At 49.2% G+C, this 287,132-nt stretch overlaps 2 protein-coding genes and 1 long non-coding RNA gene across 15 annotated transcripts in view; 2 read left to right on the top strand and 1 right to left on the bottom strand.

Annotated features, from left to right (window-relative positions):
• Positions 1-63,841: 63,841 nt before the first annotated feature.
• PRDM11 (PR/SET domain 11) lies at positions 63,842-153,135 on the top strand. 6 transcript variants are annotated; one of them, XM_060303301.1, is made up of 8 exons: positions 63,842-63,884; positions 98,504-98,628; positions 98,983-99,086; positions 99,674-99,936; positions 123,329-123,396; positions 138,285-138,472; positions 142,434-143,060; positions 144,102-153,135. In XM_060303301.1, exons 2-8 carry the CDS (start codon positions 98,510-98,512, stop codon positions 146,264-146,266), a joined length of 3,534 nt encoding a protein of 1,177 aa, XP_060159284.1. In that variant the 5' UTR covers positions 63,842-63,884; positions 98,504-98,509; the 3' UTR covers positions 146,267-153,135. The 6 variants fall into 6 exon arrangements, with proteins under 6 accessions (XP_060159284.1, XP_060159285.1, XP_030720467.1 ...); XM_060303302.1 differs by lacking the exon at positions 63,842-63,884 and adding an exon at positions 96,841-96,954; XM_030864607.2 differs by lacking the exon at positions 63,842-63,884 and adding an exon at positions 97,657-97,907.
• Positions 153,136-158,060: 4,925 nt separating this feature from the next.
• On the bottom strand, positions 158,061-200,237 carry SYT13 (synaptotagmin 13). Its single transcript, XM_030864346.2, has 6 exons — positions 199,935-200,237; positions 172,551-172,776; positions 169,795-169,929; positions 168,026-168,327; positions 163,657-163,786; positions 158,061-161,606 (listed from the first exon to the last, which is right to left on the bottom strand). Exons 1-6 carry the CDS (start codon positions 200,112-200,114, stop codon positions 161,302-161,304), a joined length of 1,278 nt encoding a protein of 425 aa, XP_030720206.1. The 5' UTR covers positions 200,115-200,237; the 3' UTR covers positions 158,061-161,301.
• Positions 200,238-254,290: 54,053 nt separating this feature from the next.
• Positions 254,291-287,132, top strand: part of LOC115857508 (uncharacterized) — a 164,294-nt gene continuing 131,452 nt past the window's right edge. For 5 of the 8 annotated variants that reach the window (XR_009564861.1, XR_009564864.1, XR_009564860.1 and 2 more), the window contains exons 1-4: positions 254,291-254,429; positions 255,215-255,266; positions 258,707-258,958; positions 265,459-265,598. This is a non-coding gene — a long non-coding RNA (uncharacterized lncRNA). Of the gene's footprint in view, positions 254,430-255,214; positions 255,267-258,706; positions 258,959-265,458; positions 265,599-265,719; positions 266,642-287,132 lie in introns of those variants that run through there. The other 3 variants (XR_009564865.1, XR_009564862.1, XR_009564863.1) reach the window with 3 other exon arrangements.

Below are 287,132 nucleotides of genomic sequence, written 5' to 3'. Positions count from 1 at the left end.
ACATAGCTACTGTGAATAATGAGAATCGATTGTATTTGAAGGTGGAACCAACAAGACTTCCCCATTGAATTAGACGTGGAGGGAGGAGGAAGAACCAGAGAGAAGTCCCCATTCCTGTCCCGCCCTCCAGGGAGTGATGGTGCCCGCCAACATTTGGGGGATTGGATCAAGGTCCCCCACCCCCTTCTCTTCCCACCTCGTCCTCCATCTCTCACAGCAAGAAGCTCACACACATGCATATCCAAGCAATGTCTACACATCCCACCAGCAGACAGTAGCCCCGTGGCCACTGGGGACTAGGGGTGAGCACCAGAACATCTGTCTGGAGGGTGCACCTGGGGAAGAAGGCCTAGAAGCTTGGCAAGCCAGCTTGGGGCTGATGTACAGGGTATTCTGGGGTCTTATGTACCTAGAGTCTGGTCTAGAAACAGGGGGTATGAGCTCCAAGCAGGCATGTCATTTTGGTCCCATGGATTCCTCACTCCATGAGAGGGATGTAGCTGGACGAGAGCCAGAGCAGGACTCTCAGACACTAAGCTGTCCCGTTCAGTAGCCTCATGCCACACGTGGCCATTGAGCATCTCACATGTGACTGGTCCAATTCGAGATGGGCTGTAAGTGCAAGAAACATGCTAGGTTTTGAAGCTTTAGCATTTAAAAAACACACCTCAGCAATCACTTTTATATTGACTACTTGTTTAAATGATAATATTTTAGATATAAAGTTAAATAAAATAATATTTTTAAAATTAATTTCACCTGTCTCTTTTTATTTATCTTTTGAACATGGTCACTAGAAAATTTAAACTACATACACGGCTCACACTTGATTTCTATTGCATGGTACTGTTCTAGAGTATGGGGCACAGGGCAGGGGCCCCGGCTGTGCAGGAACTGGAGAAGACCCGGGTGGTGGGGTAAAGACATGGGTTACAGAGACTTCTACGATAATGCTGGACTCTGTGTTCACCAACTTGTTGACTGCTGCCTTTCCAGGTTCAACAATTATCAAGATTTTGTTGCATTTGCCTCATCTGGGATCCATTTATTTAACGATGGTTAAGGTTTTCCCAAGTAACCCTTAGAAGGGCAAAAATGGTCACAAAGTCTTTCCCTCCCATTGAGAAGTGGAGTTTACATCTACACTCCTTGCTTTGGCCAATGGAACTTTAACGAGCACGACTCAAACAGAGGCTTGCTCATTTTTGCTTCTTTTGGAACAGTGCTGCCTTGGGAGGAAGCACTGATGACCCCAACTAATAGCCTCCCTGTATCTACACCCCCTTGCGTGTGATTGTGAAGCTCCTCTCATCAAGAGATGGAGTCGATTTCTCCAGCCCTTGAACCTGAGCTGTCTTTATGACTTGCTTTGATCGATGGAATGTAGTAGAAGTGAAGTTGTGCCCATTCTAAGACTAGTCCTCAAGAGGCTTTGCAAGCTTCTGCTTTTTCCCTTGAGCTCTGCTGGCTGCCATGTCAATAGGCCCCAGCTAGCCTGCTGGAGTCTGATAGACCATAACAGGTAGCAGCCAGTCAAGGACAGCCATACCCCTGCTAAGCCACTGATGGCAGAATCATGAGCAAGCCCAGCAAAGATAAGTCGAGTCCAGAGCAGTAGGACTTCCCAGGCAATCTGCAGACTTGTGAGCTAAATGAATGCTTGTTGCTTTAAGTTATTAAACGTGGGCTTGTTTGTTATGCAGCAAGAGCTAATTGATACAGTGATATAGATACAGATGAGATTTGAACTCTGTCAGACCTGATTCCAAAGCCCAAGAGATTTTAACTACCACACTCTACCAGTTATGTTCAACTTCTGCTGACCCCCAAAGCTTTGAGGTGAAGTGGAAAAATCCCAGCCTAATGATGTGGGAGTCATCACCTTCCCTACAAGCGATAAGAATGGCCACCCCATGTTGTGCCCCCTTCAAAAGACACACCATCTGAACTTTTGGTCCCAGGATAAAACATTAATTAGGAGGCACTGCTGTCCTTGGGGGTGACAATTTCTCTTTGAGACACCAACATCAGCTATCTTCCTCATTAAGGATTATTGACCTCATTCTTTTATGTCTATTGTTAGGACCCAGGAAGAGGCTGCTTTGCAGATGCTATTCTGCCTCGATAATTACCCATCATAGGAACTGAGCACCTCTAATGGAAGCCTTCCTAATTTCCAGCACTTACCGAGCACTTTATGTTTCCCCCAAACCACTATTCATACAATTCATTAGAATTGCTCTTTGGATGCATTTTAAAACCTCTTTGATGACATAATCACTATACTCTGTATTAGTGCTTTTCTCCAGGATATTACAACAATTTACAGCTATTTATCCAATTCACCTCACTGTGTCCTGTGAGACCAGTGGGCAGGTGTCGTGAAGGAAAGAAAGAAGCCAAGTTTCTTACTCTCCCTACTTTACCAAAAGTGAAACTTACACAGACAGGCTATATGTTCTATTGCTGTATAAAAAATTACCACCAACGGAAAGTCTTAACACACAATTTCCTATCTCGCAGTTTCTGTAGATCAGAAGTCTGGACACAGCTTAGCTGACTTCTGTGCTTCAGGGTCTCAGCAGGCTGCAATCCAGGTGCCGGCCAGTGCTGCAGTCTCAACAGAGGCTTGACTGGGGAAAGACCTGCTTCAAGCTCATTCAGTTTGTTGGCAGAGTTCATCTCTTTGGAGTTCAAGGACTGAGGTCACCATTTCCTTGCTGGCTATCAGCAGGGGGCCACTTTCAGCTCCTATAGGCCACCCAGTGTTCCCTGCCATACGGCCCTTTCCTTAAGCCCTCTCACAATGTGGTAGATTACTTCTGTAAAGCCATCAAGAGTCTCTCCTTTTCTCTCTTCAGTCAACTAAGAGTTTTATACAGTAAGATATAATCACAGGAGTAACATCCAATCAATCACCTTTGCCATGTTCCACTGGTTAGAAGCAAATTATGGGTCCTGTCCACACTCAAGGAGAGGGGACTGTACAAACGTGTGGACGCCAGGAGGCAGGTTAACATCAGACATCACCTTAGGGTCTGACCATCACATTAAACAGAGGACCCAAGGTCACATAGCAGTCGGTAACTCAGTGCTCTGGCAAGAGCGCCCAGAATCTTAATAAACCTCTGTGCTCTCATGGCGGTGGCTTTTGTGTTGGTGCCCACGTGCATGCACACCCTCATCACTACTCACGCACCCATATTCCTGGCACCTGGCAAATCCACTAGTTCAGATCAGCTGAGGCAGGGTGTCCAGCTTGAAGAGTGACCCTCCCCCACCCAGGTAGACCTCACATTAAGCAATGGCTGTTGAGTTAGTACCAGTGGAACACTTAGAACAGAATCTGGCACTCTCCCAGAGCTTAACCACTCTCGCTAGTTTTGTTATTCCCAAAAAGGAGCTTGTAAGTCATATTTAGGACAACCTGACTTCAAATGCACAAGAGGTATATACACCAAAGGACTGTGTGCGTGGGATTGACTTTTCTTAAATATATATTTTTATAATGCAAAGCATCACTCCTGCATTTTTGTTTCTTCTGTATTTTCTTATTCAGGCACTGAGCTAAAGACTTTCATAGATTATTTTACTTAACCCTCACAGTGTTTTCTAGAGAATAAGTTTTATTTTCCACATTTTGCGAAGTAGGACCCAGGAGGTGACCCAGGAAGTTAAGTGACTTGCCAAGGCCACACAGCCTGCCGGTAGCAGACCATGAACCCCAGAGCTGTGCTGTGAAACACTCACCTGACCTGCCTCTTCCTTTCTTCACCCGCGATTTTTCAGATTTGGCCTCTAGTTCATCACGCTGGATTCTACGTTAACTCGATCAGCTTCTTCCACAGCCTTGGTCCATGACCCATGGTGCAAGGGTCGGGGGGTGGCAGGGGGCAACAACTACACACCTCTCGAGGAGAATTAGGACCCAGGCTCTCTGTCCCTCATACACACACACACTCATACACGTTCACGTTTGGCCTCTTTTAAAGAAGACAGACCCAAAAAAGTCAAACATAGTTTGTTTGCTCTATGGAACAGTGAACTAAGTACATGCAATCAGGAACCCGTTTTATTTTTCTCCCATCATTGCCCCAGGTCTGCTCTGTCTACTCTCCTTTTGACACTTTAATGGCATCCAGGCAGGTCTCTTAGTTTCCCAAGCACTTTGTGAAGGTATAAGACCCAATTCAGAGTGATACGGGTTCACACTTCAATGTCTACCTAAAGAACAGTCCAGCTTGGGCCTGGCCCAGGGCCTGCCCCAGGAGGAGGTGTGTAGGCAGACAGAAAAGTCACATCTTCCCCTTTCCCCTTATCCTGGGGAGGAAGCAGGAGACCTGGTTCACCTCTTCCCTGGGGCACCTCTTGCTTCGGGGACCCCTTCTTGGGCACCAGCCCTTTTGTAGACAGCTCAGCAGGATGGCTCAAGCCAAGGGCCCACCCCAAACACCTACATCCATGCTACACCAAGTGATGGGCACACATGCAGCCCCTGCCTCCAGGCCTAACACCTCTCTCCCTCTGCTCTCTCTCTAACTCTTGGCTTCTCGCCTTGCCCAGAACAGACTAGGCACCACACATGCCCAGAGGGGGCCAAGATGCTAAGGGCCTCTTCCAGGCACCCCTGTGTTCTATGAGGTCCTCTAGGACCTGCCTCACTAGATTTGGTGGAAGAACCACCAGTGGGAGGGGACGGGAACAGCCGTATCATGTCCTCCATTGGCTGGTGATTTGTTTCTCAGAATTCCCCCTGAATCCCAAGGCTTGATGGTGTCTGTATATATGTGTGGGCACATTAGAGGGGCTGTTTAGCCTCCTCTCAATAAGTCCGCAGCTCGCTCTTCTGATTGTGGGGCCACTCAGCACCCATCGTTTTCGTCCCTTGAGTGGCCATTCCGAGGCAACAGAAAAGCCTCAATCAACAGCCTGTTACCCATCACTGTATCCACCGCTCACAGGCCCCCAAGGAGCAGACCGAGCTCTTCTCTTCTCGCAGTGCAGGTGCTAAACACGGCTGATGATTGCATCTTTCCTTGGAAGAGGCTTGGTCTTGCTGTGCAAGAAGTTACTTGCACGCAAGACTGCAGCACCCTGCTGCTGGCCCGAGACCAGCCACTTCCAAAATAAATCCACCTGTGGCCCCTGGTGAGGGCAGAGCTGGGAAGTCGAGTGGAGCAGGGGAGCTGGGCTGGCTGCTTTGATCCACCAGGCTGGTGGGTAGGAGGAGTCTGGTATTGTTCCTGGGCAGCCCCCAGCCCTGCCATGGACCTCTGACAGTGTGTGGTTTTTTTTTTTAAATTAATTAATTAATTAATTTTTTTTTGGCTGTGTTGGGTCTTCGTTTCTGTGCGAGGGCTTTCTCCAGTTGCGGCAAGTGGGGGCCACTCTTCATCGCGGTACGCGGGCCTCTCACTGTCGCGGCCTCTCTTGCTGCGGAGCACAGGCTCCAGACGCGCAGGCTCAGTAGCTGTGGCTCACGGGCCTAGTTGCTGAGCAGCATGTGGGATCTTCCCGGACTGGGGCTCGAACCCGTGTCCGCTGCATTGGCAGGCAGACTCTCAACCACCGCGCCACCAGGGAAGCCCAGTTTTTTTTTTTTTTTTTTTTTTTTTTTCTGCGGTACGCAGGCCTCTCACTGTTGTGGCCTCTCCCGTTACGGAGCACAGGCTCCGGACGCGCAGGCTCAGCGGCCATGGCTCACGGGCCCAGCCGCTCCGCGGCACGTGGGATCTTCCCGGACCGGGGCACGAACCCGCGTCCCCTGCATCGGCAGGCGGACTCCCAACCACTGCGCCACCAGGGAAGCCCCTGACAGTGTGTTTTTAAGCCACCATTTATTTCCCTCTTACAAGGCTCTGGGCTGTACCAGCTACTCTGGTATGAACTGTCTTTTTGAGTCTCATTGACAGCTCTGTGAAGCTCACTTCTCCCTTTTATAGAAAAGGAGGCAGAAGTTCAGAGTAACTTTTCCAAAGTCAGACAGAGCAGGTAGTAATGATGAAGCTAGGCTCTGAAACAAGGCCGATTCTACAGTCTGCACCCACGAACACTCCGCTACGCGACTCCTTCCAAGGAGAGCACAGCACTGAAGACCTTGGTCTGGAGTTGAAGGTTTTAATCCCAACTTGGTCACAACCTCACTGTTTTGACATTGGACTTCTATTACACAATTTCTCTGAGCTGCCTCTTTTTCCTCATCTATAAAATAGTCCAATAACACTGCCCTCATAGGGGTATTGTGAGGAACAAAGGAGACAAAGTGGGCAAAGAGCTTATAAGACCGCCATGTACGAGCGTTCAAGCTGGGCACGGCACTACTGCAGGGGACTGAGCAGAGCACAGCTGCAGGTGTGCTTGACAGCCCTGCTCAGCACAGTGCCTGGGAAAAGATCACCGCGCAGTAAAAGCGAGCTCTCAGCTCCTGGGAAGCACCCACCACAGGCAGAGAAGGAGGTGATAGAAAATATCCTCTGGTCCTTCTTTTCCCCGGGCCCCCAGGCAGCCCAGAGGCCGGCTCCCTAGTAGTGTTCACTCCTGCAGCTTCCTGGGGCAGCACTGCCCTGGGAGTCTCCAGGGCAAAGCTGTGCAGAGAGGAAACAGAAGGGGACGATGAGGCCGTGGACGATGCTCAAAGTGTGCACGGGTCGCCCAGGTCGGCAGCAGAGGCGGTGGGTTCAAAGGTCTCCAGGCTCTGTCCTGTGGTCCTCAGCCCTCTCAGAGGAGTTGGGGAGGGGCTGATGGGCGCCCCGAGACCTTGGAAGAGGGAATGGCAGTCAGATGTTTCCTCTGGAGCCAGGAGCTCTCTTTGGCACAGTGGCCAGAAGCTGAGGTGTAGTCACCTGCTTGGGGATCCATGGGGGTAGCCTGAGACCGAGCAGGTGCTGAGCGCTTTGCATCTCTGAAAGGGCGGGAAGGCTTAGATGGTCCTCTGTGTGAGTTAGTGGGGGGCAAAGTTTAACTCACTGTAAGAAATACTTTCTAAGAGACAAGAGTTTTCCAGGTGATACACTGCCCTTAAAGGTGGTGAGTTCCCCATCCCTGCAGGTCTGCTAGCAGAGATGCTGCAGAGGGGATTGAAGCAACAGGTGGGCAGTTGGTCTCGGTGGTTTTCCAGACCTGAGGTGCGATCATCATTCTGAACTCTCCAGTCTCCAAAGCTACCAGTCAGTGGATACTCTGAGCAATGCCTGGGCAGCACCGGTCTAGGGCAAGGGACAGGTGTCTTGATTTCAGAAGCTGCATGGGGGAGGCCACAGAAGACTGCTTAGCAGGTGGGAGGAAGGGCAGGGAGGCAGGGGTGGCACTGGGCCCGGATGCACCCGGGCACGGGCAGTGCCAGCTCCCTCCCCAGGCGCCCGGAACCTTCCTGGGCTCGTGGCTTTACAAGCTTTGGCTCTAGCTGAGAAAGCACCAGCTTTGGCCAGAGGAGCAGGGTTTAAAAGCATCTGTTCCCATCCCCCAACTCCAGCACACAGGCCAGTGCAATCAGCTGCGCTGTGTCGTTCATGCATGCGTGCAGCCCCACAGCGGCTCCCAGCATTAAAAATAACACCAGAGCCTTGGTTGGCCTCCCAGACCCCTCATGACTTTATCTCAGACACCTCTCTGACCATCTCGTCTCCACTCTCTCCCCTCTTCCTTCACAGCACGCACATTCCCACCTCAGGATCTTCGCCGTGCTGTTCCCTCTGCCTGGAACATACTTTCCCAAGACAGCCACAGGCTGGTCTCCCTCACTTTATTCAGGTCTCTGCTCAAGTGTCAGCAACTCAGAGAGGCCTTTCCTGCCCATCCTGTCCCAGAACCCTTCCCCAGCTCTCTTGCCCCTTAACCAGCTCTACTTTTCCTCCTAGCATCTTTCACCACCAGACATGACTTGTCAATTTGCTCATTGTCTGGCCTCTACTAGGATGTACCCTTCAAGATGCCAGGAACCCACATTTCTTCACTGATGTTTCCCCAGCACCTGAAATAGGGCCTCTACTACACCTAATGGGTCTCATAAGTACTTGTTGAGGAAGGAAGGAAGGGAGGGAGGGAGGGAGGGAGGGAGGAAGGAAAGAAATATTTATTGAGTACCTTTCATATGGCCTGGTGGTTAAGAACACAGGTTCTGGAACTAGGCTGCCTGGGTTCAAATTCCTGTTCCGATTATTTCCTCATCTGTAGAATAATGATTATAGTGTTCTTCTCAAAGAGTTGTTTCTTAGATTAAATGAGTTAATTTATCTACAGTACTTTGAACAGTACTTGGCATATGGTAAGTGCTCAGTAAATGTTAGCTCTAGGGCTTCTTGCGGTGTTTAAAACAGATGCAGGTCCTGCAAGCTTGCAGTCTAGCAGGGGAGGTAGACAGGTAGCAAATAAAAGCCCAGGTATACAAACTGAATTATAGTAGGTGCTGTAAACAGTAGGAGTTTGGGGGTGTTCCTATAAACAATAGAGCTTGGGATGTTCCTGTAAACGACAGGAGTTTGCGGCGTTCTAAGAAGCAGACCTGATCTGCTTCATGGAGTCAGCAGTCTTCCCTAAAGAAGTGACATTTAATCCAATGAACCGGAGAAAACTAGGCAGAGATGAAGGAAGAGTGTCCTCACAGAGAGCATGGCATGAGCAAAGGCACTGAGGTGGTGGGAGCATAGTCCATTCTTACAGGGACTGAATAAGGCCAGTGGGCCTAGAGCCCTGGGAAGGGAGAGGGGACAAGACAAGAAGAGACTGAAGACAGAGGCCAAGACTTACAGAGATTCTGTTGCCCCCTTGGGGGGAGCCATTGATGTGTAGATGGCTCAGGAGATTCATGGGACCATGGATGCTACAATCTGAACCCTCACGTCAGTCTCTGCATTGAGAGATGGATTAGGCAGGGGAGGGATGGGGAAGTCATCCCCCCATCCCAGTACACAGTGAGGATCAAAAAATGATTACGGAAATGAGAGGGAAGGAAGAAAGGGAGGGAGGGAGGGGAGAAGGAAAGAAAGAATTTGCTTCCTCTTTTTGCCAAATGTCTACTCATTCCTCAAAATCTCAGTTAAGTGCCACCTCCTTCAGGAAGTCTTCTTTGACTGCACTGGTAGACTTGCTCCTCTCCTGTGTTTCCCAAAACTCAGTGCAAGAAACCCTATTAAATCACTCACTGTCAACAATGACAAGAACAGCTGCTATTTATGGAGCAGGTACTACGTGCTGCACTGTCCTCCCTACTTCACCTTTGCCCGCTTGACCTCCTCCTCCAGCTTCCACAGGCCCATCTCACCTGGTCTTCCTCTTACCCTCCTTCTGCTCTTTCTCAGCCTTCTCTGCTGCACACGCCTTCTCATCCCCACCTGAAGGTGGGCTGTGGGAAGTTCCAGCGTCCTGTGTCCGGCCCTCTACGCTCACTGCCGTGGTGATCTCAACCTGTCTGTATCTTTACGTGTCACCTATGCAGGCAACTCAGCACGTGCATTCCTGTGCCTGATTTCTCCCTGCTGCCCCTGATCTGAGGCCTCAGCTGCCTATCTGGCATCTCCACTTCGATGTCTAATGGGCATCTCATTCTCAGTTCTCTCAAAATCCTCTACTAGCCCCCAGGCCTCCCCCATCTACCTCGAAGATGGCTCCGTCCACCCAGTTCTCAGGTTAAAACAGAAACTCTCACTTTCCTCCATGTCAGTATTCAATCACAAGGCTAGTCCTGCTGGCTGAATAAATCTCGAAGCCTACCTTTCCTTGCCGGCTCCACTGCACATCACGGCTCAAGCTCCCGCCCTCCTGGGCCTGCATTGTTGAAGCAACCTCCCAGCTGGCCTCGTTGTCTCCACCCAGGCCCCCTGGAATTCATCCCCAAAACACCACCAAAGCGCTGCTTCTGAAGCTGAAAACTGATCTGACCACGCCTGCTGGCAGGCCTCCAGACGCTCGGCCGCACTGCGATCAGAATGAAATCCACATGTCCCATCGTGGTCAACAAGGTCCCATTCGACGGCCCCTGCCCCCTCTGCCAGGATGCTGCAAGCCCAGGGGCCCTCCTGACCTCGGACGAGCCAAGCTTGCTCACCTCCCAGGGCTCTGTCTGTGCCGCCATCCCCCTTCTCCATTGCCTGGCTGGACCCTGCTCATCCTTTAGGTCCCATCAAAGGCTGCTGCCTCTGAGAACACCTCCCTGCCACGGCTGCTAGGGCAGCACCTCCCTCTCACATCCGCCGCATCACCTGCTGGACCCTATGGTAGCGATTCGTACCTGAAACTGCATCCTTAACAGGCAAATCTATTCTGTCCACCCAGGATGTGAGCGTTCAGAGCCTGAGGTCTCCTTGCTGCTCACCTGTGCCTGCAGGTACACACCTGGCACGTCAAAGGTGCTCAGTGAAGATGTTGTGACTAGCTGAACAACTGACCTGTTACCTACATGCGGTATGTACCCCCACTGGACAGGTGAGAAAAGCCCAGGAGGGCTTCCTAACTTACCCTAACAGCTCAAAAGTGGCAGAGCTGGTGTGGCATCCCGGGCCGGTCTAACTTCAGTCTGTACCCTGCACCACCAGGTCATGACGCCCCTGCTGGATCTTATTTTTTATAAGCCCTCATCCCTCACTAGCTGGAGAGGAAGGAACCTGGTGCCCACTGCTCAGAAACGGAGCAATTCAGTCGAGTCTACTTCCTGGCGTCAGGCTGGCACGAGTATAGCAAAGTGCAGGAAGGAGTCTGCTGTGCAGGCCTCCGAGCAAGGAGCTCTTGTCTGATGGCTTCTGGGAGGGCCCTCCGGAAGCGCTGGGGCAGCGGAGGAGCGGAGAGTGTAGGATCAGCATTCCCAGGCACGAAGAGGCTAATCACAGACCATCATGGTCCCAAAGGTGGTTACAGCCCAATTATGGGCCAGAACAACTAATGACAGCTGGCTTAGAAGGGTGGCAGCCTCGACTGCAATGCTCACCCCACCCCAAGGCTCCCTGGGTTGGGCTGCTCCCCACAGTGGGGTGGAGACTTGGAAACCTCTTTGCACTCTGGGACTAGGGCCTCTCCAGCTGCAGAACACAGCCTGAAGCGTGGCTGGCAGAGTCCAAGCAGCCCATGCCCCAGAGCCAGCCAGCCAGGCAGACTCACCATGCAGCCCTGTGGGCCTCTCTCCCCTCTACACCCAGGCAGGGGAGCGGGAGGAAGAAACCAGCACTTCCTGAGCACTCAGGATGTGCCAAGAAACTCATCAGGTCCACAAGGATGCTAACCCCCAGGACGGTTCAACAAAGCTCCACATTTCAGATGAGGAAACAGAGGCTCAGAGAGGCTACGTGACTTGCCCAAAGTCACACAGCTAGAGAGTTCATGGGATCTGATTCAAACCCAGGTCTTTCTGACACCAAAGCCGTGTTCTTTTCAGGATCCTGGATTCTGCAGCAGCCTGAAGGATTAAGGAATGCTTATAGTACCCGATATGAACAAAGATGTCAAAGTGCAGAGTCTGAGCCCTATCCACATGGGTTAAGATGGCTCCATTCCTAATCAGACTCCAGAGGGTGTGGATGTTGTGGACAAAGTGACTTCTACTGTTGGGAAGTAACTGTCAGGATGGGCCATCACTACACTGGGTGAACTGCATGCACGAGAGACTGGAGGCAGGGGTCGCCCACCGTCAGTTCCCAGAGGCAGAGCCAGGTTCTGAGACAGAGGCGAGCATAGGTGGGAGAAAAGATGGGAGACAGACGGGGTGAGGGGGGAACCTGCTCCTTCTGCTGGAGGGGCATTGAGCACAAATAAACGGTCTGTTAACCCCCTTCCCTACAGCTCGCAGATAACGAGTTGCTGACAGAGCCATCTGACACCACTTCCCTCTGTTTTCCCACAAGGATCCTAACGACGAGCGTATTTCATATTACCTTTAAAAATTGTTCCCAAAATATCGCCCACTTCGGGCTCTCCTTCTCCCTCCCCACCCTTCCCAATATCTTGTAAGCTGTTTTCCTCCAAGTAACCATGGCTAGCGCCATGACCTTGATTGGCCAGCTGGGAAGAAAAGTAGAGCAGCAGATGGATGTGAAGACAATACCGCCTCCCTGCTCAGCTAGGGGGAAGGATGCCATTAGGACACCTGTGGTGTCAGAGTGGAGGGAGTCCTTGGGGGGCAGGTGCGGAGGGCTTCTCCAGGAAAGGCTGGTCCTGCTGCAGAGTCTGGAGTGTTCTGGAAGCTCCTGGGGCCCTGCGTGACCAGAGGTTTTGGTGGAGTGCGGGGAAGGGGGAACTTTATTGTTGGTATGGTCAGGGGGCTGCTGGAGTGACCTTGAGGGTTTAAACCAAAAAGGGACCTCTTCTCCAGGGCCCCAGTTTGAGCTTCTTTGCTGCTGTGAGAAGCTGAAAGTGGAAAAAAAGTCAGTGTCCTTTAAGGCTGAGCATGGGTCCCAGAGAGCTGAGTTATGATATGTATTTGATTGGCTTGTACTCAGTCTGGACCGAGAGAGCGCCACACTCAGGATGATTGAAAGGAAGGGAGGGAGGGAGAAGGAAGGAAGGAAGAAAGGAAGTGGAGTGGGGCAGGGAGGCATCTGCTAAACACCTTCTCTCTCCTTGTCAAAAGAGTCGTTTCCAAACGGACCTCCCAGGAGCACTTCCAAGAGAAGTCACTGACCCTTCAAGGCAACCTGGAGGCTGTCCCTGAAACGCACACCTATAGGTAGCAGGCTGTAGGATGTTGTCAGAGCAGGCACTTTGACATCAAGTATCGGAGAGGACAGAAGCATCCCACGGGAGCCCGCGGCTGTATTCTGAGTAGACCCACCTCACGCCCAAACTTCCAGGTCCTGGTGTGGGATTGGCCAGGGGTGAGGTCAAGACTTCCTGGGCAGGTTTTCACAGAGTCTGAGGGAGCTGAGCCCCAGACACCCCAATCCAGAGCTGGAGCAGATGACAGCCAGGGAGTGGGAGGATCAGGAACATCCTCACCCAAAGATATGTCTCCCAACTTGCTCCACGGCCTCCCGCCCCGACCCATCCACCTATGGCTCACCGCTGGGCTTCTCCACTAAACCAGTTGGGTCATTCACAAATATTGGACTCACTGCAGTAAACATCAATAACCTTTGTCAGGTAGAGGGAGGACAGGGCTCACGTTCTTCTCCTCCACAACCTGGCTACCAGGAGGTAAGTTACAATGAAAGCAAGTCTCACACCGAATTTGGCCACACACACACACACACACACACACACACACACACACACACACACACACACACACACACACACATTTATTAGCAAGCACACATCATATATCACCAAGTGGGCCACAGAACTTCTGCTCTGGAACTCCATAAAGCCCCAGGTCTCGTCCTGTTAGATGTTTCTTGTATGAACGATTTACCCAAGGCAGATGCAACAGTATTAGTGCAGAGTTCAGCTGAGATTCTAGAGGTAGGTCATGCACAAGAGCAGATGGACATTCTGAACCTTTAGGACCGGCTGGATTCTAAGACCTTGCTCTACAAGAGTGCCAGTGCCTGGATTGTATCCCCAGCCAATCAACACATGGCTGACACACTGCATTCACCAATGAAAAGTCACTCTACACCCATTATGCAAATGAACAACACCTCCGGTGCTGATTGGAGATAAAGACAACTGAAATGCTTGTAGTTGATCCTATGAATTGTGGCCTTCTGGTTGATCTTTCAAATACTAACCACTCATGCTGGGAGTATGTACTCCTATTTGCCTTAGCTGACTATCCTTGAGTCTAGATTAAAAGTAACAAAAAAGATATGTAACATTGTCTATCTGAAGCATTTTGAAGTAAATCATAGGCTAATGCCATTTAAAGTAGAGTGAGAGCTACAAAGACATGGCTTTGGAGGCAAGCCCCCGGAACTGGGGATGCGCTCTTCCCCTAAGGAAAGTACAGAGGCGTGATGTGTAATTTAAAGAAGAGTCCTTCAACACTTTGGACTATGACTCTGAACCAGACTTGACACATGTTCATTTACTTTTTGTGGTGATTTCACAAGTGGTGACTGTGCCCAGAAAAGACTACTGAGAAGTTTACTTTGAGTTTAAATAACTACAGTTCCATTTATTAAACTGCCAAGGGACTTCTCTGGTGGTGCAGTGGTTAGGAATCTGCCTGCCAATGCAGGGGACACGGGTTCGAGCCCTGGTCCGGGAAGATCCCACATGCTGTGGAGCAACTAAGCCCGTGCGCCACAGCTACTGAGCCCGCGCTTTAGAGCCCGCAAGCCACAACTGCTGAGCCTGAGTGCCACAACTACTGAAGCCCGTGCGCCTAGAGCCTGTGCTCCGCAACAAGGGAAGCCACCGCAATGAGAAGCCCGTGCACTGCAACAAAGAGTAGCCCCTGTTTGCCACAACTAGAGAAAGCCCGCATGCAGCAACGAAGACCCAACGCAGCCAATACATAAATAAATAATTAAAAATGTAAACTGCCAAGTTCTTAACCCTAGCTCTCTCTTAAGCTTTCAAATCTGCTTACAAATCTTTCTCTGTTTATACTGAGCAGATTTCAGCAACCGCTTCTAAGAAGCCTTTGAAGGATACTTGGTCCTGTTTATAACTGTAAGTAATTAATTAGACATGCCTCAAACAATTCATATCGTATTTATAAATGTTTTGAGTGAGTGGTTTCCCTTGGAGGGGGAGTGACTGGAGGAGACGTGGGATTGTGGGGAGAGGGGTGCTTCTGGGGTTCCAGCAATGTTCGATTTCTTGACCTGGTTCAGGCTCACCTTGTGACCTGGGCACTTTTCTGAGTGTATGGTCTATCTCAAAAGAATTCTTACAGTAATCTGTTAGATTTCTTTTTTAATTCATTTGCCTGTTTTTAACAAAATCTCCCTGGGTACTCAACTAATTCTTTTACATCTAGTCAATTAAACGTGTACGTGTGGTGAACCTAAAATTCTCTTAAATAGTCTATTTCTGAGCATAAGCTTCGTAAGATTTTAACTTAAACTCACACATTGAAGTTAACTGCTCAATTATATTTTTAAATTACGATGATTAGAGTCTCGCTTTAATAGGCCAAATTATCTTAGCATTACAAGTAAGCATATAACACAAAAATAAAATACTATGGTTCTGATTCCCATAAGCCCGTCTAAATGTGACCTCATATCCTTCTGGAGTTCAAAGATGTGCAGCCACGAAAGAAAACCATTATCCCAGTTCACTGGGGCTGCGTTCCCCAAAGGGGGAAGTCATGAGCTGGCTAATTGAGGTTGCTTAGGGTAGGAAATTTCTCCTGGGATACTGGTTAAGTTCTTGCTGTTGCCCTAGAAGCCTCCCTGAACCCTGTTTCCAGGTTCTCCGCCGTGGGCTTAAAAAAAAAACAAAAACCAAGGGCTTGTCTCCCCACTCCCTGGCCCAAGCTCTGGATTCTGGTAATATACACACTCCTTAATTCATGTGCGTACGCCTACAGGAGGTTGATTACATGCTTACATTTGATTATGTCTTCATGTGTTTACACTTTTAAATCAAGATTTTTGAAGTGGATGGAATCTTCTTTCTTTTGCACTCTTAGGATGTCACAACTCTTAAAGATATTTACGTAAAATACTATTGGATTGAATTTTCTCTTCTGCTTGATCATGATAAAATCATTTTTCTGAGAGGGGTGGGGAGAGGAGAGGGAAGGGGGAGGAGGGGGAAGAATTTTAACACTCCACAGCTCAGATCAGTTTCCTCCAGCCATCAGACAGCTTCTGCTCTTCCTCTCTCCTGGCTAGAGTCCAACTCGAGCTGCTATTCCTTGCTCAAGCCCTGTTCCTTTGAAGGAAACTTCTCAGTGGAACCCAGCCCCCAACAGGCTCACCAGACATGCCCCTGCAGCCCCAGGTCCTTATACACCGAAAACTGCTCAGCAAGCGTCAGCAGCTCATTCCATGGCAACTTGCAGGCCCACAACAGCTGAAGACATCCAGACAGGCTCTCCCTGGATGCCTCACCTCCTGCCTTTCCAGGGAAACTTCTATTTGACCACGTGCTCACATGGAGTCATCTCCTTACTCACTCCTCCAATTTCCAGCACGACTGGCAGGGAGACAGCTCCGTTAAAGTTAAGGAAACAGAAGGCATCCAATAGCCTGTGAGGCTCTAACCTGAAGAACAGCCAACATGTTGATCGAGCAGTTAGTAAGCGCTGTTCTACATGTACTTGCTCATTTCATCTTTACCAGAGCGCTGTGGTGTCATTTCATTAGTCCTTTTGATGGAGGAGGAAGCTGAAGCACAGAGATGCTAGGTAATTTGGCCCAGATCACACAGCCAGTGAACAGCAAACCAGAATTGGAACATGGGTCTCCACTTACAAACACGGCACACAGAACTCCTAAGCTACACGCTACTCAGTTAGGGGAGGGACCAGGCTTAGACCAGGACCAAATTGCTGAGGGGAGAGGCTCAGCTAGTTGCTGGACCGAATGGAGGGCTCCGACTGTCTTCAGGGAGCAGATATGGCCGAGAAGGGGAAAGGTGAGAAAAGAGTCAGTGGGAGATGTTAAGGAGAGGAACTGGGGAAAAGCCATGTCCTCTAAAAGCCACAGGAGCTTCCCACCTTCCGGGCGCTGCACTGGGCCCTTTCATTCTGAGATTCCTTAACCTCATACTTCATGCAGTCTTTCACAGCAGTAAGTCTCTCTCTGCACTTGTACTCTTTGCAACCCCCCAAAAAGTAAATATTGTGATTAACAATAATGAATAAAAGCAAAGGAGAAAGCCAGTGCTTAGTTTATGAACTACACATCCCCTGCCCCCTTCTTGAGTGCCCATCCGGGCAACCCCTCCCCTGGCCAGGATTATCTCATTCAATCCTCCTACCAGTGGTGCCTAAGATCTGCCCATTCTATAGATAGGGACATTGACATGGAAGTGATGCAGCTGGCTTTCCATGGAAGTCTATGAACCCAAATCACACGATCCCTAACAATTATCCTATATTACCTGTGGGAATGGTGTCAGACCTCCAGCTGAAAGTCTACGCGGGTGACCAAGGAGCCACGTCCCTTGCCCAGGGTCAGGCAAATTTGGTTTAAGTCTGCCATTTTCCAGGTAGTATCTATGGGGGAGAGCCCGTATGGGGGAGGGGAGGAGGACTGACTTGAGAGGGAAATCGACTTATCCAAGGCCACACAGCAAGTCCATGGTGGCCTCAGGTTGAGAACTCAAGTCCTGTTTGTCGCTGTCTCTCTCTTGCCCCCTCCACCCCAGCGCACACGCCACACTCCTGAGACAGCCTGGGGCCGGCTGAGCAACCGTGTGCAGATTGGATTTAGATGAGCACGTCTCACTCTGCCTGGCGTGCTGCTTAGCGATTGTTCTAAACCCATGTGTGGGCTTCTGCACTCCCCCAGTCTTCTATTTCTTTCTACGCCCCCAAATGATCTCCCTTCCCCCACTCACATCCCTCTAGCACCCAGCACAGCAAGCTACACTCAGCAGGTGTTCGAGGAACGCTTGCCGAGTGGATGAGGCATCAGACCATCTGCAGGGGCCGGAGTGGGTGTCAGGTTCCCCACCCCCATCCAGCGCCAGCTCCAGGGCCCAGCCTGGCCGTCCCTCCACAGGTGAGCCTCATGGGTCCCAGGCTGCTAAGGGGGCGGATGGAAAAGCCTGGGACTTCTAGAAGGAAGGGGCGAGGAGGCCTAGCTGTGTCCAGAAAGTCAGAGGATGCTCTAGGCCAGGAAACGCCCCACACCCAGCTCTGACCTCCAGCAGGGCCCTTGGGTGCCATCCTTGTCCCCTGCCTGAAAGCCCCAGAAGAATGGGAGCACAGACCCCTCCCCAGCGGGCAGACTCCTGAGGCACGCTGCCCAGGGGAAGGGAGTTGATACACAGCTAAAACTGCCCCATTTTGAATTTAGAAACTGCGGGGAACGTGTGAGCAGTGTGGGCAGCTGGGGAAAAAAGGAGAGAAGGCTCAGGCTCAGGCTTGCTCATCAGGACAAACGGACTCCCTGGCGTCCCTCAGGTCACATGGTGACCGGGCGCGGACGGTACTAAGGATTCCCAGCACTACGGGTTCCCCACCTCTGCTGTCCCTTGAGCCCGCGGTTCTCCCTCCTGGGTGTGCAGGATCACGTGGGGACCTGGCTCGCAGGCAGTTTCCTGGGCTCCAGCCCCCAGAGTCTCATCTAGTAGGTCTTGGGTAAGGCCCAGGGATTTGCATCGTCAATGAGGCTCCTTTACCCCCGTCAGGCGGGTGATTCTGGTGCCTGGTCTCTGAACCCCACCCTGGAAGCGCTTCCTTGGGTTTTGTCCCGAAAGGGTGGAAGCCCCGTGCTTATCTAGAAGAAGTTCTGCTTGCAAAGCTTGGAGGCCCCGTCCTCATGCCTGAGGCCACTCACACTCAGGTCACCTGGTCCCAGAGTGTCTCTGAAGGCTGCTGCTGGCTGCTGGCGTGAGCCCATCCAGGGCCTGAGCAGGGTGCCTGGCCCCTCCCCTCAAGGGCCGGCTAAGGGGACACACACTCTTCCCTGAGAGGCCCCAGACCCCAGGCTGGGGCTGGAGATGGAGATTCCTAGAAGGGACCAAAGAAAAGGGCCAGGAGAGCAAGCAGAGATCTGAGCTGCCCTCAGATGGGCAGGGGCGACCATGCAGGAGAGGAGGGGGAACCGGCCGTCCCTCACCCCCAGGGCTGCTCCTCTGGGCCAGCCCTGCGGGTGATGGTCACAGCTGGCAGACCTGGGAGGGCCTGGAGATCAGCTAGCTGCTTCCTAGACGGGAGACTAAGGTTCCAGAGTGTTCATCTTGAGCACTTACGGGATTTTTGTCTGTAAACACATCCCCATAACTCACTGCAATGCAACAAGCTCTGGTCTCGGGCTCAGGAAACCGTGAACTCCAGCTTTAATCACAGAGACCCCGGGCAGGGACTTCTCCTCACCTGGACTCACTTTTCCCACCAACAGTGAAGAGACGGATTGGGTCAAATCAGGTAAAGCCACAACTGATGGACAGTAGCCGCCTTGCGCACAGTCTGCAGGAACACAGGGGTGTGTGCGGGCTGAGAGGAGGCAATCACAACCTTGTGCAGTGTGTGCCTGGCACTGTCCTCAGCATTTAACATCTATTAGCTCGCTCAGTCCCCCACAGCACCAATGTGAAGTAGGTTTCCTTACTATCCCCACTTTACAGATGAGGAAGCGGAGGCACAGGAAGGTTAGGGACCTTGCCCCAGGATTCAGTGAGTGTGTGTAGCAGAGCTGGGATTGAATCCTACGTAGTCTGGTCCTGGAGCCCGCGCCCTTACCCACCACACTGTGCTTCCTCAAACTCGACGCACGTCAGCAATCTGCCCTTGGGCACGGCAAGGACGTCAGAGACCGCACTCATAGTCTTTGCAGCCACATTTCCTGTCTGCGGTCTGTCACCCATAAAAGCTCGCACCGACAGGAGGTGAACGGAACAAGGCCACACAGCACGTCAGGGAGGATTGGAGCCCGGGACTGGCACTAGGGCCTCACATTTGAGTTCACTGCACCATTCCATGCCTCCCTGGATTCACCAGCATTTGAGTTCAAAGTCACAGGGTGCTGCTGACTATTTTTTTAAAAATACCCGCCATTCCCACCTCTGGGCCTTTGCACAGGCTGATCTCTTCCTTGAAAACATCTTTCCTTCTTCAGAGCGCATCTCAAATATCACCTCCTCCGTGAAGCTCTTCCAGATTCTCCTCCAACCGAACAGAAGCTGCCCTTGCTCTGCAGCCCCGGGGGGGGCCTGAGTCACATCCTAGTCCCGTAACTTGCCCTGGGCCACAGCTTCCAGGCTCTGCGTGTGCGGCATGGATCCTGGTGCATAATAGGGGCTCAGTAAGAGACGGAGGCACCAAATGGAACTGCAGCCTTCATAATTCTGGCCTGTTTGCCATCTCATTCTCTCAAGCTTTTTTCTTAAATGGAAAAGTGAAAATGAATTCTAGGCCTGCCTATGAATAAGGATTTAAAATCACCTTAGTCACAAGAACCTGATCTTTTCTCTCCCAGAGTCTGGTCTGCTGACCAGCTTCCTTTGTCAACCAGTTTGGGGATTTTTGTCCACACTTGGCTGTAGAATTTGCAGGTCAGTCTAACCACAGGGGTTTGAACTTCCTGTCACCCCGGGCCTGTGCGTGGGGTGAGGAGGAGACTATGAAAAATGTTCCTCTGCCCTCCAGGAAGCGCCAGGCTGACAGATAGTCTGGGCACGTTCAAGTCCATGTCCACCGGTGCTCGGAGGCCGAGGGGCACGTGGCCGGGGCCCCTGTGGAAGGATGTGCCCGGAGCCTTCTCCATTTTCTCATCACTGGTTTTCTTCTCACTCTTCCCTAGTTAGAATAGTCCTCTTCTCTGCAGGGCCTTGCTGGGAGGGTGGACAGAGGGAGGGCGGCAGGGAGACAGCAAAGACGGGGATTCCAGCAAACCAGGCTGAGCTGGCATCTGGAGGAGAAGAGGGGTCCTCCAGGCAGGCAGCTCCAGGCAGAGGTCCACAGCTGACTTTGGCTGCCCAGGAAAGCCATCTCAGGCAAGACGATTGTCCCGGGGCTCAGTGGGATGGCGCCTCCTCTGGGAAGCCTGCTCTGGCCCCCCAACTGCATCAGGGCCCCTCCCTGGCGCTCCCACATCCCCTGTGTCCCTCTGTCGTGGTGCTGACTGCCCACTTCTGTAACTGTTTATTGCATACCTTTCCCCAGGAAACTGGGCGCTCCTAGAGGGAGGAGACTTGTCAGATCCTGAGCAACCAGCAGAGGGCCCAGCAGAGTCAGCATCAGTGAGTGAAGGAATGAATGAACAGTGTAGACCCTGGGCAGGGGCCTTACAGGGCATGTGGGTCTCTGCTGGGAAGAGCCATGTGTTCTTGCTCTTTGTACTTGGCGTGTGACAATCACAAGTTGTGTCTATTCTTCTCCCTCCTACTTCATCTTCCGAACTCTGATGCAACACCACATCTACATACACACATACAAAGCACACACTTCCACACAAACTACAGACACATATACAGTTATACACACACAGACTTACCCATAGACTCTAGACAAAGAACACTTACACACAGTAATACAATAATACCCATACACCACACAAACAAGAATACACACGCACACACAGCAAACAACACCTACATCCTTGCACACATAATCCCACAAATAATACCCACACACACATAGGCAGACATATACTCATGAACATGCAGACACGCCACCCCCTCGAGGACACACACTCTGAATGAAGTGCTTATATTGCTTCTCTTCCATCTAAGGATTTGTTTCTTTGTCTTTCTTTTCCCATAGATCTTGCTTTTCACCTGCCAACCCTTATTGAGAACCTGCTCTGTGCCAGGTACTACATATAAAGATGAACAGGGCTCAGACCTGCCTCCAGGAGCCTCCCAGTCTAGTGGAAGAAGCAGACACAGAAAGTGACAAACGTGAGCTGGTGTGATCATTCGATTCAGGAACTATTAGTCGAGTACTCACTGTGTGCTGGACTTGTTCTGGGCTTTGGGAGTCCAGAGGTAAGTAAGGTCTTACTTATCTTTGAGTCTTACTTACCTTTGAGTCTTACCTTACTTACCTTACTTACCTTTGAGTCTTCCTCGCTTCAAAGAAGTTCCAGGCTGGAGGGGAAAGAGATGGACAAAGATATAAGTATAATATCTCAGTATAATGTACACGGAACAGTGGGACCTCAGAGAGAGTGAATAACTCTGTCGAAAGAGAATCAGGGAGGGCTTCACAGAGAAGGTGGCACTGGACTTTGCAGGATGAAGAGGAGTTCACTGTGATGACCTGATTCTGGAGCAGGTTGGCATTTGATGCAGAACAAAGGCAGAGACCTCAGAGGAGTCGATCAACAGTTCTGTGGGTCTGGATTGTAATGAGGAGTGTGTGTGTTTGGGGATGGAGTGAGAGGGATTGGGGAGGTGTGAGGTTAAAGCTGAGGCTGAAAAGGTAAACAGAGGCAGAGGCAGAGACCAACATCTCCATCTTACAGTTGAGGAAACCTGAGCCTTGAGGAGGGAAAACTGGCCTCTGTTGGACTCTTTCCTGCTCTTAGGGCCTGCAGCAAAGCCCTCTGCCCACTCCCTCCCAATGAGACGAGGCTGCTTGCTCGTAGCTGAACAAGTTAAAAGCTCAGGGCAGGCAGGGGGCATTATTATTGGTTGTGATGATTATTTTCTAAAGTCCAGCTTGGCAGGGTTTCTGCCTCGAATAATTAGCAGCCCAGCAGGCCCCAGGCTGGGGTGATTTGGGCCTTTGAGGCTGAGCTGCCCCCAGCCCTGGCCCGGGCCCCCTGCCCCGCCGCTGATTGGTGGCTGTAGGCCTCAGTCGGTCAGCTGTGTCTAGCAGCTGGAACCCCTCCCCTTGGGGATCCTCATTCTCTCCCCCCGACCCCACTGTCACTTCCTACGGTTCTTACCATGATGTGTCCACCACTGCCGCCCTCTCGTTAGCTGACCTCCCCCCTTCCACCACCAATTCTTTATCCTCAGGCGATTAGCAGTTAGCTCCCTGCGCCTCTGAGGTTTCTCCTTCCCTCAGTCTGTGCTGGCAGAAGGGGCTGAGTCATTTTCCTGAAATGAACGTTGCCTGAGGATGTGGCCAGCGCCCTCTGCCCTCCCCCTCCCCCAGAGCTGGGTGATCTCAGGTAAGCCACTTCACCTCTCTGAGACTCAGTTTCCTCCCCTGTAAATGGGGGTGTTCATCCAACTGGACGGTGAGTGCAAGGAGCTCACACTTGGACAAGTCTCTCGCCCACTCTGGGCCTCAGTTTCCCCCTTTGTGAAACGGCGGGGAAGGGTGAAGTCAGAGGTCGAAAATTAGGGGTGCCTGAGCGACAAGTTCAACCAGCCACTTCTTCCGGCCAACATCTTGTTTTCCAAAAATTGCAACTCCAACGCGTACCCCAGTGTGGCCCAGCCGCGCCATCTCCTTCTGTCTCACTCCAGCTACCTTCCACGGCCTCTGAAGTCACCTGAGTTTGAGAGTCATGGATTAGCCGGTCTCAAAGCTGCCACGAAGCCCCGCTCTAGGTTTCTGTGGCCCTGGGGTCATGGGACAGGCCAGGGAGAGACAGCTGTGCTGGCACAAGAAGCCAAATACCGTCAGCCAGCTGCCCAGCGCAGAACTGCTCATCCATGGCCCTCCTTCCCCATCCAGACCCTCCTTCTCTCCCCGGGACCTTTGCCCCAGCCGCCTCACCCCCTTCCAGCCCAAGACCCCCCTGTTCCTATCCCAGCTTGTGTCAGTGGGATTTCTCTGAAAAGACCAGGATTTGACCATGCAGTCCTTTTGCTGGACCTCACCACCAATTTGCCCCCAAGTCCTTGCCTGGCATTCGATGCCCCCACGATCCAGCCCCACCTACCTTCCCAGACTCATCACCCTGACCTGCACCCTCACACTCCATTGCCTGGGTGCCCTCCTCCCCTTACATCCACATCTCTGCGCTTTGCATAGGCTGATCCCTCTATCTGGAACTCCTTCCCTGCCCTCGTCACTTGGGCAAGGCTTCAAAGCCTTCTCCGAGGTTGCCTTTTCTAGGAAGCTGTCCCTGCCTGCACCCAGGGGGAGGAAGGGAGTGCCCCCTCTGGACACCCCTCGGCTACAGCAAGTACCAGGAGGTAGTGAAGCCGTCAGTATCAGCCCCTCCTTATTACAATGTTTTCAACAAACTTTATAAACATCCACTCATCACCTAACGCAGCCCCACCTCGAGCAGGACAGCAGACCTGCCCCGCCCCAGTCACCTTGTACCTTCGGAGCCCAGAAAGGAGGCTGGAAACTGGCCGTAGATGATCAGCTAATGTTTGCTATAGGAACAAACAACAAATCAGTGTGGCCAGCACTGCCTGCCCGACCCTAACTCACATGAAATGCGAGAGGCACGAAGATGGACACTTGTAAAGCCCCCGCCTCAGAGTAACGATCCCCTCCCTCTCCCCATTTGTAAGGACCTTACCATTTACAAAACACTTTGACTTCCTTGCCAAGCGTCCCCTGCAGATAGCACAAATCTGTCATCCATCATCCCTGTGTCGCAATTAGGCCCAGAGAAGCAGGACGCTGCTGGAGCCCTCCGTGCCCCGCCCCACCTCGCCCAGCTGCCACCCTCCTCCTCAACGTAGCTGGCCATCTCTGTCTTGTTCTTGTTGCTTAGTATGAATATAAATCCGTTTCTGTATGTCTCTTTGTCTTTCTGTGTTTCTCTCTGCCTTGCCTCAATGTTTTACGTCTATCTTTATTTCTCCAGGCTCCCACCCACTCTTCTGTATTGCTGATGCCCCCCACTGCCCCGGTCTCTCTCAGTCTCTGTCTCTGGTTCTGTCCCTTTTCCTGAGCTGTCTGTCTCTGTCTGCCTTTCTCTCCATAATTAGCCTCATTCCTAGCTTTTACTCTCAGGCCCCATGGGGGGATGGGGGCGGGCAGCAGGACCATGGGGGAACCGGCTTTCCAGCACGCAGAAAATGGGCCAATTAAAGCCACAAGGCTGCTCAGGCAGCCGACAAGGAAGCAAAAATAGCCCCAGGCGGGTCTAGCTGGAAAGATAAACAGAGAAAAAGGGAAAAAGGGCAAAATGAAGGCGGAGTCCGAAGGTCCTTCTTGGCCAGACCTCGAGGGAGGCCAGACCCGGGGGATGGGGGGGTAGGGGTGGGGATGGGGGGGTGAGGGGTGGGGGGCTTGGATTCACGCTGCTGCTGGGCATCGCTGCCTCATCCTCCAGCCCCGCAGGAGCCTTCCTCCCACCTGGAGGCAGCCTTGGAGCTGCCAGACCTCCCAGGGCCTCCTCCCAAGTGCAACTGTCCCACTTCACACCTTCTGGGGGTGGTGGCAGCTGCCCCTCCAGCCTGTGGGGATGCAGGGAGCTGGGAGGGGGGAGGCGGAGGCCCATCTAAGGCCTTCTCACTCCTGCCCTTCCATCCCCAGGAAACCAGCGCCTGCTCCACCCGAGGCACTTCTGAGCTGGGGTTGGAATGGTGATAGAATGAGCACCACAGGGGCTCCCCTGGCGGTCCAGTGGTTGAGACTCCTTGCTTCCACTGCAGGGGGCTCGGGTTCCATCCCTGGTCAGGGAACTAAGATCCTTCATGCCCCCTGGCGCGGCCAGAAAAAAAGCACCGCAAATAGTCTCTCTTCCAAGGAGCTCACAGGTCAGTGGGGGAGCTGGGTAAACAAACAGGCAACAACATGTGTGGTCAGGCAGGGAGGGGCCCTTGACTCAGCCTGGGAAGTGGGGCAAGGGTCCCCAAGGAATTCATATCTGCCCCCAGCGGTCAGTAGGGGCTGGCGACTGTCTCAAACGGAGGAAAACACAGGGACATTCAAGGAAGTATACAAAACCCCATGAGGCCTGGGAGGAGTGAGGAGATGTCTGGGGGGGGGGGGGCGGTGCTTGTAGTCCAGGACAAGAAGCTTAGAATTTGTGCTCAGGGCACTAGGGAGCCATGATGGGCTATAGGCAGGGGAAGGGCACCATGACATGCTCCTTTACAGAGATTCTGCTGCCTGCAGGGGAGGGGAGGATGGACAAGGCCAGGCCAGGTCCACCAGGGAAGAGGCTCCAGGCCCTAAAGTGGCAATGTAAATGCTAAAATAAACATAAAACAAACAAACTTGTTAGATGAATGAGTTCCTCAATCTGTCATTCCTCAGCTGGCCTCCGAGGCTGGGGCTGTGGTCCTAAGCGCCCTCCCTAACCTTCTCCCTGCTTCTCCTCTTCCCACTGCCTTCCCACCAACCTGCTAGATTCCCTAGACCTGCCCAGATTTATCCCACCTTTGTGTCTCTGCTCATCTGATGGCTTCCTTCTAGAATGCTCTTCCTTCGCTCTCACCTATCCAAATCCTACCCCTCCATCAAGATCCAGTTTAAATGACCCCTCCTCCACGCAGCCTTCCCTCCTCAGGAAACATTATCTGGGCCTCTCTCAGGGCACAGGCCAGTTTGTAATTCTGTATCATTTCTTGCAGCCTGCACTGGGAAGTCAGAGCATCACCAAGGCTGAAATCTGGGTCTGATTCAACAGTCCTCAGGACTGGGCCTGGCCCGGAGAGAGGTCTCCGTGAAAGTTTAATGAAGGAAGGAAGGAGGGAAGGAGGGACGGAGGGAAGAAGGGAGGGGAGGAGAGAGTCAACATTTATTGGGTCACCATATGTGTGTGAGGCTTGAATTGCTTAGCTTCTTCGGGGTGATCCATTTCTCTGCTGTGTCTTTCACTCCCTGCTTAGTTTCTGACTTGCTGAGTCTGACCTATATTCTGATGTTCCCATCAGAGATCCTGATTTTTTTTCCTTCCCTAAAATTTACTACAATTTCAACCTCATAGTTTCTGCCTAGCTACAGAAATAGATGGATGGATGGATGGATGGACGGACAGATGGATGGATGGATGGATGGTTGGATATATAGATAATTGAGTGGATGGAGTGAATGATCAAATTAATGACTAAGAGGAAACCATTTAAGAACAATTAATTTTAAACTATAAGTGACATGATCCCAGCATTTGGTGGACATCCATCAAATTCTGGCCATGTAGTCATTTATTCACCTGACACTAAGCACCTCCTACGTGTCAAACGTCAACGGCAGACCCTAGGCATCCAGTAGTGAACAAATAAACGTGGTGCCTGCCGTCACAGAGCTTAGAGTCTAGCGAAGGAGGCAGACAGAGAAATTGCCAAGGTGACACAGCAGGATAAGCGTTGTGATGGAGAACACGTGGGAAGCTATCCAAGCAAAGAGAAGGGGCATGCATCCCTCACGCATTCAGGAGTATCAGGGAAGGCTTCCAGGACGAAGTGACATCCAAGCTGTGCAAGGGAAGACTGATGAGTAGAGGGTAGGAAGGGTAAATGAGCCTGGCAGAGGGAACGGCGTGTCTAAGGGGCCAGGAGGAAGAGAGTGCAGGGCAGATTTTGTTTGGGAAACTAGAGAAGGCCAATCAGACTGAAGCATAGAGCACTGGGGTGGCAGATGAGCAAAGAAGAAAGACAAGAGCCAGGTCTCTTCGGGCTGTGGGTTCTGGAGGACTTTGGTCTCTGTCCTAAGAACAGGGGACCCCCCCCCCTAAAAGTTCCAAGCAGGGAGACACCTGACCGGGGATTCACAAAGACTATTAACTGAATAACCTCTCTCGAAATTCCTTCTGTTGATGCAAAGAGATTATTTTCTTCCGATGTTTTCCTGTAAATAACGTTGTGCTATAAATCATCTGGGAAATTAAAAAGCAGGAAATCTTGTACTGTTTTTCTTGGCAATGAAAAATCAAGAAAACGAAAACAGAATTCACCTCTTACCCCCAAATTTGAAGTTTCTCATTGACCAAGCTGAAATTGCTCTATTTCCATTTTATCTAAAAATGACTTCATTTCATATTTCTAGCCCAAAAGTTTAAAAGTTCAGTAATTAAAGCTTATGCTTGTTAAAATAATATCAAGCTTCACTGAAGAAAAATAACCGGAATGCCAGCGTGTGTTCTTCTGGTTAAATAATATATTTTCTGGCTTGGATCCCTTTCAGGAACCGTTCATTCTCAAAGTGCTCACAATAGCTCTGATTAACCTACCGAGAGGAGTATAGTTCACATGCTACGTAAACGACTGCTTCAAATAGCTTAGGTAAATACAATCGTAAAAGTACCAATGGATTTTCAGCTGTAGCTGCAAAAGTCAACAGAAAACAGGAAAGAAATCGCTGTGTAAAAACACAGCAGATGCCTGTCAAAAGGAGACCTATGCCCATGCAGCCTGCAGTCAGCACCCTCCACTCACTCAGGGTAGTGTGGTAACCCAGGACCAGGTGCGTGCGATAGGTGGTACCTCCTACAGACGGCCATGGGTAGGGGAAGCTGTGTTCAGAAGGTCATTTTTAGACCTGAAGAAGGAAAAGGTGCTTGCCATTAGAAGCGTCAAAGAAAGGATGGTCCAGGCAGAAGGAACAGCAGGTACCAAGGCCCAGGGGCAGGAAAAGATTTAATGGAGATCAAAGCAGACGCTTTGGAATGCCCATGATGTCACTGCCTTGCTGGGGGAATGCCGGATCCTCACGCGCGCCCCACGTGCTCCTCCCATCCTTTCTGTGCCTTGTCTCTTCCTTCCTAAGTAGGAGAAGGGGGGATCCCAAGGATGTTCAGGAGCTGCCTCCTCCTGTTCTGGCCCTGCCATCCTCCCCCCACCTCCTCTCCATCTTGCCCTGTGGCTGAAGAAAGGAAGGAAGGAAGGAAAGAAAAGAAAGAAAGAGAGAGAGAGAGACAGAGACAGAGAGAGAGAGAGAGAGGGAGGGAGGGGGAGAGAGAGAGAGAGAGAGAGAAAGAAAGAAAGAAAGAAAGAAAGGAAGGAAGGAAGGAAGGAAGGAAGGAAGGAAGGAAGAAAGAAAGAAGGAAAGAAAGAAAGAAGGAAGGAAGGTAGGAAGGAAGGAAGGAATGAAGGAAGACAGAAAAAAACCCCAGCAGTTTAAGGACATCAGGTCTCTAAACAAACACTCAAATATTTCTTCTCCCCAAGGGAGGTGGCACCAGGGCTGGGGTCAGGGATGCGAGTGGGTGGGCAGGGTCCTGAATGGGGAGGGGGCAGTTCGCTTGCCCAGACTCCCTCCGTCCAGGGGGTCTTGCCCCCAGGCCCTAAGAGCCAGCCTTGAGGATGTTCTGCTGGTCTCAAGCCAAGTGGTACCTTGAATAAGTCTATTTATTCCCTGGGCCTTCAGCAGGGATATGACTTCTGTTTTCTTGTTATATTAACTTTTTTATTTGTACTTTTTATTGTGAAACATTATATACATGTAGGATAATTTATATAACATATGCATTTTTTAAAAGAATATTATGTTCCCACCGCCTCTGCGGCACCCATCCCCACTACTCTCCGCTCCACTCGGGTCCTTGTGCTCTGGTGCCCGCGTCACCCTCAGCGCCTGCGGAGGGGAGGGGAGCCCAGGGTGCACTGCAGGGCGCTGGGCAGGCGCGTGCTAGGGCTAACATATTGCATGTTTTAAACAATAATATGGGGCTTCCCTGGTGGCGCAGTGGTTGAGAGTCCGCCCGCCGATGCAGAGGACACGGGTTCGTGCCCCGGTCCGGGGGGATCCCACGTGCCGCGGAGCTGCTGGGCCGGTGAGCCATGGCCGCTGAGCCTGCGCGTCCGGAGCCTGTGCTCCGCAACGGGAGAGGCCACAACAGTGAGAGGCCCGCGTACCGCAAAAAAAAAAAAAGAATGATACGTTTACTTATAAAATAATAAACAAACAAATGGAGTCCTAATATTCACCACTAACCTAAGAAACACTGCCAGTGCCTTCTGAGCTCCCCGTGTGCCCTGCCCCTCTGCTCACCGCACCCCCCGACCCCGTTTGCCCCAGTTACCACTGGGCTGAATGCTGTGCTCTTGAAGCCAACCAGCCAGACTCAGGAACACACTTGTGGTAGGAAAATGTTAGGTTTCTTAAGCCCGTAGCTGCAAGGGAACACAGCCCAGGGAGAGCTCTGGGGTTTCTTGGTGAGGGGGGTTTGGAAAAGCCCCTTCGTGGTCTGGGCTCGCACTGGATGATCCCAAAGGAGGGCTGCGGAAGCAGGTCCAGTCTGGACTAAGTACTCTCCAAAACTCGGCATGTGATCACCTTGATCTAGGAGGCCGGAGGGTGAAAGCAGGGCTGGGGTTGTCCTGGTGAGAGCGCTGCACTAGCTCCGAAAGGCCGTGTAGAGGAGGGTGCCATGTCACTCGTGGGCTTGCAGAGTGGCCCGATCATGTCTTATGCTCAGCACAGCTTACGGTTCTTTGGAAATGTCATCCATTTGTCAGCACAGTTTCTCATTAATTAGTGTTAATCATATCCTTGCTTTTCTTTGTAGTATGTAGGTATATGTATATTATATATTTATGTATGGCTAAACAAGATGTTTATCACCATCGCGATCACAAGAACCACCATCACCAACACCACCATCATCACCACCTCCACCTCCATCACCACCACCATCACCACCATCATCACCTCCATCACCACCATCACCACCTCCATCACCATCTCCATCACCACCATCACCACCTCCATCACCACCATCACCACCTCCATCACCATCTCCATCATCACCATCACCACCTCCATCACCACCATCACCACCTCCATCATCACTATCATCACCACCTCCATCACCACTATCATCACCACCTCCATCACCACCATCACCACCTCCATCACCATCATCACCACTATCATCACCACCTCCATCACCACCTCCATCACCATCATCACCACCTCCATCACCACCATCACCACCTCCATCATCACTATCATCACCACCTCCATCACCACCATCACCACTATCATCACCATTTCCATCACCACTATCATCACCATCTCCATCACCACCATCACCACCTCCATCACCACTATCATCACCACCTCCATCACCTCCATCACCACTATCATCACCATTTCCATCACCACTATCATCACCACCTCCATCACCACCATCACCACCTCCATCACCACCACCATCACCACCTCCATCACCACTATCATCACCACCTCCAACACCACCATCACCACCACCATCACCACTATCATCACCATTTCCATCACCACCTCTGTCACCACCACCATCACCACCTCCATCACTATCACTACCAATATGTAAAAGCCCTCCAACCTACACAGGCAGCCTGAGTGGGAGGTCATATTTGTTCTGGATGTTTCATGTGTGTGGGTGTGGTTCTGTGTATATGATGGGATGATTGTTGGGGGTGAGATGGGGGAGGCTATTTAAAGAGTTTGAGGCTGAGCAGCCCTGACAGCCAAGAGGCTGGCTACAAAGACCTGGACTCTCCTCACTGAGCACCTACTGTGTTCCTCTCCTTGTCTTTCAACCTCTATGAAGGCTGAGGGACTGGGCTGCCAAACAGGTGTGGGGACTGAGAGTTGGACCAGGGCTGGGACTGGCAGGGGACCAACAGCAAGGCTCTGATCCACCATATTCTGGCTCCCAGAAGTTTACTGTCTGGCTTCTAACAACTCTGCCTTGGTGAGCCTCAGTTTTCTCATCTATAAAATGGGAATAACAGTAACCAGTCTGAATGGACTGTGGTGAGGATAAAGTGCTGTGCAAGTGGCTAGCATGTAGTTGGAGCTCAGTGAACTTGAGTCCCTTGTTCCCATCTGTGGAAGGTCACCACTCTCTCTCCTGACCCCTGATGCTGGACAGGAAACTGGAGGCTCCCGGAGAGCCCAGAGCGGATGTGACCTTCCACCCAGGCTGCTCTTCAGTGTCCTCTGATCCCGTCCTGTGCCCAGTGGCAAGGAGAACCCTTGGAGAGCAGGGTGTGGGCAGTGCGAAGGTGGGGAAGGCCAGGAGGCCAGGAGAGGGGAGGAGTCCTGACGAGGAAGAAAGAAAAAAGGCAGGAAGAAAGAAAATGTGGGAGGAAGGGAGGGAGAGAGGAATGAAGGGGAGGAAGAAAAGACGCTGGGGAAGAGGAGTAAATGACAGAGAGAGGAGGGGGGCAGGGAGAGAGCAGGGAAGAAAGGGAAGGAGGAGGGGGGAGGGAGAGAGCAGGGAAGAAGGGGGGGAGGAGGGGTGAAGAAGGGGGGAGGAGGGGGGAGGGAGAGAGCAGGGAAGAAGGGGGGGAGGAGGGGTGAAGAAGGGGGGAGGAGGGGGGAGGGAGAGAGCAGGGAAGAAGGGGGGAGGAGGCAGGAGGGAGAGAGCAGGGAAGAAGGGGGGAGGAGGGGTGAGGGAGAGAGCAGGGAAGAAGGGGAGGGAGGAGGGGGGAGGGAGAGAGCAGGGAAGAAGGGGGGAGGAGGGGTGAGGGAGAGAGCAGGGAAGAAGGGGAGGGAGGAGGGAGGAGGGAGAGAGCAGGGAAGAAGGGGGGGAGGAGGGGGGAGGGAGGGAGGGGAGGAAACTGAGCAGAAGGCACTCGGTGCTCAGCATCCCGAGAAGAGTCTCAGGCAAGGCCCCTAGGCCACCCAGTCCAGCCACCAACCCAGGCAAGGGGGAGGGCTGGGGGACCCTGGGTGTGGGGCTGGGCAGGCTGGCCTTACCAGCTGCCTAACGACCCCCTCCCCTCCACCTACTGCCCCAGTGGGATCCTATCAACTTACCATGTCGTCCACTGGGAACAATGGGGAGCTGTCAGGAGCTGTGTCATCAGCCGCCTCCCCCAAAGGAGGTGACAGCAACGTCTCCCCATCCTGGGCCGCAGGGCCAGCTGCCTGCCTAGTGGGGGAGGGCCCAGCAGCTGGGCCTCCCTCTGTCATGGCTCCTCCCTCTTGGTGCCCCTCCCCTCCCCTCTACATCCTCCAGGTCCCTCTCCCCAGGGGGTCCCCTACATTGGGCTGCTATTTGCTCATAATGGGGGAGGGGGCAGGCAGGGGAGGAGTAGTGCAGAGAGCAGGAGGGCGTCAGGACATGTGTGTTTCAGTCTTTGTCATTGTGGCAGAGATGACCAGCTGTCCCTCATTATCTGTTCTCCCCTTAGTCCTGATGAATTACCACCCCTAATTTTGGGCTGGGCACATGGCTGTCCTGAGTAAAGACCACAGTTCTCAGGCTGCTTTGCAGTTAGCTTTGGCCGCATGACTAAGTTCTGGCCATAATATAAGTGCAACACCTGGGCCACATCCTTTTTGGGAAGGGCATGTTCTTTTTCAACCCTCTGCTTTTCTGCTCTGGAATGCAGACATTATGACTGTAGATGGGGCAGCCATTTTGGGTCATGAGGTGAAAGTTGTATGTTGAGGACGGCAGAGCAAATTAGCAGGTACCTGGGTCCCCAACGATCGTGGAGCTGCTGTACCACACCAACCCTGTATGCTTACCTCTCTTAGTTTACTGGACAGAGAGATAAACTTATTTAAGCCATTGATTTGGGGGCCTTTCTGTCACAGATATACATAATCCTAATTGATAGAGTCTCTAACTTGTGATACGACCTTGGGCAAGTCACTTTCTGCCTCTGGGTCTCAGTTGATCTCTTTGAACAATGAGAGTTTTGGACTTATAGAGCATCTGCAAGGACCCACCCTGTTCTGTCATTTTAAGGTTCACTGCTGGGGTTAAAGGCCCTGCCTAGTGAACTGACTTTACAGAGTAATAGGAGACTCTGGAAAATAGAAAAGTCACCAAGAGCTGAAGGTCCATCAAGACTGGAGAAGGTAAAACAAGTAAGTGCTTCCCCAGAGCTCACGAGCCTTACCTAATCAGGCCCTGCCACCCCTCCCACCTCATCTCCTGTGACCCCCCTCTCTTACTGCCTACACCCCAGCCGCGCTGGCTTCCTTTCTAGGGCACCAAGCTTGCTTCCACCTCAGGACCTTTGCACGTGCTGTTCCCTCTGTCTGGAATGCTCTTCCCTCCAGATCTTTACTCAAGCCCCTGCTCATTGTCATCTCCTCAGAAAGGTCCAGCCCAATTCCCCTAACTTATATTGCCACCTTTCACTCCCTAGCACAACAAAGTTTAAAGATTTTATAGCACTTACTGACATCTAAAATTTTCTTGTTCATTATTTGCTTCTTTTTTCTGACTTTCTCCAGCAAAATATAAACTCATGAGAGAAAGTACCTGCCATGTTAACTGCTATATCACCAGGACTTGGAATAGGACCTGGCATACAGTAAGTGCTCAATAAGTACTCAAGGAATAAATACAGGTCATGCTGGAAGGACGAGGAGGGAATTGGCATTTACTGAGAACCTATGATGTGCCAGGCACTGTGCTCATGCTTCATGTGAGTCATCTCATTCACTTGTCTTAACACTCTCAGGTAGGACTTGTTATTCCCATTTTTCAAACCTGGAAACTGAGGTCCTCAGATGATGGTGACTCAATCTCAGGTCCCAGATCTCTAAGCACTAGGGCTGGGATTTGGGCCCAGGTTCCCTGGCTGGAGCCCAGTGGGTTTTCATGATTCTGGCCAGGCCTGGACATATGCTCTGGGACGAAATGGCATCCTCAGATGTCCCTACTGCCTCCCATGTGCCCCATCCTCTCACCCCGCTTGCTAAGCAGCTCCCTGTCACCTCCCAGGCAGCCACTTCACTGGCTTTGATTTTCAGCATCTTTTCCGTCATCTTCCGAGGAGACTGTGCTCTAAGCCTGCAGCATCACAGAGGCACTGGATTCCAGAGATGCTTCTTCCCACTCTGAAATGTGAGGACTGGTTCCTTCAGGAGGGAAAAAAGCACATTCTCTGCCAGGCCCGCTTCAGGAACTCCTGTCTGATCTTCATGGCCAACCCTGGCAGGGAAGCAGCTCTGTGGCCTTGCTCCGGTCTCCTCTGCCCTCCAAGCCTCAGTTTTCTCATCTGGAAAGTGGGGATAACGATGATACCAATCTGGCAGTGTGCTTGAGGGGTAAATGGGATGAAGGTGGGGCAAGGGGATTTGGTTTTAAGGTTTAAATCAAGGAGATTTCCTACATCTAAATAAAAACACCTGACCTCCATCCTGTGGGCAACCCCCATACCTCTGATTATGGCATCCTGGTGTTATAACACATCAACAGCTCACCAATTTAAAGACCACCCTCTATCCTGAGTCCTCCCCCTTCCTGACTATGTGGTCTTAAACAACTCCCTTCACCTAGCTGAGCCTCAGTTTCCTTATATGTAAACTGAATAGGTTGGACTAGAATCCACTCCAGCTCTGAAATTCTAAAGCTTCTTTATCAAAGGAAAGTCTGAGAGATAATAGCTATTAGTTAGTGAGCATTTATTATGTGCCAGGGACAACTGTCAGCCCTTTTACCTGTATTGTCTAATTTTGTCCTCACAATAACCCTTGAGGAAGGTATTATTATTTCCATTTAACAGCTGAGGAAACTGAGGCTCACGGACGAGAGAAATCACACAAGGTCCCACAAGAGTGGTGGGATTCTTACTCGGGCGTCTGTCCAAAAGTTTGTAATATTTTACTCCACTGTGTGCACGAGATTTGAATTTATTTTCACCCCCATTTTTTGACCAGTGTTTACCTGCTTTGTCTGCTGCTGAGGACAGGACTGTCAGGAGGTTGCCAGGGCTTGGGACCACCTGTAGATGAGACAAGCAGTTTGCAGAAAGTATGGAGCTGGCTGGCTGGCAAGTGGGGCCACAGCTTGTGTTCCAGTCTCTTTATTAGTCCAGGTATCTGGGTGATACATCCAATTTTGGAGGTGCCTGCGGTGGTGGCAGGGGATGGGGAAGGGGCGGATATGACAGTTCTCCAAGGAATCCTGAAAGCAGGGGAAAGAGCTACACAGGCAACATCACGTCATTTGCAAAGGTGCCAGGGAAATGTCAGAGTAAAATGTGCTGGCTGAGACCTGGGAATGAAAAATCCATTCCTGGCTTCCCTGAAGCAAATCCCTGCACTTCTCAACATCCACCTCAGACAGAGGAATTAGTCACTTGGCAGTTCTCTTCAGCACCATGGACAGTACCCCAGATCTGCCTTCCGGGTACCCACCCAGGCCTCAGTGTGCCAGGCACAATGACTGGCACCATGGCCAGTGGAAGGGACACTTTTGCTCCCACATCCCTGGGAGCCTACCATCTGGTTGCAAGGAGAAGACTTACATCGGGGAAAACCCATTCACACAGTGCTGGGCGTTCACTTGTGCTGCAAAAGGACCCTCCCAGCCAATGTTGCACTTGACTTCCATTCATGCATTTGGCTGTTACTGAGCAGCTGCTGTGTGCCTGGTTCTGCACCAGATACCGAGGAGGAAGACTGCAGATGAATAAAGATGGTACTTGCCCTTGAAAAGCTTGGGGCTAGTGGGGGAGACTGGAAACCAGCGATTACAGGACAGATAAACAAAATGCTTGCAAACAGCCGCACTAATGATGTGCCAGGCAGGGCCCTATGACACATGATGATGTAAATGAGCTAACTAGTGTTCTCAGTTCCATTGTACAGGTGGAGAAACAGGTCAGGGGACTTGCCCAAGGTCACATGGCGATGAAGAGGCAGAGCTGGGATTTGCACCCAGGTGGTCAGGCTCTAGAATCTGCGACTTAAACCACTACCACAGTCTGTAAGGTAGTAGCAGGGAAGCATTTGGATGAGCCTAGAAGGAGGCGGTGGAGAATTCCTGGAGGAGGTGACAGCTGGGCTGAATTTTCCTAGTTGAGGGGAAGTGAGGAAGCAGAAGAGAGAATAGCCCATGTGAAGCCACAGAAACATAGCATCCCATATTGGTTCCTGTGGCTACAGCAAAGAGGGTGGGAGCAGGGAGGTGTTGGAAGAAGAGGTTAGAGGGGTCCCCAAAGGTGGGACCCTGGAGAGCATTGTACTAAACTAGGGAGTTGGGCTTTATTCCGAAACTCTGTGGAGACAGCAAAAGGTTTCCAGTATTGAAGGCAGATGATCAGATTTGTCCTCTGGAAAATGGCTGGCAGTGCACGCAGGGGTGGACCGGACGGGGACCACTGGAAGGTGGGATGTCCAGCCAGGGAGCTGCTGCAGAACACCAGTTGTTCTGCAAGGGGGGACTGCGGTGGGGCAATGGAGTGGATGGTATGACCACACGAGCCCTTGAGGAGGACGATTCATGATTAAGACCACAGGCTCTGGCCCCACGTCTCCTGGTTCATAACCAAGACCAGGAGTGAGGAAGCAGCTGCTGAAGACAGCTCACCTTCAAGCTCATGCGCTTTGCTCACAAGTCCTTCTTGCTCAGGGCCCACTTACTCTTACTTTACATACAATTCCAACAGAGTTAAGGCTCTGATTCCCAAATCCACAGCAGATTAGAAGGAGAAAGTTCTCCAGGATGGGAGAAGAACTGTTAAGAGGCAGGTACACTGAGAGCAGGGAAGAATGATAGCCAACATTAAGAGACCAAAACTTTTTCTAAAAAGCACAATAAAGTGGCCTCATTTGGTAGATTTCAAAAGCAACAATACAACTTACATTAAAGGATACTCTATTTAATAACGTAAGGAAATAGATTATATATGTAAAAACATTTTCATCCAAAGGCGAAAATGAAATTTGAAAGTTTGAGTGATTAAAGGAGCAAACCCTTAGCTGTGCAGATTGGCCACTTGCTCCTAGGATCCAGGGGACTGAGTTTTGTGCCTTGCATGTTCAGGGTACCTTTCAGAACCCTATCCTATCCATGAGCTTACCTGGTCCTCACACCCATTCCATGAGGGAAATAGGCAGAGAGGCCATGCCCATGTCACAGAGGAAGAAACTCGTGCCTGTCTTTTCACAGTCTGTCCAAACAGCTCTTCATCTTTGCGCTCCGGCTTGGAGCGCAGGTCTCCAGACTGGTAGCCCAGAGCTCTCAATCAGTGCCCGCCCCCACCCCTGTCTGCCTCCCCTTTTCTCCCTCCCCTTCCAAGACAGACCACACCCCCAACCCCCAACTCCCCGCCCCCGCCCCCCCCCACCGCAGGTGCTTAACACATGCTGCTGCCGATTGGCTGGTGAGATGGCCCTGAGCAGTAGCCCTCTCCTCCATAGGTCTGTGTGTGGCGACGTCATATTCATTTGCATACCCATCAGCCAATCAGCATCCACCCTCCAGCAGGCAGTCCATCTCTGCACGGACCAAGCCCTCTCACTGAGACTGAGTTCCCCCCGCAACTTACAACCGTGACAGACCCACCTTTAATCCAATACTCACAGTGCCAGGCCTGCACTGTGAGTTTTGCGCGTGTTCCCTCACTGAATGTGCACAGCTGCGTGAGGTAGGAACTGTTCGTATTCCCATTTCTCAGATTAAGATACTTCCGAAGTTTAAGAATTTGGCCAAGGTCATGCACATGATAAATGATAGAGAAGGACTTTGAACCCGAGACGGTCTGACTCCAAATGCTGGGTTCTCAACAGCTCTAGTGTCTTCCAGCAGGGGTACAAGCGGGCATTCGCTAGGGCTTGGGTGGGGGCCCCACATGACTTCAGCCTGGGAAGGCAGCCTCTCCAGACCCCTTTCTCCACTGCCCCACAGATTCTTGCTGGGGGAGAGAAGTCCCTACTGAGTCTGCTCCATCCGAGGAAGGAACTGGAGAGGAACTTCCAGGTAGGGGAGGAGCGGGTAGTGAAGCCGGGTTTTTAGATCTGGGAGGATCCTGTAAGGCCTTCTGGGGAGCCCTAGCTGGGGGCTCAAGGCAGGGCAGAGCCAAGGTCTTGTTGCCAAGGTGCTGGGTGACCTGGGCCATTGTGTGAGTAATGAGCCCTGAGGACTTTCCAGGGACAGGAGATGGCAGATGCTAGCAGGACACAGATGAGGGAAGACACAAGCTCAGCCTCTCAGCATTCCCCCTTGTCTGGCACAGGCAAAGCACCCCAGCAGGGACCCAGGCACATCACCTGCCCTCCACAATCCAGCCACTCCCAGGAAGAGGGATAGAAGACCACCAAGAGCTTTGCGGTAAGTCTCCCTCTCACTGAGCCATTGCACAGGGGACAGCCAAGATAACCAATTCAATGACGACGCAGTCAGGGAAGCCTTCCTGGGGGTAGCGATAATTCAGCTAGACTTCTTAGGCCGGCTGATTGGATGGGCAGAATGTGGAGGGGAGAGCATGCCAGGTGCAGGGAATAACAAATACAAAAAAACAAGAGTTTACCTTGTAGAAGGAAAAGACCACCCCCTGAGGTCAAGGCAGGCAGGTGACTCAGAGAGTGTATGACAGGGGTAACACTACAACCTTGGTTTCTTCACTCCCAGCCCAGCGTTCATCTCTGTCTGAGCCCCAGCCTGCATTTCTATCCTCTTGTCTGTCTGGGTGTCAATGGACTGGGGCCTGGGTTAGGGTCATCTCCGCTATGTCTGCTGGGCAGGGCCCTGCTCCCCACCCCTGCCCCAAAACCCTGACTGGCCAGGCCCAACGCCTCCAGGCTCTTAAAGGCCAGCCTTGATTCTGCAGTTGGTCCTTTGGCTCCATCTGGTGGTAAAGCTCTGAAATGACAACAGGTGGCCCTTAAGAAGAGGCTGTGCGGGGAAGTGGTGGAAGAGGAAACGTTTGAGCCAGAGGAAGAGGAGAAAACCGAGAGAAGGGGTGAGAAGAGAAAGAAGAAGTAACTGCTTTGTAGCCCATATGGATCACCATGCACTTTGGTGAGAGGCTGACTGATCTTGGTCCCAACCCATAGCAGCTATACACAGACCCTCCCTGTTTACTCATCTATAAAATGGGTATAAACCCCCCAACTTTATAGTGTTACCTTTGGTGATGCATTGACTGAGGGGCTTGAAGGGGCCTTCAAGGGTGCTAGAAATGATCTCTATAATGGTGGTTGTTACACAGTTGTAAAAAGTCATAGAGCTGTACACGCAAGGCTGTGCCCTTTATATAAGTTGTATTTCAATAAAAATACAATATAAACAATAATATCAGCCTCACAGGGTTTTGGTGAGGACTAAGTGAGACCATATAGGAAAGGGGCTTAGCTTGGAGTCGGGCACACAGTAAGGATGCAGTGAGAGTTACTGCTGTTGTCACCAAGCGCTTTCAAATATAGCTATCCTTCCAGTTTTACAACAGTCCTGTACGTTGACTTACATCCTATAGCTGAAAAATTGAGGCTTGGTGAAAAAGTGCTCCAGATTGTCTAATTCCATTTCCTAGACTTTTTCTACTGGGCCCTCAAGCCAGCTTGGGCTGCACAGGACCCAGGTCATCATAGTTTTCTGGGCAGGCCCAAGGGCCACTATGCCCAGCAAAGCACCAGGTTAAGGTGTTGACTGCAAGTTCCCAGAAGACCTGGATCTTCTGGGTCACAGGGCACCAGAGATGTCCCTCTCAACAGAGCAGAAGAGAAAGAACCAAGCAGTCCACTGAAGGGACGGGGGAGGAGGGCAGCATGGGAGTGTGGGGTAGGGGAGAGATCCAGGTCGAAACCCGGGCTCTGCTGAGTGATGGGAGGTGAGTTGCTTCTCATCCATGGGGATCAGTTTCCTCCTCTGTAAAATGGGGATGAGAGTATGGGCCGTTCCTGCAGCTTGGGGTTACCGTGAGAGCTGAGTGACACTGTGCGGGTGAAGACACTCCGGTCCTCCCACTGACCTTGCAGGTGGGCAAGAGCCTCCCCATTTTACAAATGAAGAAACTTTGAGGCTTAGATGCTACAGACCCTACCCAGCTCCCACCTTAGACCTCAGCCCCAAGATAAGCCGTGGCATTAAAGCAGCCCAGGAAAGTGGAGCGAAGGCCTGGGAGTGTGGAGTCCTAAGGCCAGTCCAGAAACCTCAGTGCTGCAGATTAAATGGGATGATGTATGCGGCCAAAAGGATGGGTGGGGGCGGCGCCCTGGAACACGGGATAGCCCTTTGGTTAATTCAGATCAGGGTAACAGCCTTGGCCTCCACAGCTGCAGTTGACCCTGCTGCCCCTCCTCCCAGCCATGGTGACACCAGAGCCCCTGGAGGAAACTGGGCTTCCCAGTCCCGGGTCACCCTTAGGATGGCCAGTCCCAGCAGTCCCTTGTGGCCCTGGCCTGCCATCTGGTGGCCATGGTAAGAACTGCCAGGACAAAACGTCAGTCTCTGGTCCTGCCTCCCTCTCCCTCAGTGCTGTGCCAGCCTCTGCGTGAAGGGAGCCTGGGGGAGCTGGTGGCTCTCCTCAGTAGCCCTCCGCTCCGGCTTCCATGGTGGTGCGGTGGTTAAGAATCCACCTGCCAATGCAGTGGACACGGGTTCAAGCCCTGGTCCGGGAAGATCTCAATGCCACGGAGCAACTAAGCCTGTGCGCCACAACTACTGAGCCTGCACTCCAGACCCCGCGAGCCACAACTACTGAGCTCATGCGCCACATCTACTGAAGCCTCCGTGCTCTAGAGCCTGTGCTCTGCAACAAAAGAAGCCATGGCAATGAGAAGCCCGCGCACCGCAACGAAGAGCAGCCCCCACTCGCTGCAACTAGAGAAAGCCCGCACGAAGCAACGCAACTAGAGAAAAGACTCAATGCAGCCAAAAATAATAAATAAATAAAAATAAATAAATTTTAAAAAGCCATCCGCTCTGGTGGGCAGCATCTCTGAGTGCCTGTCACTAAGCCCCAAGGCTACAGAGTAAACAGGACAAAGGTCTCTTTTTGGGTCAGGGTCAAGCATCACAGACCATGAGGTCAGGTTAGTTTGGGGCAGAACATTCTAACATAATTTCCTTTGGACAAAACAGAGCCCATGGCCCTGGTCAGGCTTTTACTACACAAACTCAGGTGTGCAAGAAATCACCCATTTCAAGTTTCCTTCCAAAGTTTCTTCTGAGTTCCTCCTCCTCCTGGGCTTACCCATGATTGAATGTTCCCCACCTTGGATCACGAAGAACAGAGGTTTCTGCAGCCCCCCAAATGGGGACAGGGCCTCTGGGGGTTATCATAGGCCCAAGTGCTCCTGGTCCATGGAGGGAGGACGTCCCATGCTCCTGTGCTACCCAGGCTCAGGAGTTCCTACCCAGGTTGGCAGCCCCAGCTTGGGGTCCATCCTCTCTCAGTCTACCATGAAGTCATTCCCCTCGGAGGCCTTGGCATCTCTTGGGGTGCCCCAGGGTGCAGGGATTGGCTTCCAGCTCCTCTGTCCTGCCTCCTCTTACCCCTTAGCAGCCTGGGGCAAATTAATTCTCTTCTTTGTTGCTTCTTTCACTATCCACCTGATTTAGTTAGTATTGCTGTTACAGACCAACCCCAAACTGGGTGCATGGGACAGCCATCTAAGTATGATCATGAATTCTGCAGGTTAGACATTTGGACAGGGCACAGCGGAGACAGTGGGCTCTGCTCTATGGTGCCTGAGGCCTCGGCTGGAAGACCTGAAGGCCGAGGTGGGAATCATCAGAGGCGTCTTCACTCACAGATTTGGTGGCCAACACTGGCTGTTGGCTAGAACTTTGAGGTCTTTCTGCATGTATTAGATTGGGCTTCCCCACAACACGGTAGCTGGATTCCAAGAGTAAGTATCCCGAGAGATGGAGGCAGAAGTGCACGGCATCATTCAGATCTAGCCCTGGAAGTCACACAGCATCTTCTCCCATCTTCTACTAGTTGAAGCAGCCACCAAGGTCTGCCCTTGTCATAGGCCTCACCACTTGATGGCAGTGGTGTCAGGGTCACACTAAGAACACGTGGATGGGAGATATTGCTGTGGCCGTACTTAGGAAGTCCATCTGCCACGCCACCTCAACCAAAGCCAGCGCTTTTAGAGAAGAATCGCCGGCTTGTTCTTTCCAATACGCAACACTGAACTGCCAGAAACAAGGCAGCTCAGCGCTGGGCTGCCTGCTGATCCTGCGGAGGAGAACGTGTGAGGGAACTCTGAGTGGATGACTGCAAACAGGGAAGCCTGTCCAGAACAGAGTGCGTACTCTGGGAATGAGGTTCCAGGAGGAGAAATGGTTCAGGTCAGTTAAAAGCAAAAGCCAGAACAGTCTCTGTCTCAAAGCAGGAAAGCAGAGTCGCTGAGTGTGGCTGAGTGGTGGCTATACCTGGGCTTGTCGTTTAGGTAAGTGCAGCTGGCAGAACGTAGTCTGCCATGGGCACCCACCTGGGGTTAGGGGGCCTGGGAACCTCAGCTCAGCAGTGATACGTACGCACAAGCACCAGGTTAGAGATGCAGTGCTCTAGCGGGTCTGCGCCGGGGCCGCCAGGTCTGTCTGAATATCTCAGCAAATGATGGAACTCAAAGACCAGGCAATACTGAGATGGCTAGGCACAAGGTCATGGGGTCAGACACCCCTGGCTTGACACTGGTCTCCATCATCTGTGTCACCTTGGATGGATGACATCTCCAAGCTTCACTTTCTCATCTGCAAAATGGGGATAATTCTAGTCATAGAGCCATAGGCAATTTTAGGGCAAAGTTCTAAATTGGTAAGGCAAAAATCGAGTACAGACAAAACCACCCTTGAAAGCCCCTTAATTTCCCCCCCAACATGTATACACATGGTTTTGCAGGTACAACCGTGTGGAGTGATTCTAAAGAAAACTAAATTTGGAGAACTGATGAGCCAGAACAGAGAAGGGCAAAGGAGAAGCCAGGAACAGATGGCTTGGCTGTCACACCATCTGCCTTTGAGAAAATATCCAGCCCCTTGCTGAGTGGGGGACCTGGAGGGGTGAGGATGGGATTCTACCTGTCAGGTTCCCTGACTGACTTCTCTTCTGTTTTCATATTAATCCTCTATAATCTTAATATGTGTTGTGGATTTGTGTGCTCTCGTCAACATGAAACTAGGTAATACACACGAAGGCTCCCAGCACAGTCTGTGGCACATAACAGATGCTCAGTAAACATGGGCTGGATTTGAGTCTTAATTTTGCTGGACCAGACAAGGCTCGTTTGCAGCCAGGACAGCTGTCCAGGTTGTTAGGACATCAAAACATGTCCCTACCAGTTGATATAGAGCTGCTGTCCCAGTGCCCCCTGAGGGCTCCCCACTGCCCCAGTTGCCCTGGCCTCTCACCTGGGATCCCCAAATCCCCCCATGATCCAGCACCTTGAGGGGTGACCCTGGTCCAGGACCCTGCTCAGGCATAAGGCTGGAGTCTGTTCTGATTGGTTGATCCCTTGAGCTTCTAGAGTTAAATGTTTCAGGGGTCACCCTGCCCATGTTCCCAAGCCCCATGCAAAGCTGTCGGGAGGAGTCGGTACTGCTTCTTGCACTTCTCCACTGGCATGTCCTGCTGGGGCCCCAAGGATCCCTCACTCTGCCTGGGCTTTGGCTCCCGCACATCCAGGGGGCTGAGCAGGTGCGGGGCAGGAGCGTGGGGTAGTGCACAGCCAGGGCCCACCAGGGCGGCTGTCTGTGAAGTCCTTGAGCCCGTCTCCTCTCAGGCTAGCCCTGCAGCTGTGTGGAGACCCAGGGCCGGTGCCTCTGAGACTGTGCATCCTAGGACCTCTCCTCCAGCACTTTCTCAACTCCCCCCGGCATGCCTGATCATGCAAGAATGAACAAGTTGACCTGGTAGCCCAGGCGGCCAGCCCAAAGCAGCTGACACAAGTGTGAAATTTCTTCAAAGTCTTGGGTTTTGTTTCAAAATTACAGATTGTGCATTCTGCTCCACGATGTTTCCATTTTTGTGTACATCTAAAAATAGTGCTTTAAATTACCTCCACTGAAGAAAATTGACTCTCCAGGAAGATGGCAGGCTCATCCTGTGACCTCATAGATACCCGGGTTCACTGCCATGGACCTCTGGGCGCTCAAGGCTGGAAATCTGGAAAGGTTGGCCTCCACCCCTCAGGTAGACTAGATCTCTAACTTTTCGCCTCTGACCTGTGCACAGACACACTTTTTGAGCGACCTCTAATTTCGGTCTCTCTGAAACCGTAGTTAACCCTGACCACTGCCCTATGGCCCTATCAGGAGAGACTGTCTCTTTCTGCTTCGGGTAGGACAGAGTCTGGGCAGTGCCAGGGACCTGGTTCCCACCCTGCCTGGGAGTAAAAGCAGTATGGCCGGGAAAGGGGAAGCCCAGAGACAGAGCGTTCGCCCTCCTGGACCCAGCGGCATCTTGGCCATCCCAGGTGGTGCCCATAAATTCCTCTTGTTTTACCTAAGCTAGTATGAGCTGAGCCTCATCACTTGCTGCCGAAAGAGTCCTAATTAGTCAACATTCTGAGAGAGGAGACCACTCTGGGGGGACCTTCTCCGTCTCCTCAAATACTTGGAGACCTTCATGGAGAGGAGGGAACGTGGGCCAGAACCAAGACCGAGACATGGGAGATGGAGTGAGGCAGATGAAGGATGGGAGAAGGCAGTACTTTCTGAGTCAGATCCTTCCAGAGACAGCAGGGCCTGCCTCAACAGAGAGTGAGCTAAGGACCCCCTGGTAGGGAAGAGTAGGGGGATCCAGGCACTAGATGGGGCCGGGTGGGCTACTGGTCTCATGAAGTTGCTTCCCTTTCTGAGTCTCTGATTCCACGCTACTCTCTAAGCCCTGTCCAAGGATGGCATCTCCCTGCTCCAGTGCCCAGGCCTGCCTGAAGCCACCTCTCAGCTGCAAGCACTGGGAGGTGGGCAGGTGAGCGTGTTCTCAGCCCAGGCGTGGTAACTGGCTGTCCGCGTGTCAGGATTCTAGAACAGGAAAACTCAGTGACCCGAAGTGGCCCTTGTCTGAACCTCTCCATGACTGCTCTGGTTTATGCCCTTTGCCTGCAAACATCCCTGGAGGGCAGGGCATACAATCTTGGCAAGGCTGAGGTTTGCATGAAAACTTTCCTGTCCCCCTTTCTAGGGGCAGCTTCTCCCGCAGGAAAGATGAGCGCCTCTGAGACCAGAGCCAAGAAGTGGAGGCTAAGCATTGGAGCTAGAAAAGCACAGGCCTGAGTAAGATGTAGGTACTGGTGTCCCCTGCTCACAGTCCATCCCGGATTGGAATCACCGGGAAAACGTGCAATTGTGTGTGTGGCGGGGGGGGGGGGGGGGGGGGGGGCAGCGAGGGTTACAGGAGGATTCGAACAAGGAAAAGAGGTGCACACTCTGGATTTTGAGGAATTTCTACACATTGTAGATGAGGCCAATTTGGAAAAAGCCCCCAGGCTCGAGGTGCCACCCGACCCCAAACATCTGGCAGGCTGATACTGCCAAGGGGCTCTTCCCTGAACTGTGGGTGACAGCACCCAGACGGAGGACATGCCACGCTGCTCTGGCCGCCCAGGCACAACGATCTCACCGGCTTGTAGACAAAGGCCCGGTCAAAGTGTCCCAGATGGGCGGTGTGCACGATAGCACTTCCTAACCAGCGCACCGCATAACCCAGCGGGCACCTGCACGTCCGAGTCGCTGGCTGGTTTGCAGAGGTATTACTTCAGTTTTCCAGCAGAGGGCAAGGTGCTCCAAGGAAGAGGCGCCGTTTTCTGATTAGCACGGAAACCATTATGCACTTCGGGCAGCAGGAATCTTGGAAGTGACAACCCTCCAGACTCAAACCTGAGTCCGATCCCTTTTTCTATTTACATAACTCTAATTTTAATCAAAGTAATACCTCACCTTTTAAAAATGTCAAATGGTTCTCTGACTCAACAAAACCCAGCGGTCTCCTCTCCTCTCATCCACTCCCCAGGTGCAACCACTTCAAATGCTTTCGGTGTTTCTTCTGCTAATCTACAGATTTCTAAATAACCTGCTTATCGTTCTAGTTCCTGGTTTCCTAATTTTAGACATCACCTTTGACTTACTATGATGGAAGATGAAGATTTATCTTTCTTATAATCTACCCCAAGTTCTCCCCTCTCTCAAACACACACGCACGCACGCACGCACGCACGCACGCACACGTACTCTCTCTCTGTTGCCCGGCGTAATTATCTGTTTTTGTTAAGTCAATATTCCGGATATTTACTTGCCTACAATATTTCTGCCATCTCTGGACAGACGGAATGCCTATTTGCCGTCATGATTTTCCACCCAACATTGCTTCTAAGATACATGCAAAAGAGCGACCATGGACTTGGGCCCCGGGAAGTCACTAGTCTCACCATATACTCCATCATCCGAAAGCTGGGAGCCTAAGTGGAGAGTGGAAGGGCCTTCAGAAGACTCGGTTAGTGCTACTTGAGAGAGAGTATTCTAAATGCTTGAGGATCAGATGTGCTTTCACTCAGCGGTCGGTATGAGGTATTTCCCCACCCCTGTCCACGGTAACTGGGCCAGGAAACACGGAGGGGAAGTGGCTTTTCTCACTATTATACCTAATAACCACTTGCAGAATTTCTGCTTCTTGTCCCCACGACTTTGAACACTGCTGATTTGGAAATCTTTGTTCGCAAGGGAGAAACAAAGGGGGAAGAAACCCGCTTCCTTAGGGATTAGAGACCTAGCTGTATGAGGTGCCGTCAGCAGCCAGCCAGCACCCTCTCCCCAGAAGTCTCAGTGCCAGCTGTGCAGAGACCCTCCTTGGAGCTCTGGAAATGCCAGCACTGGCCGGGCAGCATCCCCTCCAAAGAGGTCTGAGTCCCAGTCCTGTGAGACACCTCCTCCAAAAAATCTCTTCCCCTCCTCCCCTACCCCGAGGCAGGTAGATGTTTCCCCAAGTTACCAGCTCTGTATTTCCTCAGAGCTTCTGCTCTGTCTTCCAGGACCTGATTAACCAATTCTCTCTGTATTTCTCATTGTCACAAACTAGCATGGTTTCTGTTTTCATGGCTGGATCCCAACTCATATAGCCATGAGCAAGTAAATATGGTAACTCCAACTTATAGTACTTGTTAAAAAAAGAAAAAAAGATTATGTGCCAATTCTTATAAAAACGTTTCTTTTGATTGCCAAATATCGATACCTAAATACTTTGTGATGAATTTTACAAAATGTGGGTAGGATCTAGATGAAGAAAACTACAAAATGTAGTTTTGTAGTGAGCAACAGAAAGTATGACCTGAACCAGTGGAGGCACATATCATTACAGGAAGGAAGTATCAATATTATAGATACCAATAATCACCCGTATAAATCTATAAACGTAATGAAATTCCAGTCGACATCCCATGGGGCTTTTTTTTTTTTTTGAAGTACAACAAAGTAAGTCTAAAGTTTACCTGGAGGAATAAATCATCAGCGCTCAATAAAATGTTGAAACAAAGGGAAACCTGCATGACGGTTATTAAAATGCATTACAAAAATGCAGCAATTAAAATAGTGTGGTTTGGCTCTATATCCAGTAACGGTGAAATGGTTTTCCTTGAATTAAACCTTCCTTCGGGTAATAATTATATACTCTGAACAAAGTATTTAAAAAAAAAACTATTTTAAAAATGATTTCACTAAAGAGTGAAAAAATAATGAATCCAGAATTGTATATCCAGAAAAAAGTGTCCTTTAAACGCGGGAAATAGATATTTCAAATAACTAAAAACTGGGAGAATTCACTGCGAGCAGAGCTTCTTGCTCTACTAGAAATACGAAAAGAAGTTCTTCAGGCTGAAGGGAAATTACACCTGAAGGAAACTTAGATTTACAGGAAGGAACGAGCTCCCCAAATGGTAAACATGTAAGTATTTATTAAAGAAAAAACATATTTTATTCTCTTAATTTATTTAAAAGGCATAAAATTGAGGCAAAAGTCATAACACTGTATTATGGAGTTTGTAATACATAGTTGTAATAGATGTGATAAAAGCAACACAGTCAGGAAATTGTTACAAAGTTCTTACCTTGATGTGTTACAATACTGCTGATAACCTAAGGCTGCATGTTGAAATCCCTAGAGCACATACTACAAAATAATGCAAAGATGCTTAGCTAAAAGGTCAATAGAGAAATTAAAAGGTTATTATTTTTTAATTTTTATACAATGATTTGGAATACTGTGCATTTTAAATTTACTTATTTATTTTTGGCTGTGTTGGGTCTTCGTTTCTGTGCGAGGGCTTTCTCTAGTTGCGGCTAGCGGGGGCCACTCTTCATCGCGGTGCGCGGGCCTCTCACTATCGCGGCCTCTCTTGTTGCGGAGCGCAGGCTCCAGACGCGCAGGCTCAGTAGTTGTGGCTCACGGGCCTAGTTGCTCCGCGGCATGTGGGATCCTCCCAGACCAGGACTCGAACCCGTGTCGCCTGCATTAGCAGGCAGATTCTCAACCACTGTGCCACCAGGGAAGTCCCAAAAGATTATTTTTTAAATATTTAACTCAAAAGAAGACAGGAAAGGAGAAACAGGAGCAAAAGATGCATGGGACAAATGGGAAATAAATAGCAAAATGGATAAACCTCCATTCGACTATATCAATAATTATGTTAAATGCAGATGGATTAAATACTCCAGTTAAAAAGCAGAGCTTATCAGACTGGCTAAAAGAGCGGAAGCAACTATATGCTACATATAAGAGGCAATTTTTCAATATAGAGATACAATTAGGTTGAAAGTAAAAGGGTGGGAAAAGATAAACCATGCAAGCATTGGAAAGCTGGAAGCAGTAATGTTAAATCAGGTCAAATATATTTCAAAACAAGCAATATCAGCTGAGATAAAGAACATATCAGTGCTTTTGTTAAAAGCACTGAATTATAGACATGTATATTCCTAGTTACACAGCTTCAATTAAAAAAAAAAAAAAGGCTGACAAGACTAAAGGGAGAAATAGCAAAGCCTGTGATCAGGTTTGAAGATGCTACACTCTTTTCTCAGAAATCAAACAGACCAAAACTCAGTTAAGATATAAAAAATATGAATAAGATTATAAAGTACTTTGATCTAATTGTCATTTATAGAATACTACACCAAACAACTACAAAAAAAAAAATACATGTTCTTTGCAAGGGCATTTAGAACACACACCAAGAGAGACCATATAGTAGACCGTTAAAAAAAACCTCAAAAAATTTCAAAAGATTGAAATCTTACAAAGTGTGTTCTCTGTCAACAATGGAATTAAATTGGATATTAGCAACAATAAGATATCTAAAAAAAATCCCCAAATAATTGGAAATTAAATAACACAATTTTAAATAATTCATTGGTCAAAGAAGAAATTATAGAAAAAAATAGAAAATATCTTAGACTGAATAATAAAAATACATCTCAAAATGTGTGGGATATAGCTAAAGCAGTGCTTAGAAAGAAATTTATGCCATTAACTGTTTATATTAGAAAAGAAGAACAATTCAATTTCAATGGCTTAAATTTCCACCTGATGAAACTAGGAAAAGATGACCAACTAAACTCTGAGTAACTATAGACTTTAGTGAGAAAGAAACTGTTAATACTGGCTCACTAACCGTAACAACTTTATCACAGTAACATAAGATGCTAATAAATAATATGGGAAATTGGGTGAGGCATACACAAGAACACTGTGTACTGTCTTCTCAATTTTTCTGTAAGTCTAAACCTCAAAATATAAAATCTATTAAAAAGTAAAAATATAGCAGATGTAATTCAGCAACATATAAAAATGATGATACCTCATGAGCAATTGAGGTTCTTCTCAGTAATGTGAGTTTGTTTTAACATTTCAGAAGCAATCAGTGTAACTCACCTGTTAATTGTTTATTCTGTTAACAGAATTTGGTAGAATTCAACACCCATTCATGGTAAATAAAAATTTCATCAAATTAGCAATAGGTGGGCACTTACTCCATCTGGTAAAGGAGATCTAGTTCCAGGTAGATAGAGATAGATGATATTTAGATAGATAAATAGATACATAGATAGATACATAGATAGATGGAAAACCTTTAGCTAATTTCATACTAATGAACAACTAGAGGTTTTTCCTCCAAAATCAGCAGTAAAACAAGAACAACTCCTGACACTTCTGTTCTACATTGTACTGATAGTTCTAGCTAGTGCAAGAAGGAAAACATTACTTACTATGCAAGAAAAAGTAAAAAATATTGTAGTCTGATATTCATGTTTTTAAAATGGAATTTTTAATTAAAAATCTTTCTGGAAAGAAACCTCTGGGACCAGATATCTTCCCCGGTGAATTCTTCCAAATATTTAAGGGAGAAACGATGCCAATATTATATAAATTCTTTCAGAAAATCGAGAAAGAGAAAACACTTCCAAGCTTGTTTTATAAAGCTGACATAACTGTGATAACGAAGACTAACATTTTATTATATATAGAGTCCCTGACTTACGATGGTTCGCCTTATGATTTGTTTTTTACTTTAGGATGGTGCAAAAGCAATACGAATTCATAGAAACTGTATTTTGAATTTTGATCTTTGCCTGGGCTAGTGACACATGGTACTATGCACTCTTGTAATGCTGGGCAGTGGCAGCCACAGCTCCCAGTCAGCCACGTGATAACGAGGGTAAACAACTGATGTACATAAAACCATTCTGTACCAGACAACCATTCTGTTTTTCACGTTCAGTACAGTATTCGATAAATTACATGAGATATTCAACACTTTATTCTAAAATAGGCTTTGTATTAGATGATTTTGCCCAACCATAAGCTAATGCAAGTGTTCTGAGCACATTTAAAGCAGGCGAGGCTAAGCTACGCTGTTCAGTAGGTTAAGTGTACTAAATGCATTTTCAACTTACGATATTTTCAACTTATGGTGGCTTTATTGAGCTGTGACCCCATTGTACGTTGGGGAAGATTTGTATATTACAAGAAAGAAAAAGAAAATCACAGGTCAGTATCTCTCTTAAATATAAATGTAAAAACCCTAAGTAAAATATTTGCAAATTAAATCTAGTGACATATAAAAGGGAACTAGATCACGACCGAGTGGTGTTTATTCCAAGAATGCAAAGTTACCTTAACATTCTTTCAGTGCAATTTACCACATTATCAGAATTAAAAAGAAAAATTATGTAATCATCACAATAGATACAGAAATATTATTTGACAAAATTCAATACTTGTTCATAATAAGCTACCAGAAAAATAGAAATAGAAAGGAACTTCCTTACTCTAAAGGAACTTCCTTACTCTAAACTAGAAAAACACTCAGCTAACATCTTTTAATGGTGAAATGGTGAATGCTTTCCCCTGATATTAGGAACAAGACAAGAAAGACTACCATCACTACTTCTATTCAGCATTGTACTGAAGATCCTAGCCAGTGAAATAAGGTAAGAAAAAGAATTAAAAGGTATAAGATTGGAAAAGTAAAACTACCATTTTTCACATATGACATAGGATGGTGTATGTCAAAAATTCAAAAGGATCTGTGAACAACCTATTAGAATTAATAAGCAAATTTGGAAAAGTTGTTTAAACAAGGTGACTTTTCATAAATTAATTATATCTCTACATAATATTTTAAAAAATGGAAATAGAACTTCAAAACCCACCATTAACAAGTGGATTTTAAAAATCAAATGCTTGGGACTTGGCACAGTGGTTAAGAATCTGCCTGCCAGTGCAGGGGACACAGGTTCAAGCCCTGGTCCAGGAGGATCCTACATGCTACGGAGCAGCTGGGCCCGTGCACCACAGCTACTGAGCCTGCGCTCTAGAGCCCATGAGCCACAACTGCGGAGCCCATGTGTCACAACTACTGAAGCCCACATGCCTCCCACAAAAAGGAAGCCCACCTCCATGAGAGGCCCATGCACTGCAATGAAGAGTGGCCCCCGTTCACTCCAACTAGAGAAAGCCTGTGCACAGCAATGAAGACCCAGTGCAGCCAAAAATGAATAAGTAAATAAATTTATTTTAGAAAATCAAATGCTTAAGAACAAAAACAATGAAAAATTGCAAGACATCTACACTGAAATCATTGTTGAGAGAAATTAAATAAGACATAAAAATGAATTGACATTCCATATTTATTGATTGGAAGACTCATACTGTTTCTCTCCAAATACCAATATCTCTCCTGATTTATAGATTCAGTGCCATTTCAATAAAAATCCCAGAAGGAAATTGAAAATTTCCTTCTAAAATATACATAGGAATGCAGAGAAACTAGAATAGCCAAAATGGTCTTGAAGAAGAACAAAATTGGAGGATTCACACCACTACATATTAATGCTTAAAATTTAAAGCTACAATGATTAAGAAGGTTATATGGTTTTGTTTGACACCATAAACAAATAGAAGAAGGAAGTAGGATAGAGTCAGCAATAGACCAACATTTATATGGTCAGTTGATATTTGACAATGGGTCACTGCATTTCAGGGGGTAAAGGATTCTTTTAAAATAAATGTTGTAATGTTCTTACATCATTTGGCTATCCCTATGGGTAAAAATGAACCGTGATCCGTACCTCATACCATGCAAAATTAATTTGAAATGGATAATGGATCTAAATGTGGAAGACAGAACAATAAGGCTCTTAGATGAAAACATAGAGGAATATCTTTATGACCTTGGGGTAGGCAAACAAATTCTTAAACAGAACTCAGAAAACATGAACCATAAAATAGACTTCATTAAAATTAAGAACTTCTGTTCATAAAAAGACATCAGGAGAGTGAAAAAGCAAGTTACCACGTATTGGGAGAAGATATTCACAACACATATATCTGAAAAATAAATAAAACAAAGCCCAAAACCCCAGTTAAACATTGGGCACAAAACTTAAGGACTTCACAAGACAGAATATCCAAATGGCCAGTAAACACATGAAAAGGTGCTCAACATCATTATTCATCAGGAAAAAGCCAATTAAAACCACAATGAGACACTACTATACATCCTCTAAAATGAATAAAAATAAAGCTTGACAATAGTAAGTGTAGGCAGTTATGTGGAACAGCTGGGACTCTCTCATACAGTATATTGTTTGGGGGAAAGTAAATTGATATGATTACTTTGGAGAACTCTTTGAAAATTTTGTATAAAGTTAAACATACACCTACCCCATCATCAAGCAATTTGAATCCTAGGTAACTACCCAAGAGATATTAATATACACATGTCCATCAAAAAATGTACAAAAATGTTTATAGCAACTTTGCTCAAAATAGCCATGAATTGGACAAAAGTTAAATGTCCATCAGCAGTAAAATAGATCACTGGTATATTCCTACAAGGGAACACTACACAGCAATGAAAGTGGCAAACTTCTGTATTCTAACAATATGGGTGAATCTCAGATATGATGATCAAAAGGAGTAGACATCGGGCTTCCCTGGTGGCGCAGTGGTTGAGAGTCCGCCTGCTGATGCAGGGGACACAGAAATTAAAGGAAGCAGATAATACACAGAATAAGGGGGAAGAAGATATTCCTAGAGAAGTGAAAACATTGTATCCATTAAAAATAAAAGAAGCTATAAGAAAAACAGAGAACAAGAAATCTTGTTTGTTGATGGAAATTTAAACTATGAGAGCTGAAATTATTTTTTTTAATTAATTTATTTTTGACTGCATTGGTTCTCCGTTGCTGCGTGCGGGCTCTCTCCAGATGTGGTGAGCAGGGGCCACTCCTCGCTGTGGTGCTCAGGCCTCTCACTGTGTGGCCTCTCCCATTGTGGAGCACAGGCTCTAGGCACTCAGGCTTCAGTAGCTGTGGCACATGGGCTCAGTAGTTGTGTCTTGAGGGCTCTATTGCACAGGCTCAGTAGTTGTGGCGCACAGGCCCAGTTGCCCCGCGGCATGTGGGATCTTCCCAGACCAGGGCTCAAACCCATGTCCCCTGCATTGGCAGGCAGATTCCCAACCACTGAACCACCAGCAAAGCCCTGAGAGCTGAAATTTTTTAAGAAAAAAGTCTAAATATTGAAAGATAAGGTCATGGAAGTCTCCCAGAAAGTACAATAAAAAATTGTGGTATATCAATGAAAGGAAATGCTACTCAATACTAAAAATGGACTAACTGCTGGTTTAAACAACAGCATGAATGAATCTCAAAACATGCTGAAAAAAGTGTTGTAGAAAAAACAAAACAAAAAAAACAAGAATATGTGACAGAGACTCCAGGGAGTTACAAAGCCTATAGCCTATCTGACTCTTTTCAGAAAGATTTCTGGTCCACTATACAAGAAAAAAAGTCTGTAGGGAAAAAATATTTCTGATAGATCATTTGAAAGTTCTGAGGATGTCAAAAATTGTAGTGAAAGGCATTCTATAGTGTTGGAGTAAAATCTTAGATGTTAAAAAAAACTTAGCAAATGAAAAAAGATGTCTATTATGAACCCTAGGAAAACCAAAAGGCTGTAATCAAGGTAATTTAATTACAGTGTGTCTCTGGCTTAGCAATTCGCAACATTCACACGGTCATTACAATGAACACACTGAGTAGGGACACACGCCAACACTGAGATGTGACCAGGTTGAGCCCAAGGTGGTAGTGGTGCGTGGGGCATCAGGGAAGAGGGAGTGTAAGTGAATGGAAGACTCATCTTCCATGTCAGAAAAATCAATGCATAACGTCTAAAACTGATTAATCAGAAGCTAGCAATGTAAACATACAATTTGGAATATGAAGGCAAATACCATCTAAGAGTTAAAATTTCTGCCTCTAGGAATTAGAACAAGTTAATTAAATTAAAAAGATAAGGCAAAGTGGGGGCTGTGCCCTGTCTAACTTTAAAATATACTGTAAACCTATAGTAACCTGAACAGTTTGGTACTGTGCAAATAGACAAATGATCAATGATACATAATAGAGAGACAAGAAGTAGGCATGTGTATGATATGGAAATTTAACACGGGATACAGATAGCACTGCAAAACAATGAGAAATGGGTGAATTATACAATAATTGGTGTTAGGACAACTAGCTATTCACTAAGGAAAAAAATAAAGTTAGATCCCTATGTTACACTCTGCACCAAAATAAATTCCAGGTGGATCAAATATTTTTTTCAAAATATTAAACAAAAAAAGAATCTAACAGCATGTTTTTATAATTATCTGAAGGAGAGGGTCTTTCTAACTCTGCCCACAAAACCATAAAGGAAAAACAAAACATTTAAATTTCCATATAGCAAAAAAAAATCATAAATACATTTATGAAAAATTTATGAATTGAGAAAATAAATTGTGTTATAGATTTCAAAGACTTTTTAACTTTCATATGTAAACTACATTTATGAGTCAATAAAAAGATACAAGATCCCAAATTTAAAGTGGACAAAGGATGTGATAAGCAATTCACAAAAGAAGCACAAAGATTAATAAACACATGAAACTATGCTGATGTTGCTAACAATATCAGTTTAAATATTGATCTGAAACAGCAATGAGATAGCTCACTTGCACATCAAATTACGGAAGATCAAGCAGATGGATGATGTTCAGCGTAAGGGTTTAGAGAAACAAACAGGCTCACACAAAGCCAATGAGAACTGATATTGGTACAACCTTTCTGGAGGGCGATTTGGCAAAACGTTTCAGGATGTGAAGCTGGGCATACATTTTGACCCTGAAACTTTTGGAACTTATTCCAATGGAATAATGAGAGAAGCACACAAAATATACATCTAAGGGTGTCTACTTCAGTATTTTTATGATAGGAAAATATGAACTACAGATGTCCATTTGTTTACATGTCTTTATGTTGGTCTCCCCAGGGACCCTCTTAGCTCCATGTGGGAAGTGGCTCTTTCTGGTATGTGAGAGGCCTTCAATAAATGTTTTAGGATTGGATGGACAGATGGGTGAGTTGATGAAAGAAGGGAGGGAAAGAGGGGGAAACAATGTTGGAGGTTGTTTGGAATCATCTAGTCTATTGATTCTCATATTTCTTAATTTCATGCACTAATATCCATTCCAAAATAATTGAGGGAACTATTATACGTTTGTCAACTCTTTATTTTGCCCAGTAAGGTCACTGGGGAAAAATCCCCCACAAAATTACCTCCAACTTGGGCTTCCCTGGTGGCGCAGTGGTTGAGAGTCCGCCTGCCGATGCAGGGGATGCAGGTTCGTGCCCTGGTCCGGGAAGATCCCACATGCCGCGGAGCGGCTGGGCCCGTGAGCCATGGCTGCTGAGCCTGTGCATCCGGAGCCTGTGCTCCGCAATGAGAGAGGCCACAACAGTGAGAGGCCCGCGTACCGCAAAAAAAAAAAAAAAAAGTTACCTCCAACTTTCACATATGCTATTAACATCCATTCATAAAAGAACATTTAAACACCAAAATAAGAGACCACATCAACACTCTGACTAAAAGATAATCCCTCAAGTTGAATGGATTTAGCTTTATAAAAACAATCTCTATTACTTTATGGTTTTCATCTTCTCGAGGACCAGGGAAAAGTTCTCTGACAGAGGTGGTTCCATGAACCAGCATGTGGAAATTGGTCCCTCATTTTACAGGTTGCGAGACTGAGGCTCTGAGCCGAGGTAGGACCTGACTGGAGTCCCCCAGAGACCAAATAGTAGGGGGAGCACCAGAACCCACATCTCTTGATTCCTGGCCCAGAGCTCCATCTTCAAGACAGTGCCCACCACCTAACAACATGGCCACATCCTTCCTAGAATCAAGAATACTCCCCTGTGGTAGGGACTTCGGAGCTCACCAAAGCTAACATCTGATCTGGGCATAAATTATCTCGAAAACCCCCCTCCGCCCCACCACCCTGGCTTACAGACCTCCACTACAGCAAGCTCACCATTTGCAGCTACAGCCCCTTTTGTTGTTGGCTGGCGGGGGAGGGCTCCATTTCTTAGGCAGTTCTCTTTTTCCCTGGAGCTAAAATGTGTTTTAATGCGGTTCCACCCCACATCCCTGAACCTGCTCCCCTATCTGCATGAGGTCCTGCAGGTTTAGGAATGTGTGGCATTCAGGGGTCTTATCCTAGAGTTTCCTGGAAGTTGAAAACAGCCTCTGTAACGCCTCAATCTTCATCCCTCCCTCCTTTCCAATCACTAACGCACAAGAAGAAAAGAACAACGCGTTGAATGCTGATTGAATCCAACATTCCCAACCCAATTTACAGATAAGGAGAATGAGACTTAGAGCAGAGATCTGGGGCTAACTGAGGTCCCCTGAAATGGAGGGAGTTGCCCAGACTCTCATGTTTGGAAGCAGAGCTCCAACAACTAGCACTCAGACCAATGTTTCCAACTTTGATTTTACCAGTCTACCAAGGAAGGCCCTGTCTAGGATGCAGAGAAGTTTGCAAGGCAAGCTCTGCAGTTGGCACTCACCTGAGAGCTGGGGGTGTCTTTGTTCTACTGTCCTGGCTATATATATGGTTAAGAATTGTGGAGAATAGCTTTGTGATTATCTACAAGTTACATCATTTCTTAGGTCGTAAATGTTGCAAAGCAATAGAAATTGCTCTGATGATTCTGGTCATTAGCCTCCAAGGTGGCCCCCAACAAGCCTTCCTCCCGGTATTCACACCCTTGTGCAGTCCCCCCAACACTGTACCAGGGTTGGTCTGTGTAGCCAATAGAATGTGGCAGAAGGGATAGTATGCCACTCTGAGATTAGGTTATAAAAGACTGTGGTTTTCTTCTCCTCTCTCTGTCTCTCTCTCTCTCTCTCTGATCATTCACTCCACGGGAGACCAGCTGCCATACCACGAACAGTCCTACTGACGTGCCCACTGCAAGAATCTAAGCCCTCTTTCCAACAACCACAGGAATAGGGTGACCAACCCACCCTGGTTTGCCTGGAGCCAAACTGGCTTCAAAGCTGAAATTCCCATATCCTGGGAATCCCCCCTCAGTCCCAGGCAAATGGATCATTGGTTGTCCGACATGTGAGGGAGTTTGGAAGTGGATTCACCAGCCCCTGGCAAGCCTTCAGATGACTGTAGCCCCAGCTGACAGCTTGACTGTAACCTCATGAGAGATTCTGATCCAGAACCACCCAGGTAAGCTGCTCCCAGGATTCTTGATTCTCAGAAACTGGGAGAGAATAGATGTTTATTGTCTTTAGCTGCTAAGTTTTGGGGTCATTTGTTATGTAGCAATTGATAACTCGTACATTGATTTAAGCAGAAGAGGAACATAGTGAAAGGAGCTCAGGTAGCTCATGACCCTCTGGAAGGTTGGAGAAGCAAGTGTGGGGTGCGCAGAAGCAGAGCCACGGCCAAGACCACACCACAGAACCAGTGCAGTGAGGACACCGCCCGATACTGCCCAACAGGTACTATAGCTTGCACCACAAGCCCTGCAGCTCTGCTGGACGCAGCTACAGGCACTCCTGCCCCTGAGAACTGACTGTACTGCACCCCTACTCTCACCAGAAAGGACTGTCCATGGTTCATGCCTCTACGTGTCACTAGCTTCCAACTCAAAGGTGGGGGAACTCATCCAATGGGCTGAGTCTCCATCATGTATCTGTGCCTTACCTTTGAGCTACTATATAACAGAGTACCACCGACTGGCAGCTTATAAAAAACAGAAAATTATGTCTCATGGCTCTGGAGGCTGGAAGTCCAAGATCAAGATGCCAGCAGATTGTGTCTGGAGGTAACCAATTTTCTGGTTCATGGACAGCTGTCTTCTCTCTGTGTCCTTCTATGGTGGGAGGGTTGAGTGAGCTCTCTGGAGTCTCTTTGGTAAGGGCACTAATCTCATTCATGAGGGCCCCACTTTCATGACCATTACACCTCCCTAAGTCCTCATCCAAATATTATCATGCTGGGGATTAGGTTTCAACACATGAATTTGGGGGGGGGGCGGTGCAGGGGCGGACACAAACATTCAGTCTATAGCACTGGGAAAGGGAATTTATGAGGTTTTCAGATTCTCTAGTGGGGATGGGGGAGGGCACACCCTGCTTCTCCCCAAGGCTTGGAAGGTGGGAATTTCTCCAGTCACTGGAAGGGAAGTCAGTTGCTGGGCAGCCAGAAAAAAGACAAGTCCACATCAACCTCATAATGGGGTGGGGGGTGGGGGGTGTGATAGTTAAATAAGATGGTTTGTGAACATACCTACCCACTTACCTGCCACTAGGTCAATGTTAGTAGCCACATGGCAGCCAAGGTGATTGTGTTAAAACATAAGTCAGGCCCTGAGTCTCCCCAGCTATAAATCATCAGTGGCTTCCACTGATGTTCAAATAAAACCAAACCAAGGAAAAACATGGCCAAGATTCAACCCCTTCTCCTTCTCCTTCTCGTCTCCTTCCCTGTCTCCCTTCCATACTATACTCTGCACACTGGCCATGGGCCACCCCATACAACAAGCCTGGCTAGCTCCTGCTTCAGGGCCTTTGCATGGGCTGTGTCCCCTGCTGAGGGGACTCGACTACTCCACTGTAGGAGAGGGTGACTCCTTTCCATTGATCAAGACTCCCATGAAATGCCATCTCCTCAGAGAGGCCTTCCCTGTCCTAGGTTCTGAAGTTGCTCCTTTACTCCCAACCTCCATCCTAATCACCTCACCTTGCTGGGCACGTGGTAAGCAGCCCATAAGTGGCAGTGGCTTCTTTAGAAAAGAGGAGGCTGTTCCCTGCCAAACCTCAACAGGAGGGACAAATGGGGGATATCTTGGGGGGGGGGGATGGGTAGGGGATAGTGGTCTATGCTTCCTGGGGAGTTGCCAGGAGAGAGGCACGCTATTTGTCAGTAGAACCAAAAAATAGCCATGATGATCTGATGCAGGGCATTTGATCTTAGCCGTCGTCAGCAGCTGAGTGAGGAATCCCTTGGTCTTAAGCCAGTCCCTCCTTCCTTCCAAGAGAGGAATCCCTCAGCTGTTGGGCGAGTGGACAAGACCAGAACAGAACGGTGCCTGGCTTAACACAAGGCCCATGGAATCCAGCTCCCTTCAGCAACTCTTCCAAATGTGGATTTATTTTAAATATTTATTTCTTGCCATTAAAAAGGGGGGGGGCATCTTTAATAAATGGCAGAGAAAACAAAGCTGAGTCAGTAGGATTAGAAGTGGGAAAGGAGGAATGAGGAGGAAGCAACTGCCAAAGTTGTTGGGAATGGGGGTAGAATTTGGCTCTGAGCTTCCTGGCAGCCTGTGTAAAAAGGGAAACCTGATCAGTTACGGAGCTCTTCTTATTAGCAAGGGAGATGCTTGCCAGTTCCTTGGGGGAAATGCAGTTGGTTTTTAGTTTGTTTTTTCCAGGCACTAAATCCTGAATGAAATTTCTCCCTCAAGGCCTTTGGAAGGGTTATTAATTGATGCAATAAACACTTGTCCTTGTTTTACAGCAAATGTGGAAGTGATCTGGGGGGCATTTAACTTGCAGCTCGTTGTATGTATGTTTTACCTGGGTGTCATTATTATTAGTAGGTGAGAAAGGCCTCAGGTTGACTTTTCCTTCCAAAGAGCTGACCTTCATTCACCTAGAGCATCTAAATGTCCTCCCAGGGACCTGCAAGTGACTGGGATTGTTGACACATGTTGTGTAGGGCAGGTCATGAAGTACCTGACCTCACATCACAAAGTTCTGGTCAGCTTCTATTGTGTGATATGCCCAAGGGAGAAACCAGGGAGATATATTTTACAAACCTTTAGGCTGAAAAGTTGCATTATGGAGAAGGACGATAAACCAGAAACCACCAAGAGTGGAAGGCATTGAACGATGGAGTCAGGCAGATGTAGATTTGAACCTTATCCTACCTCTAACTAGCTGTGTGGCCTCGGGCAAGTTTCTTAATCTCTCTGAGCATGGTTTCCCTGTCTGTAAAAATAATGATGATGAGGTCTGCCTTGGATTACTGAGAGAGTCAAATGGTAAGGTCCCTGAAAGTGTGTGTCATGTGCTCTATTCACTTCAATCCCCTTTGTACCACCCCTCCCCGCAACCAACTTGCTCTCAGAGAATTTGTGTGGAGCTCCCACTCCCATCCCTACTTCTGTGTTTCAGGCCCAACTCAGCCCACAGAGGGCAGCTGAGGCACAGCCTCACAAGACCTGCCTTGTCCAGACCACTTGTCTACGGTGATTACCTTCAGGCCCTGGGGCCAGTTGCTGCCCACTGACCCAGAGCACCTGTGCCAGCCCTTGGCTGCCTTGGGCTCCCAGCAACCCTCCCAGCCTTGTTCCAGATTCCTTCCTGCGCTCTGGTCTTGATTATGTGGTTACAGGGCAGCTTCTTGAGGGCAGAATGTAGGACCCCTGGTCCAAACTCTTTGTGTCACACAGGAAGAAGCTGGAGCCCAGACAGGCAGAGTCACGTGCCCCAGGTTTCACGGCATGGAGTGGCAGGCTGGACCTCAGACCTGGGTCTCTGAACCATGCAGTGTCTCTGTGCTCCCCAAGTGTGACACCAGAAGATTCCCGGCCTGCAATGCCTGAGGACCAGCCCCACTCCAGAGTTGCTGCCTGAAGGCCGATTGTCCCTGGCAAAGAGAAGCTAGACCAGGCCAAATGGATGGGGAGATTTAAATAGAAAACCAGCACCACATGGAAAAATTCCCTCTTTGCCTCACTCACCACCTCCTACTCTTAAAGATCTTTTTGCATTTTGGAGGCTGTGACCATGTTCTCTCTTTATCCACTTGGCTTTCTGGCCTCACCTCTGGTTCCTCTGCCCCACCCACTCTCTATTCCATTCACACCTGGCCACATGTCACACACCCTGGCCACTTTGAGACCTCCATGTCTTTGCCAGTGCCGTTTGCCTTCCTGGAATGCCATCCTAGCACTGGTGGAAATTGCAAACCCCCTCTTAGGGCCCACCTCTGACATCATTTCCTTGGTGAATCCTACTCCTCAAAAGGAACAAATGGCTCCCTCCTCAGTGTCCTTTCCCCTCCCTGCCCAAGCACCTGGCCTCCAGTATAAAGCTTAGCACAGTCGGGTGTGCATTAATTATTGAATCAATTTGAGTTAGCCATGAGTTCCTTCATCTCCTGGCCAGAACAAGACCTCCTGGAAGGACCAGATCTAACTAATCTTGGTACTCCCCAGTACCCAATACTCTGCCTGGCATGGAACAGACAGACACTAGGAAACTTTGATAGTAGTATTGAGTCATATAATTATGGTGTTAATTACCATTACTTGAGCATCTACTGTGAGCAATCTGGTGCTACGCTCCTGAAGTACTCTCACGGCTCCTCACACAGAGCCAGCAGCGTGGGTTACTGGTGTGCCCCACTTTGCAGATAAGGAAACTGAGACTCGGTTACTTACTCAAGATCACACAGCAAGTAAGAGATGGGGGATTCCAAGAAGCTGTGTTTGTGATGCCAAAGTCAAGGGAAACAAATGAAGTGGTGCATGAAGTGCTTCCCCCCACAAGCCCCAACATCCAAACTCCGGGAGCACGTCCTGGGGTCTGACCATGGACGCCATCTGGGGTCGAGGCTCCCTGCCGGCCAAGAAATTGACAGGGACCTCCATCCCCGAGAGGAGGTCATCACAGGGAGGTCCCCACCGGAGGCCTCCTGTGCCAGGCCTTTCAGGGCTTCCACGGATGTCTGGGGGGCGCCCCACCGCGGTCCTGGGGATAATTTCTACTGGAGGTTACGCCCCGGTTTTAGAGCCAGAGCAGCGCAGCCTCCCCTGACAGGAGACATCTCGCACTTCGGCCACTCGCAGACAACACCACCAGAATAAAACGGTTATTTGGGGAATGGTTGTCTCGGTTACGCCATCCCGCGGTGTCCTCTGCTCCATCCTAACCCGTCGGTTTTCTAAGCGCAGGAGAAAGACTTTCAAGCCTTTAAACACTTTGTCTTTATGAAAATTCTGCCCCATCTTTTCCTTGCTACCTTGTTACTCTGTGATGTTAAATCCCATTTCACAGATGGAGAAACTGAGGAACCGAGCAGGCGAGCGCAGTTTAAACATCTTTTCCAAGGCAGCCGGGGACCAGCCCGTCGGGTTCTCAGAATCTCAATCCCGGTGATAAATTTCGATTTGAAGAACACGCTCGGTTCGCGACTTTAAATCCGCAGCCCCACGTAAATAACATTTTAAACGAACTCCTCCCCCCCCCCACACACACACAAAGACCCTTTCCCTCAGCTTTCAGCGGGATGCCCCTGTTTTACAACTTTAGTTTGAATCTCCAAACAGCTGGGCATTCAAAGGGTTAAACTGGATCAGCAGGGGGCCAGCTGCGGGCGGCGAAGCCAAGAAAGGGTTAAAAATATCAACGCATTTATTCCCCAGACTGGTTCGAAAGGGGCAGCAATAGGATCGGGGAGCCAGGGAGCACCCCCCAAGGAATGACTTTTTAAAATTCTAGAACTTTTAATTCCGACCAAAAAAAAAAAAGTGTCCCAGCTCGAAAGTTCTTTTAACCTTTTCTTTTTTCATTTATTATTTTTTTTTCTAGATTTCTCCGCGGGCTGGTTTATAAAAGTCGCCCTCTCCTTTTGGGTTCGAGAAGCCAGGTTCCCCCCTCCGGGCAGGGCGCGGGGCGGGGGCCGAGGGGGCCCCGAGAGTTTTCTCCGGGGCCGGGTTGGGACGCGGCTGGTGAGTCCCGGCTCCGGCCCCTGAATTGGGGGGTCCGCGTCTGCCCCAAACGCCGCTTTCTTCCGTTTTCCATGTCATTTCCTGTACTAATAAGATGGTGGTCAAAGCAGGGGAGGAGAGCAGCAGCGAGTCGCCGCCGCCGCCGCGCCGAGGCTGGCGCTGAAACTTTGCCTCGCCGGGGACCAGCGCGCCCGCAGCGCGGCCGCTCCCGCCGCGGGGGCCGCCAGCCCGGGCCGCGCCGCCTCCGCCGAGCCGCCCGCCGGGCCGCCCGCGCCGCCCGGGCCCCGCGGCTGCCGCAGCATTCCCGGGAAGGTGAGTCAGCCCCGGTAGCCAATGTGGCCATTGAAAATGGCTTCGGAAAGCGCTCGGCAGTTTGCCAACGCGCGCGGGGGCCGCCGGTGCAGGGGCTGCGAGCGGCCTCGGGGGTGGCGGGCGGCCGGGGGAGCCATCGCGAGCAGTGCGGGGGGCCCGGGCGGCGCGGGCGCGGACCGGGGGGGCGCCTCGCCCCGGCCCCGAGGTGGGTTAACCCTCGGCAGGTAGGTGCCGCCGCCGCCGCCGCCGCCGCCGCCGCCGTGGGATTCGGGGGCCGCCCCTCCGCCTCCTTCCTCCCCGCTAGCTCCTAGCTCGCTCGCCTTGTTACAATGTAGCCTTTTCTCTGCGCCGACGTGCCGCCCGCTGACGGACGTGGCCGCCGACCAATGGGAGCGGCTTCCCGGGCCGAGCTTTCGGAATGAGAACGCGGTGACACGGGCGGGGCGGCGAAGGCTGGAGGGCTCGCCGCCGCTGCTGGCCTAGTTCTCGGGGGCACTTTGGGCTCGGCGCCCGGGGGCCGATTTGGGGGACACGGGTCCTGCCGCGGTGCAGTGGGGCCTCTTCCCACGCGCCGCACGATTTCCCGCTAAACGTGGCCGCGCCGGGGGCTGTTTCTTTAATACATTTTCCATCTTAGTTGCGGTGTAGACTCTTAGGGAAATGTCCGGAGTGTAGCCTCCATCCCCCACTCGCAATCCCCAAGGTGCTCTGCTCTGCAGGCACTTAGCGGCCGATGACCTTTCTCCGGTCAAGGCCAGCACGCCCTAGGCAAGTGACTGCAAGGAGAACACAAATGTCTCGAGCGCTGAGCAGTGCTGGCGGAAAAGTTGCTTGTGTCTTGTATGGGGTTGGGCGATAGGGGCTTAAGATCCCAGGGGTGGGCTGGGACTTCGGGGAGAAGAATGTTAAACCTCTCTTCTTAGACGTTTGCTTCATGTGGAGAAAGGCTGTGGTATATAATTTAGAGTGGTTGAAGGAAACACACCCAGTTCTTTGTCCGTGGGGACAGGAGGCAATAATGAGAGATTGCTCTCCATGCCTGGAAACCCTATAAAATGGGGGTTTTATCTGTGCTGGAGCAAAAGAATTTTCCATGGAGCATGATGCCTCTGGCACCCAAGCTGGCTTTGCCCACATTTCCCCTTGAGAGGAAGGAAGGGGTTAGGGTTGTGAGGTCCATGGGGCAAAAGTAACAGGCTGTGTTTCCTTCCAGGGGGAGCGGGGCATGATTTTCACCCACCAACGCTCCGAGAGGTGGGCAAGCAGATTTCTGTGTGGGCACGTGTCTGGGAATAGAGCCCAGGGCTGTTGCTTTAGTTTAATGAAAAGGGGCTTCTCCATTGGAGTCCTTCCTCCCCTTCATACTAATATGCGACTTTGGACTTGGCACGGTTACTTTTGACCTCTCTGGGCCTTGCTTCTCCATCCCTAAAGTGGGGCTAACATAGCCTGCCTGGCCAGTCAGCTGTGAGATTATATGAGATAGCACAGAGAAAATGCCTAGCCCGGGGGCCACACATGATGTAAGAAGTGTTGTTCTCTCTGCCTGGGATTATTGCAGAGCACTCTCTTGGGAATATCAGGATTGCCCAACAAGCCCCACCTCGGTCCATTCAGTCCCAAACTGACGGGGCCTCCAAGGAGCAGCTGGGGCAGGGTCTACTCTCCCTTCCCTAGTGACATATTCAAAGAGGAGGGGCTCCCCTCACTGGTCCCAGAAGCCCTGATCAGCCATCACAACCATCACTTATATACTACTCTGACCTGAGTTACAGTTCTGTCCTCCAGACCCTTTGGATTGATGTGTTTCATAAATTTGTTCTCCTTGGTGTCAAGTTAAGACTACAATCATCTGAATCTTTCCTCACCTGGACTTAAATTGGGTGGGGGAGGGGAGGCGAGGTTTCCCTGGTTCTAAGTTATTGGCAAGTATGAAGGAAGTAGAGACCACTGAACGAGGAGTCAGGAGTCATTCCTGTTTATTCAGCTGCCTCCTCGGTCTGTTCTCTTGACCATCTCACAGTTATGACCAACACACGGATTCCAAGGCTGTCCCATCATCTTCCTCCCTAAACCTCCTACAGGGCTCTCGTCTTGGCCACGGCTACCACCATTCTGCTAGTCCTTAAGGCAGAAACCTTTGTGTCTCCGTTCCCTCACCGCAATCCACTATGTCTCCAGATCTAGGTAACTTTAACCTATAAATTGAATCCGTACACTCCTCTCCGTCTTCTCTTCCCCAGTGTCTTGGTCAAGCCACCACTGTCTATCCCCAGGACAACAGCACTAGCCTCCCAACTGTCCACCTGTGACCTCCCCTCCACGCCAGTCTTAGGATGGCAGTAAGGGTGATCTGTTCCAAAGAAGATCACAGCAAGCTCCCCATTTTTGTGTAAAGCACTGAGAAGTCTTCCCAGTGCTTTTGGGATAAAGAACCAAATTGTTACCATAACCTAGAAGCCTCTGAGTAATCTGGCCCCTACCCTTTCCTTGGCCTCATCTCCCACCTACTCTAGATCTCTCTGTACTCCGTATTCTCGCCTGCACATGCTGGTCCCTCCTTCTGGAATACTGAAACACTTGTGATCTAATGAATGAGTTAAGGCTGGGGAAGGGCAAGATGGAGTGGGAGAGTGTCTGGTGGTCCTTAATGCTACCCCCTAAATATTTCCAGTTCATCCAAGCACATGTAGGATTGGATCTAGGTCCCCTTGTGTTGGGTGGGGCTGTGTGACTGGCCAGTGAGTTGTGAACTATGGTGACACATGCCACTTTTGGGCCAAAGCATCTAGTTGCTGGTGTGAGACCCTCATGAGTGCTCTTTTCCTGTGGTGTGGAAACTGGCAGAAGGTGGGATGGTGGCTGCTTCTGCTAGCCTGGGTCCCCGTGTTGCTCCCTGAGTGGAGTCCCTTAGTACCCCATGATGGACATGCAGCATGAGTGATAATTAAACCTTTGTTGTTTCAAACCACTTAGATTTGGGGGTTGTTTGTTACTGCAGCATAACCTAGCCTGTCCTGACTGATACAGAGAGTAGGGGAGCATTCCAGGCAGAGACAAGTATACACACACAGGAAAAGCTCATCCTCAGCAGCCAGGGTGAGCTTTTCTGACAAATAAATCTGAGTCTATCAACCTCTGCCTGAAAAACCTTCAGGGACTCCCACTGTATTTAGGAGAAAGACAGAAATCCTTAAGTTGCCCTCTAGATGCTATGGGGACACCATCTTGCCTCCCCCTGTTTACCATGTTTAGCCTAACATGGTGCTATCCTCATGTTGCCCCCTGTGCCCTGACCATGCGTTCCACTCCTCTCGTAGGCCTCCTCTTCATCTTTTAGCTTTAGCATCACCTCTTCAGGGAAGCCCTCCCAGATTAGGTTGAACTCCCTATTACGGCCTTTCATGGCCCCATGTACCTCGTATTTATAGCACTCGTCTTAGTAGCAGTTTTACATTTATTGTTGTAATGATTGCTTGCAGTCTCACTCTTTCATCAGACCGTAAGCTCTGCGAGGGCAGGGCCTGGGTTGGTGTGTGTGTGTCGCTGCACCTCCAGTGTCTGTGCGTGAGAGCTGCTCACGGAATGCCTTCTGATAAATCCCCGAGCATTGGCTGGGGGCTCACAATGTGCTGGGGGCTAAGGACAGGATTAATAAACACTGCTTCCTTGGAGTATGGGCAGGTGGGTCCAGCTGCAAGGAGGTGTCAGGCGTGGGAGGAAAACTGGCCCGTAGAGTTCAGATCCTAAGCTCCCGGTACTTACAGGTGTCCATGCCCTAGAAGGACCATGTTTCTAGAGTGTACGAGGGAAAATTCCAGAAAGGCCAAGAGGGTGAGATTTAACAGATCCTTGAGGTCTCTGATCTGTGGAGTATATGATTCAGTGAGGGGACCACACAGTAGGAGATCCAGGGCTGATGAAGATGAAGAGAATGATGATGAAGGCGGCTAATATTTACTGAGGGCTTCTTTTTTTTTTTTTTTTGCGGTTCGCGGGCCTCTCACTGCCGCGGGCGGAGCACAGGCTCCAGACGCGCAAGCCCGGCGGCCACGGCCCATGGGCCCAGCCGCCCCGCGGCATACGGGATCCCCCCAGACCGGGGCACGAACCCGCGCCCCCCGCATCGGCAGGCGGACCCCCAACCACTGCGCCACCAGGGAAGCCCTACTGAGGGCTTCTTGTGTGCCAGGTGTGGTCCTAAGCATGTCACATACCCTACACAGAAAACAAGGTAGGTATTATTATTTCCATTTCACAGATGGGGAAACTGAGGCCCCAAGAGATGATGGAAGGGATCCATGGTTACACAGCAGTGTGGCCAGGATTGGAACGCTGGCAGTCTGATGCCATCTCCCTCGGGATGCCCTCTTGGAGTGAGGGCAGGGAACCCCAGACCCACCAAGGAGAAGCCCCTTTGGAAATGTCACATGGCATTATAAAGTTTCCAGGAGGTAACATCCACCTAACATTGAGGTTTGAGCAAAGGGGTTCCTGGCTCAGAGGTGCCTGGTGGCCGGTGCCAGGGCATCTGGTGCCTTTCCACCCCTGTTCTGGCCCGGGAGTCCTTAGAGGCCCCAGAGCTCCATGTTCTTAGAGTGGGGCCTGGGAGGGACTTCCCTGCAGCTGGCCCCGGGGCTGCGCCGGAAAAATAAGCCGTGCAGAAAGAAAAAAAAAACAATGAAGAAAAAAGAAAAATGTGCTGTTATTTTTAAAAAGCCTGTTTCCTATTGCAGATTCGTATCTGCGTTGGAAAGGCCAGTGTTCACAGGGGCAGTCACACGCGTGGTGGCGTCGCTGGGGCTAAGGCTCTTTAAGAGGGAAGGCCTGGGGCATCCTTCAGTTCTTCCTTCATTCATCAGGTGGTCAGTGCACAGAGCGAGGCACTGTGCTGGGCTTAGGGGTGCAGTGTGGAACCCAGTCCTTGCCCCTCCAGAACTCACAGACCAGTGGGGAGGAGGTGGGCAGTTAACCAGGCAGTCACAGTTTATAGCAAAAGGATGCAAGGGAGACAGCCATCGACTCTAAGTCAAGGAAACTTCTCTGAGGAGGAGGCCTTTCAGCTGGGTTTTGAAGGATGAGTAGGAGTTGAAAAGAAAGGGGAGGGGCGTTCCAGCGTGGGACGAAGTTTGTACAAAGGCATGAGCACACGGAATGGCTTGGAGAGGCTTGGGTGGTTCATTTGGCTGGAGAGTGTGGGTAAGGGAGGAGGTGGAGGGAGATGAGGCTAGAAAGAGAATAACAGTGATGATAATAGTAATATGACTAACACACCAGTCCTGATCCTGCCTCAGGGCCTTTGCACTGGTTGTTCCTGCAGCTAGAACACTCTTACCCATTATCTCCATGGCAGGCTCCCTCATCTGCATCAGGATTTGCTCAAATGTCGCCTTCTTGTGGGCACTTTCTTCTTTAAAATAGCAACCCCTGCCCCCTTATCCTCCTCTGCTTGCCTGCTTTTTTTCTCCTTAGTGCATAGCACATATAACATGCCCTGTGTTTTACTTATTTATCAATATGTTGTCTTTGGCTGCCTCCTCTAATTATGCTGTGAGTTCCCGGAGAGCGGGGAGTTTTGTCAGCTTTGTTCAGTGCTGCATGAACAGTGCAGAGCACATAGTAAGGCCTCATATTTGTGGAATGAATGAATGAATTGAGCACTTACTATGTGCAAAGTGCTTCAGAACACATTTTCTATTTCATCTTCCCAGCAGTACCCTGATATTGGTACTATTATTTCCCCATTCTACTGACACTATTATTTCCCTTTGGGAAACCAAAGCTCAGAGAGGTGGAGTAACTTGCCCAGGTCTTCTGGCTCCTGAGCCCTCCCACCTAACCCTGATGCTCTATCCCAGCCAGACTGTGAAAGGTTATGACTGCTATGCTGAGGCGTTTGCACTCTGTCTGTGGGGCCTCTGGGAACCGCAGAGGGTTTTATGACGAGAAAGCTGACATGCAGAGCAGGTTCAGGTCCCGGAAATCAGCAGCAGCAGCAGCTTGGGTGTGAGGCTGGAGGCAGGGAGGCCGATTAGGAGGCTGTTACAGTAGTCAAGGTAGGAGAGGATGAGCATGGGCTTGGTGATGGCCATTCCAAAAGCGAAGGTGGAGGAAAGAGGTGAGGACTTGGTTCTCCACACTGAGGCTCAGTGCAGATGGTTTGGGGCACAGTTCTGGGGGCTGCAGGCTTCCTAGAGTGCGTCTGGCTTCATTTCTGAGTAGCCATGGCACCCCCAGAGAAGACGCAGCAAAGTGCCTTGGGCTGGCCTCTAGGTGGGGGCCCCTGAGAGGGAGCGTGTGGGCGGGGACAGCGCTCTGCCCTTGAGGCGGGTGTGGCCTCAGGTTCATTCCTGCCCCTGCGCCTGGCAGCTGGGAGATGTGGGTAAGAGGCTGCCTGTCTGGGGGTTGCCTGTCTCCGCGTCTGCACAGCAGGAGTGATAATGCTGCTGGCCTCGCAGGGGCTCCTGAGGAAGCAGCACCCGAGCACCAGTGTGGCGTGGGGACGGCTCTGGGGCCACCTCCTTGTGTGTGAGGTCGTGACCACAGGGGAGGCATGCCCTAGGGCACGGAAATAACCTTGCGCCCCTTTCTGGGGACAGCAGTGCCTGAATGTGAGAGAGTGGATGAGTCATGGGGGGTCTCTACTTGAAGGTGACTGGAACGCACCTTCAGACACTTACCCACCCCCGCAGGCTTGTGTTCAAGGCCAGCCGTGCTTGGGCCTCAGTCTCCCTTTCTGTACATGGAGACGGTAATGTCAGTCCTGCATTACCTTCTGTGGAAGAAAACTTTTTCCTCCCTGTTTTCAGGACCACGTGTTAAGAGGAACACGTATTGAGCGTCAGGGCACTTGACGTTGGCCCTGTGAGGTCTCTTCTACATCCATTTCTGGATGAGGAAACTTGGGTTCAGAGAGGATACGTGACTAACTTCAGATCCCACAGTCATAATCTAAGCTTTCCAATCACCTGGAGAAGCCCACATCGACAAAGGAGCCTTTAGGGGTTGCCTCCTGGTGTTACGTAACAATTCCCAGCAGGTCCCCTGGGCGCTTTCAAACCAGGATTTGATTTATAAGCTCTTGGTTTACACAGCCGGCTTCAGGACCCTCTCCCCACCCAGGACCCTCTCCCCACCCAGGGACCTCTCCCCACCCAGGACCCTCTCCCCACCCAGGGACCTCTCCCCACCCAGGACCCTCTCCCCACCCAGGACCCTCTCCCCACCCAGGGACCTCTCCCCACCCAGGACCCTCTCCCCACCCAGGACCCTCTCCCCACCCAGGGACCTCTCCCCACCCAGGAACCTCTCCCCACGCAGGACCCTCTCCCCAGCCAGGGACCTCCCCCACCCAGGGACCTCTCCCCACCCAGGACCCTCTCCCCACCCAGGACCCTCTCCCCACCCAGGGACCTCTCCCCACCCAGGGACCTCATGGATCAGGTCTTGCTGGCGCATCCGGACAAACTAAGAGCCTCCTGTGAACTGACTCTGGGCTGTGAGAGCAGAGGTGGAGAAGGACAGAGGGCTGCTGGCCACCCTGCACCCCAGCATCAGCCTCAGATCAGGGGTGGGTGCTGAGGGTGAGGACCCTGTTTGCAAAGTGAGGCGAACCTGGGCTTCTGGAGCCTTCAGTGCCTTCTAGGGCTTTCCCTTCCACCCCTATTTCTTCCCCATCCCACCTGATCCATAAGGGCAACCCAGGACTCTCTTCTTGACTTCAAACTCCTCCCAAATCCTTTATCATTAGTCTCTGAGGCAGGCAGAACAGCTCTCATGACCCCCATTTTATAGCTGAAAAAACTGAGGTCAGAGATGGGAAGTGACTTGCTGGAGGTCATACAATTTAGGGAGTGACCGAGCTAAAATTCTAACCCCACATCTAGCATTTCTTCCTCCGCACCCCAGGCCTCCACTTCCTGGAATTAGAGCAGAATGGGGGACCTCTGAGAGCGTTGGCCTAGTCTTCGTGCCCAGCCCTCCAAAAGGACAGGCTGCCCGGCCACTGCTTGAATACCTGTAGCGGCAGGAGCTCACCCCGTCCTGAGGGGACAGAGGCAGCAACCCTGGGTGATGTGCATGAAGGAGCTCGGGGTAGGAGGGGCTGGTGACCAGTGGGCTCCTTCTCCTGGGCAGGGCTGGGGGCGAGAGAGATCAGCAGGCAGGATATCAACTTGTCTCGGGCTAGGCTGCAGTGGACGTCACTGAGCAAGTAAATATGGAACCACGCCCACGATGTCAGCTTTCCCAGAGTGGCTTCTCCCACTATCTTGTACTTTCCCCAAGGAAAATTGCTGAGGACCAGGAAGGCATCCTGCTGCCCGATGCCCAGGGGTTGGAGATAGGCAGCTTGAGAGGCTCCAGGATGGCTGAGGGGCGTGGAGAGCAGCCCACCGGACCCTCAGCCCCAGCAGGGAGTGAGCCTCTTGTAGGGACAGCCGACCGGGACCCAGCCGGGGTGGACTCAGCCTTGTCGTGGCCCAAGGTACAGGGCAGGTGGGCTCTGGGTGGGTGAGGGTGGAGTTGCAGGCTGGGGCCCGACCCCACCTCACAGCCCGGCTCTTCACTGCTCTAACCCAACCCAACAGGGGGCATTTCCCGGGGTGGTGCAGGGCCCCTCCTCAGACCAGCTGTGTTCCAGAGGGGGCTGGTATTTGGAGAGGAGGTGAAGAGGATCAGAGGCTAAGGCGTCCCAGGGAGGGGGGCAGGGTGAGAAGGGAGAAGCCCCTTAGCCTGGGGTGGGGGGGGCAGGGCGGTGAGATCACCAAAGGAGATCAGCAAACTCAGCAGCCAGGAAGAATTTACTCCCAAGAGAAGATGTTGGGTCTTTCGGGGACGTGAGCAGAAAGGGAAGACCCGGGTCAAGAGTTCCAGACTGGGTAATTCCAGGTCTTTCATACACGTCAGTAACAGCCAGACCTGAACGGCGCTTATAGGTGTGTGTGGGCTCTGCCTGAAGCAGGGTGCTGCCTGCCTCATGCTATTAGCCTCAGTTTACAGAGGAAAGATGGAGGCCCAGAGAAGTGAAGTGACGTACCCAAGGCCACACAGCTCTGAAAGGCTGAGCCAGGATGTGAACCCAGGTCTGGTCTGATTCCGGAGGCTGAGCTCTTCACCACTGCACGGGGCTACCTCACTGTTACTGCAGTGGGAAATGCTGTCAGGAGCCTGTGCTGGGGGTGGGATGGTGGACTGGAGGGCGTGCAGGTTCCGAAAGTCTGCCCCTGTGATGCTGGGCAGTACAGAGAGGGTACAGTGTGGGCCAGCTTTATTCTGTTGCATGGCAGTGAATTCCACATTCTGTCTTCCAGCTCACTTATTGGTTCTTCGACCTCAGTCATTCTGCTATTGATTCCTTCTAGTGTAGTTTTCATTTCAGTTATTGTGTTGTTCATCTCTGTTTGTTCTTCAGTTCTTCTAGGTCTTTGTTAGACATTTCTTGTATCTTCTAGATCTGTCCCTCCATTTTTTTTCTGAGATCTTGGATCATCTTTACTGTCATTACTCTGAATTCTTTTTTGGGTAGATCCAGTGTGGGTCAGCTGTGACATCAGGCCAGTCACCCTCTGTGTGTTTCTACGTGCTCACCTGAGAAATGGGGATGCCTAGCACAGGTAATGCACCTGTTACAGGGTTGCTGGAACCTTGCCATGCAATATTCGAGACAGTAGATGTTCATGGAGCACCCCTTTGGGCTCTGGAGGTCCGAACATAGACATAATTTGATGGGCCCTGCACCGGGAGCCCAGAGCCCTGCCAGTGCCATGGAGAGGGTGGTCTGCAGACTACCGCCCATCCATGAGCTCTGTGTTACTGGTCTGCAGTGAGACAGGTACAGGCATTAGAGTAAGTGTTGAGAAACTCATATTGCAACTTGACACTGCCACGCCATTTTTTATTGTAATTTACAAAAGCATCAGTGGGCAGCAGATTGGAAAACTTAAAAAAAAAAAAAGTTTCTTTACCATAAATAGTTTGAGCAGCTCTGGCCCAGATCCTAACTGTGATTGAAGGTAGGAAGTGCCCTGCTGCTCAGAGACAGGGTGGGGAAGGGAGCAAGTATTCCGCCTTGGCAGTGGCGGGGGGAGAGCATGGGTAGGCTTCCCAGAAGTGATGTCAAGCTGGACCTTGAAGGAGGAGTAAGAGTTTGCCAGGTGGAGGAAGAGGGAAGGACATTGTCAGCACTGGGAACAGTATGTGCAAAGGCAGGCAACGTGAGGATCCCAGGGTTCAGGGAACGGCAGGTGAGCAGGGTGTTTGGACAAGAGGTGGCTGAATGGCGCTGGAGAGGCAGGTTAGGGCCAGCCCACGAAGGCCCTGAAGGCCAGGCTAAGGAGTTGAGACCTAAAGACTCAGGTGGGAGGTAAGATCCTGAGGTGGGAGGTAAGGTCAAGCTGAGTAGGCGCTTTGATGGACTGACGGGGCCATCAGGTGGAGTTTCCTTTTGGTCTTCACCCTTGAGGAAGGCTGCTTCTTGGTACCCAGTGGGGTAGGTTACTAGTAAGCAGACCCCATAGCTCTGCTGGTCCCTGGCTGCCCTGGGAGTCAGCCGTGGCTGGACAGGCAGGCTGTTCTCTGGCGTGAGCAGCGGGCCTTCCCAGGCTGTCCTGGCCAGTGGGGTGGCATCTGGTGGTTGGGTGGCCATGGCTGAACCCTCTTGTCCCCACTGCCCTAAGCTCCCAGCGCTGCGAGCTCACAGGGGCTGTGGCAGCCACCCCCTAGGAGTCAGTGTGGGCCGGAGGAGCGAGGCCTGAGGTCTGTAGCTGAGTTTGGGGGTTGGCCAGGCGCCAGGAGCCTGGTGTGTGATGGCTTGGGTCCGTTTAGGAGGTGAGCAGTGGATGGCAGCCTGAAGTGGCTTCCTGCATGAACACTCTGATGGGCCAGAGCTGAGCTGAGGCCTGCCTTTGAGACCTGAGGGGTGAACACTTGGTTGAGGTGACGAGAGAGAGTTGATGTCCCCACCTGGGCCAGCTGGCGGCAGCAGACGGCACAGTGTCAGGGCAGCGGAGTTGCTGCTATGGTCCTGAGCTCCGGCCCAGCCTCCTGTTCCGAGAGGAGGCCACCTGCCCTGTCCCGGGGCCCCTGGGAACAGACCAACGTGCACCTGGGCCTGCGTGTGGCCACAGGTCCACGGAGAGCGTGGTGGCCTGCCTAGGAGGGAGCTGTGCGGAGCGCCCCTCCCACCAGCCCCACCTACGCCCTCCTCCCTGGGGCCCTGTTCAAGGTGGCCCAGCCTCTGGCTCCCTCCCTGCAGCTCCCGTGGGCAGGCTGCCATTCAGCGGGGAGTCCAACTGCCTGGGATCCTGCCCGATGGGGCTGGGGAGGCGTTCGCAGGAGTCATTGGGGTGCTTTGGGGGGTTTTTTTGTAGATACTAATCCAACTATATATATACATATATTTTTTTAACATGTTTATTAGAGTATAATTGCTTTACAATGCTGTGTCAGTTTCTGCTTTATAACAAAGTGAATCAGTTGTACATACACATATGTCCCCATATCCCCTCCCTCGTGTCTCCCTCCCTCCCACCCTCCCTATCCCGCCCCTCCAGGCGGTCACAGAGCACCGAGCTGATCTCCCTGTGCTATGCGGCTGCTTCCCACTAGCTCTCTCTCTTTTACGTTTGGTGCTTTGGTTTTGACAGTGGCCTTGGTCATGCTTGGAGGCTTCTGTCCTCAGACCTCCCTGGCCCTCTGTGCCGTGGGCCGGGCCCACGCTGGACTCAGTATTGCCACAGCCCTGGGTCTCCCTGAGGCAGGAGGGGACAGCTCTGGGGCAGCTGGACCACCTCAGGCTTCGTCCTGCTGCCCCACCCTCCCCCAGAGCTGGTACTTTTCACTGTGAGTGCCAGGTGGCACCTTCTTGCCTCTCAGCAGCCCCTCTCCTCACAGGACCCCGAGCCAGTTCTGCGTGGCCCGTACTGCTTTGCCTCCCAGGTGGAATCCTCCAAGGCCGGCCCTTTGCTCGCCCCTTCTGGCAGTGACGGAGCTTTGCTCTTCCTGCCCTTGATTCCCATTGTGGGTCTGTCGCCCGCCCCTGCCCCAGCTCCCTGGGCTAGCGGTGAGGCGAGGACTCGCTGGCCTGGCTCCCAGGAGCCCCTTCCCCCAGTTTCAGGTAGAAACCAGACTCCTCCCTGGCACCTGTCGGTGGCTCCCTGCCCTCCCCGCAAGCACCCTGGCCCTCGGCCCAGGACGGTAGCCAAGAAAGGCTCCCCTGCCCTTTTGGACTCGCTGCTGTCTTGCAGCAAGTGTGGCTGCCTTTGGCGATAAGGTGCTGCCACCTCCTTTTCTGTCCGCGGCACGGATGAGGCCGTGTGTTTTGTGGGGGTCCGTATGGTTCACAGAGGGGCTGCACGGATGATATTTCATCTGCACAGCAGGCTTGGGAGGTGGATACTGTGAGCCCATTTTGCGGATGAGGGAGTTGAGGCTCCACAGGTTCAGTGACTGTTAAGGTCTTGTAGGAAGTCAGGGGCCGAGCTGGGACTCAGAGCTATATCGCCTGACTCTTTTCTTGACGCTGTAACTGTCTTGAAGGTAAGAGCTTCACTGCTCCTGGCTTGTTATAGTGCCTGACTAGGGCTAGGGGTCTGGCTGGCGCTAGGGATCAGCCTGTTGGGGACTAGGGCTCCTCTTGTGACCTGGGCTGTTGCCTGGGCTCAGTGTCACAGTCAGGGGCGCTCAGCCCTGTAAGCATTTCACATCCACTTCCCCCTTCCTTCCTGAACTCTTGTCCCCAAATGTGAGGTCTTCCCAAAGACATGGCCCCCGCCCTGGGAGTCTGAGACTGACGCCAGACATGCTGGCCAGGGGCTGGGGGCTGCTGGGACAGAGGGGCCAGGGCTGGGTGTTACTGGGAGAAGGGGAGGGGTGGAGCTGGACAGCTGGAGGTGGACTTGGTAGCTGGCCTGTGTGCCTCTGACTGTGTCACAGTGAGCGTCCACAACTCCTGGCCTCTCCCTCCTCCAAGATCTGATTCTCTGTGCTTCCTTAAAGGCACTCATGATGCGGGGACAGTAAGGGCTTTGCTCTACTCCCCTGATGAGGCTGTGAGGCCCAGAAGGACTGGACCCACCTATCCTTGTGGTAAATCCGTCCACCCCAATGCACAGGCTTGCACGCTTCCAGGGACCAGTAGCTCACTGTTTCCAAGACGGCTCGTTGAGTCTTTTTTATGTTGTTTTACTACGTTTTAATTATATTAGGGATATACGGATACATTTTTGCTATAAAAAAATCAAATAATATTTTAAAAGCGAAATATAGTCTCCTTGATAACCGTAGCATTCCAGCCTCCTCTGCAAGGTTAATCATCACTGTTATTACTTTGCTATATATCCATCTAGATCTTTGTCTATGCACTGCACACAGAACCTATAGGAATATGTACCATTATAGCATGTGCGTGTGTGTGTGCATGCATATGTGTGTTTAAACAAATGGTTTCATTCCTCAAATTGCTTTTCTCACTTAACATTGGATCTAGGAAATCTAGTCATAGTTTTACACAGTGAACTTACCATATTGTTTTTCTTCTTTTTTTTTTAAACTAATATACAGTAGTATATCAGTGGAGAGGATCGTCATTTATTTATCCATTCTCTTACTGCTGGACATTTAGGTTGATTCTGATTTTATTCTTGTGCCTCTTTGGTCATATCTGTAGCAGCTACTGCTGGGTTATAGGAGCCAGTTGCATTTTTTTTTGTTTTTGTTTTTTGCCGTACGCGGGCCTTTCACTGTCGTGGCCTCTCCCGTTGCGGAGCACAGGCTCCGGACGCGCAGGCTCAGCGGCCATGGCTCACGGGCCCAGCTGCTCTGCGGCATGTGGGATCTTCCCAGACTGGGGCACGAACCCGCGTCCCCTGCATCGGCAGGCGGACTCTCAACCACTGCGCCACCACGGAAGCCTGCCAGTTGCATTTTTAACAAATTATTGTGCAGTATCTAAAAATCTGTCCCCTGAGGCTTTGCACAGAACCAAATGTCTCCCTGTGGGTCTCCCACTATTCCTGAATCCCTTCTTTAGCCAGAGAGAAAATCTGCTCCTGTGCCCTCTGCCAGTCCCCAGAGAGCTGGAAACAATGGCCGTGGCCCCTGGAGTCTTTTCTCTTTCACACTTGGGTTTTTCTACCGTTACTCAAAAGGTGTGTTTTTGAATGACTCCTCTCTCAGGTGGCTGTTGTGATAAGTGAACTTTGGAATCCAGATGCCTTGGTTCAAATCCTGGTGTTTCTGGGAAATTGACTTAACCTCTCGGTGCCTAGTTTCGTCCTTTGTAAAATAGAGCTGACAATAGCGTGCATACCATTGTGCTTCTGTGAGGACCAAGTAAACTAACGTGTATAAGGTGCAAAATGCTCACAAAATCATAATAATATTATTATCCTGGGGTCTCTTGTCTGCGTTAGGTCCAGGCCCACCTTGGTGGGCAGAGGGCCCGTGTTCCCGTGGGCAGCCTGGGATGGCTCCGGTCTTTGCGACAGCTTCATCCCACTGTCCACTGATTTCCCAGAGGAGGCTGCTGCCTGGGAATGCAGTGGGTGATCCGATTTCTGCCTGGCTTGGTCCTGTAGGTTCTGGATCAGGGCCTACTGGGAGGGAAGGAGGTCAGCCTGACCCTTTGCTTAGTGGTGGTGGCCAGGAACCTGGTAACATAACCCCACACCTCGGGCAGATTTACCGACTCTCAATGGGGCCTGTTGTGGCCGGGGATTTGATCTCCCTTGGCCTGCAGGGTGGGCAGGAGAAGAAAGCAGCTTGGGGCCAAGCTCTCCCCTGAGAGCCCCGGGGCCCCTCTGGGCCACACTGGCCGGTCCAGGCCTGGGTTTACCTTTCAGCCCATGGGGCAAATCTCTGCAGGTGACTGTATATTTAGTGCTGGAAAGGATGGCCCCTTTGCTTTTTTCTCACACCTCCATCCCCCCGACCCCCTTTCAGGTTCAAAACCACCTTTATGCCACCAACTAACCAGCTCTGCACAGCCACCCTCTGAACTAGGCAGCCTGGTCAAGGCCATTTCACACATGTGGAATCAGAGGCCCAGAGACGTCAAGTGACTTTCCCAAAGCCACACAGCCGCTGGCAGGGTTGGGAATGTACCCAGGCCGTCTGGCTCCTTGTTCGGTTCTTTTTCACGAGGCCACCCAACGTGAGATCTTGGCGGAAGGTGCCCAGCAGGGCAGCCCTTCTTGACCTCTTGCCCTCTGGTCTGTGGCATGTGTGGTCAATGAGCACAGAGGCTTGGGATTATTTCCCGAGAGGTGAGAAGCACCGTCGGTGGCCCGGGGCCCAGCCCTTCCCCGGCACCAGCCACAAACCCTCTCAGTAGCCAGAGGTGGCAGGGGACAGTGCGGCTGTTTCAGCTGAGGCCACGTGCCCTGCTGGGGAGAAGGCTCGCTCTCTGGGCCTGTCCTGTGGTGCGCAGCAGCAACCCTGGGGACTCTGGGTACTTCCCCAGGGAGGCAGGAGGGCAGCCATCATGGGCTACGTTTTATTCTTGGCCCCAAGCTGCTTTCTTCTCCTGCCCACCCTGCAGGCCAAGACTGGGGGAAGCAAGGCTCAGAAAGGCCCAGGGGCTGCTCTGAGCTGGTGGCTGGCAGAGGGGAAACTTGAACCCACCTTCTGATTCTTACTGTAGCCCCTCACCAGTCATGCTGCTGGGTCACACCTCGGACATTGAGCCGGCCTAGCCTTGAGTTAAGAGCATGGCTGCTGGTGTCAGAGGGAGGTGGGCTTGCGTCCTGGCTCAACAGTAACTGTTCATGTTTATTGAGTGCTTACTAAGTGCCGGGTGCTATTCTAGGTCTTGACCCATAATATTTCACTTAATCTTCAGAATAACCTCATGAGGTAGACACCATTCTTATCCTCCATTTACTGAGGAAGCTGAGGTGCAGAGAGGTGACTTCTCAAGGACATATGGGGGTGAAGCTGGGACTGGAATCCCAGCAGAGTGGCTCGAGGTTGCCCGTGAACACCACAAGGCCTCTCATGGCCAGGAGGGCTACACATGCCTGTCTCATCCTGGCGCCGTGCGTGGCGCACGGTGGGCCTCGGCGTACACCTGTCGAGTGAATAATTGCATGAACGGATGTGAGGCTTTGGACGAGCGACTCAGCCTCTCTGAGTGTCAGTAAAGGGAGGACCCAGCCACCTTTTCTCCAGCGTTGATGGGAAGGGTCCAGTGCGGTGATGTTTGAAAGTGTTGTGCTCAGGGCTGGCCCACGGCAGCTGCGGTCACTCTGGGGAGACGGTGCCTCTGAGCTGCTCTGAACCGCCCTGGGAGTGGGGTGTGGCTCTGAGCTGTCTCACTGGCGTGCAGCTGCCCAGCCCCAGGGACAGAGGCAAGTTCCCTCTGCATGGGTGGCTGGGGGGTGTCACCCGTGGCTGGCCTTGGGCTTCCTCTGGGCAAAGCCGGGGGCCAGAGGGGCAGAGGGTGAGCGCCGTGACGGTGCTCGTGCGGGACCCCTGCATTCCGGTGGGACGCTCACAGCCTGCTAGGTGGTTCACACACACATTTTTCTTGTCAGTTCCCCGTGCCCGTCTTTCATCCAGGCTCAGGGAGGCGAGGTGACTCACCCAGGTTCCCACAGGTGTGGAGTCTCACCTACTGCCTTCTGAGGGGCCCTCTCCAGTTCCTCACTGTGGGTTCCAAAACTGGGGGCAGATGCCTGGGGAAGAACCAGATCAAGGGCCCCTGGAGGTCTCGGGTGACTCCCGCCTCAGCTGCCCCTGCATGCTGGGAACGCCCATTCAGATTTGCTCACTTTGTGAACAGCTCTGACAGTAGGCTCTCTGCAGTGGGACACAGGAGGTGCAGTTCCATCCCATCCTCTGCCATAGATCTCCTGTGTGGCCTTGAGTAAGTTCCTACCCCTCTCTGGGCCTTGGGGTCTGGCCCCAGGAAGTGGGACCATGGGGCTCACTGATACCTGCTGTTCTGTCCTTCCCTTTTAGGGGTAGGGGTATGATTCATGGCTCAGGGCCCAGCCTGGCATTTTCTCAACCCCTTTTGAAGATACTAGGATACTGGGGACTCTCCACCTTGCCAGTTGGGACAACTGGGCTTGGAGTCAAGGACCGGGTCCTCGTCCTAAATAGTCCTGAGACTGAGAAGCACAGGGCAGGATGAGGTGGGGCTTGCCAGGGAACCCCACCAGGTCCGTTCCCTCGCCCCACCCTGAGAAACTGGGGCTCGGCAGACAGCACCCCGCGTGGGGGGAAGCACTGATTCTGGGGTCCATGCGATCTGGGTTTGAATGTGAGCTTTGCCACACACCTTTGGCCACTCACCTGGCCTCTCTGAGCCTCAGTGTCCTCACCTGTGAGACAGGAGGTGAAACTTTTCCCCCAAGGCTGAGGTGAGGGTGAAACGCATGCGCGTCTCCGCAGCCGCCCGCTGACGCTCAGCAGGTCCCTAATGTCACGAGCAGATCTGTTGAGGGGGTGGAAGGGATCAGAGAAAGCTCCGGAAGCCTCGCCAACAGCCCTGGAGGCTGAGTCCAGAAATAGAAGACCCCAGAGGCAGAGGCTCCTGATGGCCAGGCTGGTGTCCGCCAGCCCCCAGGAGGCCACACTGAGCTGGCAGCGGGGGCCTTCCCTCCCTCCTGGGGCTGTTGGCTGTATAAATTACTCGGCAGCCTCTGGGCTAATTTTACCTTCTTGGTTTTCATGAATCATTTCCCATCCGGGGGCGTGTGAGAGAAATGGAAACGGCTCTGCCAACTGGATGACCGGGCGCCAGCCGCAGTGAAACGCCTGTGCCGAGAGCCCTGCTTGCAGGCTCAGAAGCAAGCACAGGACACCCTGGGGTCCCTGAAAGGGCCCCCGAGGGCCGGCTCCTTGCAGCTGTGTCCCTGTGCCTTTGGGTTATGATTTGGAATAAATGAGCCGCAGCAGGTCCTGGGGCTGGAACTTGGCTAAGTCTAAATGAATTTGGAATCAAACGGTTATACCATGATACCATGATGGACATTCAGGTGTGTTCTGACCTCAGTGGGGGAGTGGTTTAGCAGAGAGACCCCTGGGACCCGCTAGGGTGCTTCTTTGTGGCCCAGCTCTGGGAGTTTGCAGGAATGCTGAATTTTCATAGTCACGGAATACCAGAGCTGGTAAATTCAAGCCGAAAATCAAATCTAACCGCCTCGGGTAAACTGAGGCTCAGAGAGGGGAAGGCATTTATCTCAGGTCAGCGAATCACGGAAGAAGTCAGTTACTTACTGACTGCTTACCATTTTGCTCACGACAACCCTCTGATTATTATCATCTCCATTTTATGGAGGGGTAACTGAAGGCCCAGAAGGTGAAGATAACTTCCGCAGATGGCAGCTGTATGTGGTGGAGCCGCAGTTTGTGCCCACGCCAGAGCCCACGTTGCTCCTGACTTCTACGCCAAGGTGCCTCTTGGAGTTGGTTTGTAAGGTCGCTGTGAGGTGGTCCTGGAAGCTCCCAGCTCACACTCTCATTTTCTTCTTCCCTCCACCAAGGGTGCATTGAGCCCCTACCAGGGACCGTTCTGGGCCCTGGGGACTTGGGAGCAGCCAGAGCGGACAGAGGCGGGGGGCCCACCGTGGTCCCTCCCCAGCGCCCTCCTCTCACCTGAGGCTGGGTTCTCAGAGGACAGCGTCTGCACAGCACTCTGGTCTCTGCCATGCAGGCCACACACTCAGCAGCCCAGCCCAGGCAGGGGACGTCCCTGAATGACACGGGCTGGCCGGAGATCTGGAAAGTAAGTGCTTTGCCCATTTGGCCACCGTCACCCAACTCTGGCAAATTATTGCCACGTGAGACCCCCTACCTAGCGTCGCTAGTACTTCTGGTTCTCCAGAAAAGCTGAACATCCATGTTTTTACACGAAATCTTATGTTTCTTTAAAGTTGGCAACTAAAGCCAAAATAAAAACTGGAAAAAAACCACCAGCCACTAGCTTGTAAGCTGTGGATCCTTTCCTCTGCTGCCTCTCTACAGACCTGTCTCTGATTAGAGCAAGTCTTGTTCTAATCATCCCCCAGGGGCCACCTCTCCTAGGAGGTCCCTTCACTCCCTGACATGGAAGACCCTACCTCACGCTCAACTGCAGCTTATCTCCCTCTACACTGCCACCTTGGGGTAGTGGAAAGGGCATGGGCTTTAACTTGGAGAGTCTCCAGACAGTTACAGTGCATCCTTATCCAAGCCACTTAACCTCTCTGAGCCTCCGTTTTCTGTCTGAAAAACAAGTAAAGTAAAAGTGTACTCAGTAGATTGTTGAAAGGACTAAATACAATCAGACAGAATTTCAAGTCTAACAGGATTAGGCAAAAGTGGAATTTACGGGCTCCGCAAAGTGAGAAGTCCAGGAGCATCTACGGCTTCAGGCACAGTTGGATCCAGGGCTCACAGAGTGTCGCCGGGACTCGGCCTGTCTATCCTACTCTGCTTTATTCTGTACTGGCTCCACTCACAGGCAGGCTGCCGTGTGTGGTGGCACCGTGGCTGCCAGCCAGCAGATCCGTACTTACATTCTATTTTTTCAGAGTTCCTCTTCCCAGCAGATTCCTCCAAAACCCCCAAACTGCAGCTCTTGATTAACTGGGCCCTTTACCCTTCCCTACACCATTCCCTAGGATGGGCAGATATAAGCCCTGGTGGGTTGGCCTTTGGGCCAACCAATCAGAGTGAAGCATTTTGAAAAGGGGTCTCCCCAAGGACACCAGGGGGCTTGGTGCCAGAACGGGTAATGGATGCTAGTGGGGAAACCTACAGACATTCTCCCCAGGCTGCAAGCCTCACGAGGTCAGGGACCTAGTTCACCCCAGGTTCCCAGCACCTAGGACAGTACCTGGCACCCCATAGCATGGAAAAGCCAAGAGCGAATAAATGAGTATCCTCCACGGTACGTGTAGAACACCGGGCACAGAGCCTGGCATCAGCCACATCTGCGCCCCTTTTTCCTCCAGGACCAGGATGAAGGTCTTCTGTCCTTGGTCCTTGCCAGGTTCACCACCCCCCACCCGCCCCCGCACCCCGCTACAGAGTGTCACGGTTCCACAGTGTCTGCTCCGGGCGGAGCTTGTCAGCCCAGCCGGAGAAGCCCCAGGACACTGTTTGTTCGGTCCAGCTTGACACACAATCATTATAATAATTAGTGATCACAGCGCCTCGCATTCACAGGTATCCTCCGAAATCATCTCATTCTTTGTTTACTTCTTTATTGCCTGTGTCCAGATCATTTATGCTTGTTACTGTTTCAGGATTGAGCCGCTGGTAGAGCTTCAGTTTCCTCAAATATAAAACGGGGATAGACTCCACCCTGCAGGTTTGCGAAGAGGATTAAGTGAGATAATAAAGAAGTGGAGCACCTGGCCAAGACCTGGCACAAAGCAGGTGCTCAAGAAGGGCCAGGTTCCCTTTGACTCCCCTCAAATCGAGGTCCTCGTATAAACCCCCATGTGTGAGCCTTTCCATGAGTACCTGGGAAGATAATTAATTCTTCCTAAATGGCCACTCATGGTACACACACACAGACAGACACACCTCCACACACACACACACAGTGAGGAAAGAACCCCAATCTGGCGTGGATGCCACATGTGGCCAAGACTCCAGGGATCAGCAGGACAGCTTCTTACCCCCAGCACAGGAGGGAGACAGCAGGATCAAGCGCACGGTAGCCCCGGTTACTGTGCCTCCAAGTCCCGTCGGGTGACACGATGGACCCAGATGGTGACACGATGGACCCAGAGCTCTTACATTGCACTGGAAGAGCTCAGGGCAGAGGGCTCGGCACCTTTTGTAGCAAGCGGTAAAGAAGCTGGTTCCCCTTCCCCGGGGAGCGAGCAGTTGTATGGTAGTATTCATGCTGTGGTCACCGTGACCTACTTAGTTACCTATGTGACTAGCTACGGAAATGGCTCACAGTCAGAGGTCAGAGGATGGTGAGGGCTTGCAGTCTGATAAACTCAGCAGGGGACGCTCAGGACCCATGGCGGACCACCCCTTCCATCTCTCTCTCTCTCTCTCACACACACACACACACTCACACACACACACCCCTTACTTGTCCGAAGATGGGATGGTGGCCTGGCCGCCTGGTTCCCTGTTGGAGGTGTTCAAGCGCGCTCAGTGATGATAGACACCACGGCTTCCAGCCTCTTGCAGTTTAGACTAGCGTTTCTCAAACTCAACTCTGCATACAAATCACTGGGGGAATCTCCTGTTTTAAGGCACACTCTGATTCAGGGGGTCTGGGGTGGAGCTCGGGACTCTGCATTTCTAACAAGTGCCGTGTGATGGCCCTATTGCTGGTCTGTGGACCACGCCAGGAGAAGCAAAGATTTAGGTGACTTTTGAACTTTCTTTTCATTCTGAGATTCTGGGCAGGACTGGGCGAAAAAACAGCCAGTGAGAACGGCAGGGCTGGATGGAACAAGGAGGGGAGGGAGCTGAAGGAGACTGCAGGAGAGGTGAAGGCTGGCACCAGGCCCACGGGGCCCCCCGAGGGCCCTGCAGCCCCTCCCTGCACAGGCCTTTCCCTCTGGGAGTCATGGTACAGACAGTAGGACCCCTTTCCTTGTGGCCAAAACACCGCGTGGTGTTTCACCAGGGTCCCACCTGGCTAAATAGAGGCCCCAGCTCCGTGGGTGGGTGGGTCGGAAGGACTGTAGAGGCGAGGACGCTAAGAGCGCTGTGGAGAGGGGCAGGGAGAGCAGGGCGGGAGAGGGGCTGCGAGCACAGGCTGGAGGGCGGTGGGTTTGTATCTCCCAGAGTCTTCCTCTGGGAGGCCTTGTGCAAGTCACTGCCTCTGGGCCTCCCGTTTCCTCGTCTAGAGAGGAGGGGCCTGGGTGCGTCCTTCAGCTCTAACAGCCTGTAGGAGGCAGTAAGATGCGAGAGCACACCTTCCCCAGCCCTGCCCCTTAAGAGGCAGATTGCTTAAAGTCACACACTTGCAGGTGTGACTTGGGGGCAGATTGCTTAAAGACTGCGTGCCCTCTGCCTTAGCATCACAGTGGTAAGGAGCGGGGGACACCAGAGGACAAGTCTGGTCTCCCAACAGACCAGACTGCCTGCAAGCAATCAATGCAGGCCGTCTCTGATTGTCCTTCAATGAATGTACACGTCCAGGCCGTTTTCCATCAAGACCTTCCCTTCCTCCCGCTTTGGCGTCTGCAGGCGTGGCCTCCCTGAGCCCCTGGTAGCTCAGCCCAGAGACCCTACGCCACTTGCAGCCTGACCCAGCGCTCCCAGCACAGCCCTTCTCCCACAGCCTTGTGTGGATGACTTGGTGCTTGGGATCCTGGAGCCGGGTGGGACTCAGGGAATTTGTTTGGACTTCAGGGTCCCTCTCCGTGGGGACAGCAGGTGGCTGGAAGGAGCCCCGACCCCCACCCCTGCCCACCCTCCCTCCATCAGCAGATGCAGTCTTCCCTTCTGTTCCACTCGCTGGCATGCTGGGAGGGGAGGTGGCAGGGTAGCCTGGGACTTCTTTTTTAGACTATTAATACTGATACGTACTCTAAAACTTTTTTACTCTACAAAAAAATAGAAGAGTATAATAAACTTCCAGGTACCTATCACCCAGCCTCAACAATTGACAACTCCTAGGCATTGCTAATCTATTTTTTAAATTAGAAATGCATGGATCTGGTGTAAAATTCAGTGAGAAGTTTCCTCCCTCAGCTGGCAATCCCAGGAACAGCAGCTGTCGTAGCCTAGAGCTATTCTGTGCACACATGAGCACATATGCATGTGTATGTCCTTCTAATTTTATTAAAACGGGGTATGTTTATTTTATGTAACACCCATTTATATAGCCCACTCAGTTTGTGTCAGCCACCATTCTAGGTAGATAACAAATACTAACTCATTTAATCCTCATAACAGCCTTACCACGTAGGTGCTATGAATATCTCCAGGTACAGAGAGGTTAAGGAACTCCCCCGACAGCACACAGTGGTTGACGCAGTTGGGGGTTGAACGTAGTCAGCCTGGTCTCAGACCGCCATTTTCTGCTGCCTCTCAAATTATACAAAGTCTTCTTTACCAAGATTTTGTTTTCACCACGAATTATGTAATCCATTCAACATGTGTGTATTGTGTGCTTCACTTTGCACCAGGCATTCTTGTAGTGGCAGAGGATACAGCAATGAACAAAACAGATAAATATCTCTGCCTTCCTGGACTTTACATTCTTGTCGGGGAGACAGCCAGCCAGGAATATAAATAAGTACTGCATGTATTTGACAGTGACTAGTGCTCTGGAGGAAAATGAAGCAAGGAAGGAGGGGTAGAAAGCGTAAGGGGGCTGCAATTTTATATAGGTGGCCAGAGAATGTGATATTCAGCAAAGGGCTGAAGGGCGTGAAGGAGTGAGCCCTGTGGGTCCCTGGGGGAAGAGCATTCCGGGCAGAGGGAACAGCCAGTGCAAAGGCTCAAGACGAAGCGTGTCTTGTTGCAGGCTGTGCAAGGCAGCCTCTGGGGCTGTGGTGGGCGTGAAAGGGGAGTAGGAGGAGATGAGTTCCAGAGGGCGTGAGGGCAGCCTGGGTCCGGCTGGCACGCCGCTGAAGAGCTTTGCTCTTTGCTCTGCGTGAGGTGGGGCTCTGAGGAGGGTTTTGAGCTGGGGGCCATCCGATCTGACCTAGGTTGTAATGGGTTCACCCTGGCTGTGGGGTGGAGAATGGACAGTAGGGGCAGAGTGGAAGCAGGGGATGGAGTTTGTTCCGTCAGTTCCTTCTTTGAAACAGCTGCCTGTTGTATGGTTATGCTATCAGTTGTTTAACCAACCTCCAGATGGACACGCTGGTTGTTCCTTGCGCTTCCAGACAGTGCTGCAATGAATACCCTTACACATGTGTCTCGGAGAAACTCCTAGAAGTGGAATTGCAGGATCAAAGATTATGTGCATTTTTGAAAGGTTCCCAGTGCCAAACTGCTCTCCCTAGAGGTACCAGTTTTACACTCCCACCAGCAGTGCATGAGAGAGAGAGCTCAGGTTATAGCTGCAGGTCAGATCTTGGGCTTAGGGGAGAGGGGTGGCTGGGGGTGTAATGCTGCAGCCCCTCCCTTTGCCCCTTTGTAGTCCAAGGCTCCATCGGGGAGGATGCTTTACAGAGGCACAGCCCCAGTGGACCTGTGCGTAGGTGGAGCCTGCACCTTTGGCAGGGTAGGGTACCAGTGAGGATGGCTGGGGCTGCATGTAACAGAGACCCTGTCCTAGTCAGGCTTGAGTAAAAAGAAGTAACAGGAAGTGCAGAAGTAGGGCAGATATCAGGACCCGTTGATTTAATGCCTTAACCATGTCATTTAAAGTCCCCGTCTCTGGTGTGTTTTCCAGTACCGAACAAACCACGCTCTGATACTTCGACACCAACTGAAACTAACTATCCAGAATGAGCACAGATCCCACAGGTTGGCGGCCCACTCCCTCAAGATGGTTCCCACTTCAAACACCACTTGCAAGTCCTGGGCCACCCATACTTCTGACCAACATAAATCAGGGGTTTCCATGTCCCCCTCCCCAGGTTCTATAACTCCCTAGAACAATTCACAGAACTCAGGAAAGTGCTTTACTTACTAATTTTTGGTTTATTATAAAGGATACAACTCAGGAACAGCCAGATGGAAGAGATGCCTAGGGCAAGGTATGGGGAGAGGGGCGTGGAGCTTCCGTGCCCTTTCCAGGCGCGCTACTCTCCCAGCACCCGGACGTGTTCACCAACCACGAAGCTCTCTGAATCTTAAGAATTTTCATAGAGTTCAGTCTTTACCCCCACCCCCAAGTCAGTGGATGGGACTGAAAGTTCTAACTCTAATCTCTTGGTCTTTCTGGTGATCAGCCCCATCTTAAGTCTATCAAGGGGCCCCATCCTAAGTCACTTCATTAGCACCAACTCAGGTGTGACAGCAAGGGGCTCCTTGTGAATAACAGAAGACACTCCTATTGGGAAATGCCGAGGGCTTTAGGAGCTCTGCTCCAGGAGCTGGGGGCAAAGACCAGATATATTTATGACTACACCGCACCTTTCCGCTGCTTTGCCGTGCTAGATCATCCTAAGCCTGATTCCTGCTGGGGTCTTCCGCAGGACGTGGCGGCCATTTGCAACAAAGGCTGCGTGCTTCCCCCCCGCAGCGAGGGTAGGGCAGTAGGTCCGGTGAGGAAGGTGTAGCATCTGAACAGAGTCCAATTCCATTAGTGGGAGGAAAGGCGGAATGGGATCCCGGTAAGCCACTAGCAGCATCCGCTGTAAGAAGCAAACTCATGAAAGAAGGTGGCGTCCTTCGCCAGCTTCTCCATTTGCCTCACGAACCTTTACACTGTTTCTCCCAACTCCTTATCCAAGTCTTACCATCATGGAGTAAACATATTACCTCTAAAAGCTTCTGCAGGAGGAACCACCTTAGGAGAGTGTGTTCTGCAGGCCTCAGCCAGCTGTACCACCGATGCTCAGTGGAAACTGCCACGCAGGTAAAGGCCTGAAACCAGATCCGCCATGACTGGGGCAGGAGCCTCACCTGGCTGGACCGCAGTTCCCTCAGCTGCAAAATCAAGGGCTGGATGGGGTTGGAGGTCCCGCCACGGGAGTTCCTTGCCCTGAGGGCCCCTGCAGATTTTTTTCTTTGTTATTATTAACATACATATAAAAAATGCACATATTATAAGAGCATGGCTCAATATATTTTCACAAACTTAACACACCCAAGGGGCCAGTACCCAGATCCAGAAACAGAGCATGGCCAGCACCCTAGAACCCCCTTTTCTGCCCATTTCTATAATAATTCTTTGCAAGGATAACCAGTAACACCTGTAACCACCACAGTTTTGCCTATTTTTAACTCTATAAATTAAACCATACGGCATGTACTCTTTGGGGTCTCGTTTCTTTTCTCGGTATTATGACTCATCTATACTACAGCATGCAGTTGTGGTCGTCTCAATTCTGCATAGTATTCTATCCGCCGAGCTATGTTTTGAACATAGAGAAGTGTAATGAAAATCGCACGGCTCCCTGTAACCAGCAGGACACGTGAATGAATGTGCCAGATTTCTTTGCTTTTGCTTAGAATGACAGCAGAGAACCCATGTGTTCACCCTAGTTATCACATAACCTGTGTGTATTAGAAAAACTAGGAAAATGAATGAATTATCATACAATACATGCAGTATGTCTTTCAAATGGGAATCATAAAAGATTAAAACAGAGTTGTTTCATGGCTGAAATATTGGGGCCCTTATTGCTCAGTTGGTCGACTGATTGATTCCTTCATCCATCCAATGTGCATCAAGGGACAATATGCCTGGTGTTCAGTCTTTGGATCCTCCTTCCTCCCAAATAATTGGTTCGATCTCAGTGTCTAATGACAGGTGGGTAAGGATGGAAGAACCTTAGTTATTATCTTCTCTGGCGATTTCTCAACTAAATGAGTATGAAGAGTTCCTTTAGAAATTTTTTAAGTGACTTATTTTTCTCTTTAGCAAAAAGAAAGCAGAAACTCTCTTTAACGTAAGCCCCGCAACTAACCACTAGTGATATCCCAATACGTATCCTCCCAGATCTGTGTGTGCAAATCCATATAGCTAAATATACATTTTATATGGAATTATTTTGTATCTATCTTTGCAACTCTCGTTTAAAAAATAGACTTTATTATTATTTTTTTAAATAAATAAATTTATTTATTTGCTTTTTGGCTGCGTTTGGTCTTCGTTGCCGCACGCAGGCTTTCTCTCTATTTGCAGCAAGCGGGGGCTCGCTTCATTGTGGTGTGCGGGCTTATTACGGTGGCTTCTCTTCTTGCAGAGCACGGGCTCTAGGTGCACAGGCTTCAGTAGTTGTGGCACGCGGCCTCAGTAGTTGTGACTCGCAGGCTCTAGAGCTCAGGCTCAGTAGTTGTGGTGCACAGGCTTAGTTGTTCTGCGGTATGTGGGATCTTCCCGGACCAGGGCTCGAACCCGTGTCCCCTGCATTGGCAGGCAGATTCCCAATCACTGCACCACCAGGGAAGTCCCTAGACTTTATTTTTTAGAGCAGTTTTACGTTCACAGGAAAATCAAGCAGAAACTAGAGGGTTTCCCTATGCTTCCTGGCCCCCACCTCCAGAACCTCCCCCACTATGGACAGCAGCATTAGTCTGAGGACTAGCCCAGACTCCAAGAGCCGGAGGTATGCTTGGACCCATCATCAGTCCTCAGCTATGTGGCCAGTCCGGTGGCCACCCCAGCAGGCATTCAGCTGTTGGTTATACAGTTAAAACCAGAGGCAGGTACATTTGTTCCAAATGCTGAACCTACACTGACATCATTATCATCCCAAGGCCACAGCTTACATTAAGGCTCACTGGTGTTTTACATTCTGAGGGTTTGGACAAATGTATAATGACGTGTATCCACCATTATAGTATCATACAGAGTAGTTTCACTGCCCTAAAAATCCTCTGTGCTCTGCCCATTCACCCTTCCCACCCTCTTACCCCTGGCAACTACTGATCTTTTTACTCTCTCCATAGTTTTGCCTTTTCCAGAATGTCATAGAGTTGGAATCGCACAGGATGTAGCCTTTTCAGATTGGCTTCTTTCACTTCATAACTTTAAGTTTTTCTTTAACAGTATGTTGAGCCTGTTTCCGTGTCAATAAATATTCTTCTAAAGCACTGTTAATTGCTGTGTAATATTTCATTGTGTGTTATGTATTAACTTCTCCCCTGTTTTTGAGGTTTAAGTTGTTTCCTGTTTTTTGCTACTAAAAATAGTGTTGCAGAGGAAAGCCTTGTGGGTAAATCTTTGCACACAACTTAATTATGTCCTTAGGATAAATTCCTAGATTTGGGACTGCTCCTACAAAGGTTTTGCTCATTTTAAGACTTTTCATATGCATTGCCAAATCGCCCTGCAGAAAGATTACACCGATTTCTATTCTAACTAGTAGGGCATGTAGGGTATTCCCCCACACACTTGCCAACTCTGACTAGTATCAAGATTTTTAATCTTTGCCAGTTTCATAGAGGAGAAATGATATTTATTTGTTTTAACTTATATTTATTTGAGTATTAGCGTTTTGTGATTTTCCATAAAGCAGATTGGCCATTTGTCTCTTTTCTTTTGTAGATTGCTTTTTCACGTTCTTTTCCATTTTATTTTTCCATTGGGATAAGCATCTTTATAGTATAGATTTATTAAAAGTGTTTCTCTGTTAAGGGTATTGACTACTCGTGAAGGCCCTCTTTTATTATTATTATTTTTTATAAATTTATTTATTTTGGGCTGTGTTGGGTCTTTGTTGCTGCGCGCGGGCTTTCGCTAGTTGTGGCGAGCGGGGGTTACTCTTCGTTGTGGTGCGCAGGCTGCTCACTGCGGTGGCTTCTCTTGTTGTGGACCACAGGCTCTAGGTGCGCGGGCTTCAGTAGTTGTGGCACGTGGGCTCAGTAGTTGTGGCTGGAGGGCTCTAGAGCGCAGGCTCAGTAGTTGTGGCGCACGGGCTTAGTTGCTCCGTGGCATGTGGGATCTTCCCGGACCAGGGCTCGAACCCGTGTCCCCTGCACTGGCAGGCGGATTCTTAACCACTGAGCCACCAGGGAAGCCCAAGGCCCTCTTCTAATGTCAAAAAAATTTCACCAACAGGCTCACCTGATGTGTGCTACACGTTTAAAATAATAAATAAAATGGACGATAAGAAGAACTAATTTCTATAGAGTACCTATTATATGCCAGGCACTGTGCTCTGTAAAGCAGCCCTAGGAGGTAGGATCTGATATCTGTCCCATTGGACAGATGAGGAAACCGAGGTGGAGCAGATAGTGAATTTTCTCAAGGTTACACAGCTTATTGAGTGGCTGTGCTGGTATCAGTTGGTTAACAAAACACATGGTGCCGTAGGGCTTCTATGAATCAATAACACTGTTAAATAAATTTACCTTTAGTTCATCGCAGAAGTATCTACACACATTTGCAAGTCTGTCTTATGCATGAGTTCAAGGCATATAATCTGTGCTTTCCATAGGCAGAGCTTGCTGGACATATAAATCCAACAACTCCCTGTAATAATTCCATGCTTTCCCCCAATTATCCCCATGGTTTACTGTTAAGAACCACGTTGGAACTTTCATTTTTCAGGAAGGGGAAACTGAGGCTCAGGGCCAGGCAGGAACTTGCTCAGGATCACCTAAAAAGTTTATGGCACAGGGCCTTTCCTGGTGGCGCAGTGGTTAAGAATCTGCCTGCCAATGCAGGGGACACAGGTTCGAGCCCTGGTCCGGGAAGATCCCACATGTGGCCGAACAACCAAGCCCGTGAGCCACAACTACTGAGCCTGCGCTCTAGAGCCCGGGAGCCATAGCTGCTGAAGTCCGTGCGCCTAGAGCCCGTGATCCGCAACGGGGGAGAGGCCACCGCCATGAGAAGCCTGCACACCGCAAGGAAGAGTAGCCCCCGCTCGCTGCAACTAGAGAAAAGCCTGCACGCAGCAACGAAGACCCAACGCAGCCATGAATAAGCAAATAAATAAAAGTTTATGGCACAGTCAGGACTGAGAGCCAAGGCTTGGGATACCCAGCCCAGGTCACTGTGTAACTCGGGCCAGCCCCCTCACTGCGTGTCCCTTTGTCATCGGGGAGACAACACAGAATGCTGTGGGGGTACAAGAGCAGGCCTGCCAGGTTCTCCTGGCGCTAGCCTCTAGGGTACCCAAGTGGGTACAGGCCCCTGGTCCTCTGGCCACACTGGCTGCCGGGCATTCCAGGACCCTGGCAACCTGCCAAGAGTGAAAACAGAGCTGCAGGCTCCTGAGCCGCGTTCTGCCCCCTCCTCTTGGGTCTGCATCTCATTGCTGGGTTTGCAACATGCCTAATCTCTGCGGGTGCAGACTCAGAGGAGCCAGCTGAGAGGGAGCATTGCCAGCAGCTTGGAGTCCTCTACGAGGCCTGCTGACCCCCACCCCCACCCCGCCCTCCCCTAAGCCCCTCTCTGGGCAAGCAGGGCCAGAGCAGTCTGCGGAAACAGTTGCCGGAGCTTCACCTGGCTGGGGCCTTACCGTGCCCACTGAGCTGGACCTAATGAAGGACACAAGCCCGTGTTCTTCCTCTCTTCCCAAATGGAAGTTCATTCAGTCCTGCCACATCCCATCTTCTCCCTCCCTGCCCCCATGGCCTTCACTACAGACACAGAAAGGAGTTGTAATACACACCAGTTATGTAAGTGAGAGTTGATTCTGGTTCTCCAGGCAGCTGGACCCCTCCAAGAATGAAAAGAACTTAATTGTGCAGCCAGTCAATAAATAGGTATCAAATAATGAGTACTTTGTAACCCATCGTGTTTCCCTTTTTGCCTTAGCTGCCAGGAGGCTCAGAACTGAATGGAAAGCTAGATCACTAAACATCTTACCACAGATTCTGTGTATAATTGGCATCACTCCTCTCCATGAGGTCTCTGGTTGTTCAACTGTCCTGCTGAGTATGAGTTTATGTTATAAATCGTCACAATTTTTTTAATGGGATGAAGGTGGGATGTAAATGAAAAATAAGACATGAAAGTACGTGGCCCACAGACATCTCTACTTTGAGATTCAAATGAATGCTTTTTTTTATAAGGGGATGTTTTCCCCAGGACCATTTAAGACTTAGAAAAATGTCTGTGTGCCTCTTCCCTCTGTCTCTCTGAGTCTCCCTCTCCCTTTCCACCTTTTTTCTCCGATTTTCTCTCCTCTCCCTCTTCCCCTCCAGCCTTTATTCCCATACTATTGCCTACTTCTCCCTCCTTTCCTTCCCCCCGGTCTCTCTTCCCTCCATCCCCCCTCTCCTTTCTCTTCCTGCTCACCCCCTTGCCTCTGGCAGCCAGTTTAGAGCCAGTAAGGGATTAATATCCCTTACAAACCCTTAGCACTTGGCTCTTTCCAAGACCTTGACCCAGCCTTTGCCTCAGTGATTTCTCTGGGGCAATTTTGATTCTTTCCGTTTTACCAAGGAAGACACTAAGGCCTAGAGAGTTGAAGTCATATGCCCATGGTTGCACAGCTTATACTTTACACTTATTATCAAATTCAGGCTCCAGGCCTCAGGAGTCTAATCCCATCACACTCTCACTGTCCCTCACTGCCTCTCGATGCCAGCCTCCCCCACCTTGCCTGGCAGAGCTCACGAGAAAGTACCCCATGAAGAGGGTTCAAAACAATAACCCACCCACCCTATCTCCCCCTCTGAGGTCTCTTACAGAGTTGAGATACTCAAAGGGGCCAGAAGAACATATTGGTGGGAGACAGTGAGTTATGACGGGTCATTGGGTCATGAATTAACTTGGCAAACATTTATTGAGAATATGCTATGTGATAGGCAAGGCTGAGACCCGGGTAAGGCAAGCAAGGCACCTAGGGGTGCAAAATTGAAGGAGGCACTCAGTCTCAGGTGCCAGCCCTGCAAGCGCATGACCCTGAGAATGGATGCCTCCTTAAAGTTCATGCCCTAGCATATGGCTTGTCTTTCACTTGTTCTGCCCTGACGTCAGGCACTCACTGTTACAAGTGCTGGCCATTCAGTGGTGAGCAAAAAGGCCTGCCCTCTGCCCTTGGGGAGCTTCTAATCTATTATGGGAAACAGGTATTCATCAAATAATCATACTGACAGAAGACTGCTCTAAGAGTGACAAGTGTCATGAGGAAAGGGACATGGGGCTAGAGAGGGTATTATGGATGAGGGGGCAGTGAGGGCTGAAGAATAGGTAGGAGCTTTCCAGGTGTGTTCCAGGTGGAATACACAGCAAGTTCACAGGCCCCCCTGGCAGGGTGGAGCATGGCATACAGGTGAAGCCGGGGGAGGGCAGAGGGCCTAGAACAGGAGAGCTCAATGCAAAATGGTCCCGAGCGGTCAGTTCCTAGGATAGTGGCAGAGTCTGCAAATGACTGACTTAAAATAAATCCAATCCAAAGGAGAGAATTCAAAGCCACTCCTTAATGATGTCACACATACCCATCTTCCTGATGAGCTTTACTCAGTGGATGTATAGAGACGGTGCCTAGCTCCCTAGCTCCCTCCAAACACGTCTCTGTTTAATACAGCAACGTCTGTGATAGAATCTAATACTTGACACATTTTCCCGATGAAGAAATGGAAGCACAGAGAAGTTAGACAGCCTGCTGCCCAGGTCAGCTCGGGCTGTCATAACAAAATGCCATAAACTGGGTGGCTTACACACCAGACACTTATTTCTTACAGTTCAGGAGACTGGGAAGTCCAAGATCAAGGTGCTGGCTAATTTGGTTCCTGGTGAAGGCTCTCTTCCTGGCTTGCAGACTGTTGCCTTCCTACTGTCCTCACCTGGTGGAGAGAGAGGGGGCGCTCTGGTGTCTCTTCCCCTTCTTTAAGGGCACCAGCCTTATTAGATTAGGGCCCCATCCTTGTGACCTCATTTAACCTTTATCACCCCCTCGCAGGCCCTGTCTCCAAATAACAGGCACACTGCGGGTTAGGGCATCCAACATAGGGATTATGGATTTTTTTTTTTTTTTTCTGAGGGGGCACATACAAACATTCAGTCCTTAACACCTGCCCAGGGTCACAGAGCCAATAGCTGGCATTTGAACACAAGCAGTGGGCTCTAGGAGCAAGGCTCCTAAACTCTAGACCAGCTGCCTCAGGATGTGTTGCGTGTAAATGTTGTCCATGCGGTTGAGAAGTGCTCCTTAGGGCAGGGGTGTTGTGACTGTTTATAAATCCACTGGGTCCTGCCCCCACCTGGCAGCTGCACCTATGGGCTGAGTCCTGCACCCACCCCAGGGTGATTCGGGTGATACTTCTAGAAGAAGACTGGACTGAGGGTGTGGCGTGAAAGTGAACCAGTCCTGAAGCAAAACGCTTACATTTCGGGGTCCTGCTGTTTCCCATTTACTCAGAGGAGGCCCTAGGCTCCAGTGCAGACTTCGCCAGGAATGGGCTGCGTGACCTTGGGCGAGTCACTGGACGTCTTCCAGCTCTAGGTTCCTGCCTCGCTGACTCCCAACCCCTGCCCACCTCACGGGTGGCTTGGGGGCCATTTCGTGGGCTATGAGGTCAGCCAAGCACCAACCTTGGGGCCCCTCGCAGACGCCGGTCCCCACCCTAGGCCGCGCAGGTGGGGAAGGGGCGGGCTTGCGGTGCGTGGCCGGCGACTTGGGTGTCGCTGGTGCTCTGGCCGCGCCGCAGGCCGCGCTGCCGCCGTGCCGAGTGGGCTGCGGAGGCTGGGAGGGCGCGCGGTGGGCCGCGGGGCCCAGCCTCCCCGGCGCTATCATCCTCACCAGACGCCCGCGAGGCGCCCCCCGGCCCGCGTGGGGGCCGAGGCCCGCGGGAGGGGCTGGAATTCCTCCCAGGCGGGGCCCCCTCCCGGGCGCCTGCTTCCTTTCGCTCCCCGCGCGCCCCCCTCCCGGCCGCCAGCCAACTGCGTGCCCCCGGGGCCGGCAAGAAGCCACATGCCCCCGCAAGGAATGCCGGGCCTGGCGGGCGGGGGGCGGGCGCTGGGCAGGGCCGGGCTGGGCAGGGAGCGCCCCGCCGGGAAGGTTGGTGAGAGGGAGAGAGCGAGCCCGCGCCCTCCCCGGCCCACCGCGCCGCCCCTGCTCCCGGCCGGTGCGCAGTGCCGGCCGGATCTCGGGATCTCACACTTTCCCAGCCGGACACGCAGCCGGGATGACCCGCGGGCTTCAGGAGCTGGGGGTCCCAGGGGGGGCGGTGGGGGGCTGGGGCGGGGCTTCTCGGCCCGGCCCGGGCCTCCCCCGCCCCCCTCCGCGCGCCCCCGGTCCCCGCCGGCTCGGAGAAGGGGGCAGGCCGTCACGTTTCCCCACACCCCTCCCGCTGCCGGCGGCTTTGGGGCCCCGGTGGGGAGCAGGGGGCTGATTAGCCGAGGAGCAGGGGTGTGGCCAGCGGGGCCCCGGGTAGTGAGTCACACACGCTGCTCGCCCAGTCCGGGGGCCGAGCGCGCTCCCAGCCCGAGCTGAGCACTGTTCTGGCCAGAAGAGTGTCCCCGGGCTTGGCATGAGGACCCTGGGGTGCCAAGGGAGGGGCTGAAGCCCAGCGCGGTGGTGGAGGAGGGCGGTAAGCTGCGGGCTAGGGAGACTCCCCTAGAGAGAGCTGGGTGGGGCTTGGAGTCAGGGCCGGCCCACACGGGGACCCCCAGGCCCCGCCTGTACCTGCTCTGAGCTGGCGAAGCGAGCCTGGCTGCATTCCCTGGAAGCCCCTGGGTGAGGGGCTGTGCAGCCAGGCGCTCGGGGCCCATTTCATCTGCCTGCCCCCTTTGGCCCCAGCTGGACTTGAGTCGATCCCTCCCCTGCTCCCCATTGCAGGGTTTTGTGCAGAGGCTCCTGTGGGTCCCTCGTACCCTTTGCCCTTTGGTCTTGGGGTACAGGCTGTGCTTCTCAGCCCTGCCTCCTGGCCTGAGCTACTCCCGGCCCCTGACCCCATGGGGCTGGTGGCTCCAGTCGTCCCCAGGACCAGCCCGGGATAGAAATGGCATTTCCTCTTGGCTGGGCTACAGCTGTTTTTGTTGTCTGTGTTCTCAAGCGCTTCCTCTGGGGATGGCAGGGAGGGTAACCAGACTCCAGGAGACCCCCGCTTGCCCTCTCTGCCACTCACCCCTCTTCCCCTGTCTCTTTGATCCTCTTCCTGTGGTGGTCCCGCCTTCGCGTCCCCAGGACAGAATGACTGAGAACATGAAGGAGTGCTTGGCGCAGACCAAGGCAGCCGTGGGGGAGATGGTGACGGTGGTGAAGACAGAGGTCTGCTCACCGCTCCGCGACCAGGAGTATGGCCAACCCTGGTGAGGCCCCAATGTGGGGACAGGCGAGGGAGAAGGGGGGGAGCATTGCTGGGCTGGGTTGATGGGAGACCCTGGGAAGACATCCCATGCTTTACTCATCTTCCATACTCTGCTCTGGGCAACTCCTAGGACCAGGGGTGAGCACAGGCTCTAGAAAAACCCAAGTAGTGGCCCAAGAAAGCCTGAACCCAGGTCTCAGGACTCCTACCTTTCCACTACCCACTGCACTGAACAAGCAGGTGGGCTGGGGTTCCTCCACCTGCCTCACATCCGGTCACGTCCTCAGTTTCCCTGCCCAGCAGCCTCTCACTCTGATCGCTTTGTGCTTTCTCTACTGGCCCCTGTCCTGGCCAGCTCTAGGAGACCAGACCCCTCCGCCATGGAAGTGGAGCCCAGGAAACTGAAGGGGAAGCGTGACCTCATCATGCCCAAAAGCTTCCAGCAAGTGGACTTCTGGTGTAAGTGGAGCTTGGGGCTACTCTTGGCCACTCTGCGTGCCCTTCACCGCCCCCCCCACCCCCCCTCCATCCCATCTCTGCTTAGGGAATTTGCAGTGAGAATACTGAAGATAGACACTCACCTATTATGTACCAGACACAGGTCCAGGCCTCAGTTAATCCTCACCGTTAGCCACTGAGGTGTCCATTATTCGGTCCCATTTTCCAGGGGAGGACACTGAGACTGGGTGAGGGTTAAGTACCACCTGCGTCAGGTCCCACAGCTCACAGATGCACAGCTGCAATTCAAACCCAGGCCTATTTGACTCCAGTCATGATCTTTCTTCTATTTTTTCAAACTGGCTTCCTTGATGTTGGTGGGTGTGTCCTTTGAGTCCCCAGGGAGGGGAGTGAGTTATCACTACTGAAGACTCAGGGGCCTGTGACTGGCTGGGGTGGAGCCAGGGCTGGGACTCCCGAGTCCCAGGCTGTGTAATTTCCACTGGCTCACGCTGTCCTCAGGGTGGGCCTCCCATCAGCCCCTCAGCCACCTCCATGGGGGTCCTACCTCCCAACTGAGGCTCTCTTTCCTCTTTCCATCCCTCCAGTCTGCGAGTCCTGCCAGGAGTACTTTGTGGATGAGTGCCCGAACCATGGTCCCCCGGTGTTTGTGTCCGACACGCCGGTGCCTGTGGGCATCCCAGACCGGGCGGCCCTCACCATCCCCCAGGGCATGGAGGTGGTCAAGGAAGCCAGTGGGGAGAATGACGTGCGTTGCATAAATGAGGTCATCCCCAAGGGCCACATCTTCGGCCCCTATGAGGGGCAGATCTCCACCCAGGACAAATCAGCTGGCTTCTTCTCGTGGCTGGTGAGTGTCTCCTGGGCTGTGCCTCGGAAAAGGGTGCCACGAACATGGAAGGAAACCAGCAGGGGGAGCCATACGCTGGCCCAGCCTGGCCCAGAGCTTTTCTGCCATCACTCCTGGACACGTGGATGATGGATCTTGCTGTCCCCTTGCCCCTGTGACCCTTGGTAGCCAAGGGCCATGTGGAGGAGCCCCATCTGGCAGTAGTCAGCGGAATCAGTGGTGGGGCAATTTCTCCATGAATCCTCGTGCGTGTGTCTGGCGGGCCATTCTATGACATTTATGAAGGGTTTACCCCAGCCCTCCTCTGGAGTGGGTGACCTGGAGCATAGCATGACGTTCAGCTAAAAAAGCAGTGATATCCGATGCTAGAGGGAAAGCTTCCAACAAGACAGGCACGGCCCCTGCCTTCTGGGAGTGGACAGTCTGGTGGGGAGCACAGGCAGTGAACAAATACATGCGCATGTGACAAATTGCTACTGAAGGGGGAATACAGGACGCTCTGGGTACACAGGGAGATGGCAGCGTTCACAGAGCTCTGGGATTTGGGGCCTGGAGCCTGAGTTCATCATGTCAGCCAGGTTTGCTAATTACTATCTAATGTGACCTTGGATGAGTCATTGAACCTCTCTGTGCCAGGATAATCATAGCTGATGGTGAAGATGAAATGAGTTAATGCTGCAAAGTTCTTAGAATCGTGCTTGCCTTTAGTAAGCACGCAGTGACTGTCAGCTATTATTGTTGTTCTTGGCCTACTTGAGGGGTTTGGTCAAGACTTCCTCTGGTCTGAGACTTGAAGAATGAGTAGCAGTTAGTAGAAGGGGGATGGAAAAATGCTCCATGTAGGCAGAACAGCTGAGAGAGAGGAACCTAAGAAGTCCGGTGGGGCAGCAGCAGTGAGCCTGAGAGGCAGAGCGGCGAGAATTGGCAGGAGAGGGAGGTGGGAGCCAGATCATGCTGTGTTTCATAGGCCGTGACAAGTGCATCCTTCATCCTGTGGGTCAGGGGAAGCCATCGGAACGTTTCAAGCAGAGGTGTGACGTGGTAGGTTGCAGAATGGAGAATTGGGATTCTAGGTAAAAGGCTGGAGTGGGAGTTCGCATCTGGAAAGATGGTGGCTTAAACTCAAGTGCTAAAGGTGGGCACGTTTGAGAGATTTAGGGGGGAGAATCCCCAAGATTCGTTGATAGACAGGATGTGAAGGTGAGGAAGAGGGATTTTCAGATTCGAAAATTATCAGTGATGACTTTCAGGCACCAAACTTGACCACAGATAGGGGGACATGGGACAGTAGAGAGAGGCAGGCTGGGGGTAGGAAGATGATTCATTTATCTTTAAATAAACACCTCTTGAAGGTCTGCTTTGTGTCAAGCACTGGGCTGGCTCTGGGGACGCAATGGTGGACCAGATCAGACATCAGTCCTGCCCTCATAGAATTTACTATGGGGAAGATGGAAGAAATTAAAGAATAAGATAAGCATCAATAAATGTAACATTATGGGCTTCCCTGGTGGCGCAGTGGTTGAGAGTCCGCCTGCCGATGCAGGGGACATGGGTTCGTGCCCCGGTCCGGGAAGATCCCACATGCCGCGGAGCGGCTGGGCCCGTGAGCCATGGCCGCTGAGCCTGCGCATCCGGAGCCTGTGCTCCGCAAAGGGAGAGGCCACAACAGTGAGAGGCCCGCGTACCGCACAAATAAATAAATAAATAAAAATAAATGTAATATTATGGCTCTGAAAGGTAATGGAGCGACAGTGGGGCTAGGAGAAAAGTGCTCAACCAAGGGATTTGATGGGGCCAGGAGTCAGGGAAGGCTTCCTAACAGTTGAGCTGTGATTGAAGGAGGAGAATTCCCACCGGGTGATGCTTGGTGAGGGGCATCAAGATGGATGGAGCACCATGAGCAAAGGTCCTGTGGCAGAAGAGAACACGTTTGAGCAACTGGGCGGTCAGTGTGCCTGGAGTGCAGCAAACATGGGCCTGGAAGAGACAGCGGCTGGGTCACGTAGGGCCCAGTGGGCCAGACTGGGACTTCCGTTCTCCATTTTAAGAACAGCGAAAAGCTTTCATTTATGTTTTGAAAGGGTGACTTTGGCTGCAGGCTGGAGAACTGATGGGGTGGAGGCATTGGTCAAGAATGGACGTCTGCACCCCAGTCGGAGGACTGTGTTCGTTCTTGAAGTCGGTGACGGTGGAGGGTTGAGCTAGGGTGGGGCAGAGACATGGAGACAAGTGAACTGGTTTGTGAACTACTTCAGAGATGAAAGAGATTTGACTTGGGAAGAGACCTATTGGCCCAAGTAAGGGAGAGGGAAGTGTCATGAACAACTCCTGCAGTGTTCCTCTCCCTACAGGTCAGGAATGGTGAATTTCTGTGAGAAATAGGGAACGCCAGAAGGGGACTGGGTTGAGGGGAAGATCCTGATTTTGGTTTGGGGCTTGTTGAGTTTGGAGTGATGCCTTGGATATCTTGTTGAGTGATGCCAAGATATCCAAGTAGTGATATCAACTAGGCAGCTTTATATATATGGGTTCAGAGCTTGGAAAGGACGACTGGAGATGTTACTTCATGAGTCACCTGTGCATAGGTGATCCGTGGGGCCAGAGGGCTGGAGGGCAGCCCCCAGGGAGAACAGGCTGAGCGAGAGGTGCAGCAGCCTAAGGACTAAGCTTTGAGGAACTTCAACGGTGAGCGGTACAGCAGGGGAGCTCGATCCTGCAGGGGAGCCAGAGCAAGAGTGGCCTGGGGTGGGAAGGCCAGAGTGTCCAGCAATGTCCAGCTCTGCTGAGAAGCCAAGCAAGAGAAGGGCTCGAAAGCATTTACTGGATTTAGTGCCAGGGAAGTCACTGGTGACTTTAGCAAGAGCTGTTACTATAAGCCAGTGGTTGTCAACCTGGGGCAATTTATACCCCCCGCCCCCTTTCTGGGGTAGTTGGAAATGTCTGGATGGTTTTTTTTTTTTTGCCATCACAACTTAAGATGGAGACATGCTACTGGCATCTAGAAGTAGGAGGCCAGGGATGCTGCTAAACCTTTTATAATACATAGGACAACCTCCTACAACAAAGAATGATCTGGCCTCAGTTGTCAACAGTACCAGGGCTGAGAAATCCTGCAGAAGAGTAATGAGATGGAAACCTCATTAGAATAGAGGTGACTGGTGTAGTCACTTCTCAGAAGTTTGATTAGAAATACGTGGAGGAGAGAGACAGGAAGGGTGATGGCTGAGGGAAGACTGGGGTCAAGGGAGTTTGTTAATGAGACATTAACTTCCTTAAAAAACCCAGTGGAGGGAGTCCTGCTGAAGAAATGATTGAATATACAGTAGAGATAAGGCGTGATGGGTAAGCGGGTAAGCTTTTATATTACCTAAGAAGGTTCACATGGAGACACTGGCTGTAGAAAGGAGGTGGGCCAACGTTTTGTCTGTCCCTGGAGAGATATCCTGGAGATTTGGAGCAGGTGAAGGGAGGTGACTATAGTAGGCCAAACAATGGCTCTCCAAAGATGGCCATGTCCAGATCCCTGGAACTTGTGAATGTGTTATCTTACATGGTAAAAGGAACTTTGCACACGTGATCAAGTTAAGGACCTTGAGATGGAGAAATCATCTTGCCTTATCGGGGTGGGCCCACTGCAGTTACAAGCATCTTTATGAGAGGGAGGCAGGAGGGTTAGAGTCAGAGAGAAAAGATTGGAAGACCCTATGCTGCTGGCCTTGAAGATGGAGAAGGAGCTAAGGCCTGCAGAGTCTACAAAAGGCCAGGAAGCAGATTCTTCCCTCAAGCCACCTGAAAAAAACTCAGGCCTGCCAACACCTTGATTTTAGGATTCCTTACTTCCAGAAAAGGAAGACAATAAGTTTGTGTTGTTTTAAGCCACCGTGTTTGTGGCCGTTTGTTACAGCCGTAGTAGGGCACTAATCCGGTGGGCTTGTGTTTGGGGGGACGTCTGCTAAAATGTGCAGAGAGGTGGTGCCTGAGACTGAGGAGAAGGCGAGTTCAGGTTGGGATGGGTAGAGATGGAGATGCCCTCGAGATGCCCAGGTGGCGCTGTCCCGAGGCACGTCGGTGTGTGTGGGTCAGCAGCCGAGGGCAGATGCCTGGGTATGGAGGGAAAACCAAGCATATAAATATATGCAGCTGAGCCCTGGGAAGGGTCGAGCAGTGGGGTCAGTGCTGCAGAGGGCGAGAAGCTTGGGGATCGAGAGCCCATTGGCACACGGGTCTTGGTGTGCTTGACAGGGGCAGTTTCACGGGTGGAAGCCACATTGCCGTGGATCGAGATGTGAGTGGGAGGTGAGGAGGGGGAGCCAGCAAGGGTGATTGGCTTGTTTTCAAAGTCTGGCTGCTCATTGAGCAATTATTATATGCCAGGTGTATATCCCATTCTCCCTCAAAACAGTCCCACAGGTGGAGGTGGCTGCCCTTCTCGTTCAGATAAGGGAACCCGGGACTGAAGAGGTCAAGCAAGCAGCCCCAACTCCCGTAGCTGGTACCTGGCAGACCTTGGGTTCCTTCAAAGACAGCATCCCTCCGTGATGCCTGGGGCTTTAAGGAGTTCCATCATGGGGAGACATGCCTAAGGAGGGGGAGCAGTGAATGTGGTTATGTGTCCAAATTCAATCTGTCCTCACAGAGGCAGAGCAACTCCCATGCACTGGGCACTGAGCAGGAAGTTCTGGAGGTAACACAAATACAAGAAGTTTGCTCTCTGTTTTTTGGTTTTTTTTTTTTTGCGGTACGCGGGCCTCTCACCGCCGTGGCCTCTCCCATTGCGGAGCACAGGCTCTGGACACGCAGGCTCAGCGGCCATGGCTCACGGGCCCAGCATGTGGGATCCTCCCGGACCAGGGCACGAACCCCCGTCCCCTGCATCGGCAGGCGGACTCTCAACCACTGCGCCACCAGGGAAGTCCTGCTCTCTGTTTTTACAGAGCCTTTGGTTCAGCCACAGGGAGCGGGGACTGAGGTAGACGGGAAGGCAGGAGGCCTATTCCCGACCCAGAGTTTTACTGGTGATTGTGGTGCTGCAGTAGGCTGTAGGGGTAGGCAGAAGGGGAGTTGGTTTTGGCTGGGCAAATTGGGGATGGGTTTTGAAGGATGGCTAGGAGTTCAGCAGAGGAGGCTGATGCCTTCTCAGCCTGCAGGAAAATCTCAGGGGAGAAAAATCTAGCATCATGCCCAGGGAAGGGCTAGTAGGGTCCCCTTCTTTCCCATCAGAGTCTACCCTTTGGGACAGCCCAGCCAGGAAAGGTTGGAGTCTCTAAAGCAGATAGCTTCCCCAGGTTCGTGGCCTGGCATGGGTCCGGGTCCAGAGAAAAGGGATAATAGGAAGCTCTGGAGTTTGCAGCGTGATCATAGACCAGCTCCATCTGTTCGTGGCCTGTCGTTCAGGGGCAGGGCCAGAGGCAGCAATGTTGCTTCCTTGGAGGTTCCTTCCACGGGCCTCTGAGCTGCGGCATACGCATGGGTGCAGGGACAATATGGCTGGAGGTCGCAGGACCACGTGGAGGCTTTGACCTTTGTGATGCAGAGAAGTGAGAGGCGTTGAAGCCTGTGTGTGTGTCTGTGTGTCTGTCCTCAGTTGCGGCCTCAGCTGGGGAAAAGCAGGAATGAGGAACAGCTCTGCCTGCTCAGACGATGGGTTGGCTGAATGGTGCGAGGGGGGGAAAGGTGGGCTAAACCACGGCCCTGACTTTGGACCAGGATCCGGAAACTCCACATCCTAAATAAACTGCATTCATCTGTCAAATCCTGTCCCAAAGCTATACTTGTCTGTTCTTGACCTTCTGCCTGCCTTCCAAAGCTCTGGCCTCCATCCAACACAGCACATTTCCTTCCATAACTCAGTATATAGAGTCCCCTCCAGCAGAAACGATGGTGGTGCTGTAAGGATAAGCATAGCCGTTAATGTTTATTGAGCGCCTACTACGTGTCTGGGTCTGTACTCAGCACTTCACAGCATGGTCTCATTTGGTCCTAGCGATGCCCCTGTGAAGCAGGTATTGTTCTATCCATTGCACAGCTGAGAAAACTGAGGCCTGGAGAGAATGAGTCATTCTGCACAAAGCTAAACGGCTAGTGAGTAGCTGAGCTGGGGTTCAAACCTGGGCAGTGTGCCTCCAGAACCCACCTTCTCATTCGGCCTCCTGGTCCTCTCCACCTGCCTTACTTGTCGGGCCTATGCCTACATCCTGGCCTTGGTCGACTCTGTTCCACTCATCCTTCCTGCCCAGTACAAGGTCCCTCTCCATCTCCCCTCAACCTGGAGGAAAGCTGGTCCTGCAGGGACAGGGCCCGGGTTTAGATGAACCAAATGGCCATTTCCACTTTGCATCTCTCCTTCATGGCCTGGCCTCCTTGGAAGGAGTTTTGCTCTCACTTCTGACTGTTTAGAAAAGAAATTCCACTTCCTCTGCTTACTCATCTCACTGGAAATCACAGACTCCATAAGTCATTGCCAAGGTTGCCAGGCTGCCCTCAGGCACTGCAGGCCAGAGACGATGCTGCAGGCATGAGATGCTTGGGGAGCGCCAGGCAGCTATATGGTTTGGTAAGAGGCAGAGAAAGAGGAGGCCAGCACAGGGTTTCTGTTTCAGCTTTTCACTGAGACCCAGTCTGGTTCCAGAAGGGATTTAGGGCAGCCTAGCAGCATATATCAAATATAACATGATAGCATATTAAAACTGAGAGAGAGAGAAGAAAGAAAAACAAGGGTGGAGACCCTAAATGGAGCCAGGAATGAGGCTAAAAATGCATACCATAATGACCTGTGCGTGCACTTTTAGCTATAGAAGGTCCCAGTCCGGCAGCCACTGGGAAAAGGCAAGCCTGCTTAGCTACCAGTACTTTCTGGCCATAACTCGAGAAGTCCCAGGTAGCTCCCGAGGAGGTCTCCTTTTCTGGGTAGAGACTGGATGGGAGATTTCCCAGGCCTCCTTATAGAGAGGACACTGTGTGGTGGGATTGTTCTCCCGCAGTCAGCCAGCCTCTCTGCCTGCCAGGCTCCTACTGTTCTGGGGAGAAGCAGACGTGAAATGGGGTTTCAGTGTTTTCCATTTCAGCTTCCATCGTAAAAATGGAGATTTATTTTAAAACTTGAAATTGGATGTGCAAAAGCTCATGACGCCCTCCAGAACAGAGTCTGAGAAATCCCGAGTAGCTGGGATAGATGAAGTGTTGAGCAGACAGTTGCAACAGTGCAAGATGTCAGCGGGAGCAGGGGGTGGGGTGGGACTCAGAGAAGGGAAGAACAAGGGGCTGGTCCAGGAAGAAAAGAAGGCCCATTTGAAACAGGTTGGGCTTCTGTGTGTGTGTGAGAGTCTGAGCAAGTGAGTTTCGTGCTTATTTGTTAATTTCTATTAACTCTTTATTCTGAAAATTTCAAACTCTACAGAAGTATGAGAATAGTATGATCAACAGCCACACACCCTGCATCTAGATTCGCCCGCTGCTAACATTTTATAACAATTGCTTCAGTCTCTCTCCATATATCTACCTATAGGCACGTGCACGCACGCGCGCGCGCGCACACATTCTTTTTCGTTTGGTTTTTCTGAACTGTTTGAGACGTAGTTCCAGACATCAGGCTTCACGGGCTATGCAGTGTCTGTCACCGCTACCCAGCTCTGCCTTTATACCATGAAAGCAGCCGTACACAGCACATGAATGAATGAGCGTTGCTGGGTTCCAATAAAACTTTATTTGTAAGCACTGACATGTGAATTTCATATAAGTTCAAATGAAATTTGAGTTTCACAAGTTTTGAAAATCAAACAAATGAAATTATACGAAAAAAGTTTTTTCAATTATTAAAAAAACAACAAGCAAAACCACACTTAGCTCACAGGCTGTATAAAAATAGATGAGGAGCTGGATTTGACCTGCCGGCAGTAGTCTGCTGACCCCTGTCCTGTATAATCACAATATAATTATTATATTCAGGAAATTTAACCATGGATACAGTACTGTCTCAACTACAATCCATATTCAGATTTTCCCAATTGCCTTGCGTAACGGCCTTGGTAGTTTTCCCTCCATTCAGGACCCGCTCAAGCATCACACATTGCATTTACTTGTCATGTCTCATTAGTCTCCTTTATTCTAGAACAGTTTCCCTGCATTGTGTTTTCTCTTTCACGATATCGCTGCTTTGGAAGAGTTCAGGACAGTTGTTTGTAGAACGTTCCACAGTTTAGATTTGTCTGATTGTTTCCTCATGATAGGTTCAGATTATAGATTTTTTGGCACAGAGGGTGTTTTGTCTTTCGCACTGCAGATAGCAGGAACACGTGACGTCCGTTTGTCTTCTCTTTAACCCAGTGCTTTTAGCAACTATTGATGATTCTTGCCTGTATCAATTATTTTTCATGGTTCAAAATGATTTGTAACCATTCCTTCTACACTTATGACTTGACATTCTTCTGTTAGGAAAAAAAGTGCTCAACTTTCTCCCCCACCTCATTCCTTAAAGTTATTTTTAGTATCAGTATGGACTCAAGGATTCTTTTTTTTCTTCAGTGTGTTCTAGTCCATTCCCGTCATTATTCATTTTGAGCTTTAAATTGCCCTAGATGTGGCCAACAGGAACCCGTTCAGACTGGCTTCTTGTCCTTCTTTTAGTATTTCCTTACTTCCTGTGCAAAGAAGTTCTTTTTTTTTTTTTTCCATGGCACGTGGCATGCAGGTTCTTTAGTTCCCTGACCAGAGATCAAACCCGTGCCTCCTGCAGTGGAAGCTCAGAGTCTTAACCACTGGACTGCCAGGGAAGTCCCAAAGAAGATGTTCTAGCCATCTCTCTTAGGAGCTCTAATTTGCTTTAGTGAGAAATGGTATTTAGAATTCAAATCTCTGGGCACTAGGTGTGTGCATTGCTCCTGGGGTGTCCTTGCTTCTAAGCCTGAACTAGGTTTTGAGGGATGTGTTGAAGTGAGTGGCCAACAGAGTCAGGAAATGAGGGAACACGGAATCACAAGCAGTGGGCATAACATGTGCAAAGGCCCAGGGACACATGTGTAAGTTGAGGTGTGGAATGGTAATGGGGTATAGCAGAGGTACAGGATGTGCTTAGAAGGAAAAGTGGAAGATGATGCTAGAAAAAAGTTGCTTTTCTCATGTTCTAAGATGTTATGGATCTTAAAACACTATTGATTCAATATCAGCTTTTCCAGGAATAAAAATATGTACCTCAACCCTAAGATTCCTCTTAATATCAGAAGCATTAAATGGCTTGGCTTGTATAACTTTTATAAATGCTGGTAGTTTGGTTACTGAATCATGAACCAAACCAAAGATATCCCCCCCCAACCCCAAATATAATATGCTAGTGAACTAGTTTTGGCTGGAACTGAGTCTTTAATTCTCAAACTCTATATGGAACAAAAATAAAGCATGAAAAACTATTCTGAACTCTTCTGAATTTTCACTATAAGCCGGCTTCTAACTTGACCTTCAACATTCCTTGTCTCCACAGCACTTGCACTGCAGTTGTGTTTCGCACTTTTGTTATATTGAGGCCGCTTTTTAAAATATATGTATATATTTTACTATAGTTACCGTGCTGTACATCACATACCCAGGAGTAATTTATTTTGACCACCCTTCCTGCATTTTGACAACACCCCACCTCCCGCCTCTGGCAATCACCCATTTTCTGTATCTATGAGTTCAGGGTTTGTTTGCTTGTTGTTTTAGATTCCACATATAAGTGCGATCATACGGCATTTGTCTTGATCTCACTTGTCTTAGCACAATGCCTTCAAGGCCCATCCATGCCATTGCACGTGGCAGGATTTCCTTCCTTTTTATGGCTGAAAAATATTCCCTTGTATATCTATCCACATATTCTTTATCCGTTCATCCGTTGATGGGCACTTAGGTTGTTTCCATTTCTTGGCTGTTATACATAATGCTGCAGTGAACATGGGGGTATAGATACCTTTTTGTGTTAAGTTTCCATCGGTTAAATACCCAGAAGTGGGATTAGTGGATCATATGGCAGTTCTATTTTTCATTTTTTAAGGAACCTCCATACTGGTTTCCATACTGGCTGCACCAATTTACATTCCCAAAACAGTGCTCAAGGGTTCCCTCTTCTCCACATCCTCGTCAACACTTGTTATCTCTTGTCTTTTTGGTGAAAGCCATTCTGAGAGGTGTGAACTGGTGTCTCGTTGTGGTTTTAACTGCATTTCCCTGATGACTGGTGATGTTGAGCATCTTTTCATGGGCACTTTGGTCAGGTGTCTGACTTTTATTCTTTATGGGGTCCCAGTGTTACATTAATTTTATTCTAAAGTTACTTTAAAAGGTTTAAACATAAAAAACTAGATAAACACATTTCTTATAGCTTTTAAACAACTATAAACCCGAGACAGACTTAAAAATATAAAATGAACAGAACTATACAAACCAACATAATTCAAATGAACAAAATCAATGTCCTGTGTTGGATAATGTGTTACTGAAACTAACGTGCTGTTTATAGGGTGAATACTACTTAGACACGGCTTCTTCCGCATTGGGCATGCCTGTGCTTTTGTGTGCCACGTGACACTTTTCTTTGTCTCTGTTTAAAACACTGGGAAATCTTTCATTAATGCAACTGCCACGATGTGTCTTAGTCTTTGCCAGAATGCATCATTTCCATATTAAACTTGGTATCTGTTCTTTTTTCATCGGCTCATGGCAAGTAGTCATAATTGGTGTTGTACAGTCAGCTGTGACAATGGGACAAGCAGTGGAATAGAATGGAGCTCTGTAAACTTTTTGTGTTAAGGGACCAGATAGTAAGTATTTTAGGCTTTGTGGCCCATACCGTGTCTGTCACACTACTCAATCCTGCCATTGCGGTGTGAGAGCAGCCGGAGGTGTGTGCGTTCTAGTAAGACTTTGTTTATGGAGACCGAAATGTGAATTCCGCGTAATTTTCACATGATGAAATAGTCTTCTTTTGATTTATTTTCAACCATTTAGAAATGTACAAACCATTCTTAGCTGGTGGGCTGTACAAAACAATTGGGGGGTGCTGGATTAAGCCTGCAGGCCCTGGTTTGCTGACCCCTGGCGTATAGAACAACAATCATTTAGCCCAGCTCCGGTATCTGCTGGCTGATTGCAGATCCTCATTGATTCTGGTGTGTCCACTGGTTCCCTGCGGTTGGGGTGATTTAGTTGGGCTTGGCTGCTCACCGAGGCCCAAGTCTGCTCCAAGTGTGTCTGTTCTGGGCCCAGACTGAAGAGGCGGAGGCTCCCTGGGGAAGCTCTTCTCATCCCGGAGGCAAGCCCACCCTCACAAGCACGTTTCAAGCCCGTGTCCGCATCGTGCGTGTTAACACCCCATTGGCCAAATAAGTCATGTGGCTGAACCCAAGGTCAAGGAGTGAAGAAGTATGGGCCACCTGTAAGACAGAGTCTAGTGCGGAGTCACACGGCCAGGGTGATAGGGAGGGGCGAGAGCTGCGCCAAGAATTCAACCTACCACGGGTGCCAACTCAGTCACAAGCACAATACTCTTTTTTAATTTTTTTTTTGGCTGCGCGATAGGGCTTGCGGGATCTTCATTCCCAGATCAGGGATCTAACCCAGGCCCCCTGCAGTGGAAGCACGGAGTTTTAACCACTGGACCACCAGGGAGTTTCCACAAGCACAGTACTCTTGTGGGGCAGAAATCTCATGGGGATTCCCATGTATTGATTTTTTTTTTTTTTAAGGAAAACATTGAATTAAACATTCTTAGAACTTTTGGATCTTGAGAACATATCCAGAGACCCGACTTTGAGAAACACTCATCTCTAGTGAACTTTCTGGCTTTAACAATAGGGGTTTGGGGGTTTCCTGGTGTTTGAAAATTCCTCCAGGAGAAGTCTTGTCTGATTTATACCCTCAGAGCCAAATTCAGCACCACTTAAACCCCGGTGGGTCCTCAGCAAATGCTAGTTAGGGTTGGTGGGCAAGCATCATAATAGCAACAACAATTGCTGTTGTTCGTTGGGCACTGAAGGATTTGTGTGGCTTAATTCTTGTATCCTCACAACCGTTCTATGGGATAGGTGTTATCATCCCCCTTTTACAGATTGGGAAACTGGGGCTTAAAGGGCCAGGTTACTTGTCTGAGGCCATGCAGTGTGGAAGCAGGTCTCCGAACCAAAGCTTGAGCTCCTAATCTCCAACCCCGAATGTGACTGTCTAGATGCCCACGTGACGTCTGTCGGTCTTCCCACTGCCACGGACACACCCTTTTCTCTGGGGAAGGCTTTTCAAGCCAGTGACGTAAGGTCGTTTCCTTTTCCTTGTCTGATGGCTGCTGAAGGTTTGGCAGGTATTTTAAACTGCTTTATTGAGATGGAAGTCATGTACCACACGATTCACCCATTTAAAGTATCGTTCAATGGTCTTCAGTGTATTCCCAGATATGTGCAGCATCACCACAGTCAGTTTCAGTACATTTTCATCACCTCAGGAAGTAACTCCATCCTTTAGCTGTTACCCACCTCTTCCCTTCTTTCCCTTCCAGCCCTAGGCATCCACTACTCTACTCTTTGTCTCTATCAATTTCCCTATTCTGGACTTTTCATGTGAACAGAATCAATCATATACTGTGTGGTCTTCTGTGACCAGCTTCTTTCACGTGGCTTAATGTTTTCAAGGTGTGTGTCCGCGTTGTAACAGGTATCGTTCCTTTTTATGGCCGAATAATATTCTACTGTGTGGATATACCACGTTTTGTTTATCTGTGCATTCTTGCACGGACAGTTAGGTTGTCTCCACCTTTTGGCTATTATGAATAATGCTACTGTAAACACTTGTGTACAGGTTTCTGTGTAGACATATGTTTTCCCATCTCTTGTGTCTGTGCTTCAGAATGGAACTGTTGGGTCATATGGTAACTCTATGTTTAATTGTTTGAGGAGCTGCCAGACTGTTTCCGGAGTGACTGGACCGTTTTACATTCCCACCGACAGTATATGAGGGCTCTGATTTCTCTCTTCTGATTTCCAACATTTACTGTTACCTGCCTTTTTGATTCTAACCATCCTAGTAGGTGTGAAGCGATATCTCCTTGTGGGCCTTTGGGTTTTTTCTCTGCTTTTTTCTGTCTCTTGTCCATTTCACTGGTTATTAGGGAGAGTTGCCCAAGATGGGTGTGCAGGTTGTGTTCTGAATAACCCCATGGGGTGAGTTTCACACCTGTCCTGTCACCACCTCCCTCTGCCTCTGTCACCACCTCCCTCTGCCTTGTTAACCAGGAAGACCTTTCAGGTCTGTAGCATGATGTATAAAGTTTGTTGCTCGCTAATTTCTGTCTGACAGCATGCCCATTCTTATTTGCATTTTTGCTGCCTCCCAGATGGGCACATTCTCCTGGCTATCTCCCCCACCCTTGCCCCAAGACCCTCACGTCAGGCATAATGAAGAGACAGGATTCAGGCCAGTTTCCTGACCCCGCTCCTCAAGTCCTGGTCCAAGGGCTCATTTCATCAGTTTCACCAACAGCCAGATTTATTACCAAGGAGAGTGAGGCTGAGTGTTCAGGGTAGAGGGTGCTCGTTTCTGTGGGTGCCTTTTCCAGACAGAGCAGAGGGACTTGGGAAAGGAAGAGCTGCACTGGTGACGGGGCTCTGGACTCGCATTCCTCCCGCTTGAAAGAAGCGTGTTTGGGGCTGGTCACTGTTTTCTCTGAGCTCTAGTTTTCTTACCCATCAGATGGGGATGCACAATCTAATGGAACGTACCCCATGAGTTGCTATTGTTCATGCTTGTCGCGTGCCTGGTGTGTAGTAGGTGATAAGCACGTTGCAGCTGTATTATCTCCAGTTAGCTTCACATGGGTTTCAGGACCGGCTGGGGGTGATGAGTGAAATTACAGTTGTAAAACCTGGATGTGGAATTTGGGATTGTATGTAAACATGCCTCATTTACCAGGTCTCCAGGGCCTTTTTGAAATTTGATAAATAGAATAATGAAAGGAAGTACGTACAGTTGTTCCTCAGAATCGGCAGGGATTGGTTCCAGGGGCCTCCATGGATACCCAAATCCATGGGTGCTCAAGTCCCTTCTCTAAAATGGTGCAGTGTTTGCATATGACCTACACATATCCTCCTGTGTATTTTAAATCATCTCTAGAATACTTATAATACCTAATACAATGTAAATGCTATGTAAATTATTGTAAATGCTATGTAAATAGTTTCTGGTGTGTGGCAAATTTAAATTTTGCTTTTTGGAACTTCTGGAAAAAAGTTTTAAAAATAGTTTTGATCCTTGGTTGGTTGACTCCGTGGGTGTGGAACCCGCAGATACATAGCACTGACTGTACTAATTCCATCATCGGTTAAATGGTGGTGCGGGAGGTGTGGGGCTGGGTTAGATCATGGTTCTTGAGCCTTCTTGAGTCACCTAGGGGGTTATACTCATATGCTCATATACTCATATACCTAGGGAGTTATACTCATATGCTTATATACTCATATACCTAAGGGGTTATACTCATGTACTCATATACCTAGGGCGTTATACTCATGTACTCATATACCTAGGGGGTTATACTCATGTACTCATATACCTAGGGGGTTATACTCATATACTCGTATACCTAGGGGGTTATACTCATGTATATTCATAAAATGCTATGCACATTTTAAGGGACTGCCCCCCATTCTCCTGGCCGAAGTCCATCCATAGACACCAAGTTAGGAACCCAGGCCCTGAATAATCTCAGAGGCCCCCTTTCAATTTAAGCGTTCTTCATTCCGTGTTTCTGGGCATAGCAGGAGCCAGAGTTCAAGTTCAAGTTCAGGCCGGCCTCTTTATCTCTCTACGTTTCAGCTAGCCAGCCTGGGAAGTGGCCGGGGACTGAGGTGATGCCGCCTGCCTCCTGGGCTTCTGGGAGGAGCATCTGAGACATGTGAAAGAGCTTTGTCAACTGTCAGTGGCTTCACAAATCGTTTTTGTAACCGCTTTGCTCTATGAGGAGTTGCAGAGCTGAAAATCAGAACGTTTTATGGATTCATTGGGTTCCTGGAAAGTGGCAGGCAAATCAGGTTTTTAAAAATCCAGTCTTGCCAGCACCTGGTTATTGAGAGGAGTCCAACAGTGAATCCTCGATTGTGGCAGACGTTCTGCCGCAAAGCAGAATGTTCCTCCCTGTTAAAATGCCGACCTTCGCATCAGTATGCGAAAGATAATGATTTGCTCAAACCAGCAGCAAAGCTGGAAGTCCACCGGAGAGGGCCCAGGACATGATCCTGGTTGATTCTGATGAGGTCATTTGGGGGAGCCTGGGGGTGACATCCATCACTCTGCAGAGCGCTTAAGAGCAAGGGCTGTACCTGCAGAGTCTAAACTCTAGCTGCCCCACACATTTCCTTTGTGGCCTCAGGCAGGTTGCCTACTGGGTCTGAACCTCAGTTTCCTAGTCTGTAAAATGGAGATAATAGTTGTAGCTACCTTCATAGAGTTGTGAGAATTCATGAGATCAGAGTACTTGGCACAGTAAAATTGCTCCATCAATGGCAACGGGTGACGTTTTATTATTGATGTCTCTGTTAATTATTACCATGGTCAGAAATAGTGTTCTAGTCCACATGGACCCATGCTTGACCCAGGGAGCCAAACCTTATGTTTTTTTATATTATTTTCTGAGGATCGGTCCACATAGCATCATAAAATTCTTAGACAGAATTTTATACGTCATTTAGGACAGACTTCCACTCAGTGGGGAAATTCTTTCTTCCGCTTCCCTGACAACGAGTCATCCTGCTACTGCTTAAATACTTCCAGTAACAAGAAACTCACCACCTCACAAGGCTTCTTGTTCCATTGCAGGACGGTTTTGCATGTTAGAACATGTATCTTAGGACCGTTCTGCATGCATATTCCTCACGCCGAGTTCAGGCCTGTGTCCTCTAAGTGGTCCTGGTTTTGCCTGCCCTCCCCCACATTGTGGTCCTTCCCACATTTGATGACGGCTCTGCTTTCTCTAGCCTCTTCTTCTCCAGTCTAAGGGACCCTCTTACCATGCAGGTCGTCCTTCTCTGGTCAGGCCCAGGTTATCAAAGTCCTTCTCACATCACAGTGTTCAGAGTCTGGGCTGGTCCAGGAAGTGCTGGGTTCAGGAGGCCAAGGAATCGACCTTGAAGGATGAGGCAAAGGAGGATGCTGGGAAACCAGTGTTCTTGGGCTTGGTCCCGAGCATCTGGCCCTGACCGGGCCTTCGTGGACCATCTCAGTCGCAGGACTTGAGGCCCACAGCCCGCTGTCTACTCGGATGGCAGGGCTAATCAGTAACATGCGATGTGCTCTAAATACCCTCCGTGATCCTGCGCGCCCCCGCTTCCTCCACCTAGAACCCCCTCGCCCTCTTCTTCTCCAAGACGGCAGCTTAGATTCCACACCCTCCGAGAAGTCCTCCACTGACCACCAGGTACAGGGCTCCAGCTCTGCGCTCCCGTGTTCCACAGAATTCCCCACGACACTGCTGACCACGGGACAGTACAGTGGCCTCTCTTCTGCATCCCCTGGACTGTGAGTTTTGTGAGAGCAAAGACATTGTCTTCCCAGATCACCATTTTATCCCCAGAGCCTGTCACTGTAGCTGCTCCCTTGGTGATATTTGCTGAATGAATGAATGCTCGATTGGAGAAAATCCTGACTGACAGGGACGATAAACCAAGAAACATCCCTCAGCAAACCTGGAGATCTTAGGGGGATCTGAAGCCAGCAACAGAGACCTCAGGCAGCTCCTGTGTCCCTCACGGCTCCCACTCAGGCCTCTCGGCCCAGCTGAAGCTGCAAAAAGTCTGATTACAACTACTGTTGACCCCTACCACCCAGAATTAATCAGAACGAACATTTGGTCCCTTTAATAATCACCATTACGATCACGGTGCTAACAGCGACCTCTTATGGAGCGCCTCCAAATCAGTCATTATGGCAGTGCCGCAAGGTTGGTTTTTACCCCTTTTTACAGGGGAGGAAACTGAAGCCTGACCAGGGAAGTCACTTGCCCAAGACCACTCAGCTCGTCGGTGGTGACGCTGAGGCTCTAGCCGATTCCTCGGGCTCCGCGACTCTCACTACCCACTAGGTGCTCTTGCTACTGGCTGCGGGACCTACAGATGCTTCTCTTTTCCCCGCAGAGAGAAAGGAGCAATCTGAAAATGATAATGAAGGGTGGTTAGTATTATGATAAAGTACAGGGTTCCCTGAGATTCCAGGGGAAGGTCCCTGTAGACTGGGGTGTCATCTGGGGAGATTGCCAGGGGAGGGGAAGCCTGAGCTGCATGTTTTCTCTTTTTTGTCTGAGAGTTTTAAGCCACGGAGACAGTATAGTCTTGTAGCTAGACAAACAGAGCAAAAGCTTCATCCTCCTTCCTTCTGCCCTCCCCTCTAGAGGTAACCAGAGGTGAAACGCATCTCCCAGACTGTCTATGCACATACAAACATATGGTGTGATGTGCTAGCAAATATTTAGCAACCTGCTGCCTGCTGATGGTTGTACTGCAGGATACATGTGCCAGTTTTCTTGATGTCAAGGCTCCCAGCATGGCTGGTTTCAAGCTGCCAACATGAAGGCATGAAATGAGTAGCTGGGAAGAGATATATCGTGACAGTTATTCTATAGTATCTCTACCACGCGGATACGGTAGATGCCAGTACCCTCGAGAACACTGATATCGTAAAATATAGTAAAATCATTAGGAAACTGGGTATATATTACCTTCGTAAAAATAGAATGTATTGAATTGTAAGTTTATGTAATTTAATTTTTAATGCTGGCTGTGTTTCACAACTGGTTCATGAGATTCTGGAAAATTTCGCAGTCAGCTCTCGTTAGCCAGCACGAGCCAGCTCCAGCACACCACTCATTTCCTTTATACTCAAGTATTAACAGTATATACTTTGGCGGTTCATCCAATCCTTCATTCATTCAACCAGTATTCTACCGTGAGCCGTGCCCCGTGTTAGGAACCGGGGCCAGGCCACTGTCATGAGCAGATAGCCATGCACTTGGCCGTCACCAGCTTATGACCTAAAGAGAAGGCAGTCAGTTACCACATTGGCAAGCAGACAAACCCTGCAATTGGGTCTCTAAAAGGAAGCAACAGGACAGTGTTATAGAGATAATACTGAGAGAGGCACGTGGAGGTCAGGGTGTGGAAGGGGAGAACCTACCTGAGGCTCAGGTCAAGAAAACCTTCTTCTGAGGAAGTGACAGAAGCCGAGACCCAAAAGATAGGAAGGGACCAGCCGTGCGAAACTTAGAAAACGTTGCCAAAGTGATAATACCTTCACTTGGGTGTCATTTCTGTAAACTGTACAAACATGCAAAATGGTTCTGTACGTTGTTTTTAGAAGAAATCCTTGTATAGTAAAATTGAGAAGGTTCCCTTCCAGCTTCAGGATGGAGGGAGGGTGGGAAAGAGAATGAATTGGAGGCAGAGATGGTCTTCAACAACATCTATGTATTTTCCTGAAGCAAGAGGAGACAGAGGTCCGGGACAGAAATGCTGGTGATCATTTTTTTTGGCTCTCACTGATGGGTACAAGGTGATCAGTTACATTACTCTCTATAATTTCTGAATGTTTGAGATATTTCATGAATATCATTTTTTTTAAGAGTGGGGAAAAGAGGTGGCAGGCAGCGTGAAGTCTCACTCTTACAGCATTGTGGCTGCAGAAAAGTGAAGGGGGAGAGAGAGGCCTGAGAGAAGTTGGGAGGTAGGCAGGGACCAGGTCGTACAAGCCTTCAAGGCAGTGAACCTAAGTATGAATTTTATTGTAAGTACAGTGTATGCCTTCTTGAGCTGGTGGGTGACATGATCTAATTTACATTAATAGATTCCTCTGGCTGCTTTGAGGAGAATCAGTGGAGAGTTAAGAATGGCATCAGGGAGGTTAGTAGGGACCTCTTGTAGCTGTCTGGAGGAGAGCTGATGATGGTAGGAAGCAGTGGAGACAGGAGCCGTTTTGAAATTTGGTTTGGAGGACTTGCTGAGGGATTAGATATGTGGGGATCAAGAGGGGGGCATGACCCCTATGTTCATAGCAGCACTATTTGCAATAGCCAAGGCATGGAAGCAACCTAAATGTTCATCAACAGATGAATGGAGAGAGAAGATGCGGTACATGTGCACAGTGGAACATTACTCAGCCATAAAAAAGAATGAGATAATGCTATTTGCAGCAAAATGGATGGAGATTATGATACTAAAGTAAGTCAGAAAGAGAAAGACAAATACCATATGGTATCACTTATATGTGGAATCTTAAAAAACGACACAAACGAACATACCTACAAAACAAAAACAGACTCACTGCTGTAGAGAACAGACCTGTGGTTGCCAAGGGGGAGGGGGGGGTGGGGGAGGGAAGGACTGGGAGTTTGGGATTAGCAGATGCAGACTATTATATGTAGGATGGATAAACAACAAGGTCCTACTGTACATTACAGGGAACTATATTCAGTCTCCTGTGATAAACCATAATGGAAAAGAATATGAAAAAGAATATATGTATGTATAACTGAATCACTTTGCTGTACAGCAGAAACTAACACAACATTGTAAATCAACTATACTTCAATAAAATTTAAAAAAGAGGGAGGCATGAAGGATGACTTTCCTTTTTTTTTTTTTAGCAGCTCTATGGAGATATAATTCACATACTGTACAGTTCATTCATTTAAAGTGTTACAATTCACTGGGGTTTGGTAGGGATGACTTCCTTTCTGAAACCTGAGTGGATGGTGGTTTCAAATACTGTGATGGGGAAAATGAGAGGAACAGGCTTGGGGGTGGAGCCTGAGGTGAGTTTGAGCAGCCAGTGAGATATCCAAGGGGGCGTGTCACATGGGAAATCAGATATTCACACCTGGGGCTTGAGATGAAAATCTGTGAGTAATGAACAGATTGGGAGTGTGGAAATGGATGCGAATGTCCAGAGAAAGAGTATAGGTAAAGAAGATGTGTGTGGCGGGGGCACGAGGGCTTGCAGTTCAGATGGACTGAGGATTCACACTTTGAGCCCCAGCCAAAAAAAAAAGAGAAGAAAAAGAAAAAAAAAGAGAGAGAGGAGAGAAACATGAAGTGATCACAGAACTGAAAACAAAGGCCCATAGGGCTCTAGTCTAGTGCAATCAGTTTTAGCTCCTGTAGGGTACTATGAAATAGAAGTGCCCCAGGTGAGGTGGAGAGGGGAGCCAGGTTGACTGCTTCAAATGAGAAAAAGCAAGAGGTAGGCAGACAAACTCCTACTCAAGATGAGCCTCTGGACCAAACCTCCAGAACTAATGAAGAAAACTAATGTTACAAAGACAGCCTTCAAAAACAATGACAAATGAATTCACTCTAATTAAAATAAAAATAGTAGCATATTCTGAAAATGAATTTAAAATAACTAGGATCTGAATCAGGAGTAGGTTTGACTGTGAGTCACTGAGATTCAAAATAACAGTGGCTCGAGCAAAACAGGAATTAAGTTTTCTTCTGTGAATACCTTCTGAGCCTGTATTAAGTCCTCAGGAACCAAGCTTGATCCAGCTAATCACTGTCTCAATGCTTGGATTATAGCCTCATAGTCCAAGTTGATAGCTAGAGCTCCAGCCATTACATCTGCATTCCAGGCAGCAGGATAGTAGAAGCGCATATATCAGCTGTATTTTTTTTTAAGGAATTTTGCCTTTTTAAAAAAATTTTATTTATTTATTTATTTATTTATGGCTCTGTTGGCTCTTCATTTCTGTGCGAGGGCTTGCTCTAGTTGCGGCAGGTGGGGGCCGCTCCTCCTTGCGGTGCACGGGCCTCTCACTATCGCGGCCTCTCTTGTTGCGGAGCACAGGCTCCAGACGCGCAGGCTCGGTAACTGTGGCTCACGGGGCTAGTCGCTCCGCGGCATGCAGGATCTACCCAGACCAGGGCTCGAACCTGTGTCCCCTGCATTGGCAGGCAGACTCTCAACCACTGCACCACCAGGGAAGCCCTATCAGCTGTATTTTAAAAAAGTTTTCAGGAAGATGACACATGACACTTCCACCTACGTTCTATTGGCCAGAACTTAGCCAGAGGAGAAGCCAAGAAATGTATTCTGTTATTACAGGTAGCCAGGTATTCGGTTATAATCCAGGGGTTCTGTTACTGTGGATGAAAGGGATAACAGGTAATTAACACTCACAGCCTTAGGATCTTCAAAGAAATAAAGTAAGGATAACATCCATTAAGAAGAAAAAGACAGTGAGTTTTTATTTGTTCGTTTGAATTTAAAGCCTCTGCTCTTAGAAAGACACCACCAAAAGAGTGAATAAACAAGCCATAGACTAGGAGAAAATATTTGTAAGACATATGCCTGATAAAGGACTTGTATCCAAAATGTATTTTTTAAAAACTCCCAAAACTCAACAATAAGAAAAAGCCCCACTATTTAAAAAATGGGCAAAAGATTCGAATAGACCCTTCACCAGAGAAGACAACGCAGCTGACAAATGGGTGCACAAAAAGAGATTCAGTATCATTAGTCATCAGAGAAATGCACATTAAAACCACAATGAGATACTGCTTCATACCTATCAAAATGGCTAAAATGAAAAAGCCTGTTCATACCAAGTATTGGCAAGGATGTGAGTCAACTGGAAATCCCGCACACAGCTGGTGGGCATGTAAAATGGTGCAACCACTTTGGAAAACAGTTTAGCAGTTTCTTAAAAGTTAGACCTATTCTTACCATGTGTCCCAGCAATTCCACTACTAATTATTTGCCCAAGAGCAATTAAAGCATATGTGTCTATACAAAGATTTATTAGTGATGTCTCTTAGCAGCTTTATTTGTAATGGCCAAAAACTAGACACAACCCAAATGTCCATCAATAAGGAGATTAAAAAAAAAAAAATAGTGGCACATCCAAACAGTGGAATACTACTCACCAATACAGAGAAATAAACTCTGATACACACATCAGTAGGAACAAATCTCAGAATAATTGTGCTGAGTGAAAGAAGGCAGACATGCCTTCCATTTGATTCTACTTGTGTAAAGTCTTGAAAACTGCAAAGTAATTTATGGTGACAGAAAGTAGCTTACTATTTGCCTGGGGACTGGGAAAGGGAGATGTGGAGAGAAGCAGGAGGGAGGGATTACAGGGGCCCTGAAGAAGTTCTTAGGGGTGATGGATATGTTTGTTATCTTGATTGTGATATATACATTTGTCAAAATTTATCAAATGGTATATTATATGTTAATTATACTTCAATAAAGCTGTTAGAAAAAGAAGGAACACAACATTATAAAACAAAAAAGAGGCAGAATAAGAAAAAATGGGTATGAAAAAGACCAATTGAAAATCTGGGAATGAAGAATATTCATTGCATTAAAAGTAGTCATTTAAAATGGAAGGAAAAAATCAAATAAAAAGGAAGGCCAGAAAGAAAGGAAAAACCTCAGCAGACAGATAAACTCTGGACCAGACAAAGTCAAAGAGAGAATGAGTGAATTGGAAGAGAGTTCTGAGAAATTTTCTGAGAGCATCACCCAGAAAGATAAAGAGGGAAAATTATGAAAGGGTAGTTGTAAGACATGGAGAATAGATTGGACTCCTACCATATCTGTTTAATAGAAATTCTGCTGGAAGAGACTGGAGAAAATGACTGAGAAGCTGTACTCAAAAGCACAATAGCTCAGAATTTCCCAGAATTGAAATAAGTCCTTATCAAGTAATGTGCTTGACCAGTAATGAGGAGAATTTTAAAAAGTAAATCTCCATTTCAAAACCACATAGTGAAACTGCAGAAAATCAAGAATACAGGGGAAGTCTTAAAATTTACTATAGACAGATTATGCGTGAAAGAACAACACTAGACTGACAGTAGGTTGCTTAAGCGCCTATGGCAGCCTTTTTGGCAGTCTTTATTTGTTGGAAGAAAATAAAGTTCATCTGTTTAGAATTCCATATCCAGCTGAACTCTGATTCGAAAGTGATGATGAAATAAAGACAATTTTATAGAAGATGAAGGGGCCCATTGCAAACCCTGAGGCTCTTGAACATTTGGAGACTGGGGAGAGGAGAAGCCCTCCAAAATCACATATGCCCAGTCACTCAGTGCCTCTGTCTCCCACAGAAAGCATAGAGAGAGGGGAAGGACTGAATTTAGCTGGTGGTGCAACGTGATGCTATTAGAAGTGCCGCTTGTTGGCCATGTTGCTGGGTATTCCATCAAGATAGAGGAGGGAGATGGGATTCCTGCCCCAGCTCAGGGGTCAGTCCTGCAGCAGTGGGGGCATTGCAGGGGGAGAGCTCGGGAAGGTTCTGTGTGGTGTCCTTGGGCCCTGGTCTGGAGAGGAGTCCAGAGACACGAGAGCCCCCTCGAGGATGCCCATTCTAGACTCTCTCTCTGTCTTCCAGATTGTGGACAAGAACAACCGCTACAAGTCCATTGATGGGTCAGATGAGACTAAAGCCAACTGGATGAGGTGAGTCCTGCTGTCTGCTGATTTCCCGGGAGCCTTGCCCGAACTCTGGAAAGGAGGCCAAGGGAGCATGTTGGGCCTTTAGGGTCTCCAGTGCTAGAGGTCCCTGAAGGCCCCAGGACTGCTCTTTGCAGAGACGTGTCTAGCGCTGGGGGACCAACCCTCCAGCTCCCACAGGCTTCCCTCAGGGGGCTCTGGAGGAGGCCTGTGGCCAGACCAGTCATTTACTGGGACACCCTTGTCAGTGTTTCTGGAAGCCCTAGGCCCCAGGCTCCTGACAGCATTCCCATGGGGGGGGGCGTGTCCTTGCCACAGGACTGTGACACCTCTCACAGGCAGAGTCCGGCTGGAGGGGTGCAGGAATCATCCCAGTGCAGCCCTCAGCCATTGTTAAAAAGCCCCCCAGAGAAAAGGGCACAGTCTCTAGCTCAGTTTTCGATTGCTAGACTGGTTTTGTCCATTGCTTGGGACAGACGTTTGCGCCAGAAGGATCCTTCACGGCCAGCCAGAGAGAGCAGGGGACGGGTCCAGGGTCACCCAGAGGCGGCCGAGCTGAGCTCGGGACCGAGGGCACTCCTTTGGGTTCTGTGCTGCTGGCCTGTGTGGTGTGCTGGGGGGCCCTGCCTGGTGGGGTCAGCCAGCAGTGTGGGAGGTCGGGCTTGCCTCATCGTCTCCTTGGTGGCCTCTCTCTGGGATTCAGGAGCTGTGACGGGGGTTAGGAGCTGGGTTGGGAGGGAAGGGAGGCCTCAGAGGGCTGGACCCAGGGGCAGAACCGCGCCGTGGATCAGGCCCACTGTCGGTGTTTGTGCAGTTCTGTGCCCCGTGGGGCTGGGGGCTGGGGGCTGGGGGCTGGGAGGTTGAGGAGAGATTGTGCTTGGAGGGAGGGCAGTTAGGGCCTCGCTAAGAGGGAGATTGCTGGATGTAAACCCTGAGACGTGCCAAGCAAATGAGGAGAAATGGGTTTGAGGTGGGGAGGCTGTGGTAAGCGCTCCAGCCCCCTTCCCCGGCGCCCCACTGCCCACATGGGCTCCCGCCTGAGGCCCGCTGAGGTGTGGCCTGCAGCTTGCACTGTCCGGGGCCCTTAAGGATTCACCCTCTTATTTGTCGGGGCCACTGTCCTCATCGTCATTTAACAGGTGCAGAAGCAGAGGCACCGAGGGACAGGCGGGCCCCAGCCTTGTGCTGTGGGGACAGGCACCCACTCCCCAGCCCCCTTTCACAGCATCAGGTCAGCCATGCCCTGAAAGTGGCTCCAAGAAGGTGGATGGGAACCTCTGCTCTCTTCTTCTCCGCGACCGCCGGGTGCAGGTCAGCTTAGCACATGTAACTCCACCCATTCCTGAGCACCTGTGGCGAGTCAGAGCCTGTACTGGGCGCCCTAGATGGGTGGGCCCAGCCCTGCCCCCCTGGCCCTCCCAGGACTCACACCTTCCGCCGTGGAAATTGCTTTTTCTAATAAGGCTGTTTGATGGAGGCATGGACAATGCGCTGGGAGGGCTCAGATGAAAGCAGGGGTGGGGAGGGCCTTTGAGCTGGGCCTTCAAAGGGGCTGGGCTTTCATTTGAGGACACTGTGAGCAAAGACTCAGAAGTGGGAAGTGGGGGCCCGGTGTCCGGCAGGTCATCAGATGGGCTGCATGGCCCAGACCCCTGGCCTGTAGCTCTGGTGTGGCTCTAGGCAAGCAAAGGAGAGTGTGTTTGAGTGAAGTCTGGGTCAGACCTTTCTTCACTGAAGCTTTGGCCGGGACAAGGCTTTACGGTAACCGCAAAGAAGGGGATTCATCATCTGTACGAACTGAGTGGACGTCTAGCGCCCAGCGATTCTGACTTAATCAGGCTGGGGCTGAGCCCAGGACATTGGTAATTTTTAAAGCTCTCCAGAGTGATTACGATGCGCCGCTGGTGTTGAGAACCACTGCTCTGTTCTGATCTCCATGCTACAGTGCTAAACTGAGGCCCAGAGCAGGGCAGGGTCTTACTCAAGATCACGCAGTCAGCGGCAGAACAGAACAGATCATGCAGTCAGTGGCAGAACATCTCTGAACGTCTAGGCTGGTGTTCCTTCTGCTTGTACACAAGGGACCAGGCACAGCATGGCTTCCTGGGCCTTGTGTGGGGTGGCTTCAGCTACTGCTATCTTGCTGGCCTGGGATCTATCCTGTTCCTGCTCCAAGACCCGTTCTGATCCAGGGTGGCGCCAGGGTTGTCGCAGATGGTGGGCCCTCGTCTCATTGGAGATTCAAGGAGTAGGTTCGGTTTGGGTGTATGGTTTGTTGCCAGGGAGATGGCCTTCTGGTGGTAGTTGGAGTGAGGGGGAAGCCAGTTCATCCTGGGAACCCTCCTTTCCCCTTCAGGTAAGGCTTCCATTTGTACAGCTCCTCCTAACTTTCAGGCACTCTCACTAGCACTGTCACAGCGTAGGCTCTCGCAGATGATCGAATGGAGTTGGTTAACCTCCTCAAACCCGAAGCGGTAGGCCAGGCAGAGAACGGGCGCCCGCGTGATGAGCGTGCGTGCACTGCCTTCATGAAATCAGTGGCCAACAACCACAGGCTCTCTTGTCCCCGGGAGGCATTGGCAGCGCCTTGAGACATTTTTGGTTGTCACACCTCTGCAGGTAGATGCTTCTGGTTTCTGTCGAGCAGAAGCCAAGGATGCTGATGAAGATCCTGCATTGTCCAGGATGCCCCCTCCCCCACCAACAAAGAATTTCCTGATCCCATGTGGTGAGATTAGGAAGCCCTTCCTGGCAGGTCTTGGAGGTGGTACTGGGGGAAGTGGGGTTTGCACAGGAGACTCAGCCTCTCATCCAAAGTCTGCCTGAGTGCAAGGCCCAGGCCCCAGCCCCGGGCCCTCCACTGTCTTGGCCAGGTGACAAAGTCTCGGACTCCTTCTCCTGCCTCCTGGGCTGTGATATTCTGGGGGGGGAGGTGAAGGCTGAAGGATCTCTGTGCCCTTGTGTCTTGCTGTGGCTTTGGCACCTGCCAGAGGGGTGAACCAGGCTCCCTCCATAGCCTAGGTTCTTCTCTTGGATGGACCTTTGGGACCTTGGGCATGAGTTAAAGAGTGGACAGAACCACACTGTGGAAATACGGAGCTGCAGAGCCAGAGTAGGTGCCAGGCCAGAGGGGTCAGGGCTGTGCTGTGCCCATGCCCGGGGCCCCTGGCTGCTCTGTGCAGATGGAAGCTGAGGTCATTCCTGGTCTCCATCAAAGTGGAACCTGTCTCCCGATGGGTGCTCATGGGGTCCTCACATTCTACCCCTGAGCTGCCCAAAAGCACAGCAGCCCGCCCCCAAAGGAGCTGCTGCCAGCCAGCACTCCAGTGGGAGGGGAGCCTGTACACACCCAGAGGTGGGGGCTGGGGAGACTGGGAAGGGGAAGACCCGCAGGACAGAACAGGCTTTCTGTGGCCACGCCCTAATCATGGACATCACCAGCGAGGCCACACCCCATGGAAGCCCACTGTAAATAGTCTCACTGCGTAAAGGTCTTCCTCCAAGCCACCGGGGTCTATGGCCCTAGGTAAAGATCGCTTTGTAGAGGCAATGGCCTCACCCTAACCCCAGTAAGGATCCTTTATTCCCGTTCAGGGCTTTAAAGCTCTTTCACATCGCTGTGCTTTTGCCTCCTTAGTAACAAGCCCCTAGGTTGGTGCAGTTGTTACTCGGGTTCCGGATGGAGTGAGTGGGACCAGGAGAGGCTGCTGAGCGGCCTTGGGTCTCACAGCTAGTCAGAGGCGAGGCAGGGCCTGAAACTGAAGGCGTCCGGCTCCGTCCAGCACTCCCATCGAGTACGCCGCGTCTCCTCCTGCCCTCCAAGGAGCAGTGGAAGGGGCCTGTCGCTAGGAAGAGGGTGTGGTGGTGGTGAGCGGGCGAGGGCGCCCAGGTGCCTCTTGGCTCCCCGGCTGGGGGCCGGCAATTAGGAAGGAGGAGGCCTGCCGCGTTGACGGTCATTTACCCAATTGTGCTTTGTGGGATATTCAACCCAAGGAACGTGGTGCCCCTGGCTGAGCGTAAGAGGAAGCCCAAGTTCTCCAAGGAGGAGCTGGACATTCTGGTCACGGAGGTGACCCACCACGAAGCGGTTCTCTTTGGGAGGGAGACCATGCGGCTGTCCCATGCCGACAGGGACAAGATTTGGGAAGGCATAGCTCGGAAAATCACCTCCGTCAGCCAGGTCCCCCGCTCCGTCAAGGACATTAAGCACAGATGGGATGACATGAAACGGAGGACCAAGGACAAGCTGGCCTTCATGCAGAAGTCCCTGTCGGGCCCAGGGGCCGGGGGCCGGGCCCCCGCCATCGTGCTCACTGCCCACGAGAGGGCCATCGAGTCAGCGCTGCTCACAGCCCGGTCCGGGCGCGGCTTCCCCAGGGTGGAACTGGATGGTACCGACAGCCCTTCGACCAGCTGTGAGTACCGCCCGCCTCCCCTCCCCGGGCTGCCCCTGCCTGTTCCCCACCCACTCCTGGCGGAGTCCCCTGCACCCGCCTTCTTTCTCCTGTCCCTCTGCCTCGCCCAGGCTTTCCGTCCTTCCCTCCCTCCCCCACTTCTGTCCTCTCTACCTCTTTCCCTTCACTCATTCGAGAATATTTCCTGAACACCGTGCCGGGAGTTGCACTGGGAGCTGGGAAGACAGAGATGGGCATAAAACCTACCCTAGGGCTTCCCTGGTGGCGCAGTGGTTGAGAGTCCGCCTGCCGATGCAGGGGACACGGGTTCGTGCCCCGGTCCGGGAAGATCCCACATGCCGCGGAGCGGCTGGGCCCGTGAGCCATGGCCGCTGGGCCTGCGTGTCCGGAGCCTGTGCTCTGCAACGGGATAGGCCACAGCAGTGAGAGGCCCGCGTACCGCAAAAAAAAAAAAATAACAAACCTACCCTGCCCCTGCTCTTGGGACGTTCCTTAAACTCGTGAGAATAAACACACTTTAATTAAATAATTGCACAAGGAAATTTGAAAGAAGGCATGAAGGACAAATACAGGAGGTACTGAGAGCAGGGCTGACTACTTGGGTGTGCGGCCCGTCGCTCTCAAGGCCGGAGCTGGGCTGACTGCTCCTCGGCTGCCTTCCTGAAACTCAGACTAGTTTTTGAACGAGGCGCCCGCATTTTCGTGTTGCATTCAACCCTGCAGATTATGTAGCGGCCCGTCTGAGCGCAGGAGCGGTGGACTGGCCATCCACCGAGGCTGGGGAAGGCTCCCGGGAATGACAGTTGAACTGAGACCAAGGGTGAGGAAGAGTTAAGCCTGCCGGTACGCGTGGGCCGTGGGGCGCAGCGCAGGGGAGGGGAGGGCCTCGCAGGCAGAACAGCATGTACGAGGCCCCGAGGCCCTGCATCAGGAAGGCGCTTGGCACGTTCCAGGAACAGAGAGGAGCCAGGGAAGCCCCGTGTAGCAGGCGAGGGGGAGGGGCGCGAGAGGAAGCCAGCCAAGTCCCAGGCCCCGAAAGCTCAGTCCTTTCTGTCTGTGTATTCCGAGTGTCTTTATTTCTGTGTTATTTCCACACTCCCCTCCGCGGTGCCACTCTGCCTTCTCTCCTCTCTGCACTCTGCCTCTTTCTTCCCACCAACCCCCCCCACAAACCCCCGCCCCAGGGCTCTTACTAGGACCCCCTCTCTGTGCTCTGGGTCCCCTCTGCATGGCCCCCTCCACCCCTCTGCTCCCCAGCACTCATCTCCCTCTTTCCCCTCTGCTTCCTGTGTCTCAGGATGAACTTGGATGCCAAGGGTTGGGGGGTGTGGAATCTCCTGGCCTACACGGGGCGTCCTTTGGGGCTGTAGTGCTTATCGGGGCTCACCAGAAGGGGGAGCACTCGAGGCCCTTCCCTGCTGGGGCTGCACCCCCTTCAGCTGTGCTTCTGCACAGACCTGCCCCCCACTCGCAGCCCGCGGTCCCAGCTGGAGGCTGTCTGGCTTGTGAGAGACCAGTCGGGCAGCAGGGCTCCAGGAACACCAGCCCTCGGGAAGATGGTTCACAAAGACCCAGCCTCCCCTCCCCAGGCCCCTTGCCGCAGGGAGCTTGCTAATTTCCTGTCTGGCCGGGGCTCCTGACAGGTGGCCGTTCGGAGTCAGATATTGAGAACTAGGAAAGGAGGAGATCATCCGGTCCCACTTCCATGTTGTCCAGATGAGGTAGTTAAGCTCCAGACACAGAGGTGGTCTCAGAGCCTGATTCAGAGTGAGGACTTGAACCTGGGTCTGCCAGCTCCCGCTGAATCAGTGTATCCGGGAGTTTCAGGATGATGCTGCCTAATTATGAGAAAAGGGAGAAGGCTAGCATCTAGTGAAGTCTGTTCCTTAAATTCTGTCTTGCTCATCCTTCCGTCTCCCTGAGACCAAAGGTAATGAGGTTACCAAATGTGACCTGAACTGGGTAGGGGGCCCAGGACCCCTCCACCGCAGGCTGGTCCAGGCCTCCTTTTCCCAGCTGCCACGGCACTTGGCTAGGGGCTGGGTAGAATGAGGCCCTGAAAGGGAGGGAGCAGCATCACGGCAGCCCGTCCCACTTCTTTCAACCCTGCCCTTGCAGAATGGGTGTCCGCCAAGTGGGGGTCATGAGGCACTGGGCTCTCTTGCTGTGCTGGCCCAGGTGAGATGCCGGGACCCTTCGGAGGCGTGCGGCTCAGGGCAACGGGAATCTGTCTGTCTTCCTGTCACCTCCCCTGGGGTGGTTCTGAATTCAGCCCCCCAGGTACAGGCAGGGAGGTGTGCCTGTCAGGAGGGTCAGCCTGTATACTTTTTGCTCTTGCTGTGGGAACCAGCTCACGAGAGAGCCGCCGAGACCCGCATGTGCAGGGCTGGGCCCCTCCCTGCGACTGGTCACAAGTAGCAGTCTGTCTGATGGTCCCTGTGTGCCGTCAGGTGCTCCAGGTAGAAGGGGCGTGTCTGCTCGGGTAGCCTGCCTTGGGGCGCTGAGAGGACGGCAGGGCTGGTCGCCCAGGTAGATCTGCTCTGCATCATCTGGGCTTGTCTGTCCCAGAGCCATCCCTTCCCTCCCTTCTCCAGCCTGTCAGCTTCCCCCTCTATGACCTAAAGCTGCAGATTCCAGCAGGCCCACAAGGTGGCCCCAAGCAGCTCAGAAATGGCCGCATGGAGGCGGGAACTCAGGGCGGCCAAGAGCATCATAGTACCTTTTGGCAGGTGTCGCTCTTCGAGCTTCGCAGAGTGCCTTTCTGTCTGTCCTCCTGTGTAGTCTTAACAACCCTGCTAGGTGGGCAAGTGGTCGGGGAGGTAGGCAGAGCAGTTGTTACCTTTGCTTTGCAGAAACTGAGCCGCAGAGAGAGGAAGTGAGCCCTTGGGTCGACGTGCCATCCCTGGGGCTGGGGTCCCACTAGAAAGTTGCTGTTCCTGTACAAGGAAGGGGACCTGGGGACCTGGGCACTGTTCATGCTCACCTGTCTCGCCAGGCGTGCCTGGCCCAAGCACCTCAGGGATCTAGGGAGCAGGTGCTTCTCTACGGGTTGGGGGGGGGCAGGTGCCGAACGAGGCTGAGGGGTAGCAGGGTGGGGGGAGGCTAGGTAACTTTGGGGGGTGCGTCCGAGCCCAGGGCTGCCTTCTTTCTCGCAGTTGTAATCAATTGCCCTTCTTTGTTTTTTTGTCCCCCAAGATGATGAAGATGAAGAGACGCCCGGGCCCTCGAGGCAGCCCCTCCGGGGGCCCCTGCAGCCGTCGCCAGAGGAAGAGGCCTGCCTGGCCAGGCCCGCCCTGCTCCTCTCTTCTTCCTCCTCTGACCAGTCCGAGACAGTGGGCCGCAAGCCCGAGGCCCTGCCCCGGCCCTCGCCTCAGGCCCAGGCCACCTGCAGGGCCCCTCGGCCACACACCGGCCCACCCAGCACAGGCCTAGACTGGCAGCTGTTCCACACCCACACCCAGCAGACTGAGGTGTTTCGGCAGTTCTGCCAGGAGCTGGTGACCGTGCACCGGGACATGGCAAGTGGCATGCAGGCCATCGGCCAGGCCATGGCCGAGCTGACCAGCCGTGTCAGCCAGATGTGCCAGACGCTGACAGAGATCCGGGATGGGGTCCAGGCATCTCAGCGGGGGCCTGACGGGGCAGCGCCCGCAGGCTCCACCCCCCGGGCCGAGGCTCCCCCAGCGGAGCCCCCAGAGGCGCCCCCAGCGCCGGCCCACGCACGGACTACCAGGTCTCGGAAGAGAAAGCACAGTTTGTAAGCCGGCCAGTCTGCGCTGGGAGGAAGAGAGATGGAGGAGGGGTGTCTGGCCCTGAGACAGGGGCCAGTCTCTTGTGTCCAGGATCGAAGACCCTTGTAGGGTGTTGGGGGGACTGTCATCTCCTCACTGCATACAGGTTGGCTGCCCTGGGCTCAGCCCTACTCCCTCATCTTTGGCAGGTGCTCAAGATGCAGGAGAAGCTGCCTGCCTGATGCTTGCTTGGCCTGAGGGTCGGCCTCCTCCTGGTCTGCACCCCACAGCAGCAGGCCTTGCAGGGAAAGGGGGAGCGAGAGTGGGGGGCATCCGAATGGAATCCCGCTCTCCGTCCTCAGGGCTGCCGCATCAGCCTCCCCGGCCCTGAGGCTGCTGCTTTCGAGGAGGGTGAGGCCTGAGAATGGGCAAGCAGAGCTCAGCCCTTCCAGGAGGGGTCTGTCCTCCCCTCCCCCAGGGCTCTGAGCCCCGGTGGGTGGCGCCCCAGCCTTGGCCTTCCGCTTGCCCTCGCTCGTGTGCTCAGCTGCCATGCTTGCCTTTTGTGGAGCCGGGAGAAGAGGGGGGTGACGTCGGAGGAAGGGGAAGACTACCTGGCATTCTTAGAGCACTTTATGTTTCTCCCTGCGCTCGCAGACGTGTGATCTCAGTGGGTCCTCAGGACAGTGCGCGAGGCAGCCACGTCGGGTACTGTGATCAACTTTATTACCATCGTCATCTGCATTTCATACACATGAAACAGTAGTCGGTCGCGGGGCCAGGACTGGAAGCCAGGTCTGTGGGTTTTTCCAGCTCCCCTGTCAGAGACCAGCTGTGGGACTTGGGAGGGGGGTTGCTCCTGCCCCTGCCCAGCTCTTCGGGGTTTCAGTGGGAGGCCACAGCAGCGTTCAGGGCGCGAGTCCACCCCACCCCGCCCCGGCACGAAGGCTGGCAGCCAGTGGCTGGGGAGAAGTAGGGCCTAGGTCTCGGGATCCAGAAGGCGACCCCTCCTCTGGCCCCTCCCAAGCCCAGCAGGGCTCCTGTCCCGTTCCAGGTCCCAGCATGCCTTGCCTCTGCTTGCTTGGGCTGCGTATGCATTAGCTACACACATCTCGAAGCTTCGTGTTTGGGTTTGGAGTGTGGGGAGAGAGCCCGTTTCTTAGAGTTAGGGCGGGAGGCGGGGAGTGGCGGATGCAAGCTCAGCTCTGACGTGGGTGCAGCTCAGCTGTGTGTCCTCTTTGCTCCCTGGCCTGAGGCTGACTCATATCCCAACCCTCCATCCTGCCACACCTGCCCCCTAGAGCCAGAGTTGGGTGGGGGCTGGGAAGACTGCTACGCCCAGGGCCTGCTGCCGCCATTCCTGGAGTCCTGCTTCTCACCCCAGCCCAAGCTTAGCCCCGTGGCGGGAGAATGGAGGGCAACTGCAACGTCCCTGTGTCCTGGGCTCCTTCTCCCAGCCTGTGGTTCTCTGGGGGTTCCTGCTCCCCCTGTCCGACAGCCCGATGGCTTGACTATTGCCTGGCATTGCCTTGCCCTCTGATGCTGGAATCAAAGATTGCCTTCCCAAGTATTTTTGTTAAGATGGCAATAAAAAGAAATTGATCTCACACTTGGAACACACCCGGTCTCCAGGATCTTTCTTTGGTGTATATTCTCTTTCTTCGCTTCCTGTGGAAACCTCGAGGCCCCCGAAGCAGGGGTTAGATGACCCAGGAGAAGTGTGTTGCTGAGGGAGACTCAAGTGCCCCTGGTACTTCCCAGATCTCATCAGCTCTCAGATGCCCTGTGTTCAGCACCCTTAGAGGAAAGGAAAGGAAAGGAACTGATGGGCCGAGGTGGACAAAGCATCCACGTATGAAACCGTTTCACTATATTTAATTTCTCTGCAAATCGAAAGTGAGATGTCGCTCAATGAATTCTACCTTTTTTTCCCTAAAGGTATGTCAGGGGTCCTGGGGAAAAACCCCACCATTTCTGGCAGGAGACTGCAGAAGGGTCAGGGGCTGTCCACTTGCCAGGGTACTTCAGGGACCACCCTGAGGCACTCACTTTTTTTTTGGTCACCTCCCCCACTGATCTGGGTATCTGACTGTCACAGGTAAGGCCCTGCCCACCTAGAGTTGAGGCTTCTCAAAGTAATTGAAATGGCTTCCTCTGGTTCCCCTTGAGAGTCTCCTCAGCAGGAAAGGGACCCCCTGATCCGTGCATTGCCCTGGCTTGCTTCCAGTCACAGGGAGAGGTTCTCCCAGGCAGGAAATACCCATGTCCTGACCAGGGATCCATCCGCTTTCTGGAAGATTCCAGCCTGCTTTAACCAGACCTGGGAATCCAGGTCATCCTCTGCCATTCTTGATCAAAAAGCATGGTCGTGGAAATCAAGATTTTCCGATCTCCAGGAGATACAGAGGTTCTGTGAAACCGGGCCTAGGGTCTTTCCCACCAAGGTCAGGGTACTAAGCAGTGACTGGCTGGCCTCTCCCTCTGGTCCTGGGGAGGGAAAGGGACCAAGTTGAAAGCAAAGGGGACAGAGAGATGAAGAGACTTGTCAACTTCAGATGGAAAAGATTTCAGTTTCTTTTTCTTGGCTTCAGTGGGGATTGTGGGGCTAGCACGTCAAACAGGAAGGTGAAACTGGAGCCGGTGGATGGAAATGAATGGGCAGCCAATTTCAGCTTAAGATGGGGACATCCCCCACTAAGAGTCTGAGGCCTCCAGCCATGCCAAGGGCTGGCTGCGTGGTGTTCTGTTAGAGTCCGGGTGACCGTCTAGTGGGTGGATGCATGACCCAAAGACCTTCCCAGCCCAGAGACCTCAATGCATGTGAAAATACAGAGCCCAGCCTCTTCTTGGTCAGTCTTTCCTCATCTCTGCCTCAGTGACTGGGGCAGCTTCCTTTCCATCGGAGGCATAGCCACTGAGTGAGGGTGTCTGAGCCCGGCCTTTGTCTATCCCTTCCAACAAAACGGACGCCCCTTGGGTTATTTTCCTCTCTTGAGTTGGAACTGATAGCCGTTTCCTGGCCCAGCTAGAAAATATGGTGCACTGGATAAGACACAGTGGATGAGGTCTGAAAAGTGTTGTCTTCATGCTTATCTAGCCAATACCCAAAGTCAGCAAAGAGTTTGGAATAAAAACAATCCATTATCATCGTGAAAGTTTCAGTCCAGAGCCGCCCCTCCACCGCCACTCCCCGCCCACCCCCTCGATTGCTTCAAAGGGTCTGATTCGAAAAGCTATCAAATAAGCACCAGTGTTTACAGATCAGCCTGTGCTATGCATCTTCCATCCCCCTTCTGACATACTCTGTGCCTTCCCTCCAATGAAGTAGTGACCTGGAAACTACTTCAAATAGAAAGATTTTTCACTCCCTGGAAGCCTTCTGTTCCGGGAAGGGCTCTTGTTCACCCGCAGCCGTGTAATGGGACAGGCAGGCCTCCTCATACAGGGACTGTTGTGTGGGAACAGGATTCTTGGAGTGGATCAAGCCATTGGGTGTTACTGCAAAATACTTACAACGGGGAGACCTGACTAGAAGTAATTGGTGTTGGGACTTAGCTGGCTCCATTTAGCTTTACCTCAAAAATGATGTAGCGTAAACATCTTCTCAGGGAGAGTGGATTGTTACGATTCACTGAGAGTTGCCATATATAGCTTATTGCAAATGCCAACTTGCAGAACAACCCAGTACAACTGGATGCTGAACCAATTTTGATCTTTGAAGATACTTCGTGATCCATACAAAGATTTGGAGCTCTCTTCCTAAATATTTTTAAAAATGTTATTGAAGTCTAGTTGATTTATAGTGTTGTGTTCATTTCTGCTGTACAGCAGAAGTGATTCAGTTATACAGATATACATCCTTTTTCATATTCTTTTCCATTACTGTTTATCACAGGATATTGAATATAGTTCCCTGTGCTATACAGGAGGACCTCTATTCCTAAATATTGATTCTTGTTGGGTAGGAAAACACCAGAAGTTGGAAGGGGAAATTGACTTGAATCTTTCTAAACCTTCTGACGTCCTCACCAAGTTGCTCTTTGGAATACATCCCTGATAGTTACGTGTTTCTCATCTACCTTTTCTCTCTTTAAGTTGAGTGCCAGAGAAAACAATTCTAGCTTTTAGAGCCTGACGGCTGTTTAGAGGCTGAAAAAAGAAAAGACTGTATTCTTCTTTCCTTGTGCTCTATGATTTAAGTGATTCTTGGTAGAAAAAACATGAATGGTTGGTTTGCCTTCTGTGTCTGGGAATAGGAAAGTTTGGATCCACCTCAGTTCCATGCTGTGCTCACCACTAGGTCAATTCCCAGACTCTTGCTGAACTGGGGACTAGAAAGTAGTGTGCACATTCAGAAGAAATCTCACGTGTGAAGAAAAGGCAGACTTCCGCCGTTGGAGAGTTGAGACTGTATGTGAGGGGCACTATGCCTGGGGTACCACAAATGTAGATTCCCGATGCTGCTGGCCACCGTGACCGTCACCACTGCCACCCTGTACTGCAATTGGCGTTGGTGTATGTCTTTTCCTTTTTTAGGGGGTGAGGGAGAGCGAGTAACAGTAATAATTGCTTATTGAGGAAGACTTGGAAAGTACAGAAAATTACAAAGAAGTAGAATCATGTATAATGGATAATCACTGTTAAAACAGTGGTGTGTTTCCTTCCAGCAGTTTACCCAGGCTTGTTTGTAAAGCATGATTAGAACCATAATATAAATAGCTTTGAGTCCTGTTGTTCCCACTCTGCCTTATATCAGGACCATTTTTCCATGTCATGAAAGATTCTTTGAAAACATTTTTCTGTAGATGAGTAACATTCCTTTGTACAAATATACCATGGTTTATTCAGTTGTTTCTCTAGTATCAGAAGTTTAGATGTTCTAGCTTTTGCTCCATTACAAAGAACAGTCAGCGTGGCGGTATGCATTTTGCATTCTTGTTCCACACCTTAACGTTCTGGTGTTCTTTTTTAAATTCTACAAATATTGTGGAAAGACCCAAATGAAATAAAATTTGCCATTTTAACCATCTTTAAGTGTAAAGTTCAGTGGTATTAAGTACATTCACACTGTTGGGCAACCATCACCATTATCCCTCCCCATAACTCTTTCCATCTTCCCCAACTGAAGCCCTGTTCCCATTCAACGCTAGCTCCCTATTCCCCCTCCCCCATCCCCTGGCAACCACCATCCTACTTTCTGTCTCTGTGAATTTGACTGCTCATATGAGTGGGATCCTGTAGTATTTGTTGTTTTATGACTGGCTTATTTCACTTAGTATGTGTCGTCAAGGATCATTCATGTTGCGTGGGTCAGAGTTTCCTTCCTATTTGTGGCTGACTGATATCCCATTGGGTGTGTATTACCACATCTTATTTATCCATTCATCCATCAGTTGACACTTGGGTTGCTTCCACCTTTGACTATTGTGAATAATGCTGCTGTGAACGTGAATGAACAAATACTTGTTCGAGTCCATGTTGCCAAGTCGTTTCCCAACGTGTCGTGCCAGCTTATGCTCCACCATTAGTATGGGAGACCCTAGTCTTGCCACCTTTACCAATACAGAGCTTACAATGTAAAAAAGTTCTCTGTGCCAACAAGACAATGTGCTGCTTTGTGCCTCTTTTCTTATTAGTGATGCTGAATCCTTTCATTTGTTCATTATCCATTTGGATTTATTTCTGTGAATTATTGTTTCCCTTGGACTGCTCCAAGTACAGTTCTTTGGGCTGTGCCAGTCGCACAGACTTTGATTTCTTCCCTGGCTTTTGAGACAACTCATAGCATAAGGAAAAGAAGTTTGTTTTTGACTACAAATTTCCTAGGCACTTGGATACCACAGAACCCTAAAACTCCAAATAATTTCCTCTTGCCTGTTTGATCTGTACATCTCCACCTCTCTACAGATACTGCATCATCTCACCTTTTGGAGGCGAGTGAGGTGGCAGGTTGGATATCGGAAATGTCATTTCAGGGAGAATGGGTGAGGTCCATAGATTCTGAGGGTCTGACAGAACTTTAAAGGTTATCTGGGCATTGCTGAGTTGGTGCTTTACATGCCCACATAGGAGCCGTGAGTTCTAGTGAGAAAAGCATGGACCTCAATGCTCAATCTCCCATTTATTAGCTGTGTGACCTTAGGCAAGTCACTTAGCCTCTCTGAGCCTCAGTTTCCTGACCTTCAAATGACTTGGATTAACCTGTGGTTGCTCACATTTCCTTGCCTTTCCCTACCTCCCCTGTCCCCACTGGACCCTCTATTTGTAAAGATGTTGATCTTCAGCATTTGTTAATTGATCTCGTGGGCACCCTTTTCACGTAGGCTTTGTGACATTCTGAGAACAGTTCAAGGATCTCGCCCTTACCACCATCAGAGGCCTGCGGGTATCTGGGAATGCCTGCGGTTAAAAGTTAGGGAAGAATGGTTTTCCAATCACCTGTATATCTGGTATTGAACCTCGTATTTACCAGAACCTGGGAGGTAGGAAGGGCAGGTGTCATTTCCAGTCCCAGAAAACAGAGATTCTTAGAGGTTCAAAGGCTTGCTTGAAGTCCACAGAACAGTGAGACAAGGGACTGGCTCCAGCTGGAGTGCTTTCCTCGGCAGGGAAGCCGCTCTGTAGACTTTTGCAGATACCCGCACGCTCATAGGCGGCTAGCCGCTGGCACCTGCCCGGCACCGCGCCTGGTACCGGCAGGCACTCGCCAAAGAGTGGCCCGCGCATTCTTACCTGTCCCCCTCGCCCCCAGGTACGTGGTCATCTCCCGGGAGGAGAGGCAGCAGAACCTGCTGGCGTTCCAGCACAGCGAGTGCATCTACTTTCGGGCGTGCCGGGACATCCGGCCCGGGGAGCGGCTGCGGGTCTGGTACAGCGAAGACTACATGAAGCGCCTGCACAGCATGTCCCAAGAGACCATCCACCGCAACCTGGCCAGAGGTGAGTGCCCACACCCAAGGGAGGGCCACGCCCACTGCCAAGCCCCAGGGGAGGCCAGAAATGCTTCTCTAGGAGCTTCCTAGGAAAACCGATGGGAAATACAGTACACCAGCAATGGGGAGACCCAGAGGGACTCAGGGGAACCGATGGGCTGGGTAGGAGCAGCCGCTCTGGCACCGCCCGTGGCCACCCGGTGTGTCCCCTCCCTCAGACATGGTCAGAAGCCCTATTATAGACGTTTCAGAGGATCAGGGAGAGAGACAAGTCTCCAGTGCCAAGCATATAAGTTTAATCAAAATTGATTCTGTTTCCCCGACTCAAATTGATGGAAGGATGTTGTGAACTGCCACTGGCTCAATGATAGGTGACATTTACTAAGTACGTAATATGTGCTAAGCAGGTTTTCTGTGGTGTCCCCTGTAATCATCCTAGTAGCACCTGCCCAATAAGTGCCCAGTGAGAATCAGATGGTAATCTACGTAACACATTAGAACAACGTCTGTCTTGACCATCGTAAGCCCTCAGCTGTGAACTTTAATACTAATGATAGCGTGTGGGTTATTGTTCCCACCTTACAAATGTAGAAACCGAGCATCAGATAAATACAGTGACTCCCCCAGAATCCCATGGCAAGCAGGGGCAGAGCTAGGTTCCTAACCCACATCTGTCTGAGTCCAGGATCTAAGCTCTAACCTACCGTGTTATAAGGCCTCCCAGACAAAACTAGTTTCTTCCCTGCTTCCTCCTGGTCTCATTCCTGGCAGTCCTAATGATATGCTGTGAAAGAACAACCTCTGTTAGGAGAAGAAGATTGGAGGGAGGTGGGTGGTGGCCTGGTGGGTGGGTATCCATCCAGGCTCCATTTAACTGAGTCATTTGAAAGTGGTTTAAAATACTCCCCAGCTCCTAGGCCTTTCTTACCTCTTTACTCCATCCTCAGCCAGGCCAGGGCAAACGGGTGAGCCCAAGGTCCTTTTTCCAGCAGGACCTTCCTTACACTAAAACCACATATCCAAAGACCCAGAGTCCATCTGGTCCCGGGAACCAAGCCTGTACCCAAGCCCCACCATATCATGTTTCTGACCAATCTACTTATTGGAAGTAAAGCTTCATTTAGAGCATGAGGGGAAGAGATGAAAAGGGGGTAAGAGTGACCCATTGGAAGTAAGCTGTCTTCAAAACCAAAACAGAGCAAAGCGAATTGTGGACATTGAGTGCACAACTGCTGCCTGACTTGGTAAAAGGTATCTGGTGATTGGATGAGCAGTGAAAGGAGACCCAATAGATACCCTCATCTCTTGTTTTCTTTGGAGCTGGGTGTTAGGCACGTACATGCCGATTATACTTGGGAAGGCATGTTTCTGTGACATGATTGCCGTGGTTTCCACTTGACTTCTGGAGATGCCATGTAAAAAAGTGTCTGATGCATAGTACATCCTCCATAAATCTTGGTTGAATGGATAAAAGAAGAAATGAATGAAGACCACCAAGAAATCTCCAAAAGAATCATATCACCAGAAGAAGAGAAAACCAAGAGAAGTCATATCCGAGGACATGGGTTCCATCCCTTGGCCGTGATCTTCTTGAATTCTTCTGGATTTGTAATGTCCTTTCTTCCCCGTGTCTACTCCAGAGCACCTCAAGCTGCTTCATCCTCAGAGAGCCCTGAGACCCAAGGGGAGCGCTCAGAGAAGGGCATCAGCTTTCAGGGGTGGTTCAAAGGAGCGTGGCAGACAGACTTGAAATGAGATAAACCAAGATGCGTGAAGATACAGGAGGAAGGAGTGTCTATTCCTGGCCAGGCTGAGAAGTAGGAAACATGAAGGAAACTGGAAGCCACCCATGGGGCAGGGCCAGAGCAGAGGGTGGACTTGGCCGTAAAGCCCTTGGGAAGCAGCCGTGGAGCTCAGTGGCCTTTAGACGTGTGTCCCCGTAGCCTGTAGCTTCGGCAGACTCTGACACGGTTAGTGGTGGCTTAGATCTGTGTGCCAGTTCTGCTCTGTAGGGGGCACTCCCCACGCTCAACCACTCAAGGTCTTACGTGGGAGGAGGCTTCTTTGGAATTGGAGGCTGGAGCCTTGGTGAAGTCCAGAGCATGACTTATGAGCTCTTATTAAGTAGAGACATTGGTTGGAGCCCAGAACTGCTTCCTGAAGAGTATAAATTATTCCTCTGTGGTTATCTTTTAAGGATAGGATGCATCTAATACATGTATTCAAAGAATTTATGTTTTTTGTCTACTTTGGGTCATTGATTTTCTTTGTGGTGTTTCCCTCATGTTTTATGGAGGCTTTAGCATCAATTTCATAATGCTTAAAGATTTTTTTTGACCCATAGATTTTTCCGGGAGCCTTGAGCCCAAAGAAATCGCCTGCTCATCCTAGGAAATTTGAATAACCTTGTCCTTGAGTACAGATGCATGAGGAATCCCCGGTGATGCGTATCCTGGACCTCCTGAGATCCTCAGCTATTTGCTGCCTGATTGGTCCATGAGAAAGTGAAAGGGTGGCCTTTCACTTTCAGAGATTCTGATGGGCAAGTGTCTGATCTGTAAGGCGAACGAGTTGCATTTTTGAAAAGTTCTCTTCACCTCCACCCTCAGATGTTATAGAAACAAGGCTGCGGGGAGCCGCCTGAGCTCAAGAGCCTTGGAGCCTTCAGGAGATAAGGTCGTTCCTTAGGTGTTCGTGTGAGGACAGAAAAGGACCATCCTGAATAGGCTGCTCCCTTCTGTGCTGTGACCTGTGGGAAACCTGGAGTCATACACGGGCCAGGGTCCATCACCCCATGCCAGCTGTGGGATGCCAAGGCTTGGTCACAGCATGGGACATCTGGATTGCACATGGAGAGCCCTTGGCCTTCACTCGGAGGCCTTGAGCAAACGCAGCTCTCAGAAGCCTAATGACAACATATATTCAGGTCAAGACGTTGGTCAGAGTCACATCTCCCAGGGCCCCGCCCCTGATCTAGGAAGCCTTTGAGAGTTCTAGCTCCATAGACGGCTGTCAGGACCTTCTGAGGGTCCCTCTTAGCATCTGTCGCCCCAGGCAGCATCTGTACATCTATAGCAATTTATGCAACTGTGTTGGCCATTTTGAAAAATCAGGCTAACATTTGCTGGGGTGTTCACCAAGGTCTTTGACGTCATTTACATGATAGAAATAGAAAAGGAAATGTCCTTAGAATTGTCAGGTAAGGACACACAGCTACTGTAGTTTGAGCGTGTGTTGGGTCCGCGTGGGCGTGTCGTGCTTTATCGTGCTGGGGAGCTGCCATCTTGGAGCTCACAGCCGCTGTTGGTATGCCCGACTTCCCTTTTCTTCCTGCCTCGGTCATCCGTGAGAGCCACAGAGGTTCAGGCCGTGCTTCCTCACATAATCCAAGGCTTCCGGTTCCTGGGAGAATTAGAAAGGACGGTTGCTATAAGGCAGACTTTGCCGTAACAGGGCTGTCTCCCAGGAGTCAGGGAGGAGGGAGGAGTGGGCCTCAGTGTTTCGTGTGTACCTTTTACCAAGTCAAAGCAGCCATCTTCCGATTGCTGGGACTGGAGGAGCAGCCTGGAGGGGTGGGGACTCCACATGCACTTAGCTGAGCTATGGTACCACCCACCTGGCTAATCACGTGGGATACCATCTTCTAGGACGACAGGATGGCCAGTTCCTTAACTTTCAACTCCCTGCCCCTATAGCGTTTGCTCAACTTATAAACATAGAGCTTCTACACATAAAGCTCCATGGAAACAGTCTCTTTAAAAAGAGTTCTTCCCACTTTTTCGGGTCCTTTGACTCTAGACCCCGCGGTCCATTGAGTAACCCACCTCCCTTTTTGCCACATCTGCTCCATTAGGCCAGACCCAGAGGGATGTGTCAAGCGACTTCCTGAGAGGAGTGCTTCGTTTTCTGTTGGTTTCTCCTCTTTGGGGCTTTTCCCCACTTCCTCACACCCTGGTTTTCCTTCCTAGGAGAGAAGAAGTTGCAGAGGGAGAAGTCTGAGCAGGCTCTGGATAACCCAGAAGACCTGAGGGGTCCCCTGCAGCTCCCTGTGTTGAGACAGGGCAAAAGTCCCTACAAGCGTGGCTTTGATGAGGGGGACGTGCACCCCCAGGCCAAGAAGAAGAAAATCGACCTCATTTTCAAGGATGTGTTGGAGGCCTCACTGGAATCTGCAAAGGTAGAAGCCCACCAGCTGGCACTGAGCACCTCGCTGGTCATCAGGAAGGTCCCCAAGTACCAGAACGACGCCTACAGTCAGTGTGCAATGACTGTGTCACATGGCGTGCAAAATGTCACCCGGACCCAGGGAGAAGGAGACTGGAAGATCCCCCAAGGGGTTTCCAAGGAGGCAGGCCCACTGGAGGATGAAGAGGAGGAGCCTTCGTCGTTCAAGGCCGACAGTCCCGCCGAGGCCTCCCTTGCATCCGACCCTCACGAGCTGCCCACCACCTCCTTTTGCCCTAACTGTATTCGCCTAAAGAAGAAGGTCCGGGAACTCCAGGCCGAACTAGACATGCTTAAGTCTGGCACGCTTCCTGAGCCCCCCACCTTGCCAGCACAGGTACTGGAGCTCCCCGAATTCTCAGACCCCGCAGGTAAGTTGGTGTGGATGAGACTGTTGTCAGAGGGAAGAGCACGTGGTGGGCAGTGTGGAGGGGGGCCTGGCGCTCCCCAGAGGAGCCACCTTTGGGGAGACCTGGGGCGTGGAGCTCGGAGATGGGTACCGGCCGCAGCGCACGCCCTCGGGTGCCTCCGACAGGCCGCCTTACAGCTCGGGTGGGGCTTTGGGTCTTGCCCTTGTATCCTCCTCGTCAATAAAGGAAGTTCTGCTGCAGGAGGGGTGTGTGCTGTGTTCTTGACCCCTTGCCTTTCTCCAGTGTCTTACCCCAAAGCCCAACTTCCAAACCTAATCTTCCTCTCTCCCAGTCTCAGGCAGGCTGTCCCGTGGGGGAGAGCCCCCGGCCTTACCGACAGGGGTACAGGGCACTTAGTTGCCTTCGCTGCTTTCTGTTGGCTGCCTGCATCTTTTAGGGATGCTCAACCACAAGGAGGTTTTCTCAGTACGCACCTGCAGCTGAGTTAGAGAGTTACATAGCACTTCCTATTTTAACCGCACCCCCTAGCTCAGAATGAGGTGTTTCAGATGTTCAAAGCACGCATCTTAACTACACTGCATTCTGATCCCGAAATCACTTGGGGCCCGAGCTCCCTTCATTTGAGGGCAGCGCGCCTTCCCCTGACCACCTTGGTGGTGGGACGCGTCCCACGTCCTGTCCTTGCTGTGTACCACTATGGAACCTCTGACGTGCTCTGTTGCTCCAGCAGCTCTGCCCTCCTAGTTGTGCTGTTCGGCTGATACAGAACATTTAAGTTCCTTGAGCACCTACTCGTGGAAGGTGAGGGCAGGCAGCCTGGAGCGCGGTGGCCCCCGGGGCTAATGCACAGAGAGGGTGAGACATGCATGGACGACAGGAGTGCTTCTAAATGAATTCCAGGTTGGGATTCAGTCTGTCATAGGGATCGGCTCCTGTTTCACAGAATGCGACACCTACCTTTTGGGCCCTATCTCCTTCATTTTGGAAATGTCCGTGTTCTTTCCAGCAGGTGTAACTGTTTCTTTCCCATTTGTCTTCCAGCCTCAGAGAGCATGGTCTCCGGCCCTGCCATCATGGAGGACGACGACCAGGAGGTCGATTCGGCAGACGAATCCGTCTCCAACGATATGATGACGGCCACCGATGAGCCCTCCAAGATGTCGTCGGCCACCGGGCGCCGAATCCGGCGCTTCAAGCAGGAGTGGCTGAAGAAATTCTGGTTCCTGCGGTACTCCCCGACCCTCAACGAGATGTGGTGTCACGTCTGCCGCCAGTACACGGTGCAGTCCTCCCGCACCTCGGCCTTCATCATCGGCTCCAAGCAGTTCAAGATTCACACCATCAAGCTGCACAGCCAGAGCAACCTGCACAAGAAGTGTCTGCAGCTCTACAAGCTCCGCATGCACCCCGAGAAGACGGAGGAGATGTGTCGCAACATGACCCTGCTCTTCAACACCGCCTACCACCTGGCCCTGGAGGGCAGGCCCTACCTGGACTTCCGGCCCCTGGCCGAGCTGCTGCGGAAGTGCGAGCTCAAGGTGGTGGACCAGTACATGAACGAGGGAGACTGTCAGATCCTCATCCACCACATCGCCCGGGCGCTGCGCGAAGACCTGGTGGAGCGCATCCGCCAGTCACCCTGCCTCAGCATCATCCTGGACGGACAGAGCGACGACCTGCTGGCTGACACGGTGGCAGTCTACGTCCAATACACCAGCAGCGACGGGCCCCCGGCCACGGAGTTCCTGTCCCTGCAGGAGCTGGGGTTCTCCAGCACAGAGAGCTATCTGCAGGCGCTTGACCGGGCCTTTTCCGCCTTGGGCATTCGGCTGCAGGATGAGAAGCCCACCGTGGGCTTGGGCATAGACGGGGCCAACGTCACGGCCAGCCTGCGGGCCAGCATGTTCATGACGATACGCAAGACGCTGCCCTGGCTGCTGTGCCTGCCCTTCATGGTGCACCGGCCCCACCTGGAGATCCTGGATGCCATCAGTGGGAAGGAGCTCCCCTGCCTGGAGGAGCTGGAGAACAACCTGAAGCAGCTGCTGAGCTTCTACCGTTACTCGCCACGCCTCCTGTGCGAGCTGCGGTCCACGGCGTCCACCCTCTGCGAGGAGACGGAGTTCCTGGGGGACATCCGGGCTGTGAGGTGGATCATCGGAGAGCAGAACGTCCTCAATGCCCTCATCAAGGACTACCTGGAGGTGGTGGCCCACCTCAAGGATGTCAGCAGCCAGACCCAGAGGGCAGACGCCTCGGCCATCGCACTGGCCCTGCTGCAGTTCCTCATGGACTACCAGTCCATCAAGCTCGTCTACTTCCTCCTGGACGTGATCGCCGTGCTGTCGCGCCTGGCCTACGTCTTCCAGGGCGAGTACCTCCTGGTGTCCCAGGTGGACGACAAGCTCGAGGAGGCCATCCAGGAGATCAGCCGGCTGGCCGACTCTCCGGGGGAGTACCTGCAGGAGTTCGAGGAGAACTTCCGGGAGAGCTTCAACGGGATCTCCGTGAAGAACCTCAGGGTGGCCGAAGCCAAGTTCCAGTCCATCCGGGAGAAGATCTGCCAGAAGACCCAAGTGATCCTGGCTCAGCGGTTCGATTCCCGCAGCCGGATCTTCGTGAAGGCCTGCCAGGTGTTTGACCTGGCCGCCTGGCCCAGGAACAGCGAGGAGCTCATGAGCTACGGCAAGGAGGACATGGTGCAGATCTTTGATCACCTGGAGGCCATCCCCACCTTTTCCCGGGATGTCTGCAGGGAAGGGCTGGACCCCCGGGGGAGTCTGCTGATGGAGTGGCGGGAACTCAAGGCTGATTACTACACCAAAAACGGCTTCAAGGACCTGATCGGCCACATCTGCAAATACAAGCAGAGGTTTCCACTCTTGAACAAGATCATCCAGGTCATCAAAGTCCTCCCCACCTCCACCGCTTGCTGCGAGAAAGGCCGAAACGCCCTGCAGCGAGTCCGCAAAAACCACCGCTCCCGCCTGACCCTGGAGCAGCTCAGCGACCTGTTGACCATCGCTGTCAACGGCCCCCCGATCGCCAACTTTGATGCCAAGCGAGCCCTGGACAGCTGGTTCGAGGAGAAGTCTGGCAACAGTTACACACTGTCGGCCGAGGTCCTCAGCAGGATGTCTGCGCTGGAACAGAAGCCAGTGCTTCAGACCGTGGACCACGGGTCAGAGTTTTACCCGGATATTTAGGGAGCCGGATCGCAGAGTTCACTAAGCTGTTGAATATTTTTTTAACCTATACTCATAAGCTTTGATACATTATATAAATATATATTATATTATATATATATATATACATATATATATATATATATATATAAACCCACACTGAAAAAATGTTAAAAACCAAGGTGACACGTCCACCAGAAGCTACTGGGAAAGGAATAATGTCAGAAACTGACTCTCGTCTACAAAATTTGGCAGCTGCAACACACGTGGAAACTCATTTTCACTCACAGAAGCATGTGCTGGGGCCACACGTGCTCCCACCTCACAGTCAACCCACCGCATAAGCTAAAATGACGGGTCTGTCATCACCTTAGGTAGCTCATTTTGTTTCTGTTCTCGTTCGGGGGTTGAGGGGTTTGGGTTTGGGTGTATGTTCTTGCCTTTTTTTTTTTTTTCTTGTTTGGTTTCATGAGGGGGGTTTCTTGGCCTCTTCATTGACCGGCTGGTCCAGCTGAATCCGATCTCTCATTTGGGAGAGGGTGGGCTGTGTATCTGGATCGGGGTATTTGACTTTTCCCTCTCCCACCCAACTTCAGCTTGAGAGATTTTCATTCATTTCCTGACCAGCGTTCCTTCACTGTCTCGAAACAAAAGCGTCGGTCAGACTGTGACACCCACCACTCCCTACCCGTGTCGCTTGTCCTGTCCCTTGTCTGTTGAATCCCTCCTTCCAGACCCCTGGATCCTAAACATTTTCCCTGTTATACTGAAGGCAAAATCGCCTTACACCGAGCTTGAAATCCCGGGGACGGGGTGGGGGTGGGGCGTGAGCGCCTTGCCTTCCTGTTTGACCTGGTGTGGGATAACATAATATAATTCCATTCAGATCCAGGGAATATGGGGGGAATGAAGAGCCAAAAAGTCTATACCCCAGTAGGGCAGCAATTTTTGGCTAAAAACAAGTAAAATGAAAAGTATGTAATCAATTTACATGAATTATTTATACTCTGTCTTTATAATCATATAATGTGTTTGGGGGTATTTTATTTTCCCTTTAATAATCAAGAAATGCCTGCTAGAGTTCGGTGGCAGGAGATGTCAATGCAAGTTGTGCCCTGGGTTATGCGTAACTCCGATGAGAGTCTCTAGAGATTGGGTCCTTTTGCAGTAAGGCTGATGACGAGCCCTGCAGCCTGGCAGGAAGGTAGTGGGAAAGTGGGTAATGCATCTATGCCGGCGAACGCTTCCTTTTTTGAACAGGGTAGAGACGTCCTAAAAGAAAGGAATACACAAGAGGTAAGACAGGACTCTCAAGGCATCAGCCTACACACGCACACGCACACGCACACGCACACACACACACCCCCCGAGATATAAGCTTTAGAAATAGCCACTCGCCTACTCCCTGAGGCAAGGAGTGGTTTAATCTAGAGGAGTCTTGATCAATGCTCTTTTGTTCCTTTAATTACCAGTATACCTCGCAAGGGAGTTTTTTAAAAAATGTGCGTGAGCTGTTAAAAACTTCTGTCCATGTTTCCACATCTGATGTATGCATATCTGATATGCAGAGATCCTGCATCGTGGGTGCAGGTTATACTGGGGGGAGAGAGGAAGAGCTGCATTGTCTGTGGTCTGTCGGGAGCCATCCCTCTCAGTTGGCAGAGGGTGGGCAAAGGACGGTGTGATCTGGCCACAGGCATGGCTCCAGCGTCCCCCACCTGCTCGGCTCAGACATTAGGAAACTGTGGTGGCTTCCTTCCTTCTTGGTTTATCTTGTCTCCGAGGGCTCATGCCACCGTTGAGAACCGGAGTGGAACTGTCATCAACACTGAACATGTCACCCCCTCCTTCCTTGTCCTGCCAGACCTTCACCCCCTCCAGATCCCTTCCCCCCCACCCCATGGTCTTGGTGCTAAGATAACTTTAGAGTCATTGCTGCTAGTCGATAGCTTTTCATTATATAAATATATTATATATATTATATATTATTTTTGAAACTTTTTTGTTTGTTTTCAACAGTGATGTAGCATGTTAAAAAAACAAAAAACCAACTGGTTTTCTCCAACTGTCCCACTGCCAGGCCTCATATGCTGCCTTCTTCAACAAATCAATGCACCCCTGCCTGGTGACATTCACCCCTCACCCCCCTCCCCAGTCGCACGTACTTTCCCACCCTCCTCTGAACAAGGAGAGAGTTAGCAGGAACTTGCAAGGAAAGACCCAGAGCCCTTCCTTGTGCTTTGAAGTTCCCAGCTTCATCCGCTTCTCCACTTTAGGCCGATGTCTTCTCTCCCCATCTGCCTCCTCCCATCAGGGTCAGTAACTGTGGTCAAGTGCAAAGCACAAGGGTCCACCTTTCCCTCCCCAACTTCCTCTCCACCACACACCCAAACCACCGTGTCTGTGGGAGCTTCCTTTGAACATCGCACAGACTGAGATGCGTTGAGGGCAGAGATGGCTGGCAAGGTGGGCCTCCGTAGGGGTCAGAAACAGTAGTCAGGATCCTTTCTTCTAGCCAACAGTTGCCTTACGCCTCCTCCTGCCCCCCTCTGCACCTCCCCACCCACTATGTCAGGAGATAGGGAGTCCTCCCCTAGACCACTCATTTGGAAACCAGGAGGAGAGAATCGCCCATGGCTGCCTGAGTACCGCAGCAGGGCTGCGACTGTTTCCTCTCAGGAGGCCGTGGCCAAAATCAGCTCAAATTTTTATCCAGAGGGGAAAAAATCCTTTGGGCCAATGCCAGTGTCTACCTTGTCTTTTTAGAGGGGCAGGAGCTGGCCACCTGCCTCTGGGCCAGAAGCCTGAGCAGCTGCTAGCGGCACGAGGCTGCTCGCCATCACCTGCCCAGCTAGACTCCAGACCTCAGAGAGGATGAGCTCTCTGGCAGGTCCTGAAGTTGGGGAAGGCCTCCCTAAAACTCCAGTTGCCCATGATACTCTGAAGGCCACTTTGCCTTGGGACAGGGAGCAATTTGGGTGACACACCACTGCAATTGACACAGAGTCTTTACCTCTTGGAGGCTCCAGTGTTTCTATCCTGTGAATGCTGCATGCAATTACCCATGATTTCCATCCCTGGCGTTTCCACTCTTCTGCGTCCTTGAGAAGGACTCTTGGACTGTGGGGACCCTCGGGGTTTGGCCCAGGGAACCGCATGCTTGGGCAGTCTAACCTCCCTTTGATAAGTACAAAAAGCTGTGGCTAGGCGGTCCTTGCATCCTCGTCCCTTCGGACGAGACAGAGCCCTTAAACTCAGCCCCTGGCTTAGGAGTGACGACCATTGGTTTAGAATGAAAGGTCTGTGTCTCTAGAATTGAAACTTGTCCTCATTGGGTTGGCTGATCAGTGACTTTCTTCGGTTCATGGAGGGGGCGGGAAGTGAGATCAGGTTCGTGGCCAATTGTGCCAAAGAGACATCGCAGAGCTCGGGAGCCAGAAGCCCTTGTGATTAAAATGGTCTGCTTTTCCTCAGTGGAGGAAAAAAAAGACCCATTGCCATTTTGTACCTATCTGTGAGACCCGAGGACAGCCCAGCCCTGTCTGTAACTCTTGCCATGTCCCAATTTCCGAGTTTCGCCTGCCTGGTTGAATGTGAGAATCCGGGCATCCACGACACCAGCTTTTTTTTTTTTTTTTTTTTTTTTTTTCTTCCATGGCTGCGGGCAGCATCCTGTGGTGCTGGGCAGACCCTCATTTCCTCATCCTCACGGGAGGATGAGACCAGGCTCGACGTCCTGGATCCCTGGCTGGTCGCGTTCGGTGCTGGGCCCTGAATCTAGGGCAGCTGGAGGTCTCCAGCCCGCCCCTGCTACCCGTTTCCATGCTGAGCTGTCTTGCTGAGGCCCCTCTCCTTGACTTGCTTATGTTGACGCTTTGATTTGGAGTAAGGAGCTTGTAATTATTTAAGATGATGTTTAAATATTTTCCAGTTGTTTAGAAGTGTTATCAAGAAGGAGAAAACAGGCGAAAGCATGTAGAGTGCTGAAAATGATCGTGGAGAGACTGAAATGGATCAGACGTGGCCCAGCTTGGGCTGTGGGGCGGGCATCGTTTTAGCCGTTCACCTGGAGCCTCATGGGGCCCAGGAAGTGGCTTGGGGGTTGAAAGAGAACTTCTAGATTCCTCCCCGCTTTGTTTGTTCTCCCACCCCCCTAGGAACAGGAATTCTGTATCTAGAGCTGGTTGTGGTTTCCGGTCTGGGTGGATTTCCAAGTCGAATTTGTGTTCTGTCTTGGTCCCTACACCCAGTTTGGGTAGAAGGTTCTGGATCCCCTCGCCCGTTCAAGCAGCAGGCCCAGCCAGGCCAGCCTGGGACAGCCAAAGTGGGGAGTGCCTCTTCCTTAGACAAGAAAGGCATGTTCAGAGGGCAGGTGAGCTTGGGACAGTCCCATTGCAGATGCCAGCCTCCTGGGGAACGTGGGTCATGGGTTCTAGGCTGGCTCCCTCCTCCAGCTTCGAGGAGGGAAGATTATGTCCAGAGATACACAGGGCCCTTCTCCTGCTCGGAGGAAGGCCTCTCTCTACTATCTGTGGACATGGTGCTTTAGGTGAGTGGATGGAGCTGTGATATTTTAAGAAGACTTTGAGGTGATCTTTGTGTGTTAGCCAGAGGGAGGAAAAGTGCCCTTTTGGGAGGAAAATGGTACGGCCCTCCTCTTCGGTCTGGCTCTCCCCATCCCCCCATCCCTTCAAGTGGTATCGCCCTGGAAATACCTATGCAATCCAGTCTCCCTAGGAGAGCGCATGGAAGCAGGGGTATGTGCAGTGTATGATACAAATGCTACAGCATATATATTGTATATATGGACATATGCAGTACGTATACACACAGAGTAAGAGATTAAATCCCGTCTATATATCTATGAATAATATCCTATATATTTATACATTTCTATGTTTAAATAGATATAAAAATAGAGTCTATAGAGAGCTGGGAGAGCAGCGGGAAAGCCTGCCGCTTGAGAAGAGGGAGGAGGCAGAGCCTTTGCGGGGGGGCCGGGGAAGCTGAGCAGGCAGAGTTTGCTGGGAACGGGGCCTCCGAGACCCGGAGTGTTGAAGAGGAGGGGAGCCGGGCCCTGACCCTCTCCGTGCACTTTCTCTTCTTTCCCGCAGGCTTGGTCTGAGGTTGGAAGGAGATACTCAGCCCCTGAGCTCCCCGTGGAGTGCCCCCTTAGTCCCCGCCCCCCACAAGCCTACGCTTGGGTGGTCACTGCTGCTTGGCAGTAGGATGTGGTCTCTGACCCCTGGTGGAGGGACCACTGCACAGTTTCCCCAAATACCCTCCCCCTCACAGGAATAAGCAGCATTTGTGGCCATAGGAAAGGTGCAAATTGGACCAAGAGAGGTCCAGGAAAGATGCCACCCGCTCCCCCTTTAGATGCTTTTTGCTGCCCCCTAGAGGCCAAACCTCTGAACTACAGCCGTCCTGGCCTCCCTCACCCACTCCATCGCTGTCTGCCAGGGCAGCATGGCCAGCCAGCGCTGCCCACCATCCAGAGGCTTTCTGGCCAGGGCAGGGGGCATCAGCTAACGGGGAAGGGTGAGAGAGACATATCCGCACACTCATAAATTCAGTAGCAACTCAAGTTCAGAAGGAGGGCTTTGGCCCAGCCCACTTTGCACAGCTGCTGCTGGCTGTACTCAGGTCAACGCTCTTCCCTCTCTTGCACGGAGGCCCAGCGACCCCTCACCCCACCGACACCGTAACAGGCAGGTTTAGTTCACGTACACTGTTCTGATTCTGTGACTCGAGGCAGAGGCTAAGCCGGATGCCCCAAGCTCATTCACTTCCTCCGGGGAGGGCGCCTCCCTCAGTTTGTCCCTGCTCCCACCCCTAGATGGCAGGGATGTCTGGGGGCCTGAGGGGGCACTGGTGCCACTGGCAGCATGACGAAGGGCTTGTGCAGCCCTGACAGAATCAGAAACCCGTTTCACTTCCAGGTTTCTCTCGATCGTTTCTTTCCCCGGGAGGTAGGGAGGTAGGGGCTGATGGGGCTACAGATGATGGGAGACGGAGGGCAGTGGCATCCTCTGTTCTGTAGACCAGCCTCTGCCTTTTGGCCTTCAAAGGCGCTTATCTCCCATCTCCGAGCCTCCCCTGACCTCTGTCCTACTCTTCCTCCCATCTTACCAACGTACCTCAGTCCCCAGCAGACATCCCCATACCTACAGTCCGGGGAGGGTCTGTTCTGACAGTGCCCACCTCTTCTCCCCTCCACGTCCACCTGGGTCTCCTTGAGCCACAGCTAGCTGCCAACCGGGCCTCCAAACACCCTCCAGTGCCTGGCTCAAGAGAGACCAGGCCCGGCCCGAGCCTTCCTCCCTCTGCGGTGGACCAGACCCGTGGCCAGGGGATGGGCATCCCCGGGTAGCAATCCCACAATGCACTGTACCTCAGAGAGAGAGCATACCATGGGGCATCAAGGGCGCCGGGCCCTCCCTCCAGAGGAGGACAGCCGGTTACAATACTGCTCACAAAAAGACAAGGGCCAGGCTGCCCTCGGGGCACCCTCAGTCTTCACTTTAGTCTCTCCGGAAGAGCCAGCAGTCTGATTCCCGTCTTTTTCAGCCCCGTCTCTCTCCTTCTCTCCACCCCCCACGCTGCTGAACCGTTTCATTTCAATCACAAAGGAAAAACACAGTGGGGGTGGGGGGAATACCTAGGAGTCTATTATCACATACATATTAATATGTTAATACTTTCTTTCTTAAAAAAAACAACTCTTCATGTTATTACTTTGCAGACTACGCTTTATAGTACCTGTGTGACGGGACCTAGAACACTGGATACAAATAGAGCTATGTTGGTTTATCATAATATGTACGCAGAAACTTTCCTTTTGTCATATTATCCTTGTAATGTAAGAAGATTGTTAATAAAAGCATTTAAATTTACCCACGGAGGTCGAATCTCTGCCTTCTTGCCTCTCTCCCAGCCTGTGCTCAGGGCGATTCAGAATGAGTCCCATGCTTGGGTGTCAGGTGAGATACCTACTGCCTGCCAGGTGGGAAGGAACTGGAAGAGGTCTTCCAAGTCCCTTCCTGCTGTTCTCACTTTTCCCCCATTCAAGTCCACTTCCACCAGGTAACTTACGTGCCTCACCCACCCATCAGGCCAAAAAGAGGTGTCACCAAAACCATTTAAAATAAATCTCTCTGCCCTCATACACATTTAGCCCACAAAAATCTCAGATTTTATTGCAGGTGACCAGTGTTCTAATTCCCCCTCCAACTACCTCGCCTGATTCTCCACTGGCAGACTCAGTCCCCAGGGAGGGGTCCTTCCCCAGTAGTTTGCTAATGGCACTGGTCTGGGGGTGGGTGATAAGTGATGTTTTGTTGTTGTTGTTTTAATTTTTTTAAAAATTTTAAATTAATTTATTTTTGGCTGCATTGGGTCTTTGTTGGTGCGCGCGGGCTTCTCATTGCGGTGGCTTCTCTTGTTGCAGAGCACGGGCTCTAGACGCGCAGGCTTCAGTAGTTGTGGCTCGCGGGCTCTAGAGTGCAGGCTCAGTAGTTGTGGCTCACGGGCTTAGTTGCTCCACGGCATGCGGGATCTTCCCAGACCAGGGCCGAACCCATGTCCCCTGCATTGGCAGGAGGATTCTTAACCGCTGCGCCACCAGGGAAGTCCCGATAAGTGATGTTTTCCCCAAATTGTTTTAGAAAGAAGATGGGCATACATTCAAGAAAAATATAGAAAAGTGGTTGTATTGTTTCCTCCCGGATGCTGAACCCTCCTCCTCTCAGCCCCTTCTCACCCCAGCCCAGCTTCCTGTCAGGGGCCTTCCCTCTCCCTTTTTCTGAACCTCCGCCTTCTCAGTTCCCGCCATCTTCCTCCCAGCCTGTGTCCCTTCCAGCCCCTAGGTCACCCAGAGGCTTCCTGTTGTGAAGGCCTTTCCACAGTCTCCATAGAATGTTGGGGTTCTCTTCTTTTCCCAGGGGAGGGGGAGTGGGAAGGAAGGAGCAGAGGGGCACAGCTGTCCATGTCTAACCAGCTCCGGTGAACCAGGGTCAGCCCCGCCCCACTGCTGGCCATCGGATTTGACCCACATTTGCAGCTGGGAAGCAAGGAAAAGAAAGATATTCCATCTGCACTTGGCTGTGAGCTCGGTCTCCCCAAAGTGGGGCTTGGAGTATGTGGCAAGTGGGGAGGTCTAGTCTACTCCCTCCCCTCCCTCTTCTCCCCAGCTGCCCCAGCTTCCCTCTCCAAGCTTCAAAAGACAAGTTCACCCCAGAAAGAAGACTCAGGAGGCTGGCCTGAAGACCCAAAGGTCTGCTATGTGACCATTTCTACAGTGATCTTGTGAGAACACAGATCTAGTCGTGGTATCCTCTCTGCTTAGAAACCTCTGTTTCCCATTGCTCTTAGAGTTCAATCCAAAGTCCTGAGTGTGGCCCATCAGCTCTGCATTGTCCAGCCCCTGCCTACCTCCTGGGCTCCTGTGCCCTCCTCTGCCCATGCCCCCTGGCCTCCTCTCTGTTCCTCAAGCTCACTGGGCTCTTTCCCACCACAGGACCTCCCAGTACCCTGTGCCCCCTGCCTGGGATGGTTTCCCCAGGACAGTAGCTCTTCTCATCTTTTAAGTGTCAGCTGAAACACTTCCTTCCGAGGGGGTCTTTCCTGACCATGTCCTCTAAATAGCTACCCTCAAGGCACTATTCACTGTTCCTCCTGAGATTTCCATTCATAACACTTATCTCACTTTGGAACTGTGTAATTATCGTGTGTGTGTGTGTGTGTGTGTGTGTGTGTGTGTGTGTGTGTGTGTGTGTTCTATGTCTGGTCTTCCTCCTCTGTATTGTAATGCCCATAAGGGAAAAGTAGAGACTTTTTAATACCACTGTGTGCAGTTCCTGCCACATAGTGCACCTAATCAGTGTTTATCGAAGGGATGAATGAATGAATGTAAATTTCATTTGCCCGATAAAAGTGCAATCTCAGCAATGTTGTATTGGTCACAGTAGAAATCCCAGATTCTTCCACTTTGCCCGTCTCTGTCTCAGTTTCCTCATTTGACTAGGATACCCCAGCACTTACACCCGGCTACACCTGGCCTTGACCCAGCCCCTTCTCTACAAAGTGGAGGCGGCCCCTGAGGTGCTTACTTGAGTTCTCCTCCACTCCAACCTGCTCCTGTTCTTTGGATAATGTTCCACCCCACCCAGGCAGGTATTCCGAGTTCCCCCAGGGAAGAGAACTTTTCCAGCTCCTTCCAGAGTGGCAATTCTGAGTCCACGGTTCCAGGTAGCACTGTGAAACTACTGCCTACGCATCTGTTATGTTTCCGATAAAAACCCTTGGCCACTGGCTCTAAGTCAGAACCTGAACTTTAGGGTTAGAGTGGTACCAGATTCAAGTCCCCCCTCTGCCTCTTACAAGCTGTGAGACCTTGGACAAGTCATTTATCTGAGTCTGCATCTTCAGGGCTCAGTACAGAGCAGAGGCTTAACAACATGGTGACCAGCGTCATTATCATCGTTACTGTTACCTCTAACATCAGGTTGAAGTAGATGCTAGGAAGTTTAGGGTTCCCTTCTTTCACCCTGAATCCCAGGGTCTACCCTGGATGAGGGGTTGCCTGTGACTTTTAATACAGAGCTACCAATACCTATGCCACAGCTGACTTGGAGACCTCTGCCTGACTCACCTTTTCCTTCTCAGCCTGGAGAGAGAGCCTCAGGGCACCTTCTTCTGGTCAACAGCTCAACTCCCTGGCTCTCTGAGGGAAAGGGGACTGCAAAGAGGGTTGGTTTGTTTGTTTTTGGCTGGAAGAACAGATTTCTCCTCATCTGTCCCTGGTTTGAATCCTGAGTTTCTGAAACAGGATTTCTGCCATCACCCACTTGCCCTGAGCCACCAAGAATGAGTGCTGGGAAATTGGGATGGGAAACCGGGTTCCAGCAGAGTCTGCCTTGAGAAGAGACCTCACCTGGCCGAGGACAAGCCACCAGTAGACTGGTTTCTATGGTAACATCTGGCTTCCGGTCCTAAGACAGGCTTCCTCCCACCTCCTCCCAGGTAGGCACCTGCCCCCATCTCTGGCTTTGGGAAGCTGCCAGGGTCCCCGCCAGGGACCATCTGTGCTGGCTCACCTGCAGGAGATGAGGGAGGGGCACAGGGGGCCTTCTCCAAGGCTGGTACCAAGAAAACACCCCACCCCCTAAATCCATCCACAGCCACATCGCACGGCTCTGTCCTTGCCAGGCATCTGCCCAGGGAGGGAGACAGAACAGATGCCAGGGTTCCAAGCTCTTGAAATGTTGGGCTTCTAACCGGCTCTGAAAAAATAGAAACTCTTGGGTGGAAAATTACCACCGGCTCCATTAGCAATTAAGCAAATGAGAAGAGGCTGACTCAGAGCCTCAGGTAACATCACATACTGTCTGGAGGAGCGGGTGGCTGTCAGGACACCAAACCAGGGGCAGGGAAGGCAGGTACACATGTACGTGGGTTTAGTCCATTTTATGCATGAGATTGGAGGCCAGAGATACATGTAAAAAGTCTCAATTACCAAATCACAAAATGTTCAAACTTGAAGAGTGATCATTTTGTCCACATTTATTTTACAGATGCGGGCACAAGCCCAGAGGCAAGTGACGTGACCAGGGCCACGAAGGTGGCAGTGACAAAGCCCAGCTGGGTTGCAGGTTCTCAGCTCCTAAATGCAGTGCTCTAGATTTGAGTTATTTCATAGGCAGGAGCAGAGTTTGTTATTTAAGGCGGTTCAGGGGGAAGCCCCATATAAAATGATTCCTGAACCCTTCTTGCCTCTTCCGTTTCTCTTTTATATAAATCCAGACTCTCAAATATTAGTTTTGGGCTCCAGGAGCCATATTCGTAGTTGCCTGTGAAACATAGTCTACACAGTATTCGGCTACGTGGGATAAAACCCACTTCTATTTAATTATGGAAATTTAAATCCTGGCTGTAATTAAAAGGTAACAAATATGTATATGATATAAAATAAGGAATTACATGCACAGACTTGAAAAGCAAAGCCTTTCTTTACGGCTCATTTATCCTCTTTAAGAGCCTTTGGTTTTAATTCCATGTGACCTGGCTGATTGCCTACTGACTTGAAAATTCAGGCCCTTCCCCTGGCTTAATGCCTGAGCCCCTTCCGGAAGCCAGGGCTGCAGCAGCCACCAGGAGGGCCTAAGATGACAGGATTCTGGAAGTTCCCTTGTCCCTGCCCACCACCTGGAGCACAGGTGAACCCCAAGCCACTGCCCTGACTCTTCCAGTGATGGGAGTACCACTTCGGGGGATGTTAGAGAAGGTCTCTAGTTTCCACCTGATTTTTCTTCTCAATAATATAGCTAAATCCCCACGAGGCCTTGCCCAAGAATGTTCACAGCAGCATTTCCTGTAACGGAAAAAAAAAAGAAAAGAAATATCTAAACATACGTCAACAGGAGAATGGGACTGTGATATATTCACGCAATGGAAAATAACACAGCAGCAAAAAAAATAAAGGAACTAGAGCTAAATAAATATGCATGGATAAAGCTCAACATTTTAATGTAGAGCAAAAATAATGTGATGCGATTTAAAATAAAAAACACGAAATATTCTGTAGTGCTCACGGTTTACATGTACAGGTAGTAAAAAGATAAAGAAAGGTTTGAGGTGAGAAACCCAAAATTCAGGACGGCGGTCTCCTGAGTGAAAGGCCGAGAGGATTTCAACTGTATTTGTCAAGTTTTATAAAACGTGGCAGGGGTTCACGAGTGTTTATCAAATGATTTTTTCTACATTTTATATGTCTAAAATATTAAGTAAAAGGGAATAAAAAACACCAGGCAGCTGACCCTGTTGGAAATTATTTATTTACCACTGCAAGATTTTTGCTCCAAAGTGTGACACCAGACATGTGACTACAACATCTCATGCGTCTTTTTGTGCTTCGGTTCATGATTACAAAACAGACACACACTTAGAATTGACAACAGGAACACGGGCAGCAAAAACAAATCCCAAGGACTAGGTCTCTCTTTTGGTGGTCCTCACCTCCATTTGACTTAAGCTGCCCAGGAGTCCTTTACATCCCAAAGGAATTGCCCCTGAAGAACTGCTCTCCCAAATTGTTCTCTCTACGTAGCTTTGCTTGGGGTGATTTGCCATTTAATCCACACCAAGAGTCACATCTCAGATTGGACAGATGTGTGCAAGGTCTTGATCAATAGGCACTCAACAAATATATACTGATTTGAGGCAAGGAGTGAGTTGCAGGTTAATGAGATTCGACTCCCAATTCACCTCTGATTCATGCACTTCTTAGAAAATGCTTCCTGGCAAAGGACAAGGTGTTCCTTTCAAAAAAAAAAAACCACCAGATGCATTCACACAGACTCGATTACTCTAACGTGGTAGTAAATTGCAAGTGTATCTGGTACAAGGTAAGCTGATGCAAAGATTAGTGAAGTTTTTTCATCCGGCAGTCTGATATCTCTGGGTAATTTAAAATTCACTGAGCTGGAGTTTTGGTGGAAAAGCACGGCTTTTATAATCTCGTCTATCGTTAATTACATTTACATAGTGAGCTATAAATTGTCATTAGGTGAACGGTAATACTCAATGTCATGAATTTCTAGGCCAACTGCTGAGGTGTCTGATGACTTTACCATTGAGAACTCAGCTAGGACTCTGATTTTTATGCCGTTTACATAAAAATGTGTCTTTTCCTGCCTACTCCCCTATCCAGTCTTCATTCATCAATTCATTCAACAAATATTTATTGAGGGTGCATGAGCCAGTTCTATTCTAGGCATTTGGAATATACCAGTGAACACAACAGGCAAAACCCCTGCAAAATCTGTCTCATTTCTATACAACCTTGTTAAGTGAGGTGATGGCTGACACCTAACATGTTAAGCAGTGACATTTGACTCCCATCACTAAACCTTTGAGATCCAAAGAAATGAATGCCTCATGATAGAATGACTGTGGGTGGAGTTGGTATTCTGGGATTAGGGGCCCCATTAACTCACCTCAAACATCCTTTGGTGTGACTGTAAGGCAGGTGAATGGACTTATAAGGAAGTAGAACCCGTGTCTCCTGAATTTAAGTCTAGAATCCAGACTTTTTTAGATCGGAGTAGAAGATATTACCAAGAAGAGAGTACTGGTCAGCTTACATAGGGAATGTTTTGTTCTGTTTCAGCATGCCAACCAAAAAAGGGAGACCAGAATGGTGAGGGGGTTCTCAAAAACATGTCGTAGGAAACCACTAACAAATGCCTTGTCTAAAAATACTTGGCAGACGGTGGTCAGCCTTAATGGGAGAGATTTCCAGTTACGTGAAAGAATTTCCCATTTGAGAGGGATTAGATATTTTTCTGTTTCTTCAGGGGATAGGTGGAAATTATTTCTAAATGCTTTTCTACTTCTGTCCAGAAAGGAAAAATAACGACAAAACGTTGATATGTCTCTACTCAGATTCTTAGGGAGAGACCAAGAATGATTTGACTTGTTAAAGGACTGAAGGAAAGGAATTCATTTTTAGGTCAGGGGCCTGGGTGACATCTGAAGGAGTTTAGATGTCAGTATTAAAGAGTCCAAATGTAGAATCCATGGTTCTGGAAATGCCTGGGATGATTCTGGCGCTTTCCGGGCATGGTCAGTTGCCAACATGAAGCTTAAAGATGATCTGCTGGCAGCCTCGGAGTTTGTTTCTAGCCAGGGATGCCTATAGCTCTCAAGCACAATTTCATCTATCACATCATTCACAGAGACAGAGCTGCCACGTCACTAGTCCTATTTTATGGATGGTCAACAACAGAACCCAGGAATCCTGGTTCCCAGGCAAAGATTATAACCACTCAGCAAGGCTCATAATATGATTAATGATGTGCAAGGCTATTTGGAATAATCAGGTAGTGATTTGAAACCTAGCTGCTCATTACTTACTAATGAAAGTGATAGGTTCTAAAAACAGAGGGACAGGGGCACATTTGCAAAAGACCTCCTTTCCTTCTCTACCTCCACAGAGCCAGACTAAATTATGTGCCCCAAACTGAATTTCTTCTCAAGTGGCTGGTATACTGAGAAGGGATGCGTTTGACTCAGAGGGTCACTTCGGTGATGCTGGTGGACATGACAACCAGCACCCAATAACTAACGGGGGATCCCACCTATTCCTGGTCAGGGAAGGTCTCCCCAAGTATAATATAAATTGATTTTGAGATGAAACAATACAATTATTCAATAGAAAGCACAAAATTCAGTCCAAGAGCAGGATCTGAAAAGCACAGATGAAAACATTAAGAATTCAAATGATGACATTAAAAACGGAGGCTCCTATATTTTACACCAACAGTTAGGATGTCCAGCATCGACACTGGCAGCCCCAGGGTGTTGGGGGCCTGACGAGGACTGTGAAATCCTGCCTGGGATGTTGTAAAAGGGATCTCTCCAAGTGCGGTGCTCCAACCTTGGCATGCAAACTACTCTGTGTTTGTTAAAAATGCAGCCTCCTGGGGTGCAGCCAGGATTACGGATTCAGAATGTCTAGAACAGGGCCTGGGAATCTGCTGGTGATTCTCCACGCACTAAGGTTTGAGAACTGCTGGGTTAGTTAGTGCCTGGGGTCGGTAGCACGATTTCATGCTGGCTAAGATTCCATCTGCCCTGACGATCTCTAATTCTTATGAGATGATCCAGGATACATCATTTCTGTCACCCTTTTTGACACACTTATTTTTAAAAAGCCACATTCCTTGCATCCATTATTCCCCAGATTAAGCATTCCCTGCATCTGGCCTGACCCCCGCTGCAAAACCTGCACACAGACCGTATACGATAAGCGTCTCTTCAATCACACAGGTAAGCAAAACGCATTCCTCCTGACCCAAATGTCCCGTCTCCGCCCTGCCCGGCCTTGCTTGTTTTTAAGAAACAGGAGTGTGATGGGAGAGGAAGAGGGTCCTGGTCTTCACACACACATCTGTCTTCTGGTGTCAGAATGCGAAGGGGGCACAAGAGGAGGTCGTGGAGGACAGTGGGGCTGGGAGCGGGTTGCGCCCGAGGAGGGTGGCGGCCTGGGCGGCTGGCTACGGGCGCAGCTGGTGCCACATGGCGATCTGCCGGCGCGGGTTCTTCAGCATCTCCTCCCAGTGGCTGCGCTCGGAGCCCGAGGCGTGCAGGCCCAGGCTGCAGCGCCCAAGCGGGCAGCTCTGCCCCTCGGCGCCCTGGCCCAGCACGTCCAGCTCCACACTGGAGGCCCGCAGCAGGTCATCCGGCAGCTCAAACATGATCATCTCGTTCCACACGGGGTTGATCTTGTGCTTGGCGCGTTTCGTCTGCTTCTTCTTCAGCTTCCGAGCCTGGTGCTTCAAGGTCACCTTGACAGAGACATCTAGGGAGAGACAGGGGGACAGAGACAGAGAGAAGGGCCGAGAGTGAGCTTCTGGGGCATGGTGGGGCCTGGGACGATATTCCCTCTTGGGGATGGAGAGACAGGCTCTCTGGCTCAAGATCTGCACTGAGGCACCCTCTCTACCACCCCTCCCCCACCTCATGGGCCATGTATTCACTCAACAGCTATTAAATGCCCACCATACGGCAGACACTGATCTAGACATGGGGATACGGCAGAAGCTCCTGCCTCAAGTGTGGAGAACAGACCATAGCACAATATATATGGCTGGTCATCAGGCGGCCCATGACTGGGTCACGCTAAGGTACAGCCAGGAAGGTTCGTCATGAGCCCTTCCGAGCGCCTTCACGTCCCACATCAAACCAGGCCCAGGATGATGGCTCAGACGTCCTGCAGCTTCTTTTTTTTTTTTTTTTTTTTTTTTGCGCTACGCGGGCCTCTCACTGTTGTGGCCTCTCCCGTTGCGGAGCACAGGCTCCGGACGCGCAGGTTCAGCGGCCATGGCTCACGGGTCCAGCCGCTCCGTGGCCTGTGGGATCTTCCCGGACCGGGACACGAACCCGCGTCCCCTGCATCGGCAGGCGGACTCTCAACCACTGTGCCACCAGGGAAGCCCCTGCAGCTTGATTTTAAACTCAGACCAGAAACACTAAGCCATCCGTATGTCTTCATCCCCTCGGTTCTCCGTCCAGGCGTTGTTGTCTGTTCCTAGGATAGCAGGTCTCCTGCTGGATGGTTGAGTTCTTCTCGTCTGTGCTTCTGAAAGTTTTACTTGAGGATCCCGACCTCATGCGGAGGGTGAGGGCAGCCTGCCTTGACCCCCAGGAGAGCTCTGCACCCCAGGAGACTGGCCGACAGGCCACTAGACAAGCTTTCTCGTAACATCACGAGGCTTAGGACTCAGACTGTGTTTTCATGAGTCAGGGTTTCCGAAGCCAATGTGAGCGTAATTGTTACCCTGTATTTATTGCTATAATTATCACCCCCAGGTGGTTAGTTTGTTATTTCAGCAGAGATATTTGAGAGATAAAGTGTTGAGCTGTAATTGTCCTGACAGGAGCTATAAAAATTTAAAAAAAAAAAAACGGAGGAGGAGGCAAAGTATTGTCTGGAAGGGATGAGGAAATTGCAATGAATTCTGACCTTTGGCACAGGAAACTGTCAGCCAGACCAACTCTTCTGACTTCATTCGCCAAAAATCTCTTGCTCAAAGGTTCTGAATGCAGAGGCAATTCTTTATTTGTTTGCTGCTATAAATATCTATTTATTTATATCCTGCTCTGAGCACTTGGCTCCGGGTCCAGGTATCCTAGGGCTGACCAACGTTGCTTTTCTGCTCTGACAAGAGAGGCTGTTTGGTCCTTAAGACTTGGGGCCTGTGCTGGGGTATCCAGAAGGAGAAGCCAAGGCTTCCAGAGTGCTGAAGAGATGTTTATTTGGGTACATGCACAGACGCCACCTTAGCCTGTGCACCCACACGCCGTCTGCTGTCACCCACACTCAGCTGGTGTGGGGATGGCAGGCTGGCAAAGGCTGGGGAGAGAGGGGAGCCTAGGGTGGGTGTGGGGAGTAGAGTGATGGCTAGCTGAAACTGGGGAGGGAGAACCCTGGCTTCCCGACACCGGCCCGGAAGGTGGGTCCAGCCAGGTCCGGTTGATGAGCGCTGGCCTAAGTTTTCCCTACAGCCCAGACACTCCACTCCCTGGCTGCAGTCTGATTCTTGGCTTCCTATGACCCATGGGTAAGGCTGATTCTTCTTGTGATGGATCCGCAACATAGGGAGCCCCAGGTAGCTCATTCCTGGGCCCCAGTGGGTGGGATTGGCGCAGGAGTGAATGCATGTGACTTTAGAGAAGTGAGTGTGTCCTTCCAAATTGGTTTGTATGTTTGGGGTGGAGGACACAGCTGAGGCTGACTCCACAAACGCACTCATATTCCACATCCCTGCTCACCTGTGCCCACTGCCTCCCAGGTGCCACCCCCCCTCGCAGTGGGAGGGGCCCTAGCTCCCCTCTCACACCTCACTCACCCTTCCCCAGGAGCTCCTTGGACTGATTAGCATGGAGGTTCTTGGCCTTAATCAGCACCAGTAGGAGGCGGTTGGCAGCCGGGAGGTAGCTGATGGAGAGAAGGACCTCTCCCGTTCCTGCAGACGGCTCCTGAAACAGAAGAGGGGATGCAGGAGGTGAGTCTCATTTAGGGATGCCTTCTGACTCCCTCACCATCGCTGAGGCTGGGATCACACTAGCCTTGTATCCAACGGGCATCCTGGAAAGAATTTACCCATCAGCACTGCTTTCTCCACCCTCGCAGAAGGGAGGAAGGTACAGAGTTCTGTGTAGCATGTGTTTCAATACAAGTTTTTTTCATTTGCCACAAAACGTGATTTTCCAAACAGTTTATATTCAAATCCAACATATAAAACAGATCAAAGAGATGCCATTCAGGATGTGGCAGGGCCAGAGGGCCTGGACCCCCTCTCACCTCCAGCACCCCCGCCCCCGGCTCCTGGGGCGTCTGTATAGAGCCCTAGGGTTCTAGGGAACAGAGTTTGAGAACACTGCATTGACTGATCAGGTCCCTGGGGCAGCGGGCTGCTGTAAGACATTACTCTGCTTGAAAAAATAATCCCTTCCAGGCCCTGCAGGCCTGAGAGAGTCAATAATGCGATGTACTAATGCTGAATAGGGCCTGGCTTGGTCAACAGCATGGCCAACCGTGTCAACAAAAGGCCGGACCTGTGAGGGGAGGTACCACACCAGAGACACTGGCAGTAACTGATTTGCAGGAGGTGCTGATGCCTCCGGCAAGCGTCCAGCATGTCCATCCCCCACCGGCAGCTTTACAGAGTGTCTCCACTGAAATTCCTACAAGAGTTTGCTTGGAATTTCAACAAATCCATTGAGGGACGAAAACGAGTGAAAGAGACACCACAGGAGGCAGGTCACAGCCCAAGGGGAGTGCTAAGAGTATAGACTCTAGAATTGTTTGTCTGGTCTCAGTTCCAATCTTACCATTTACTAGCTGTGTGACCTTAGGCAAGTTATTTCTCTTTCCAAAACTTCCATTTCCTCATCTGTAAAATGGGAACAATAATATCTCCACCCAATGGGGTTGTGAAAATTAAATGAGTAATGATTTAACGGCTTAGAACAGTGCCTGGCACACACGACAGTATCTGTCCCCTTGCTTTGACGATCACCATTAGTTATCAAGAAAGGACAATGACTACTTCTTGAGTTGATTAAGTGGGAACATTGTTTCTGGCTGAATGGGAGCCAGTCTGTGCTTAGGGAGTGAAGCTGGATGGAGTAGCTGGCCAGCCCTCTGCCGGGGTCACACCTTTCATCCAGGAAACATGTCTTCAATAGGACCGGAATGATTCAACTAGCCCTAAGTGGCTAGTCATGTGATGGAATGATTCTGGGAGATGCCAGGAATTTGGTAATGGCATTAAGGGTAGCAGCTAACATGACACACTCTGTGCTGGGTGCAATTACGGTATCTATCCCCCAAGCCTTCATCTCCGCAAAGCCATCCCCAGCACCTAGCACACAGCTGACGCACAATACATATTTGTGAGAAGGAAGGGTGAGACATCCCATTTAATCTTGACAACAAGAGTAAGAGGGATACTGACCTCGTTCCCATTTTAAGCATAAGACCCTGATGCTCAGAGAGGGCCCTTCACTGCCTGAGGTCATGTAGCCAGTAAGTAGCAAAACTGAGCCTTGAATGGGGGTCTGGTTCAATAGCAAAGCCCCAGTCCTAAACCCGTGGGCCTCCAGCATCCTCGGCGGACAGACCTCTCATTTCACAGTAAAGGAACTGAGTTCAGGCATGTGTACTGAGGGGTGGCAGCTGAGCTGGGATGGGCACCAGCCTCCTGATTCAAGATCACTTATTGGAGGTCCACAGTTGTTGGCCTGGGCTGTGGCCACAGGGTGACCAAGTGAGAGCAGCCTGGGCCCATCAGCCCGTGAAGGGCTCATCACCTCTGTGTAGGGAGCCGCGAGCCCCAGATGAGCCCAGCTGGCTGTGCCGCAGCTGGAGAATTTGAACAGCATCTGCCCCCTCGGCTCTGCTGTTTAAAGTACCTGCTGACAAAAATAACCCGCTTTCTTTCTCCATCTTTTCTCTGTTTTTTCCCGCACCCACCACCCCTGCGTCTTCCTCTTGGGTTCTCAATGAATCATTCCAGCCGCCCTTGGAGTGGGTCACTCTGTGGTCCCTGGTGACGCACATGCCACTTTTGGCTGAGTGTCTTCCGGTGAGAACTGGGGCACCACTGGCACCTCCTTTAACCCATTCTGACCGAGAGAAGAAAACCACGTGGGCTCCAGCAACTGATGGCTCCGCCCACTTTGTTCAAATCGGCCCGCACCCTCCAGCTAGTGGGGGCAAGGGGCTCCCTAGCCTGGCCTTGGGGCTCTCATACACCGAGAGCCCCATCTCAGGCTTCTGACTCCACGCCGCCCTCTGAGATTGTTCACACTTGCGGCAAGCAGGCCAGCGGTCCAAGTGGATGTGCGAGTATATTTGCGGAACAGTGACGGCTACGATGAGTGTAACGATCATTAGGATGGATGAGCCGTGAGGGCAGGTCTTTTGTCTTCATCACTGCTGTGTCCCCAGCTCCCAGCACGGTACCTGGCACATGGTGGGAACCGGGCAAAGTATTTGTGGAATGAATGAATCACTTTTGTTCTTCTAGGGGAAAGGATGGAAACAGGTTAGGTGCCTGGGATTTCTGCCCAGATAGGCTGCATTTCTACGATTGGGAAGCAGCACCAGACTCTCCAAAGCCCTGGGGTGGAGCCCCTCCATCTCCTGAGGAAGCTGGTTTACCAGCTGAACAAACCAAAGTGTCGGGTTCCTCTTCCCCGGGGGGCCCAGGCTGTGCTTCCACACAAGTCCCAAATCACACACTAATTAGAGCGTGTGCTCGGGAACAGCCGGGGTCCAGCTGACAGTGGCTGTCAGTGTTTATCAATTTGCTGAGGCTGGGAAATAGAGGAAGATAAGGCGAAGAAGATATCATAGCAAGAAGTGGAGCAGGTGGGGCGTGAAAGCGTACTCTCCCCTCCCTCGGGGCTCATCAGGAAAGGCGCCGCTGACTGCTGTCTCGGGCATTGTCGGGCACTTACATCCCACAGCGGCAGGAGGACGACCCGGGATTTCCAACCAGACTGACCTGGCCTCAAGGCCGAGCTTGCCAGGTCCCAGGTGGGTGACCCCACGCGGGTCACTGAGCTACTCTAAGCCTCAGTTCTCTTGCCTGTAAATGCCATAGTCCTGGTGTCACTTCCGCCTGGTTGATTAGGGACAGAACTTTGGCAAAGTTCGAAGCATAGCAACGGATAGATGGCAAAAGCTCAAAAATTAGTGTCTTTGTTAGTATTTTTATTACTCCAGCGTGGGAGTCAGCAAACTTTTGCTGACCAGATAGTAACTATCGTAGGCTTTGTAGGCTATACAGTCTCCAGATAAGGCACTGACCAGCTGGTTGAGAGACTGGTCATCCAGAAGGTTCCCTCTAGGCACCATCATGGCAGAGCCTTGGACCTGGGGCCCTAAATAGCCACACACTGTCCTGCAGCCCTGACCTTCCTCGACACCCCCCCCCCCCCCACTGTCCTGGCCTGTGGGGAATGATGGTTTGCTCTCCAAGGAACCTCTCTCTGAACAGCGAGGCATCTCAGCAGACGCTTGTTTCCCACTCATGGCTTCTGCAGCAGCAGAGGGGTGGGGAGAACTGTCCCAGGCTACAACCAACACCCCCTAGGCCTGGTCAGTCCTTCAAAGCCCAGCACAAGCACCACTGCACACCAGGCCTTTTAGAACTCCCCGTCTGAGCGCTTCAGTTAGGCCCCTCTTAGATGCCTTATGTCAGATGTCATCATCATCATAGCCATCATCACCGTCATCGTCATCTGTTCCAACTTCTCCCTCAGGCCTGTACTTTCTACGAGTAGAGGGGCTCTGCCCGGCGCGCCTCTCCCCTGCACTGCCTGGCTCACATTAGGTGCAGGGGGAGTATGAATGGTTGTAAATGGGGATAATACTGTTAGCACCAGAGCCAATTCACTCACAATGCGATGTTTTCCATGATGGCGAGGCCAGGGATGGGTGTGTGCATGGCAAGCTAGAAGCAGAACTAGACACCAGGAATCCCCAGTCCTGAGCTATCAGTCTGCTCCAGCCCCCCACCCCCCTCCAGCCCCCCAGCCCCCCACCCTATTCAAGACTCCACCTTACTTTGATAACCCGCCTCCCTCTCCAGACCCCCGCCCCTAGCCTGGGAAGTTCTCCGAAGTTTGTTCCATGAGCACTGGCCCAGTCCTGCATCCCATGTGCCACTAACAGGTTTTACCTCTCCCGGGGAGAGGCAACCCTACCTTAACTGAAGTCTTCAGCTCGCCCCACTGGGCGGACCCCAGAGGCACTGACACCCCATCCAGGCCCAGGCGCAGCTCCCCGGCCACACTGTGGCGAGAGAAGCGGTCGCAGGTCCTCAGGGTCAGTGTCAGGGTCGCTGTGGGGAGCTCTCCCTCTGCCAGGGGGAGCACGAGGCCTTCCTCCCACGTGGTGTGCAGCTGCCGCTTCTTCAGGGCCGTCTGGGCCTCCACGGAGCCCATCGTGTTGGCCACGCTGCCCTGGATATAGCAGTCACAGCCTCCGTCATGGTCACTGGTCACAGCTGCAGCCAGGGAGAAAGCAGCCAGATGTAGGGCTTATGAGGACCAGGGGAAGGGAGAAGCAGGGCCCTGCTGTGAGCTGCAGAATCCGCCTTAGTCGTCATGACCTCGGGTGTCTGAAAGACCCCGCCGGGGCTGACGACACTGGCTTCGTGGAATCGCCTTTCAGTAAGACATTTAGAAATGGGAGATCTTCCTCATGACTCTGAGATTTCCCCAAGGCGCCAGGGCCCACAAACTGCTGATGATTTTCATTCGTCTTGCTGCTGATTCCATAATTCGTTTGCTCTCTACATTAAATACTTACCACACAACTACCTGTGATATAAATCGCTTGGCCGCTACCTCATGACTGCTGTCTTGCATCTGAACTTTGGGGTTTTTAAGGCTTCCCCGTGTGGAAATTTGCACCTGTGGAGCTTTTATGACTGGTTCCTCAGTGATAATTTGAGAAGTGGTAGCCGGCGTTACCCAGGCGGAGAAGATGAAGAACTGAGGCCATGTGTCCTAATAGAAAGAGCCCTGCACTGAGCTTCAGGGGAACTGGGCTTAGTCCTGGCCCTGGCACCAGTTAGCTGGAGTGACCTTAGACAAGTCACCTGACGTTGCTAGACTTCAGTTTCCGAACTGTAAAATGGGACTACTGTGCAGCCCAAATGTAAGAAAGTATATGAAACACTAAAAAAAATCTTAAAAGAAGTAAAAACGAAAAACACACCCTCAAAAAAATAAAATTAAGTACAAAAGTCCAATTCATCCTGTCCCCAGCTTCCAGCTTCCAGGGGCCCCAGAGTAGTGCATTTTTAGCCCCGATTCCTTTGCAAAGTCTTAGCTTTGTTTGCTGATGGTAAAGTGAATTGTCAGGGTAGGGAGACCAGGGACATCCTGACCCTGTAGGAAAGACTACCTGCTTCTAGGACTACAAAAGCTTTGCTGACCATTCAGAATACCCTCTGTGTCTAGCACAGGCCCTGTCCAATGTCAAAGGCATCTATGGCAGAGACGACTAGCTGTTCACCAAAACCCATTCCCTTCTTTTAACTGGGCACCTGCTAGGCCACATTTCCCAACGTCCTTTGCAGTCAGTGGTCATGTGACCAAGTTCCAGCCAATGGGAAGTGAGCAGGCGTGATGCATACCTTACGTAGGATACAGCTTTTAAGGAACAGTTGTGCGCTCTCCCTGTTCTCCCCATCCTTCCACCTGCTAGATACAGATGACAAGGAGGCCTCAGTGGAAGGAGCCCAGTCCCTGAATCACTATTTGGAGGAAAGATGTCCACCAACCAGGAATCTCCACTTTGGACTGGTATATGAGAGAGAGGAAAAACCCCTGTGTGTCTGAGCATCACACACATCAGGGTCTTGTTTGTTACAGAGTGAAAATCTAGTACCCAGTGCTACCTCCAGCCACAGATGCTCTGGGGAGACAAGCACACAGAAGGCCGTGAAAGTCAGCTAAGAACATACCTTCCAGGTGAGTCACAAATAGTTCCGCCTTTTGCCTGTCGTAGTCCAGACAGTAGTGAAGTTTGGGAGCTTGGTTCCATCTGGCAGCCTTCTCTGGGTTCCAAGTCTCCATGACACAGACATCCTCCACCACACCTGTTAAGAAGGTAAAGCCATTACTCCCACCCACGCTGGGGTCCTGTTTTCCAGATCATGCCTTTTCCATCTCTGCCACAAATCCAAACCCAAAGCTTCCTAACCAGGTGCAAAATCATGGTGGCTGCACCAGGGGACCACCTGTGGTCCCGGGCATTACCATTCAAGGGACCATCACAGCCCAGTGGGCAAGACATGGGCTTTGGCGTCAGACATGAGCTGTTACATAATAGTTATGTGACCCTGGACAAGTTACTTGACTTCTTTGAACCTCAGTTTCCTCATCTTTACAATGGGAATGATAGCGGTTCCCTCTTCCTGGAGTTCCTGTGAGCATTAAATGAAATAAAGTGAGAAAAGTACTTAGCCCAGGGCCTGGCCCCTGGTGAGCTTTCAGCAGGGGAAACTGTCACAGACTGTGTGGTCCTGATCATCCTGTTTCAAGCAAATCATTCCCCAGCCCATCTCCAGCTCCATCTCTCTCACAGAGTCCAATCCCTGCTCCCCAGGAGTTCATGGCTGGAAATAAATGTCAGAGAATTAGTCAGGCAGGAGTAGATACTGGAGGGCAAGGCTGGAGATAGTGGATTTGACTTTAGAGCATGCTCAGTAAATACTTGCTGAATGAATGAATTTAATTCAGAAGTTCTGAAAACTACAAATATTGCTCACTCTGCCCCTCACTTGGACAGGAGCCAAACATCTAAGATTCTCATTAGTCAAGCATAATGAGAATGAAAGGATCCAGCAGCTGAGGAGACTCCACTTGTAGCAAACTGGAATTTAATTTTTTTTTTTGATTTTCAGGACTAATTTAAAGGGCAGAAATATAAAAGAGTATTTAATTTCCAAAATGGTTCATTATTGGGTTCCTGCAAGTAGTGAAGACTCTCCCTGGTGTGTCTAAGCAAGGAATGGGTTGACCAGGATGTGAGCGCAATGTATAAAGCCAAACGAACACCCACCCAGGCCCCGGGTGGCTTCCAAGGGCAGCACATGGACAGTGTCAGAGGGGGCTTGCCTGGCACCCAGAGCTCTCGGGTCTCAGACTGCTTCAGCCTTCAAAATCAAAACCAAACCGAGACCAAACCAAACCCAGCACCCCTGGGAAATGCAGAACAGCTTCAGCTTCAAAAACCAGGACCCCGTATATGTATAACTGATTCACTGTGCTGTACAGCAGGAAGTAACACAACATTGTAAATCAACTATACTTCAATAAAAATTTTTTAAAAAAAAGAATCGGGACCCTGAGCTCTAAAAGGGGCTGATGAGAATCATTGATGGTGGGAGTAGACTGAGTTGCACACATCATGGGGACAGTGTCTAATCGGGCGTCCTCTCCCTCTGCACACCCTGCCTCTGGTCAGTATTTGATGAACCAAACAGCTCTTAGATTTCAGTGGAATCAGAACTTGGTTGTTGCCTTCTGTGGTGGGGAAAGGAATGAGGAACCAGAAAGAGAAAACAAATGGATGTGTTGTGAATTCTTCAAAGTTTCAGACTCTGAAGTACTCTGCTGCTGTCCTTGGTGGAGAGTGGCCAAGCCTGGCTTCATCCCAGCCTCGAGAAGTCTGGGGCTCCCAAGGAGCCCTCCTGTGATTCTGCTTCTGATTCTGATTACCACTCCCAAGGGTCCTCATGCGAATTGTTCCCCACCCTCCAAGCTTAAGCTCTCAAGGCCTCAATGGGTTTATTTTCATTTAAAATGTGAGCTGGCAAACCTGGAGGCTAAAAGCCAACCAGGATTCGTTCCTGCCACCAGCACTACCTGTATTTGTTCTTGAAGAAATGCCAGCATAAGCACTGTGGTTCTGGGCTGGGTTGGTGGGGGGGGCATCTGTTCACTGGCCAGCGTGGTGCTGGCCCCAGGCCAGAAGATGCCTTAGCCAGTTACGCTGCTTCTGTTTGCACCATCTCCCTCTCCAACCACACAAACCATGTAACGATCCATTCTCCTGGCTGGATTTTTTGTCTCCTTATGAAAGTCTGCATGCTCCCTTGGGTTAGGCGCTGTCTCTGCCTTCATATCTGCCCCAGTGTCCAGCATGGCGCTGTACACAGAAAGGTGTGACATTCTTGATGTTGATGGTGATGAGAAGGAGAATAGAAACAATACTGATGATGATGTTTTGATTACATCCTTGGGCCAGGCTCTGAGTTAAACACTTTCTATGCATTATTATGTTTACACTTTACAACAACCCTACTGGGCAGGTGACAGTATGATCCCATTTTATATACGAGGAAATTGAGGCCCCCAAAAGATTAGCAACGTGACCAGGGTCACACAATGGGTATATAAAAGGGGAGAGATTAAACCCATGACTCTGAAGCCCGTAGTTTGACCGCAGCTCTTTATCCCCTTTCTATAGTGGTGCCCATGTCTAGAAAGGGACTCTCCATTTCCCAGTGGAAAGTTGGAGGCCTTGGGGAGATGCAATGTGGGAACATGCAGGGAATAAAGGGCTAAAGGGCTGTAACTCCAAGGTGCTGTGCCCACTGCTTGCCCAGTGTCCAATGCCACGGACACTGGGGCTGGCCATGCCCACCATCTACAGAGATGCTTTCACCCCTCGCTGAGTACTGCCCATGGAAGAGTGAGGGGCAGAGACCCCTACCATTCTGAGGAAGGACGAACAGCTCCTCTGTGACCTGCCTCTTGAGGCGGCTGTCATTCGGGGCCTGGGAGCTGGCAGGTGCAGCGGGCTCTGCTGTGGTCTTCAGCGTGTAGTCAGCGTAGTTGATGACCTCGGGGGCCGTCACAGCCGGCCTGGGGCCGTAGATATCTGGGAACTTGAGGAGGGCTCGGGGCTGAACGGGCTCTGTGGACTTTTTGACATTGAACTGCACACACAAATCACTCTGATTAGTCCAGGAGAGGATCTCCTGCCTGTTCCCACCCCCAGAAATGACAGTAGATGACCTGAGCTTTCAGGGGAGGCAGAGGGAGGGCTGTGGCTCCTTTCTGCTCTGAGGATCATGACTTGGGAAGGCAAAATGTCACCTCCAAGCACAGCAGAACCCCCAACATCATGAATCACGCCGGGGCCTGCTGAGATGTCAGCCCTGTTCGTCCATCCCCCCTGCATCCATCCCCCATGCACCCTACAGCTGTGCCCCAGGCCTATCACGGTGGCCTTCCCTCCACTGCTCTCATCTGTGCCACCTGCCTCTTTGTTTTCCCTCCTCCTAGTTTTTCTCTTTTATTCCTCCTCCCCCTCCGCTTCTCCACCCAATGCCTCAGAAATGTCTGTGGCCCCACAGACATTTGCAAGACATCCAAACTCCTTGCAGTGACCGATAAGTGCTTGCCCAGCCTGGCCCTGCTCATCTTTCTGACATTGCCCCCAAACCCCTTTCCAGCCACTGAGCAACCTGCTTCTCAAACAGGCTGAACTCTTTCTGGGTTTGGCTTCTGGCCCCCAACTCCTCCCCGCAAACCACTCACCCCCACCTCCACCAGCTTTAAATTAAGTCCCTCCTCCAAGCCTGTCCCTCCTTATCACCACATCCAGCTTTGCTTTACAGCATCTCTCTCACCCTGTATTGTTTTCACCATAGCCTGACCTGTTTGTGGTCAGTCTCTCCCACTAGTATGTGAGCTCCACAAGCACAGGGATTATGTCTTGTCTTGTTCCTGCAGTGTCGGCTCACGGGGAGCACACAATACATACTTGTGGCTAGGGCTGCCATGTTCAGCTGTGTGCTCTGTGCACTGCACAAAGATGTCTGGATGCGGAGCAAGTGGGGGCTGAAATGCAATTCGTGCACCCCTTGCCCAGCTATGTGCCCTGGGGTAGGGCTGAGTCCACCTGGGGGAAAGTCCATCTTTTCTTTACACAAAGACCCACCTGCTTGTCAAGTCTTAAGTGAGCAAGGCTGCCTCATACAGGAGTGGAATCTCCTATCTTTGCCTCCACTGGGGACTGAGATTTCTCCTGCTTGAGGGATTCAAAGTTATTTAACAGGCAGCAATACCGAGGACCCGTCCAGTCCCCAGGAAATTGAGGGTGGACGACCGGATCTAGAGCTTGAGTTGCTGGCGCACTGGGTGGGCAACCCACAAAACGGCCCTCAGCTTGAGGCAGGTAACAACCCACAGCAGAGCCCCCAAGGAGCTGCCTGCCCTCCATGCTGTCCTGCTGTCCTCCTGCCCCCCCAGCTCTGCCGCTGTTGGAGGGGCTGGCCAGGCGTCAAGGCTGCTCTACCCAGTGGCAGGAGTGACTGAGAGGCTGGGAGGAGTGTGCAGTCCTGGAGGGGGCGGTGGTTGCACTGTTTCAAAGTTCAGGTTTAGTGTGTTTGCACTCTGTACATTTCACTGCCCCAGGACAACTCCTGGACATTCTTCCCTGGTTGAGACTCTGTCCCCAACCGTTCCTGAAGGAGGCTGGAACTTGATGACGGGAGCATTCCTAACTATCCTCATTGACTGGACAATGGACGGAGAGTCCATGAGAAGGTGCGAAAGGGGTGAGAAGCACGAGCCAGCCTCTCCTGAGCACCCACTTCCTGCGGGCACCCTGAGGGCTGCAGCCCCTGCATTGCCTCATGTATCCTTCAGAACTCCCTAAGGGGCTTAGGGAGGATAAAACCCTTCATTCCCCGCTTGGAAACACTGCCCAGTAGGCTATAATGCAGCCCAAGCTAGGACACCTCTATCCTGATCTCTGCTGAGCGCATCTGGCACGCATGAGCTCGAAAAGCACTTCCGACTTCAATGGACCAAGGTTGCCCTGGACCAGACAGTGCGGGCAGTGACAAGATCAAGCCTAGACCAGCCTGGCCCCAAAGCCCACTGCCCCAGGGGCCCCCAACCTTTCTTCTGCCTTCAAGCCTTTGCCAGGCAGCACCCACCCTTCAGAGACGCTTGTCATTATTACACATTTCGACTAGGCACCCTGGGAGGAGCTGTATGATTTGTAAAGTCAGGCCCCCCTTTGCACCTCCACCACATTGAGAGTGTCACTGGGCATCCAGGGGCCTGGCTTCTAGTACTGACCCAACCGTCTGAGCTTGAGGAACTTTTGGCAGGTCATTTCACCTCTGAGTTATCGCTCAAGAGGCAACGTGATTTCAAGGCTTGTTTCACTCCCACAAGCCAAGCTACAAAGAGGTGGGAGACTCTGTTCTTTATTTGCCGGTACAGGTGAGTTGGGGAGACAATCACAAACAGGAGAGTAAATAAGAGTATATTCGGGGCTTCCCTGGTGGCGCAGTGGTTGAGAGTCCGCCTGCCGATGCAGGGGACGCGGGTTCGTGCCCCGGTCCGGGAAGATCCCACATGCCGCGGAGCGGCTGGGCCCGTGAGCCACGGCCACTGAGCCTGTGCGTCTGGAGCCTGTGCTCCGCAACGGCAGAGGCCACAACAGTGAGAGGCCCGCGTACCGCAAAAAAAAAAAAAAAAAAAAAAGAGTATATTTGACAGTTTGGGACTGCCGTACAGAAGCAGGTGGCAGACAGCCTGTGTAAATAACAGGTGGGAGAGAGCAGAGGACACCTGCAGGGGGCAGGCAGAGGAGTCCTGGAGGTCAGGGAGGAGCCAGGGCGTGAGCTAGACCTTGAAGGACAGGGGGTCTGGAAGGCAGAGGGAGGGCTGGGGAGGAAGGCTGGACCCCGGGAGGAGACACACAGAGCAATGGCCGATGTCCCCATGTCTTTTTGTCCTCCACAAAGTGTTGCCTGCCTCTAACATTTCATCCGAGTTATGCTAATTATACTATTTCACAATAAAACGGAGAATGGAGGAAGTTCAAGGTCATACCACTGATGCGCAGTCTATAACCAAGCCTCCAGAGAGTTTTCACTTCCAATTTGTGTCATTTCCACTGCCTTGCAGCTGTTTTTCAAAAAAATAAGTCCTTATTTGTTTTGGATGCTGGATTCTAAGTGGCAACTGCAGCATCACGGGGCTCGGGCTGCTAAGACTCCCCCCTGTGCGGCAGCTTCCCACAGCTTCCCGCAGGCCACTGGACCACATCCTCTTCTCAGAGTCACCCTGTTCTGTCACTTCTGCGGCCAGAACGGAGGCTCTTGGGCTGGTCTAGGGAACACTGTTACATTTACACTCGGTTTCATCTCAGTTCAATCATTTTAGAAAAGGGCTATGTTGATTAATTCCCAGTTAGATCATATTTGGCTGACTTTGCATTTTTAATGGGGAAATAATCACTGGGCTCAGTTTTGAGTGAGGTCCAGTCTGTGTCACCTCAAGTCTCTGCAGAGCCTGAGTTCGAATTCCTCCCTACACAGTGGGTCTCACTTTGTGTGCCCCTGAGAACATCAGGAGCCTGTAACGGGCTAGGCTTTTCTTGGGTGTCCGTCAATATCAATTCCCTGCTCCCTCTACTTCCGTCCAGGTCACCAGGTTTTCTGGGTCCCACCCCAGCTCCGGGGCAAGGCTGGGGAGGGGGGTTCTCTTTGGTCTGATTCCAATCGTTCTTGGCATCATCTTGGGAACTGTTTCTGCCCTGGGGAAGCCACCCCAGACAAAATGAAAGGACTTGCTTTGCACGGCACCAGAAGAGATTCTCTCCCCTGCTGAATACGAGGTATGTGGCCCTGCCTCGCGACAGCAAGGTGAGCCGGTCTTAGAACAGAGCCGACAAGGTGGACCACAGAGTAGAGAGACAGAAGGAAGCTATGTCTTTGATGACAGTGTCATTAAACCACCGACTCAACTGAGCCTGAAAGCTGTCCTACCTTTGTACTTCTGGTTACATGAATAATGTTGTTCTTATTGTTGAAGCCCGTTTGGGTTGGGGTCTTTGTGAATTGCAGCCCAAAGCATCCTGAACTGATGCAATGCATTTTTTATTGAGCATCACAGGAGATCATGATCTTGGTGTAGAGAAACTCTACCTAGGCTCAAACATCTCCCTGAGACCCTCTGCATCCAGACAAACGCATCCTCTTTTACTGTTTATCCTCGTCCTGCCTTGGTAAGATCCTGTATGGCAATGGCTGCCTTTAGTGGAGAATGATTTATAGCCCTTGACCAGGCAAGAAGCAGAGTCTGCTGACCACTACATGAACCTCTCCAAGTAGTGAAAGCAGCAGCTGATTACCTATCTTGTTCCCTTGTATAATCTTCTTTGTTATGTTTCAAAACCCTGGTTCCACCCCATCTTTCAAATGCATCTATGTTTCCACTTAAATAGCTTAAACTTCAAAGCCCGAGAAGCAGAAAAGAGGTTTGGGACTTGAGGGAGGGAGCCTGGGAAGGGATTATGGTTGGAGCGGATGAGTGTCTGGGAGGAAGGAGGTGCTCAGCAGGGCAAAGCCCATGGGAGGACCTGAGTTCAAGCCTTACACCGCCAGTGTAGGAGCGGCAAGATTTCAAAGTGGGATTCTCTTTCTAAATGCCCTTTGAACCCAGAAAAGACGGTCTGGAAATAGAGATGCAGGATGAATCAGGGAAGGTTTCCAGTGGAGGCGAGTGTTCAACGATTAGGGAATGCCCAGCTGTGCTTGGCATGGCAGGTACAGAGATGCGAGAGACACCCTCACTGGAGCATCAGCCCCTTCTGATTCGTATCCTTGGCTCCTCCCTCCTCACCTGTCTCCGGGGCCATGAGCCACTTGCTTCTCCCCACGTGGCCAGCTCTGCGTGGACACCGACCAGCTTCACATAGGCACAGCCCCAAAGTGTCTTATGTCACACCCGTGCCACACTCCTCTTGCACCTGCCCTGGACTTCTTAGTGGCTGCTGAGATGTGAGACACCCAGGGGCACTCTGGGTCCACTCAAGGGCAACCCGGATGTGTCAGGAGTTAAAACTCCGTGGGGGAAATTCGACCACTGGGGGCTCCTCCCTCTTCCTCGCTATTCCTCCCAAACAGTTCAGTGACATTTCAGAAGATGACACCTCGAGATCCAGCAGTCGCCCTGGACACCAGCTGGTGGCTGGCTCAGTAACGCTCCCTGTGTGCGCCCCCCTGCCTCCTCTCCTCCCTCCTGCATCCCTGGATGTCACTTGCTGTTGAAGAAAAGCCCGGAGGCCTCTGGCAGGCTCAGCTTTCCTGTCATCCAGGCTAAGACAGATGGCATGGGTGGGGAGGGACAAACCTTCATTTAATGAACAAGTATTTATTGATGCCCTACGACAGGCCAGATCCTACGCTAAGTGTTAGGAACATCGAAGTGAATGAGACAGATGCTGTCCTTTTTTTATGGGGCTTATGTTGATAAAAAGGAAATTAATTATGTAGTTAATGATCTGTAAACAAATGTTTAACCTTACTAGAGATGTTAGGTGACCGCTTTTGTGACATGATTAATTTTTTCACCTAAAGGCTGTTTATTAATTCGGGTTTTCACTCTGGGGCATCCACATTAAAGCATCACAGCAACCAGAAGTTACGGGTGGGGGAAACAGTCCCAACTGGAAATGGAAACGGATGGCTTTGCCCTTTATACTTGAACTTTAAAGAAAGAGATGGCAGAGTAAGAGAGAGATGAATATAGAGTTTTCAGACGACACCAAACATGGGCCATTGTGGCTGGGGTCTGAGGCTCAGCACAGCAAAGTCCCCTTCAGAGGGGAGCTGGGTCAGAGGACAGGGACCTGACAGCCTCTGTCACTCTGGGCTCTGATGCTGGCAATTATGCATACTAACATGTGTACAAGAGTTTGAAATACAGCCTTGTGGTCAGAGTTCATGCTCTAAAACAAGACAGCTTGGTTGGAGTCCAGGCTCTGCCAGCTACTCGCTGTGTGATCTTGGGTCTGATTAATTAACCTCTCTGTGCCCCCGGTTTCTTCATCTATAAAAGGGAGTGTTCATAATAGTACCTATCTCCTGAGGTTGGATTGAGGAGTAGAAAAGACAACTGGGTGTAAGCTCTTAGCAGAGAGGCTGGCATGGCAAGCCCTTGGCCAATGTTGGAAATACTTATTTGACCCTGGAGTCTATGTAAAGTTTTTGATTTATGCATTGGGACCAGTATCTATATTCTTTTTCATATTGTTTAGCACAAAAGAATATATATATTCGTTTTCATATTCTTCCCATTATGGTTTATTATAGGATATTGAATATAGTTCCCTGTGCTATACAGTAGAAACGTGTTGTTTATCTATTTTATATATAGCAGTTTGTATCTGCTAATTCCCAACTCCCAATTTATCTCTCCCCCAACCCCCTTTCCCCTTTGGTAACCATAAATTTGTTTTCTATGTCTGTGAGTCTGTTTCTGTTTTGTAAAAAGTTCATTTGTATCATATTTTAGATTCCACATATACGTGATATCATATGGTACTTGTCTTTCTCTGTCTGACTTCACTTAGTATGATAATCTCTAGGTCCATCCATGTTGCTGCAAATGGCATTACTTCATTCTTTTTTATGGCTGAGTAGTATCCCATTGTATAAATGCACCACATCTTCTTTATCCGTTCATCTGCTGATGGACATTTAGGTTGCTTCCATGTCTTAGCCATGGTAAATAACAACCGGTAGTTTCTTAAAAGTTAAACATATATCTACCCTGTGACCCAACAATTCCACTCCTAGGTATTTTTCCAAAGAAGATGAAAATATATGTTGACAGAAAGACTTATACGTGAATACTGATAGTAACTTTAGTCATACTAGCCCAAAACAGAAAGCAGCCCAAGTGCCCATCAACAGGAGAACGGGCAGGTACGTCGTGGCGTATTCTTACAATGGTATAGACTCCTTAACAGTAAAGGACGGAATTGTGAATATACTCAACAACAGGGTAAGTTGCAAAAACATGGTCAAAAAAAGAAGGCATAATACATAAGCATCTATACTGTGTGATTCCATTTATATCAGAGTTTCTCAACTCAGGGGACATTTGCGATGTCTGGAGACATTCTTGGTTGTCACGGCTAGAGGTGGAGGCTGCTATCGGGTAGAGGCCAGAATGCTGCTAGCCATCATCCTACAATGCACAGGACCGCCCCCCACAACAAAGAATCATCTCACCCCAATGTAAATAGCGCCAGGATTGAGAAACACCGATGGAGATGAAGTTCTAGGACAGGTGAAACTAATGAATGGTGATAGAAATCAGAACCGTGGTTCTGATTGCTACTGGGGAGAACTGAGTGGTAAGAGGCATGGTCGAAGTGTGGGTTAGAGCCTAGAGGACAGATTTGTCAAAACTGATCAAACTAGTGACTTGGGATGTGTGCATTTCACTATATGACAACAGTACCTCAATAAAATTTAGATAGACACACACACACACACACACACACATGCCTCTTGCCCACCTGCTGAATTAGGCTTTCTGGAGTGGGCATAAGAATCTGAATGTTGAGTGAGTGTCCCAAGTGATTCCTACACATGGCCAGCCCAGAACCTGTCTGTGGACCTGTAGTTAGGATCCACTTGTCTCTGGGTCAGTGTTTCTCAAACTTTCCTTCCAAAGCAGCACCAGAGGCAGACGAAGGTAACACGTACTCCAGAGAATGGGAAGTCTTCTGGCGTAATTGGGATTCTTTCTTGAAATCTCCAGTTCTATCTTAAAGTTCATGTGACTTTTTGTATTTGACTCCATATTATTGTTTTAGTATTAAAATGTTTTAAATTACCATCAGGACAGAAAAGTTTCGCTTATTTATTTTGTGACTTGGGATATTTCACAGGACACTGGCTAGTACCACATTCCCTCTGCTCCCCAACACACACACACACACACACACACACACACACACACACACACACACATGCGTGCTCTAGTGGAGAAGCAGGACTCTTTCTTCCTATGTTGGACAACATGCAATAAATCAAGCTAGAAGTTAACTGAGAAAAACAGTCATTTTTCTTCCAGGGAAGGACCAACTCCTAGAGTCTGTGTGAACAACCATCTGTCCAAATTTTCATTCCAACTGTATAGATAACTCCTCTAAAGAGAATTTGAAGTGCAGCTATAGAAGCTCTTAACAACCCAAAGCCTTGATCCTCTCTGCCCATTCCCTCTGTGGAGCATCCTTGCACACACCTACAACTGATTGAACCTTCTTGGCTAGCAGGACACTTGTTCATGACCTTGTATTAGTCAGGGAAGACCACCTGCTATGTAACAAACAACCCCCAACTTCAGTGGCTGAACACAATAAAAGCTGATTTCTCTCAGTCTTAAAGGGTCTGCTGGCTGTTCTCCAAACTCAGAGTCCTCCCAGCCTCTTCCATCTTGTGGTTCTGCCCACCTGTGCCCTGTACTCTTCCAATATGAGCTCACTGAATCCTCATAATAACCCTATCAGGAAGTGCTGCTATGATCAATCCCATTTTACAGGTCAGGATGCACAGCCAGCTAGTGAGTAGTAGAGGCAAGGTTCAAACCCGGGCTGGCTCTCTGCAGAGTCCTCTGTTTACCCGCTCTGTCGTGCTTCCAGCCCTTTCCCACCTCCTCACATTTGTAGTCATCCTTTACTGTTCACCCACGATTTGTGCCCCTTAGACTGTTGCTTGGGCCACTGCCTGGCCCCGCCACCCCTTACTCTGCCCCTGCGTGCCCTTTAGTCAGAGGAAGAGAGTTGAAGTGCTGGTTCCACACTTCGATGTATAGAAATTTCACCTGGGAGAATGTAAAAATCAGCTTCCCAAGTGCCTCCCCTGCCTTGACTCAGAGGTCTTAGGTGGATCCTAAAGAATCTGTGTGTCTAAGAAGCTCCCTAGGGTGACTGTGACACAGGTGGTCCCTGAGACTCACGTGGGAACGCCCTGGTTTTGGGGAGGTCCTAGAATGCCAGGCAGGGTAGATGGAGAAACGTCCTCTTGTGTGGTGAGCTGCTCACAGGCACGACCTCCTTCTGTCACGTCCTCTCAGCTCCCCACAGACAGTTCAATGATGATTGATGGAATCAATGCGTGGATGGCTGGTGAAGGAGGGTGGGTGGTGGGGCGATTAGTGTAATAATAATCACTATGATGGGGACCAGCGAAACACGAGACAGAGTGCGTAGAAGCACATCAAACTTTGCCCGGGGAAGGGACAGGGCGGGGTGGGGTGTATAATGGGAGGAGAATTTCATAACGATTCAGAGACTCTGACTTTTGGTTGCTGCCCCCCAGCCCCGCCCCGAAGCCCGGGCAGCAGTTTGACAGGCGCAGAAGTGGGGGAAGGGCTTTCTGGGTCAAGGCAGCCGCATGAAAGTCTGCAGTGTGTTCAGAGAACAGCGGGTATCACCAAAGCTTAAAGCCCTACGAGAGAAGGAGGGGCAATGAGTGTTGCCATTATCCCCATTCTTCTGGAAGACACAGAATTCAAAGGCAGATTTTAAAAACTATAATTCCACAGGGCTGGAAACCACACAATGGCAAGATCCCACCCAGAGAATCTTGTAGGTGGTGCTGCATTGACTCCATCAGTTACATCACAAAGCCTGAAAGGGCAATATGGCCACCATCTCTCTACCACTTCCTCTGCACCCGACGCTCTGCAAAGCGCAACAGACTTTACTGCATTTGACCCTCACACAACCCTAGAGATAAGTGCCCACTGTTTTCTCTTTTCTATACCCTAGTGTTAATAAATAAAAATAACTTAATTCCTTTCTCTACAGAGGAGGAAGTTGAGACTCAGAGACATTGAAACTTGTCCAGGATCCCACAGCTAATGTATGAGAGCTCTAGGCGTGGACCACGAGTCCACCACGAAGCCAGTGCTGCTAAATGACATTCCACAACATGGTTCCCTGCGGACTGTGTCTCTGGATACCAGCCATAAACTGGTAAAAATGGAAACGTCCAGATCATTGCACTTGATGTGCTGTCACATCTCACATCATTAGATTGATGACCCCACGCCCCTCCCCACCTGGTAGTGGTGTAATGACCTGCCTGGGTGTTTGGGCATCAGCTTTGTTCCTGCTCTCAGTTCTGAATCTGGATTTGACATTCCTTGTGCAGAAAATGTGTTTCACTTGTGACCTGAGCTACGATAAGGTCAAGACTATGTTATAACCTAATCAACACTTGTCAGAAGCGTTGTTTCAAAGCTAGGTTATTTTAAAGGGGCACAGAAAACTCCCCTGGTCAGTAAACTGGGGCTCAAACCCAGCCTTCCCTCCCCATCTATCCATCCTTATCCTCCCATCTCCAGCTATCATAGCACGGCTGTTGACAATGGGTTTCATCTCTGAGCCAAGTCCCGCAACCAGCCTTTAACTTTTAAAATTCCACTGCCCCCTCCACTGTATTGGTTCACTAGAGACTTAAAAGTCTTTCTTTAGGGACTCCCATGGTGGCGCAGTGGTTGCGAGTCCGCCTGCCGATGCAGCGGACACGGGTTCGTGCCCCGGTCCAGGAAGGAAGATCCCACATGCCGCGGAGCGGCTGGGCCCGTGAGCCATGGCCGCTGAGCCTGTGCATCCGGAGCCTGTGCTCTGCGACGGGAGAGGCCGCAGCGGTGAGAGGTCCGCGTACCGCAAAAAAACCAAAAACAACAACAACAAAAGGTCTTTCTTTAAACTGAGTCCATGTGTTGGAGGGGGATCTCAGCCCTGTATCATCATGAGTTTGGATAAGATGGGAACACACATGCTTACTTGGTGTTGGTCTCATGGTCTTAAGCAAGTGTCCATTTGGATACTTTAGAATTTTTTTCTCAGTTTCTGATTTATGGGAGCCATGTTTTTAATGTTAAGACAGGCAGTTTGGTATTAAAGGTTGGAAAATATGGTTATATACCCTTTTGACATTGAATTCAAGATCTTGTTTCGGAATAGTTACAGGATTTCCTGATTCTATGATGCTTGGATAATTGATGAAACCATTGACAAAAGCAACGATTTCCAACCTTGTTATTATGCCAGTGTACTACATATGATGGCTGAAGTACTGATATTTGATAGTTTTTGACTCATTTAAAAATTGATTAGAGCACATTCAGGGTTTCTCTTATAACAATACCTCTTTCACACATTTGTGTTCTAATACACTTTTCTGAGTGGGAGAGAAAGGAGATGAATTCTGCAGAACCCGTCAAGTATGTGAATAGCACCCATCAAAGGTGATTCAGCTCAGAAAAAACGTGCAGAAAACCACTAATTGAAGACTTCCTTCCACTCATGTGTAGACACTTGGAAAGCACATCAATTTCTAACCAGTGGTATAAAAAACTGCCAAGTTGTAAAACGAGCCTTCAAAACAGGACAGTGATTGTTTAACTAGATTCTCCTTATATTTTGGTTTTAAGCCAAAACCCTCCAATTAACCAACCTTCAGATTTCTGCCCAAACAGAAATCGGCACACACTTGTTGCCTGCTAACTATGTAGTCAACCACCCTACGTACCACGGAATAATTCTCTGCCCTTGGGAAGTTTACCATCCAATGGTGGAGGTGAGATAGTCCATAAATGGAAATATGAGGCTCTGATGCTACAACTCTTCTACCCTCTGCCCATGGCAGACATGACTAATCGATCAAAGTGTTCTTTCCTGCTGTGATCAGACACAGCTTGTTCAGCTCAGGGATCCAGGACGCCACTACCAATTAATAAGAATTGATATGGAAGATGAAAGCTATTTGCTCCTCCTGATGCATACTTTACAAAAGGGAAATAAGTAAAGAAGGTAGAATTAAAAGGCCAAAGGTCTGGACTCTGTGCTACAGAAGACCTAAAGAGGAGTTCCTCAAAGTCAGTGAGATCAGAGAAGGCTTCCTGGAGAAGCAGCTTCAGCCCAACATTCAAGGATAACTATGGAGAGGAGAGGCAGAGGTATCTCAAATGGAGAGAAAGGCAGCAGCCTGGGTACAGAGGGGAGCATGCTCAGGGTGTGGTGGGTCTGGCAAACCAGCTGAAGAGAAAAGTTGGGGCTGAGGGATGGATTTGCAAAGGAATGGTGAGGCCAGGCTGTGAAGGGCCTCCAATGCTGAAGACTTCTCCCAGGTAGTAGAGTTGACAATGCTTAGGGGTGGAGAGACGTGTAGGGAGAAGGAAGAATCCAAGAGAGCTGCATCAAGGAAAAGTACCTCCATTATTACCTCTCGGGTCTCTTTCTTTTTCCAAAAAAACAATCCCTGAGTGTCATTGGATGTCTACAGTCACAGCAATGTTTGGGCAACAGATTGGTTCTTCCATGTGACTTTCTTTTTTTTTTTTTAATTGAAATAGAGTTAATTTACAATGTTGTGTTAATTTCTGCTGTAAAGCAACATGATTCAGTTATGTGTGTGTGTATATATATATATATATATATATATATATATTTAATTCTTTACCATGGGACTTTCATGGAGATTTCAAGGAAGGGACAGCCACTAGGGGGCTTCTTCTAATATTCTCTTCCCAGCTGTCACTTTGGCTGACTCAAAGCTGGTGAGTATCATCCCTAGATGTAGCTGTTCCTTCTCTTAAATGGGATCCAAATCTATTGGATTTCCCTTCTGCGTGACAAGGGCCAACATTCGAGCAGTCTACACAATGTTGTCACAAAATACGATTAGATCATGGAAGGTCCATAATATCAGAATATTTGGCTCCAATTTACTATAAAGGTCAAATATTTTTCCTCAGCTCATTTCAAGCTTCAAGCCCTGAAGCTTCCAACCCACAGGTGTGTCTGTTTGGCAAGCACGTATTCAAAACTTCGAGAGGGGCAAAGCACCATACTGGATGCTGGATCAAATGAGAAAATGGGCCATGATGTCAACAATACCCTCCCTTGCCTCCCCATCCTTTCCCTAATGCCACGTGGTGAAACCCCAGTGCTGGATGAGCCCCGCTAAACCATGATGCTGCATCAGATAGCCCTGTGCTGCAAGAGAGTCACCTAGACAGGGTGGATGGTTCCAGGATCAATTCATGATCTCCAACCTTAAACCCAGTCCTCTCCGGAAATCCTGCTGTTTCCCTAACTCCTCCCTCAAGTCCACATTCTGGAATTTCTCTCTCTCCTCTGACTTCCTTCATAGAGAAAAAGGAAACCAAGAGAACGGAAGCCCCTTAGCGTCCTGTTAAGACACAGCGACCTGCCCTTCTTCTCCAGACAGATGCTGTGCGCGTCCCTGTTCTGTGACACTGCAGGAGGTGTCTCCCACTCTCCCTCCCTCCAGGACCAGTCCTTCCATCAGAGCCTTGTGCCCCATCTGCCCATGTGGGGGCCTTACACTAGCTGTTTCTTTTTTTTTAATCTCTCTCTCCCTCTCTCTTGAATGTTCATTCTCTCTTTCAACTGGCTCTTTCCCATCAGCTTTCAACTGTGCTCAATATTCCTTTGACCTCTTTTCCCCTGCTCAGCCCCAGCCCTAGCCCTCTCCACCCCTTTGCAGTCATGCATCTCAAAAGAACTGCCTATACTCAATGCTGTTCTCATTCCTCACTTTCCAGCCACTCTACAACACTTTCCCAGAGGCCCCGTCAGCCCACTGAAGGTCACTGTTGGTCTCCAAGGTCACTGGTAAACTTCACTGTCTCATTCCTATGGTTTTTTTCAGTCTTACCTTATTTGAGTTCTCAGTGATTCCCTTCCTCTTCAAAAGTTTTTCTCTTGTTATTGTTATTATTTTGATATCACATTCTCCAGGTTTTTCTCCTTCCTCTCTGGCCACCCCTCCTTGTCTCATGAAATGTTGGCGTCCTCGGCACTTGTTCTTAGGCCCTCTTCCCTCTCATTCTGCACTCTTCCCAGGCGGTCTCTCAGCCACACTCATGGCTGTGGTTGCTATTCCCCAATATATATCACAGCCAGACTGTGAGCTCCAGACCTGTGGAACCACCAGCACAATTGACATCTTCATGGAGACAGCTCAAAGGCTCCTCACACTTGCCCTGCACAAAGGTGAACTCATGACTTAAAATCCATGGCCTCATCCTTGTTTCATTGATTGCAACCACCATCCTAAGTGAAACACTTAGTGTCGTCCCTAACTGCTGTCTCTTCCTGAAGCCCACACCCAAGCATCTCTCCAAAGCACTGCCACCATCATAGTGGCTCAAGCCATCATGGTCTCTTTCCAGGGTTTCCTTGGTATCCGCATTTCTACTCTTTCCCCACCCAAAAGGATGTTGTCACGGCCTAAATCTGACCACGTCGCATCTCACTTAAGACCTTTCAGTAGCTTCCATTGCTCTTGGGATAAATATCCAAATATTAATGGTGTCCCAGAAGGTCCTGTGTGGTGCTCTCTGGCCTGACCCACCTCGCTAGCTTGCAGTCACTCCCTCCTGTGCCCTCTGTGCTCTACCCTCTTTGACCTGCTTTCAGTCCCTCCTAAGTGATATTTCTTCTTTCCACAGGACCTTTGCACATGCCCTATGCCTAGAAGACTTCAAACGCTCATCCCCAATACCTTTACCTAGTAAATGGAACTAACTGTATGCTACAGGGGTGTGTAAGACAGTCCATCTGGTGTATGGAATAAAATTACAGAATCTCATTTTATAATTTATTTTTGCATTATTGTTTTAAAAGGGCCATGTTTGTGCATGTTTTATGATGGACACAATATATTAGTAGAGCGATATGTATACATAATATGAAGCCTACGTATGCTTCACAAAGAATTAAGTATACATGTACAAGGGGTACAAGCTCAAAATATTTTTACTTAAGGGAGTCTCCTGTTAAGATTGGAGCACTAATGAGTTATCACTTCTTGAGAGAACTCTTGCTTCCCTTACCACACCTAATACAGTTAGATTTATATTCATCTGTACGACGGTGTAATGAAGATCTCTACCTGTAGAACATGAGCTGCAGGAGGTCAGGGATGTTGTCTGCCCAGTCACTGTGGTGTCCCTATTGCTAACTCAGTGTCTTGCACGTAATAGGTCATCAAGAAATATTTTTTGAATGAATGAATATCCTAGAAGTGTAATGTTCATGCCCACCCTTCCCATCCCAACAGAGGGCTTTCATTTTTCACATCTGGAATACTTTTTATGAACTCTCTCTTTCCTATGCAATGAACATACAGACAAGTCATTGCTTTGGTAAAGGATAAATAAGAAAAGGATTCAGAGATACCTAAAATATACTCTGAGTAGTGACTGGTGCCGACAGTGTTGGGTGCTTTCAAAAGCATTATCTCTATTAGTCTTTAATACTACTGTAGAGAATCTTATTGTTATCACCTCTGTTTTGTCGATGAGGAAAGTGGGATTTGGAATGGTCAAGGTCATTTAGCTGGAGGTTGAATTCACACTCAGGTTTGGGATCTAAGTCTAATTTGCTTCCTGTTATATCTCAGTGGCTTGATCCTGAAATGAACATTTTCATTCTAAGAGGTAATTTCCTCTTTTGAGTCGTCTCAAAAAACTAGATTGTTCTTACCTAAAACTAATACTGGTGGGTATCCAAAAAGAAACACAAGTCTACCATGTAGCGGTTACCGATGGGATACCTATGCTCCTGTTCATTCCTTTCCGTCCTTTGTCTCTGCAAGTTTTTGTAATGAGGCTGTCACACAAAGGGCAACAGTCCTGTTGCTACTTGAAGGATCCGTCCCACTTGCAAGGTAAGAGACGGGCTTATTAGATGATGCATTTGCAGGGAATGTGTCAAAATGCCCTGAGACCACGTTGACATTTTCCCACGGAGTTTCGTCTCTTGACTACCATCACTGCCTTCACTGTATGTACGTCTCTGGTATCGTTGCTCTTTCTTTGTGAACAGATGGTGCTGGAAATAAAAACACATTCTAAGATGCTTGGGGAGTGCACTGTGAGAAGAGGTGGAGGGGAGGCGGGATCTGAAACACGGAATGAGCTTAGAGCTCTCTGAAGTTATTCTAAGCTTCATTCTGCAGCTGTTTCCAGCAAGTCTTCTAGTTGCCCAACCAAACTGCTCTTCCCCAACCCTCTCTTCATCTTCAAATGCATTCCTCTCCAAAACGTCATTCTTTTTTCTTTTTTTGGCCGCACTGCATGGGATCTCAGTTCCCCGACCAGGGATTGAACCCACGCATGGTGGTGACATTGCTGAATCCTAACCACTAGACCATCAGGGAACTCACCAAAACATCATTCTTAATTCTGTTTGAAAAGCAAAGTCTTCACTCTCCTGCCTCAGTAACTTACATCCCTCTCATCAGGCCACTCTTAACAGCAAGTCCAAAACTACGTGGTTTATAATGATTTTCCAAGTAAAACGTGGTCCCCCCAGGGTATTATCTCATTGGTCTTTGCAACGGGAGATTTTTTAAACTGTCTCCCTTGTCAGCTGCAGGAACAGAGGCTTGAAGGGAGGGAAACCAATACAAAGTGAAGCCACCACGCCCTCCAGGCTTGTCTTGATCCCATGCGGTGTCACTGAAGGTGAGCACAGAGATTCTTCCACAAGCTCAGCACCTTCCCCTGCATTTCTGTGCTTGTGATTTTTATTCTGGCTGCAAGCAGAGGCGGTGGCCCCATGAATCTCCTCCCCATTCATCTATCCATCCGTCCAATGACTCATGCAGTCATTCAACATTTCTCCTCACTTCCCTTGCTCTCTGCAAAGCCTGCTCAGTTTTTCTATGAAGGAAAAGTATGTCTTGGATTTAATGAGTGGAGGGTGGAGGGAGTCAGTGAAATATGTCAAGGTACCCTAGGGTCTCTGCCAGATGGACTGACTCAGTTTCACAGATTTTCCATGGGCTGCGCCTCCCCTTTCTCTCATTCATATATGCTATGTGCATATTCACATTTACACATGCATATGCACATAGTCAAACATGCAACCACCCCTTATTATTTGACTCTAATCTGCTCATGGAAACATGCTGGCTAGTGAATTTCAGAGAGCAGTCACTTGTATTCCACTATTTTAAATGGAGAAAATTACAATGCATTTCAAGTCCACCCAAAACCTCAATCAGCTTCCCAAAATACCACTGTGTATTGCTGCAATGCCCTTAAACACCATGTAAAACTCTCCCAGGAATGTTCTATAATATGAATCAATTAAAACACCCTTTGTTTAATTAGCACTTAGGGAACTCCTTAGTGGGAAATTTTGTGTGTGTGGAGTGAATGCATATGGTAGGGGACCAAGGCTCCTCCTCCTGGCATCACACTGCCCTGATGATGCCAACATGAGGAAATGATGTTGAGAGGTAGTAAATAGCACTCCAATTGGACCTGGGTTTGTAGGGCCCCCAGGAACCTAGGTGAAGCAGATCGGGACCCATGAGGGACTAAAGCTTGGGGCAAAGAATGAGGAAGGTGACAGTGATAACATGCCCCATATTTAAAGAATGGAGTAGCAGGTGCAAATTTGCTGGGAGAGCAGGGGAGCCAGCACCGCTGCACACTCCACTCCTCTTGTGAGGCTCAGGAGCCATGACATGATTTCACGGGTGTGCCCATGTGGATTCTCTGTAACTGGCATTCAATACAGAGCAGAAATGCTCATTGAAAACGTGCAAGATACTGATGAAGATTTTAAAAATCAGAGTTTGGATTTTTTTAAAAAATTAAAAGCCTAGAAAGTACTTCACACCCACTAGGATGGCTATAATAAATAACAAAAAATAACAACCAAAAAATGGCAAAATAATAAGTGTTGGCAAAGATGTGAAGAAACTGGAACTCTCACGCCTTGCTGGTGGGAATGTAAAAGCTGCAGGTGCTGCAGAAAGCAACTGGAGGTTCCTCAGAAAGTTAAACACAGAATTATCATAGGACCCAGCAATTCCACTCCTAAGTATATACTTGAAAGCATTGCAAACAGGTACGCAAACAAATACTTGTACAGGAATGTACATAGCAGCCCTATTCCAATAACCAAAAAGGTAGAATCAACCCAAATGCTCATCAACAAATGGACGGATAAACAAAGTGAGGCCTGTACATATAATGGGTTGTTATTCAGCCATAACGAGAAATAAACTCCTCATACACGCGACAACATGGGCGAATCTTGAAAACACTACGCTGAGTGAAAGAAGCCAGGCTCGAAACGTCACCAATTTAAAAATTCCAAATACATGAAACGTCCAGAAGAGGCAAATCCGTAAAGACAGAACACAGACTGGTGGTTTCCAGAGACGGAAGGCAGAGAGAGAGAGGAACAGCGTCTGCTGAATGGGGATGGAGTTTTCTTCAGGGGGAATAAAGATGTCTTAGAACTAGATGGAGGTAGTGACTGTACAACATTGTGAATGTACTAGATGCTACTGATTCGTATACTTTAAAATGGTTGACTTTATGTGAATTTCACCTTAACTTTAAAAAGCTTTGAAAGTAACTGTAGCCTTCGCACTGTCAGTACACAGGTCAGTGTCCCTCACGTAGGCCTTAATAAATGTTTGATACATAAATGAATAAAGCAATGGAGGAACCTGCCCATGGTCTGCAATACCCTGCTTGCCCAGGCTCCTGTCCACCTCCCAGCCTCATCATACACTGGGCATCCTTTCTCTCTGCCCTCCAGGCACACTGACTTCTCCCTGGGCCCTCCTAAGTGCTAGGCTGCCTCCTGTCCCAGGACTTTTGCACGGCCTCCTTCCTATCTGAAACCCCTCACACCCCTCTGCATTGCCTGGTTAACTTCCCCTCCTACGCCAGCTCTCAGCTTGGCCATCACTCCCTCCAGGAAAGCCTTCCCTGACCTGTTCGCCTGTATCACTTCCACCTTACCCTCTCATAGCACCAGAATTTTCTCTTTAGGTCACTTGCCACCATCACACATTTTCATTGATCTGTGCTCTTCTTCTGCTAACTCTGGTTTCCCTCATTACAATGTAAGTTTCATGAAGGCTGAGAAAGGTCACTGTGTCATTGAGGAGGGGGCGGTTCCTGCATCCCCAGCCCCAGCACAGTACCCGGCACAGGTCTGTGCTCAATAAACATAATTGAGAGAGATGGGAGGAAGGAATAGATCTAGCTTTTTCATCTGTTTTCCTTTAGAAATCTCCTAACTCATGATTTCTTAACAAAGTGGCTATAGGGGGCCCTTTGTATGCACGTGTGTGTTGATTCAGAATCCCTCAGTTCTCTTTTTTTTAATTAAAGCTTTTTTTAAAAAATTATTTTATTTTATTTATTTTTGGCTGTGTTGGGTCTTCGTTGCTGCACGCGGGCTTTCTCTAGTTGCAGCGAGCGGGGGCTACTCTTCGTTGCCGTGTGCAGACTTCTCATAGCTGTGGCTTCTCTTGTTGCGGAGCATGGGCTCTAGGCACGCAGGCCTTAGTAGTTGTGGTTTGCTGGCTCAGTAGTTGTGGCTCGCGGCCTCTAGAGAGCAGCCTCTGTAGTTGTGGCACACGGGCTTAGTTGCTCCGCGGCATGTGGGATCTTCCCGGACCAGGGCTTGAACCCGTGCCCCCTGCATTGGCAGGCGGATTCTTAACTACTGTGCCACCAGGGAAGTCCGAGAATCTCTTAGTTCTTAAAACCTGTTTCTGTGAAGGTCTTCTCCTCCATCCTCAAAGTGGGGTTTCCCGATGTGTGTTAGCAGAAATAAGCTCCGGACGTAGTGGATGCAGTAATATCGAGGAACAAGTCGGAGATGAGCTGTTACTGGTTTGGGGGAAATTGTAGGTCAACAGCGTGGACAGGGCAGGGATCATCCACACATATTCTGATTCCTCCCTCTGGTGTCTGACTCTGGGACAGTCAGTCACTCTTTAACTTGTCTCTTCTTCTTTGTCTTCTGGGTCTGCTGCTTCTCCATCCTGCCAGTCTCTCCCCTTCCTTCTGCCTTCAACCTAAGCCCCTCTGATTTCTCGTCCAGGTGTTTCTTCCATTGTGTTCTGATGGGCTCTCTACTCCTCTTCTTGTACCCCAGATAATCCGGGCTAGTATCTGAAAATCTAAAAATGTCAAAAGATGCAGCAGTGGGGCTTCCCTGGTGGCGCAGTGGTTGGGGGTCCGCCTGCCGATGCAGGGGACACAGGTTCGTGCCCCGGTCCGGGAAGATCCCCGCGGAGCGGCTGGGCCCGTGAGCCATGGCCGCTGAGCCTGCGCGTCCGGAGCCTGTGCTCCGCGACGGGAGAGGCCACATCAGGGAGAGGCCCGCGTACCGCAGAAAAAAAAAAAAAAGATGCAGCAGTGCTTTCTGCTGGAATTAACAAAAGGTGCTAGTGAACCGTCAATCACATGAGGAGAAGAGCCATGAACATGAATTATCTACATGCTGAACCAGAGGAGAAACTAGACAGGGAAAAAGATGTGACGGGTCTGGGACCTGCCACCAGGAAGGGATTGATGGACACAGACCAAAAGTCCACATTATGTATGTTTCAAAGGGCCAAGGGTTTCCGATGGGTGTGCACTCATCTCCTTGAAGTAATCTATGCTAATTTCTTGACGCAAAATTCATACTGTCTTCCCTGTTGCTAAGCGACCAGCCCAAACATGTTTACTGTGTAAATTTCTCTGGAGGGCCCGGGGCTGCACCCAGTGCTGGAAGCATGGTGGAAGCAAGAGGCAGCAAAGACATCCAAAGCTTTGGGAAAGGTTTCTGCAGATCTTTGACCTGCAAAGATTCATACATTGTAGACACTTTTATTTCATATCTGGGGAAACGCAGTGGCTCAAGTAAAATTTTGACTAGTTTTTTCTGCTAATCTTCAGCCTAGTGGTCAGACGTGTGGGCTCTGGAACCAGAATTCCTAAATTTGATTCCCAGCTCTGCCACTAAGTTACTTAAGCACTCTGTGTTTTACTTTTCCCATGTGTAAAACGTAAGTAATAATTGTGCATATTTCATAGGGCTATTGTGAGGATAAAATTAATATGGTTAAAGAGCTTAGAACGGTGGCTGGCACACATAAAGAACTCAATAAATGTTAGCTATGCTATCACTATTCTTTATTATTCTGTGGAAACGGGTCTATTTTTTGTTTGTTTGTTTGTTTGTTTATATGAACAGGAAAGTTTACCAGCCAGGAGATCAGCTGAGAAATCAATTATTTAAAAGGACTGAGAATCCAAGGAGGTCAGACCTTACGGCAGTCCAGAGTCAAATCAGTTCCAGGAGTGGGGTTAGCAATTCATGTTGGCCTCCTGCGATCACTGATGTAGAGGGGAGACCTCGTCAGAATAGCCAACGAGAACTGGAGAAAGTTCTACTTCGGGCCCATGACCCCCCATACCTCGCCTGTCATGGTAGCACTGTAACACGCTTCACGGCAACTGCTGGCTTTACTGTCTACCTCCCCACTTGCAAGGAACAGCATGCACCTGTCTTTTTATTGCTGCATCCCAGTGCCTAGCATGTGTTCATTAACCTTTAGTGAATGAGCTTATTAGCTGATGAAATGCAGATTGAGGCTCTGATCCATCCTCACTCTGACAAGTCTGCATTCAGACAAGTGATCTGAGAGGATGTTGCTCCAGTGCTCTAAGGAAGAGGAAAACAGGTGGGAGAGTTAATCAGGCCACGTTGATGTTCTCCAGTCCCTAGTCTGAAGGAGGAGGTGGCCACAGGAGTAGCAGAAGAAGGCAGACACGGCCAGGGAGGTGATGCATAATGGACCACAAAAAGGAGGGCCACGTCTCTTGATCATAGTCCCCAAATCATCCTGGTATTAAAAATACTGGCTTGACGGGGAGGTGGAAGGGTAAGCTGGGACAAAGTGAGAGAGTGGCATGGACATATATACACTACCAAATGTAAAATAGATAGCTAGTGGAAAGCAGCCACATAGCACAGGGAGATCAGCTCGGTGCTTTGTGTCCACCTAGAGGGGTGGGATAGGGAGGGTGGGAGGGAGGCTCAAGAGGGAGGGGATATGGGGATGTATGTATACATACAGCTGATTCACTTTGTTATAGAGCAGAAACTAACACAACATTGTAAAGCAATTATACCCCAATAAAGATGTTTAAAAAAAATACTAGCTTGATACTAAATCAGCATTCACAAACATTCCATCACAACTTGACAAATAATAAAAACTTTACTGAGTTATAACTACATACAGAAAAGTACACAAATCATAACTGTAGAGCTGGATAAATTTTCTTTCATAAAGTGGACACAGCTGTGTAACCAGCGCCACATCAAGAGGCAGAGCTTATAAACAAAAGCTGGGAAGCTCCCCGACTCTGCCCCAGTCATTACCTGCCCCCAGCGGAAACCCCAGACATAAATGGGCTTAAATTCAAATCTTGTGGAAATGGAAGCTTAACCACGTGCATTCTTTTGCATCTTCACTCTCTTATTCAGTGTTATGTCACGATATGATGATTTAACTCAAAATATACATTGAAGGGTTATCATGTGCCCGTTATCACACCGGCTATAGTCAGGGATACAAGGAAAATGAAATACACTCCTTGATCTTGGGGATGTGGGGGAAGACTCCACTATACATATGTTGTTTGATAAAAATACAGCATATGTTTAAATTATTTCTTAAAAACTTTGAATCTATTAGTGTTTGCTGTAGTCTGAATGTTTGTGCCCCCTTAAATCAAAGATGACACAAACAGATGGAGAGATGTACCACGTTCCTGGATTGGAAGAATCAATATTGTGAAAACGTTAGGAGGTGGGACTTTAATCCATTTTGAGTTTATTTTTGTGTATGGTGTTAGGGAGTGTTCTAATTTCATTCTTTTACATGTAGCTGTCCAGTTTTCCCAGCACCACTTATTGAAGAGACTGTCTTTTCTCCATTGTATATCCTTACCTCCTTTGTCATAGATTATGTGGGGCTTTTGGGAGTGAGTAGGCCATCAGGGTGGAGCCTTCATAAGTACGATTAGTGCCCTTATAAAAGTGGAAGGAGAGAGCTCCCTTGCCCCTTCCATCAGGTGAGGTTACATCCAAAAGTCTAGGAAGCAGGTCCTCATCAGACACTGGATTGGCCAGAACTTTGATCTTGGACTTCCCAGCTTCTAGCTCTAAGAGAAATAAATTTTTGTTTATAAGCTACCCACTCTGTGGTATTTTCTTATAACAGCCTGAATGACTAACATCATGTTCCATCAAAAGCCACTTCCCTTCTCAACTCTGCTGGAAGGAGGGTAGGATTTTATAGTTTGGTAGTAAGTAACATTGGGAGCTAGGAGCTTTTGACCACATAACTTCAAGGGGACAGCAGCAGGGTTACTCTGAGACTCATTTGAGAAGATTCATGTAAGCAAGGTAAGCACCAGATGGGAAGAAAAATCAGACCTGAAATGAAAGCTTTCTGAGAACAGGACTGCAACTCGTGCTAAAGTGTCAGGGCACTGAGCCGTGGGGAAGGGCAGTTCCCCTTACTTGCTCTGTAGTTATTTAGGTTCGTCGAAAGGAGGGCTTCCTCTGCAAGGACCCAGAAATGCTGTGAGTGATATCCTGTGCAGATGAGCATGAAAAGGAAATTCTGGGGGAAGGAACCAATGGGTCTGGCTGCCTCTTGCTAAGAGATGCGGCAGCAGCGGTGAAGCGAAGATGATTACACAGACACACACACATACACACACACACACACTGTGTCTGCCTCTCTGCTCTGTCTCCTGGCTCAAGCATCCAATAATCACTGCATAATAACCGAGCTTTGAAAGATGGGCTGACCACAGGGAGGGAGGTCCCAGGTGATGCTGCCAGGTCACAAGGACAGCGTAGTGAAACTGAATCCCTCTCCTCCCTGGAAAGGCTGCACGCAGGTGAGGCTGAGGGATTGTGTAAGAAGGCAGGATAAAGGGTTCACAGTGTATATTTCAGAAAAGCCAAGAAAAATAATGAACTGAAGCTAGCTGGAGGCATGAACAGCGGTGACTGAGGGTTTGCACCCTCTGCCACCTCCCACATGGTGGAGATGCTGGATGGATCCCTTCAGCTGTCTGGAGAAGAATGTCTGAAAAGCAGCAAATAAAAGACACAGGACTACGACAGTACATCTAATAAAATCAGTCGGGGAAATGGTTATCTGTGTGCCTCTTTATTCTTTCATTAGATAATAGGATCTAGTGGGGGATTTAATAAGTACATAATTTAGAATTAGAGGTGAGCGTAAATGGTATCGTAAGGCATCTGCAACAGCTGTGATGTGCTCTGAAACTATCTGTGATTTCCCTTGAGGACCTGGTCACAGATATGGCTACTATTCCTGTGGTGTGTTGTTTATACTCCTACTTACAGAAAATGCTAAGTTTCATGTAGAAGTTAATGAAAAGAAAGATACAATTTTTTCCTCTCCAAGACCAAGAACCCCTTACAGTCTAGCTACAGACTCCTTGTTGGGGTCTGTGGACCTCAGGTTAAGAACCCTCAGGGAAAGCTTCAAAGTTCTTTTCAAAATCACTACAATTCATGACCAGAAATTGGACTCCCAGGCATGGCCAACAAATCCAAGGAATTTTTCCAGCAACCACAATCAGCGACTTATAGAGACACGGCCGGTCACTCTATATCCCAGAGAAATCCCAGTGGCTACAGGAATCTAGAACCCTCTTCCCCAGCCCCCATGCCCTCTCTGTTTAAGGAACATCTTCAGAGAGGCTTCCTTACCTGACTCTCCTCCTCTCTGTCAACATGTGCCACGCCCATCACCCTGCTGCCATCTGCCACCCCTAATACCCACCTCCTTTACTTTTTTTGAAATGTCAACATAGTGTCTTTTCTCTGTGTACTCTATCTGGGTCAGCAGCTGAATCAGTCTGAGCACAATGGTAGCCAAAACGACATTGTGAGACCTCAATTTCATCACATTCACACCTGCACATTCAGCCCCAGGGGCCCAAATCCTTGTCACTGAGGGAACCAAGTGAGGGATGTGAATGGATGGGTCTCACGTATCAACAAATGTTTATTGTGTCCCTACGAGCTAGCCCTGGGTTGCACAGGGGCTGCGAAATGCATCCACATTTTAAGAAATAACCCAACGGCTGGGCACTGGGATGCCTTTATTTGTCAACAATTGCTTATTGGGCACCTACTAGGTTCCAGACACTGAGCAGGTGCTGGGAATAAATATTGTACAAGTGAGCAGATACGAAAAATCACATCCAACCATCCCAAGTGCTACAAAAGAATTGGGAAGGAATGGTATGGAGAACGTAATGGGGGCGGGAGGGCTTTGTTACATGTGGCCGTAGACAAAATCCTCCCTGAGGAGGTAAGATCCTAACAGAAAGAGACCTAAAGGATGAGAAGGAGCCATCTGTGTGAAAAGCCAGAGGAAAATGGGAAGGGTTGATGTCTTCAAGAAGGATCAAAAAATCCAGGGAAGCTGAGACGGCCCGTGAAGCGGACACCTGGCCTGAGCTTGGCTGGGGAGGTAAACACCTGCCACATCACGTAGGTGAAGAAGTGCAGTGGCTAACAGCGCGGACTCCAGAGCCAGACCAGCCTGACTAGAATCCGGCTCTGAAACTTCTCGAGCTGTGTGACCTTGGGCAAGTCACTCGCCCTCTCTTTAGCTTTTTCAGTTTTAAGTCGGGCTCCTCATATATGTCCTTCATTGAGTTGCTAAATGCATTAAGTGTAAAGCACTTAGAACGGAGCCTGGCGCAGAGTACGTGCCAGGCTCCAGTTTGCTGCGTTTTTTCCAAGCTCAGTGAGAACTTGTGGAGGATTTTAAGCCAGGGAAACGCGTGATCTGGTTTGTCTTTAACAGATCATTGGCCATTGCGTGGGCTACTGGTCCTCAGTAAGACAAAGCGTTGGAAGGGACCCCGGAGGTCACTTACACCAACACTGTCCGCAGCGGTTCTCTCTGGGAAGGGGAGGAGACAGTGCCTGAAGAGCACCACTGTGAAAGGCAGACGAATGGCTGTCCCTGAAGCGTGCCGGATGGGAGAGGAGGTTGAGGACCCAACGTCTGGAGAAGGGCTCATCCAACGCCCCCTCCTCCGCCCTGTGCCCACCTGGAGTGGGTAGCCCAGTACTCCTATTTCACATGGTTCTGGGTCCCACATCCCACTGCCCAGTTGCCTCCTGTTCTTGCCGGTGTCAATGTCACTTTTCTCGGATTCTAAGTGTGTCAAGGACAGCAGCCATTTCTTTCTACACTCAATGACTGACACAGGCCCCGAGCAACTGGGTCTGAGCTTTTGAATAATTAATTGGCAAAGGGAAGGTGGAATCACAGCTTTATAGCGCCTCCCCTGGAACTCTAAGCTCTGGAAGGAATCTAGAGGGCCTTGGGAAGTCATTAAGTCACCCCCTGCCCTAGGGCCTGCCTTCCTCCAGTCCTTCCAGCCGTACTTCCTTCCGGGTCTCCAGAGGACATTCTGCACTCACCACCTTGGGAATGTGTCCTGGAGATCGCAGCCCATGTAGCGCTGTCCTTCCAAACCTTTCCCAGACCCCTTCTGCTGCTCTATACAATGGGGACACCACCATTTCCTGCCCAGAGAGGCTCTGGGGACAAGCTGATGCATGGGATAAAAGCCCTCCTGTCTCCAGGGGCATCTCCAGACACACCTTCGGGGAGGTCTCAGCTACTCGCTCAGTCTGGCTGGAGCTGAGAGCTGCCAGGACAGGGTGAGGGTCCTCCAGGCCCCTCCATATTCATCTGCCTCTCCAGACCCCAGGCACACCCAGCACCACTGCCCCTCCCCAGCTCCCACTGCAGCGACAGCGGCCGCCTCCTCTCTGGATTGTGGTGGATTTCCCCCTTCTCGACTCTGTCAATGCTCTCCCTGTGCCAGCCCGCAACTGGCCCCCTGTCCTCTCTCTCACAGACCCCCTTCTTCTTCCCCCCAATTCGAGCTTCTCATTCTGCACATTCCCTTCTCAGTCTCCCCTAACCCTCACCGGCCGCTCCCCGGGCCCCCTCACAGCTTCCCGGTCTTATCACTCCTCCCAGATCCCCACACTCGCCCCCCAGCCCCCAGCTCCCCTCCCAGTCCCATTCCCATCCAAGCCCGCTTCCCTATTCCCTCCCATGCCCGCCCCTATAGCGCTCGCTGTCCCGGTTCCTCTCCTGTCCCCCCGAGACCCCCATACCCTTCATTATCCTCCCCGACCCCTCCTCCACCCCCAGGCCTTCAGGACAGCCCCCCCTCCCACCCAGGGTCCCCGAGCACGTCCGCCGTCCCCACACCCCGCCATGCTCTATCGTGCAAAGAAGAACGCCGCCGACCATTCCCTGCCACCCACTCCCCGCCGCTGCCGGGGAGACCCCACCCGGCCCGGGGAGACCAAGGCGCCGCCCCCTCTCACCTGCTGGGACCGGAGCACGCCAGGCTTCGCCTTCTCCGGATCGGGGTCCAGGTCCCGCTGCAGCACCCCCTTCTTGGGGTGCATGTGCCGGCACAGGCAGGTGACCCCGCACAGCGCGAGGATGCTGGTGGCCGTGCCCAGCGTGGCACCCAGAGCGATCACGGGCACCGACAGCACCATGGTGCCCGCTCCCCGCGCGGGGCTCGGTCCCGCCGCCGCGCACCTCCCGGGCCTGGGATCCGGGCGCGCCAGCCGCTCTCCAGCCGCCGGGGGGGCGGGGAGAGAGGGCGGCTCGAGGACGTCAGAGCAGGAGGCTGGACCCGGAGCGAGCTGGTGAGCCCGCACTCAGCTCCGCGTCAACCAGCATCCCTCCCCTCCAGCATGTGACCAGACCCCCGACCCCAAGCGGAGCCGGGGCCGTTCAGGTGGAAGGAACGTGAGGGTCGTCTCGGGCCATCCTTCACGCTTTACGTAGAAGGACACTTGGGTCCCAGAAGGGCAGGAGCTGGCCAAGGTCACACTGTGCGTTAGGTTAGCAGGGAAACCGGGGCTCAAACCCAGGCCTGAGACTCCGTCCGGGTAGGGGGTCGTTTTACCAGACTGCTAACCCTTTGTTCACCCTCTCTGGCCGAGGAGGCTGGAAAACCAACAGGAGCTTTTTCAAACACACAAAGCTGGAGATTTCCTTTCTCCCAAACTTGCCCTGTGTTCACCACCAGGGAGAGGGGCTGTACCGCATCCTGGTGGAAATGATTGCAATGATTCTCTTCACATCTGCACTTCCTTTAGCCGTGACCCGGTACTCTACCATTATTACCTAATCAGATTTGCAGATATTCTCATCTCCATATACAGATGAGGAAGCCAGAGGCTCAGAGGGGATGTGGGGCAGCTAGAAAAATCCAGTCATCCTGAACCCAAACTCAGGTGTACAGATTCCAAGTCCATATGCCACCCTCAAGGAAAGGACTTCTCTTAGAATGATAAAAGAGTATCGCATGCAGCAGCTCGGAGTACACACGTTGATTCAGAGAGGGGGAAAAGAAGTGTGCTTAGACTGAGGGGAAATTAGAATTCCAGGCATGAGGAGGACTGTCTAAAATCACAAAACAGGGATTTCCAGTGTTTTTCATTGTGCAGGGTTTCGTTTAATTCAGCAAGCATTTGCTGTGAGTCGGCTGTGCTCTAAGCATGCCGGACATGCGTGAGGAGGGGTGGAGGTGATTTCATTTGAAACAGGGCTCTCAGCTTCCCGTGAAGCTGATGACTCCCAAATCTATGATCATTCCAACCACACCTTTTCTGCTGAGCCCAAGACATGACCACCATCTGGTACCTCCCAGTGTTCATCTACTTCTGCAGAATAAACCCGTGACGTGGTAAATAAACCCAAGAATGATTCTTTTGTGACTTCTCATGTTGACTGGGCTCAGCTGGGCGGTTTTGCTACTCAACTTGATACCTTCTGGGACATCCAAGATGGCAAGCAGCAGGTGCTGGCTGCTGCCCAGAGCACAACTGGGCTGTGTATTGAGCACTTGGGTTCTCCTCCACGTGGCTGGAGCTTCTCCCAGCATGGCAGCCAGGTTCTAAGAGGAAGGAAGCAGAAGCTGCCAGTTCCCTTAAGGTCTGGGTTCAGCAGTCCTAGAACACTGTTTCTTGGGTCAAAACAATAGTCTCCTTCTAATCCTTTCCCTACAGGGCATCAAAAAGGATGTTTCTGGGGCTTCCCTCGTGGTGCAGTGGTTGGGGGTCTGCCTGCCGGTGCAGGGGACGCGGGTTCGAGCCCTGGTCTGGGGGGATCCCACGTGCCGCAGAGCAACTGGGCCCGTGAGCCACGACGACTGAGCCTGCGTATCTGGAGCCTGTGCTCCGCAACAAGAGAGGCCGCCATAGTGAGAGGCCCGCGTACCGCGATGAGGGGTGGCCCCCGCTCGCCGCAACTAGAGAAAGCCCTCGCACGGAAATGAAGACCCAACACAGCCAAAAATAAATAAATAAATTTATTAAAAAAAAAAAAGAAGGATGTTTCTGAAATGCAGAGCTGATCCTGTCACTCACATGCATAAAAGTTTTCAAAGTTTCTGCAGCAATAAACCCGAGAGACTCCAGTTGAATCCAGAGCCCCTTTGTGATGTGATCCCTGCCCTCTACATACTTCCCAACCTGTCCTCGAGCCCCAGACAGTCCTGGGGACATGGGATTCATTCCGCAAATGAATACCTTTAGAGCCTCCGTACTGTCACCCATGGGTGCAGGCAGCAGGCACTCAGGAACTTTTGAAAAGGGTGAATGGTTCACATGATCTCATGCAGGACTTCCAGTGGCTCAAGAGGAATCCCATTTGCTAAATGAGCTCCACTGGATTAAACTGACTCTTTTGCAAGTATTCATCTTGTGCTTGCTGTATGCCAGGCATAGTTTCCTACTGAGCTTCATTTGCTGCCAGTTGTGGAGCTGGAGTGCCTCTTTCCCTGGCGGTGCAGTTAGCATCCTCTCTCATAAGAGCTTCCTTGGGAGGTTTTCTTGGCTCCCGGGCCTGGCAATGCAAAATGTTCTGAGGAAATAAGAGGTTTAATTAATGCTCTCAGTCCGGATTTCCCATGCCTGAGCTGGTCCCCTGGGAGAACTTCAATGCCACCTAACAAGATGTGTGGGGGGGGGGCTGTGAGGGAAAGGATGAAGAACACTTAATACCAGACATTTTCTGATGGAGATCAGACATCTGTCATGTGGTCCTGTGTTACTATGGTTACTGAGATGTTAGCAGCTGCAATGACCTTCATTTTTAACAGGAAGAGGGACCCCAGCCCAAGGAGAGCAGCTGGGCTTTGGCCTCTTTCACACACAGTGAACCCACGGCAGAGCTAGGCTAGACCTCAGGAGATCTGAAACGCAGTTAAGTCATTAGGACTCTGGGTCACCTTGGCTACCTCTCATCAAAGATGTGACTTTTGCTTCTTGGTTACTGATATCGAGGCAGCAGCCCTTAAAGACAGCTCTCTAAGAAAAGACATTAGTGGGATCCTTTGAGAAATGAGATCGTCTCTATCGAGAAAGGCCGTTGAGAGGGTTGGCTAAACACAGTCTGAGGATGAGGCTTGCAGATAATTGGAACGCTGAGGCCACCAGACTGCCAAGGGGAGACAGAGCAGGATGCTTGGGGGGCTTCTGGAAGGCTGAGGAGTAGATCTCTGGCAGTGCCGCAGCTTCTTTTTTTTTTTTTTTTTTTTTTTTTTTTGCGGTACACAGGGCTCTCACTGCTGTGGCCTCTCCCGTTGCGGAGCACAGGCTCCGGACGTGCAGGCTCAGTGGCCACGGCTCACAGGCCCAGCCGCTCCGCAGCATGTGGGACCCTCCCGGACCGGGGCACGAACCCGTGTCCCCTGCATCGGCAGGCGGACTCTCAACCACTGCGCCACCAGGGAAGCCCCCGCAGCCTCTTGATGAGGACAGCACCGTGTGATTTTGTTGGATAGTTTACTTGCTGGATGCTGGATGTTGTTGTTTAAATATTCTGAGCGACTGCTTTGAATTTCTAAGATATTAAAATGCTTTTATCTGTGGGGAAGGATTTCAAATGTAAGAGGTACTCTTATTTAGCAAACATTTATGGTGTCTGCCTATAGCGTTAGGCAGGAGGGAGGAAATATCCAGACAGAACAACTGAATTTTAACGTCAGAAGGATTTCAGAGATCACTGTGTGGAATCCTTTCATTTTACCAAGAGGAAACCTGGGGCCCAGAGAGATGGTGGCTGGCCGCAGGGTAGAAGGAGTTAATGGCAGAGCTGGGAAGGTGTTTTACGTTAGGGTAGATTAGGTTGTGCCACAATAAAAAATAGCTCCAAACCTCAGGGATTCATCCAATAAAAGTATATCTTGCTCCTATCACAGTTTAAGGAGGGTCAGGGGACCTGTGTGAGCAGTTCATCTCTAATCAGTGACTCAGGAATTTGGGCTTTTTCTGTCTTGTGACTCCTTTGCTTCCAGCCATGCAGACAGAGAAAAGAGAGGGAATTGAAGACCACTTGTGACATTTCAGAGGCCATAGCTGGAAACAGTACATGGCTTTCACCCCACTGATGAGTCAGAATTTGATCACATGACATCCCATAACATAACAGAGGAGACTGGGAAATACAGAGGAGAAACAAGCAGACGTTTTCTTTGCCACAGAAGCCAGAGCTTAGGACTTCCTGTCCTGCACTCACTCAACAACATTTTTGAGTTTCTACCATGTACCAGGCACCGTGCTCAGTGATAGAACAAAGCTAGGGGACAAAACCAAGCATGGTCTCTCTTGCCATGGAGTTTACATTCCCACGGGAAAGACAGACAATAATCATTCATCACACAAATACACGTGAAATGACAACTGTGATACAAGCTAAGAAGGAGAGGTTCAAGGTTGAGATTTGACTCTGAGACACCAATGAAGGCTTCCCAGAGGAAGTAGCACTTGGACTTCGGTCTAAAAGAGTTAAGTTAATGCAGCTAAGAAGGAAGAGTGTTCTAGGCAGAGAAACAGTACACGCAGGGACCCTGTGATGGAGCTGCACAGCGGGCAGGGGGCAGCAGTGTGCTGGCCAACCAGCTGGGGGGCAGGGATTGATTTTTAGCATTTGTTGATTACTCTGGTGTAAATACTTCCACCATGGTCAATTTCCAGCTGCCAAAAGGTTCCTGAGTATTCACCAATAGGAGCGGCTCCAGCACACAACTGGCAGAAGCTCCGCGTGAGATGAGCCTGGAGGGAGAGGTGCGGGCCGGGCTACAGGGCCTGTGGGCGGTGAGGGAGGGGCATTCAGTGTTTTCAGGCAGGGGAGCATGATGCGATCAGATTCGTGTTTTGAAAAGACTCTTCTGGCTGCAGTATTGAACACAGATGGAAGAGGGACCATGTGGATGCTGGTGCACTGGAGAGGAGGCCACAGCGGGCATCCAGGAGAGGGCTGCCAAGCTTCCTCCACGACACGTAGAGCCGTATGACGGGCCGGCACTGTCTGTGGCACGAGCAGAGGGAGGTGTGGGGGGCCCGTCGCTTTCCCTCTCTGCCGGAGCCCACTTTTCAGCTCTGTGTTGTTAGCTCGCTCATTTGGTGACCTTGTGGTTCTCCAAGCTGGACCACTGCTAACCGGGCCCAAGCCCTGGGCCCCGCTAAAGGCAAGATGTGCAGCAGGAAGCTGCCTGGGATAAGGGGGTGGGTATCCTGGGCCCCCAGCTGAGTGATGCAGCCCCCGGAGGGCTAGACCCTGGCAGAGGGGCAAGGAGGTGAGGGACTCCATCGAGGTCCAGGAGTGAGACCCACTCCCAGGACGACGGCGGCCAGCTTCGAGCAATTCTGGGGCCACATCGTAAGGCAGAAAGGAGGAAGGGGTTGGATCTGTGGGCCCCTGATACAGAAATCCAAGTCGGCGAAAGGCAGAAAAACATTCTGGAGTTGAGCAAATCACAGCCTCGCTTATTGACCACTGCTGATGCCACGTGCCCTGGCAGGTCACCTTCAACAACCCAGTGTTTTTTCAAACCACCGATTCCATATCAGCACACGATGGAGAAACATATTCCTATTCTCAGGGGTAGAGTTCCTCAACTACATCCAATATCTCATGGAGCTGACCTAAAGGCTCCCTTTCTCTCTAGATTTCTGGAATATATGAAGATGATGGGGCTTTGTCTGGAGGATTTTTCCTGCCTGGTTGGGAGGAAGAGTTGAACAAAAGCTATTTCCTTCTTCAGAAAAGTGTTTGTATGCAATATATATGAAATTTTGTATGTAACTCTAAATTGTTCAAGGACCATGTGACACCTTCTAGAAGTTCATGGACCCCAGAGCCCCAGAGAAATCTTTGGCATGACTGAAAGAATAGTGGACTTGAAATCAGAAGAAATAGATTCAATTCCCTTGTCTTTGTGTTCACTAGACTATATGATCCATTGGCAGATAAGCTTAAGTTTTCTTAGCCTTGATTTCCTCATCTGTAAAATGGGGACAATCATCTTCACTTCACGAAGATGTTGTGAGGATAATCTAAAGCTGTGTAAATAATAGAGGATACTCAATGAATATTCAAATGATCCCTTTTGCTCCAGACCCTTGAATTTCTCAATAAAACAGCTTAGCTTCGTGGAAAGAGTAGTTATTGAAGTCCCACAGGCATGTTTTATTCTAGGTTTCTCATGAGCTGGGAGACCCTGGATAGATTAGTCAGCTTAACCTGCCTGAGCTTTAGTTTTTTCATTTATAAAGTTAGTGTGGTATATTTGCAGAGGTGGCTGCAATTATTCCCCTTCCTATGCCCATAATTCTTTGCAATATTATGACTTTCCAAAAAAGTGAGGGTCTCTTGCTTCACGCTTTCATCTGGGCTGGCCTTGTGACTTAATTTGGCTGATAGAATGGTGGAAATGACATTGTGCCAATTCTAAGTCTAGGCCTAAGGAGACCTTAGATGCTTCCACTGTCTGTCATGGAATCCTGTCCAGCCAGCATGTGAAGAAGCCCAGGCTGGCCTTTTGGAGGATGAGCGATCCAGTGGCCCAGTTGTCTGCATGACCCCAGCCCACACAGAAGCAGAGCTGTGCAGCTGCCTGGTAACTTGCCACAGACACAGGACTGAGCCCAGCCAACACTAGAAGAGCCACTCAGCTGAGCCCAGCCAACGTGCCAATCCACAGAATTAGGAGCTAAATGAAGATTATGAGTCATTTTAAGCCACTGACTTTTGGAGTGTTTGTTCCACATCAAGAACTTCAAGTGGTAGATGATATTTTAGCCCCCACAGAATTACTGGGAGGGTGTGGAAGACACCTAGTAGAGGGCCTGGTGCACAGAAGGGGTGTAATGAATGACTTTGATCATTATTCCTGGCTCCCAAAGGCAACCTTGCCAAGCACTTTCAGCAATGCCTGATGGGTGCACTAACCCGTTAATAATCGTGTAAGAATCAATCCTGGGGACCCTAATACTTAAAATGGTAAGTAATAGCTCTCTGATCCAACCTCCATGGAACCAACTTTCCAGATTAGTCCAAGCCCTCCAGTCCCATTGTGTTCATCTCCAAATCTTTTTATGCCAGTTGATCTCATTATTGAATTACATACTTTAATTACTTTATATGTCAACTAATGAGATAGAAGCGTGAAGAGAAATACTTTGGAAAGACCTATAAAGGTAAGTTGCCTTCAGAACTTCTATTATAATAAGTACCAGCAAATTATCTGCAAAGGGTTGGGGGGAATTGTAAAATTCTAGGATTCTGCCGTCCAATTGTCAGGCAAGAGTATCTAAGCTCTTCCTCCACTGTAAAGAAAGTGAGACTGGACATCACAGGTGGCCCATCATGGTGTGTACAAAAGGAAACGGTGCTAACGTTTATGAAGTACTTCCTACATGTCATGCGGGGCTCTGAGCATTTTATCTGTACTAATACGTTTCACAAACTTTAAGAAAGATGGCACGGAGCGCTAATTAACAAGAGATGGGATAAATAATAAAAACTATGATTGACATTAAAATAGAATCCTTGAGTTGTGTGTGTCATTTTTAACTTTTTATTGACGTATGACCCATGGGCCATAAGAGCACAGATCATGAGTATAACTTAGTTCATTTTACAAAATGAACACACCCGTTCTATCCAGCACCCAAATCAAAGCACAGAAGAAAACTCACACCCCAGGAGCTCTTTGTGTATTGTTTTCTAGGATTCCCCATTTTAACCAGCATTTTTCGATGGGCCCAGCAGCCCTGGTTCCCAAAGTGTCAGACTTAAACAAGCTTCCCCGGGTTAGTAAGCTGGGGCTGTGAAGAGGACCCGCCAGTGCTGTCCACGGATGGGAGGATGCTGCCACCTGGAGGACACAGGGGGAATGGACTCTCCCTTCCAGGGCTTCACTCCCTGCATCACCCTCTTTCTCTCTGAGGTCTCTCTGTTCTAAAATGACCAGCCCTCTGCCCTTTGCCCCATCACTCCCTACTCCCCTTTCCTGCCTTACTTTTAACATTATTTAATAGTCCACATAATTTTCCTTACCTTTCTTATCTGTCTTGATGGCCTGAGTCTCCACTTTGGAATATAGGCCTTAGGAAGTTAGGGATATGGGTCTGTTATCCTCTGATGTATCCCAGCCCTGTAACAGTACTTGGCACATAACAGCACCTCAGTAAATATGGCGAGTGGGCAAAGAGGACCCTGATCTGATCCACAGCCCTGCCTGTGGGCCTTGACCCAAGCCCTGAGGCTTTGCTGCGCCCTCATGCACAGCCCTAGGCAAGTCCCCTTCACCACTGCACTCCCTCCACCCCAGGCCCTATTCCCACCCTTGGGAGGGCCTGGAACCCCTGGACACCTGGTGTGCGGCAGTCTGGGCCAGTGGTCAGGCTGGTAAGTAGTACCATGAGTGGTCAAGCCAGAGGGTGGTACCAGCTACCCCAGAGGGAATCCAGGCCCCATTTGGGAACCAGCTGGGTGGCCCCTGGCAAAGCACTTTATCTTAATGAGGCTCAGTTTTTGACATCTGTAAACGGAGAGAATTAAGTAATATAACGGATGGGAAGTGCTTGACCCCATGGTTAGCACTGGACTGTTAGAAATTATTACCTTTCTATTGAAATGCTACGGCTGAAAGGAAAACTAGAGGTTGTATGGTCCAGGAGAAGCATTGTTTATTGTTGTTATTAAAAAACATTTCCACACACACAGTTCTATGTGGAAATTCAACTTGTGAACCAAAGACAAGCTGCTCTGGTAGAAGGGGGAGCAGGGAGGAGAATCACGTGGGGCCCTACATTACACAGCAGCACCTCCGAGGAGCTTCAGAGCCGCTCCTAAGTGCCCATGAAGCCACTGATGGTGGCTGATACCCTCATTTCACAGTTGGAGACACCAAGGTCCAGAGAGGAGAAGGGCCTTGTCCGGGTCACAGGACGTTGTAGCTGAGCTGGGCCGAGCTTCCAGACCTTCTGACTTCACATCCAGGGTTCCCCCCAGGCTCTCTGCTGCCCCCCAGACCTTTCACAAATTTACTTTTTGGCTGTTTAGTGAAGGGCCTAAGGGGTCCTCATGAAGAATAATGTCCTTTCCCCTCATTCAAATCACCGTGAGCTTCCAGGTGGAGGTAGAGCAGGAGGAAGTGGGGAGGCGTTTCGGAGGAGACTTAATGCCATGTTGGAGAAGAAATCTCAGAGGCAAAGTCAAGTTGGTGAATTCGAGGACCTCTGTAGACAAAGCCAGGGTCAACCTGATGTCACAGAGCGAAGACACCAAAGGAGGTTTGGGGAATTATTGTGAAACAAAATTGAATAATCGGTGAAAAGTACTTTGAAGGTAGCTAAGTGCTAAATAAATAACAAGACGTTTATTGTCATCAATATCATCTTGACACTTTCTATTAATCAACAGGCCTGGAAGGGATTCTAATTAGGAGAATTAATGCTATGAATAAAAACCGTGAATAAAGATGACAAAGTGCCAATTTCTGGGCCCCATCTCTACTAAGGAGGCTGCTTTCGGGTCACTGGTGCACCCAGTGTTAAAGATGAATGAGATCTCTCCCTTACTTTACTGCTCATAAGGAAAATTCCTTACCATCTTTTGCTCTGGTTCTGTCAGAGAATTGAGAGTTATTTATTGATCGCTTGTAACACTAATTACATTCTAGGTGTTACCTTCAAAGTTTGAAGTGTTCATAATTAACAAAAGTATCTCAGAAATGAATGAAGGTGACGTCCCCTCTTTTCTATAATTATAGCAAGAGTGAGGTCTTTCTTCTGCAAATCATCTCATTTGATACAATGTAAAACTGAGATCATTTATGAAGATACCAATCGTGGTTCCATGCATTGTGGAGACTGGTGGATGTGACTGATAATCTCCAAAGATGACCATCCATTCCTTCCCTCCCCACCATTGCTAGCTGCCCCATATCGAGAGGTGGAGTCTATTTCCCTCACCTGTGATGTGGGCTGGCCTTGGTGATTTGCCGGACAACAGAATGCATGGTAGTGATGTTCTGAGACTTCCAAGACTAAATGATAGGAAACCTCCCAGCTTCTGCCTGGGCCTCTTGGAATGCTCACTGGGGATACTCCCTCTAGGAGCCCAGCTTCTAAATTCTGGGAAAGCCACGTACGTGGAGAAGCCTTGCATAGAAGCTCCAGTCAACAGCCCAGCCGAGCTCCCAGCCGACAGCCCGTATAGGCTGCTTTGTGAGTGAGCCACGTGGGATGTCCAGCTCAGTCGAGCCTTCAGATGACAGCAGCCCCAGCCGCTATCTGAGTGCAACTGTCTGAGAGAGTCCAAGTGAGACCTGAGTCCAGTCAACACAGAGACATGAGACGTAATTGCCAAGTATTGTTTTAAGCCACTGAGATCTGGGGCTATTCGTTACATCACAATAGATGACCAGAGCACGTCCATATTTGTGACCCTGTTGCCCATGTATTCTGTTTCCTGTTGATATAAATCTTTCTGCAGAAATATAATTTGAACAAAAGGATTTTGTAAGACTCCTGAGACTTCGGAGATTTTTTTGCCACGTCCTGTGAAAATAAATCTTTAAAGAGAAACCTGCAATTTGGACCAACCATTTCCCTGATGATAATGCTGTAATGGGCATCTCTGTATTTGTAAAGAGCATAAACGCTTGTAAGATGCTCTGTCAGATCAGGACAGGACCGCTAGACTTTCTTCTCTCACTTACATAATGGGACAAATATACAAGCCCATGACTCTGTAAGATTTCTTATTTTAATAAATAAGTCTTTTGTCATTTAAATTCACATGGGAAATATATGTTTTCCAGCGAACTGCTCAGGGGGTGCTGGTGTGGGCGGTCCATGGACCATAATTTGTGAAACATCAGTACGTTGTCTGTGCCTGGGGAAGGGGGCAGAGCAGAGCCCTGGCTTCTTTCTTGTCGTTGTCTCCCTACACTCCACCAACTTCCTAGCCCCATCTTTGCACACTACCTAATTGATATTTTAAAACTGTACATATTTAATGGGTTTTTGTAGGATTAAATGAGTTAGCACAAGCAAGGGGCTTGGAAGAGCAATCGTTGCATGTGAAGGGGCTCACCAATACTAGTTGTTACTGTTATTGTTGTCGTTATTATTAATCAGAGTTTCTCTAAGGATTGCAGTAAACGTACGCTTTCTTGGAAGTCTCAATAGTTTTATCCTAAAGAAGTAATGTGATTTTGCACTTTCATCCACCATAGATTTTTACTGGCCCTGAAATAACGTGTTTTAAGTTAGACCAGGAGGAGAAACAAAAATGGGTCCCAGGTTTCTTCTATGGCTTCTGTCATTGCCAGCCCAGCACCCGAACTGGAAACACTCACCTTTAAATTGCTCACCTCTCTCGCTAGTTTGCCCTGTGCTTTTCTGTCACAATCTCACCACAACTTCTTGACATCCTGAGGGTGCGGTTTAGGCAAACACACTGCTGTTTACAGGGCCAGGTCCGGAGTCAGACTGCCTGGGTTCAAATCTCAGCTACTCTACTTACCAGCTGTGGTGAGTTGCTTAACTTCTTTTAAGCCTCAGTTTCCTCATCTGCCATATGGGGTGAGGTGGTTAACACTGGGGTTGTCACGTTGTAAGGAATAAATCAGGTAATCTATGCACAGTGCCTGGCAACAAAATAGTGTTAGCTCTGGTTAGTAAGAGTCCTGATGGCAAACCCTGGGACCCAGCATTTGTCTAAGACCCTCTGTATGGTGAGCCTTGTGTTAGATGTATTGTCAGGAGTGCGTGTGTGTGCGCATGCACGCGTGAGTGTGTGTGTGTCTCTCCAATCCAGTGGCTCCCAGTTGGGGGCAATTTTGCCTTTCCGGGCACATTTGGCAATGTCTGGAGACATTTTTGGTGGTCACTGTTGGAGAGGGGGAGCAGGTACTGGGTAAAGGGTGGAGATGCTGCAAACATCCTACAAGGCACAGGACCGCCCCTACACTCCAAGAAAAAATTATCCAGTCTAAAATGTCAATAGTGCTGAGGTTAAAAATCCCCGTTCTGATTAGAATATAAGCTCCACGAGGACAGAGGCTGCTTCTCTGCCCACCGGTGTATCCCCAGACGGTAGCAAAGTGCTTCGTCCTCAATAAATCCCTGCTGAATGGATGATTGACGTGAATGAATGACAGCCAAGGCTCTCAGTGGGTAGAGACCTCTGTGGGGCGGGGTGAGCCGCGCACGGTTTGACTGCAGACCTTTTCCCCTGATGGAGGATTCATCAATCCTGGGACAAAGGGTCCCAAGCCTGAGTCGGGGTAGAGGGCTGGGCTAGGGTGAGCCCCGGGATGCAGGCCTCTCAGGGGGCTGGCTGGTGGATCGAGGGTTCATGCAGTCTACACCAAGCATACAATTCCAGGAAACCAGTCAGAAAACTCTCACACAGCAGCCCTCAAGAGCGGAGAGTCAACTCCACGTCTCTGGTGTGCAGGCCCCTGGGAGACATCAGTTGGGTTATTTTTCCATCAGCAATGTTGAGTGGTCTTGATGGGGGCTGGACGGGGTGCTAGGGTTGGTTGCAAAGCACTTAGGACAAATCCTCTAGAATCTGCTGATTCCAGCCATCTCCCTGGTTGTTGTTGTTTTTTTTTTTTTTCCTTTGGTGATCACTTCCTGCCCTGGAAAGTGCTACCTGCCAACATTTCTGCAAATTGGAGAAGAGAATCCACACCAGCGAGTTCCAGCAACCCCCTAAACTCTGGCCCAGAATCCTTTTCATGGAAACCAGCAGGCAGAGGCCTGGGTCCTCCCAGCCCCAACCTCTCCCTTCCACTTCCTCTGCACCTTCCCGCAGAGCCGTGAAACCCAACGCACCGTGAAGGTGCAAGGCGGAGACTAGGGGTGCTGCCCTTAGAAACCGCACCCTCACGAGCCTCCTCTCCAGATCACATGACATCGGCTGACAGACAGGCCTTGGAAGTGGACCCAGAACATCGTTCAGCCAAGTAGTGACTGAGGGCTCTTCATGCTCCTAGTGGGATCCCACTTGCCTCCTTGAGCTTTTCCGGGGGTGCAGGTCTGAACTGATTTACTTTCAGGCTCTGAGAAGTGCGAAGTAAGCTCTGAGATCAAGATGTGTATGCGTCAAAAAAATTTTCAAGAACTGAATTTAATTTTACTTGAATTTAACAGAAGAAAAGGAAATTGAGGTTATGCTAAATGAATTGCTGAACTTCAGATAAATTGCTCTTCTCTACAAGATATTAATTGAAGAGATTCTTTTAAGGTGATAAAACAGAGCATGGAAAAATTAGGAGATTACAGTCATTATAGTGTTTTTTTAAAACTCCATGTTTCATTTTGAAGCAGAAGAGATTGATACCCTGCTAAGAAAGAGGAGGAAATTAACACCCTTAATAATGTTCACACTTTCCTTCCCCACCTCTGAATACTATTATTATTCACTTTGTCCAAGTTTATAGCATCGACATTCTGTCTGACACCACAAGCCTCTTGTGACAGATGTTGTTCACCAAATCATTCACCCTTTCTTTCTTCCCTCACAACTGGACTACACTCCCCAGTGTCCTTTGCGCTCAGATGCACCTGCGATTTAGATGATGGCCTGTGAGCAGGAGTGCCGTGTGCCAACTCCCTGGCCCGTGAAAACGGCAGTGGGTGATCCTTCATGCTCCTTCTCGTCCCATTGGCTGGATGTATGCAAACCCAGGGCACCTGGATGCCCATGCTGACTACCATGGGGCAGACACCTGGAGCCCTGAATCACCAATTAAGGAAGAGCTGCTGTCGAGGAGGAAACAACTCTTTTGGAATGTGTGTGATCCAGACAGAAACTTCTATCATGTTTAAGCCCATATATATTTTGGGTGTGTTTGTTAAGATAATTTACATGATCTTAACCAGTACTCTTGTTCTACAATTAAATGGACACAATAATCACTACAGTTTTTCCAGTTCTGAGTGTTTTATTTTGATTGGTTGGTTTTATTCACCAATAGATTCTTTCAGGAAAACCCATAATAATAATGGCTAAAATGTTCTGAGCTCTTACTATGTGACAGACACTGTGCTAATTACTTACATGTATTGATTCCTGTAATTTTTTCAACAGTCCTATTTTGTATGAATGCCATCCCCATTATACAGGTGAGTAAACTGAGGCACAGAGAGGTTATGTAAGATAACACAGCTGATAAGTTCCAGAGCTGGATTTCGCCAGTTCAGGCAGTCTGGCTCTGAGTTCATTGTCTTCCCCTCTGTATTAAACCTTTCAGGGAGTTATATTCCTTAACTTCTTGTTTGGTTCATTGTCTTACTTTTTTTTTTCTTTGTAATTGCTTGTAATACCCTTTTATGTGGTACCAAATTCTATAAATATATAAAATCTCAACTCCCTATTTTTCTAGGTATCTTCCTCTTAGAATCGTCCCACTCTTTCTTTCCAACTGTATTAATTGTTCTCCAGGCCAACTCTTTTAGCTGGAATTCTGAAACTTCCTTCAATCAACCTCTTAGGTTGTGTGCCACATTTTTCTCTTTCTTTAGTCCAAGGAAGAAGATTTCATTTGCTGGAGCACATCCTCAAGTAACTTCCTCAGAAAAGTGACTATGAGAGACAAATGTTCTGGGTCCTGGTAAATCTGAAAATGTCTTTTTTCTGAATTTAAGACTCTAATAAGTGCTACTGACCACTTGAACATAGAATTCTAGATTGGAGATTGTTCTCTCTCACAATTTTAAAGGTATGCTCCATTTTCTTTTCTACTCTCCGGTTTCTGATGCCGATCTGAGTTTAATTCCTTTGATAGTAACCTTTCTGTTTGTTTGTTTCTCTTTAGAAGTTCTACTCTTTACATGATCTACTCTTTGCACTTGGGGTTTGGAAGCTTCGCCACAGTGTATGTGGGTCCCTTCCCGTTCATTGTGCTGGGCATTCTGGGGGCCCTTCAGTCTAAATACCTGGTCTGTTGCCCTGGGGAATACTTTTGTTCTTTTCGTTTTCCAAAGTCTTTTTCTGGAACTCCAATTAGTCAGATGTTGTGTTTTCTGAATGAGTCTTTCCTGTCACTTATTTTTCCTCATACTTTCTATCCTTTTGTCTTTTTGTTCGACCTTCTAGGGATTCCCTTGACTTTATAAATCAACCTTTTAATTAACTTTTAATTTTGTTTGATCATTGTAGCAACTTTGCTTTGCTTGGTTGCCACATCTTCTCAAAGCTTTCTTCAGAAATTTTGACAACTACTGTCTGTCACCTGCACCAGTTCCATTTCCTTTAGAGTCAACTTTACCATTTACTTATCACATGCTTTCTGAATGGCTGGTAGCATAACTGATGCCATCTTGGGCCCTTACTGTTTCTCCTGTCCTTTCACTGACCCTACCCAGGACTGTACTGTGCAGTAAATCACTTCTCTGTCACCAAGAGCTTTCTAGTTAATAGATTTTGTTCAATAATCATTAGGACCAGGTGGCCTCTACGCTCTGTTAGTCCCCAGACAATGAAGAAAACCTTCCCTGACATATTCCCGGCACCCACGAGACTAGTTACCCGTTTGTAAATCTTGACTTAGGAATGCATGTCCTGTTTCCAAGCACCTACCCCCATACCCTAGGTTAACCAGAAAATTGTCCCAGTGGCCCCTTGGCCGTGCGGAGTGCAGCTGGGAATGCTCCTGGATCCCTGTCTGCCTAATCCAGATCCCACCCTGTGAGTAAGTTACCCTACAATAAACGGACCCATTGCTCTGTGGAGCTGCCCGTCCCGTTGTTCGGTCTCAGTACGCCTTCTCAGTTCGGTGAGCACTTTTCCTTCTCTCTGTCCTCCAACACTTTCTCTTCCATGTTGCAAGTTTTTCTCTCTTTTCTCCCTGGGGGCCCACTTGTTTTTTAGGATAAAGCAATAAAAAGGTGATAGAGAGCTATATACCTAACTCATTGACTGGTGAACCTGATCTCACTGTCAAAGGGCAAGGAGCTAGTTTTTCCACCAGGAGACTCTGAAATGACAGGTTGCAGAGCCCACAGACTTCATGAGTGGCCACAGCACAGGTCTGGGCAGCCAGCATATCCCATCCCCGTAGCTACAGTGATTGCTTCGAAGTAGGCGCTTGGTCCAATGAGACACAACTCCAGGAATTCTACTGAGACCAAAGGAAAAAGAAGCTCTTTCTACTGGGATTTATGACTGTTAAGAATAATGCAAATCAGTACTTGCCAGATGCCACCTTGTAGAGGGTGTCTGTCTGAGACACAAGCCCACAAAGGAAAGCAGAATCCAGAGGTGAGAGGAAACGACAATTCCTGGATTCAGTTATGCCTGAAATCAGCCCAACCTTTGGTTACATGAGTCGCTGAATTTTTTTTTTCCTTGTCTTATCCAGTTTGAAAAAGAAATTCTATTATGTGCAACCAACAGAGTCCCAAATAACGTAACTAACCAGTTACGTACTGACCTTTGGTGAGCCCTTCCTCCTTTCAAAACTCAGTTTCCTCATCTGCAAAATGAAGGTGAGGATCCCCGCCTCCCTCGCGGGTTGCAGTGAGGGCCGAGTGAGAGGCTGAGTGTGCTCACCCTTTAAAAACTGTAAAATGCTATAAAATGCAAGCAATCGATACTGTAATGATTCATCCTTTGATTTCATCCCTTTGGTGGAGTAGGTTTTTCTTTTTTTTCCAGCCAAAAGCATCGTTACATCTTTGTTTCTATGGAAAACTAAAACGAGCTAAACCAAACGAAGAGGACTTGGCCTTCCAGCTCCCACTGGAAGGAAGACGGCTTGGGCTGGAGTGTTAGGCGGATGCGCTTCTCCAGAAGGGAGCTGGGATGATGGGTTTCTTACTTAATATTTGTTCAGTGCTCTGGGCCTGTGAAGGGCCGTGGAGTCTCTAACTGGGTTTGTTATTGATGTTTAGTGAGCCATAAAACTCCAATTTCCTGCCTGCACCCCCCAGCCATAAAATAACTATTTGCTGCAGCCTGTAAACACCCCACGGTCAGCGGGCCGCACTCCCGGTGCCACGGGGCTGGTTAACAAACATCCTGCAAAGGCCTACTGACAGCACCTCCCGCCCCTCGGCTCCGCCTTGCAGGCTCCTCTGACTTACTACCCAGCTGTGGACTCGACAGGCCTGGTTCTTCCACTGACCAGTGTCTGGAGACGCAGCCTTGCCCCGTAGGACGGGCGGGACTGTGTGTTGGGAGTGGTGGTCTCGAGGGCCCGGTATGTCTGACCCTGAACATGTAGCATCAACCCCCTCCGCTCGCCACACGGTACATAAGTGGGTCCATCTCAGGGCGAAGCAACGGCAGGAGCCGCCGACCCCAGTAACGCCTCAGCCTTGGTGACGCTTTGCTCGGGTCGCACCCCTTGGCCTCACGTTAGGAAGCCCCACTGGGGTGAAAGGTCTCAGAAGCCTGGCCCACACCTTCACCTTCTCTCTAAGGGCCCCTGTCTCTGGCAGCCCCTCTGCACACTCCCCTCTCCCCTGCAGCTTCTATAGCCTCCACTGGAGTCACTCCTATTCTGTGCTTTCCCACCAGGCGTGATGCTAACCACCCACCTGAAACAAGAGGACAGGTCTAGGCGCCCGCATGGGACCTGCCTTCCTCTGCTGGGTTGAGGGCGCCTGAAGGGCACCCAGCTTGTCTTATGTATCCCCGCGCCTCCAGTGTCAGGCTTCGGTTCGGGTATTCGATGACGTTCTGAGGGAGATAGAGATGGAGAAAAGGAAAAAGATAAAGGAAGAGTAGAAGCAAGGAAGATCCTGAGCCAGACAGAAGCCCCTGGGTTTCTAAGACAGACCCACTGGGTATCCTATGGTGTCTTGAATATTGTTTATTTCCTGGAATATATTTCTCTGGGGGATACGATTAAGAGAAAGTTTGGTGTACAGTTGAGGGCACACTGACCAGCGAGCCAGGAGTCTCTGGGTGACCTCTGGCAAGCCACCTTCTTTTTAGGGCCTCAGTTTCCCTGCCCGTCAAAGAAGAAGTTGGCATTTCTCTCTTGAGTCTTCTTTGCCTGACACTCTGAGAATGAATAAAAGGTGGCCAATGAGGCTAGTCTTTATTCGTTCATGTTTCGAGCTAATAATCATTTACGAAGCATCTTTATTTTCAGCAGCTCAAGTTCCATGAGCTCCGTTATCTGGCCAAGGCGGGCATTTGTGTGTGCATTTGCCATCAGCTCCATTTCACAGATTGGAGAAACCCAGGCCTGGAAAGGCAGTATATAGGCAGCCTCCTACCCCATCACTGACCACAGTCCAGGGGGGCAGTTTGGAGCACAGGCTCGGAGTCAAGCAGACCTGGGTCAAATCCAGCTCCACCCCTTACTAACTACAGGACCCCTGGCAAGAAGCTTGTCTCAGAGCCTCAGTTTCCTTATCTGTAGAATGGATTAATAATACTTACCGCATAATTGTTGTCAGGATCAAAGGAGGCAATATGTGAAATGTTCTTAGCACATGGCCTGGCACCTGGTTAGCAATCAGAAAATGGTAGCTAGCAATACTAGTAGTGGCGGTAACCAGTGGTGACAGTGGTGGCATTGGAATGGGACAGGAGCTGTGTGATTACCCTGTGGATCCTCTTATGGGGGCAGCTGAGATGAGCAAAGTTCTCTGACTTCTTGCAGACCCTCAGAGACCTGCCACCAATGTCTTTTTGCATGTGACACCAGGCAGTGCCCCGACAGTGATGAAGAAGCCACAGTCTGTGACAGGTATTGAGGACTCGGCATGTAAGGCAAGAAGAGGTGTCTGGGGTGAGCTAGAGGTCCAGAGAGTTAGAGCCAGAGGGACCTTCCCGGGCACCGTCCACCAGGACGGCTCCCTACAGATGTCTGTAGGGCTCTCCGGAGAGTGAGGACATTTGGTCCAATTCCCTCCAAAGAGATTGGGAGAAGTGATGGGGGAGGCTGATTCTGGCTCATTCCAGCCTGAGGAGAATCTTCCCACATCCGAGCACCCATCAACAGGACAGTCTGCCTTGTGGGCAATGAGTCGTCTGTAATTTTAAGAGACAAGGGATAGAAACCCATCTTAGCCTAGTTCAAGCAAAACTGGAAAACTGTTAACTCACCCACCCTACCCAACGAAAGGCAGGGGCAGAATTATCCTGAGGGTCTGTGGGATCCAGGGATGAGAGCAGGATCAAGATCCTTTGTTTCCGTCTCTCCACGTTTCATCTTGACCTCCCCTTCCTTCAGAATCCTCTGGCAGGTCTGGAGGTCAATCCTGAAGCGCCTGGTTTAACAGGAAAGAACAGTCTTCTCTTTGCCAACACCCATGTGCAAAATCCTAGGGAAGATACCTGATTGGCCCAGCTTGGTTGGTGTGCCGGCCCCTTGGACCAATCACAGGGCCCGAGGGAAGGACTATGTGAGGGTCTGTCTCTTCATGAGAAACATGTGGAGAGGTGGCAGACCCGAGATCAAAGGAATGGCTGCATGCCTTTACCAGACAAGAGGGGATGCAAGCACTAGGCAAGCACTCCAAGTACCTCTGGAAGCTGTGAGGGAATTTCTCCCAGGGGGCAGTTGGCATAGACATGCTGTAAACCCCTTTCAGCTGCTCTCCGGACATCACATTTCACGCTCTGCGGATGGGCACGCTGTCCTCCTCCCTGTCACTCCAGAGACTGCAGAGGCAGTATGGGGGTGGGGGGTGATGCCTGTGGATAGATGACCAGAGTGCTCTCCACAGTGGGAACCTCAGAGTTTTCACAACAGAGAGTCTGGAGAAGTCCTCAGAGGTTCGTCTGTCCCGGCTGCAGTCACACACCCAGTCCCAGGGAGCTGTGAGCTCGGACTCGGTCATCCGCTCTGCAAAAGCAGAGATGCCTGTGGATGCAAGACCACCTCGCTGCACAGCTCCCGGGCACCGCCTTCACCTTGGAGTACAGGTATGAATGTGCCCTGGAGCTGTGCGTCACGGTCAGAGCCCGTGCCGTTCTCTGCATCGGCCCTGCTCAGTAGAGCCCTGGCCTTTTGGTTTCATTCTCAAGGACACTCAAGGTGACTCCCGTGGGGGTCCTGTAGGGCCTCCTTATGCTCAAAAGCCAACGGTGACAAATTAAATGAACTCTTTCTCTGGCTCGCCATCCCTCATGCTGGCAAGTGGATGAGATTTTTACGAGACTGAGGTGGGTAATTAACATATACAGACAGGCAGGGGGTCATCCCAGGACATATTACCCTGTCTTCATCAAAAAGGTCATGTCGTACACCCAAACCTTTAAGCTGCATTTGTGAGCCCTGGGATGTGATGTGACTGCCCCTGCTAGCTGGGTGCACGGAGGGTACCTCATGGCACCCCACCAAGGGGCTGGTACGGCTTTCTCCCAACAGGATAGCGAGCGGCTTGGGCAGGCTTTCTTTGTACACACCCTCTTTCTCCAAGTATAGGTCCCAGAGTGCTAGGACCATTCTAAATCTATGCTCTCCAAGGGCTTCAGGCGGCGCCAAGAGCTCCTGCAGGTAAACCTGCAATGATGTCATCCTTTTTGTGTCTTACAGTTGATCCTTGAACAACACAGGGGGTTGGGAGCACTGACCCCCAGTGTAGTTGAAAATCCACTTACAATTTTCAGTCGGCCATCTGTATGTGTGGTTCAGCATCCAGGGATTTGGCCAGACTAGGGATGGTATAGTCCCGTGATACGTATCTATTGAAAAAATCCACATATGAGTTCAAAGCTGTGTTGTTCAAGGGTCAACCGTGTCAGTAATTTGTGTTTTCTCTCTTTGTTCTTGATCAATTTTGCTAGAAGTTTAAACATTTTATTAATCTTTTCGAAGAAACCATTTTGGTCTTAATTCGTCTCGATTCGTCTCGATTTTGAGTATGCATTGATTTCTGATTTTGTGTTTATTATTTCCATTCTACTTTCACTGGGTTTAATTAGCTGTTTTTTCTATCTTATTGAGATGGGAGCTTAGACCACTGATTTCATTCTTATGTTTAATATATGCATTGAAGTCTATACATTTTCCTCTAAGCATTTCTTTGGCTTTATCTCACACGTTTTATATGCCTTATCTTTATTGTCATTGTTTTAGTCAGGGTTCCCCGAGAAACAGAACCAATAGGATATGTGTATGTTTATAAAGAGAGATTTATTTTAAGGAATTGCCTCACGTGATTACGAAGACCTAAACTGGTGCTGCAGTTCAAGTCCAAAGGCTGTTTGCTAGCAGAATTCCCCCTTGCTTGGGAGAGGTTAGTCTTTGTTCTATTCAGGCCTTTAACTAAACGGTTGAGGTCTACCCACATTATGGAGGGTAATCTGCTTTACTCAAAGTCCACCAAGTTAAATGGAAATCTCATCCAAAAAGCCCTTTGCAGAAACATTCAGAATAATGTTTGACCAACTATCTGGGCACCATGGCCTAGTCAAGTTGACAGATAAGGTTAACCATCATACAATTTATTTAAAAATATTTTCTAATTTCTGTTGCTATTTCCTTTTTGACTTATAAAAATATATTGTTTGATTACCAGGCAGTTGGTAATCTTCCAGTTATCTTTTTGTTATTGATTGCTAGCTTAATTCTATAGTAATCAGCAAATATACCTGTACCTTAAATGTTTTCAATCTTTTGAAAAAATCTGAGGCTTTTTCTAATGAACCAGCATACAGTACATTTTGGCAAATGTATCACATGTACTTGAACAATCTGTGGATTTGGTCACTGTCAGATGCAGTGTTCTAAGTAGATTAATTGGGTCATGTTTGTTAAGTGTATTTCTCAAATCTTTTATATTCTTAATTTTTCTTTTTTTGGTCTGGTTGTTTTATCAGGAACTGAGCAAAGTATATTAAAGTCTCTTGCTATGATTGTGAGTTTGTTTCTTCCTATTATTTTTGAAGGCCTATCAATTTGTGTTTTCTACATTTTAAAGTTAAGACATTGAGGACACATAGATTTAGGGCTGTAATATCTTCCTCGTATATTTACCCTTCATCCTTACATAATGTCCCTCTATCTGGAAATGCTTCTTGTTGTAAAATATGCTTTCTTTGACCTATAGTCTTTGAGGTATAGTCACATCAGTCTTCATCTGGCTCAAATTTGCATACTGTATCCTTTTCCACTCTTTTCATTTAAATGTTCTGTGTCTTTATGTTTAAGGTATATTCTAGTTCACACACTCTCTTGTGGAATTTGACTTCATCTGGGGTCTCTAATGTGACTTCCCTACCCCTCGTGTCCCAGGCTCTGTGTCCGTCCTTCGCACCTCCTGGCCTGTTAAAACTCAGGCTTTAACCACCAGGAATAAAAAAGATGTTTTTAAAGAAATATTTTATTTTTAGATCACATTATTGAGGTAGAGTTGACATTTAAAAAGCTGCACATACTTAATGTATACAATTTGATGAGTTTGGAAATAAGTATACATCTGTGAAACCATCACCGCAATCTATTCCGTAAACATATCCATCACCTCCAAAAGTTTTCTTCCACCCTCTATATTATTATTATTTCTTTGTGAGAAGAACGCAACAGTAGATGTGCCAAACTTTTAAGTATACAGTACACTATTGTTAACTACAGACACTATGTGGTATAATAGAGCTCTAGGGATCATTCATTGTGTATAACTGAAACTTTACACCCTTTGACTAACAGCTTCCCCCCGAAAACCCCCAGCCCCTGGCAACCACTATTCTATTCTCTGCTTCTATGAGTTTGACTATTTTTGATTTTCCATATAAGCGGTATCATATAGTTTTTGTCCTGTATCTTATTTCACATAGCATAATGTCCTCCAGGTTTATGCCATGTTGTCATAAGTGGCAGGATTTCCCGCTTTTTAAAGACTGAATAATATTCCATTGTAAGTGTATACCGCATTTTCTTTATCCCTTTCTGTGTTGATGGATTTAGGTTGCTTCCATGCCTTGGCGATTGTGGACAATGCTGCAATGAACATGAAGTGCAGGCATGTCTTTGAGATCCTGACTTCAGTTCTTGTGGATTTATACCCAGATACAGGATTGCTGGGTCATAGGGTAGTTCTATTCTTCATTTTTTAAGAAATCTTTGAATAAACACTGACTCCAGCACTCGCTTACCCTCTGGTTAGCATTTTCTTATAGTTCCCACCCTCTCACTGCTTCCCTGAATTTACTGCCAGCTCATTCATGCTTTTAAAAATATTTTGCTTACATTTGGTAATGTATATATGTCAGTGCTCCTCTCTCACTTCGTCCCAGCTTACCCTTCCCCCTCCCCGTGTCCTCACATATATAGGCTACCAAATGTAAAATAGATAGCTAGTGGGAAGCAGCTGCATCGCACAGGGAGATCAGCTCGGTGCTTTGCCACCACCTAAAGGGGTGGGATAAGGAGGGTGGGAGGGAGACGCAAGAGGGAGGGGACACGAGGATATACGTATATGTACAGCTGATTCACTTTGTTATACAGCAGCAACTAACACAACACTGTAAAGCAATTATACTCCATTAAAGATGTTAAAGAAAAAAGAAAAAAAAATTACTTATACTCTCTCACGCATTTTTAGATCTGTACATACTGAGAAGGGTTCCTCTGAATACTTGTTCCAAAATATTTCTGAAGATGGAAGTCTCTTCTTCTTCATCTATTCTCTAACTGGGTTGTTTGTCATTTTCTTTCCAATATGTAGGAGATCTTTACAAGCACACTTTTATTTAGCATATGTGTTAGAAAAAATCCTCCCAGTATAGTATTCATCTTTCAAATTTGTTAGTAGCATCATTTTTTATAGAGAAAAATCAAACACTAATAAAATTAAATCTGTCCCTCCTTTTCTTTATGGTTTCTGGGTGTCATACCTTATCTAATTAAATACTTCCCACTCTTACATTTTATTTTAATTTTCTAATTGTTACATTAAGTTTCTAATTCATCTGGAATTTATTATTGTAGACAGTGTACAGAAAGGACTTAACTTTATTCAGTGCAGGTGTACTGCCAATTATACTGGCACCATTTAGTAAATAAACTATTCAACCCGTTGAATTGAAATGTCACCTTTCCTTTGGTGGCAAAATCAGACTTATTTTCATTGTAGTGCCTTCAGGTCTAAGTTTTAATACTTCCCAGGGCAAGTTCCTCCTCACTATGACTTTCCAAAAATTTTCTTGGCAATTCTTGAAAATTTATTCTTCCATCTAAACTTTTAAATTATTTTTCCTGTTCCAGAGAATTATATTATTATATTTTTCATTGTATTTTATATTAATTTGGGAAGCTTTTTTCTTTCCATGCCCTTCTTTAAAAATTGTTTTCTGCTTTACACATGTAGTTGAAATCGCAGAATTAATTTGCTTCTGTACATGTAATATGCCGACTCTTCTGTACATCGTTCCATTTAATTCTCACCGCGATCTCTGTGAAGGGATTATTGATATCCCCGTGTTAGGGTAAAAAAGAGAAGGATAGAGAAAGGGAGTAATGTGCCCAAGATCACTAGTTAGAGTGGGCAGGGGTCTGGCTCCGATATTCTATGTGACATGCTCCCAAGGTGACGTGGGCATCTGAGAATTCATTTCCAGGGGTTTGGGATCCATTCTCAGGCCCACATCTTCTTGTCTGAGTGCTTGGCTTATTAAATGAGAAACAGTCAAAAATCCACTTTGTATAGACCAAAAGATCTACTCTGCCACCTCTTGGGACACTGATTTCATCTTATAGCGTAGACCAACTGTCTGCTGGGGTCTAGGCACTCATTCTTTCTATCTCTCCCTTACTCAGCAGTTAAGTGGGGAGATGCCTAGTGCACACAAGTGTCAATATGCATATGTCAGTGTTGTGGGCACTGTCACATGTCTATATGTCACTGTTATCGGCACTGTCGGAGATCAAAGAAGAACAAGGCTCTGCCCCAGTGAACTTACAATATATCTGAAGACTTACAAATGTGCATAGACAGGTAAAGTACAGACTAAAACAGCCAACACGGGACTAGCTGCTGGTGTTCCTGGTGAGTCCTCATGTCCAATGCCTGGCAGGTATAACATTTTGGAGAATGAAGGAATGAACCAAATCTACAACACAGGAGACTAAGGGACAAAGGGGATGAAAGGGGTCTGTTTTACATCAATGTAAAACAATTCTCTCAATTGGAAAAAGAAGCTGAATCAGGAACACACCCAACTGAGATCAGTTCTGTAAAATCATCTTTGAAATAAAGGAGGGGCCTTTTATAACAATGTCCTCATGAAGATGAAAGGAGGCGATGGTCTCTGGGCAGAAACAAAGGCAGCCCTTTCTCTCTCTCTCTCATTACCTTGTCCAGATTCCTGCCTGAGAAGAGGGCACTGCGTTGGGCCAGGGGCCCAGGAAAGGAGCTGGGACATGTGGGCTTGTTCTTGCCCTCCCCCAGCCAGTCTGGGTTTCCTCTTCCACCTGCTGGATGTCTCTGTTTTGGGGTCAGCACTGATGTTTCTTCTGGTTTATCAACTGCCCACTTGTCTTATAATGAGTTCATTTTTATACTGAGACTGTATCTCCTAACTTAGGACTCCTATTTTTCAAAAGTATGGTGAGTTTAAAGCTTAAAGCAAATTGAGCAATCAGTTCATTCATAATTTCCCAAGTTAATCCATGGCAAATTATATTAAGATCTTAATTGATTTCCCACATAAAAGGAGGGGAATGCTCTGTGGTCAGTAAAGTTTGAAGATGTTGGATTGAAGAAAATTGGTTTCTTTACAGTAGGGCAGTTTTAGGTCTCTTAACATCCTCATGTGCATTGGAACTGCAAAGAGGGGGTTACAGTCAAAATTACTTATTTGACCTTGGAACTTATTTTCCCCTAAGTTTCACCGTCTTCTTGGGATAGAGTGTTCCACAGGAAACTCTGGTCCAGTCCAATCCTTTTCACAGCTGTAAGATCTGAGCCTCAGAGCAGGGAATGATTTGCTCAAGGTTCCTTGTTCACGGGTGGCCAATTCTGGAATGCTGACCCTGAATCTGGGGCTCTCTCAGTGAAATTGACCATCCTTTCTGAGCCAGAGTGGGCTGAATGGTGGACACAGTTGACATCTAGATTTTATGTGAACTAAATAGAAAACCATGACGGCTTTGTCCAGAGAAGAATGGCGGGATCTGCTAGGTTGGATGGTGGGACTGGGGCAGTGGGTTCGCCTCCTCTCTGCGTCCCGCCCCCTCTGTCAAGAATGCTTCGCGATGGTGCCACAGCTCTGTGATGCGGGCCTAGCTCTCCAGTGCACATTCCCAGGGCCCAGCTGCCTGAGGCTGACAAAGACTCTTTTCTGAGGGGGTGAGTGCCCCATGGCTGATTTCAAGCCCGACTTCTGGGAGAATTGATTCTGTCTTCTACTTCCTGTGTGGCAGGGTTCCTCCATCTATTTCTTGCTTCCTACAAAGGAGCCCATTCTCACTAATATTGAAGAACAATGGAGACACAGATTGGGTAAGGAAAGCCTAGGCCCAGTTCCAGCAAAGACTGAGTCTTGTTTTCTCCCTGACTTTCTAAGTCAGTTATTTGGTGTAGAGGGATACCTGGGATTGGAAAGATGAGACCAGCGTCCATACTTCCAGGGAACAGACTGGGCAAAGCAGGGGTTAGAGAAGGGACTAGGGTTTCCATTCATGGCTCACACACTGAGTGTGGCACGGAGCCTCAGGGTAAAAACCCAAATAGGGTGATTCAGTAGATCCGATCTGATTGGATTCAGAAAATCCAGTCCATGGACTGGATTCTTAAGAGAGTTTGGAACAGAGTCTCCTGGACATCAATGAACCTTGTGCATCGATTGACTTTTGTCTTGGGTATCTCTGAATACAGCTTTTCCTTTGCATTAGGGCTGATCTAGAGAGCAAAGATATTGATATTCTAGCAAAGCCCCTGGAGGAGAGGCTCCCAGGAGGAGAATCTGGTGATTACCCACCCGCTCTGCCCAAGCAGAGGACTGAAGGAAGGGTGGGGCTGGGCAATGGGTCTCGCCACTGGGTGGCGCTGTGAGCTGCAGAGGTGGATTCTGGAGGACATGTCTCAGGCTCCCGCTCCGAGACGGCACCTGGTCTGTATCCCTCATCTGCCATTGTGGGGCTCACAGGAGAGACCACAGTGAAAACGACTCCGCATTGTACACGAGAGCCTCACTCTCACCAGTGGTGGTTGATCATTTTATCCCGTATGCGAATTCCTGGGGCTCTCGGGGTCTAATCTGAAAGGAAGATTCTTCTAGGACTCCTATAAGACCCCTTTACTCCCGCCTTCATCTGCTTGCCCGGAGGAAGCTGAGGTGGTGCGGGGCCCCCTTTCTCGTAGGAAAAGGTGGGTCATTGCTCCCCCTTCTTCCCTGATCCGTCCTCCTAGCAAGTGACACGGAAGGGGAGCCTCTAGAGAAGGGGATGTGAAAGGAAACCTTAGGATGAGGCATAGAAGGGTCCTGGGAAGTCACGGGTGTGGGGTATGTGACCTCGGCCAGGCCCTCCTGTCCCCGTCCTGATTCTGGCCACAGCTGTGTATGCCGCACACACAGGAGCAAGGCCCCATGTGAGGGCAGCTGTCTGCAACAGTCGTGGCAAGATCCCTGCTGCGAGGCGTGCGACAGAGGGACCGGCTGTCCTTTGGGGGGCTCGTGATGGGGCTGATCCCGCTATGCCCCTGTCGGCATCCCGGGTCCTAGGCCTGAGCCTTCGCCACCACAGGCCACTTCACCTCCAGTCTCCACCTTCTCCCGGGGCCTGAGCAGCCCTTCACGTAGCTCTGGTTCTCAGTCAGCAAGCGGGGCCTCTCTTCCACCAGCGCGCTTCTGCCTCCGGACCTCACATTCTTCGCCTCCACGCCTTGACTTTCCTGTTCACCGACCCCAGCGCACGCTCAGCTCCTAGAGCCTAAACCCCGCCCAGACCCCTCCCATCTCTGGGCTCCACCTCCTCAGCTGACCCCACCCTCTGTCAGGGTCTCAACCTTTCACCGAAAGGAGCCTCCCCGTGGATCTGACTGATTCGTTTGCCTGTCATCAACCACCACCAACCCTCTCCCCACTGCCAGACCCACCTTTGAGTCATTCAGGCTGACCCGGTCCCATCCTCTCCCAACAATCCCAGGCAGGGCCCACTCACTTCTACTGGTATTAATTTTATTTTCTTATTTTCTCTAGTCTTGATGTATCTGGGTCCTTGCTGGCCTGGGAGAGTTTACCCCTCCCAAGGGTGGCCAATTCTTAGACACAGCAAATGATTCGCCTGTGAGAGTCCGAGTTCCTTCATTTGCACCTGCTCAAATGTCCTATTTTTAAAACACAGTACTTTTTCATAATACAGTCATTGAAAAAAAGACAAAAGAGAAAACTAACATAAAAACATTCATGGGCTTGTCAAAGTGAGAGCAAGCAGTAGACCCAACCCCAAGACTGGCTTACGCAGTCCGTCCTCTCCACAACTTTGTACAGCTGTACCGGTGGGTAGGGTTGCACAAGAAAAGTATGAAGAACACTTTGTTGATAGTGAGAAATTTAGAGTATGCAATACTTCTTGGAATTCAATGTTAATAATATCGAGTTGACACAAGAGTTAGCAAATTTACTTAACTTGGCCATAGGTTTGAAACCGATATGCTTTTGTTTTGAAGCCATATCATTCCTCTGAAAGATGTGAACCAGTTGTGTCAACATGGATGCGTATAACAAAGGAGAGTTCTTTTAAGTACTAGTTTTAATTATTGGAAAACTTTTTTTGGTGGTAAAATAAATCTAACAAAACCTTTAACCATTTAAAAAGTATACAGTTCAGTGGCATTGAGTGCATTCACGATGTTGGGCAGCCTTCACCACGATCTAGCTCCAGAACATTTTATTTTCCCTAAAAGGAAACCTCACACCCGTTAATCCGTGATTCCTCGTTCCTCCCATTCCCGCGACCCAGCCTCTGACACCTACTGCTCTGTTTTCTGTCTCTATGGATTTTCCCATTCTGGGTATTTCATATAAATGAAATTTTAAATGACGTGACCTTTTGTGTCTGGCTTCTTTCACTTAGCATGATGCTTTCAATGTTAATCCATGTTGTACCCTGTACAACATTCCTTTCTATGCGTGAACAATTTTCCATTGTTTGGATAGCCTACATTTTAATTCATTCACCAGTTAATGGGTGGAAACAACGGGGTTGTTTCCACCCATTTGTTATTGTGAACAGTGCTGCTATGGGTTTTGTATACAGGTTTTGCTTGAACACCTGTGTTGAAGAAGCTATTCTTTCCTCCATGAATAGTCTTGGCACTCTTGTGGAAAACCAATTTACCATATATGTATTAGTTTATTTCTAGACTTTCAATTCTATCCCATTAATCTATATGTCATCCTTATGTAAGTACCACACTGCTTTTATTATTGAAGCTCTGTAGTAACTTTTGAAATCAGGAAGTATGAGTCCTCCAACTTTGTTCTTTTAAAAAATTTTTTGGACTATTTGGGGACCCAATTCCATATGAATTTTAGGATAAGGTTTTCCATTTCTGCAAAAAATGAACCTGGGATTTTGAAAGGGATTTCATTGAATCTGTAGATCATGTGGGATTATTGCCATCTTAATGCTATTAATTCTTCCAATCCATAAACATAAGCTATTTTTCCATTTTTTAGATTTCCTATAATATCTTTCTGCAATCTTTTTCATTTTTGATGTACAAGTCTTCCCAAAAATAGAAGAGATGGGAACCTTTTTAACTAATTACATGAGGTCAACATTATCCTGATATCAAATCCAGTCAAAGGCATCACAAGGAAAAAAACTACAGATCAATATCCCTTACAAATACAGATGCAAAATTCTCAACAAAATAGTAAACTGAATCCAATAGCATATTAAAAGGACTATACACCACGACCAAATGAGATTTATCCCAGCAATGCAAGGATGATTTAAAATATTAAAATCAATATAATACACCACATTAATAGAATGAAGAAAACAACCACATGAATTAATATCAAAAAGCATTTATAAAACCTAACATAACTTTCATAATAAAAACACCCAACAACCAGAAACGGAACTCCTCAACCTACTAAAAAAAAACCCCACAGCTAACATCATCTTCAATAGTGAAAGACTGAAAGTTTTTCCTCTAAGATCAGGTATAAGACAAGGATGCCCGCTTTCATCACTGTTATTGAGTATTGTACTGGAAATTCTAACCAGAGCAATTAAGCAAGAAAAATAAATAAAAGGCACCCACATTGGAAAGGGAGAAGTAAAAGTGTTTGTATGAGGGAGGTCTGTTAGTAGCAAGTGCTCTGTTTTATATTTTGCTTTTGTGGTTGAAAGATTGTTTCATTAGTTGTACAGCTCTAGGTTGAAAGTTTCTCTCAGCACTTTTAAGACAATATTCTACTATCTTCTGACTTCCATTAGGGTTTCAGTGAGGTCCAATGTCTCTATAATTGTCTTTCCTGTGTAACAATTTTTTCTCCCTTGTTGCTTTAAGATATTCTCTCTGTGTTTAGTGTTCTGCAGATTCACTGCCATAGATCTAAGGGGTGGCTGTGAGGGTGATCTGTGCTTCTCAGCTTTAAAAGAAAATAATTACACTGGGGAAAGTGGGCAATTTTCCAGAAAAGAGAAAGACCACAGTCATTCTGAACCCATGCAATACAAGGAACACTTGCTAAAATTATACTTGCCTCTTAACTCAAGATTCTCCCTTCAGCCAGGTGAGCAAACAGCTTCTAAAATAAAGCCCAGATCAGCTGAGGTGGGCCTCTGGTGGGCGAGGGTCCCAGAAGCTGGTGTGATAAGGGGAGGGAGTTGTGGACTTTTGCTCTCTGTAGTGCGGTTTTGTGCAGGGCTGGCGATACTAGGTAAACGTGCTCCATTAGCCTGGGGACAATGACACCATACTGACATCATCGCTACGCGAAGAGCACTTCTGGCAAGGACCTCAAACACTAGTCATTGGCGGGGTGGGGTTGGGGTCTCTAGGGGTGAAAACAAGGTCACACAGCAGACATGAAATATTATTATTCTGATGTTACCTCCAGAAGGTGTTTTATGGGCTCAAGAACTAACCCTCCCAGCTGGCACAGAGGGCTCCCCCCGTGCTTTCTGAACACTGTGAGGGCCCCCGTTCTGCATCATTTCCAGCCCAGACACAGGTCTAGCTCAGAGCTCAGGTCCTTGTCCTGTCCTGGATCTTCCCAGTACCCCAAAAGTGCCTTGTCACCCATTATTCTTTGTTCTGGTAGTGGTAGAAAAAACAATCAGCACCATTTAGTACCACCAGCATGTCCACACATCACTGAGTCCCTAAGAGGTATTTCCTGCTATGACCCCATTTGTCAGATGAGAACACTGATGCTCTGAGCAGTCACATGGCCCATCAGGGTTGAAACCAGTGTAGCTGTCCTTTCTCTTTCCACCTCTATGGACCTCCCCACGCTCCTCAGCCCTGGATCCATTCTCTTTTTTCTCTATTCTTCTTCAACCAGATGTACCCCTGACACTTGTACACACCCCACCTGGCTCAGCCATAGAACTGACTCTGAGGGTGAAACCAATCTCCTTTCTTTTCAGTGAAAAACTACCTTGACCTTTCAACCTGATGCCTGACGTTACCTAATGAGGACAAGCTGGCTTGGGCCTGAAACCAAACAAGATGATGCTACATCCTGACTGCTTTGCTGGCCGTTTCTCCCCCTCCTGCCTGGGGGCTGTTGTGTAACTTGCACTCCTCAGCTCTGACCAGTGATCACCTCAAGCCTGATTTTAGTGAAGCAAAATGGGGACTTTGCGATAATTGGTGGTTTCTGGCAAAAGCCTGTTTATAACAGAGAGAATTGGGGGAATCTGAAAGTGGAAACAAGTTTGGTCAAGCTGGAGAATGCAGCGTGGCGAGTTGGGCCGCCAGCCCTAGAGGCCTGAGGGAAAGGGTGACTGATCTTTCTACACTGGGGTTTCTGTTCTTGTGTTGGATACGCTTCCACAGTTTAACCTCAGACACAACCTCTAGATGCACAGCAGTAATAGCTCCTATCAACTGAGTGCTTACAATGTCCCTGGCTCTGTGTTGAGCATGTGACATGCATTCATTTTTTGGTTGTAGTGGGGTGAATGGTGGCCCCTAAAAGCTGTGTTCACATCCTAACCTCCAGAACCTGTGAATAGGACCATATTTGGAAAAGGGGCCTTGGCAGACATAATGAAGTTAAGGCTCTCAAGGTCATTCCTGATTATCCAGGAGGGCCCTATATCCAATTCCAAGAATTCATATAAAACACACATAGACAGGTGACAAAGCCCATCGAGAAGAGAGGGGCAGAAATTGGAGTGAGGCAGTCACAAGCCAAGGAACACCCTGTCCCACTAGGAGCTGGAAGAGACAAGGAAGGATGTTTCCCTAGAGCCTTCAGAAGGAGCGCAGCCATGCTCATACCTTGATTTTGGACTTCTGGTCTCCAGAACTGCGAGAGAATAACCAGCTTGTAGCAATCTGTTACGGCAGCCCTAGGAAATTAATGATTTCTTCAACAACTCTGGGAAACGGGCATTGTTATTATCTCCCATTTTGGAGATGAGGAAAGTCAGGCACGGAGCTCAGATAACTTGTCCAGGGTCCCGAAGGTGGGAAAAGACAGCACCAAGGTGAAAATCAGACAATGATGTGCCCAGAGTCACAACCTGACCCCTGTGGGTTTCCATCAGAAAAATGAGGATGTTGGAATAAAAGGCTGAAACACATTCTTCCCCCAAGTTTCCCCATAAACTTGTATGAATGAATTCAATGGAACCAAGGAGAAAAGGCTACAAGCTGCTTCGGCCCATGGCCTCTTGCTGCCCCCTAGTGACCAAGGTGATGAATGTCATGGCATCATTTCTCTTGGTCTTGTTTCTAGCTCCACCTAGAAGAGGTAAAAAAACCCAGCCCACTTTAGCAGAATAAAACTTCAGAAAAGAAATGTCTCTGTGTGCTCTGCCAGGGTTCCCTTGCACATGTTCAGTGGCTGAAGAAGAGGGGTCACGTCTACCTCATCAGGGCACACCAGCGCTGAGCCTTGAAGCATGAGAGGAGGTGAGTTGTGGCAGGAAGTGCTGGGTGGGACCCCCTTCTACTCCTGGGTGAACCTGGGCATGGTGCAGCCCTCTCAGAGCCTCCAATTCCTCGTCTGTGAAATGGGAATAATATCTGCCTCACGTTTTGTAAGATTAAATAATGTAAAGTGCCTGGCATGTGGTTGGTCCTCAATGAAGGTGAATACTCGATATATTTTGTGTGAATGAAATGCAATCACCTACATAAAGGAAAATGTCACAGTCTAGAAGGAAAGGAGCCATAAGTAGTGTGACAATGAGCAGGAAGCAGGACTGTATCCTGGGGAAAACCCTGGACTTGTCAAGAGCTTTGCAACCTAGATTTATTAGCCCTGACACACACTCGCTCTGTGTCACTTCTCTGGATGCCTTGTCATCTGTGAAATGGAAAGTTGAATGACAGAATCATCTAGAAGGCACTCAGCTTCCAGTAACTGAAGACCCCCAGACAGTGACTTAACCCAGTGGCCAAATCTGGCTTCCCGTTTGTTTTCACGCAGCCCATGAGCTAAGAATGACTTTTACAGTTTAAATGGCTAGAAAAAAAGTCAAAAGAAGGAACAGTTCGTGACATATGAAAAATCTATGAAATTCAAATATCCGTGTCTGTAAATCAAGTTCTGTGGGAATCCAGCCATGCTCATTCTTTTACGTGTCGTCTATGGTTCCTTTCCTGCTACAACAGCAGAAATAAGGAGTTGACTTGGAAAGCTGAAAATATCTGGTCATTTACAGAAACAGTTAGCCAACCTCCAACTTAATCAACAAAGCTATTTAATTATCTCACTTAAGTAGTTGAAATTGACAGCACTCTGGGTCTATACTCCCACAATTCTCTTGGCCTTTCCTCCTGGTCACAAAGTGGGAACCTCGGTTCCGTGAATCACAATCTACATTCAAGGCAGGAAGTAAGAAACAGAGGGAAAAGATTTTCTCCTGCCATGTCGCTTTTATCTGAGAAGAACATATTTCCCAGAGGTCCTACCATTTGATTATAAGAGGGCAAGAGCACGGGAGAACAGAGAGGCAGTAACTGCGAGAACCTCAGTGAGCGACGGGGGGAGGGGGTGGCTTGAATTCAGAGGATGAAGATGGCGAGGTGTGGACAGATTCTGGATACATTTTTGGGGAATTGCTTCTGGGCTGATTGGGTGGGGGTGGGAGGCAGAGAAAGGGGAGACCAAGGGTGTTACCCACATATTTGGCTTAAACCCTTGGGGAGCTCCTGGGATGATTGGACAAGTTTTACAGAAAAGGTAACACTTAGGAACTAATCCAAATGCACTTCTTGTATAAGAGCTCTGAGAGTGTGTGTGTGTGTGTCTGTGTGTGTGTGTGTGTGTCTGTGTGTTGGCTTTAGCTGGCAGACCTCCTCCTCTCTCACTAGGATGCCCCTGTGCCCAGCAGGTTGGGCAGGAAGCAGAGGGGTGGAGTGGTACTCACCACTAGGAGGTTGGCACAGGCTTGCCCACTGCAGCTACTTATTCCTACCTGGCCTCACAGCATGCTCACCACATGCCACGCACAGTGCAAAGCACTACCAATATTAAAAGATGTAATCCTCGGAACAGCCCTATGAGATAAGTGCCATTAACAATCCTCATTTTACAGATGGGGAAATTTGGGGTTCAGAAAAGTGAGGTGACATGCCCAAGGTGAAACAGCTGGTGGGTGGCAAAGCCAAGATTTGAACTCGGGCCTTCGGATTTCATAGTCTAGGCTTATCAACCATCCCTTCCAGCTATGGTAAGGGAAGGCGGGGTAGAGGGCTGAGTAGTTTATCTTCCTTTCAGCACCTCTAAAAGTAAAGGCACTTGGCAAAGTGCTGGCACATAGTAAGTCCTCAATAAACTCTAATAATTGGTGTTATTTTTATTAACACCCAGGAATCAGGCAGGCTATGGCCCTCCCGAGCTTCCATGTTCTGTAGGAGACAGAAGATGCAAGTTAGGGGGAAAATACTGATTTACATCATTTGCCAAACCTTCAAAAATAACTGGCAGGAGAGGAGAGATCAGACAGAATGTGTAAGTCTCTCTGTTTTTCTTTATTTGTTGTCACACTATTATATTTGAAGAGTGGAAACTTAGCAAGAAAAAGAGCACACGTCTGCCCACATTTTTCTAGATTTACATTCTTTTTGCTTATTGGAAAAGGAAAAAAATAGGACCAAATGTTAAAGGCATGAAAAAAAATTCAAAAGGCAAGAAATATGGAGGGGAAAAAATCAGACTGGCAGCTATGTGGAAATTGAAAAATGCAAATGACATGGAGCTTGTTCCAATTATCTGACACCCCCGGGTTGGAATTGATTCCTGCTGTTGGGAGGGAAAAAATCGGATGAGAAAATTCTGCAAGCGAGATCCTCAAAACTTTGGAGGGAAATTCAATCCCAGACACAAAAGTGAGCCTGAGGGGTGGATTGGGAAGTGGAGAATGTGGGAATCCGTTTAGGAGGTGAGCTGGCAAGAGTTCCTGCCTCTAGGGTTGATGTCCCTGTAGTAATAAGGATTCACCTCCAGGGGGCCATGGACTTTCTGTACTGCAAAGATGTGGCCCCAGGGCCGGCCGTGGGAAAGTGAGAGGCACTTGTTGGACGCACACGGAGGGGAGAGAACAGATTTGGAACCCCAAAGGCGGGACAGCCCTGGCTGCCCCAGCAGTGCTCTCTCCATTCAGAATGGACTTCAGCAAGGCCTTCTGTAGTCAAAACCAAACCACGAAAGAGTAGCTGTACAAAAGAAAAAGAAAGTGGCCAGTTGGGCAGAAGGGAGCCACACACTTCAAGAAAGCTATTCCAGAAGGGAGTCTGTGGTCAGTAATGTTTGCTCATGAGAACTGCTTTTCTGGGAATGACAGGCTCATTAAGGAGGAAATGGAAATGATGCCATAAATCAGAGGTCAACAAAGTTTTCTGTCAAGGGACAGTTAGTAAATATTTTAGGCTTTGTGGGCTGTTGGGCTCTGTTGCAACAGTGCTGATATAGCATGAGATTAGCCATAGACAATGAGTAAACAAATGACCATGTCTGTGTTCCAATAAATTTATTTATGAACATTAAAATTTGCATTTCACATTAAGAGAATGAAAAGACATGCCACAGACTGGGAGAAAATATTTGCAGAATAAGTTTGATGGAGAAACTGATATCCAAAACATACAAAGAACTCTTAAAACTCAACAATAAGAAAATTAAATAACCCAGTTAGAAAATAAGCAAAGGATCTGGACAGACACCTCAACAAAGAAGATATACAGAAGGCAGGGAAGCATATGAAAAGATGCTCAACGTCATAACTCGTTAGGGAACTGCAACAATGAGGTACCATTACATATGTACTAGAGAGGCTAAAATCCAAAACACTAACACCAAATGCTGACAAGGATGTGGAGCCACAGGAACTCTCATACTTTGCTGGTGGAAATGAAACATGGCGCAGCTACTTTTGGAAGACTGCTTGGCACCGTCTAACAAAACCAAACATACTTTTACCATACAATCCAACAATCACACTCCTTGGTGTTTACCCAAATGAGCTGAAAATTTATGTCCACACAAAACCTGCATGAAAATGTTTATAACAAACTTATTCTTATTTGCCAAAACTTGGAAATGACCAAGATGTCCTTCAATAGGTGAATGGATAAGCCAGCTGTGGTCCATCCAGACCTGGGATGTCATTGAGCCATAAGTAGAGATGAGCTAACAAGCCATGAATATACACAAAGGAAACTCAAATGCATATCACCAAGTGAAAGGAGCCAATCTGAAAAGGCTACCTACTGCATAATCCCAACTACATGACTTTTCAGAAAAGGCAAAACTATGCAGACAGTAAAAAGACCAGTGGATGCCAGGGATTTGGGGGGAAGGAGGAAGGATGAATAAGTGAAGGCTATGTACACGTGCAGATGACTTTTACAGCAATGAAACTATGCTGTATCATACTGTAATGGTGGATACACGTCGTTATATATTTGTCAAAATCCATATAATATACATCACCAGGAGTGAACACTAATGTAAACAATGGACTTTAGCTAATTATAATGTATCAATATTGGCTCATCCATTGTAACAAATGTGCCCCACTAACGCAAGATGATAATAGAAGACACTGGTAAGGTTTCTTACTGGTGGTAAGGGGATATGTGGAAACTCTGTACTTTATGCTCAATTTTTCCATAAACTTAAAACTAGTCCAAAAAAAGTGTATTTAAAAAAAAAAGAAAGAAAAATAATTCAGATTTCATACATTTTCATGTGTCAACATGTTCTTTTTTGATAGTTTTGGAACCATTTAAAAATGTAAAAAGCAGTTTTAGCTTGTTCATACAAAAATAGGATCATACAAAAATAGGCAGTGGACTTGGCCCGCAGGAGGTATTTTGCCAATCCCTATCCCTGTGAAATCGTCTTTATAAAGGTGAGTCTCCTCTGAGAGCTCGAGCCTGGGAGGGGGGATAGAGGGCAAGGGAAGGAGCCGCTCCCTGATGACACACTTCATGCACGTTATTCCTGCTACAGTCACAGCCAGCCTACAGGCTGGAGTCACCCCCACATGTGAGGGTTTTGCTGACTCAGAGTGACCATGGGAAGCTGGGGGTAGAATGAGCTTGAGCAGGGTTTCCTGAGCCAGGTGGCCTGGGTTTCAATTCCAGTCCTACCACTTGCTGGCTCTGTGGCCTCACACTGATGACTCAGCTTCGCTGTGCAGTGTTTGCACACCTGTAGAACACAGATGACAGCGGTCACATCTTTTACACAGGTGTGTTGTGCAAGTCAGATGGTCTATACACTGTTATAGTATATCCAGCCCCTAGCCCAGTCCTGGCACATAGTCAAATATTTTTGGAAGGAAAGGAGAGGAAACTGTATAAGTCAGCTATTTCTTCAACAGTGCTGCATAACAACCATCCCCATACTCAGTGTTAAAACTAAAATCCTTTATTCTCATACTCATGATCAGCAGGTCAGCTGCAACTTGGCTGGGCTGGGCTGGACCCCTGACTCCAGGCTCCAGTTTCTCCAGTTTGCAGTGTAAGTTCAGACCTGCACTGTCTCTCTTTCATCTTCCTTGGCCCAGTGGCCACTTGGTGTGGGTGGTTTGCTCTCCGTGTCTCACCTTGGTGCCCAAGGGAAGGGAACGTGGCTACTGGGGGCATGTTGTCTTGTGGCAATCAGTGGAGCATAAGAAGACATGCGCAGTGCACAAGCCCAGTTCAAGGGTGTGGTCACATCACATCCACTAATAGTGTCATGTCATGTCCATTGACCAGAGTAAGCCCTGTGGCCAGGCCCAAAGTCATGTTTCCCTGTAGGTGACAGAAATCCATGATCCATATTCCAGAGTTGATGCTGCCTGTGTCCCTGCAGGCCTGGAGTTCCTCAGATTCAGAGATTGCCTTTTATCTTGAATTCTGCCTGGAAGAGGTTTCCTAAGACCGAGTCCAAGAGGCCAGACACCAAGGTGCTAGACTTCTTGTTACAGGAGGAAAACCAAACTCAGATCTGTCTGAGCCGGGGCTGAGCTGGCTGTTCTGTAATTTGCACTGAGCAAGAAGGAGGGTGTGGCTTTCTGAAACCAAGAAATAAAGCCCTAGGCATGGCAGGAAGGGTCAGATGAGGGAGGACAGAGGTGACAGCAAAACACAGACGGGACACCTGAGTGTCCACCAGAGTCCATCCTTCCTTCCTGCATAGACTGCTGCCCTATAATGGCCCACAGACAGATTCTTTAATTGATTTTTCATTAAAAATAACTTTTTTGGATTTTCTGATTTCAAAAGCAACACCTAATCTCTGGAGAAAAGTTAGAAAATGCTGGTAAGCAAAATAAAAGCAAGAAAATAAAAACGCACCTATGATCCTACCGCTCAACAATAACCACTCTTTACATTTGCTTAGTGTCCTGGCCTTTTCCCTATGAGCACAACATATTCATATGTTCGTTTACAAAAATGGAATCACACACTGCATCTCCACTGTAACCTTTTCTCCTCATGTGGCAGTGTATAATCAACGTCCTTTTGTGTCAACAATCTATAATCTCATTCTTAGTGGCTATGTAATATTCCACTGTATGGGTTGTCAAAAGTTCAGAAAGAATAGAAGCAAAACAAATGAATCACTGAAGTTGTAATTAGTAAAAGTTTATTGTGTAATTAGTAAAAGTGGGAGCACTCAAGCCAAAATGTGGAATGAGGCTCAAAGTTATATTGTTTATAAAGCAGCTTATATAGGGACTTCCCTGGTGGTCCAGTGGTTAGGACTCTGCGCTTCCCCTGCAGGGGGCACGGGTTCAATCACTGGTCAGGGAACTAAGATCCCACATACCAAGCAGTGCAGCCAAAAAATAAAAATAAATAAAATAAAAATAAAGCAGCTTATATAGTGCGGAGGCAGTGAATGTTTATTCTTCACAGTGATTGGTTATAATATTTATTGGTTACAATAAATAAAATAAAAATAAAGCAGCTTATATAGTGTGGAGGCAGTGAATGTTTATTCTTCACAGTGATTGGTTACAATATTAGAGTTTTCCTAAAAGAAAGGGAATTGGTTAGTGGTTACCTCTTTTCAATTTGGGGGAAAAATTTAAGTTTCAATTATGATTTTCAGAGGCAGAAGCAAGAAGTGATCCAGGTCAAGTTAGCCTCATTTGTCTTGCAAAATAAGCTGAATTAAGCTTTGCTTGTATGACTAAACTGGTTTAGTCTGCTCAGGGAATTTTCAAGTCTGCTCTCTGTGTGTGTTTTCTTTGAACAGAGCATACAGTTACCTTAATTATCAAGCCCTTGCTATTGAATATTTAGGCTGTTTCCCACTTTTCATTATTTTAAACAACTGTGATGAACATCCTTTTGGTTAAGTATTAACCTGCATCCTCATTTACTTGCCTAAGTTACATTTCTAAAGACGGAGTTACCCGATCAAAGGATATGCATGTTTTTAAGGCTTTGCTGTACATTGCTTAATTAACCACAAGAAAAGTAGTAGTAAATTATACCTCAGGGAGGAATATTTAAGGGGACCATGCTGATCTTCATACGCAGGATTTAGAACAAAGCTTTGCATGTAGCAGGAGCTTAATAAATATGCATGGACTGTAATTTGAGCATAATCAATTCAGACTCTCCCAAGCGCCCTCTCTGCAGCTCTGCTGCTATAGTCTGTTAGCTCCCAGAGATAGAACAAAGATTGGCTCGTAAAAATGAGAGAAAGGGAAGAGGTCATGAAGAGGAATAGGGACAGTATCACAGGGGAGTGACGCCCTTGGTCATTACACAGCACTTTCACTGAAATACGGTGTTAGTGGTCAGAACGTATCTGTTCCAACAGAAATTAGAGTCTAACTTATTTAAAACAGCCTAATGTAACTATGCCAGGCAAAAATCATGCACGTAAAAGTACCGGACTCAGAGGTTAAAGATTATGCACTAAAGAACTACTGCAATACCCAACCTCGGAACAAACGTCATAGAATTTCCACTCAAGAATACACTCTCCCTTCAATAGCCAACATAACCAGCCTATGGAAAGCACTTCTCAGAAGTGTGGGTGCAAAAATAAAGGAGCACTTAGATATAATCTGAGCTCACCCTCTAAGCTTTGATTTCTATTTTTTAGACTCAGTTTTTTTTTACAAATCCTCAGACTAGAGGGCTTGGTTTGTTTTGAAAGAAAAAGATAAGCATTGAAAAACAGGAGGAGGTTTGGTTCAGCATTACAACGGTTTCTATGTTAAGCCTCACAAATGAAAGTCATGTTAAACTGGGTTTATACAAACTCTGACATCAAAGAGAGGAGAATGAAGGAGAAAACTGTATTAAAACATGCAAGAATAATCTTTCTATAAAACCTGACATTTATGAACATAGCTCAAAGAAATACCTTAAAATTAATCTGTGGATTTCAGCAATTTGGGAAGAATACGAGAATGAACAGAGGGAGGAAAACAAACAAAATGAAATGTATTGATATCCTGAAGTCTCTTTTCATTTAACAACAAGTATTTCCAAAGAACACAGGGCTCTCTCTGTTATTAACCATTCATTTTTTTTTAAAGCTACATTCAATTTCGATCATACACAATAATATGAAAAATCCTCTTCAGGATTACCTGCACAAAATTGCAAAGAAAAGAATTATAAGATCACATGACAGTTTCAAAGCTGAATGACTGCCGTGTGCACCTAGCAACAGATAAAAATGAGGGAGAAGGACTGAATGATTAAGTTTTCAATTTCCCCACAAGGACTTGATGTTAATTTCAATTCACTCATGTGCCTTTTTGTAAAGGATTATTAAAGAAAACAAATAACCTGATGGTTTGATGATATGAAGGGAGAGGGAAATGATTTCCCTGAGGGATTGTCACTTAGAAGCTTGGTGAGTCTCTCAGTCACTCAGAGCCTCCGTTTCTCATCTGTAAACTGGGAAATGACACTGCCTCTTCCCAGTAGGGTTCATGTGAGGATTTCAATAGTTGATGGAATGCAAGTGCTGGGCACATGGTGGGGACTCCCTGAAAACCGGTGATTTTTATTGACATGAGCGTAGCAAAAATTTATTCTCAAAGTGCCTGTAATAAAGATCATCAATAAGTCTAATTTAATATACTTTTCTAAAATTCCTTTAAATTCTTTGATGTCTACAGTGCAACCAGGGGTAAATTCTTCTCAGACTGTTTGAAGATGGAAGACATCAACAAATAAGAGTAATTTTTATTGAATATGTACCACATGCCAGTGCTTTAGATTTTCCTGAATAATGTTCATAACAACCCTGCACCGTAAGTACTATTATTCATCTTAGTTTGCCAATGGAAAAAATTGAGATCTATAGAAGTTTAGCAGTTTTCCTAATGACTGCAAGAGGCAGAGAGGTTAAGAGTATGGGATCTGGAGCCAGGCTGCTCCCGTTCCCCCAGTGAGGGGAATTAGAAGAGGTGGGGACTTCCCTGGTGGCACAGCGGTTAAGAATCCGTCTACCAATGCAGGGGACATGGGTTCGAGCCCTGGTCCAGGAAGATAGCACATGCCGCTGGAGCAACTAAGCCTGTGCACCACAAGTACTGAAACTGTGCTCTAGAGCCCGTGGGCTGCAACTACTGAAGCCCGCGCACCTAGAGCCCATGCTCCGCAACAAGAGAAGCCACCGCGATGAGAAGCCCGCGCACAACAACGAAGAGTAGCCCCTGCTCGACGCAACTAGAGAAAGCCCGCGTGCAGCAACGAAGACCCAACGCAGCCAAAAAAATTAATAAATTAAAAATTTTAAAAATGCACATGTTAATATAAAGAAAAAAGAAGAGGTGGGAGTATTTGTAAGGGTTCTCCAGAGAAACAGAACCCATAGGATATATATCTTAAATGCATAGTATATGTGTGTATATATACATATATGTGCATACACACATGTGTGTATGGGTGTGTATATATGGAGAGAGAGAGAGATTTTATTTTAAGGAGTTTGCTCATACGAATGTGGGGCTGAAAAATGCAAAATTTGCGGTGCTGGCTGGCAGGCTGGACCTACCAGCAGGAGTTGATGTTTCCATCTAAGTCAAAAGGCACTCTGGAGGCAGAATTCCTTCCGCTTTGGGGGACCTCAGTCTTCTTTCTTACGGCCTTCCTCTCATTACATGAAGACCACCCACACTGTGGAGCGTAATCTGCTTTAATCAGTCTACTGACTTCAATATTAATCATAGCTAAACAATACCTTCACAGCAACATCTAGACTGGTGTTGGACCAAGCAGTTGGGCATTGGAGTCCAGCTAAGCTCACATATAAAAGTAACCATCACAGGTGGTAAGAATATTACCCCCTCATCAGGTTTGGGCAGGATTAAATGAGATAATGCATGTACAGTACTGGTATGCCTTAAGTACTCAGGATCTTTAGTTCTTATGGACAGAGCCTGGCATGGAGGAAGCAGTTCATAGAAGTCAGCTGTTGTTGTCAAGTGACACAGCCATATTGGAACCTAGGTCATTTGCCTCCAGAGCTCCTCGTCAGCCTCTCAACCTGTGCGATCTGCTGTGATAGCCACCAGACAGATATGGCTACCAAGCACTTGTCATGTGGCTGGTGTGACTAAAATTTAAATTGAAACACTAAAGCAGGGAAACTTTTCAAATATGAAAGTGACCTGGGTTCCAGAATATGCTGGCTTAAATAAAATATTCCACCAACACAAAGTTAATTTTGTTTGCTTTTTTACTTTTCTTAAGCGTGGCTACTAGAAACATTTAAATGACCCACGTGGCTTGCATTATATTTTTCTTGGGTAATACTGCTCTAAAGACCATGCTTTCCTAGCAACACATAGGCCTCTCCTGTGTTCCTAAGTCCTACATAGGACAGGCTAAGCAGACCAAACCCTGCATCAACACATCTTAATTTCAGTGAGGCTGCCCAAATGCATTCTTAAAAATTCCGGGGGCTTCCCTGGTGGCGCAGTGGTTGAGAGTCCGCCTGCCGTTGCAGGGGACACGGGTTCATGCCCCGGTCCGGGAGGATCCCACGTGCCGCGGAGTGGCTGGTCCCGTGAGCCGTGGCCGCTGGGCCTGCGCGTCCGGAGCCTGTGCTCCGCAGCAGGAGGGGCCACAGCAGTGAGAGGCCTGCGTACCACAAAAAAAAAAAAAAAAAATTCCTAACAGCAGCAACAATCACAAAGGAAAAAAAAAACAAAAACTGGATTTTTTTCAATTAAGAGCTTTTGTTCACTAAGACACTGTTAAGGGAGTGAGAAGGCAAACCATATATTTGGAAGATACTTGCAATTCATATACCTGACAATGGAATATTATTGTATTGTTATCTATCCAGGATTTATAAAAAAATTCCTGCAAATCAACAAGAGAAAGGAATACAAAGCAACAGAAAAATGTGTTAGAGATTTGAAGAGGTACTTAAAAAAAAAAGAGGATGCCAAATGAGCAATAAACACACGAAATGCAAATGTCAACATAATGGCTAAAATGAAAGTGACAGAAGACACCAAATTCTGACAAAAAGGAGGAACTAAAATTCTCACATATTGCTGATGGGATATAAATGGATATAACCATGTTGGAGGATTTTTTTTCTTATCTGTGTTTTCCAATTTTCCTACCAAGAGCAAGTATTCTTCCCTCGTCCCCACCAAAAAGGCCGTAAAATTGATCTTTAACTTAAAAAGCCAGCTTTTCAAAATATATAAAATAATGAGGCAGAGAGAAGAGGGTCTTGGGCCCTGGTGTGCTGGAAGGAATTGTCAGCAGTTAATTGAGCCACAGGGAAACTGAGAGTTTCACAAATGACAAAACACAGGGCCTGATCTTTTTAAAGTAGAGCCTGTGTGCTCCCCGCAAACTGCAGGGCATTCTTTGAGGCCAGGAACCAGAGGGGCTCTGCCAGGGGCTTTGGTGGAAGCAGCAGGCAGTAGGCTGGGTGGTTACTTTCCCATTAAACCATAAAATAATTTTCTTTGGAAAAAAAATATGTCTGTAATAAATGCCCCACGGAATTAGACCAGATCACTGAAAATTGGAAATTTGCAAAGCTTTTGCTTAGGACTTTGATACCACACTCTGCCCTGAATCTAAGAGTTAAAAGTTGTTCTTGCCAGGCAGCTGACTTTGAAGTTCCTCGGAATGTCAAGCAGTGTGTGAAGGCCCGCTGTAGCTCTTGATCAGGGAAATGGAGAGATGATTGTCATGAACTTAAAACTGGGGCTCTGGGATCAGCTTTCTCTCTGCCTGCAAAACCTGCTCCTCTGCTCTACGGCTCTGTTCTCAGGGCTTCTTATTCTGGGATCCACAGGCCCCTAACATGGTCGTGAAGGGGATACAAAGGGTCTGTGAACGTGGATGGGGGAAGATATATTGAGGTTCACTAACTTCTAACTGAAATTTGGCGCAAAGTAGGCGACAAAGCATAGTAATATTATCAGTCTCTACTGTCTTCCATAGAAACCACAGATATTTTCCTATCATATTATAGTTACTGCAGATAGCTTGAAATTAAGTTTCTGCTCATCTGCCCTTCAAAACTGGTTAGAAAACCCACTGCTAGGACAGGAATAAAGATGCAGACGTAGAGAATGGACTTGAGGACATGGGGAGGGGGAAGGGTAAGCTGGGACGAAGTGAGTGGCATGGACATATATACATTACCAAATGTAAAACAGATAGCTAGTGGGAAGCATCCGTATAGCACAGGGAGATCTGCTCGGTGCTTTGTGACCGCCTAGAGGGGTGGGATAGGGAGGGTGGGAGGGAGACGCAAGAGGGAGGAGATATGGGGATATATGTATATGTATAGCTGATTCACTTTGTTATAAAGCAGAAACTAACACAGCATTGGAAAGCAATTATACTCCAATAAAGATGTTAAAAACAAAACCCAATGCTAAAACTTGTTATTTAAACTATTAATAAAGAAGCATACATACTATTCCACCACAATTTTCAAAAAGAGTCTGATAATAGTACTTCAGTATAACTGTCATCTTAGGTATCAAAAGCATTTAAAAGTATGATTCTGAAGGGCTAATGAGCTTTGCCAGATGGACAAAGGGGTCCCTGGCACAAAAGAGGTCAAGAACCCCTATCAGGACAAGAAGAGGCGAGATTGATTAGGACAGGAAGAACCAAGTCAAAGGAGCAAGGCAGGGTGCAGGGGCTGGGCTCTGGCTCTGGCACAAAGTTGGATAGGGCAAGGAGAAGCATGACCCAATCTGAGAGAGCCAGGCAAACCAGAGAGGTGCAGAAGAGCAAACAACCTGGAAGAGGGCCGCCCCTGGCAGCACAAGGAAGCACGACTAAGGCAGCCCAGAGGGAAATCTCCCTGCCCTTTAAGGGGCCCTGTGGTCACTTTTTGAAGCTCCAACTTTGACTTAGGTCAGCTCTGGTTGAATCGCGGTAAACCTCAGTTTCTCCATCTGTAAAATGGTAATAATAATACTTGCCTCAACATTTTGTTAATTTATTAATAAATATGTTGAACAAAGAAAGCAGTGTTCTCTTGCCTTCAGCGATTATAATTAGAGGACACTTGGAATGTTTGTAAAAATTTAGGCAGTTGGTGAAATGAATTTGGTTAAGGGGTCCTATAAAATGCCTCTTGAAAGCTTCCACATCTAATTCAGCGTCTCAAAGAAGAAGTTCAAACCTGAACCTGCAAAGAACTATATAATCCAAAAATTCTTTCATTTTCAAATATTTTCCTCTGATAAATAGTGCTGAACTCATTAGACTGAGATTTTCATGATAAAAAATCTTGACTGTGGTGTAGCCCTATCTCATTGTGGTTTTAGTTCGCGTGTCCCTAATGGTTAATGATGTTGAATTTTTTGCATGTGCCGTCAGTATATCCTCTTTGGTGAAATGTCTCATGTCTTTTGCCCATTTTCTAGTTGAATTTTTTTTTTTTTTTTTACTGTTCACTTCTGAGAGTTCTTTATTCTAGATACTAGTTCTTTATCACATATATAGTTTGCAGATATTTTCTTCCAGTCTGTAGCTTGTCTTTTTATCCACTTCACAAGGTCTTTTGCAGAGCAAAAGTTTTTAATTTTGATGAAGTTCAATTTATCTTTTCATAGATCATGCTTTTGGTATCAAATCTAAGAACTCTTTGCTTAGCTCTAGATCCTTAAGATTTTCTCCTGTTTTTTTTCCCCTAAATGTTTTACAGTTTTATGTTTTACATTTAGGTTTGTAATGCATTCTGAGTTAATTTTTTGTGTGTAAGACTTAAATTGAGGGTTTAGGGGTCTTGTTTTGCTTTTATTCATTTGTTTGTTTCCTGTGGACGACCGATGACTCCAGCACTATTCATTGGAAAGGCTATCCTTCCATTGATTTACTTTTGTACCTTTCTCCGAAATCAGTTGAGCACATTTGTGTGGGTCTATTTCTGGGTTTTTTATTCTGTTCTATTGAACTCTGTGTCTTTCCCTCTGCCAGCACCACTTTGTTTTGATAGTGTGGTCTTGAAATCAAGTAGACTGATTTTCCCCACTTTATTCTTCTTTTTCCGAAATTGTTTTAGCTATTCTAGTTTGTTCTTCCATATAATTTTTAGAATAAGCTTGTTCATATGTACAAAAAACCTGTCTGGGATTTTGGTAAGAACTGTTTAAGTTGTATATCAATTTAGGGGAGAACTGATGTCTTAGGTATGTTGAGTCTTCCAATCCATGAACATGCTATGTCTTTCCACTTATTTAGATCTTTGATTTCTTTCGTCAACATGCTGTAGTTTTTAACATAGAAATCCTCCAAGTTTTATTAGATTTATATCTATTTCATATTTTTGAGTGATTATAAGTGGTATTGTATTTCTAATTTTAATGTCCAAGTGTTCGTTGCTAGTATATAGAAGTATAATTGATTTTTTTTTATAATTGATTTTTGTATGTTTCATTTGACTTTGCAGAACCTCACTTATTAGTTCTATGAAATTTGGGGGGTTTTTTCCTTGTAGGTTCCTTGGGATTTTCTATGTAGACAATCATTTCATCTGCAAATAGTGACAGTTTTATTTCTTCCTTTCTGATCTGTGCACCTTTTATTTTCTTTTTGTGCCTTATTACACTGGTTAGAACTTCCAGCATTATGTTGAATAAGAAGGGTAAGAGTGGACATCCTTGCCTTGTTCTGACCTCAGAAGGAAAGCATTCAGTGTTTTACCGTTACATATAATGCTAGCTCTTGGGTTTTGTAGATGCCCCTCATCAAGTTGAAGTTTCCCTCCATTTCTATTTTTCTGAAGCTTTTTTCCATGAATGGTTGTTGAATTTTTTTCAAATGCTTTTTCTGCATTAATTGGTGTGATCATGTGAGTTTTCTTTTTTAGCATGGCAATATGTTGAATTACATTGATTTTACAATATTGAACCAGCCTTACATCCTTAGAATAAACCCCTCTGGTCATGGCACATAATTCTCCTTATATATTGCTGAATTCTATTTGCTAATATTTTGTGAAGGATCTGTGTGTGTGTGTATTCATGAGGGATGTTGGTCTGTGGTGTTCTTTTTTATTTGTATGGTTTTTGTATTAGAGCAATGTTAGATTCATAAGAAGAACAGAGAAGTATTCCCGCCTCTTCTATTTTCTAGAAAAGATTGTATAGAATTGGTGTGAGTTATTCTTTAAATACTTAATAGAATTCTCCAGTGAAATCATTTGGGCCTGGAGATTTCATTGTTGGGAGATTTAAAATTACAAATTCAACTTTTTAAATAGTTACAGAGCATTCAAATGATCTATTTTATATTGCGTGAGTTGCGGTAGTTCGCATTTTTTGAGGAATTGGTCCATTTCATTTAAGTTATCAAATGTATGCGTGTAAAGTTGTTTGTAGTGTTCCCTTATTATCTTTTTTATGTCTGCAGAAGCTGTAGTAATATTCTGTTTCATTCCTATATTGGTAATTTGTATCTCCTCTCCCTCTCTCTCTGTAAGTCTTGCTAGAGGTTTGTTCATTTTAAAAAACCTTCTCAAAGAACCGGTTCTTTCTTTAGTTGCTTTTCTCTATTGTTTTTCTGTTCTCTATTTTACTGATTTTTGCTCTTTATTATTTCCTCCCTTCTGCTTGTGATGGGCTTATTTTTCTCTTCCTTTTCTAGGTTCTTGAGGTGAGAGCTTAGGTTATTAATTAGAGAGTTTTCCTCTTTTCTAATGTTTGCATTTAGAACTATAAATTTCTTTCAACACTGTTTCACTCTGTCCCACATATTTTGATATGTGTATTTTCATTTTCCTTTAGTGCAATACATTCTTTTGTTTCCCTTGAGACTTCCTCTTTGACTCATGTTATTTAGAAGTGTGTTGCTTACTTTTAAGTGTTTGGAGATTTTGCTGTCATCTTTCAGTTACTGATCTCTAGTTCGATTCCTTTGTGGTCAGAGAACACACTCTGAATTATTTTTAATGTTTAAAAATTGGTTGGAGCGCTTCCCTGGTGGCGCAGTGGTTGGGAGTCCTCCTGCCGATGCAGGGGACGCGGGTTCGTGCCCCGGTCCGGGAGGATCCCACATGCCGCGGAGCGGCTGGTCCCGTGAGCCGTGGCCGCTGAGCCTGCGTGTCCGGAGCCTGTGCTCCGCAACTGGGGAGGCCACAGCAGTGGGAAGCCAGTGTACCGCAAAAAAAAAAAAATTGGTTGGAGTGTGTTTTACAGCCAGGATATGGTCTATTTCGATATAGTTCCCATGGGCATTTGAAAAAAATGTGCATTCTGCCGTTGTTGGCTGGAGCGTTCTATAAATGCTGATTAGATCCCAGTTGTCCTATTGATTGCTGACAGCGAAGTCTTTAATTGTGCATTTGTCTATTTCTTTTTTGGCATTTGTCTATTTCAGCTCTTGTTGAATATATTTTGTAGCTCTGTTGTTTGATGCAGGCACATTTAGGATTGCAGTGTCTTCTTGGTGGATTGACCTTTTGCCATATTCTGCTCTATCTCTGGTCATTTTCTTTGCTCTGAAATCTACTTCATCTGATGTTAATACAGCCACTCCCGCTTCCTTTTGATTGTTTGCATGATATATATTTTTCCATCATTTTACTTTCAATCTGCCTGTATTGTTGTATTTGAAGTGAGTTTCTTACAGACAACATAGAGTTAGGTCATGTTCTTTAACCCATGCTGCAATCTATGTTTTAGTTGGTAGATTTAAATGTAAATTTAGACCATTTACATTCAATTTAATCATTGATATGTTAGGGCTTAACATATCGTTTTTATTTGCCAGTTTTTGTTTGTTCTTTGTTTTTAATTTCTGTTTCTTTTTCCTGCCTTTTAGTGAGTTACCTGAACTTTTAAGAATAATTCCATTTTGATTTTTCTATAGTATTTTTGATGTCTCTCTGTATAGCTCTTTTAGTGGTTGCTTCAGGTATTAAACTTTATATTTACATAATATTAGATTCAACTAGTGTTATAGTTTTATCTGTTTAAGTGGAGTAAACTTATCATCCTCTGATTCCCTTTACCCTCTCTCATTTATAATATAATTTTCTTAAACATTTCCTCTACATACATTTAGACACAGGCATGCCTTGTTTTACTGCACTTCACTTTACTGCACTTCAGATACTGTATTTTTTTAAAAATTGAAGGTTTGTGGCAACCCTGTGTTGTCAGATCATGGTTAGCATTTTTTAGCAATAAAGTTTTTTTTTTCCAGTTCAAACTCAATATATTTTGCCAATTAACTTTCCCCCTTACATCACCTAGACCCACATGCAGAGGAGGTAAGAAGTAAGGTCAGCACCTAAATATCCACTTCTCTTAAATGTTGTTCCTTGTGGTATTCCTGTTTTCTCCTTCTTTGGGATTCTTAGAGCTATTACTGTCCACATTCTTCTGAGAAGGGGAAAGACCAGCCATAAAGTATTTTTAAATTAAGGTATGTACACCTTTTTTAAGACATAATGCTATTGCACACTTAACAGATTACAGTATAGTGTAAACATAACTTTTATATGCACTGGGAAGCCAAAAAAGTTGTGACTCATTTTATTGCAATGCAAACTTTATTGCAGTAGTCTAGAACCAAACCTGCAGTATTGCCAAGGTATGCCTGGGTGAGCAGGCATGGGTGAGAGGGCACTGTTTTTTGTTTGTTTCATGTATGGTGTTTGGCTGGAGTAGAGCAGTTACTGTCAAAAGTTTTTCTTTCTTGCCAGGCTGTCCCTTTCCTGGTCCTTTAGTTAGAGAGAGCAGGCTTTTGTTGAGGCTTTATTCTTGGTCTGAATCCCTTAGCATTTCTGGGCCACTGGTTTCTTCAGCTCAAATTCTACCATATGGAGGCAAAACAAAACAAAACAAAAAAACCCAGGTACCTTGTCCCCATGCTGCTTGTTGGGTCTCATGGTTCCTAGTCACTGTGTCTTCTTTCCACATTTCAGAGTCTTCTTATACTTGTTTGATATATAATGTCCAGGGTTCCTAGTTGTACTTCATGGGAGAAAGAGGGGGAAAGTACATCTACTCCATCTTCCTTGAAGCAGCAGTCCTGATGCATTCTTAAAAAGCTGGTCTATGGTTCCACTTTCACAAAAACATTTCCCTGTGAAATAGGGGCAGCATCTCAGTGTCCTTCAAAAGAAATGGAAAACAAGCTTGCCGTAGGAGACAAGATGATTAGCAAGGTTTAGACCATCCCAACCCGCCTGCCAAGACGTTACACCACTAGCAAAAAGCTAAGTCTCTTTGCTAGAAGTGCCTCAAGAAAATGAGGTAATGTGAACATTGGTGATTTCATCCATTGCCCATACAGACGTCACTTGTCTGGGATCTGCATGGCTATAATCTGTTTCCCCTGACTTCAGCAACTACCGACACCTTCTCCAGTGTCCCCAAACCTCTCAGAGACTCCATTCTCTTTCTTCAGTGATCTCACCTCCTTTTCCCAGGTGAACACACACCCTGAGACCAGAAGTCCCTCAACTTTCAGTCCTCAACTCCCACTACCCATGGCTGCTGTGGCCACTTTGTGCGAATTAGAAAGAAGCACTCTTTCCTTAATAGTCACAGTTACCATTCAAAATTAGGATGACCTTGCAGTCAGCGGTACCTTCTGGCTTTATGAAACGCGTAGCTTGCTCAACAGCACAAATCCTACAAATCTCCACGTGCCTGCTGCCTCCCATCTTCCTTTCCCGGTTACTGCCTGAGATCAGCCCCTCCACTTGTGCTCTGCGTACCCCCTTCTCCTCTCATCCTGCCTCATAAACTACTCTTGGGAGTGGGTCAGGTTGGCCATGTGATCATCACCACCTAAAGTTCCTGGTTCCTTCTCATTGTCAGCAAAAAAACTAATCAACTGTCAACCTTAGAAAGAAACGGAAACATTTATTTGAGCCAACCTGAGGATTACAGCCCGAGAGACAGTCTTTGAGAAAGCTCTGAGGGCTGTTCCAAAGAGGTAAGTGGGGAGGCCAGTATATACGTGATTTCGGTGAAGGGCATACACGCAGTCAAACACACATCTTGGTAGAAGGTTACTGCTAGTTGTGAAGAACAGATATCACAGCTAATGGTTTTAGTGCTTTTCTAAGTATGGGAAGATCTAAGAAACTGTGTTCATAAAATTTTCTCATGAAAATATCTAGCTATCTGAGGGCCAATTCCGCCAGTTTTCCCAGAGCACGGAATGCCTCATCCTGACCTTTGCCCTGAATTCCTTCCAGGGTGTATTGTAGGTCAGTGACTGCAGTGGCTATAACTTGATTCTTGTAGGACTTGATGGTGGGAAACACTCTTTTACAATCCCCTCCTTTTCAGTCTTAATTTCGACCAAGGTTTGGGTGGCATGTTGTGACCAATTTGTCCCACAGATTGTGACCAATTTGTCCCACAGAGCTAGGAATGCTCACACCCAGGTCAGGCAAGGATTTCATTGAGAGGCTGCTCAATGGGCTATTACTGGACTAGGCCCTATTGACCGTAGCCAAAAGCCTCTAGACCACCTGTCTTACTAGTCGGTCATGGTTCCCTCTTCTTGCCTGGTCCCATATCTAGAGTTACACATTACGATCACTGACCTTATAGGACTATATACTTGGCCAATTGTTTCAAGTTGCCTAGTCATTATTATTTTTATCAGAGGTTCAGTCATGTATTTGGTAATGCATGAAACAATAATCTTGTAAAATAGGCAGAATGCAAGTAATAGACCTAATAATATTAATAAGGTCATAGGTAAGTAATGTTATCTTCTGAAGAGTCACACAGCTGGTGCCAGAAGAAGAAAAACTGAACTTTATGGTTGAGCAGCTATTTCTGCCATCGGGGAGGTGTGCTTAATGCCTAACGCAGACGCACAATGCACACTAGCTGGGAGGAAGAAGGCCCAAGTGGGGAGAAAAAAATTCATTAAAATTTTTCTTACCTTGCCTTAAAATATGAATTTTATTTCATCATCATCAAAATTTAAACAAGCGTACGTCTCTCCAATCTTAAGAGAAAGAGAGAGAGAGAGAGAGGAAAAAAACATTAACGTCCTTCCTCCAGTATCCTTCTCATTTCTTCAAGGGCAACTTCTTGGAAGGCCTGTCTGTGCTGTTTGTCTCCATTTGCTCACCATCACCCTCACCCCTCAACTCACTCTAAACCGGTCTCCTCCCACCACCCCAATGAAGCTGCTCTAGCTAATGGCAATGCCTGTTTAGTCATAGCATCTCTCAATCTTCATCTCACTAACTTCTCGAGAAAAATGGCCCAGTCTACTACACTTCTTTGAAGCGCTCTTCTCTTGCTTCTGCAATATCATATTCCCTGGGTTTTTCTCCTAAGGCTACCTGATCCTCCTCTTCTTCTCCTTTATTTTTTTTGCGGTATGCGGGCCTCTCACTGTTGTGGCCTCTCCCGTTGCAGAGCACAGGCTCCGGACGCGCAGGCTCAGCGGCCATGGCTCACGGGCCCAGCCTCTCCACAGCATGTGGGATCTTCCCGGACGGGGGAACGAACCCGCGTCCCCTGCATCGGCAGGCGGACTCTCAACCACTGCGCCACCAGGGAAGCCCCTTCTTCTCCTTTAAGTAGAGAAGCTCTTGGGGGGGAAGGCTGGGCCTCTTTCCCAAATAGTATTTTCTCCACCAGGCAATCTCTTCCATGCTGCTGCTCCATCCCTACCCCCATATACAACCTAAGACACAGACTTCCAGCTCAGGTCTCTTGTCTAGAAGATGCAACCAGGCACACCCCACGGCTGCTGAGCTTCTGCACTAGTGGGTCCCACAGGCTCAACACGTCTAAAACCAAACTATTCCCACAAATCTGCTTCTCCTCCTGTGTCCCCTTCCTGTGTGTGTAACTCCAATATTCACCCAGCTATCAGCCCAGAAGCCTGGCAGTCACCCAACTCTCCACATTCCACACATCCAATCCACCACTGCCACCGCATACGTCCCAACCACCTCAACAAACCTCCCTCCCTGTATTCTCTATGCTGTGGCCCTAGCCCAAGTAACCAAAGTCCAAAGAGCCTCCAAAGATGCCCCTAGACCAACTGGGGCCTCGTGCTTCCAACCCTCCGCAGGCACCACGTGGGTAGTCCTTCCGTGTCTGTCTTAGGAGTTTTGTCAGGAAGGAATGCATCCTGTGGGTCCTGTTCACTGGGCTCTGCAGCACAGCACACTGCCCTGCACCCAGTGAGGTCTGTAAATACTCGTTAGAACGACAGAACGAGAGAATGAGCGTGAGAGGCAGCGCTGCCCCCTCTTCCCTGCAGCAGGAGCTCAGTACCACTCGGAAATCCCATCCGCCACACGCAACGTGGCAGCGACCGAGCCCCGCGCCCGACTTCCGTTTCCGGTGCTGAGCCGGTACCATTGACTCTCCGGTTGCCCGGGAGCCCCTCGGAAACTAACAATGCGAGGGGTCTCTGTTCCTTTTCTCTTCTATTCTCGCCTAAGCTCCAGCTCTGCCTGACCCAGCGGCCAGCAGCCTGTCGGTGAGAGGAGGGGCCGAGGGGAGGGAGGAGAGGGGAGGGACGGAGGCGGGGGGAGCTGGCCGGGAGACAAGTCAAGTATGAGTAAGTTGAAAACTGACCCCGGCACAGGTTATTATCGGGCTGTTGGAAGTGGCTGATGCCATATGCGGGCAGACACAATGATGCTTAGTAACCAGGACTTATCTCCATAAAACGTGTGCGTACACAGGCCTTAGCAACCTGAAAACCATTTTCTTCTCCTTTAAGATTTATTCGTGAAACGAGCCAGCCACCACTCACACCTGCTGGTAAACTTTCCTCCTGTTTCTGGGGCCATGTCCAGCAAGAGAAGGGGTCCGTATTGGTTTTCATTAGTGGCCGGCACCGTTCTTCACTTTTCTCACCCTTTGTTGAAATGGCAGTGAAAACCCAAGGGGAGGAAGCACTGTAAAGGGGGCTGAAAAGACTGCAGGAGACCAGAGCCACTGACTTTTATTTTTAAAATGATGTCTTTTACTTGAAGAAACATAAGGATTTTGGCTCCTGAGAGATGCTGTGGGACTTGAAAGCAGTAGGCATTTTGCTATAGATGATAAGAAAGATGGTCACCAAATGAATATCCCCCGACTTGCAGATCTAGTGAACAGAGCCATGATCCATCGTCCTCAGCAATGACCTTGACACATTGGAACGGGCTGCAAAATTCACCCTTTCTCAATTACTCATCACATCCCCACATTCAGTTTTGCTTAGTTGTTTTATGTGGTTCGTGGCCTGATCGTTTGTTTGTTTGTTTGTTTTGTCAGGGTACAGCAGAAGCTCCCAAGTAGCTGAGAAGTTCGTGGAATCTTCCTATTGGTACAACTTTCGCTATTGCTTGTGTTATAGTGTGGGGTAAGGGTGAGCAGACATTTCTCAAGCGCACTGTTTACGTACACAGCACGCTGAGACTTGACTTCAGAAAGTCAAGAGAAGTAGGTTTGAACAATTGATGAATGTAAATAGAAAGGACATTTCGTTTGATAGCAGGAATACAGCTTTTGCGCTAATAAAGTGCTTTCAAAATTAGTGTGCAATTTTTAGTAATTAGCATGTCATTTTAGTTATCAATTGGTTCATAACAAACAGACTAATTAGGTACCCCACTCAGTCATTTATCTAAATGAAAAGTGCTGCTATATCGTATTTGTGAGCATTGATCAAAGCTATGGGAAAAAGAGATTAAGAGGAAAATCGTGGGATTAAATTTTTAACTAGTTTGCCCCCTGAACAATTGCTTGCTGTGACACCATGATTGATTGGCTGCTTACGCCTGCCCAGGAAGGATGTGGCTCTGCTACCAAATCTCTGAACAGAAAAGTGTTTTACAAAAGACTGAATATTTTATTCAGTTATGTTTCACTTTAGTCCTGCTTAACAAGCAATTGAAAAGGAAGGCAACGTTTGGGATCTCATAGTCCTGTGTCCGGTGATACATATAAAGTAGGAGATGGAAGCTTCAGTTAGTTCATTAATATCAAAAACTTAATGCGTCTAAAATAAAACTCTCCATTTCCATTTTCCACCCTCTTCCCCTCCCAGAGTTCCTTATTTTAACCAGTGGTAACACCACACATCAATGTGCTCAAGGCAAAAACCCAAGAATAACCTTGAATCCCTCTTCCTCTCACGCCACACAGCTTGTCCATCAACAAGTTCAATCAGCTTTTCTTCCAAAACATATCCCCAAACCATCTGCTGTTCACATCTCTACCTTCTAACCCAGGCACCATCATCCTTTACCTGGTTAACTGCAAGCCCCCTTAATCTGGTCTCCCTGTTTCTAATCTCACGACTCATTTCCTCCAACGCTCGCCCCTCCCCAGTCCATCCTCCACCTAACAGCCAAAATGTTTGTTTAAAACATATATTAGATTCTGTAACTTCTCTACCTAGAACCACCCATTATTGTCTTCCCACACTAATTGCTGAGCCCTATAAGACCCTACCTGATCTGGATTCGTCTGTGACCATTCTCCACCTCTCCACTCACTGTGATCCACCACACTGTCTGTCTTTCTTCAGTCTGCCAAGTTTGGGCCTGCCTTAGGGCCCTTGCACTAGTTATTCCCTTTGCCTGGAACCCCAGGTGTGTACAGAGCCGAATCTCTCAGCTTAAATGCTGCCTCCTCAAATAGGCCTTCCTTCACCACCCAAACTAGTCTCCTATTACTTCCTGTCACATCATCCTGGTTCACTTTTATCCCAACACTCCTCATGATGGCTATCTTCTTGTATCTTTCGTCCTTTGTTTATTGACTAACTCCTGCTACTAATATGTAAACTTAATGGAGGTAAAGATCTGGTCTTTCTTGTGTATTAGTCTATCTCCAGGGCCCCAAATGGTCTCCCATACATGAATGAAAGAATATATGAATGAATGGATTCTGTTGGCACCAAGCTGTTACCATCTCATCATAGGAAGGCTGGGAAAGGTCAGGGGACCAAATACCACTTAGAGTAGACCTTAAGACACGAGACGGGCAAGGACACAGAATGGAGAGAGGCAAGAGGAACATTGTCCGAGGTGGGGAGGGCAGGGGATCAGTGAAGGAACATGGAAATGATAGAGTGCAGCTCTTCAGATATAGCCTAGAAATCCTAAAATGTGCGTGTGCCTACACACACATAGCCACACACAGTCCAGCTTGAAGAACAGCGGCTCTCAGCATCTGCTATGTTGTACCTGTATCTTCCAGAACATTTTCCTGCTAGAGATGCTTAGACTACAGTGTCTAAAGAGTCTGAATCAGAGGTCTAGGTGGGGCCCACATGTCTGCTGCTGTGTAATGCTTGTAAGCTGGTCTCCTTCTTGGTCGGGACAATAAGGCTGCAGTAAATACTAGCAGCTTGGAGAAGGCAACGTGCCATCCTGCAGCGGTTCTATTAAACCACCCCGTCGGGTGAACCTGAGCAGCTTTCCCTCCATGGACCCCAGTTTTCCTCAAATATAAAATGAAAGCCTTAGTTGGACTCCTGTGTAACTTTACGACTTAACTGAAATTAAGTATGTGGGGTCCCCTCCTCCCTGAGGAGCAAGGGGGGCTACTTCTTAGAAAACCTCGAACCGAAGGCTACATCCTAATTTGGTGATTCCACCTAAATGACATATTTTGTCTAAGAAGCACTTTACCACATTATTCCGTCTAATATTTATATCGAGAACTGATGAAAATGTCAGGAGCAAATTATGCTGCTATGAAACTATGTGGAGATGGCTCACATTTGTTCTCTGACTCAGGTGGATGGGAGGGGCTGGGGATGAAGGAGAGAAAGGGACTATCACTGGCACTCAGGTTTAAAAAAATGAGGAAAAAATGGAGCTTAGACTTCAATCCTTTGATAAAACTTTCTCACCTCCAGCTGGTCACCCAATTCTTGGGATTAGCCTTCTCTCTTCCATTCACCCCTCGGTTGAACCTCTTGTCAGTCCTTTTCCCCTTCAAGGCTGCCCTCAACATTAAAAAACAAAAAAACAAAAAAAAACTGAACTGCAAACTTTATTCAGATCCAATCCAGGGTCCCACATTGCATTTCATTTTCCATGTCTCCTATTTTCCAACCTGTGCCAATTCCTCTTTATTTCGTTGTCTTTCATCACCTTGACACTTTTGAAGAGTTCTTGTCCATTATTTTGTAGACTGTCCCTCAATTTGGACTTGCCTGATGTTTTCTCATGACTAGACTGGGGTTTTGAAGTTTCTGCAAGAAACCTTCATAGCAATGATGTGTCCTTCTCAGTGTACCATATCGGGGTCCATGCCGCCAGTATGTTTCTTTACTGGTGATAACCTTGATCACTTGGTTTAGGTGGTGTCTGTCAGGTCTTTCACTGTAAAGTGGAGAATTCCATTTGTAATTAATATATTTGGAGGGGGGAGAGGTTGTGAGACTCCCTCAGCATTATTTGTAACCAGATTTTCCTTCTATGTGCACATTGGGATGGAGGAGAGGCAGGTGGTGTGTTTTGCAGAAATCTTTGTTACTATAAGAAAGACCTGTGGCTACATCTTGAGAGACAAAAAGGAAAATGTGATATGGCGTGTTTCTACTATGTCTGGGGCGGGGAGTGTGTACATTGTTAACTGAATGGAGTTCAGTTCTTTTTATCCATGAGTTCATTCAGCAAATGTCTGTTAATAAAGGCTAACTCTTGAATTTCGAGTATCTACAAATTGCCAGGCACTGGTATTAGGCTCTACATCTGTTATCTTAGTTCATACAACACTTTAAAGTAGATATTATCACCCATGTTACAGATAAGGATCCTGAGGTTTAAGGAAGCAAGTTGCTCAAAGGCACGTGGCAGAACTGTGACCCGAACCCAGACCTGTCTAACTCAGAAGTGTGCTATTTCCACGACACCAAGCTTGCTCCCCTCCTATGGGCCAAGCACTGTAATCAGCGCTGAGGATACTGAAGCGTTAAGACACGTGTTCAGGAAGAGCTCGTACTCCAGCAGAGGAGGCCTTCGGAAGAAGCGCAGAAGGCCCGGGGAAGAACCGTTACTGGTGGGTCTAGTCCTTTTTTTCTGACAATCACTGAGCTGGTTTTCTCAGGTCTTTACTGAGTCACAGTAGATTGGCCAGGCTGCCTTCAGCGCAAATAGTTCACCAGAGAAGGGAGCTGAGATCGATGGCGTGCTTCCTCTGCTGTTGCTGGCCATGATTTATCTCAGCCGCCCTATGAAGTGGGTGTATTTTCTCCAGTTAGCTCATGAGGAAACCAAGGCTCAAAGGGGCCAAATAACATACCGAAAGTCACCAGCTAGTAAGTGGCTAAACTGAAGTGTGATGGATTCCAAGGTCTTCAGGACCCCTTGATCCGCCCGGGGGGCTGGATTTCAGCATCCTCACCGCCAGTGGAGCTGTGTGTCTGTTGACTTCTCCTTTGTAGAAAGGATGCTCGTGATCACCTCATGCCTGATGGTCACTGACAGCAGTGCGTTTGTAACAAGGATTTTTGCTCAAACCAAAGGGTCTTTGTGCAGCTTTCGCTTTTTTTTAATTTATTTTTTATTTTATTTATTTTTGGCTGCGTTGGGTCTTCGTTACTGTGCGTGGGCTTTCTCTAGTTGTGGCGAGGGGGGGGCTCCTCTTCGTTGTGGTACGTGGGCTTCTCATTGTGGTGGCTTCTCTTGTTGTGGAGCACGGGCTCTAGGCGGCAGGCTTCAGTAGTATTGGCTCGTGGGCTCTAGAGCGCAGGCTCAGTAGTTGTGGCGCACAGGCTTAGTTGCTCCGCAGTATGTGGGATCTTCCCGGACCAGGGATTGAACCCGTGTCCCCTGCATTGGCAGGCGGATTCTTAACCACTGCGCCACCAGGGAAGCCCCGCAGCTTTTGCTTTTTTAAACCACCTCCTCCCACAGTCAATCCGTGTCAACAGAAGGGAAATGGAAAATGATGATTCTGAATCATTTGTGACATATAAAATGTTACCTTACAAACAAGCATGCTTCCCCAGGAGGTATGGCATATGGCAAGTCAGGTCTCCCTGCTCCCTGGCTTTTGATGAGAGAGTTTAGTTCCTCCTAGGGTCCATGCTCAATAAATAGCATTTGCTGCTGCTGCTAATAATAGTTTGTGGTCTTCATGTCACAAGGCATTTACTGAACTGTCCAGTGAAAGAGGGGACAGAAAAGGTCTATCATTCTCCTGCCTCTTCCATTTTGACATCTCCCTAAATGGTCTTATAAGGCGTTGTGCTTTCTATTTTTTATTGGTTTTGAAAATGCAAAAGCAAAGTGGAGTAGCTGAACTTAGTGGCTGGAGAAGAAGAGGCCAGGGATCAGGATGGGGGGAGATCAGTTGGCGAGCTGGCCTATTAAAATTACTCCATTTTATCTCCACCACATATGGTTCACTGATTATCTTGACTCTGCTACTACTGTTCTAGTAGAGATGATGAGAAAGAATAACCAAAAGGTGAGATGGTCAGTGGCTGTGAAAAAATACAGGGTGTAGGGAATTAGAAGGTGCTCTTGTTTTCCCCATCTTAGTTTCGAATCGCCAGACCAGACCCAGAGTCAAGGATTCAAGTGCAGGTAATTTATTTGGAAGGTGCAGGAACCATTGGTAGGGAATTGGGGAGAATGAGCTGGAAAGGGGAAAAGGCCAATAAAGGGATGTGTTATCGAGCAAGCTGATACTGTGGTGACTGGAGCTTAATCCCACTGGTGAACCCTGAGAAATAGTGGTGTAGAGCACACGTGTCAGATTTATCCACTGTTCCCCCATCCCACCAGGGGAGGAAGTGGGGATATTTATGCGCTACCTTCTGAGTGTCAGTGGTTGAGGGCTGCTCCCATAAAGTGTGCTGGGCACACAGAGTGGATTCTCCAGCTTGGGAGAAAGCTCTCAGGCAAAGAGATGCAAATGCTGGCAGTCGGAAGTCCACCAGTGTGCACTGAAGTGGAAAGGCTTACGGATGTGGGCTGGGTACCAACAACATCCACTATGTTCCCTTAAAACAAAACAAAACATTCAGTCCTCCCCCAGGGTTCCCCATATCATTAAACGTACTGCCATTTACTCAGCTTCTCATGCTAAAGACCTTACAATTTTCCTTGATATGTTTTTTGGTTTTGTTTTCTTTTGTGTGTGTTTGTTCTTGCCGCACATTCAGTCTATCCCCAAATCCTGTGAATTCCATTTTCAAAATATATCTGAATCCTACTACTTCTCACCATCTCCATCATCATCTTTCACTAGATTTCTTCTATAGCTTTCTAGTCTGAATTTTTATTTATATTCTCATCCCCCATATGGTACCTAGAGTAATCTTTTTAAACTTAGATCACTTTACTCCCCCATCACAAAACCATCCAGGGGTCCTTTTTACTCTTAGAATAAAATCTGAAGTCCTTACCATGTTCTACACCATCTGGCTCCTGGCTATAGCCCTGACTTCAGTTTCTATCCACTCACTCACAGTGCTCCAGCCAGATTGGTTTTCTGGCTGCATTCCTACCTCAGGGCCTTTGCACTTGTTCTTTCAACATAGCAAGCTACTCTGTATGTTCATGTCACTCAATCAGTTTATTCAGATAGTTGCTCAAATGTCACCTTTGTAGGGAGCACTTTTTAAAATACCCTATCTAGAGAACAGACTTTTCTCGTAACCTGGTTTTATTTTATTTTTTTCCATAGCAGTGATCATGACTTGGCTGAGTATAGTTTTTGCTTTTATTTGTTGCCTATTCCTGAATTAGAATATAAGTGCTATCAGTGGGGCGGACTCTGATTTGTTGCACTACCCCCAGCCTGGAGTAGCACTAACACATAGTAGGTATTCAATAAATATTTGCTGAATGAATGGATTAATAACTGTTTAATGGTCCTGCTGAGATCAGTCAGGAACTTTCAGAACAGACAGCAGAAATTACAAACCTTAGTTTGATAACTGCCTGCCTGCATCTTTTCCCCGAGCTGTCTCTAATGAAAACCACACACACTCTGGGGCTTCCCTGGTGGCGCAGTGGTTGAGAGTCCGCCTGCCGATGCAGGGGACACGGGTTCGTGCCCCGGTCCGGGAAGAGCCCACATGCTGTGGAGCGGCTGGGCCCGTGAGCCATGGCCACTGAGCCTGCGCGTCCGGAGCCCGTGCTCCGCAACTGGAGAGGCCATAACAGTGAGAGGCCTGCGTACCAAAAAAAAAAAAAAAAACCACACACACTCTTAGCAGAGTCAGTTGAAGGTCCTGGGGCTGCTTCCAACATGTTCTTTCTTGAATCCATTGCAAATCACAACTTGTTCATTTTTCTTTTTGTTTGACTCTCTGAGAACAATAGAGAGAAAATCAAGATAATCAGTGTGCTACATGTATGGTGATGGGGACGAAGTGTAGCCTTGTTCTTTAATAAACTAGAATGCGAAGTTGGTCATTTCCCCAAGTTCCTTGCATGCAGTAGGTGCACACTACATGTTGAGTGAATTGACAGTATCATCCCTTTGACACTTCTGCTGCTTGTTCTGCAGAAGATATTTCATTTTAAGACCCACACTCTTAAAGATGCCAGAAAGTGGGGGGACTTCCTTCATCCCTGCCCCCATCCCAGAAAACCCTTAACTTTAGCCACCCCCATCTCTTCTCATACATACCCCCCTGTGATCCCCAAAATAGTAGAGTCAGTTCTATCTTTTGTGTGTAGTTTAAAACTATTTAATTTAGTCCATTATAAAAATAACGCAGGCTCATTTTAGAAAAGTTTATAAATTTTTTATAAAAGTAAAACAGAAAAGGGAGAAAAATAACACATCGTTCTATCACCCAGGGATAACCAGTGTTAGTAGGTGGATGTATTTCCTTCCAGCGTTTTCTATGTATATTTTTGCACAGTTTTTTTTTGGTTTTTCGTTTTTTTGTTTTTTTGTTTTTGCGGTACGCGGACCTCTCACTGTTGTGGCCTCTCCTGTTGCGGAGCAGCAGGCTCCGGACACACAGGCTCAGCGGCCATGGCTCACGGGCCCAGCTGCTCCACGGCATGTGGGATCCTCCCGGACCGGGGCACAAACCCGTGTCCCCTGCATCGGCAGGCGGACTCTCAACCACTGCGCCACCAGGGAAGCCCTTTGCACAGTTTTAATATACAGTTTATCTCTCTTTTTTACTAACATCATAACATAAGCATTCATTCGTAATATTCAACGCTTTGTGCACATCTTTTTATTTATTTATTATTATTTTTTAATTTATTTATTATTTTTGGCTGTGTTGGGTCTTAGTTGCTGCTCACGGGCTTTCTCTAGCTGTGGCTAGTGGGGGTTACTCCTCTTTGCGGTGTGGGGGCTTCTCATTGCAGTGGCTTCTCTTGTTGCGGAGCACGGGCCATAGGCATGCAGGCTTCAGTAGTTGTGGCTCATGGGCTCTAGAGCGCAGGCTCAGTAGTTGTAGCGCACGGGCTTAGTTGCTCCGCAGCATGTGGGATCTTCCCGGACCAGGTCTTGAACCCGTGTCCTCTGCATTGGCAAGCGGATTCTTAACCACTGCACCACCAGGGAAGCCCCTGTGCACATCTTTTTAAATAGCTGTGCAGTATTACGTTTCCCTGTTGTAGACCATTTTGCTTGTTTTCTATTTTTCATTATAAGTAATGCTGGGATAAACATCCTTTGACTTGTATCTTTGCTGGCATTGCTGATTATTTCTTTGGGATAGAGTCCCAGAAAAAAAAAATCACTAGTTCTAAGGATACAAACTCTTAAGACATTTTGTAAGATTTCATTTTGATTTCTAAAACTGTTTGGATGTGACTTCCATAAAAGAGCTCCAGAAAAGCAGTTTGCCTCTGAGAATTTACTTCCAGTTTTGAAACGTTTCGGACCCAGGCTGTTTTAGCATTCAGTTTCAGTGAGCACAGAAGTCTTCTGTAGCCTTGTCCACTGCAGGCCTCTTCCCGCTCTAATAAAATGCAGCAAGAGCATTACAAAAATCGTCCTTTGGTAAACAGCCTCTTTTTGTGTTCTCAAGGACTGTTTTCTGAAGTCTTTCTGGTGGGTATTGTAGTCATGTCTAGGACTACACGTAGTATTTTTGCATGCCTGCTCATGACGTCTTAAGGGTTTACTTATGCTTTTATGTTTTATTCATTGCCAAAAGGAAGTCCAGATTTCATGGCAGTGAAACCCGCTTTTATAAGTCTGTCTGAGTCCAGCCTCAAAGGCCAGGACTCCCTTGTCAGGGACTGCTTTTGGTAACATCATAGGAGTAAGGCTGGGCCAGCCTGGAAAGGGCCTTGCCAAAGATGGACAGTTTATAAATAGAGAGAAGCCATGGCTTTCGTGGATAGGATGGGTAGGCATTATATAATATCACGATACCCAGGAGACATAATATCTGGAAGAGCCAAGGGTTCTAGGATGGTTTGGAAAGTTATGGTACAGCCATCTACATAATCTCATGCATGCAACCTTATTAAGCAGAATGAACCCAGCATCTCTGTATTGACCTGAAAAGATGTCCAGGCTCTTTTGTTAATTCTAAATAGTAAGTTGTAGAGAAATATATATGGTTTGATCCCATATTTGCAAATAAAGGCAAAAATTGGGTTCCAGGTAATCTTTAATATCTACATGAACCGAAAGAAACATGTGGAGGGACACACATGAGACTGTTGGTAACTGACTACTCAGGAATGTGGAACTGGATTATAGAAGAATGAGGAAACCTCTTCTTTGCACAACTCAACTGAATAGTGTATTACAAAGAGCAGGTATTACTTTTATAACTTAAAAAAATGATGAAAGCTAAAGAAAGAAAAAAAACACACTGGAGAGGAATGGACTGAGAAGGGAAGTTCATTCAGGAGCTAGTTGACAGGTAGGCGCTGCGCAGGGTTGGGGTCCCCCTCTTGGCGAGACAGGTGCAGCCCCGTAGAAAGGCCAGGCTTCCCAGAAAACTGGGGCTGGGTGGGCCGTGTCCTTCCACTGGCAGCTGTTAGAGAATCGACGGTGTTGGCGTTCACCTGCGATATCACACTTGGAAAGGCTTCTGGAAAAAATAACCGGAATGATCCAGACAGAGGCAGGAGTTACTGTCCTTCCTCTGGAGGCTTGAGGGAGGGTGTCTAGGAGCAGAGAGGCAAACAGCCATTAAAAGCCCCAGAATGGAAAAGATTGATTCAGCCTCAGCCTCCTAGCGCACTTCCTAGCCATCTGTGAGACGGGCCCCAGGCTTTGAACTGGAGACAGTGCCCAAGCCTTTTATTAACCTTCTTCCCTCGGGAGCCGGGGACGAGGTGTGTGTCTTTGAAGAGTGGTGGCTCAGAAGCGACACGGCTTTCAAACATGATTTGTTTTTATTCTATTGGTGAATTAGGGTGTGTTTACAGGGAAAGAATGATTTAGACGACGACCAGTCTGCTGGAAATATAAAGGGATAATTGAATCTGCAAGTCTATTAAAGAGTCTTGTCTTGCATCTTGTGGGATGACATTTATTGCAGAGACCAACTTGGCTCTTGTTTTTCAGTTTCTTTTCTTCCCTTTCTCCCTTTCTGATCTTTCAAAAATTAGATTTTCCCTTCCCCCAATCAGAAACTTTTTGAAAAGCCTCTGAGGAGAGTCAGGACCCCTGAAAGGAGCACATCGAGGCAGCATCGCGTGGCAGTTTGGCGCGGGGACTCTGGGAGTCGGCAGGTGCCTGACACCCTGCGGTAAGTGCCTGGTCAGTTGTTACCATCAGAATCTCTGTCATCCCCAGTTCTGACACCAATTGCTCTGTTTCCTTGGGCAAATTAGTTCATTTCTGTGGTCCCCCTGTTCCTCCCATGCCAGCGGAGCCCTCGACAGTTAGTAACTCCAGCGAAGCCCGAAAACGCAACACAAGCAGTGCAAAGGCAATGCCAGTGATCAAAAGAACCCACCCCGCTTGCCATGTAGACGGATAATATCATTTCACTGGGGACTGCTCTCAGTAAGTGGGCTCTTTTTTCTCTGAAGAGCCTGGAATCTGTTCCTCAGGGCTGCTAAAACTGGCCTTGTTCTGCGGTCTGATCCGCTGGCCGACCTGTGTCTACATTACTAAAACTGGCCGGGGGCCCTGGCACCGTCCCGCCACGTGGGCCGCCAAATCGCAAGGCCCTTTCTTTTGAGCAAATAGCATCGCGCACGTTGCCATCAAGAAAACGAAAGCATTCACAGTGGCACAGCGTCCAGCTTCTCTCTGTGGCCTTTTGAAACAATTTTGTGACCAGGGAGTGGCAAGAAACAAAGGTCTTTCTATCTGATCTGCTCACCAGGCCGGCGTCAGATCACGCAGGAGCCTGCACCCCTCTTCCCCTGGTACCATCGGATTGTTATCGCTGCGCTTGTCTCCTCTCTCTGAGTAGGACGAGGCAGGCAGGCAGGCAGAGGAATATATTTCAACTGCCCTTGACTCTGTTTATAATCACCAACATGAAAGGAAGGGAAAGAGATTGAGTTTATAGGACTGGCTCTTTGTGTAGCCTAATTTATCTCTCTCCAGCAGCAGTGGGCTGAGCAGGTTTCCTTTTTTGTTTCCGATGCGGGAAGCTGAAATATGAATCTATGTTGATGAGAGAATAAAGGAATTGAAAGAGGCATAAGTCTTATCTTCTCGCAACCCTAGGAGATCAGCTCTTTGTGACGAAGGGGATTATACTTCTGTAATTAACTGCTTTGCAGCTCCTGGTGATGGCTCAGGCCTGAATAATGGCACCCAGAGAAGTTGGATAAAAGGCGGGCAGGTGGGTGCAGCCACGATCATGAACAATGGTCTCAGGGCTTGACATCCTTTCCCAGTGCCCAGCTCGCAGAGAGTCAAGCCAGGAGATATTTGTCCCCTGTCTAGCAACATTCACAGCAGAGAGAATAGAATTGCAGAACAAATATTTAAAGCTCATAGAGACCTGTTCCTCTGTAGGCTGGTAGCTGCCCTGAGGTACCTTGAAGACCTAAGCCAGGTTGTACACCCTTTGTGTTCCCGCCAGTGCCCGGGACCTGGTAGGTGCTGACTAAAGCTTGGTGAAGGTGACTGCCCCTTTTCAGCTGTGGGATTTGGGGAAAGTTGTCTAATTTCTCTGATCTTCAGTATACCATCCACAAAATGCAAGAGGTCTTGTAGAGTTGGGGGTAAGAAGAGTTCAGATCATGATAAACAAATGACTTATCACATCGTCTGGCACACGTGGCAAGGGATCAATAAATGCTAGCTGTTATTATTACATTGTGGAATGCAAATGGGTGGCGAGCTCATCACTGTTTATGAGGGCCTTCTCATGCAAGGCACCATACATACCTTCGTGCCCGAAAGCCTCACATCGTCCTTGTCAGGTAAGCAGGGTCCTTCCCCCCATTTCACTGATGACAAAACAGGCTCAGACTGGAACAGTGACCTGCTCGAGGTAAAGGGCAGGAGAGGAGACTGGAAGCCGGGTGTTCTGTCCTGGGGCCCTCCCCTCCCCTCCACACCAGCCTCCCAGGCCCTCAGCCTGTTCCTCGACAGGTGTGTCTGCCCATCACTCTCCAGACCTCATCACCCCAGGATGAAACCTCTGGGCCATCTTTTTGCTTCCTTTTTTGCTCCCTGCCTGTGTCACTGAGTCCTAGAGATTCTTGAGATGTTTTCAGAACTTCTCCCTACTCAATCCTGCTGCCACTTAACACTGGCCCAGCACCTGGTCGTTTGATAACCAGGCTTCCTACAGCGAGCAGGCTCTTGAGTGGTGTCTAAGGGAGGGCGAAGCTCCCTTCCCATCACCCCCCACACCAGTGCCAGGTGAGTGGTCCCAACCTCCACTTCCCTGTCCTTCCCTGCGAGGGATCAGCGCCCACAGCGTCAGCTCCACCGTCCTTTTCTGGGATGCAAGGCCCTTCAGCTGACCCACCCTCACTCGCAGTAAGAACCCCCTGCTCCGGCTGAGCCTGCCTTGTCTCCATCAGGTAGGCACCCCACGGCCTCTCTGAGCGCTCAATGGATTAGATCCTTGATAAGGATGCAAATGCCCCAGAGGGGATGCTCCATTCAATGCATGGTCAGTGCTTGACAGAGCCGTGGAACAGAGAGCTCCTCTCTCCCATCCACCCACGCGTTCTACGGATGGACCCTGAGGCCCGGTGGCTTAGCCAAAGCCACACAGTGAATGAGTTTCAGAGCCAAGTCTCACACCTAGGTCTTCTAGCTTAGAATTCAGTGCTCATCCATTAGACCAATGGACTGCATTGCCCTCAATGGTGATGGCAGCCACTGGCCAGAGTGGTGGCAGGGGCACCTGAACTCAGTCTCCACGTGGGCGGTGGACCTGTGTGATTCACCAAAGGGACGGCCTGATGAGGGAAAACGACTGAGTTAGGCCCTGGGGCAGGGCTGTGGTGGGCAGGATCTGGGGGGTGGGGGAGACAGGGTTGGAGACTGAAATCTAGAGAGATTGTCATGGAAATCAGCGATTGTAAGGCAGGTGAAAATGCGGCTGTATACTGGCCCGGCAATGTGCTATGGGAACGTAGCAATTAACTTCTCTACTTATGGGAGATGGGATCCAGGAGGGCTTTGGGGAAGAAGCGGCCTGTGACTTGGGTCTGAAGAAGCAGGAGGAGGCTGTTCAGGGGCTGTCAGGGGCCAGGCGTTCTGCATTGAGGGAGCAGCGTGGACAGAGGCAGGGAGGCCGGACAGCCTGGGCTGTACGTGGAGAATAGCACAGCGGGCAGCAAGGGAACCTGGAAAAAAGCAGAGGAACCTGAATTGAAGTTCTGACTCTGCAGCTAGTCTGACCAGCTCAGGATCTGGACAAGTCACTTTATCTTTCTGGATCTTAGTTTCCTTATATGTGAAACTGGCATAACGATATTATCTGTCTCCTGAGGGTTATAGTGAGGATGAACCAAAACAGTAAGGCACCAAATACAGGGCCTGGCACATAGTAGGTGCTCAACAAAAGGCCCAGTATGGCCGGAGGGTAGGTCCTGTTGGAACACAGGGACAAGCAGGGGTTTGGGCGATGGTGTATGTTTTCTTTTGCCTTCCGATGGGCCCTTTCCCCTCCTTCCAGGGGCTCCCCAGCTGGCCTGGGAGGGCTGCTCACCCACTTAGAGTTGCCAACATGTTTGGCCATTCTCGGGTCCAGAACGATCTTCTGGTTCCGTCATCATCCTTAAGCTCTTTCCAGCCTGAACACAACTGGGGCTAGCGTTCCAGGTCTGGTCATGTTTGCTGGCAGAGCCCGTGTTTGGGAGCGACAGCTCTGTTTAGGTAGAAACAGACACTGAAAACAGCTGCTGGCTTCTCTGCCTTGGTAAACACGGAGTAAACCCTACCACTCCGGGCTTTGCGAGGGATCAGGGAGCACAAGGCAGGCCCTACTCACGGCGTCCTGTGGGGTTGGGAAAGGCCATCTTTTCAGCAAGTGTGCCAGCCTCCTCAGGCTGGGGCCAGGCTTAGGGGTGGCGGTGGGAGGAGTTAGAGGCCCTTCCTTCCCTCTTGGCCTCTAGGTGTCAGAGGACTCTCCAGGCGCTTCCTGCCATCAAATATCTGTGGGACTTCAGGTCAATTTTTCAACCTCTCTGGATGGGCCAGTCAGCAAAGGCAATTCCTGGCATGTCCCTGTATGCTGTTCCTCTTTAGTGAGTGGTGGCCAAACTTACCTATGCATCAGAATCACCTGGGCGAGGCTAACTAAACATTCAGATACCCAGGCCCTGCCCCAGACTTACTGAGTCAGAATCCCTGAGGGCAGGGCCCAGGAACCTGCATTTTAATGACCTCTCCAGGTGATTCTGGTACAGGCATCCCAGGAACGGTACCTCCATAATCTCTGTCTGAATTCCACCAGGTTCCCCGGGGAACCAGGAGAAAGAGGTAGTTAGAAGGGGGGGCTAACAGGTGATGTCAACACACCACTCCTCTTCACACGTACCTCTGCAGTTACGCTTTTTTGGCGTTGGCGTAGAAACAGAAGCTCTTAGATGTATGTCTCCTTAGAACAGATGCCATTACTCTTCTAGGATATAAAAGAGTGATACCCCATCCATTAGACTTAGCCCATTTCCAGTCCATCCACCCATCCTCCATCCATCCATCCACCCATCCTCCATCCATCCATCCACCATCCTCCATCCATCCATCCACCCATCCTCCATCCATCCATCCATCATCCATCCTCCATCCATCCATCCATCCATCCTCCATCCATCCATCCATCCGTCCATCCACCCATCCATCCTCCATCCATCCATCCTCCATCCATCCATCCATCCATCCATCATCCATCACTTTTTTAGTACCTGCCTGTTCTGTGCCTGGCTCTGGCTGGGCTTTGGAGACACAGGGAAGAATAAGATCTGGTTCCTGGCCAGAATTCCCCATCTAGATAAATAGACACACAAGTCATCCTAATATAGGGGGATCCCTCCAATAAGCGATGTCTCAAATAGGTACAGGGGTGGCACAAGGCAGGAATGATGGAGTCCACGGGCATGGAGAATGGGTCAGAGAAGGCCTCACAAGACAGCACTTTGTGAGTAGGTCACGAAAGGGAGTAGGAGTTTGCCAGATGGAGAGGCCGTGTGTGAGGGTGTGTAGGAAGGTAGGTGACTCCTATGAATGAAACCCCTTCACATCCATTATGAGAGCAGAGGCCTCTCTTTGGGCTCCATGGAGCCCACATTCTGACGCTCATATGCAGCTGCATCTTCAGTCTCATCTTCTGGTCCTTCAGAGTGAGAAGAAACCACTCTGTGGTGTGTGTTGCAGGCTCATGGCAACTATCTCTTACACAGCGCAGTTGTTGTGGAATTAACAGGTAAACAGCCATCCGAGTTGAGAGGCGTGGGATGCTTAAGAGCATCCTAGCTCTGCCTGCAACTCACTAGGTAACTGAGGGCAGGTCCCTGAGCCTCAGTTTCCCTGTCTCTAAGATGGAAGGTTGGCTTCCAGTTCTGCCAGTTTCTGCCTGGAGCACGGCCCCGACACCCTGGCATCAATATACTTGTTAGCAATGGCCTTTCTTCCCACTCCAAGCTCATCTGTCTCAGCATATCAGCAGCACAACATCTTGCAGGATTAGTGTATTGGATTTGAGCCCCCCGCATATTCCCTGCAGTCCAGAAGTGGTTTTGCAGGGAAAATGCAAGGTGGATGTATGCCTGAAGGTGGCGCTGTGGCTCCAGTTGCGGAGCTGCTCTCTGGAGCAGGTCTGTGTTTTCAGAGCATCTGTGCAAACCGTGCCCGGTTGGTGGCAGGTTCTCTTCTCTCATGGAGCCCTCACAATCCGGCATACCCTGCTCGTTTGAAAGAAGCAGCCAGGCCAGCTCACTCGGGCCTCCCCGCCTCCTGGGCCCCGTCACACATCTTCAAACCTCCCTGTTTCCCTGTGGGTCCTCCCTTCAGCAGAGGAGGAGGAAAGCCTATTGAGAATGGCTTGTGGGCGGAGCAGGGGTCTGCGCCGGAGTTTTTCTGGTGCTCATTGCAGGCAGGAGGCCCTTGGTGTGGAGCTGCTGTGGGGTCTGTGACATGACTTGCTGTGTTTGGGTCACAGCCTCCTTGACCCGCATCCCGACCCCCGACAGTGGATTTCCCCCGGGGTGATGATATTTTGAAAGCACTCCATACTCTTCCCGCTGCTGCCTTCTCTCCATTCATTTGGGTTCGCTTTTTAGCTGAGCCACTGAATAACGAATCCAGCGGGCGAAAATGATGGGAGCAAGAGGAAGGAACGAGGAGAGCGCTAACATTTATACAGTGCTCGCTGGGTGCCCAGCACCTCCACCAAATAGCCGCAGCCGCGAATTTTATACTTTCAGCTGCATCACCCTTTCCTCCAACCAAATTCACAAGCCAAACTTGCCACGTAAAGCAGACACGGCAGGGGAGCTGCTCCAGTGGGACGGGTGGGGCACCAACGGGCCCTGCTCCTCACCTCCGCATCCTCTCCCTTCCTCCCTCCCAGCAGCCCCTCTGGTGCTTCCACCAAAGCTGGATCTAAAGCACTGTGCACCTTAATCTGTATATAACTCTTAAGAGGAAATAGTCCCCTCATTTTTCAAACGTAAAAGTGAGGTGATTTGCCAGAATCCTATGATCAATAAAAGGCAGACAGCCAGGCTGTGGGCCCAGGCATGCCTGACTCTAAGCCCCCAACTCTGCCTGGAAGACACTGGGTGCTCTGCTGCCCAAGGAGGGACAGGAAGAGGCGGTGGCTCACCCCCGCCCCGCCCCCCCGCCCTGCAGTAGACAGCGGACCAGGCCAGATACAACGGACGCGGTTGATGCCAGATATCTGGTAAACCGCCTGCAAAGAAGGAACCCAGATAGGACGGGAGGACCGTGGAGGATGGGAAACACATGCGGAGTGGGTTCTGCGGCACCGGGGACGTGATCGTTCAGCCCCCAGGCACGCTTCAGCTTGGCTGACTTCAGAAGACACCAACGAGCCATGTGCTAGACATTCACAGTCAAGCTTTCCAGGCCCTGATCAGACTGTTTCGTTCCGGAGCAGCCAGGATTGGGGGCGGTAAAATGTGAACTGGATCTCGTTCCTGCTTTGCAGGTGGAGGGGAGATCGTGCAAGAACAGCAAGACGCTTAAAAAAGAACAAAATGTGAAGTCATGTGTTCGCTTGGAATCTTGTAAGGAGCACGGATTTGGAGTCAGAAATCTATGGGTTCCAAGGTCATCTCTACTGGTTTGACCTGACTTCTCTGAGGCTCAGTTGCCTCCTTTGTAAAACGACATCACCAACAGTGCCTGTGTCTCCGGGCTGCTGTGGGTGGATTACGTGAGCTCTCGAGTGGGGAAGCGTCAAATCCGGGATGTACAAAGTAAACAGGGGTTCTCTCCCTGCTCTCCTACCTCTTCTCAAAGCCCATTGAATTGATGGTATGTCCTAAACGGATGTACTTGCAAGGGACACTTAACAGATGGGTTATCATTTCTGATTTTGGTCAACTGGCTGAAACACTTTTTCATCTTATTATGTGAGATGTGACACGGATCCTCAAAAGTGTAAACATAGAGCCTCAGAGAGCTCAGGATGGTTGAATCCAACTCCTTCGTTTTAGGGAGTGGGAAAATGACTTACCCAAGGTCACCCATTAGGTTAGTGGCAGAGCTGGGGCTGGAACCCAAATCTGTTGACTCTCAGCCCACTGCTCTGTCATCCCAGGTGAGAAGGAAGGTCCGCAGGATGCTCTCTTGATCCCTTCTGGTCCATGATTCCTACCTCTGTGAGGAGAATAGAGGGAGGGGTTCACCAAGGAAGACCCACTGTGTTCCACGAACCCCATCATGTGGGGTCATGTGTTGGGGGTGAATGGAGCCTCCGTCATGGGACTGAGATCTGAGGAGCCAGGACCAGTCCTGTCATCAACCAGAGTCAGAGGTGAAGCAGGCTCCTACCACAGGTGTAAGGAGATTGTCCAACTTGGAGTTGGTTCCATCTCTGCCTCTTACCAGCTGTGTGACCTGGGCAGGGAATTTCTCTCTCTGAGCTTGTCCTGATCTGAGAACCAAGGAGAATAAAAGCATATACCTCATAGGTTATGGTTAAGATTAAACAAGTTAATATAATAATAATAATAGTCAACAGTTAGGGAACACGTACTATGTGCCAGGTTGAGTTCTCAACTCTTTGTATGTATTTGCTCATTTAATCTTCATAACAACTTGTATTTCACTACTGAGGAAAGAGACTCAGAATGGTTACGCAGAGTCCAGGGACACACAGTTGCAGAGGACAGAGCCAGATACTGAGCCCAGATGGACTGGCTCTGGCTTCCCACTCTCTTGACCACTCTGCCCCTTGGCCTCTCAATGTAGGCAAAGCCCAGTGCTTAGCATGTAGGTCTCCAGAAAAGTCCCTCCCTCCCTCCCTCTCTTTTCCCTTCCTCCTCTCCCACCCCCTTCTTGTTCCCAAGAGTGGGTGGGTTCCAAAAGCAGTTACGCTCTGGTTTCTCAGACGTCGGAAGTCCACCCAACTTAACCATTTCACCTTGAATAACTTTTCTTCTCTGTTTTGTTGTTGGTTTTGCTTTTTACATTTTTTTGTTGCTTAATCAAAAGCACAGCTGAACTGCCAGCAAGGCAAATCTCTTGATCCTGTGCTCCTGGGCACCAGGTGAGCCTCTGCTCAACTAAGCTCCCAGTGCCAGTGAGCCAAGGGGCATGATCGCCTGGCTTCCACTTGCACGCATGTGTGCTGACTCCCAGCCCGCAGCCAGCTTCCTGAATACGAACAACCAGTTTGGGAAAAAATACGCCGCCTTGTTTGTGGGTTTCTGGCGACACTCGTTCAAGTTCCTGGTTAATATAGAGACCTTGTCAAGATGTCCAAATACTCTTCTTAGCACAGAAACTTGTCTTACCACCCGTATCCACATAGCCCCAAAGAGCAGAGGGTCCCAAGTGACAGGAAAGGCTCAGCCACTGAGTCTTCCTGAACCCCGACTGCCCTGAGGCTCTGGTTCCCTTCCAGCTACTTGCAGGCCATGGGCCCACAGAGGATATAACAAGGAAATAGCAAAGAGCGCCGAGTGAGACCAAGCTGCATTGTGAATAAAGGCAAATCAGGACAATGGAGAATCTGGCCAAGCTGTTTAAAGGCCCAAATGTATTACTTTTTCCAGTGGCCCAAAGGAAAAGCAGTCTGCCTTGGGGATCCGGATCCCCTACTGTCACGGCTGGAAGGGCAAGGTCGAGACTCCAGTGGACTGGATGCTAAGGTTGGGTCTCGGACCTGCCTCTGAGCCTGCAATGCCAGCATCGACATTTGTGTTTATACAAACGGTTAGCAGAGCCCCCAGCGCCCTCTTGTCTTCCCATCTCTGCTTGTTGAAACCCTGCCCATGCTTTGGGACCCCTCTCCAATGCCAGCACTTCCAGAAAGACTTAGAATCAACCCCTTTTCCTCCCTTGTACCTCTCATCATAGCCTCATGTCTGACCACCTTCTACCTGGCATTATGGCGTCTTATACACCTGCCTTCATTTCGGAGATGCTCATCGAACTCTAATTACATGGCAGAACCAGAGCTAGTCACTGGTGATGAGAAAGATACAATCCCTGTATCACTTAAAGAGCTCACATGCTCACAGTCTAGCTGAGACAGACAAGTCAACGCATAATTAAAAACAGTGTGGAGGAACGTGCAGACTGCCGTGAATGCCGAGAGGCCAGGCCATCTGCCTGGTGTAGGGGCGGAGGTGGGGGAGATCCCGGAAGACTTCCCAGAAGCGATGATGCCTGGCTTACCTCTTAAACGGTGGGCTCCACAAAAGGGCAAGGGGATGGGGAAGAGGGAGAAATCTAGGGGGTGGAACAGCACATGCAAAAGCAGGGAGGTGCAGGAGAGCAGGTGAGGGAACCCCAATGAGCTTAGATGGCTGGAGTGGAGAGTGCCCTGGGCAGTGGCAGGAGGTGGGATCAGGCAAGTGGGCAGCTGTCAGATAACAGAGGACCTAGTAAGCACCGCTTAGCAGTCTGGGCTTTATCCTGCAGATAGTGGAGCACCATGGAAAGGGTTTTAGGAGGCATGGACCTGGACAGATCTGTGTTTTAAAAAGACCACTTGGGCTATTGAGTGAAAATGGATGGGAGCAGGGCAACAGGTGATGCAGGGAGACCAGGTAGAAGGTGGTAGCATTAGTCCGGGTAAGAAGTGATGGCTTAGACTAGGTGGTAGCAGTGGAGGGATGAGAAGTACAAGGATTCTAGGTCAGTCTAGGAGGTAGGATCGGCAGGACACAGTTGTTGGCGGGATGGGGGAGGGAGAGAAGCAAATCGGGGATGACTCCCAGAATCTCAGCGCCATCGGCCAGGTAGAAGGTGAGGTTTGGGGAGGAAGGATGGCATTTAGTTTAGGGAATGCAGATCTGAGGAGCCAGGGGATACCACCAGGCGCCTGTAACAGCCCCTTCCTGCTATTTCCCCTTCTCCCCAGGCTGCCCTCTCTGTGGATCTCTCTCAGACTTACTGCCTACACTTACGTTCAAGGGGTAGCCTGAAGTTGGGCTAACGTTTTTCACCTCCGGGTGCCAGAGACATTTGTAAAAAGTTACCAGATAGATGCACCCCTGCTGAAGGTGTTCGAGCTGGACCCCAGAATGCCATGCCTCTCTGGGGTGTTTGTATCAATACTTCAAAAAGAAATCCAGGAGGAGAAGGACACAAAAGGTAGAATGCCAGGGTTGTCAGGAGGGAGATTTGGCAGGAGTCCTTCTCCGGGGTCTGAGAACACACTTGCTGGGCTTGGGGGACCAGCCAGGCCTGGGGCCCTCCTTCCCGCATCTTTTCCTATTTGATCCCTTGTCCAGCTCTGCAACCTTCACATCCAGCCTGCACCACCAGCTTTGAGACCCCAGGAAGGTTCTTTGTCCTTTCTGGGCCTGCGTCCTTATTCATAAAGTGGCAGAATTCTGCTCTTTTTCTTCCCCTCCACCCATTTTTCTTCTTCCTTCCATGGTGGTTAAGAACAAGGGCTTTCAATCAGGCTGATTTGGGTGTGAATTTCAGTTCTTTCACTTTCTACCTGGGTGTTACTTTACCAGGGCCTTAGTCTCCTCATCTGTAAAATGGGCACAGGAATAGTAGTACATACTGTGTATTATTACTGTCCATATTCAATGGGATAGTGCTTGGAGAGCTCTGAGCTCAGTGCCTGGGACCCACTGGGTGCTCAAAACCTGCTAAGGTCATGGTCATCATGTCATCACGATTCCCCTCTTTCCTCTCTTCTTCTATGATATTCTTTTCAAATACTCCCAATATAGGGGACCCACTGGCCTGGGCTGCCAGCTGTCCAGTCTGGAGGCAGAGGGCTGGACTGGATGACCCCCTAGGTCTTTTTGATTTGGGGGTCTGGGATCTCAGAGGCTTGGGAACATTCTCTGTGAACTTTCCTCACCTTGATTCTCAGGGTGATTTGGGAGCTGGCCTCTGTGGGTCTCTATCTCTATCTAGTTTTTCCAAGTTCTCTGGAGGCTCCCTCCATCCCCCACTTTCTGCATCCCCTCCTGTGTCTGGACAGGTTAAGGCATGCTCTCTCAGTCAGCTGTCCCAGCCCACCTGCCGGCTCCCCAGTGACTGGGTTTCTGGCGTGGCTTCACTCTGCATTTCCCGAGAATGTTCGGAGGAACTTCATATAATCTCCCTGCCTGCCAGCGCTCTGCGTTTCTGAAACCGACTTCAGAGCAGAGGGAAATGGTTTGGGCAGAATGAGCTTTCGCATTCTCTGTGCCGCCTCTATGCCTGGCAGTTCCTGGTGCCCAGGGAGCTCGGCTCTGTGGGATGCCTCTGTTGATTGCCTTGGTCTGTCACCCTGTGTTTCAGTCATGATTCTCCAGAGAAACAGAGCCAACAGGGTGTGTGTGTATGTGTGTATATATATATTACACCACCAGGTATCGTGGTTGGTGTGTGTGTGTGTGTGTGTGTACGTATACATGTATGTACATATACTAGATTTATTTAAAGGAATTGGCTCACACAATTATGAAGGCTGGCAAGTCCAAAATCTACAGGATGGGTCAATAGGCTAGAGACCAAGAGAAGAGCCAATGATGTGACTCAAGTTTGAAGGCTGTCTGCTATAGAATTCCCTCTGGCTTGGGGGAGGTCAGTCTTTTGTTCTATTCAGGTCTTCACCTGATTGGATGAGGCCCACCCACATGATGGAGGGCAATCTGCTCAAACTCCACCAACTTAAAAAAACATGAATACCATCTGAAAATACCTTCACAGAAACATCCAGAATGATGTTGGACCCCATATCTGGGCACCATGGCCCAACCAAGTTGACACATATAATTAACCACCACCCCCTGTTATTGGCAAACATATCAGAGAAATAGTCCAGGCCTCAGGGATGCCTCTCCCCACCCTGTATATATTACAGACCAGGTTCCTGCTTCCCTAGAGGATCATGATGGAAAAGGACCAACAACCAGGCATAAACTCTGCCTCAGCCAGTCAGCACCCCTTGGCCTGCAGCAGATCAGGCCTGGGGCTGAAGGCCTGAGGGGCTGCGGGGCTGAGTGGGAGACAGTGAGCGTCTCTATAATGTGAACTGGGGGGAGGGGTTGAGGGGTGTTGCTGCCCCCATGACCTCATAGAAGCGACCTTCAAACCTGGTTGCATATCAGAATCACCTTAAAATGCAGATTCCCAGACCTCACTATCAAGGGAGATGCCTGATTCAAAAGACCAGGGCCTCTGACTTTTTAGCAAGTACTTAATGTATTGCCATAAAAAATATCATAGTGGGAGTAGAGTTATGAGCATCTCGTGAGGCCAGACATTCTCATCATCGGCGGTGAGGCACCTGGTCCAACTCATAATTTCATGCTGACTCAACTTTTTGCCATCTCACTTGAATGACTCCTGTGATAGAGATCTTATTCCCATCAAGGGAGCCCCTCGTGTTTTAATAGGAAACACGTGAAGTCTGGCTTCCCATCCCTTCCAGCAGCTTGTCCTCACTCCAGCTCTTAGAACCAGAAGGAATCTGTCTAATTGCTCATCCACTGGAGAGCCCTTGAGGTATTGATGACAGTTCCCATTTCCTGCTGTGTCTTCTCTGGGTGAAAAATACCCAACTCCCTCACCAGGCAGTGTCTCTCTCACTGTGGGGTCCCAGGAGTGGACCCTGCTCAGACCTGCTCAGGCCCCTGCAAGGCCTAGCAGAATAATCACCTCCCTCCTTCTGGACGCTACACCCCATTAATGGGACCTTTGTGTTAGCCGCTCGTGTTGGCCCCATCACGCTGTGGATGGAATCCTCCAAGTCTGAACCCCTAGCCTGGATCCTTACTCTCCTCCACTTGACTTAACTGCTCCAGTGGAGACAAGAGCTTCCTCAAGGGCCTGAGGACCCCAGAACCTTCTCTTCCATTTTGAAAAACACAAATTACAAGATGTTCTCCAGGCATCTGAGAGCATAGGGTTTGCTGCCCCTTTGGACTGGCCACCTCTGAGGCCAATTCTAGTGCCCTTCATAGAGGAGACAGCTCATAGCTTTGGGCCAGATGGGCTTAGGTTCAAATCCCAGCTCTACCAGCTGTGGGACTTGGGGCAGCTAAGCCTCAGTTCCTTCATCTGCAAATAGTACCTGCCTCTTAGGGCTGTGCTGAGAATTCCAGATAAAGTGTCAAAGCAGCTCACCCAGGGCCTGGCACGTGTAGGTGTTGTAAGTCTGAGTTCTCGTCTCCTCTTGAAGAACTTAGTTCCCTTCTCCTTCCTTCTTTCCCCATCAGATCCCCCAGTTCTAGCCCCTAACGCTGAAGAGTCTTATTAAGTAAGCAGACCAGAGGCTCCAGGCAAATCTTGGGGCTTTGGGCGCATGGCCCCATGGGAAGGGACAAGCCTCTTCCTTTCCTCTGATCTTGCACCCTCTTCTCAGACCTGAGAAGGGCGACCAGGAAGCCGCTCTAGAGCCCCTTCCAGCTCTACCCATCAGGTCTCCCCACCAGCCTTCCAGTCCTTTGGGACCCCAAGCCCTGGAAGGGAGTGGGGCAGATCTGAAAATCATCTCACAAGCTCCCTAAGACAAGGGAGGACCATTCCTCTTGCCACTCAGCCCAGATTCATACCCTCATTCAGCCCTCAGGCATCCACCAGCCCCTCCTCTGTGGGAAGGCACGGGGACACGGAGATGGGAAATAAAGGATCTTTCACCTCAGAATACTAACAGGCTAGCAGGATGGACAGACAAGGAAACAGGTAACTGTAACCCAGGTTGAAAGGAGCTATCCTAGAGACAGAACACACAGAAAGCGCAGGGGAGCTTGAAAGACGGGTGGGGCTTTTCCTGGTGGATGGCAGGTTGGGGGTGGGGGGGCAGCCACTCTAGGCCAAGGGCACGGCATGGGCAAAGGCCCAGAGGTTGGAAAGACCAATCAGTTTGGAATGACCTAAGAGTTCAGCAAAGCTTGAGGAAGTGGCTGGACGACAAGAGTGGAGGCAGGGAGGCCAGTTGGGAGTCTACTGTGGTGACCCAGACTGGAGGCCACAGGGACATGAACTAGGCCAGTACCTTGGTCCCTACGAGGCATTTGGGAACACAAAGACCAGCCAGATGTGGATCCTCCTCTCCAGAGAGACATCCATCCAACCGTTCACACATCAGTCAGTGTTAACGGAGCAGGGATACTGTGCCACGCTGTGTTACAGGAGGGAACTTTCCAGGAGAAAGAAAAGGCCTGTACCCCAGGGTATTAGTTTTCTAGGACTACTATAAGAAAGTAACGTGAACTGAATGGATTAAAACAACATAAATGTATCCTCTCACTGTTCACGAGGCTGGAAATCTAAAATCAACGTGGACACTGGAATCCTTGTGAATCAACCATACTTCAATTAAAAATAAAATAAAATAAAATAAAATAAAATCAAGGTGTCAGCAGAGCCATGCTCCCTCCGAGACTCCGGGTAGACTCCTCCCCTGCCTCGTCCTAGCTGCCGGTGGAGGCTGTGAAATCCTTGGCCTGCAGCTGCATCGGTCCAGTCTCTGCGTCTGTTGTCACATGGCGCGCTCCGTGTGTGTCTGTTGCTGTGTCTCTCCTCTTTTTCTTATAAAGACGCCAGTCATACTGGATTAGGCCCTCCGCCCAAACTGAATATGACCTCTTCTTAATTAACTCCATCTGCCAAGACCCAATTTCCAAATAAGGTCACATTTACAGGAACCAGGAGATAGGATTTCAATATGCATCTTTTTGAGAGGGGACGCAGTTCAACCCACAACACCAAGTAACCACAACGTACTGTGACAGCTGCCTTAGATGAGTTGAGGACGGGCTGTGGGAAATCAGGCTAAAGACAGCTCTCAGCAAGCAGGGGAATCCAGGGTGGCTTCCCGGATGAGGCAGCCTTTCATTCATGTATTGATAGGTAGGAATTATTTTTTTTTTTGTCTGCGTTGGGTCTTCGTTGCTGTGCACAGGCTTTCTCTAGTTGTGGCGAGTGGCGGCTACTCTTTGTTGCGTTGTGTGGGCTTCTCATTGCGGTGGCTTCTCTCGTTGCGGCTCACAGGCTCTAGGGCACGCGGGCTTCAGTAGTTGTGGCATGTGGGCTCAGTAGTTGTGGCTTGCGGGCTCTAGAGCGCAGACTCAGTGGTTGTGGCGCACGGGCTTAGTTGCTTTGCAGCATGTGGGATCTTCCCCAACCAGGGCACCCATGTCCCATGCATTGGCAGGTGGATTCTTAACCACGCGCCACCAGGGAAGTCCTGATCGGTAGGATTTAGACATGCAGCTATGGAGAAAGAAAGGCATTCCAGGCAGAGGGGGATGCAGGAGTGAAAGCACAGAGGAGGGAATTGCAGGGCAGTAATGATGTCACTCCAGTTACACCCAGGCCTATTTCTGACCATTCTGCCTGCCCCCACATCTTGTTTACCCCAAACTGACTCCAGCTCCATCCCATCTTGCTCTTGGCTTTGCTGGGGTTTAGAAGAAAACTGCTGCCCGGGATCATCATGACATCCCTATTCAAGTCCAGACCTGGATTTGTTTTTCCTGAGCTGCAGTTAAGGAAAAAAAAAAAAACAACAACTCTGTATTTACCAAGCAGCAAACCAGTAGGAAATTATAACCTTTTAAAATAAATATGTATCTAATTATAGGAAAGCACAGTTTACTTTTGCAGCACTGTCAGGATTTCCCCTGCGAGCCGAGTCTGCAGATAATGTTCTAACCCCCATGCCCCTGCCCACATCTCGCTGGGCACTGGCCTCAGAAACACCGTCTCGGCTCACCTCTCAGCGAACAGTGAGCCACGCGGTACTGAAGTGCCCTGAGCAGGCTTGAGAGGAGCCCGGGTCCCCTTTCAGAGCCAGGGGCCTGGCCCCTTGATTAGCTCCCAGCCACAAAGCCACAATCACCTACTCCGCCACCCCAGTCCGTCGGGCCTGCCCACAGGTCTCTGCCCAGCACGCATGTCTGTGGTTGGCAGTTTTCCCCCTTACAGAAAAGTCAGGAGTCGCAGGGAGCACAGGACTGAGCCGTCTTGGAGGAGGAGCTCACACCAGAGCTGGTCCCAGGCGATGCACTAGGCATTCCCTCCGGGCCCGCATGCCTTTCGTCTTTAAGTCCACAAACAGTTATTGAGCTTAGAATGCCGTGCCGCGTCCACACACGCCATAAATAAAGTCTGCAGGATGCCGAGGGGAGCAGCATATTAGCTGATGTGTCGTAACTGTTACTATTTATGAATAGCTTGCAACTACCACTCCACCCGTGGATCCTGGAATCTGTTCCTTCTTTCAGCAAATATTTACTAAGCACCTATTACGTACCAGGTGCTGCTATACACCTGGCTCACTTCCTCAACTCTTTCAAGTCTTTGCTAACATGTCACCTTCTCGCTGGGGTCTCCTCTGTCTGCCGTCTTTCATACTGTCCCCCTCCTACCCCACTCCGGGCTCACCCACCCGCCCTTACTCTGCTCGACTTTCTTCCCAGCACTTACCACTTTCTAATGTATTAGGTGATTTACCTTTTGTCTATTGTTTTTGTCTGTTCTCCCACTTAGAAAGTAAGCTCCCCAGGGTGGGGGTGGGGTGGGCTGGGGTGTCTTGTTTTTGTTTACTGCCATAGCCCCACTAGTTCTAGGCTGGGCATATAGTAGATGCTTAGTTAGCATTGGTTGAATTGAACTAAGATCGTTGTATTTGGAGGCGGACAAATCAGGTTCAATTCCCACTCCAGGCTGTGTGACATTGGGCTCTAAAGCAGTGCATCCGTGGGGATCTAAGGAGGTGTGAGGCCTGCGGAGCCCAGGACACTGCCTGGCACACAGACACATCTCAGTTACTGGTAGGCAGGCTTCTGAGGGTCAGGTTCAGAGTGGGAAGTTCATGGTTCATGGAGGCCTCATATGTCAGGGAGACCTGGGTTTGAATTCTGCTGCTGCCACTTCCTAGCTCCGTGACCTTAAGCAAATCACTTAACCTCTCTGAGCCTCACTTTCTTGTTTGTAAAATGGGACTCAGACAGCACTCCTGCCACCTCAGAGTCACTGTGACATGGCATGGGGTTGTGTCCATAAAGCAAGGCACAGTAACTGGCACAGAGCAGGCATTCAGGCCCACTGGTTCCCCTTTAACTTCTTCCAGAGGGACTGTGGGAAGCCGGGGAGCAGGGGCCTGGGGCAGGGGCAGGGCCACTCGGTCAGGCAGAAGAGGGGCCATTGGTCCTCTGCCCCCTGTCCATCCGTTCCCTCTTGTCCCCCCGCGGTTACCCAGCCTGGACCTGCAGGATGCGCTCCCCACGGATGTTTCCACCCTCCCATCTCAGCCCCACAACCACGGCTCCCCCGAGGTACCCTCTCTCTGCTCACTTTGGCACTAATGGGCCCTACGTGCTTCCAAAATGAGAGGATGGCTTCCGCCGCAGGACCCACAGCAAGTCCCAGAGGAAGAGGGGTCTCCTTGGGAATGGAGGGTTCCCCCGAGATCGGGGATGGGGGGGTTCCCTTCCAGAGGGCTCTGGACGCCTTTGCACCTAAGAGCAGAGGAGGACGGGGTGGGGCTGTTGTTCAGCGCTGCAGCTGTCAGTCAAGGAAGGGGGTGGGGCTTGGGCTGGATGGGATTCAGAACAGGCAGGTAGCCATGGCAACCTTCCCTGACACTCCAAAATAGGAGATGCCCCTCTACCTGCTGTGTCTAGGCCCAGAGAGGGCTGGGAGGCCGAGGTCAGCCACTGCTCCCACCTTACTGACCTAAAGGGGTTGTCTGTCTGGAGGACGGTCCGGCCTCCCCATTACTAGCACAGAGTTGGGGTGAGGCCTGATGCTTGAACATGAGGCCCTCAGCAGGCACGGGGAGCGGGAGGGGGGTGACGTCACTGCACGTGCTGTGGGAGAGCTGGGGACTCACTTACAGCCCTAAAGGCGGTACTTGCACCCAAGGCAGGGCTGTGCCGGCCACCACATGGGCCTGTCTGGCTTCTCCATCGCAGCTGCCTGCTGGGTACTGACTTGAAAATGTCCCAGAGCAGTGCTGCTCTGGAGATGATGTGTTCCAGAATCCAGGACCCTCTTTGGGCGATGGCAGGAAGTAACAGAGGCCAGGACAGTAGATGCACACGGGACAGTAGGTTGAGCGTATTGAGCAGTTGAGGGCTGGTGGGGGAGACACGGGCTTCCCGTCTGCCTCTGGGCAGCCTGGGTTGGACGTCAAAGCACCAGGTTCACCCTGGGGTTGCTACCACGTACTGAGCTCCTCTGCTGGGCACTCTGCTAGGCACTTTGCCTGCACTATCTCAGCCAGCCCTAGAACAGCCTGAGGACAGTCCTGCCAGGAGCCCCATTCTGCCGCCAGTGAGGCTTAGTGAGGCCCGGCCACTTCCCCAGGGCACACCCAAGTGGCAGAGCAGTTTTTAAAGCCCGCTCAGCCCACCTCCCAAACCCGCTTTACAAGTGAAGAAACCAAGGCTAGGGGAGGCCAAGGCCACCCACTAGTAAATATCAGATCTGTCAGGATTCTGAAGCCAGGATCCCTAACTTGGGGTCTGTGAACTTGGGTGGGAAGGAAATACAACTTTATGTTCACACACCTCTAACCGAAATTTAGCATTTCCTTCAAGGAGACAGGGAGGTAGGCGAAACTGGGCCAGTATTACCGTCAGCCCCATCTGGCAGCTCTGTCTCTGCTGGATCATGAGACCCTCCTTGGAGGGTCCTGAGGAAGCTTGTCCAGTCTCACAGACAATACCCTCATAAGCGGGGGAAGTCTTTCTGCTTCACAAAGAGCCAGTGTCTTTACTCGTCCCCAGGACGACCCTGAGGGATTGGGACCAGAAGCCCCTACTACAGGCAAGGAGACTGAAGCTGACAGACCTTAACAGCTAGTTACAGAGCTAGAAAGTGGTCAAGTCTGGTCATGCATTCATTCCACAAACATTTCATCAACGCTCACTTGGTGTCATCGACGTCCCACTCCTGGTAGCTGAAGAGCCCAGGTCACCTGCTTCGGGAGCCAGAGCCCCTTGAGAGAAGCTCCTGCAGGCAGGAACTCTTTCCAAAGCCTCTCCCGTTTGCTCTGCTGTGTACTTCCCACCGCGGCTGTGTGAGGTGTACCGGGTGGGGCTGTTTCCTTCCATTTACAGATGATGACAGGGCGGCCCAGAGAGGCCCAGTGCCTCGCTTGCCTGGGGTCCCACAGCAAGTGCATGGCAGAGTCCGGACTAAAACCTGGGTCTTCTGGAACCCACATGGGCGCTCTCCAGAACACCAGCCACTTGATTAGTCTAATTCTACAGATTCTGGGTTTTTTTAAGACCTTCAGAGAAGTCTTTATCCCCGCCCACCCTCCTGGGCATTCTCAGCGCCCGCCCCGCCCCCCCCATCACTGCAGGATTCTGCACACCTCCCTGCCCTCATCGCAGGCTCTCACTCCACTGGTGAGGGCCCTGCCTGAGAGGGGAGGCATGGTCACGGAAGGGGTTAAAATTCTCAGTCTCTTATAAATATTTCATGAAAAATATCTGCTGAGATAACCTCAGACTGTTGATGTCGACATTATTGCACCTGCACATTTTAATTGGTCTGAGAGAGCTGGCCCATAATTGGTGCCTGGAAATCGGCACAAACCTGACTTGTTTGTAAAAGGGAACAGTGGGTTCTCCAGAGAACTGGGCGTTTAACTCCTGCATGGCCGAGGGATGGGAAAGGGCGGGGGAGTGTTGGACAGGGAGAGAAAGAGAGAGGCAGGCCTTGCCCGAATGTGCCAAGCCCCCAGGCTAGTCCAAGCTTCTCACTCTGCTGAGCTCAGGAGGAAAAGGAAAGATGAGCCCGGGGTTAGGAGCCCAGGCTGGGGGCAGGGCGTCTTACCCTCTTCTGGGCCATGATCCCTGTGACTGTTTGGTCAAGGCTATGGGCTCTTTCTCAGATCAGTGTTTTTAAATGTATAAAATATTCATGATTACAAAACAAGCCAATTTTATTTGTTTAAAAAAAGTTATCCAACAATTTTAAATTGGGCGATAGCAACGTATGCGCTTCTTTATGAACGCAGTACATGACAAGGCCTAACATCACGTGTCATAACCACTGTACTTTCGAAGCAGTAATGAGCACGGACGGCATTTCAGGATACCTGCCGCAAGTGGAGCGTGACATGAAAATATCTGTGATTTTGACTGGTGACAAAGCCAGAGGTGCTGTTAATATAACTGGTATGTTGCTTAACATTCACACTTGAAGGAAATGCTAAATTTCAGTTAGAGGTGAGTGAACATAAAGTTGTATTTCTCTCCCACCCAAGTTCACAGACCCCAAGTTAGGGATCTTGGCCTCAGAATCCTGACAGCTCCGATACTTACCAGGGGGTGGCCTTGGCCTCCCCTGGCCTTGGTTTCTTCATTTGCCCTTGGGTAGCGTCCTCCCACGCTGACTCTGGCATGGCTGTGACTTGTTTTGGCCAGTGAAACGGCAGCAACCTTGACACAAGCAGGGCTTGAAAAAGCACTTGTATTTCCATGTCCCTCTTGCTCCTCTGCCTTTGTCATAAGAATGTGCTCGGCTGACTTGCTGGAAGGATTTGAGAGGCCTGTGGAGAAGCATCAAGGCATCCCAGATCAGCCTACAGCCAAGGACAGCAGGGTCCTCTCCCAACCTGCGCCTCACCACAGAGAGCAGAAGAGTCGCCCAGCCAAACTGTAGATTGTGAGCAGTAACAAATGGCTATTGCTTTAAGCCAATAATTTGGGGGATGGTTTGTTATGCGGTAACAGCTGACTGATACAGTGGTTATATCTGCCCCACAGCCTCTTTGATCTTTGCAGTCTCCTTGAAGAGATAGAGCAGCACCTGGTGTCCTCTTCCCTGTGGGTCACCAGGGCCATTGTCTAATCAGAGAGATAGTTTGCCTAGTGGTGGAGGGTGTGACCTCCAGACTCAGACAATCCTGGGATCCCATCCCAGCTGTGTGACCTGCAGGTAGTTACTGAGTCACTCTGTGCCTCAATGTCCCCATTTGAAAAAGCATGGTTTCTTTGCCATAGGGTTGTGGTGAGGATTAGAAAAGATTTTGGATGTAAAGTGCATGGCACTGAAGAAATGCTCAAAATGACATTTTTTTGTCGTTTATTTGTGGTGGTTGGTGATCAATCCTCCCCCCCCCGCCAAAGCCCAGATTGTCTGCAGCCTTTGCCAGGACACCCCCACGTCCCCTACCCCTACCCCAGCAGAGGGAAACAAGCTAGAATCTGAGGCCACGTGCACCTGACTGGTGCACATTTCA

Source organism: Globicephala melas, chromosome 8 (assembly GCF_963455315.2).
Source record: "Globicephala melas chromosome 8, mGloMel1.2, whole genome shotgun sequence".
NCBI lineage: Eukaryota > Metazoa > Chordata > Mammalia > Artiodactyla > Delphinidae > Globicephala > Globicephala melas.
The sequence above is the reverse complement of the archived record's forward strand: the minus strand, read 5'-3'. Positions and strand labels throughout refer to the sequence as shown.

Excerpts from the sequence above, each read along its gene's own strand:
- SYT13 (XM_030864346.2), bottom strand. The coding sequence starts at position 200,114 with ATGGTGCTGTCGGTGCCCGTGATCGCTCTGGGTGCCACGCTGGGCACG. Across the intron at positions 163,787-168,025 it reads AGCTGAAGACTTCAGTTAAG|GAGCCGTCTGCAGGAACGGG; the intron begins GTAGGGTTGCCT and ends CTTCTGTTTCAG. Across the intron at positions 161,607-163,656 it reads CAAGGAGCTCCTGGGGAAGG|ATGTCTCTGTCAAGGTGACC; the intron begins GTGAGTGAGGTG and ends GTCTCTCCCTAG.
- PRDM11 (XM_060303301.1), top strand. The coding sequence starts at position 98,510 with ATGACTGAGAACATGAAGGAGTGCTTGGCGCAGACCAAGGCAGCCGTG. Across the intron at positions 138,473-142,433 it reads CCACCGCAACCTGGCCAGAG|GAGAGAAGAAGTTGCAGAGG; the intron begins GTGAGTGCCCAC and ends TTTCCTTCCTAG. Across the intron at positions 143,061-144,101 it reads CGAATTCTCAGACCCCGCAG|CCTCAGAGAGCATGGTCTCC; the intron begins GTAAGTTGGTGT and ends TTTGTCTTCCAG.